The following is a 288,358-nucleotide window of genomic DNA, read 5'->3' on the forward strand; positions in this document are numbered from 1 at the left end:
CTGCTTCCTACCCACAGGCAATGCTTTTTCACGTTTTCCCTTCCTACCTCTGTGTACATTTGTCTAGCGACTCCCCACTATCAGTTAATGATGAAGTCCTCCCAGTGTGGGTGTGACAGGCAGGGGACAGGGAGGAGGGAGAGAAGGACATTCCTATACAGAGAGGCTGGGGCAGCTCCCCCTGAGGCTACATGGCAGTGAAGCCCATCGGGGCAGATTTGAGTGAATCAGTACAGGTCCTGCCCCTGGAATGTCGATGCCATTAAGGCAAACACACTGACTCATCCATTGGAAGATGTGGTTCCTTCCAAGAAGTTTCCGTGTTGACGTTTGGTGCAAAATAAGGGATTGGAAACAGGACTTTGGACAAGCTGGTTTTCAAAGTAGCCAAGGGCCAGAGTCCACTTGTGGGCTGCAGGGGCCTAACCTTTGCTCCTGGAGGCGTGCAGGGAGATGGGGGGGGGTGTGGCCTTTATCTCTTTCTTCTTCCTATTCTGATGGGAGAACCAGAGTCAAGGAATATCCATTCCATCCCCCTGCCCTGGACAAGGGGCCTTCCCTTCCCAGGTGCCAGCAAGAGGCCCTGGGCCCCTCTGGCCATTCAGACGCCCACCCTCCATGTCAGTGAGTGCCTTGCTCTTTCAGGTTCTTTCTCTCCTTTTCCAAAGGGAGTCTCCCAAACTTGGGTGGCTCCCGCTGGGGATTTCTGGGCACCCTGCGGTTTCTACTGTCTTTTGGATTTCCTGGGGCTGGAACAAATGTAGTCGCCAGAGGAGTGGGTGATGTCCTGGAACACGGGTTAGGAGAACTGCAGCTGAGGGCCTGCCCTGCTGTTAGCGTCTGAGTGACCTGGGGAAAGTCACTGAACCCCATTGTGCCTCAGTTTCCTCATCTGCCAAGGAAATTTTGACACTACCTGCCTTTTCTTCCTGGTTTTTAAGACGATTACACACAATAACAAGGATGAAAATTCCGTGCAAACTTAAAGATGTTTCACGAATGTCAGGTGGCCCTTTTCATGACCCCAGTGCTGTGCCTTGTGATTTCTCCCTATTTGGAAAGAAGAGCATGGGAGCAGGCAGCATGGCATTCAGTGAGGGGGTTATTCTCCGTAGGTGCCATTGTAATTGGGAAGCCATCTAGAGCGGAAGCTGGGAAAACATGAATTTGAGTCCCAGCTTCCACATCAGTAGGCCATTTTAGCAAGTCCCTTCTCTGGCTTCTAGCAGGGGGAGGGGTGTCAGATGACCACCAAGGCTCCTCCTGGCTCCTGTTCTGTGAATTTTATTGAAATCCTTATCTCTACAGCCAGAGTTATAACCAGGTTCCCACCATAGAGCTTTGACTTTAAAAAAAAGAGCTCTATTGAGGTGCAATTGACATACGACAAACTAGGGACCCGACCTCTGGCCAAGGTGGAGCAAAAGGGTGGTGTGTAGGGTGTCTTGGAAAGTCTTCTATAGCCTCACCTATTAGAGAAAATGTAGCTGCTTCCCAGCTGACACCTCTGCAATCCCAGAACCTCACCCGGATTAGAGAAAGCGGGGCCATATTTTCTAATTATCCCTACAATTCCGACAAGGCCGCTGTTCCTTAAGTCTAAAGGGATTTGAAGTTGTTCTAATCTGGCTGGGCTCACATCACACGGCGCTGGCTTTCAGATTTCCCGTTATTGGAAGTGCGTTAACATTCCCTCAAGATCATAACGGGGCTAAGAGGGGCCTCCAGGCCTGCGACAGGGAGAGAAGGATCTCAGAGAGGGAGAGCACTTAAAAATAGGAACTAAGTCTTGGAGTCCTGACTCTTTCTGCAAAGAAGTAGGTCTTGTCTAACTCCTCCATGGTCCTTGAGAGAGCCAACAAGATGGAGGGGGCGTGGGATGAGTCAAAGAGTGGCAACGCACCGAAGCTCATCTGTGAAGCTGGGATAAAGCAGATTAATCCTATACTTAGGTTACAAGAAAAAAGGAGTCTTCCAACTAATTCTAGATCATCAGCCATGTAATCGACCTCTCTGTGTCTGTTGAAAATAATGTTATAAAAAATAATGATGCAAGAAAGGTCTCCAGGAGACCAGCTTCCCATCCTCTGCACTATTGGCATTTGGGCCACAGCATTCTTCGTTGTAGGGCCGTCCTGTGCATTGTAGGACGATTATCAGCATCCCTGGTCTCTACCCATTAGATGTCAGTAGCACCCCACCCCTAGTTATGACAACTGTCTCCAGACAAGGCTGAATGTCCCCTGGAGGGAAAAACTGTTCCTTTTTTGGGTTTTAAAAAATGGTCCCATTTTGTTCTTAAAAAAAAGTAATTACAGACTACTGTCTTAGATTTGTTGTGTGACTGTTACCTGCCAGGCGCTGGGTTAAGGGCCTTACAGACAAGATCTTGTTTCTCCGTGGCTAGTGTATTACAAGGGTCTTTTATTTTCTTCTCTTATTATGGGAAACACATAAAGCAACGGCATCTTCCAATTTCTCTAGTTATTTTGCAGGTTCTCTCTCTGCCTCCTGCCCTGCCCAGCAAGGAGGAGGGGCAGTGTCGGGCAGGGAGGAGAGGTGAGATGCCCGGCCCGGTCACTTCCAAATCAGGAGCGTGCTTTTGGAAGCCTTCTCTTCCTGTTTGAGCCTCATTTATAAAAAGAGGATAATGATGCCTGCCTTGCAAGCCTGTGAGGTTTAGAAACAAAATTTGGTAGGAGGGAACGTGGCTACTTTGCTTCCCTCTCTCCCGTCAGTGCCTGGCCACTGGGCCTGGTTCAGAGTAGATGATCGATAATGCTCCTGGAATGAATAGGTTGATGAAGAAAAATGTCCGCATCTGTCACAGGCCCTGGCACCAAGGTGTCTGATAAATACTTCCTGGCTGACCACATCTGCGATGCAGACAGGCAAAGGACAGAGGCAGCAGCAGGCACCAGAGGCTGTAGAGAGCGGTATGCGAACCAGAACCGCCCCTGCCCTTGCGGGAGTTTGTGATCCAGGAGGATGGGAATGACAATGAACAAGAATTACACATCACTGAACAATTACAAGTATGAAAAGTGCCACAAAGCCGGTGTTCAGACTCACTCACATCTCACACTTGCCCAGACACATGTAAGCACGCCGGCTACAGCTGTGGGCTAGCCTGTGGGATTGTGGCGAGCCAAAGATCTGGGCTCTAGGGAAGTTTTAGAGAGGTTTCCATCTCTTTTAAAGCTTAAAACAGTGAACTTTAATAAAAGAAAACATTTCCATTGAGCTTTTAAGTACTTAATAGGAGTTAAAAGTAAGGCGAGTAAAATAGTCTGTTTTGTTTCAATTCAGTAAGTGCTCCCTTTGATTAACTTCATTGTCCTTTAAGATTGGGATTAATGTCTGTCTGCATTTGGAAAAGGTCACATTAGCCCAAAGGCTGATGGATGTCAGGAGAAAGGCAGCCACAGGTACTGGGAATGCCAACAGGAGCCTGGGCTCTGTGAGGCTGCATCCAAACCCCCGCCCTCCCGTGTCTTTACTGTCACCCTCCCAACCCTGCCAAGCCTCAGTTTCCTCTTGTGTAAAGTGGGGATGGTACTGCCGTGCAAGGTTGTGTTGAGGATTAAGAGAGCTACAGTACATATGGAAAGAACCTGGCACACTGCGTGGCACAAGGAAGGGTCAGTTAATGATGACCCCTCCCCTCTTCCCTGGCCTGAGTCAGACTGGGAGTTCTTGGAGGGCAGGGCCTGGGGGCCACTCCCCTGAGCGCCCCTCGGTGTCCATTTGCTCTCAGGTGCCTTTCCCTCCTTTCCCTGTGCCGCTGCCTACGTTTCCTAGGCTTCCTGGCAACAGGCTTTGGGCTAGTTTCTACTCGTGGGAGCACTGATTGGAGATTGAAAAGTGGAAAGAAAGGAGAAGCCAGGGTGTTTCTCTGTCTTTTCCTCCCTCTTCTGTTTTAGTGATGTTTTTTGGTCTCCTCTGATAGCCCCTCCTGCTATGGTCCAGCCCCTCCTGGCAGCTGGCTTCTGGCTTCTGGCTTCTGATAACCATTTTCCTCCTGATCCATCTGTCCCTCAGCTTCCTGCTGTTGCCAAGCTCCCAGCTGTTTCACACCTCCTAGTAGGCTTCCAAGCTTTCCCATCTTCTGTGCAAGCAATCCCCTGAACTGAATTCCCTCCATGAGAAATGCCTAAGCATGGCTATTTCCCTGACAGGAGCAGACTGACACATCCGTGTCTCCAGCCTCTGACCATGGCAGGAGTTCGCTAATCTCTTATTGGCCAAGTGCGTTTTCTATTATAATATTCTAAAAAGGTGGAATTTGACCACATCTTCCAGGCCTTCCCCTTGGCGCTCCTTCATTTTCCATAACCTTAGCAATCAGAAGCATGAGGAACAACTAAAGTAAGGGCCAGTCCCAGAAAATCTATGACCAAATCTTGAAAGTTCTGAAAATTCTATTTCATTTTCTTAAGCCCCAGCTTCTAATTGGATCCATCTACATAACCAGTATAATCAGTGAGCCAAAATTAAATATCCCCAACTCCTGACCTTCTAATCAATCACAAATCACGAGTGAAAAATGCCAATGCAAGTGGAATAATCAGTTCCAGGAAGCCTGCTCTGTCCGTCAGTTCTGTCAGGCTCTGCACAGCGGCAGGACCCAAGCCCCCAGCCGGGAGAATGCAAACAAGTCATTTCCAATGATGTCCTGTCAGCCGCAGAATTAGTCTTGAAGGAGACAAAGTGAATGTTGATTTAAGAAAAATAAAACCTGATTTCAAATGATTGGGAAAAAATGGCATTCGTGGTCTCCTGAACATGCCGGGGGCCCGGAACCTGCAGGGGTGGAACTGGACGTCCAGGAATGGAGAGGGTCACCTTGTCCCTGCCAGCGGCTGCCTCCTTGGTGGTGGGTCTCCAACTCTGGAGACAGACCCACCTGGGTTCAAATCCTGCCTCTGTGCCTTACCAGCTGTGGAGTCCTGGGAGAGCGCTGGACTCAGTCAGAGCCTCAGTTTCCTCCTCTGTGAAATGGGCTCCTGTATCCTAGTCCTAGAAAGTGCCGCAGTACTGATGAGGTGCCTAACAAAAGGCCCAGTATCCTCTCTTTGAACACCGATTAAGGACCCAGGCCAAGCCTAGTGAGCGCCTGTAAGTACACCTGCTCTGTGTTGACTTGCTTAGTTGTATTTAAAGAAACCTTCCTGTGCTTTGGGAGTGTCTGTGGGGGGAACAAAACTAGAGAAAGCCCCTGGGGTGTGTCTCAGTCACTGCCACTCTGGCTGTGGTCTGTGTACTTGGTTAGTCAAGGCATCCCTCCTCCTCCTCTCTCCTCCCCTCTTCCCTCCCTTCCCCTCCTCTCTCATCCTCTTCCCTCACTCATACTTTCCTCCTATTCTGCATTTTCTCCTCCTCTCCTTCTCTTTCTTGCTCTCTCCTCTCCCCTCTCCTCCCCTCCTACCCCCTCCCCTCCCCTCCCCTTCCTTCCCCTCCTCCCCTCTCCTCCTCCCTCCCCTCCCCCTGGTGTCATCATCACTTCCTGGCCTCAAGAGTGTCTGTGGCAGCTGGCCACTCCCTCAGCCCCAGCCCCAGCCCAGCCTCCCGCCCCAGCAGGAAGGTAAGATGAAGAGGGTGACACTTGGCCATCGGAGGGTGGCAGTGGGCAATGGGAGAGGCATGTGGGCTTTGCCATCACTGCTGTGTCACCTCATGTGCAGCAGGCCCAACCCAAACCCATGACCTTCTCTCTGGCCCCCTCTCCCCTCGACTGCTAAGCCGCATTGAGGCTCCTCCTTCTCCCTCTTCCCCAAATTCACACCATCCTGTTGCCTCACCTCCTCTGGGGGCTTTGTGCAGCCATCACCTAGTGCAGGGGCCCCTCCCAGCACCTCTCACCTTCCTCCCCCACTCCCTGCAACCACTCCCTGGCCCTGAGGTGGGTCCCTCGCCGCCTCTCCTGGGAATGACACTGTAACAGCCTCTGAGCAGGTAATCCTGAGTCCCTCTGCCCGCCTCCATCCGTCCTGCCGACAGTGGCCGAGCATTACTCCTGGTCCATGAATCGGATCGCATCACTTGCTGCTCAGAAGCCTGCACTGGCCGCCATGATCCTTCCACTGAGGCCCAGCAAGGCCTTCACAGCCTCCCTCGGCTGACTAATGACATTCCCCACCTGGCCTCCTCACCTACCCTCACAGCAGGTGCTCCACTCCCCCACCTCAGCCCTCTTCGCCTTTTCTGTCCCCTGACTTTGTTCACGTCACTTCCTTCTCCGCTGTGCCCTGTCTCCATCACCCACCGCCATCCTCCAGGGCCCAAATGCGTCCGCCGTCACGAAGCAGCTCCAGAAAGGGTGACGTCACTTCTGTTACAGGGCTCAGCCACACAGGCAGCGGCCCCGGTGCCACGTGGCAGGAAAAATGTGTGGGTGGGTCACGTGACCTTTGGCCACCTGCAGAGATAGACCCGGCTTTTGCTTGAGAGTGTTCGTGGGTGACACATGGGTGAGTACACGTTTAAAGTGAATCATGCTTTACCTGAACAAGGTAGGGTTTGTCAGTGTGCTTGCCAAGCACCTGAGGGCGCTCACCTAGGGAGCTTGTAACAACACACATGCCTGGACCCTGCCCATGACCTCAGAGCCAGAATCTTGAAAGGGGTGCGGGGAGCAGGAATCTGTATTCCTAGTAAGTCCTCCTAGTGATCTTCCCATCTGAGGATTGGAGTAAGGATCTCAGTGCTGAAGCTTTTAGAAAGCAAAGAGTTTTAATGAAGGGAATCACTATGTCATTATGTATGTATAGATATGTGGGATTGGGGTGGAGAATGTGTATATATATATGTGTGTGTATGTGTATACGTAATATACACACACATGTGGTCGTCCCTCGGTATCCGAGGGGATTAGTTCCAGGCTACCCATGGATACTGAAGTCCGTGGATGCTTAAATCCCTTATATAAAATGGCATAATACAGTTGACCCTCTGCATTTGCAGGTTCTGAACCCACAGATTCAACCAAGCGGGGATGTAAATTCAGAACCTGCGGATACGGAGCACTGAGGGTAATAAGGGTGACTGATGGTTGGTTCAGTTACTGTGCTAAGATCTTATTCAATCCTGACTACCCCTTATGAATCACGGTCCTTATTCCCATTTTGCAGATGGACAAACAGAGGCTCAGAGGGGGGAAGTAACTGCCAGACTGTCACACAGCTGAAGAGAGGTGGGGCAGGATTTGATCCAAGGGCCGACAGAGAAGTCCGTGCTTAAACCACTCAGCAGCACTGCCCATTTGTGCACTGGGATTTTCATGTGACAGGTTCTTTTTAACTTTCAAGATCAGGCCCCCTGATTTATGTTAACCCCAGTCTCTCTCCTGACACCCCTTGGAGGCTGGGGTCCTGAAGGTCTGGGAGCCTTTCCCACCAAGGTGACCCCTTCCACTCTGTCCCCAGACAGCCTTGTCAGTATCAGGGTGAGGCATTTGTGTCATGATTTGGTTTTGAAATAGGCTGAGGGAACAGAAATAGGAGGCAGGGGACTTGCCCTACCTTATCCGCTGTGAGTGCAGGACTGGGAGGCCAGCCCTGGCCCCCAAGACCTGCCCTTGCTTTAAAATGGGTGCCTCCATCCTGACTACTTCTGATGAGTTCAGATGCATCTTAGTTGAAAAAGAAGGATCAGTAGAATGAATACTGCCACAACCGGTCTTTCATACCATATGTAAAGGAATTCAGTTACTCTTCATTTGTGGAAAAAAAATACACTGAGAAAATCCCAGTTGGGAAAGGGGAGTTTTAAATGATATTGTTTGTTTTCTCTCATTGAATGCAGATGTACAGTGTTTCCAAAACACCCTGTGGACAGGAAACGCTGCAGGGTGGAGGGGGTCCTGGGGTTTAAGGCCGGGCTTCTTTGCTACAGGAGTTTTCAGGGCTTTAAAGACACTCATTCTCACTGTACATTTCTAAGAAGGCGATATAGTTCTCAGCATTTCCGAAGTTCATTTGACCATGAACCGTTTCGCAGAATCTTGAGTGGCTAACATTCCCTAGAATATACTTTGCAAAAACTAGGATCAAATATTACTAATAAATATAACCCCTTACATGTGCAGAACACTTTTTAGCTAGTCCTCAATGATCTCGTTCAACAGAGTTTTCTTGAGCGACAAAGGAGAGGGTCATTTGAGGCTGTGGTGAGCAAGGGCAAGACTTGGGGTGGGGTCATCTGGGGACATGGGGCTCCTAGATGGGGAAGCTGGGGACAAGGGGCCCACTTCACCAGTCCCTCCACTTGGTCCCTGGTCTGCCCCAGGAGACAGGCCTGCACCTCCTCAGGAGGCTTCCCCTCCCCGGCACCCAAGAGAGGACCGCCACCACCTCCCCTAGGTCCTCAGCCAGCACGAGGCCCCACCAGGCACTTTCCGGGACATGGCATGGTTGCTAGGGAACACGGCCTGCCAGGACGCCCACATCACGGCCGCCTGTCACAAGCGCTTGAGCCAAGGCTGGCCCTGGGTCACGTGGGCAGCTGACAGCCTGTCTCTCCTGTTAGGATGTTCAGGATCAGTGATCATTCAAATCATACCAGAGGGTGCTAATACCGCCTGCTACCCCTCCTGGCATGAACCCACCTTTCAAAGGCAGTGCTTGTCTAATGGTGGGATTCGAGGCTCTGCTACAGAAGGATACGGAGATGGCTCTGACCTGCAGTGCCTTCTCAGGATCCCATGAACAATCCACCATAAATGCATCCCGATTAACTACTCTCCTGTTCCAGGTGCACTATTCCATTTGCGTATCCAGCAGGAAGATACAGTGCTGCCTCGGAGTAACGAACCTCATGTTCTGGAAGCAGCAGGAAGCCTCTGAGGTGTTGACCTACTGTTACTGAGCATCCACTCATCTGGACCCCTAAGGTGGTGGAGGGGGTAGATCCACATAATGACCAGAGCTAGCAGGGACTGAGCCCTTACCATGTACCAGGTCCTGTTCCAAGCACTCTGTGTGTGTTAACTCACTTAATCCTCAGAGCGACCCATCCCAGTGGAGGAGATGCTATTTTTGTCTTCTCCATTTTATAGAAGAGATAAACAAGGGTAGAGAGGCCAAATGATGTACCTATGGTCACCCAGCTAAGAAGTGGAGCGCAGGGCTTGAACTCAGGCTACGTGGCAGAGCTTGGTGACCCCTCTGCAGGGGTGAAAGTCTGCCCAGGGCTGAAGGGCAAAGGACTGGCCTGGACCAAGAGCAGATGATACTGCAGACCTGCAGAGGCCTTTAGAGGTAGAGCCACTTAGGCTGCTTAAGGGAAAGTACAAACTGGAAAGCATATGCTTCCTAAAATAGGATCTTGGAGAAATAAATGTGCTATCCATAGGAAAGAATCTCAAATAGGCAATGTCCAAGAATTAGTAGGGGATATGTTGGGCTGGCCAGAGAATGTTTCCAGGTAAAACCACCCCACACCCAAACTAATGACAAAGAAGCGAAGCTAAACTAAACTAAAAAATAAACAACAAAAGCTGCACAGAAAACCACTACGCAGGCAATCACCTCTTCTGCTTGCGGATAAAACTAACAGTTCTAGAAATAAAGGGGAATAGATTAAAGGGTTTCAAAGTATGGGAGTGATTTTTGTTTTCTCGTTTAATGCCAGCTTTCAAGGAAGGATGGCTATGTCTGTCACTGTTACATACTCATTCTGTTTAAAACCCATCCAGATGCCTCCCCATGGGCTCTATCAGGAGTAGGAGGGTCCTGCGGCTGCTCCCCAAAGCCAGCAGAGAGCTCTTCACGGGGAGCGTGGAGCGCATGCTTGGTAGGCCCTTCTCACAGCCATCACTTCTTCTTGAACACTTGATGGCACACCTGGTCGCCGCACGTCAGCTCCTGCAACATCAGAAAGCAGGTGAGTGACTAACAAGCCAGGCCTTCCTTCCGCCCACCCCCAGCCCTCTGGGTGTCTGTGAGTTGGGGTTGGGGGGTGGAGCTGGAATAAAGAGGACACTTAGTCATTCTGGGCAAAGAGCATCTCAGAGACCCAATCAGCTGGCGTGCCCTGCAGGTAGCAGTGATTTGATTTTGACACTTGAATTGAGCTTGAGCAATTATAAAAATGAAAAATGCAAAGGAATTATCCTCTTGGGCAGGATTCCTCCTACTCTCGTGATTAAAGCAACATCGCTTAATTTATAAAAGGCAGCAAAGCCACAAAGAAGGGAAGGATCTAGTGGGGAGCATTTGGAAGGCAAGGGCCTGGTGAGCTATCCCCACACCCTGTGGATTTTCTGGCCTCTGGTGATTAGCACGCTGGGTGGTGGCAGCACAGGCAATGACGGGGCATGGGCGGCAGAAGGGCTCCCCCAGGCCTGCCTGGGCAGACAAGATGCTGCCTTTCATCTGGGCAGAGGGAGCCCCCAGGCCTTATCTGCGCCTCATGACCCTTTGAGGGAGGAGAGGAAAAACACGAGTGTGGGAACAACCACAAAAATCATTGCAGTTGATGATGAATCCATTGGCTTAGCCACAGGGACAGTTGGGGTTTGTATTACAATTTAAAAAACTCCACCTTCCAAACCGGAGCAGGTAGGGAAAACTGTCGATGGAAAACAGTGACTGCCTCCCATTTATCACCAGTTGACATTGTCTCCGAAATAAAGATGTCAGGTGAGGCAAGGCTGGCTCTGAAGGGCACCCTGTGACATGAATAGTGACAGCAGAGCCAGGTACCTGCTTGACTCCACAGGTGAATGAATAAAGAGCCATCCATTGAATGAGCCATTCATTTAACAAACGAGTGACTGAAGGCATGAAGGAGTGAAAGATTTTTCACTATTTGAATGTTGGACAAATCACTTGTCTTAAAGACTGAAGAGTGAAAAATTAAGCTATCTAGACGGATATAATTTATACAAGGAAATCAGAAATAATTTATTCCAACTGCTGTGTTCTGGTGTCAAATTAAACTAAAATATTTTGGGATCAGGTGGACACACTTTAGGATGTGAGGCCAGTGCCTGGGGTCTACAGGCAGTTCCCAGGCCCAGATGCTCCCAGTGCAACCCACTCCCACTGCATCCCACGCCCACGGCAACCCCTCTCCTTCCTACGCTCACATCACTGAGGAGGCCTGGTCTCACCCTCCTCCAGGGCATCTTAATTCTGTGCCTCGCATTTCTCCCCAGCTGGTCTTTGACAGGTTCCCTGCATTTCTCCTTGGATCTCGGCTTCTAACTCAGCATCTTGAACGTTCCTTTTAATTGCAGCCGTTCACAGAAACAGCCATATAGATTTCCTCCTGGAGTCCCCTGAGCCAGATGGGAATGGCTCACGCATTTGACCACACGCATTTGGCTGGAGCTTAGGGGAGGAGGGCAGGGCCACTTTTCTTGTCAAAAGTGCCTGGCCGGGTGAATCGGCAGTTGGCATAAGCAGAGTGGAGGGGAGCTGGGGACTTACCAGGTGCAGCTTGTCCCCCTCGACCCACTGCTTCCAGCCTCGGTTCTCCTTTTCCCCCTTCTGCACGCACACGAGGGCATCACCTTCCCAGACGATCAGAGTCTGTAATGAGAGGTTTCCAGGCAAATCAAATGTATGGTCTTGATGGGGACTGAACACATGTAAACCTGCAGCTGCAGTTCCTGCAGCCACTCCTGGGCTCCTGCTCCGTCCCCAGAGCAGAGCTCTCAACCACAACCACGCCAGCATCCCACCAGCCTCCTTTCCACATACGCCCTTCATTCCAGCCAGACTGACTGATCTTGGCTGGTTCTGTTCTCTTTGAAAGACTTCTACTCTTCCATTTTACCATATGGTAAAGACAGCATTCCAAATCGGTGGGGGAAAAGATGATGAATTTAACTATGTCACAATGTAAAATTTCTGGAAGGGAAAGATACCTCAAAGTCAACAGATGAATAACAAACTGGGAAAAATAATTGTAACACTTATCAGACAAAGACCTGATTTCCTTACATACAAAGGACACCTGTAAATCAATAAGGAAAAGATCATTAACCTAATAGGAAATTCAACACAGGACACCAAACCAACAGCTTACAAGGAAAAACAAAACAAAACAAAATACCCTAGCAGATGGCTTTTAAACATAAGAAAATATATTCAACCTCACTTATAACAAGAGAAATGCAAATTAAATCTGTTTTTCAGATACAATTCATCCTGTGGTCAAAGATCAAAGAGTCTAATAACACACTGGGTTGGAGGGGGTACAGAGAAGCATGGGCCCTCATACAGGGCTGGTGCTTATATAAATCGGTATGAATCTTTTAGCAGGGCAATTTTACATTACCTTTCAAAATATGACATTGTGGGGGCTTCCCTGGTGGCGCAGTGGCTGAGAGTCTGCCTGCCAATGCAGGGGACACGGGTTCGAGCCCTGGTCTGGGAGGATCCCACATGCCGCGGAGCAACTGGGCCCGTGAGCCACAACTGCTGAGCCTGCGCGTCTGGAGCCTGTGCTCCACAGCAAGAGAGGCCACGACAATGAGAGGCCCGCGCACCGCGATGAGGAGTGGCCCTCATTTGCCACAACTAGAGAAAGCCCTCACACAGAAACGAAGACCCAACACAGCCATAAATAAATAAAAAATAAATTAAAAAAATATATATATAACATTGTGCATACTCTTTGACCTAGAGATTTTACTTCTGAGAATTTTCCCCACAGGAAACACATTGTGAGGACTGCCCACTGTAGGGCAATAATAAAGGCAGGGAAGCTACCTAGTTAGCAGGGGGCTGCACATATGGCTCCAAAGCCAGCCTTGTCATCCAGAACCGGGAGGTGGACCTTCTCCTGGTCCTGGGTTTCCTCCAGGCAGCAGTGCTGATCAATTAGCACAGGGAAGGCAGCAGAGATGCAGAGCTTGTGCTGGACAACCAGGCTGAGTTGACCAGCAGGTAGGAGACGCCACAAGAGGTTGAACCACAAGAGGTTCTAACCCCTCTTATTAAATTTACAGATTTACAAATTTCACACCCTGCCCCAGCTCCTCCTCCTCCTGTTCTCCCCACTTTACCTGTCTTAGTACCTGCCAAGGGACGATGTGTACTATCCCTAAGTGGTCCTTCAAGGCCACCCACCTCTGTGCCCACATTAAGCTTGCACGTGAGGTTGATGGTATCATTCCCATCCGGGCAGTGGTGGTGTGTTGGTGCTGCCCTTCCTCGGGGATGATCCTGATGTGAGTTGGTTTTCTTCCAAGTATGTGCAAACCATATTACGCCTCTATGAACAATATTATGCTAAGGACCAGGCGTTTATTTTCCTCCCTATCTTGCAAACCCAGTTGGTGATAAACGAACCTGTGCTCTTTGGTTTTTTTAAAATTCACTTCAGGTCTGTTTTTTGGTAGATATCTGTTTTCTACAGATTGTTAAGTCTACCTGTTTCTAAAGCAATATTTGACCTTGACCATATTATATATTTTATGTACAATTTTATTCCTCCTTATTTTACTCTTCAGCCCATCGCAGCGTTGTTTGTTACAGCAAAGGCCTGCAAGCCTCATAAATTGCATCAGTGGGTGGCTGGTTAAATACGGGTGTGGTTCCTCCCCGCTCTGTAGCCTTTGAAGGGAGAAGGCAGTTCTGCACTTACGGAGAAGAGCAGTCTCCATAGTGTATAGTTTAAGTTAAAAAAGCAAGGAGGAGGGCCATGTGCATAAAAGAAAGGAGCAGTGGGGATGCATGCATATGTTTGTACACGTTCTCGCCAAGGAGGCAAAAAAAACCCTTAATAGTAATTGTCCCTCGGGGAGAGAACTAAGGAGCTGGGCTCCAGGATAGGAAGGAAATTTCACTTTTTAGTGTTTCATCTTTTTTTAAAGCATGCATATGTATTAATATTCCCTAAATTAATTTAAAAACAAAATTCTACATGTTTTCTAAAGAAAACATGTCTCCTCCTCCTTTAGGACCATCTTAAGCCACACAGTTTCAAATGTCTTAGAGAAGCTTAATTCATAGGTTGCTCTCTTTCCCCTTCTGGAAGTGAGACATTGTCTGGAGTATTCCAGAGATCCCTCCCACGTAGACGAGAAAGGACTCACATCTTCTATTTGGGCAAGGTCTGTGTCTTCCAATCCCCCAGCCCATATTGTCACACATCAAGGACACCTAATGCATGTTGATTGAATGAATATCTGTCTCCCCTCTTTCAGAGGGGCTCGTGAAGGTGACCAAGGAGTTAAGAAGTGGAATCCTGGAGAATGAGAGGACAAAGTGTAGAGGAGTACTACACGCACATGCAAGTGCACACATGCACACAGACGCGAGATTTCTATGCACTTGGGTGTGCCACCAAGGGTGGGCAACAGAAATTAATCAGAGAGATAAGCTCACCCACTCCCTGCCGTGCCTCTCCAGCTAAAGGGTTGCTGTCAAGTTACAGGAAGAAGGTAGTGCCAAGGGCACCTGCTCTGTGTTGTGATTCTCATGGGAACAGCCCTTTGCTGGAGGCTGGGCAAATTCTGTCTGGGTATTTCTCAATCTCGTGTGTGTGTGTGTGTGTGTGTGTGTGTGTGTGTGTGTGTGTGTGTATTAGCCCTGGCTTTTTGCTGCAGGCAAAGCAGAGACCAGAAGTGAGAAAGGGGATTATCTCTCTCTGCAGGGCTAAGAGCCGAAACTGGAGAGAGGATGGAACTCAGAGAGGACGGAGCGTGGAAGGGAGAGGAAGAAGCCTAGGTGTTAACAAATGGAACCCTTAAGGGTCAGGAAGGGCCAAAAGGACATGATTTATTTCAGTAAGAGTGAGTTCTCCAACATCACAGGTGATAAAAAATGAGTCAGAGAGGACAGGCCTGCTTTTCAATAGCCCACGCCCAAAACTGAGAAGCAAGGGGAAAGTGAATCATTTGGAACTGATTAGGTTAGAACAGCAGAGGGATGCAAAAATTCTGAGACAAATTTTCCTATCATTTCTGGTGTCTGATGAATTGGCCTCGCAGCCACACAGTTCAAAAAACTTGCCGATCCAGCAACTCCTCGGGGCGGGATCCTACAAGGGGCTGTTCCGGGGCTCGGGAGCTTAACGTCTCCTGCCAAGACTGGTTTGATGGAAGCATTTCCAAAGGGCTTTCCATTTCCCACTTTTCTTTTCAAGGAGCCCAAACGTCATTCAACCCTGACTCATTGGCTGAGATGATCAATGTGGCAGGACAACTTGATTGAGAAATAAAATGTGTCCTGCTCTTTTGGCTTTGGAATCATCCCCAAAGAATGATGACAGCTTTTCCTCCCCACCCCGGGAGAGCAGCCAGAGCTTTGGGGGAAGAGCTGAGACTTCGACTTGGAAGGAACTCCTGGAAGCACCAGAGAAGAGTGGGGCTCTGGGGGGAGTGGGGCTCATGGGGAAAGGGGAAGGGCCCTGCTTCCTTGTGGTGCTCTGAGAGGGTGGCCCTCTGCAGTGCTTGAGAGCATGGATACCTGGGCACAGGAATCTCAGCCTCCTCAGCTTGGGAGCCAGGGCAGAGGTCCTGGTGTCTGCGTTGGCACAGAGAGAGTGGGTGCCATGAGGGCTCAAGCTGCCCACTCCTGTGAAAACCACATGGGCTTGCACTGGACCGTGCAGTCCCCGGGGTTCTTGTATGATGCTAAGATTTGGGTGCGGGAATCCTTAAATACGGCTAAGATTGGGTTTTCCCCCATTTCTGTTGTTGGGACTGCCCAGGTGTAATTGGATTTGGAAAACCAAAGATGTTCATACTGAGCGTGAATGTGGACAGTGCAACAATCAGTCACTGGGCTGTGATACCACCAGGTGATGCAGGAGGAGAGGGGACCTGCCAATGGCCCCTCCTTTCCCACCTCTGCCCTACTTCTCCCCGCTGCTACCAACCTCTGCCTTATTCACAAAAAGCCCCTTGGATGCGGGCCTGCCTATTCTGCAGACTCCAGTTTTCGGGCTTGGAGATAACTCCCCACTCTGCACTCAGAGTTCTCTGCTCATTTTAGGGGCCTCCCTACATCCAAAAGCTTCAAGCGGCTAGAAGTGTGCCTTCTGATGCATGGAGGATTTCCTCGATTATGTCCTGAGAGTTAAGGTGAGGCTGAGACTGAAGCCATAAACTTGCCAGAGATTTATCTGGGTTTCTAGGATTGGAGAAAGCCTGACTTCATCTAGTCTACTGATTTTTTGGTGTGATTTGCATTGCATTCTTCTAAAAAAAAAATTAAATCAGTTGGGGTCATCTAAAATTGAGATATTTCATATAAGAACATATGGGATGGTCCTCGGGAAGATGGCGGAAGAGTAAGACGCGGAGATCACCTTCCTTCCCACAGATACAGTAGAAATACATCTACACGTGGAACTGCTCCTACAGAACACCCACTGAACGCTGGCAGAAAACGTCCGATCTCCAAAAAGGCAAGAAACTCCCCCCGTACTTGGGTAGGGCAAAAGAAAAAAGAAATAACAGAGACAAAAGAATAGGGACGGCACCTGCACTAGTGGGAGGGAGCCGTGAAGGAGGAAAGATTTCCACGCACTAGGAAGCCCCTTCGCGGGCGGAGACTGCGGGTGGCGGAGGGGGGAAGCTTCGGAGCCACGGAGGAGAGCGCAGCCACAGGGGTGCGGAGGGCAAAGCGGAGAGGTTCCCGCACGGAGGCTCGGCGCCGAGCAGCACTCACCAGCCCGAGAGGCTTCTCTGCTCACCCGCCGGGGCGGGCGGGGCTGGGAGCTGAGGCTCGGGCTTCGGTCGGATCGCAGGGAGAGGACTGGGGGTGGCAGCGTGAACACAGCCTGAAGGGGTTAGTGCACCACAGCTAGCCGGGAGGGAGTCCGGGAAAAAGTCTGCAGCTGCCGAAGAGGCAAGAGACTTTTTCTTCCCTCTTTGTTTCCTGGTGCGCGAGGAGAGGGGATTCAGAGCGCTGCCTAAACGAACTTCAGAGACGGGCGCGAGCCGCAGCTACCAACGCGGATCCCACAGCAACAGGGGCGCAGAGGGAAAAACGGAGAGATTCCCGCACAGAGGCTCGGCGCCGAGCAGCACTCTCCAGCCCGAGAGGCTTGTCTGCTCACCCGCCGGGGCGGGCGGGGCTGGGAGCTGAGGCTCCGGTTTCGGTTTCGGTTGGATCGCAGGGAGAGGACTGGGGCTGGCAGCGTGAACACAGCCTGAAGGGATTAGCGCACAACAGCTGGCTGGGAGGGAGACCGGGAAAAAGTCTGCAGCTGCCGAAGAGGCAAGGGACTTTTTCTTGCCTCTTTGTTTCGCGGCGCGCAAGGAGAGGGGATTCAGAGCGCCGCCTAAACGAACTCCAGAGAAGGGCGCGAGCCGCGGCGATCACCGCAGACCCCACAGCAACAGGGGCGCAGAGAAAAAAAAACGGAGAGACTCCCGCACAGAGGCTCGGCGCGGAGCAGCACTCACCAGCCCGAGAGGCTTGTCTGCTCGGCGGGCGGGGCTGGGAGCTGAGGCTCGGGTTTCGGTTTCGGTTGGATCGCAGGGAGAGGACTGGGGCTGGCGGCGTGAACACAGCCTGAAGGGGTTAGCGCACCACAGCTGGCTGGTAGGGAGTCCGGGAAAAAGTCTGCAGCTGCCGAAGAGGCAAGAGACTTTTTCTTGCCTCTTTGTTTCGCGGCGCGCAAGGAGAGGGGATTCAGAGCGCCGCCTAAACGAACTCCAGAGAAGGGCGCGAGCCGCGGCGATCACCGCAGACCCCACAGCAACAGGGGCACAGAGGAAAAAAACAGAGAGACTCCCGCACAGAGGCTCGGCGCCGAGCAGCACTCACCAGCCCGAGGGGCTTGGCTGCTCGGCGGGCGGGGCTGGGAGCTGAGGCTCGGGTTTCGGTTTCGGTTGGATCGCAGGGAGAGGACTGGGGCTGGCGGCGTGAACACAGCCTGAAGGGGCTAGCGCGCCACAGCTGGCTGGTAGGGAGTCCGGGAAAAAGTCTGCAGCTGCCGAAGAGGCAAGAGACTTTTTCTTGCCTCTTTGTTTCGCGGCGCGCAAGGAGAGGGGATTCAGAGTGCCGCCTAAACGAACTCCAGAGAAAGGCGTGAGCCGCGGCGATCAGCACGGACCCCAGAGACGGGCGTGAGACGCTGGGGCTGCTGCTGCCGCCTCCAAAAAGCCTGTGTGTGAGCACAAGTCACTCTCCACATCGCCCCTCCCGGGAGCCTGTGCAGCCCGCCACTGCCAGGGTCCCGTGATCCGGGGACAAGTTCCCCGGGAGAACGCACTGCCCGCCTCGGGCTGGTGCAACGTCACGCCGGCCTCGGCCGCCGCAGGCTCACCCCGGCTCCTCTGTACACCTCCCTACCCGCGGCCTGAGTGAGCCAGAGCCCCCGAAGCAGCTGCTCCTTTAACCCCGTCCTGTCTGTGCGGGGAATAGACGCCCTCAGGCGACCTACACGCAGAGGCGGGTCCAAATCCAAAGCTGAACCCCAGGAACTGTGCGAACTGGGAAGATAAGGGGAAATCTCTCCCAGCAACCTTAGAAGCAGCGGATTAAAACTCCACAAACAACTTGATGTGCCTGCATCTGGTGAATACCTGAATAGACAACGAATCATCCCAAATTCAGGAGGTGGACTTTGGGAGCAGGATATATTAATTTTTCCCCTTTTCCTTTATTTGTGAGTGTATATGTATATGCTTCTGGGTGCGATTTTGTCGGTATAGCTTTGCTTTACAATAGCTTTATTTTACTTCACTATATTATAGCCTCTTTCTTTCTTTCTTTCTTTCTTTCTATTTTTTCTCCCTTCTACTCTGAGCCGTGTGGACGAAAGGCTCTTGGTGCTCCAGCCAGGCATCAGGGCCGTGCCTCTGAGGTGGGAGAGCCAACTTCAGGACACTGGTCCACAAGAGACCTCCCAGCTTCACGTAATACCAAAAGGCAAAAATCTCTCAGAGATCTCCATCTCAACATCAAGACCCAGCTTCACTCAACGACCAACAAGCTACAGTGCTGGACACCCTATGCCAAACAACTAGCAAGACAGGAACACAGCCCCATCCATTAGCAGAGAGGCTGCCTAAAATCATAATAAGGCCACAGACACCCCAAAATACACCACCAGACGTGGACGTGCCCACCAGAAAGACAAGAGCCAACCTCATCCACCAGAGCTCAGGCACTAGTTCCCTCCACCAGGAAGCCTACACAACCCACTGAACCAACCTTAGCCACTGGGGACAGATACCAAAAACAACAGGAACTACGAACCTGCAGCCTGTGAAAAGGAGACCCCAAACACAGTAAGATAAGCAAAATGAGACGACAGAAAAACACACAGCAGATGAAGGAGCAGGGTCAGAACATACCAGACTTAACAAATGAAGAGGAAATAGGTAGTCTACCTGAAAAAGAATTCAGAATAATGATAGTAAGGATGATCCAAAATCTTGGAAATAGAATAGACAAAATGCAAGAAACATTTAACAAGGACGTAGAAGAACTAAAGAGGAACCAAGCAATGATGAAAACCACAATAAATGAAATTAAAAATACTCTAGATGGGATCAATAGCAGAATAACTGAGGCAGAAGAAAGGATAAGTGACCTGGAAGATAAAATGGTGGAAATAACTACTGCAGAGCAGGATAAAGAAAAAAGAATGAAAAGAACTGAGGACAGTCTCAGAGACCTCTGGGACAACATTAAACGTGCCAACATTCGAATTATAGGGGTCCCAGAAGAAGAAGAGAAAAAGAAAGGGACTGAGAAGATATTTGAAGAGATTATAGTTGAAAACTTCCCTAATATGGGAAAGGAAATAGTTAATCAAGTCCTGGAAGCACAGAGAGTCCCATACAGGATAAACCCAAGGAGAAACACACCAAGACACATATTAATCAAACTGTCAAAAATTAAATATAAGGAAAACATATTAAAGGCAGCAAGGGAAAAAAAACAAATAACACGCAAGGGAATCCCCATAAGGTTAACATCTGATCTTTCAGCAGAAACTCTGCAAGCCAGAAGGGAGTGGCAGGATATACTTAAAGTGATGAAGGAGAAAAACCTGCAACCAAGATTACACTACCCAGCAAGGATCTCATTCAGATTTGATGGAGAAATTAAAACCTTTACAGACAAGCAAAAGCTGAGAGAGTTCAGCACCACCAAACCAGCTTTACAACAAATGCTAAAGGAACTTCTCTAGGCAAGAAACACAAGAGAAGGAAAACACCTACAATAACAAACCCAAAACATTTAAGAAAATGGGAATAGGAACATACATATCGATAATTACCTTGAATGTAAATGGATTAAATGCTCCCACCAAAAGACACAGGCTGGCTGAATGGATACAAAAACAAGACCCATATATATGCTGTCTACAAGAGACCCACTTCAGACCTAGAGACACATATAGACTGAAAGTGAGGGGATGGAAAAAGATATTCCATGCAAATGGAAATCAAAAGAAAGCTGGAGTAGCAATTCTCATATCAGACAAAATAGACTTTAAAATAAAGACTATTACAAGAGACAAAGAAGGACACTATATAATGATCAAGGGATCGATACAAGAGGAAGGTATAACAATTGTAAATATTTATGCACCCAACATAGGAGCACCTCAATACGTAAGGCAAATACTAACAGCCATAAAAGGGGACATCGACAGCAACACAATCATAGTAGGGGACTTTAACACCCCACTCTCACCAATGGACAGATCATCCAAAATGAAAATAAATAAGGAAACACAAGCTTTAAATGATACATTAAACAAGATAGACTTAATTGATATTTATAGGACATTCCATCCAAAAACAACAGAATACACATTTTTCTCAAGTGCTCATGGAACATTCTCCAGGATAGATCATATCTTGGGTCACAAATCAAGCCTTGGTAAATTTAAGAAAATTGAAATAGTATCAAGTATCTTTTCCGACCACAACGCTATGAGACTAGATATCAATTACAGGAAAAGACCTGTAAAAAATACAAACACATGGAGGCTACACAATACATTACTTAATAACGAAGTGATCACTGAAGAAATCAAAGGGGAAATCAAAAAATACCTAGAAACAAATGACAATGGAGATACGACGACCCAAAACCTATGGGACGCAGCAAAAGCAGTGCTAAGAGGGAAGTTTATAGCAATACAAGCCTACCTCAAGAAACAGGAAACATCTCGAATAAACAACCTAACCTTGCACCTAAAGCAATTAGAGAAAGAAGAACAAAAAAACCCCAAAGCCAGCAGAAGGAAAGAAATTATAAAGATCAGGTCAGAAATAAATGAAAAAGAAATGAAGGAAACAATAGCAAAAATCAATGAAACTAAAAGCTGGTTCTTTGAGAGGATAAACAAAATTGATAAACCATTAGCCAGACTCATCAAGAGAAAAAGGGAGAAGACTCAGATCAATAGAATTAGAAATGAAAAAGGAGAAGTAACCACTGACACTGCAGAAATACAAAAGATCATGAGAGATTACTACAAGCAACTCTATGCCAATAAAATGGACAACCTGGAAGAAATGGACAGATTCTTAGAAAGGCACAAACTGCCGAGACTGAACCAGGAAGAAATAGAAAATATGAACAGACCAATCACAAGCACTGAAATTGAAACTGTGATTAAAAACCTTCCAACAAACAAAAGCCCAGGACCAGATGGCTTCACAGGTGAATTCTATCAAACATTTAGAGAAGAGCTAACACCTATCCTTCTCAAACTCTTCCAAAATATTGCAGAGGGAGGAACACTCCCAAACTCATTCTACGAGGCCACCATCACCCTGATACCAAAACCAGACAAAGATGTCACAAAGAAAGAAAACTACAGGCCAATATCACTGATGAACATAGATGCAAAAATCCTCAACAAAATACTAGCAAACAGAATCCAACAGCACATTAAAAGGATCATACACCATGATCAAGTGGGGTTTATCCCAGGAATGCAAGGATTCTTCAATATACGCAAATCAATCAATGTGATACATCATATTAACAAACTGAAGGAGAAAAACCATATGATCATCTCAATAGATGCAGAGAAAGCTTTCGACAAAATTCAACACCCATTTATGATAAAAGCCCTGCAGAAAGTAGGCATAGAGGGAACTTTCCTCAACATAATAAAGGCCATATATGACAAACCCACAGCCAACATTGTCCTCAATGGTGAAAAACTGAAACCATTTCCACTAAGATCAGGAACAAGACAAGGTTGCCCACTCTCACCACTATTATTCAACATAGTTTTGGAAGTGTTAGCCACAGCAATCAGAGAAGACAAAGAAATAAAAGGAATCCAAATCGGAAAAGAAGAAGTAAAGCTGTCACTATTTGCAGATGACATGATACTATACATAGAGAATCCTAAAGATGCTACCAGAAAACTCCTAGAGCTAATCAATGAATTTGGTAAAGTAGCAGGATACAAAATTAATGCACAGAAATCTCTTGCATTTCTATACACTAATGACGAAAAATCTGAAAGTGAAATTAAGAAAACACTCCCATTTACCATTGCAACAAAAAGAATAAAATATCTAGGAATAAACCTACCTAAGGAGACAAAAGACCTGTATGCAGAAAATTATAAGACACTGATGAAAGAAATTAAAGATGATACAAATAGATGGAGAGATATACCATGTTCCTGGATTGGAAGAATCAACATTGTGAAAATGTCTCTACTACCCAAAGCAATCTACAGATTCAATGCAATCCCTATCAAACTACCACTGGCATTTTTCACAGAACTAGAACAAAAAATTTCACAATTTGTATGGAAACACAAAAGACCCCGAATAGCCAAAGCAATCTTGAGAACGAAAAATGGAGCTGGGGGAATCAGGCTCCCTGACTTCAGACTATATTACAAAGCTTCAGTAATCAAGACAGTTTGGTACTGGCACAAAAACAGAAATATAGATCAATGGAACAGGATAGAAAGCCCAGAGATAAACCCACACACATATGGGCACCTTATTTTTGATAAAGGAGGCAAGCATATACAGTGGAGAAAAGACAGCCTCTTCAATAAGTGGTGCTGGGAAAATTGGACAGGTACATGTAAAAGTATGAAAATAGAACACTCCCTGACACCATGCACAAAAATAAACTCAAAATGGATTAAAGACCTAAGTGTAAGGGCAGACACTATCAAACTCTTAGAGGAAAACATAGGCAGAACACTCTATGACATACATCACAGCAAGATTCTTATTGACCCAGCTCCCAGAGAAATGGAAATAAGAACACAAATAAACAAATGGGACCTAATGAAACTTAAAAGCTTTTGCACAGAAAAGGAAACCATAAACAAGACCAAAAGACAACCATCAGAATGGGAGAAAATATTTGCAAATGAAGCAACTGACAAAGGATTAATCTCCAAGATTTACAAGCAGCTCATGCAGCTCAATAACAAAAAAACGAACAACCCAATCCAAAAATGGGCCGAAGACCTAAATAGACATTTCTCCAAAGAAGATATACAGATGGCCTACAGACACATGAAAGAATGCTCAACATCATTAATCATTAGAGAAATGCAAATCAAAACTACAATGAGATATCATCTCACACCGGTCAGAATGGCCATCATCAAAAAATCTAGAAACAATAAATGCTGGAGAGGGTGTGGAGGAAAGGGAACACTCTTGCACTGTTGGTGGGAATGTAAATTGATACAGCCACTATGGAGAACAGTATGGAGGTTCCTTAAAAAACTACAAATAGAACTACCATACGACCCAGCAATCCCACTACTGGGCATATACCCTGAGAAAACCATAGGTCAAAAAGAGTCATGTACCAAAATGTTCATTGCAGCTCTATTTACAATAGCCAGGACATGGAAGCAATCTAAATGTCCATCGACAGATGAATGGATAAAGAAGATGTGGCACATATATACAATGGAATATTACTCAGCCATAAAAAGAAATGAAATGGAGGTATTTGTAATGAGGTGGATGGAGTTAGAGTCTGTCATACAGAGTGAAGTAAGTCAGAAAGAGAAAAACAAATACAGTATGCTAACACATATATACGGAATCTAAGGGGAAAAAAAAAAAAAAAAAGGCCATGAAGAACCTAGTGGCAAGACGGGAATAAAGACACAGACCTACTAGAGAATGGACTTGAGGATATGGGGAGGGGGTGGGGTGAGATGTGACAGGGTAAGAGAGTGTCATGGACATATATACACTACCAAATGTAAAATAGATAACTAGTGGGAAGCAGCCGCATAGCACAGGGAGATCAGCTCGGTGCTTTGTGACCATCTAGAGGGATGGGATGGGGAGGGTGGGAGGGAGGGAGATGCAAGAGGGAAGAGAAATGGGAACATATTGTATATGTATAAGTGATTCACTTTGTTATAAAGCAGAAGCTAACACACCATTGTAAGGCAATTATACTTCAATAAAGATGTTTAAAAAAAAAAAAAAAAAAAAAAAAAAAAAAAAGAACATATGAATGCTCAACAGCTCCTGAAAAGAAAAAAAATTCTAGCAACATGAGGCGTCAGTCCTCCATGGCAGTGCTTGGCTGCTGCTGAGAAGCTGCCCCCAGGATGAAGCTATGCTATCCCGCTGGCACTGTCAACGTCCTTCCCTATGAGTCCCCCTGGCCCTCTTCGCTTTGCCTGCCAGGCCCACGTCAGCGTATGAGTTGACCTCCTACCCTGGATCCTGGAGAGGTCAGCATCCTTTAATCCCTCCTTGGCTTATAAGCTTCATGCAGAAGCCAGCCTGCTTCTTCCCACTAAACTTTCAATACTTGCTTATTGCCAGCATCATTAAGTCCATTCTGGTCCCCCTCTCCTGATGCCTCCCAGGTTGTTTCTGTCATTTTTTCATTGTGCAGCTAAACAGCCAGCACCTGCACCAAGACCGTGTGGATGAAAACTCCACTCTGGTCAGTACCTTAATATTCCGGTTGTCCAGGCCCTTCGTGTACTCGTCAAACTCCACCCCAACTGTGAAATCCAAGTTATAGTTTCGGAACGTGCTGTTGGTTTTCGTCTTGAACTTATCACCGTCCTGCTCAATGATCTTCGTCTGAGCCAGATGGATGGCGATCTTGCGGGTGGCAAAATCAATATCTGTTGGCAAAGGGAGTTGTGGAGGTTATGATGTGCTCAGCCAGACTCATTCATTTCTTTAACAAGGCCAAACACTCAGGACCAGAGATGCAGATTTCAGGCCGGCCACATTCTTCGCTCAAGTGGGAAACGAGAGCTGTCTTGCACATGGCCAGTTTGGGCATCTCAGTCAACTGTCGGGAAACCCAGGGTCCTTGGGCATCTCCTCAGGAGCCCTGATGGGAGGGGAGGTAGCACCCCTGAGCTGCAACTCCCCAGTGTGCGTGTGTGCACACCCATGCACACGTACACGTATACACACACACACATGCCTACATATACACACGCACATGCCCCTGCCCTCACAGCAGCTCCCTTCTATCTATTTGACATATTGGTTTCCTTCTAAGAGTTTGCTGAACAGAAGACTTCATGGTTTAAAAGGAAAAAGACTGTTTAAAAATAACGAGTCTAGATCCTGGGTAGAGATGGATCTTTTGTTCATGCCCACTGAAGGGAAGAATACCTACAAACTTCCATTTTTACAGCAGATCTGGGGGATGTTCTGCCTCAGTCATGGCCCCAGCACAGCTTAGGCATATTTCAGACACTTAATAAACACTTGCTCAGAGATTCCTTTTGTTGTTTTTAAGGAAAAGATGAATAATTGTTTATATTTTTATTATGAAAGATTTCAAACAAACCAAAGTAGAGGGGAGAGTACAAGGAACCCGGCACACCCATCACGCAGATTCAACAATTGTCAAGGTTTTGCTGCATCTACTCCATGTACATCTTTTTTTTGCCTTGATATTTTAAAGAAAGTCTTATTCATTTCTTAGAGACCATTTGTAAGTAAAAGGGAGCATGCCCTTCAAGAGAGTGTTTCATTTCCTAAGCTTTACATTCTACGGTAAGAAGCTAAGTGCTGAGCCCACCTCCTGCTAACCTCTGATCGTGCATAAAATGTCACCCAAGCCAAAACGTCACTGTCTTATAGAAATGATATAGAAACAGGATAATACTGGAACTGCTAAATTTCTACGCTTGTTACAAACATCATTAAGCTTTCTATCTCTAGCCAAAGCTTTGACCTCCTTTACGCCTGTGAATTCTCCAGATGTCTTCAGATGCCAATATAAATCTTTAATTATTTTTTTAAGAAAGTTTACCTGGAAGATTTCGAAAAACACTGAGATTGATTCGCTCATAACTCAAGGTAATAATGACTTCAAGAGTAAGAACAGTTCAGATTCACTGAGTGCTGTTTCTCTGAGAATTCCAGCCTCATCTCTATAGTAGTAGGTGATTAAACTTCACACTGTGTGCTACCTGGTGGGGGATAAATACTAGTGTGCCCATGAGTGAGACCAGCAGTTACCAACAGTTCATAGAGCTGCTTTCAGTTCAGAGGATGAACGTCTCCGATGGTCGCATCTCCACCCCTTCCGCTGTCCTGCCCTGGTAGCCAAGCATCACTTCCCTCACCCTCTTTCCCCATTTCACTTCTGACACATTTCTTCCTGAATCCCTCTTTGGTCATTATCCCATTCCTTCTCCTAAAGGACCAAGAAGAAGAGGTCCAAGCTGGATGCTTGGACCACAGCAGAATCCAGGAAGGACCTTGGCTGGTCTTTTGGATTCTAAATTGTATAAAGTCAGCTTTTATCCTAAGGGAATAATTTCAAGTAATAACAGGCAACCCAGAAGGTAAAAGGACTATATACCTGTATCCTAAGTTGAAAAGAGAAATAGGTTCAAGTTGGCCTGAGCTGGTGTATGAATGCCAGTGCTTTGCTCAACTACTGTTCACTACTATTGGTTGAGAACTTGCCCGGTCTAAGAATTCACCAATGGCTGCCCATCAGGATCACCTGGGAAGATGTAAAAACTACAGATTTCTGGGCCTCATCTCAGACCCTGAATCTCTGAGTGGTTTTAAACCTTGGATTTCCTCTCAGGGGGCTGTTTGGAGAAAGACTTCAATGGTTTAAGAAATTTGAAAGCTACTGTTTAAGCACCTACCCCTCATGAGGTAGGAAAAGTCAAGGCCGGGCCCGAGCACAGCCTCCTCGTGCATAGGTGTTAGGGAGAAGGCAAAGCACCTCCTTGTTTTGCACTTAATGAGGCCACCACACATGGAGGAATGGCATCCAAAACAGAAACTTTGTAGCATCTGAGCAAGAAACTCTGCCCATGAAAACCGTGGAGCCTGCGCAATAAAAATACACAGGTTGCTGATGACTGGATGAAAGACAAAGGAGCCCACTGGCGGACTCCTCGTTCTTGCCGTCAACAACACTTCTCAGCCCGACACATGCACAGAGGGGGTCTCAAGTCGCCCTCTAGTAACCCTGGCCGTATTGTAATATCATTAGCACTGCCGTTTTGACCCCATCCCCACCCCTGTGGGTTTCGCTTAGGTGCTCAGGGGAAGGATTCAAAATGGTGCCTGGTGGAAGTCCAAATAAGGAACTGCCGATGACACGATCATAGGGGAGGAAAAGGGAGTCACCCTCATCTAAGCCGCAGAAGATTAACCCCATATTAACAACCTAAGCTGCCCCTACTGCGTGCCCCTCACTCCCAAGGACGCCCCACTCTTCTCCTTCGAGTGTGTAACTTTTGCTGCTGCCCTAAATAAACTGCTTCTTTATGTGCTCTCCCACACACACTGTGCTTCTAATAAACTCTGTGCCTGCTTTACAATCTTGGTCTCTTTGTTGAATTCTTTCCTCAAAGAAGACAAGGACTGAGGTCCTTTTGCTCCCCAAAATCCCTCATGGCATAGGCGATGACGTGGAGGCCCAGAGAGGTTAAGTGACTTGTCTAAGATTACACGGTTGGAAAGCAATCACAAGGGTTAGATTATTGGATGGATGTGTGGAAGATCAAGTTGGGAGGTGAAAACAGAGATTCTGAGTTTAGGTAACCAAGGTAGAAGCAGAGAAGTAAAGAATTTTATGGGGGGAACTTAGGAGCTAAGTTTTAGGTAAGGTGGCTCTGGGGGCCATGCTGTGTGGACCTTTGGTAGTATTTGGGGTGATAGTTAAGACATGCCTTGGAACCAACCAGGAATGCTGTCCCATAGTGGAACCTCCCTTGGGACGCTTCACTCACTTCATTCTCCCAAGAAACCCACGAGATAAGTACTATATTATTCTCCATTTTACCAGTGAAGAACCTGGCTCAGAGAGGCTGTGTCACTTGCCCTCGATTATATAGTGAGGAAGCAATAGAGGTGGTAATTGAACCCAGGATGGCCTGGCTCCAGGACCAGCACCGTGCTCCACAAGCTCTGGGCTGGCCCGTCCCATCACGTCAGACCACGCCAGTTTGTGCACTTCCAGTGGCTGCCCAAGATACCAGTAACTTGTGACTCTACGTTTCCCCTGGAGCCACAGGGGCTTCTGGATCCAGCTGGATGAGCCCTCCCTGTTTGGGGCAGCTTATGTTCCCCAGGGCTCAGGTACACTGCCCCCACCAGACAGCAGTTGTTTTCTAGGCTTAGAGCTCTACAAGAATTCGGAGCTGGAGCAACCACGTTCCAAAGCTGGACATTTTCTGATAGCTTCAGCTTTGCGTCATATGAATGTACCTGGGCATGTCCAAGCCACACAGCCTGCAGGCCCCAGGGCATAGGGGTAGATAAATGCTCTCTCTGCTGCTGTGAACCCTCCTAGGCATCTAGGCCAACATTCATAGAGCCCAGGGTTCCCCACTGTATTTGCCATGGACTCAACCCATAAAAGACTGGTGGTCAAAAAAATTGTTTAAAGGGGAGCTCATGATCAGCTAAGTTTGAGAAATGAGCAATTAAAACCAAGACAGGCTGGATGCTTTCTATACTGAAGAATTTCACAGAGACTTTAATCTGGGAAAAATGCTGTGTAACTCCAAGAGCAGGACAGAAGATGCAGCCTTTCCCAATCTTAGGTGGCTGTAGAATCCTCTGTGGTGGGATCTCCAGCTGGCCAGGGTTCCCCAGAACATAATACAGGAAGGGTTGACAAAACCCTTTCTGAGGCATTTATCTCTGTCACCTGGTCCCTGCAATTATGGTAATAACCCTTGTTTAATTTTTCTCCCTTTAAGGCAACTGCTGGCCTGTTTGGAAAGGAGAAGACTAGACAGGACCAAGTGGTCAACTATTTCTGACTTCAAAATGAATCCTTCCTTAAAACTGCTAAAAGCCACAAAAGAATGTTTTCTGCATTCTAGTCGGTATAAACACGTGCTTGTGCTAGGCAGGGGCTAACGTGTTACACTCCAATTCATGTTTCTCTCCTTCTGCCCCAGAAACACAGCCTAATGAGCCAGGTGACATCTAACTTCAGCTCCATCGCTGGACACTAGGGTCCAGATCTGGAAGCAGCAGAGAGCAGTAGCTATAAGTAGAGTTATTACTAATTGCATCCGGCTATTTTGAGGCTTAAATATGATGGTGTTTGTGAAGAGATCTGCCCAGTGGCTGGTGGCTTGTGGTAATGGCCCCATAAATGGTAGCTGCTGGCACCATCATAATCAACTCCCTGATCTCATAAGCTGGTTTCCTCAGAGCCCTTTGCATTTTTCCAGATACTCCCTGCACATCTGGTCCCTGAATCCCTGCCCCTCTCCTTCCAGCCCCAGCCTTGCCTGCTTTAGCATGTTCTCTTCCTTCTTGCCTCCTTCCTCACCTGCTTTCCAGGCCCAGGGTTTAACCCGCAGGAGGTACTACCTGGCATTTTCCTCTTTTTCATGGGGTTCATTATTTTTTTCTCCAAAGTCTCAGCTCTGTGAGGACAAGGATGATTTGTCTCTTTGCTCCCGTGTCCCCATAGAACCAGGCCCAGGGCTGGGCACGCAGTAGGAGCTCAAGAGATACTTATGGTCTGGTTAACGTGGGCACCGTGGTCTAGGACGGTGGTTCTCAAAGTGAGGCCCCTGGGCTGGCAGCAACCACAGCACGTGGAACCCTCTTAGAAATGTAAATTCTGGGATCCACCCTAGACCTACAGGGGATTGGGCCCCTCTTGTTTTTACAAGCCTTCCAAGCGATTCTGTGCATGCCAAAGTTTAGAACTTCTGGCATAAAAGAGTGAGGGTCAGATCCAGGCATAAATCCTGTCTCTGATCTCCCAGCTATGTGACCTCAGAGAAGTCACTTTCCCTTTCTGAGCCTCAGTTTCTCACAGTAAAATGGGGGAAAGAAAGCTTATCTCATAGGGTTATTTATGGAAGGATTCAGTTAAAATGATGGCAAAAATGCTTCACACAGTGCCGAGGAGCTGGTGGGTATTTGATGCACATTGGCCTCCACTCCTTGGCCTTTTCCACTCTGGTCGAACAGTGGTCAGATCGGCATTCAGTCCAGAGTGAAATATTCAGCTCATGTTTATGCATCTCCACAGCCATCTGCCACTCAATGGAGCCCAAGTGTCCTGGGCTCTGAAGAAACAGTCAGAATGGTGGCTGTGAAGGAGGGTGGCCTCCCTCCCTCACAGCCCTGGCCTGTCACATGGGCGTTTAATCCAGCCTGGCCAAACCTTTGTTTGCATGGACTGGTTTCCTCATTCCATAGGTTGGCCAAAGGGTAGAAACGACTTTAGTTCCTGCTCTAGCCCTCTGTGCTGAGTGAGGAGGAGTTTCGGCTGTGCTAAACCATGCTGGAGCCACAGTTAGGAGATGAGGAAAGAAAACCACAGGTCATGTGCTAACCAGATGAAACGGAGGGGAGGGCACCAGGCAAAACTGCAGTTGACCCTTGAAAGACACCGGTTTGAACTGCACGGGTCCACTTACACGTGGATTTTTTTCAATAGTAATTACAGAACTACACCATCTGTGGTTGGTTAAATCCACGGATGCAGAACCATGGATATGGAGGAACTACATATATACGGAGGGCCAACCATAAGTTACACGCAGAGTTTTGACTGCACGGAGAGCAGGGCCCCTAACACACCGCTGCTGCCTCCGCCCCCCCTGTTGTTCAAGGGTCAACTGTACTAAGGAAGAATTGGGAATTACAGAGAAATTTAGAAGTCTAAATTTAAGTGGTCTTCAGAGAGCAAGTCTATTTTCACTCCACAGATGTGGAAATCAAAGCCCAGAGAATTTAAGTGGCTGGTTCAGAGTTGCCCAGCTAGGACAGGGCTCCTGACACTTTGCCTACAAACACATTCTGTTTATCGCTCACAACTAAAACACATTCTGTTTAAGCCTCCTCAAATGGAAATTATTGCTTGTCCCTGGTTGCCCAGAGAGGTAGATCACAGCTAAAAATGTTTACTGCCAAGAGAACAGGTTTGTCCTGGAAACACCACCCCCAGTCAGTCTTTCCAACCAGAGCCGGAGAACCTTATTAGGGGCTCTATGCAAATTGAATCAAACATTGCTTCTTCTCTGGGTTGAAAAATGGCTTGGCCTCTTGGCTACCCTTCACCGTGTGTGCAGGCTAGTTAATCATGTCACCTCTGTTCCATCCCGGGGAAGGGAGGCAAACATTCTGTTGGTGGATTTGTGATATTTCTAATCAAAAGGAAACGTTTAACTGCAGCTGTAGAATACACAGGCATACACACACAGATTACAAAAACACTTACTCTTTGTACTTTGCAGGGAAAATTATTTTCCTGGTATGGTATTTGAACACCAGGGTTATCAAATATGTTTCATCTGCTTTTCTGGATTAAAGGTATCTCCGAGCCTGATTTATAGCCAGGTGAAATGAATTTCTATCTCAGAGGAAAACGTCCAAAGGCAAGCTATTTCTGAATAATATATATGGCTTATAGCTGCTGCAGAAGAAAAAAAAAAAAACCACTGAAGTGACTTTATTAAAGCATACTTTTCATAACTGCATTTTGAACAATGCAGGCCATAAAGTTGAAATATGAGTATGCTACTCAACATTAAAATGCTTTGTAATATGCTTGTGGAAAAAGCTAAAGTTGTAGGCTAAAAGAGCAGACGCGATTTGTAAATTAAAGAGCAGAGATGCACACATTTTCATCATATGAAATCTGAAACCCATTCTCAGTGCAGCTTCCATGGGCTTCGAACCTGAACTCCTTAATTCACAAATCCTCAGCACTCAGGCATTGTGAGAAGCAGAGTGGAAGAGCAATCTTCTCCGTCTTTCCATGCCATTTCCTCCTCCAGATAATCCACGGAAAGAGGAACTGTCCTTGCCCCTTCCTGCCTCCTTCTCTCTTACCCTCAGGGACACCTCCAAAGGCATTCAGACCCTTCCCTAGCCAGCAGAGGCAGGCTGGAGACCCTGGGGTGCCTCCCTGCTCCCCTTGTACTTTTCACCTCCCCCCCCCATAGTCTAGTCTGCACCGTTGGGATGGGGGTCGGGGAGGAGAAGCTGACACTACACGCCAGGGGAGACGCATAGGAAGGGACCAAACTTATCTTCACCTGGGCTTTTCCCACCTACAGCACTGTCCCTGTTTGAAAGTCCAACCAGATGCCACACAAGTAAAGTCTTTGGCCAGTGTCTAACTTTATTGACTTGTGAACACTGACAGGAATCCAAATGCCGTGAAATTAACTCCTCGTTGGGTCATCAGACGTTCATTCATTCATTCATTCATTCATGTATTCATTCATTCATTCCTACCCAGGGACTCCGAGTGACTCTCTTGCAATGTATCTGAGGGTCCTGCCTGCCTGCTTCGGAGGTCCCCATCCTGATGAACTTTGCTCAGCACGAAGCTCCCCCTCCCCTAACCCCACACTGAGCACCTGCACCTGGAACCGAGCTATGGCAAGTGCTTGGGGGTTAGAAGCAGGCAGACCAGGCTCCTCTCTGAGCAACACCAATTTCCAGCCACAAGTGATCCCAGGAACGTTCCTCCACTTCTCTGACCTTCAGATTCCTCACTCCTTAAAATGGCAAGCATTCCTTTGGCTTTATCCCGGACTCTACCCTAAGCTCTAGATCTTACATCAACATGCCAATTTTAATACTCCACTTCGATGTGTAATGGGCATCTGTAATCAAAAGATGTAAATCAGAATTCTTAATGCATTCCCCCCTACCCGGCACCCCTGTCCAAACTCACTCCCCGCCATGTCTTCCCCATGTCAGCTGATAGGGTCACAGCCTTCCCAGCTATTCAGGCCTAAGCCTGGGGGCTGTCTTCATTTCTTCCATTTCCTCTCACTTCATTTTTATCTGCAAGCCCTGTCAGCTTTACCACCAAAATATACACTGAATCTGTCCTCTCTTCTCCAGCCCTGGGCACCGCCCTAAACCAACCATCATCATTTCTTGCCTGAACAACCCAGAAGCTTCCTTAATGGGCCTCCGTGTTTCTAGTCTTGCCCTCTTGTGATTCATTCTTCAAGCTGTAGTCATAGCGAACCTTAAAGAATATGAATAAGATGGATTAAGTCTGCCCATCATAAGGTCTGACCTACCCCTGGGCTCACCACACACCCAGCACACCAGCCTTTGCTGTGCCCTGTGCCCGGAACAACACTTCTCAGCATCCAAGCCTCGGCTCCAATGTCACCCCCTCAGACAAACTTCCCTGACCACCCATCACTCTCCACCCAAGAATTCCTTTTTATTTTCTTTAAAGCACTTACCACTACCCAAATAGTCTTAAACTATTACCCTCTCTCTCTCCCACTAGCGTGCCCACTCCACAAGGGCAGGGAACTTGTTGCCTCATTTACCACCGCTTCACCGATGCCTAGAGCTCTTCCTGGCGTGTCATAGGTGCTCAAGGCATTTGTTGAAACTGAATTAATTAAATGACATAATGTATAGAGAGCTCACGCTGGCACGATGCTTATCATGGCATGAGAATGGCTTGTACATGTGCTCACCTCTGATGTTACACTTTGGATCCCTACAGTCAGGACAGGCTTTTGAACACTGTGGGTAATCAGGAAAGATTTCCTGGCAAAGACCACTCAGGTGGCAGCTGCTTGACTTCAGCCTCTAAGGCTACCGCTTTCCTGGTAGAATTTTCCAGAGACCCAGTAGGACTTTTTGCAGTAGCCACTGCTCTTTTAAATCTGTACATGTTGATTTCAATGAAAAGATGCTCTTCATAGAAGATGACCTTCACCTTCTTTTGTGAATTAAGAGAAGAACTGGATTTTTCCTAATGGTTACAATTTATTGAACAAAGATTTCCTAAAATATGTCTAAGTTAAACGTTAACTGACTACTTTTATTTTTATTTACTTATCTATTTATTTATTTATGGCTGTGCTGGGTCTTCGTTGCTGCGCGCGGGCTTTCTCTAGTTGCGGCGAGCGGGGGCTACTCTTGGTTGTGGTGCGCGGGCTTCTCATTGCGGTGGCTTCTCTTGTTACAGAGTGCGGGCTTCAGTAGTTGTGGCGCACGGGCTCAGTAGTTGTGGCTCACGGGCCTAGTTGCCCCTCGGCATGTGGGATCTTCCTGGAACAGGGATCAAACCCGTGTCCCCTGCATTGGCAGGCGGATTCTTAACCACTGGGCCACCAGGGAAGCCTCTGAGTACTTTTAGAACAGATGCCTTCCATTATACATGCCTGTCTTCCTGATTAAAGTTACATGGTGGGGTTTTATTTCTTAGGCTCACCCCCCGCTTCTTCTCCACTTAGTTACCAAATCTAGTCAGTTTCCTGCTATGGACAACCCCTTGGACACCCTCCTTGGCACTGCTCTCACATCTCCCCAGGACGACTGCAACCACTTCCTCCTTCAGTTCTCTGACTGTCTCTGCTGATCTATTCACGCCCTGGCTGTCAGGGTGCTCATGGCCCTTCTCTCCTCTGTACACAGTTCTTCCCAGGACCCTCTCCTTACCTGATGTCCTTGGGTGATGATCACACATGGTGTCACACCTCTTCAAGATCCAGCCCTGGTACCTTTCTGACTCTTCTTACCCCTGTGCCCGCCCTTGCACTTCACCCCCTGGTAATAAGCCTCCTGCTTCCTTTGGCCACCCACATCCTCATCAGCCTGACCTTGGCACGTGCTCATAGGTCCAGACCCGACTCTATCCTTGCGTGGAGCACTCCTCTCCTTCCTTCAAAACCCCACCCAGAAGTACTCAGGAAGCCTTCAATGATCCACCTATTGTAGCTCCCTCCACCCTCACTGCCACACACACTGTTTTAAAAAATTATGTACATTTCAGGTGTACAGCATCATAATTCAACATCTGTATAGACCGCAGAGTGATCACCACCACAAGTCTAGGTACCATCCATCACCATACAGCACACACACTTCCGGTCACCATTGTTCTATTGTCACTATAGCCCTTTCAGGCCCAAGGGACAGAATCACCCACTGTCCCATCTGTGGCAGACTATACTTTCTTTAATGGCTGCAACAACACCACCTCTCATCCTACAGGCTGGTCTTACAATATGATTTTGACATTTTGAGAGGCTGGGTCTATGTACCTTCCCCTTGAATGTGGGTGGGCTCATGACTGCTTCAACCAATAGAATACAGCGGAAGTGATGCTGTGTGACTTCTGAGTCTGGGTTATAAAAGGTCATTCAGCCACTGCCTCCTGTCTCTTTAGACACAGCCAGAGTGCTATGAGGAAACGCAGGCCACATGGGTCACCACGTGTAGGTATCCACAGCCCCTTCTGAGGTCTCAGCAGCTGGCCAGCACCAACTGCCAGACACAGGAGCCAGAAGCCTTTGAGATGGCTCTGGCCCCAGCCACTGTCCTACTGCAATGGAATGAGCGCCTCCTAGCAAGAACCCCCTATGTGAACCTGGTCAGCTCCCATAACTATGAGAGACAATGATAAAATCACTGTATAATAAAATCAAGCCACCACATTTTGGGGGTGATTTATCACACTATAATAGAGAACAGGAATGCAATTTGTACACAGCTATAGCTTGACTGTACCAGTTTGAGCTCCTTGAGAACAGAGGCTGGGCCCGGGCCTGCTGCAGATGGCACCGTCCTTGGCTTCCACGGGCGACGTCTAAAGCTTTGGTAAAGAAGCTGAATGATTCCCCATGTACGTGCTGTGCTGGTCTCACTCCAGGGCAGAGTGAATGGACTCTCCCCCAGCGTTCTTTCACAGCACGGGGACCTCACTTTGAGAGGTCTGCCCTTCAGATTGAAGACCACTCCTCCACTCCCCGACCCCCTGATCCAAGCTGAAGGTGGACCTCGGGGCATGACAGATTCCTCAGGGTAGAGGAGTTCATCAGCTGCTCTCCTCACTGTCAAGAAAGAGTCTAGGGCCTCAGGAAACACGAGGTCTAAGAAGGCAGGAGAGGAGGTACCATTGACCCTTGTCACCCATTCTCTGAACAGCGAATGGCTTTGAAAAATTGGGGCAAACACAAAGGTTGCCCTGGCGTGTCATTGCTGAGGCTGGCAGCCAGGTCATGTGGGGAGGCTGCGGGTGGAGTGAGTCACCAACCGGGAACAAAGACAGTTTGTCCCCAGACCCACCTCTCGACAGGAGTATCTCCTTCCTAGGGAACCAGCCGCCAGGCCCACAGAGAAAACCGACTCCCTGGTGCTAGGGATTAACATCTAAGAAAGAGACAGCTCTTTGGCAGGGAATGGAGTTATACTTAGTGATATTTCCATATCTGGGGATTTGGGAGGATCTCCACATATGCTCTTCCCAAATGCGAAGGGCCTCGCGCTCAAAAGGGCAAGAAGGCAAGCTTCACTGACTTGTCAGTGTTGGGAAAGCAACCCCTGTCTTTTGAGGTGGATGTGGAGGAAATTGTACAGATCTGCTGGGTTGAGTTTTGGTTTTTTTTTTTTTGGCCACACCGCATGGCATAGTTCCCTGATCAGGGATTGAACCCACGTACCCTGTATTGAAAGCGTGGAGTCTTAACCCCTGGACCACCAGGGAAGTCCCTGCTGGGTTGCTTTCAGCAGATTCAGTTGTGGGAGGCAGCCCCACCCGGCTGCTTCTGGCTGAGCCCTTGAGACCTGTCTCCAGTCACTGCCAGTGCCTGTCTGCCCCACTTGTGTCCCCATGGGCAGGTGAGAGGGGTCAGGTGTCCCATCTCCACGGTGGGAAGGTGACTCTGGCTGAGTCGCTTCTGCACAGAGCCTCATGGATTCAAGCTGGGGCAAGCTCCTGGGATACTGTAGGCCGTCAGCAGCTGGGTAAACCGAGGCACCAAGCACATGCACATTCTGGGTTTACCTAGTACCACCCCCTATGGTGTTAACCTCCATCAGGAAAGTGGGAGCCCACCCCTCTCCACTGCAGAGACTCATACAAAGAGGTCAACCCGTTTGCTCATTAGAGTGAAATTAATGTAGTTAAGATGTTGAATTGGAAGTCATGACTGTAACTCTAAGAGATAAGAGGTGTCCGATACCAAGGAGAACTGGAAAGGCCACTCCCTCCAAAACCTCCTGGACAGAGACATCCAAACATCACATTCACGACCCACGAACCCCTCCCCCACAAGGAGGGTATAAGTGGGTGTGAAAGAGTCCAGAGGAAGGCTGCTTTTAGGAAGAGGATTTTTTGGACAGAGCTGACAGGGTGCCCTGCATCCTGGCATCCCCCAGAGGGAATAGGGGATGGTGACAGGAGTGCTTGCCTCTCACCTTAAGACTAGAAAGAGGGGCTCCAGGGGCCCACCCTGTACAGCCGAAAACTAAACCGAGACTCGATTTTGTACCTAAAGTCACCATAGGACTTTATATAATTTAAGAATAAGCAACAAAGGACACAAAATTGCTTTCTTATTATATTCCCTGAGTTGGGCTTGTCCAGCTTACTGCTGAAAGCTTGAAACCACCAAATAACCCTTGTTAAAGTACTTTCAATCATTCAAAACAACGACCAACATCATCTGGAGAAACAGGCAAGGCTGGTGTTATTTCTCTATCTGGTGGATGAGGAGATTGGTTCAGAAAGATTAAAAAATTGGTCAAGGTCAGAGAGAAAGCCTCAGCTGGCCCACTGGTTTGGTTTCCTCCTCTGTATGATCTTGTTCAGAATTCTGGTTCTGAGCTCAGCTCCAGCCCATTTACTCACGTATGGAAACAGGATTCCATTTCTAGTCTCACTCAGGGTACTAAAAGCAGGGGCGACAGGGTTAAGGCTCTGATAGGGGGATTTTTGTCTCCTCCCTCCTCTCCCAAGTATATTGGTAACATTCTGTAGCCAGGAGGGTAAAAAAAGCTATCCAGTGTTGTAAACATGTCTAAAGTACATGAAGAAATTTCCAATCTCTGTAAATTGCAAAACATGTCACATGGGCTCTCCTTGTTTGTTGACACGGTGGAAGTGTCATCAAGCTAGAAGTGAATTGCACAGAAAAACCCACAATTCCCATTCTTGATGAGACTTCCCATCATCACATCCAAATTATTGGGCCTCAGACCGCACCCGCAGCCATTTTTTCTCATGCTTCACGTAGGGAAGTTCCAGCTGGGAACTCCCTATGCGGAGAGATCTAAAGCTAGAAAAGGTGATCAGGAGGTTATTGCAGAAATAAGGACAGACAGCCAGTGCTCCTTGCTGGGGCCTGGCCTATAATATCTGCCCCCAAAAGTGAGCTCCCCTCTGTGGGCCCACTTGCTCTGGTTTTGTGTGTTTTCTGCCAGCCCCACAAGAGATCCCACAGGAGAGTCATCTCAGGACACATGGTGATGGAGCCCCTGGCTTGGAGTCTAGTTCAGAAGTCAGGTGAGCAGTGAGTTGTTTGATGTATATGATGAAAGCCTTTCCTAGTGTGATTTTCTCTAGGCTGAGAGATTTGTTATCTACTCTTTTTCTGCTTCTCCACTACAAGATTAATAAAAGAGCAATGCAGGGGTCATTTGTGCATAATATCCGATCCAACTGGTTATCTAAGAGATGGGAATCACAAGGCAGGGGAGCTACTGCATTTTCCTCTCAAGTCTGGCTTTCCTCACATATGCATGTGTGTGTGTGTGTGTTTGTGTGTGTGTGTGTGTGTGTGTGTATGTGCCTCCTCCATTCAGTGAATCTTTTCTGTACGCCAAGCACATTCTAGACATAACCTCATTTATTATTGTTCCCAACTTGCCGATGAGGAATCTGAGCGTCAGAGAATGAGTATGACTTGCCTGATATTACACAGCTGGTAAGGAGCGAGGAACAAGGCTTGCACACAGGTCTGGGGAACTCCACAGTGGCACTGCCAGGAGGGCCAGACCACAGTCCTTCCAAAGTTGCCCTCCCTCTCCCTTTCCCACCTCCTCCCCATTTCCCACCTCCTCCCCCTTTCCCACCTCTGGCATCCCCCTTACCCAGGGCCTTCATGTAGCCTTCAAAGTTGTCGTTACTCTCCATCTCCCAGGTTCCACTGTGGTCCCTTGTCATGGTGGTGGCCTTTGGTTACCGTGGGTGTGTGCTGGATGGCAAGGAGCAGGCTTCAGGGCGAACGTGTTAGAATGAGCTACTTTTATAATCCAGTGGACCAGGTTTATGGCTTTGAAGATAACACGCTCAAAGGTCACAAGCACAGCCCAAAGGAACTTTCCTTTCCTTTGCAAAGTTCAGCAGGACCATGAGCAACCCATGCTCAAAACCTGACGTGTCCAGGCATGGGTGTCCTTGTGACCTCCAACATACACAAGGCCTGGAACAGCTCATTTTTGTCTGGCTGGGCTCCCACAGAGCTCCTGGCCCCATGCAGAATACTCTGTCCAGCAAACACCTAGTACCCACCCTACATGCACAACAGGCCATCAGCTCCCAGGCTTCAAACCTGGAGTCCCTCAACTGTGTAGCCAGAACTTCTGGCCTGGCTGGTAAAGTCAAGAAGATGGGAACCCATGCCTGTGGGCCTCTACTCTACTTTGTGCTGGGCAGGAGACACCCTTCATCTTGTTTTCTTACAAGAGCTCTGAGCTATGTTTAACCATCTCCATTTTACAGATGAGAAAGGCTCAAGGAGGTTAAATCACATGCCTAATAACTACTGGTCAGTGGCCGAACTGGGATTCAAACTCAGGCCTGTCTGGCTCCAAAGTTCTTTCTAAGGAAAAGAGTTTTGTTAAGACAGTGTGCTAAGTTCAGCTTGGAAAGGGCAGCTTGGGTTGGGGTTTGACTTGAGAACCTGATTCTCACTTGCTTCCCAGCTAGGTACCCTGAGAGCATCTACACAGTGGGGTTACTCAAGAAAAGCATTTTCTCAGAGCATGAATCTTCTAAAAGCAAGCAGGAACCAGAGGGAGGCCAGATGGAGGGCAGCAGGGTAGTGGGACTCTGCTTTAGGCCCCAGGAAAAAGCTGAAGATCACCTGACTAAGGTGAATCTCATGGCTGGCATTTGGACAAGGACTCCTGGTTCAGGACTGTTCTTCAAACTGGCTATCCCAGTGGGTCAGAAAATGGGTTGGCTTACTGCTCTGACACATGGTTCTGAGAATTGGGGCTTGAGCAGGGGATCCTACACTCTGAAGAATGGAGGTGTGGGCTGAGATAGATAAACCATGAGTCCCCAGTTTTAATCTTGACACTTTGAAGTTCTAATGTATATATCCTCGTGCTATGAAATCTAAGCAAATGGTTCTGCTGTGTGTGGTTTGAGAGGTATAAAATGACACATTTATTTTTCAGTAAATATACTGGAGTCAGAAAGACACACAGTAAAAATTGGCCCAGCTGTTGTCGAAAGGCCAATGTAGGATGAAAGGAAGAGGGGAGTAAAGGACAACGTCACTACAAATGGAAAATAAGTGAAGGCATCAGAAGTGGACAGATAGGGAGCCTTGGGCTTCATCCTTTGAAGTCCAGCCAGAATCTGCTGTAGGCTGAGCACTCAGCCTCCTGGGAGCTAGGTATTCCCCTCCAGGCTCAGATTCCGATTCCTACCTGAGTCCCCTGTAGGCCTCCCTTGCAAGAAAGTAACAATAAGCTGGCCATGTACGGGAGGAGACTGGGGACAAGAATGGGTTTGCCAGTTGCAAAAAGCCAGGGACTTGGGTTTTAATGGGCATGGGGGTGGGGGTGGGGGTCATTTACCCTGTGTAAGGCAGGAAGTTGAAACGGAGATGCTTGCATAAAGCCAAAATATTTGATGGACTAGTCCCTCAGTGAGAGTGTGGAATAGCCAAAATCTACCTCGAGACAACAAGAAAGTTTATTTGGCCTGGGTTCTATGTGAGTTAAAAAAAAAGGTTCTTCCCTGTTCTGACTCTGGTTTGGGGTTTGAATTTATGCTGCCTGGTAGTCAATATATTAAAATAAATGCAGTCTTGAGCTTGCAATACTTATAGGCTGCTGGAAAGAAGTAAATGTAAAAGCTGTCAGGAGGGACACACCTTCAACCCAGACCAACCAGAATTCTCTGTACAAAGCCATGCCAAATGTGAGCTCATAATCCAAAATTGCAAAACACACATGAAAATAATCCACCAAAAAGCGAGCACCAGCAGAAACATACAGTCCAATTAGACTTCCAAGAGCTTCAGATAATAAAAATTGTCAGATATAAACTATAAAATAAATATGTTAAAATTAAAGAAATTTAAAAGTACTTAAAAACATAAAAAAGGATAAAATGATTTTTTTAAAAGATAGATTAAAAATAACCAGAGAGTAGTAGAAATTTAAAAATATAGTCATTAAAAGTAAAAAGGTATTAGAGGAGTTAAACAGCTGATTGAACACAGCTGAGGAGAGAATTAGTAAATTGGAAGATAAAGTTAAGGAAATTACCCAGGATGTATATACCACAGAACACACTGGTGGAAATTTAGAACATCAAAATAAAATAAAATTCTAAAATCTTACAGAGAAAACAAAAACAACCATATAGATTACCTATAGAGAAACAATACAATAATCAAAATGATATCAGATGTCTCAACAACTCTGATGGAAGACAGTGATGGAACTATATCTTAGAGGCATAAGGGGAAATACTTTTGAATAAGAATTATTAACCCAGCCAACTTCATTAAAATATGAGGGTTTTAAAAACTAAAATAGTTTCACATATTATAGCCCCAAACTGGAAATAACCCAAACATCCATTGACAAGTTAATAAAAAAACAAATTGTGGTATATTCACACAATGGAATACTGCTCAACAGTAAAAGGAACAATCTCCTGATATATATAACAACATGGATGAATCTCAGACATTATGCTGAGGGACAGAAACTTGACACAAAAAATCACATACTGCATGTTTCCATTTATATGAAAGTCTAGAGAAAACCAAATCTCATCTGTAGTGATAATAAAATAGGCCAGTGGCTTGATGGGTATTGGAAGAGAAGGTGAAATAGGAAAGGGCACAAGGAATATTTCTTGGGGAGGTAAGATGGAAATGTTCTACAGTTGAGATGGTGGTTGTAAGAAAATTGCCAAAACTCAAACTCTACAATTGATATCTCTTCCTTTATATTGTATGTAAATTTTACGTAATGAAAATGAATAAAATTGTTCTTATTCATATATTCATTCATGATTGTTTATGTGAAAATATTTAGTTTCAACCCAAACTAAAATCCCTTATTATGCCCACGTGAGAAGTTAGCTGACTGACATGAAGTAAACATGTGCTAAGGAGGCTATAATTGTTGATTGACTAGATGTTTATAAGAAATATAGGTTTAAATGATGAACAACAAAATAAATGAAATTAAAAATTCTCTAGAAGGAATCAATAGCAGAATAACAGAGGCAGAAGACCAGATAAGTGACCTGGAAGATAAAATAATGGAAATAACTACCACAGAGCAGAATAAAGAACAAAGAATGCAAAGAATTGAGAACAGTCTCAGAGACCTCTGGGACAACATTAAATGTACCAACATTCGAATTATAGGGGTCCCAGAAGAAGAAGAGAAAAAGAAAGGGACTGAGAAAATATTTAAGGAGATTAGAGTTGAAAACTTTCCTAACATGGGAAAGGAAATAGTCAATCAAGTCCAGGAAGCGCAGAGAGTCCCACACAGGATAAATCCAAGGAGAAACACACCAAGACACATAATAATTAAACTATCAAAAATTCAATACAAAGAAAAAAAATTAAAATCAGCAAGGGAGAAACAACAAATAACATACAAGGGAATTCCCATAAGGTTAACAGCTGATCTTTCAGCAGAAACTTTGCAAGCCAGAAGGGAGTGGCAGGACATATTTAAAGTGATGAAAGGGAAAAACTTACAACCAAGATTACTCTACCCAGCAAGGATCTCATTCACATTCGATGGAGAAATTAAAACCTTTACAGACAAGCAAAAGCTAAGAGAATTCAGCACCACCAAACCAGCTTTACAACAAATGCTAATGGAACTTCTCTAGGCAGGAAACACAAGAGAAGGAAAAGACCTACAATAACAAACCCAAAACAATTAAGAAAATGGTAATAGGAACATACATATCCATAACTACCTTAAACGTAAATGGATTAAATGCTCCAGCCAAAAGACATAGACTGGCTGAATGGATACAAAAACAAGACCCATATATATGCTGTCTACAAGAGACCCGCTTCAGACCTAGGGACACATACAGACTGAAAGTGAGGGGATGGGAAAAGATATTCCATGCAAATGGAAATCAAAAGGAATCTGGAGTGGCAATTCTCATATCAGACAAAATAGACTTTAAAACAAAGACTATTACAAGAGACAAAGAAGGACACTACATAATGATCAAGGGATCAATCCAAGAAGAAGATATAACAATTGTAAATATTTATGCACCCAACATAGGAGCACCTCAATACATAAGGCAAATGCTAACAGCCATAATAGGGTAAATCGACAGTAACACAATCATGGTAGTGGACTTTAACACCCCACTTTCACCAATGGACAGATCATCCAAAATGAAAATAAATAAGGAAATACAAGCTTTAAATGATACATTAAACAAGATGGACTTAATTGATATTTATAGGACATTGCATCCAAAAACAACAGAATACACTTTCTTCTCAAGTGCTCATAGAACATTCTCCAGGATAGATCATATCTTGAGTCAAAAATCAAGCCTTGGTAAATTTAAGAAAATTGAAATCATATCAAGTATCTTTTCTGACCACAACACTATGAGACTAGATATCAGTTACAGGAAAAAATCTGTAAACAATACAAACACATGGAGGCTAAACAATACACTACTAAATAACCAAGAGATCACTGAGGAAATCAAAGAGGAAATCAAAAAACACCTAGAAACAAATGACGATGAAAACATGACCACCCAAAACTTATGGGATGCAGCAAAAGCAGTTCTAAGCAGGAAGTTTATAGCAATACAATCCTACCTCAAGAAACAAGAAACATCTCAAATAAATAACCTAAACTTACACCTAAATCAATTAGAGAAAGAAGAACAACAACAAAAGAAAAAAACAAAGTTAACAGAAGAAATCATAAAGATCAGTTCAGAAACAAATGAAAAAGAAATGAAGAAAACGACAGCAAAGATCAATAAAACTAAAAGCTGGTTCTTTGAGAAGATGACCAAAATTGATAAACCATTAGCCAGACTCATCAAGAAAAAAAAGGAGAAGACTCAAATCAGTATATTTAGAAATGAAAAAGGAGAAGTAACAACTGATGCTGCAGAAATACAAAGGATCATGAGAGATTACTACAAGCAACTATATGCCAATAAATTGGACAACATGGAAGAAATGGACAGATTCTTAGAAAAGCACAACCTTCCAAGACTGAACCAGGAAGAAATAGAAAATATAAACAGACCAATCACAAGCACTGAAGTTGACACTGTGATTAAAAATCTTCCAACAAACAAAAGCCCAGGACCAGATGGCTTCACAGGTGAATTCTATCAAACATTTAGAGAAGAGCTAACACCTATCCTTCTCAAACTCTTCCAAAATATTGCAGAGGGAGGAACACTCCCAAACTCATTCTACGAGGCCACCATCACCCTGATACCAAAACCAGACAAAGATGTCACAAAGAAAGAAAACTACAGGCCAATATCACTGATAAATACAGATGTAAAAATCCTCAACAAAGTACTAGCAAAGAGAATCCAACAGCACATTAAAAGGATCATACACCATGATCAAGTGAGGATTATCCCAGGAATGCAAGGATTCTTCAGTATACGCAAATCAATCAAAGTGATACAGCATATTAACAAACTGAAGGAGAAAAACGATATGATCATCTCAATAGATGCAGAAAAAGCTTTCAACAAGATTCAACACCTGTTTATGATAAAAACCCTCCAGAAAGTAGGCATAGTGGGAACCTACCTCAACATAATAAAGGCCATATATGGCAAACCCAGAGCCAACATTGTCCTCAATGGTGAAAAATGGAAACCATTTCCTCTAAGATAAGGAATAAGACAAGGTTGTCCACTCTCACCACTATTACTTAACATAGTTTTGGAAGTTTTAGCCACAGCAATCAGAGAAGAAAAAGAAATAAAAGGAATCCAAATCGGAAAAGAAGAAGTAAAACTGTCACTGTTTGCAGATGACATGATACTATACACAGAGAATCCTAAAGATGCTTCCAGAAAACTACTAGAGCTAATCAAAGAATTTGGTAAAGTAGCAGGATACAAAATTAATGCACAGAAATCTCCTGCATTCCTATACACTAATGATGAAAAATCTGAAAGAGAAATTAAGGAAACACTCCCATTTACCACTGCAACAAAAAGAATAAAATACTTAGGAATAAACCTACCTAGGGAGACAAAGGACCTGTATGCAGAAAACTGTAAGACACTGATGAAAGAAATTAAAGATGATACAAACAGATGGAGAGATATACCATGTTCTTGGATTGGAAGAATCAACATTGTGAAAATGACTTTACTACCCAAAGCAATCTACAGATTCAATGCAATCCCTATCAAACTACCAATGGCATTTTTCACAGAACTAGAACAAAAAACTTCACAATTTGTATGGAAACACAAAAGACCCTGAATAGTCAAAACAATCTTGAGAAAGAAAAACGGAGCTGGAGGAGTCAGGTTCCTGACTTCAGACTATATACAAAGGTACAGTAATCAAGATAGTATGGTACTGGCATGAAAACAGAAATATAGATCAATGGAACAGGATAGAAAGCCCAAAGATAAACCCACGCACATATGGTCACCATACCTTTGATAAAGGAGGCAAAGGTATACAATGGAGGAAAGACAGCCTCTTCAATAAGTGGTGCTGGGAAAGCTGGACAGCTATACAAAAGAATGAAATTAGAACACTTTCTAACACCGTATACAAAAATAAACTCAAAATGTATTAAAGACCTAAATGTAAGGCCAGATACTATAAAACTCTTAGAAGAAAACAGAGGCAGAAAAGTCTATGACATAAATCACAGCAAGATCCTTTTTGACACACCTCCTAGAGAAATGGAAATAAAAACAAAAATAAACAAATGGGACCTAATGAAACTTAAAAGCTTTTGCACAGCAAAGGAAACCATAAACAAGACGAAAAGACAACTCTCAGAATGGGAGAAAATATTTGCAAATGAAGCAACTGACAAAGGATTAATCTCCAGAATTTACAAGAAGCTCATGCAGCTCAATATCAAAAAAACAAACAACTCAGTCCAAACATGGGCAGAAGACCTACATAGACATTTCTCCAAAGAAGATATACAGATTTCCAACAAACACATGAAAGGATGCTCAACATCACTAATCATTAGAGAAACGCACATCAAAACTACAATGAGGTATCACCTCACACCAGTCAGAATGATCGTCATCAAAAAATCTGCAAACAATAAGTGCTGGAGAGGGTGTGGAGAAAAGGGAACCCTCTTGCACTATTGGTGGGAATGTAAATTGATACAGCTACTATGGAGAACAGTATGGAGGTTCCTTAAAAGACTAAAAATAGAACTACCATATGAGCCAGCAATCCCACTACTGGGCATATACCCTGAGAAAATCATAATTCAAAAAGAGTCATGTACCACAATGTTCATTGTGGCACTATTTACAATAACCAGGACATGCAAGCAACCTAAGTGTCCATCGACAGATGAATGGATAAAGAAGATGTGGCACATATATACAATGGAATATATACATATATACTCAGCCATAAAAAGAAACGAAATTGATTTATTGGTAGTGGATGGACCTAGAGTCTGTCATACAAAGTGAAGTAAGTCAGAAAGAGAAAAACAAATACCGTGTGCTGACACATATATATGGAATCTAAAAAAAAAAAAAAAAGGTTCTGAAGAACCTAGTGGCAGGACAGGAATAAAGACGCAGACGTAGAGAATGGACTTGAGGACACGGGGAGGGAAGGGTAAGCTGGGAGAAAGTGAGAGAGTGGCATGGACATATATACACTACCAAATGTAAAGTAGATAGCTAGTGGGAAGCAGCCGCATAGCACAGGGAGATCAGCTCGGTGCTTTGTGACCACCTAGTGGGGTGGGTTAGGGAGGGTAGAAGGTAGATGCAAGAGGGAGGAGATATGGGGATGTATGTATATGTATAGCTGATTCACTTTGTTATACAGCGGAAACTAACACACCATTGTAAAGCAATTATACTCCAATAAAGATGTTAAAAAAAAAGAAATATAAGTTTAAATATCTTAAAAACTTGTGAGAAACCTCTAGAGTAGTGGTTCTCAAACTCTAGCAAGCATTATATTCATTTGGAGGGCTTATGAAAACAGAGATTGTTGGATACTACACCTAGAATTTGATTTAAAGGGTCTGGGGTGGGACTGAAGAATTTACATTTCTAATAAGTTCCCTGGTGTGATAATGCTGTTGGTCCACGACCACGATTTGAGAACTACTGCTAGAGAGTAATGGAAATAAAAAAGGAAACCAATGGAAAAAATAAAATCTTAAAAAAGTTTTGGAGCTGGACACACAGAGTTTTGAATCCAGTTTCACTACTTCCTAGCAGTGGGATCCTTGGACACCTATCTTGTTTGAGTGTCAGATTCAGTTTTTGAGTCTTGGGGTCTTGGTAGGGATTAAAGGAGATCACAAACATAAAGCTGTTGGCAGAGTTCCTGACACATAGCACACATTTATTCCAAGGTAGTGGCAGTGGTAGGTGTCGTAGCTCAAGCTCCTAGCAATGCTTGACATATGTCCTCAACAGAACACAGCTTTGGCACACTCTTCCATCTCAGATCGTGTGTGTAGAGGATGAGGTGGGCAGGGGAGGGTTCTAAGGGGAAATAGTGAGGGACAGTGGATGAAAGAAGACAATTGTCACTCAACAACTCAGACAGTATTGTCCCCTACACCTTCTATTCAAGGAGGACCACTCATTTTAGAATTGGCAGCAAGAGCCCAAGTTTCAAAAGTTCCGTCCTAGGGTCCCTTAACTCTCCACTCGTACTAACAAATCACATACCTGGATGTTCCATTTTCTCAGGTGCCTGGTGTCTCCACTTCTGAATTTATGTACCTGACCCTTTGTGGAATCCCTCAGGTGACTCTTAAGACCGGGAAAACTCATCAGTCATAAACTAAATCTTTCTAGGTTGCAAGAAGCTTTCTGGAGACCACACTAAAAAGTGAAGATGTGGACCTCTCAAGAAGCTTGGGTCTGAGATAGATCAGTCAGCTAAGAGCAAACACAGCCAAGATCCCGAGGCGTTTACCGGAAGACCTGAAGAGCATCTGACTGCGGGCAGCTGGGCTCCTGGCTGGCTCCTGGAAGCCAGGAAACCCCTCCAGCCCAGGCCTGCTTAGCTCCGCCCTCTCTCCTTCTCTTGAGGTGAGAAGGCGTGTCCTTAGAAGACAAATGGCATCAGCTGGGTGTTCATTGAGCTTCTCTGCATGGCCCACTCCTTCCCTTCCCACTGAGCAACGTCCTTTCGACTTGCATGTCTGGTCCAACTGAATGTGCTTGTTATGGGAACTAGACATTCCATCAAATTTGTCTTCACCTGGAGACCCAGGAGGAAGGGGACCTGGGACTTTCTCCAGCCGCCATGCAGCACTGGGCCTTGCTTTAGTTTTATGTAAATTGTGCTGCTTCTCCACTTTTGCTCCCAGAAGTCAGGCCTGGAGAGCAGGAGATCACAAACCCTCATCCCTCTCTTGGCCACAGGGATCAAATTGCTCTGGCCCAGGAAGGGGCCCATTTGCGATTCTCTTCTCCTCCACCCTCCCCACAGTCCGGAGGAGGTAAGGAGCTGGCAGGGGTCACCCCAGACCACCTCTTCCCAAGGGGGCTGTTCCTGCCTTTCCTCCGAGGACTCTTGGACTGCCCTTGGCAGTTACACCTGGTAGAAACTTGTTCCCACTGACCTTTTCTTCCACCAGACCTAAGGAAAGTCTCACATTTCCCAGGTTAGGCAAAATCTGTTTATTTACTGTCTCTCTCCCTGAGACTAGGGGTCATTTTCTCTTTTGTTTACCACCATATCCCTAGTGCCTGGCACATGGCAGATGAGAAATAAACAAATGTTTGTGAACACTGCTTGTCTTGAGTGTGAGTAGGGGAGGGTCTTTCCACAGCAGAGAGCCCCAATTTTCTGCATATTCTGTGGAAGGAAGGTCAGAAAGACTTTGACTACCAGTGGTTCTATGAGCTACTAGCAATCTTTCTTTTCAAGACTTCAAATTAAATGAAAGCATTGGTGAGTTAATCAATAATATTTTGGTCCATATACTCTCCCATCATTTATCAAATGCCATTTGATGTGTTAAAAACAATGAAGATGTACCCATTCAAAAACTTTTATTACATAGTGTTTTGTTTCCAGTAAGTGGTTTGAGCCATGATTAGAAAAAAAGTGTGACTTTTTGTTGTGAGTGCTGAGCACTTGTGCCGACTTGTTTCCTTTAACTCTCTTAGCAACTCTTTAAGAGAGGGGGATGTTATTGTAAGGACGATGAAGAGGAGGTCCAGAGAGGTTAGGTGCCTTCCCAATGGTCACACAGCTAGTAAGAAGACAGTGGATTTGAAACCAGACACTTTTCTATCTGGCCTATTAGGTCTTATTTTCTAATTGAGGAACATAGTAGTTACCTCTTAAAGCAGGGTTGGGGGTTAAATTGAATGTCTGAAAAAATTTAGTGCAGTGGTTCTCCAACTTTGGTCCTATCGGAATCACCTGGTGAACTTGGTAAAAACACGGAGGTCAGGCCCTATGCTACTTTAAGGATCCTGAGCCTCTGTGTGCCTTATTCCTCCCCCAGGTGATTCTGATACCTGCCAAAGTGGGAGAAGCATTGATACAGTACATTACATACACTAAAACATGGGGGGAGATAGAAAACAAACAAGCAAATATAAAATTCCCAAGAGGTCAGGTGTAAAGAGAAAAGAGGGTGGCTAAAGATGTTGGGCCAGAAAAACCACCAGATTTTGATAGTCCCCTCAGTGCCCTGCTTTCTGGAGGCTCTGCCCCCTGGACTTGGGAGAGCCAGGCCTCAGGAACAGGTATTAGTAATGGCTATGGCCATGGCCACGGCCATCCTCGTGACCACGGTGTCCTCAGGACAGCCACTGGGAGCATGTAAGTGTGTTTGGATCAACGCTGGGCTGGTGAGGAGCATCTGGTCATGCTGCCCGTGGCTGGGCAGACTGCCCACCTCAGCCACGGACGTGAATCAGATTGAATGTTTCCCGAAGAAGCCACTGGATTTGTCTTCACCTGGAGACCCAGGAGGAAGGGGACCTGGGACTTCCTTCAGCCACCAGGCAGCAGTGGGCCTTGCTTTAGTTTTATATAAATTGTGCTTCTTCTCCACTTTTGCTCCCAGAAGGCAGGACAGGAGAGCAGGAGTCATAAACCCTCATTTTGGGATCAGATTGCTCTGACCCAGGAAGGGACCCATTTGCAGTTCTCTTGTCCTCCACCCTCCCCATCCCCTTACTCAGGAGGAGGTAGAGAGCTGGCAGGGGTCACCCCAGACCACCTTTTCCCAGGGGGGCTATTCCTGCCTCTCCAAGAATCCCTGGACTGCCCTTTGCAGTCACACCTGATGGAAACTTCTTCCCACTGACCTTTCCTTCCACCAGACCTAAGGAGTGTCTGACGTTTCCATTTAATATATCTTGGAAATCTTTTCAAATCAGCACATGTGATCTACTTCATTCTTATTTATTTATCTATTCATATTTTATTGCATTTTTGAACAGGTAACATATTCACATGGTTAGAAATTCAACTAGTATGAAAAAATATATCAATAAAATGAAAATTCTGGGTCACCTGTGTTCAGGTCCCACTGCTGCTACTGCCAAATTCGAAACCATTTGTATACATTGTTTATGTATCTTTTCAGGGTTTCTTTATGCACGGAAAGCCAAATATCAAGATATTTTCTCCCTCTTGCCTGTTTATCCAAAAAGGAAAATACAACAAACTTGGATCTGCATTTTTCTTTTTACTTATCTTGGCAAACTTTCCATATCAATACAGAGAGTTTTCTCATTCTTTCTGACTGTCGTATAGTATTCTATTGATTACAAGCACCATAATTAATTTAGCCTGTCCTGAGTTGAAGGTCATTGTGTTGTTACTATTACTTGCAATTACAAACTGTGCTGTTCTGATCTATCGTGTACATATGTTTTTGTGCAAATTACAGAAAATGTCAAAGTGGTTTTCAAGTAGGTTGTCCCAGTGTATGAGAGTTCTTATTTCATCACATTCTTGGCAACCCAGTGTATGAGCAAATAGTTTTAAAAAACTTTGTCATTCAGATAGGTTTTGAAAAATGTATTTTGTTGTTTTAAAATAGATTCTTTATTATAAGTACAGTTGAACGTACTTTCAAATATTTGTGAACGTTTTTTCTTTTTCTATGAGCTGCCTTTTCATATCCTTTGTTCATTTTAAATTTGATTGTTAGTCTTTTTTATTGATTTAAAGAGTTTTTTGTATATTAATGAAATTAATCTTATTCTATAACTGTTACAATTATTTCTCTCAGTTGCTTCTACCTTTATTACACTGTTTTTTTGTATTTTCTACTTTTCTCAAAACAGTGCATGCAGATATTACAAAAATCAAAGTACTACAAGGCTTATAATAAATGGAGAAGTTTTTCATATGACTCAGTAATTCCACTCCTGGGTATATGTCCAAAAAAACCAAAATCACTAATTCAGAAAGATACATGCACCCCAATGTTCATAGCCACATTATTTTCAACTGCCAAGATATGGAAGCAACTTAAGTGTCTACCAACAAATGAATGGATAAAGAAGATGTGGTATATATATACAATGGAATATTACTCAGCCATCAAAAAGAATGAAATTTTGCTATTTGCAGCAACGTGGATGGACTTACAGTGTATTACGCTTAGTGAAATAAGTCAGACAGAGAAAGAAAATTATGTATGATATCACTTATATGTGGAATCTAAAAAATAAAGCAGTCTAGTGAACATAACAAAAAAGAAACAGACTTGAAGATGTAGAGAACAAACTAGTGGTTACCAGTGGGGAGAGGAAAGGGGGAGGGGCAAGATAGCAGTAGGGAATTGAGATATAAACTACTGTGTATAAAATAAGCTACAATGATATGGTATACAGCACAGGGAATATAGTCAATATATTATAATAACTATAAATGAAGTATAACTTTAAAAATTGTGAATCACTGTGTTGTACACCTGAAAGTTATATAATATTGTACATCAACTATACCTCATTAAAAAAAATTTTTTTTAATGTAGAAGTCTTTTATCCCATCCCTACTCACTAACTTCCTACTTCCCAGAAGCAACTCTTTTACCACTTTAGCTGTCTTGCTGGCCCTTGCTTCTGCATTTCTGAAGAAAATTATATCGTTTTAAAAATTATATCAATTTTAAACATTTTCTATTGACTTCTGTCAATGGATGTTGAAGATGTAGCACTCATACCAGCTCCTCCTTCTCTTCCCACATATACATTTATGTCCTCTATTTGTTCTGTCTCTTTTATATATATATAAAATATAAATAAATAAATAAATAAATATATATATATATATATATATATATATATATATATATATATATATAGTCCAGTAGAGAATATAAATCTCTGTAAGTCAAATCCTCATTTGAACCAGTTGCAACATCCTAGTGGTTGCCTCATTAATTAATGAGTTAATTTAAAATCTTTGCTAAGTGTTCATTTTATGTTTGTATGAGAGTTATGATTTCATCTTTTTAAAAAAATCATCTTTTAACAATTTTGGAGTTCCTGCTGAGATGCACAATAGATTCACCTTGACAGAGTCAGGTAGTCTCTGTGTCCAGAGAATCCTCCATGAACAGTTGAAGCCAGAGCACATTTTTTTCTTGGCTCCTAGAGGTGAGTCCCAAGTGTCAGTAGAACTTTAACTTCGCCAACTCTATATTCTCTGGGTTTTTTGCAACTCTCAATTAATTTTCTGTTTTGGTTTTGGTTTACTAAGAGCCCATAAATTATACCTCATTGGTGACAGCAATGACTGGGAATTTGGCTTAGCGATCTGACCGTTTGGTGATTTCTGTAGATGAATGATAGGTATCTATTCTCTGCTGGGTGAGCGGTAACAGAGAATCTGGCTATTTATTTATGTTTGCTTATGTGTTTGACTACAAATTAGTTAAAAAGTTCATGCCCACTAGGAAAGAGAACAGTTCTTTTGGATATATGAAATGGTAAATAAAAAATTTTTTTGACTAAAATCCTAAAATTAAAGCTGTAAGCTCTCTGTCTGTAATTTGGAAAGGCCTTACCTTTCTTCTTTTTAAAAAATATTTATTATTTATTTATTTGGCTGCGTTGGGTCTTTGCTGCTGCCTGCGGGCTTTTCTCTAGTTGTGGCGAAGGGGGGCTACATTTCGCTGCGGTGCGCGGGCTTCTCATTGCAGCGGCTTCTCTTGTTGCGGAGCACAGGCTCTAGGCGCGCGGGCTTCTGTAGTTGTGGCACGTGGGCTCAGTAGTTGTGGCTCACGGGCTCTAGAGCGTAGGCTCAGTGGTTGTGGCACACGGGCTTAGTTGCTCCGCGGCATGTGGGATCTTCCCGGACCAGGGGTCGAACCCATGTCCCCTGCACTGGCAGGTGGATTCTTAACCACTGCGCCACCAGGGAAGTCTGGAAAGGCCTTTACTTTTCAATGTGTGTGTGTATATTTTCCTGTTTCTGGAGGGTGTAAATGAATTAAATTACAAAATTTTTTAAATTAAAGGAGCTATGTCCTGATTGGTTTATGGAATAAATAAGTGCCAACATAAAATCCTGAAAAATAAGACAAGTAAACTTCTAATACTTTAAGTGTGCTATAAAAATGTGCCAAAAATTGTTCTTTGTGCAGCTCACTCAGAAACATTTTAAGAATCCAAATTCACATAATTAAAGTAAATGTTTGGCAAACAAGACCAGTTTACTAATGTGGGTTTAATAAAAACAACTTTGTCTTCCTCTAATTTATCACTGTTAAGTACACAGCTGATCCTTGAACAACACAGGTTTGAATTGTGTGGGTCCACTTATACACAGATATTTTCACTAAATAATTTTTTTCATTACACAATCCACAATTGGTTGACTCCACAGATGCTGAACTGTGACCGGAAGAGCTGACTGTAAATTTCTCTGGGGATTTTCAGTTGTGTGGCGGGTCGGTGCTCCTAACCCTCCCATTGTTCAAGGGTCAACTGTAATACAGGCAAACAGTTTTTTCTAATTGGGTATATTTTCCCCAAACGTTATAACAGGTTTGCTGATTGAATTAGCTCCCTTTACTCCTCCATAATGTTTAAGATGATGAAAAATGTAAATTTATGTCTGACTCAATCGAATCATGATTCTGACAAACTTAATTTCAACAGTAATTGTGTTTTGTAGTACGTCAGCTTGAAGATCATTTGCAAGATCTCTCGGCAACTTAAAATTTTAGGCTGATATTAAATTAAATTAATCATGTAATCAATGGATATCTAGGTACTTTCTAAGTAACCTGGAACACTGACACATTGATTATTAAGCATAATTTTTCTTATTTGTATGTGCTATAAGTAATAACCACAAGTCATGTTAATGAATGTGCTCACACAGGAATGCGTGTGACTGTAAAAAATTGTATTATAAACTTCGCTAATCTGCTAAAATGCTTCAGTGTGACAGAAAGTTCTCAATGATCTGCTCTCTAGTTTTCTCTGTGAAATAGAAGTTAATTACTTCAGTGAAAAGTTATAGTTAATATGAGTGGTGACAACTGCAATAATCACAGAGACATACAACTGAGAATATGCTTTTGCTTTTCCATAAGCAGTGGTTCTTGGGATTTTTGTTCTTCAAACTACTTCGCGCGTATCGAGGGACACAAAGAGCTTTTATTTATGTGGTTACAACTATTTGTGTTTACTCTATTAAAAATCAAAACCGAGAAATACTTAAAATATTCATTTATCTATTTGAAGATAGCAATGATGAATGCATAGCGTGCTAAAAGAAATAGCATCTAAATACTATTATGAAATTAGAGTTGAACGTGTGGACCCCTTGAGATCTGTGTTAGAATAAAAGTGTCACCAGAGTATAAAAGAGCATAATAAAGGATAAAACTTGGATTTGTCCTGAATCAAACAAGTGAATTTTACTTGTCCTGGTTCATAATACTAAATCTCACAAGCTACAAAATGTGTTAAAATTTTTGCAAAGTTCTCAATCTTGATGGACTTGCTCCCTTGGTTTTCTGATTAATGTCTTCAGCTACAGTGTGAATGGTTATTCTTTCTAGGATGATCCACCTTTCTGATTGGCCTGGGACTATGGGGTTTCCGGGGATGTGGAATTTTCAGTGCTAAAACCAGGAGAGTCTTGGGGAAACCAAAGTGGATGGTTACCTCATTTACTCTCTGTGTAATCTGCCTAGAAAGCAAAGATTCTGTGATTTACCCGAATAATTTTACATGCTGTATGTTGACTTTACACTCTTAATTATAAAGAAGAAGAGGAGGAGGAGGAAAAATAGGAGGAAAAAGAGAAGGAAAAAGATTCCTTGCTTATGAAAATATTAAGGTTCTTGTTTATTTTTAAATGTTTTATTCTCCCTTTGATTCAATAAGCAACCAAGTATTGTTTCACAGGTACTCATGATCTTGTCTTGATCAAGTGTACAAATCTCCTCTGACAACTCTTTTGATTTTTGCCTTCCAAAAATCAGGTCTGCAAAATAGAAGAAAATAAAACTTGCCACACTTCTTATACAGCTAAAATAGTCTTTGAGATTTCCCATAGGGTTCCTGGAAAAAAATCAGGAAAATTTGTCTTTTTACCTTAAAAAAAGGGATGCTAGAAGTAATCAGGTTTGGTGAGTTGCATGGGAAGAGTTGTCAAATCAGAAGAGATGCTTACCCTTCCATAGGTTAAATTTGTATAGGTAAGATGTTACTAATACAAATATTTCAGAAACTTTATGCTTTATGGGAAGCCCCTGGAGATTTTTCAATGCCTCACTTTCTCTATATATTTTAATTTCAAGGAAAACACATTGAAAGTCTTATAAAATTGTTCTGTTGAATTTCCCCCTATTTATCTGAGCCTTGGTAGTGTTTTACCTGATGATATTGAGCAACAATATATTTCAATTATTATTTAAAATGTTGATTGCCACTCTTTTTTTTTTTTTTTAAAGACTTTGAACCAAGTCATTTTTAGGCCAGTGGTTCTCAATGCATATCAGACCTAAATCATGAAGTTTTACAGCAATACAGATGTCTAGGCCCTACTTCAGATTTATTGATTCTCTTTACTCAATAGTCTAGGTATATTATATACATATCATATCAAAGGATTATCATGTTATATCTCAAGATTCTTTTCCTCTATAAAATCCAACTTTATAAATCAGATGCAGCATTCACTGGCTTCTTAGAAAGTAGACTTCATCATTGAGCTAAGAGACATTTGTTTAAAACTTTTTCTTGGAGAATGGGTTTATTATCTTTGTCTTGCATGCCACCAACCAAACACCCATATATCCTTGTCCATTGTATTATTCTTGCATTATATTTATTATAAACTCTCATCAGTCCTTCCACACTTGAAATTTTTCAGTAATAAAATAACCACAGCTTTGTCATTTATAAATAGTTTGTGTTTTAATCTAATGCCTGCTGAAGTCTCTCTTATCAGCAGCAAGCCAGAGTTTGTGTCTTCAACAAAGAAGGAAAATCTCAGAGCCTTGTGGAAAGAGGTACTTCAAAATATTGACCTTTCAAAGAATCAAGTCTTGGATAGAAGTATCTGAGCTGGAATCACTTAGGCAACTTTCAGACCATATCAGTGGACTGATTTAGGATTTCCAGAACTCTTTTTAGTTGAGAAACAGATGGCTTCATGAGACTACTAACCCAAGATCCAGTGGAACAAGAATTAATTATATAGAACTGAATGAATCAATGAGCAAAATTTTATCGTGGTTATTTATTTGGAATATTGCTAATGTTGTTTTAATGTACTATTTTCTAGATCTATAAGGAAGCCCTTTCTGTTTCTTCTCATGCTCCCTGTAACCCATAGCAATTTGGTGGACTCTGCTTTTTTAAGCTAAAGTGAAACATTTAAAAGTGATATCTAATTGTACCAACTCCCTAGACTTCAGAAATTCTGAGACTCCTTTTCATGGCAATATAATTATTTGCATAAGTTTAATAAGAATCTGTCTTTCTACCAGAACATAATTAAACGAATTGATTAAACATCCAAGGCCTTCCTGCAGTATCATATTTGAGTGCGATGCTCTTTTAATCAAGCTTGACAAGTCACACTAAGGAACAAAGTCTGGTAGTACTTAAAGAGACATTGCGTATTATGACCTCTCAGGAAAACTGGCCTGAGTGCCTCGTTTACAGGGTCCAGTCTCACAGGTAGTAAGGGAGGTCACTTCCTGGTGGGCCAAGAGACCTAAGTTATTTTGGGAACCTTGAGAAAAGAAGAATTCATCGAACTTTGCAGGTAGAATCTGGTAGAGAGAGTTTCTTGGGCTTATTTCTTAGCCTTGGGATGACAAATAATAGACGTTTTTATTTTACTTATTTATTTATTTATTGGCTGTGTTGGGTCTTTGTTGCTGCATGCGGGCTTTTTCTCTCTAGTTGTGGCGAGCAGGGGCTACTCTTCCTTGTGGTGTGCGGGTTTCTCATTGAGGTGGCTTCTCTTGTTGTGGAGTACGGGCTCTAGGCACTCGGGCTTCAGTAGTTGAAGCACACAGGCTCAGTAATTGTGGCTTGTGGGCTTAGTTGCTCCGCAGCATGTGGGATCTTTCCAGACCAGGGATCGAACCCGTGTCCCCTGCATTGGCAGGTGGATTCTTAACCACTGCGCCACCAGGGAAGTCCCAATAGACTTTTTTAAAAGTCCAGTGAGATGCCTTATGAAGACTTTCAGATGGAAGTTAATTTTGTAATTGTTCAAACTTGTTTTGCCCTTGGTATCACAAAGCAAATTTAAAGAGACCTGTATGAACACTCCTCCTGCACCTATGTAAATAATCAGGCCAAACCTTATGAGAAGGGTGTTATTTTGTCATCAAGAATAATCTTACTTGAGATTATTATGATTACAAGTGGGGGAGACTATCAGGAAAATTGCAAAAGATTTTGAAATGGGCAAAAAATATTAATGAGTGTCCTGTCTAGCCTACCCATTCAAGTTATCCTTGGTTGTCTTTGACTAGGCTGTTTTCCAACTCTGCAGGGATAGAAATTAACTTGTAGGACTAATAATAATGAAAATGCTTCCAGTCTACAGCTATGCAAAGGACTCCTGAACAGGGCAATGTGAATAGATTCTGTTAGGTAGGGAATATAAATCTGTAAGCCAAAGCTTCCTTTGTAAGAATTGTAACATCTTTCCGTTTCCCTCATTAATTAATAAATTCAATAAAATCTTTGTCAAGTGTATATGTTTGTATAAGTCATGATTTCATCTTCTTTAAAAATTTTTTTCTTCAACACTGTCATTTTAGTGAAATTTGGGGAAAGAGCAGTGATAAATTCATGTGTTCAATCCACATTTTTAAACCGAAAGTTCTGTGCAAACATTTTAATTTATAAGTACTTAAAGATATCAAACTTACTTCATTGGTTCTGAAGTTTGTGTTTTAGACTAGCCTTCCCTACCCTAAGATTAATTTTAAAAATACAAACAAAAACCTCTCGTTTACTTCTAGAACCTTTACACTTTCATTTTTAGCTTATAAACTTTGGTTCAGCTTAATTATTTCCCCAAATGTGTGATTGATTATCTAGCACCATTTCAAATCATTTCCTCACTAATGTAAAATTCCATTTTGTTATGAAAATGAGAAAATTTTCATATTCAATGTATATATTAATTTAGGAAGAAAGGACATTTTTATAAGGTTGAGTTCTCCTGTACAAGAACAGGGTAGGGCTTTCCATTAATCCAAATCTTATTTTACATGAAGACTTGAGTTTAAAGCTTTTTGTGACTATATCTTTCATATTTTTTATTAGTTATTTCTAAAGATTTTGTCAGTTGTTAACACTATAAATGGAATATTTTCTCCCACTCTATTTTCTAATTGCTTCCTGTTTGTATATAGAATAGCTATTGACTGACTTGAGCATATTTTGTGGTCAGTTACCTTTTTGAGTTTTCTTATTATCTGTAATAGTTTTTTAGTTGATTTGCTTGTATTCTTGTATTTTCATGAATATAATATCATCTACAAATAATGAGAGTTTTGCTTCCTTATTTCCAATTTTTATACTTTTACTCCTTTCGATTGTCCAGCAGCAATGTCTAATCCTTACACAAAAATATTAGTGGTATCTATAACTTATTCTTGACTTCAGTAGAAATGCTTTTAATGTCTTGCCAATACGACTGATTAGTTTTTAGTCTAATATATCTTGTTAAGAAGTCAGTCATCTATGTCTGTTTCACTAAGCTTTTATTTTATTTTATTTTATTTTATTTTTTTATAAATTTATTTATTTATTTAGTTTTGGCTGTGTTGGGTCTTCGTTTCTGTGCGAGGGCTTTCTCTAGTTGTGGCAAGCGGGGTCCACTCTTCATCGCGGTGCGCGGGCCTCTCACGATTGCGGCCTCTCTCGTTGCGGAGCACAGGCTCCAGACGCGCAGGCTCAGTAGTTGTGGCTCACGGGCCTAGTTGCTCCACGGCATGTGGGATCTTCCCAGACCAGGGCTCGAACCCGTGTCCCCTGCATTAGCAGGCAGATTCTCAACCACTGCGCCACCAGGGAAGCCCAGCTTTTATTTTTAAGTTAGTCAGAAATGGATGTTCATCATCTAAGGAGATGATCATATAATTTTCTCCTTTGACATATTAATGTGATGAATTACATCAAACCTACCTTACTTTCTAGGAATTAGCACCATTTTTCTGGGTGAATTGTTCTTTTAATGTACTTTTTTATTATTTTTATTTAGGATGTTTACATAGATATTTATGAATTAGGTTAATATGTAGTTTTCTTTGTTTAGACTATCTTGTCTGCTTTGGGTATAAATACTGCACTAGTTTGTAAAATGCATTTGGAAGCTTTTCTTCTTTTTCTCTCTGCTCTTGACTGCTTTATATAAGCAGTGTAGGGATTGGAAGACTTAAAACTGTCATTATTTGAGGTGATATAATCATTTACCTAGGAAAAATCAGAATCAACACACAATTTGTTAGAACTGATAAGAGACTTCAGAAAGTGCCAGGTATAAGAGCAAACTACAAAAATCAATAACATTGCCTTATGCCAGCCATAACTTACTAGAAAATATAATAAAAAAGAAGAAATTTTTCACAAGGCAGGAAATCTACAAAGAGTATAGGAATTAACAAAAATGAAAACATACACAATCTCTCTGGAGAAATCTTGAAACCTCTATTAAAGGACACATAAGATGATTGAATAAAAGAGGAGATGTGCTATACTCTTGGATTAGATAATTTAACATTCTGAAGGCTTCTATTCCCCACAAATTCATCTATAAATTCAGTATATTCCCAAACAAAATTCTAGGTAGAAATTTTTGGTGGGGGAACATGATAAAATTGCTCTGAAATTTATATGGAGGAATAAAGGTCCATGAATAGCTTAGTTTAAAAGATTGAAGGGTGGGGATTTGTCTTAACAATATTAAGATATACTACAATGTCCAAGTAATAAATACACTATGGTATTAACACAAGTAGGGACAGATAGGCCAAAGGAGCAGAATAGAGAGCTCAGAGACAGACACCTCTGTGTATGGGAAGTTAATGTGTAATAGAAGTGACATCGCAAATCAATGGGAAAGGGACAGAGAGTGAGCAAACTGATTCATTATACAGAGAAAAACAAAACCATATATCTCCCTGATTCCCCATGCAAACGTGTGTTCTAAGCGAATTAAAGACCTCAGTGCGAATGGTAAAACTATAACATTTTTGGAAGAAAATGTAGGGGACTGTTTATGGACCTAAGGGTAAGGAAAGACTTCTTACAATTTCGGAAGCACAAACCATAAGGCAAAACAATGATTACATTTATTACATATAAAATGGGGATTTTTATTCAACAGATACCATTGACAAGTTTAATTTACAACAGGATGGAAGAAGACAGTTGCAATATCTAAAACCAACAAGTAAATAATATCTAGAATATTCAAGGAATTCCTGCGAATCAATGAAAAAAAGACAGCAATCCTAATTTTTAAAAAATTGTCAAAGGACACGTACTAGCACTAGTACTGGTACAGAAGAGAAAACTCAAAATTCTAACAAACATATGAAATAATGTGTAAACTCATTAGGACATCTGGATTTTTTTTAGACTTTGGCTATTACACATAAAGCAGCTATGAACATCCACACACAGGTTTTTGTGTGAATATAAGGTTTCATTTTTCTGGGGAAAATAGCCAGGAGTGTGATTGCTGGGTTGTATGATAAGTGTACATTTAATTTTTTAAGAAACTGCCAGACTCATTTCCAGGGTGTCCCTACCATTTTATAATCCCATAAAAAATGTATGAATGAGCTAGTATCTCTGCATCCTTGCTAATACTTGGTATTATCAGATTTTAAATGTAGCCATTCTATGGCAGAAAATATTTGCAAATGATGTGACTGACAAGGGATTAATTTTCAAAATATACAGACAGCTCATACAACTCAATATCAAAAAAAAAAACAACTCAATCAAACGATGGGGAGAATATCTAAATAGACATTTCTCCAAGGAAGGCATACAGATGGCCAACAGGCATATAAAAAATTATCAACATTGCTAACTATTAGAGAAATGCAAATTAAAACTACAATGAGGTATCACCTCACACCAGTCAGAATGGCCATCAACGAAAAATCTACAAATAATAAATGCCAGAGAGGGTGTGGAGAAAAAGGAACCCTCCTGCAGTATTGGTGAGAATGTAAATTGGTATAGCCACTATGGAAAACAGTATGGAGGTTCCTTAAAAAAATAAAAATAGAGTTATCATATGATCCAGATATCCCACTCCTGGGCATATATCCAGAGAAAACTATAATTTGAAAAGATACATGCACCCCAATGTTCACTGCAGCACTATTTACAATAACCAAGACATGGAAGCAACCTAAATGTCCATTGATAGATGAATGGATGAAGAAGATGTGGTACATATATACAATGGAATATTACTCAGCCATAAAAAAGAATGAAATAATGCCATTTACAGCAACATGAATGGATCTAGAGATTATCATACTAAGTGAAGTAAGTCAGACAGAGAAAGACAAATATCATATATCGCTTATATGTGGAATCTTTAAAAAAAAAGATACAAAAGAACTTATTTACAAAACAGAAACAGACTCACAGACACAGAAAACAAATTTATGGTTACCAAAGGGGAAAGGTGGTGGGGGGAGGGATAAATTAGGAGTTTGGGATTAACATATACACAATACTATATATAAAATATATATATATATATATATAATAGATAACAAACAAGGACTTACTATATAGCACAGGGTACTATACTCAGTATTTTGTAATAACCTGTAAGGGAAAAGAATCTGAAAAACTATATATATATATATATATATATATATATATATATACACACACATACATACACACACACACACACACACATATATATATATGACTGAATCACTGTGCTGTAACACAACATTGCAAACCAACTATACTTCAATTAAAAAATATAAATAAATAAATTAGCCATTCTAACAAGTGCATCAAGGTATGTATTGTGATTTAATTTGCATTTTTCCAGTGATAACGATTAATGAACATCTTTTAATGTTTTTACTTGCTATCCTTATATTTCATTGAAGAAGTATCTAATCTGGTCTTTCACCCATTTTTTAACTGGATTCTTTGTTTTCTTACTGTTAAGTTTATAGCGTTCTTTACATATTTCATATATGTATCCTTTGCCAGATATGTGATTTTCAAATATTTTCTCCCATGTAGTCTTTTTATTAATTTCTAACTATTTTTCAATTTCAGTTTTGATTTACTCTTTGATCCAAAATTTTCTTAAGTGAGTTAGTGGGCCACAAATAAGAATGGAATTTAATAATAACACAATGTCGGTCTGGAGAGGGGTCATCCAGTGCTGATGGGAAATGTGTCTTGCTTAGGCAGGGCCTTTATCTGAGTCTTGAAGAATAAGTAGGGGTTGGGGAAAAAGTCTGTAGTGATTACAGCAACCTTGAGGGTTATCAATTAGGGGCTATAAAATGGTAAGAGTCCCAAAGTACAAAGTAGCAGAGGCTTTCTTAAGATATCCCCAGGCATTATCTTGATACCTCAGATTAGGTGATGCAATGCCCACTTCATCTGAAGAGCAGCACCCCCTCAGACGTGGCCTTTTTTGTGGGCCAAAGGTCCCCACCTACTGCTGCGTGGCAGGAAGATTTTTTAACATGGTCTGGAGGTCTCCTTAGAAGGGCCATAAATGAAAGTGTGGCCAAGGTTGGGCTGATAACCACAGAGTGTGAAGCTCGGTCTATTCATTAACTTACTTGCACAGTCCAGTTGCTCAGAGAACACAGGGCGAAGTGAGGAGGGAGAGGAGAATGGCAGGAGACCAGGTCCTGCCTGGCTGGAGAAAGCCTGATGGAGGTCATGCAGGGATCAACAAGAGAGAGCTCCTAGATGGGCAGCCTGACTGGCCCTTCTCTGCCAAGGTCACAGCAGCACCAAACCAATCAAAACTGAGTGGAATTTTTAGGAACGAGTCAGTCAAAGAAGTCTTCTTGGAGAGGGAGGGACTTTTTTTTAAAATTGAAGTATAGTTAATATATTTACAATGTTGTGTTAGGTTCAGGTGTACAGCAAAGTGATTCATATGTATATATATATATGTCTGATTCATTTCAGATTCTTTTCCATTATAGTTAATTACAAGATATTGAATATAGTTCCCTGTGCTACACAGTAGGTCCTTGTTGTTTATCTATTTTATATATAGTTTGCTTTTTGTGGTTTTTTTTTTTGGCCAAGCCTCATGGCATGCAGGATCTTAGTTCCTTGACCAGGGGTCGAACACGTGCCCCCTGCAGTGGAAGCGTAGAGTCTTAACCACTGGACTCCAGGGAAGTAGTGTGTATCTGCTAATTCCAAACTCTTAATTTAATCCTTCCCCCCACCTTTCCCTTTTGGTAACCATTTAGGAAACATAGGAAAAGTTTGTTTCCTATGTCTGTGAGGTTGTTTCTGTTTTATAAATAAGTTCATTTGTATCATTTTTTTAGATTCCCCATATAAGTGATATCATATGATATTTGTCTCTGTCTGACTTACTTCACTTATTATGATAATCTGTAGGTCCATCCACGTTGCTGCAAATGGCAATATTTCATTCTTTTTTATGGCTGAGTAGTATTCCACTGTGTATATATACCACATCTTCTTTATCCATTCATCTATCGATGGACATTCAGGTTGCTTCCATGTCTTGGTTATTGTAAATAGTGCTCCAATGAACATTGGGGTGCATATATCTTTTCGAATAAGAGTTTTCTCTGGATATATGCTCAGGAGTGGAATTGCTGAATCATCTGTAACTTTATTTTTAGTTTTTTAAGGAACCTCCATACTGTTTTCCATAGTGGTTGCACCAGTTTACATTCCCACCAACAGTGTAGGAGGGTTCCCTTTTCTCCACAGGAGGAGAGACTTTTTGAGCAAATTCGTAAGAATTTTCTAGAAAGGGAAGAACTAGACATTTTTCAGGGGGAACAAGAAGAACACTAGCGTGGGGCAGGACCGTCACATCACTTCAGGAGACAAGGCTGGCTCAGACAGAGAGGGTATGTCCCGGAGCTTCAGGGGAGGGACTTCTGAAGGAGGCCTTGAACATCAGAATGAGGAGACAGGTGCTATAGTGCAGGAGTTAATATGCCCCTTGTCCCTCTGGTTTTCTGCCCACATGATGGACCAGCCCAGAGTGAGTGCATCACCTGGGGCTGCATCTCTGTGCCTGCTAGAAATTTCCACCCTCTCACCTTTCCAAATATCTACCCAACTTGCTCAGTCCACCCCCTGCAGGGGGCGTCTTTCTAGATCCTGTACTACACCCTGCTCTCTATATGCCAGCGAGCTCCTATAGCACGGTCCGTCTGAGGAGTTCATTTGGCCCCTGGCCCTGATGTAAAGTTTCCAGTGTGAATGGTCCAGACATGGCCCTGGCACTGATCAGGTGATCAGTGTACATTTACAGAGGAATGAAAGACATCAGGGGACATCCCAATCCACTAAGGCCATTTTGAAACTGGTATCTGTTATTGCCCCACTATTTATTTAATATCATTGGCAGGGGTTTTGATTTTGGATTTTTTGGGGTTTGTTTTTGTTTGGCTTAAAATAACAGAAATTTAGTCTCTCACTTTGGGAAGCCAGAAGTCCAAAATCCAGTTATTGACAGGGTTGGTACCTTTTGGAGTTTCTGAGCAAGAATCAGCTGAGTGCCTCTCTCCTAGCTTCTAGTGGTTACTAGCAATCATGGCATGCTTTGGTGTGTAGACACATCACTCCAGTTTCTGCCTCCATATTCAAATTGCCCTCTTCTGTGTGTGTCCCTTTCTGTCCCCTATAAGGATAAACTTGTTAGATTTTAGGGCCCCCCTAATCCAATATGCTTTCATCTTGATCTCTACCCTAATCACATCTCCACTGGGTTTTAAATAATTAAGTTAATAAGAGAAGCACCAGGACTTCCCTGGTGGCGCAGTGGTTAAGAATCCACCTACTGATGCAGGGGACATGGGTTCAAGCCCTGGTCTGGGGAGATCCCACATGCCACGGAGCAACGAAGTTCGTGCGCCACAACTACTGAGCCTGTGCTCTACAGCCCGCGAGCCACAGCTACTGAGCCCACGTGCCACAACCACTGAAACCCACACGCCTAGAGCCCACGCTCCACAACAAGAGAAGCCACCGCAATGAGGAGCCCATGCACCACGATGAAGAGTAGCCCCCGCTCGCCACAACTAGAGAAAGCCTGCACTCAGCAATGAAGACCCAACGCAGCCAAAAATAAAAATAAATAAATAAATAAAAATAAGAGAAGCACCATCTTATTCTGTCCTCTAATTCTTGGCCTCTGTCAGATTCAAAGGAACAACCTGAGGTTTCTTAACTCTTCTTTCCTGCTCTTCCAGCTCCTTGACATCCAGACTCTGAAATATGGTCCCATGGAAAGGCACAGTCTTTGGCAGGTGCCAACCCCAGCGTTGCCTCTGGGTTCTGTCTAGAAAGCCCTACAGAGAAGAAAGGAAGTCTTGCCATTGGCAGACATGTTGTACTCATGGGGTTCAGAGGACAAGGCATAGCTGTCAGTTATGGTTTCCACTGAGATAGTCAGTCCACACAGAGGCCACCCTGACTGTGTATCAGAGAGTTCCTGTTATTCATTGCTGTGTAACAAATTACCCCAAAAACTTAGTGGCTAAAAACAACATAAACATTTATTATCTTGTAGTTTCTGTGGGGGCCAGGAGTTTGAGAACAGCTTAGCTGGATTCGAGGATCTACTCTGGAAGGTGCCTCACAGGTGAGAGGTGTTGTTGGTGAGAGGCCTCCACTGCTCTCCCTGTGGACAAGGGCTGCGCAAGTGTCCTCATGACGTGGTGACTAGCTTCCCTCAGACTGAATGATTGTAGAGCGAGCAAGGAGGAAGTTGTATCCTTCCACGACGTGGCCTTGGAAGTCACATACCATCACTTCTGCCACCAGTCCACGTTCAAGGGCTGGGGGGATCTGGGGGCAGTGAGGCTTCACCTTTCGAAAGAATGCATGTCAAAGAATTGGCCAAAATATTTCAAAAACACCACAGCTCTCTTCTGCACTAGGTCTCCACCCTTCTTCTACTCTGTCTTCAGCTACTTGGTCTAATTACTATTCTGCTCCTCCCCACCTTCTCTCCCAGAGCCCCAGGGTCCAGGGTCTCTGCCAGAGTGGGGTGTGTATGTGTGTGGTGGTGATGGGGTGCTGGATTTGCTCGCAAAAATCTCTTCCTGTTCTGTATGCCAAAGAACCTTCTCAATAAAAGGTGAGGACAGAGAGAAAGGGGCTGGGGGAAGAAAACATCCTATTTGACACATGAAAGTGCATAATTCTAAGCAATTTCACTGACTTGTCAGAGATTCCGTTTTTTCATCAGGAGGTTGGGGATGGTAATATTTATCGCACAAGATTGATATATTAGGACTATTTTAGTCACAGGTAATGGAACTCTGACTCATACTAGTTAAGGAAACGCAAAGGAGCTAATTGGCTCATAAGTCAACAGCCCAGTGTTAGGGTTGGCGTCAGGCAGAGCTGGATCCTGATGCTTAAATAATGAGACATCTCTTCATCTCTTGCCTCTGCTTTCCTCCGTGAAGGCTTCAGTCCAATAAGGCTCTCTCCATGTGATGGCTCTCAGCAGTCGCAAGCTGACATTCTACCCTTTCAGCAACCCCAAATGATAGAGGGTATCTCTCTCCCAGCGGTTTAAACTAAAAACCCAAGATTATGTGCCAGGGCCAGTGACCCTGGGTCTGACTGGCCAGGCTGGTGTTGTGTGTCCAACCCTGGAACTGGCTGGGGGCAAGGGAGTTAAGTCCTGTTTGAACCACATGGACCAAGTGTTATTACCAGAAGAAAGGGGACCAGACTTGGAACAAGCAAACTGTCAGTGGTCTACCACACTGATGGTGAAGGTTGAAGGAGATAAAGTGAATAAACTGCCTGGCACTTTATGGGGAATGTTCTTTTCTAGAGTCTTCTCTTCTCCTCTCTCTCCAAATTTAATCATTTGATAAGTCAGTGGATTCTCTGTTAGATTTGTTGCTTGCAGCCACCCCTCCTCTCCATCCCACTGCCTTGCTCTGGCCTCTCACTGCCACTCTCCTGGACCACTGTTGGAGGACCACCTCACTGACCCCACTCCAGCTCTCTCAGACCACCTAAACCAGAATCTGGCTCTGAGAGATCCATCACCTCCACACACTTTCCAATGTCCCCTTGGCTACAGAGGTCCATATGGATGGTTTATGGCAGAGAAAGCTGGCTGCAGTTGGGTGACAGTTAGCTGGCTGGGATGGAGTAGAGATGCATGGTAGCCATGGAGCTGGGCACCACGGTTCCCAATGCAGCCCTGGAAATCGGAGCATCTATGAGCTGAGGGAGACCAGATGGCCAGATTCTCAGCCTCCACATCCAAGTAGCTCCACCCTCCATCTCCCCCAGGAGAGAAGAAATTGCTTCCCATGCTTTGATCTAAAACGGAAAGTGCCTGGCCAACCCAGCCCATCAGTTCTGTAAGGGTGTTCATAGTTAAGCCAGATGGAGTTTGATTTAATGCAGAATCATTTATTTATTTTAAATTTTATTTATTTTAACTGGTTTTTAAAAACGTTTTTATCGTGGAATATTTCAAACATCTACACAAGCAGACAAGATAGTTTAATGGATGGCATACACCCATCATCCAGCTCTGACATTTATCAAGTCATGGCCAGTGTTACTTCATCTCTATTCCTCTGCTCTTCCCCTACATAATTATCTTGAAACAAATCCCAGACAGTATGCCATAAATATGTCAGTGTGTTCTCTCTAAAAGATAAGAACTCTTAAAATACATGACCATAATGCCATTATCACACCTAAAAATTTAACAGCATTTCTGCTAATATTATCAAACGTTGTCAGTGTACAAATTTCACTAATTATCTCCTGTCCTTTGTGATTTGTTTTAGTTTTTGTTTTTGTAGTTCATTTGTGTGAATTAGGATTCAAATAAAGGCTAAATAGTATGATTAGTTGATATGTCTCCTGAGTCTCTTTTAGTATATAGGTTCCCTGTCTGTATCTTTTTTTGTCCCTTGCAATTCATTTGTTGAAGAAACCAAGTTGTTTGTCCTCTACCTTCTCACATTCTGAGTTTTGCTGATCGCATTCCTGAAATGGCCTTTAACATGTCCTTCTGCCCCTGTGTTGCTTGTAAATATGTAGTTAGATTGGACACTTGACCAGACTCAAAGTGAAATTTTTGGAGAGACCACTTCAGAGGTGGTGTGTGTAGGAAGCACATAGGTCTGGTGGCCTCTCTCTTTTGCATCCACTGCCAGTGTAGATAGCAACCATGACTCTGGACACCAGGAACCGTAAGCTCTGCCACTGGTGCCATCCCAAAGCCAATCCCTGCGGATTCCCAAAGGATCCAATCAGCATTATCCACCTCACATAGTTCTTTTTCCAAATCTTTTCTGTTGGGAGCATATAACTGAGGGCACCTCGGTCTTACACCTGGAGCCTGGGTGCAAGTAGGCTGGGAAAGCTAGTTCTCTCTTCTATTAATACCTTGAAGAGATGGAATTCCTAATGAAGAAAGCTCCTTAAACATGGGAGAATTGCTCACAAGATGGCAGACAGCCATAAATGTGACAGTTGTCCACTAGGGTGTCTGAAACAATGGTAGGACTGAGAGTTAAGTGCTAGGAGTTCAAATAGGGCCTCCAGTGGGAGCCCGTGGTGTTGGGGAAAGGGACACATTGGCCCAGACATCACATTCATGAAGGGGTCTTCAACTTTTGACATTATCACCAAAGGAAGTTACACATGAAGGTCACAGAGAGACAGTAATGAAGTTCATTCTCCACCTTTAAACTTGTGAACCATTATTGGACCAGACTGCCTCAGGGACACTATGAATTCGCTAATTTTACAAATTCTGTAATGATCTTGGAATTAGCACAGCATGGTTATATTACACTGTATTTTTGTCTGCTAAACTATTGGTTACATGCAACCATTTAAAATAAACAACAATTTTGTCATTCTGATCTGATATTTCTTTATTGAGATCATCTCAAAAAGGGGAAATGGCCAGGATCACCCTTGAGAGGCTGAGAAGTCAAAGAAGCAGGGGTTGTGGGCTGTGGAGAGGGGACGAGACGACCCCAAAATTGTCTCTGAAGGACGGGTCGGGTTTTGGTTATTGGAGGGGAAATGGGAGATGTCATGATTGGTAAGTATCCTTCCCAGAGCAAAACAAGTCCTTTTTTCCAAAGAGACAGCCATCCCTTTCCTTGTCCCAACTCTGCCTGAGAGGAAACCCATTCCTGCGACCTGGGTGATTAACAGGTCCCCGCCACCTCTGTTGACTCAGCTCTGCAGGTCTGCAGGTCCCCAGCTCAGGGCGGGATGGGGGGCTGGGGTTGAGTGGGTGAAGGCCCTGGAGACTCAGTTCTGCAGGTGGGGTGGGGTAGCGTGGATAAGGGATATTTCAGAGAATTAAGCAGAGTTGAATTGCAATGCAGCATAGAGCTGTTTAATTTGCACCTGAAAGGAACGGTAGTGGTGTCCTAATTAACCGAGACAGAGGTTATATATTTGGGCGTCCAGAGAGGTCCTTGGGGTTCACGTGTTAGAATTTTCTTGTGGGAAGGTTTGGGAAGCTTCCCAGAGAATGACATTTTAGGGGCCTTGGGGGTTTCATGTCAGAAGTCCATCCTCCTGCCAGCCCTGTGATGGAGGGTCACTGTGTCTGCATCAGAAGCCCTGGGGTCCCTGTCAGTATCCTTTGGGGGTGTGGTGGCAGACAACCTGCACTGGGGTCTGCACCCCCAGGAGGTCGGAGAGAGGCTCTGCACGAGCCTCCTCCACCCACCCCGCCGCTGAGGCAGCCTGGGGGCTTCCTGCTCTAGAAACCCACCCCTCCTGATTTCTGTTAACTGCTTCCCGGCTGCCCTGACCTTGGCTCCTCCCGCTCTTCCGTCACCCACACTGTGTTGTGTTGTCGTGTCTGCAGTGAAGTCATGTTGCTTCTACCCTGAAGTGCCTCTCAGATCTCTGATTTTTTTTTTTTAACCCATACATAAATTGGCTTGTTATACACCAGGCACTGTTCAAACCTCTTTGCAGATAAAATATACATCTGCTCTAAGTTGCTTACATAGATTAATTTAATCCTCACAAAAAGTCTATGGGAATTATTAGTCCCAATTTACAGATGAGCAAACTGAGGCACAGAGAGGTTGCATGACTTGCCTTAATCTCACAGAGCTAGGAAGTAGCAGAGATGGGACTCGAACCCGGGCCACGTGGCCAGAGCTTAGCCACTCAGCCACTTCACCCCAAGTTCCCAGTGAGGGCCTTCCATTGCCCGAAGCCCAGCCTCAACCCTCCCACCTGAGTTGCTGCACATGGCAGTCCTGGTTTATTTTGGTTTTTAAAATTTTTTTTTTTTTTAATTTTTTGGCCACACCATGCGGCATGGGGGATCATAGTTCCCTGACCAGGGATCGAACCCACGCCCCCTGAGGTGGAAGGGTGGAGTCTTAACCACTGGACGATTAGGGAAGTCCCCTTAGGTTTTGAATATTTGAAATTATGTGATGTAAATACTTTAGTAAGGTCTCACTTCAGGTGTATTTTGAAATAATGTAACCCTTCCATTTGAAAAATGTGAAAAAAACAAAAACAGCAAAAATTTCCAAGTTGGCAGTTCCAGATATTTGTGAGATGGAGTGACACAATTTCCACAGCCTCGTGGCACCAGGTGAGCTGGTAAATAGGCAAACTCCATCATTTGTCATCCTGTGGGCATCACAGAATTTTTGCCATGCTTTGGAAATTCAGTAAGTGAATCCATTCCTAGTGCCCAGTTATGTGATCAGTCACTGTTGTTAGAATTGAAAATCTTTTTTATAACCGGTAACAATGGCATCCAAGTGTCAGTTAAGTGGTGGAGCTTGCGGTAGTGTTCCCAAAATGGAGCCAACATCAATAGCTTTGCACTGGAAGTCAGAAGCGCTAAAATGCCTCAAAGAGGGCTGAGCAAGCACCGTGATACATACAGCTGCCAATTTAGGAGCAAGCACTTTCCAAGCCATTGGAAATGGAGCTGAGAAAATGGAAAGCAGCGGTTAAAAGCCCAAAGCCTGCTTCCCTGGTTATAGATTTATGTACAATAAGAAACATCCCTCCCACTTGACCTGTACTTCTTTGGGAAGATTAATCTCATATGAAGTGAATTTCAATTAAATGTGACCGCCCTGTGCTAAACTCCAACTGGACTCCTCACCTTTTCTTACTATGGAGAGAACGGCCACCAGATTAGTTGTGCTGAAAGGTGGATCACGCCACTCTCCCGCTCAAAAACCTTCTGTGGCTCCCACTGCCCACTAAAATAGGTCCTAGTATTCAAGCTATTCAATCAGAGTGAGGAGTCTCCCCTGGGTACCAGAGGCTCCCAAGGGTGGGGTCAGGACCCCTACATCACACGCACACTCACACCAGCAGGGCCACACCATTGAGACCCCCGTCAGAACCTAACTGTTGGGTTGAGGCATTTATGTATTGGGAGTGGAAGTCTGATGGGGTCTCAGTACCTGGGATGGGATGGGAACGCCTGGATCCCCAACAGGTGTGGTGTTCAATCAGTGCCTGGCACACAATAGGCCTTCATTAAACATTTGTGCGATGAATGAACGAACGGTCTTTACAAGAATCTTTGCCTTTGAGTTCTCTACCCTCAGGGGCAAAGACCAAGGCCACAAACGTGAAGGGGGTCTCCAGGATCTTAGGCCATTCTGGACTTTCATCTCCTTGGTGTAGGCTAGCGAAATGACCTCGGTAATCAAAAAACTTTAAACATTTCTTATGTTTGTCTAGGGCAGGGTTTCTCAACCTTGACATACTGGGCTGGATAATTTTTTGTTGTGGGAGCTGTCCTGGGCATTGAAGGCTATTTAGCTGCATCCCTGGCCGCTACCCAACTAGATGCCAGGAGCGCCATTCCCCAGCCCAAGGTGTGAAATCAAGGATATCTCCAGACTTTGCCAAATGCCCCTGGGTGGGGGCTGGACTACCCCCAGGTTAGAAACACTGGTCTAGGGCAGTGACTCTCAACTCCAGTGGCATACTAGAATCATCTGGGGAGCTTGGAAAAAAAAAAAACTGATGCCTGGGTCCCACCTCGAGACATTCTGATGTAATTGGTCCTGGGTAGTGGCCTGGGTACACGAAATTTTAAAAGCTCCCCAGGTAGTTCTAAGGTTTAGCTAAGTCTGAGAGCCACTGGTTTAGCACTGGGCAGTCTACAAGTTTTATATGCATGACAAGCCTCACGAACCTCTCTGTGCAGGAAGGGAGCGGGATTATTACTGTGAGTTTCTGACTAGAGAAGTGAGGTCCAGAGCGGTGTGGTAGCCCTGTGAGTGGTGGTGTTGGGATTCCATCCCAGCACATCTGACTCCTACCCCAGTGCTCCTCCCAAAGGGCAGGGCCCAGCCTGGGCAGGTTTGGTGTTCAGGGTCCTCAACGTGAGTCTTTCCTTTCCCAGCGGTTCTTCCTACCCATGGTGTCCCACCTCCTCACTCAGTGTCCCCATTTCTTTATGCAAAGGCACAGCTAGCAGTCATTTACACTTTAGTGAGAACACGAGGCTGCTTTTCTTCTTCCAGGGGGATTGGCAAGTTATGCCTCATCTGTAACAGTGAAGAGGAAGGCTTTACATAAGCCCATAGATGGGGTGGGGATGGTTTTGGGGTGATGAGGTGTGTATTCATGACATCTCTGAAATTAAATCCAATTGGCAATTGTCTTTCATTAATGTTCACCTCATTCTAGCTTTGAGTTTAAAATTCTATCCAGGTCCATTTCGTTTACAAACAATTTTTGGAGCATCTCTTGTACACTTGTAAGTGCAGTCGTGAAGTCACTGTTGGTCCGACCTTAACAAGGCTCTAAGTTCCGAGGTAGAGGGCATCCTGGCCTGCTTCTGGCACTCACTACACCTTGGCCCTGACTGAACACATGATATGGTAGGTACTTAAAACACAGATGACTGAATGTCAGGCCACAGACCCGGGACCCAAGCCTGTGCCCTGGAGAGAGACGGTACAGTTGTAACATCAGGACTAGATCTGCAGGCTGTGGCTGAATCTCTCCCTTCCGCTCAGGGCTGGCGTCAAGAGCAGCCAGCTTCAGAAGCCTTCAGAGAAAATGTGAGCACAGTGGGGTTTCAAAGCCTTTCCAAAATAGACATCTCGAGCAGAGACCACTTTTATTGGGATGGCTTCGTTTGAAGAAAAGGGAAAGAGACAAAGCCAGGAGACAGACTCTGCTAACAGATGCAGGCTGGCTCTCTGCCCCATGCTGTGCAGAGAGGGGGGGGGGGGACCCTGGCCCCTCCCCGTCCATGCCACTCATTCCTCGAGACTAAGGTATGTTCAGGCTTCAGTTCACCTTTTTGAATACTTGCTTGCAGACCACACCCTGCACTCTCATCTCCTGAAACAAAAACAGATTCTCGTTATTGACCAAAGCAAGGTCACACTTGGGGCTCAGCGCATCCAGGGGCAGGGGCTTGGAAAATACTCTGTGACTGCTATTTTTCCCCAAGAGTTGGTCTGAACTAGACAATTCCTTGGCGAGTCAGTTGAACTGGATCAGTGGACATCGGTCTTGGCTATGCCCTATAGACAGAGCTGGCTGGAGACAGATGTGGCTCAGAGCTGACTGACAGGACTCTCAGATGCCTCCCTCCGTCTACTACCCTCGACAAGCCAAAGGCTTTAAGAACGTAAGGCCTGAGCCCAGGTCAGAGTCTGTGTGCAGGGCTGCAAGAAATCAGGGCCAGACACAAGGCTCAACCGCCAAAGGGGTCACCGCAGACCAGGGTTGTAAACTAGCATGGTGGTTCCAAGCTTCAGCTGCACATTAGAGTTACGGGGGGAGTTTGAAAAATGCCTGGGTTCTAGGCTAGACTGGTATCAGTATCTCAGAGGGTGAGGTCCTGGAATTGCTATTTTTAAAAGCTCCCAGGTAGTGCTAAATGCAGCTAAGAAAGTCCATGCTCTGCCTCCAGGGCAACCCCTGCTGAGTGTTGCCAGCAAGAATGACAGCACAGTGTCGGCCTACCTGTGAAGCTTTTTGTTTGTTTGTTTGTTTTGGTAGGAGTCTAGAAATCTGAATATTTATGTGACATCTCCAAATTTTTTAATTACTGGCTGAAGAAATTTGAAGCCCATGATGGCCAAACAAAAGAGGCCTGTGGCCCGCACTTTGCAACCTCTGGCAAAAAGCCACAGAACTATTGAGCTGACAGGGCCAATGGAGATCACATAACCTACCCTCATGGTTCTGCAGCTGAGGAAACAGAGGCCCAGGAGGGAGAAAGGCTCAAGGTCAGGCATTGCAGCCCAGGCTCTACACGAGCCTAAGCAGCCTCTGAATATGATGTGCCTCCTCTCAGCGCTCACCTGTCCCAAAGCTCCTGCAGACCCTGACCCTGGCAGGAGCCCTATGTGCTAGGATGGCATTTTGCAGATGAGGTTGAGGGAAGGAAGGCACCTCCCCAAAAGTCAGAATAGACCCTAGGTCACCTGGACGAGGCCCCTTTCTCAGAAGGAAAGTAGCTGGGGAGTTCCAAGGTGGCAGAAGGAATGACAGGAGGTCTCCGCTCAGAGGGCAGGTGTTATTTTTAGCCCCCCAGAGGCTAAGGCCCCTACTCTGGATTTGGGTGTGCTTTTTCCAGACAATGGATAGAATAGAAGTGGCTTTGACGAGCGATCCCAGGCTGGAGGACAGGGTGAGTGGGGCCCACACCTGAGCCGAGAAAGGCTTCTCCTCCTCCAACCTAGATTGTAGAGATTGTAAGCAGATAGGGTAGGGAGTGCCCGGACATAAAAGAAGCCATTTTTGGCCTAAGCCATTTTGTGATCTAAGCCTGGCTACAGTGCTTGCCCTTGAACAGGTCTCAGTAATTACTTATCTTAAGGGAAGTGAAGAAATGCAGGAACCAAGGAAAAGCAGTCAAGTTCAGTGACTTATCACAGTTTATCACAGTTCAGTGATAAAACAGGGGCCTAGTTCCTCCTCAAGGGATACACATAACCATCTTTGAGTTCCTCGGGAACTAAGGCCTCCACCCAGGTGGAGGATGGGATTATGATGTGGACCTTTTCTGACCCTCATGACTTCAATCAACTAAAGCTTGGACTCTGTTGACCTTTGCCCCATTTCAATGCTGAATTCTCCTCTGCTCAAGCCCCTTCATGAATACACATGTGCCCTTGGCTTAAAACTTCCCCAATTTTGCTGTTCAGGGAGACACAGTTTTGGGAAAGGTCCCGGTGTTCTCCTCACTTGATCCGAGTAATAAACTCTTCCTTCTCCCGACCTCTGGCTTGGTTGTATCTTTTGGCTCGACACCCACCAAGAGGTGAACCCAATTTTCAGGTAACAAGATCATGTCTTGAGAAGCTTAGAGAACTCGCCTGGTTCTGGCTAGCCACAATTTGGCATGGTGAAAACAGATATCATTTGGGAGCAAACGTAAGTTCTGCTGTCTTCTAGCTGTGTTACTTGGATGTGAGCCTCTGTGCCCTCATCTCCAAAATAAGAACCATAACAGTACCTGGCCCATCGGGCTGCTGAGACAATGGAAAGAGACACAGAATGCTCCCCATCTCACGCTTAGCAGATGCATCCCCTCACCTCCTCCCTCTGATTGGACAAGTGGGTCAGCCTAGACCTTGAAAACACATTGCTCGATTTTTAAAGTCACTCAAGCATCTTCCCCAGGGCCATGGAAGAGAAGCTTCAGAGCAGAACCAAGGTCCACCCATGGTGCCTACTTCCAAAGTCCATCCAGACCCCAACATGAGCAGGGCCTCTGGGGCCCAGCTTGGCTTACCTACCCCCCGTACCCCCGGAACCTACCAGGTGCAGCTCGTCACCCTCAATCCACTGGGTCCAGCCACGTCCCTCCTTCTCGCCCTTCTGCACACACTCGAGCTTGTCCCCATCCCAGCTCACTGTGGTCTGCGGAGCCAAAAACCACAGTTGTCAGTCTGGAGCCAGCAGCCCCTGGGCACGGGGGGAGGGGCAGCCCCAACCTGGAGAATCCAGGGTGCACTCAAGTCAATTTCATTACAGAAAATCTGCAGCCTCATTCTCCTTGTCCATCACGTGCTCTTATCAAAGCAGGCAAATCGGTTTTAAAATTCACAAAAACCTTCATAAATTTCATTTAAATGGGTAATTAGGGGAGAAAAAGTCACTGGGGCGGGAGCTGTCGGTGCAAAGGCTGAGAATGGGGCTGGGAAGGGAGGAGGGGTTTCTGAGGGTTGAGTGCACACCGGGTCTGGGGGTGCGTGAGGGCTGCTGGCCTGCATCTCGGTGGTGAGAGGCAGACTTCTTAGAATATCCTGCTCATCCCCAGACATTCATTCATTCATTCATTCACTGTTTCAACCTTTGCAAGGTCTTGGGACACCAAAAAAGAGCCACCCCCCCCCCCACCTCCTCAAACATCTTTTCACCGCCTGGAGAATGGCCTTAGATACGCATCACCATCTGCGGGCACAAACGGCAGCTCTTCCAGGCACTCTCGCGCTGACTCTGGATCCTCATGACTGTCCACGTGGAGCATGGGCTAGCATCTCTGCTCCCCAGATCGGGCTAAGGCACTTGCCAAGTCCACCCAGGTGTCAATGGCAGAGCCAGATCAGAACACGGATCTGTGACGCTCAGAGGTCCCCCTCCCCACTGGACTACGCTGCCTCCCTAGGTGCCCAGCGTCACCGGAGTTATAGACCAGAGGCTGCGGGAGCCCAGAGGAGACTCAGGGAAGGGAGGCGCTGGGAGGAGAAGGTACCAGGCTGGGCTCTGAAGGACAGGAGAGCAAATCGGAAGCAGAGACAAGCAGGCGCTGGGAGAGAGAGCTTCTCTGCGGAACACGACCGGACAAAGGCACAGAGACTGAACAGCACAGGGCGTGCTCAGGAGCTCCTCAGGCAGGTTCCACATTCCAGGGGACCGTGGGGGAAAGAGGAGGAAGCCCCCGGTCTGCCCGTCCGGTCTGGCCATGACCCCTGCCTCCGGCCCCAGCTTTGAGCGCTCACATCTTCCCTGAGCCCCGCGTGCCCCGCCAAGTACTGGGCGTGCTGAAGGGCAGACAGACAGCAGGAGGAGGCCCAGCCTGTGCACATGGACCCACCCAGAAATACAGGGCTCGAAGTGCTGGAATTTAGAGGGGAGATGGTCCAGGAGCTCGTGGTCTAGACTGGGACCTGTGTGCAGTGGGCATCTCCCATATCCGCAGCTACCCACCTCCCACCCACATGGGCCCTGCCTCCCCCTGTAGAGGTTAGAACCCCATTTGCCCCTTCTCTGTGTGGCTCTGAGCAAGTCCATCACTTCTCTGGGCCCCAGTGTCCCCATCTGTCATATGAGGTGTCAGAGGCCTTGGCTTTACGGAGGTAAGGTTCTAGGATTCTTGTGTTCCTGCCGTGCTCAGCTGAGAAGACAGTCAGCTAGAGCCTGATAAAGATTTAGGAGAGAAGGAGGAATCTGGGAAATGAGTGTGGAGTGAGTGGGCCACTCCCTACGGGAGGGCCACCCCCCCTTCCTCCCCAACCCACAGTCTCACGCCTGAGCTTGTTGATCTCTACCGCCCTCTACTGTTGGGATGAAGTCTGCAATGAGAGGCGGGCACAAGGGGAAGAGGTGGAGCCAGTGCGCCCCCAGCTCTGCCCAGGCATCGATCTGCCCTCTGCTCCTGGAGCCCAGAGGGAGAGGGGCACAGGAGGACCTGGTGGGGGGCGGGCGGCTCCTCTCCCTGGTCCGGAGATCATTCGGGGCACATGTCCAGCCCCAAGCCAGAAAGAAGGTCCCACCTCCAAGTCAGGACAGAATGAAGTGAATGTCTGACGAGGGGGGTCGAGGGTAAAGGCCACTAAAGACCTCAAGCCACAGACAAGATGCCCATTCACTGGGCGCCTTGTCCATGGCCAGACTGTGAAGGGAAGTGGGGACTGAAATCAGACGTGCCTCAACTTCAAGGAGCTCGTAAGAACACTTGGCCTCCTCATCAACTGAGCTTCTCTTCATGTGTTTATCCAGAAGTCTACCCGGCACACTGAGGGCTCCAGACGCTATCAGAGGCCAAGAGAGACCCACTGGTGCTCAGTTACAATAGATACACTTCTCTCTCCACCGGAAATATTAGAGTCTATGAGCATATTCATACCCTCTGCCCTGGAAAACTCGAGAAATGCTCAAAAAAGAATATAGTAGTAACAAGAATACCTAAAATCTTGCTTCTTCAGAGATAATTAGATTTTGGTGTATTTCTGTCCAGTCTTTATATATGTGTGTGTGTGTGTGTGTGTGTATACACACACACACACACACACACACATATTTTTATTTTTAAAAAATTCGATTGCATCATTTATGGTTTTGCACCCTAGTTTCTTCACTTAATAGAAGCAATTTTCCACTTCAGCAGATATTCTTCATAAGCATTATTTTAATTGTTATATAATATTTAGGAAATGGCTATGTAATTTGTAGTGCCCACCCCGCACAAAATGAAAATGAGGGCTCCTTTTTAAAAAATGATTAAGAATTTTAAGACAGTGACAGCAGAGCATTAAACCAAGTGAGGGGCCCTTCTGGGCACAGAGGCCTGTGGGACTGCACTGGTCACAGGCCCATGAGGACAATCCTGGTAGTATTTCACTGTACATACATACTTATTTAGCCCATTACCCATTCCTGGACTTTTAGGTTATTTATAATTCTGTGCTACTATAAAGAAGACTTCCTTGTATACAGTTTTGAGCACAACGTTTCTTTAGAATAAATTTCCAGAGGAAAAATTGTCGCATGAAAGAGTGAGCATATTTTTAAGGCTTTTGATAAGGATCACCACCTTGATCTCCAAAAGGCTCACACCTGCTTCCCTTCCAATGTCAATGTCAGAGAATGAGCATGAAAGAGATGTTCATTAATAGTAAAGCAGGGCTTCCCTGGTGGCGCAGTGGTTGAGAATCTGCCTGCCAATGCAGGGGACACGGGTTCGAGCCCTGGTCTGGGAAGATCCCACATGCCGCAGAGCAACTAGGCCCGTGAGCCACAATTACTGAGCCTGCGCGTCTGGAGCCTGTGCTCCGCAACAAGAGAGGCCGTGATAGTGAGAGGCCTGCTCACTGCGATGAAGAGTGGCCCCCGCTTGCCGCAACTAGAGAAAGCCCTCGCACAGCAACGAAGACCCAACACAGCCAAAAATAAATTAAAAAAAAAAAATCTAAAAAAAAATAGTAAGGCAGGCTAGGGAGATTGGGATTGACATATATACACTAATATGTATAAAATAGATAACTAATAGGAAACTACTGAATAAAAAAAAAATTAAATTAAATTAAAAAAACCCCAGTAAAGCAGGCTTTGCTCCTGTGCTAACATGTTACACTTTCTGGATCATTTGACATCTTTTAACAGGGACCGTTTGGATATAGATTAATAAAAATACCTTACCAAAAGAATGATGGATGGCACAATTTCAGGCTTCATGATAGATCAAGGGATTCAGGGAGCGGAAGGCTCTTTGAGCGTAGAGAACCCTTTCTTAGAGCCCTACAAATCAGACCCTCAAAGAGAAGGATCCTTAACGCACAAATGCTATGTCAGTGTCCAGAGCAGGCACTTTCTCAGCCCTGAGTTCCCGCTGACTCTTGACCCAGAGTGAGTTGGATGGAAAAGAGACTATTTTCGTCTGTATTGGATATACAGAGGAGGCTGAGCTCAGAGAGGTTAAGCGACTTTCTCAGTGTCACCCAGCTAATGAGGAAAACAATTTGGGCTGGAACATGGGCCTTGTGTGACTCAGTGCCCCCTTGTTTCCCAGGCCAGGCTACGCACCCAGCCAATGTCTGCTCAGTTTTTGGGGGGTGCAGAGAAAACATGGGCATTATGCTAAGACTCTGAGCAGCCCCCCGGAGGAACACACTTCAGTTCAGCCCAACCATTGCTGAGTGTGGGGTGCTGGGAGCCAGAGATGGGTCCTGAAGGCCCCTGGGCTAAGAGATCACCGCAGAGACGGGCAGACAGAGAAGTGCCCGGCAGTTGTGGCTCAGTGTGGTAGGTGCTGCCATCAGGGGAAGCACAGGGGCTGCAGTGCCCAGGAGGGCCCCTCATTCTCAGAGAAAACACAGCTAGTTTTTTAAAGTGGGGAGGCATCCCAAACAGAGTGAATTACGACAAGCAGGCCAGTGCTGAAGGAGGGGCGAGTACGAGGCTGGGGGGTAGACAGGGTCATAGTGCCAGACTATAACTGAGACAGTGGCCTGGAGCATGTTTTCAATGCCCCCCAATGCTGCCTGCGCCCTCACACAGCCCCATGGCTCTGATCTGCTGGGTGGAACACTCCCCAGTGGGCCAGGGAGTCTGCCAGGCTGTCCTCTGGGAAGCTCAGCTGTAATTTACCCTGGGTTCCTGGTACCTGCCGCCCTCCCACCCTGTATCAGGTTGACCCAGTATTGTCAGCATAGAACATGTTCCTTGGAGTCAGTGGACCTGGGTCCTCTGTCCCTAACTGTGTGGAATGACCTTGGGCAACAGGATGAACCTCTCTGAGCCTCAGGGCCCTCATCTACAAAAGGGGGATTCATGGTACCTACTATGGCAGGCTGTTCCATCGGGGCTCCCAATGGGTCACGTGACATTCACGCCCTTGTAAAGACCCTCCCACATTGATTCTGGCCTTGGCTGCGAGACTGGCTCTGGCCAACAGGACAGCAGCAAGCGTGAGGTAAGAGGCGCCTTCAAAAGCCCTGGTACGCTGGGGGCTCGTCCTCTCGGGACCCTCCCCTCTAGGAACCGAGCTGCTGTGCTTTCAGGAAGTGCAGGTTATTCTACTAGAGTGAAAGCCCGCATGATAAGCCCCAGACGATGAGAAAGCAGTCACTGCCAGAGGTTGTGACAGTCTGTTGGTCGCCCCAACCGAGCCCTTAGCTGAATGCAGTCACACGGAGCCGTGGACACTGAATCAACCTACAGCATCATGAGAGCAAGTGGTGGTTGTTTTAATGTATCACGTTTTGGGGTCGTTTGTTATGTGGCTTTGGATAACTGCAAGACCTACTTTACCAGTGTATGCAGAGGATGAGAGAAAATATACATAAAATGCATAGGGCAGGCATATGGGTCCCGAGGTAATGGTAATCACGATGTCCAGAGCTTAGATAAGGGTGGGATTTGCCTGTCGAAGTTGAACAACAACTAGAGCCTTTCTTTTTTAAGTTGGAGATTTGTGAAGAAGTGATGGACAAGCTATTCACCATGGCTACATGTTTCAGAAGCTCCTTCTTTTCCAGGAGACTTGGATCCAAGAGGAGACCCTGCAGGGGCTGCCTGCTGAGCCGGGTGCCCAGGAGCCCTGCGATGTCCGCGTCCCCTAAAATTTAGTTAGTCTTTGTTTAAGCAGAAGATCTATTTGGAGACTCCCCACTGACAGCCGCGATGGCTCTGAAAATGCGATTTAGTTCTCCCGCTTTGCTGTTCCACGTTCACATGTGGTGGGCATGGATTTTTCTTTTTAAGCTTTGTACCCTGTGGGAATAAATCAGCCATTTCCCAGAGGATCAGATTTGTCCCAAGAACAGAAAAGGGGGGGCGGGGGGACGATCACCTACAAACAAATGAGAGGAAAGAAGGAAAAGAAAGAATGTTGGGAGGGGGATGTAGCAAACAATGGTCACTTGTTTTCTTGTGACACAAAACATAGCCTCTGATAACGAGGACTCCTTCTGTGACCTCCGTCTGTGATAAGCAGCCACCTGTGCCACACCAGGCAAAGTCTGGGACAAGGCTCAGCTTGCCCTGTGAATGCAGATCTGAAAGGGTCTTGAAGAGGTCATTCAATTCAGTCGCCCAGCTTGGACACTCACCATTGCTTAACCCATTTAATCAGGGTCTAGTGGGGGAGTTTCAGGCAAGAAGATGTTCCTGGTGCTTTTCAAGTGACACAGGAAGGCAGATGCCAGTGGCGGCTGAGGTGGGCATGGTACCAACCACGGGGATAGGCAGAGCTGCCCGGCACCCCACTTCTGGGAAGTCCACCTTGGAAACGAAGCCCAGACAAACCAAGAACACGGGGCAAGTATGGCCACCTTCAACTCCCCTCCCAACGGTAATTCTCACCGCCTAGACCATCTGAAGTCTGCAAACGAGCTGGTGCCCAGGGCAGCTGGTTCTAAAGCAAAGCCGGTCTCACTTTTCTATTAAAAACTAATAACCTCCAACACTTTGGCCTTGTCAGCAGCTTTCCCGGAGATACGTGCACCAAAAGATGAGTGAAGACAGCTTTGTATTACTCTGACAGGGGGCTGTCACTTCAAAAGCCATTATCCAGCTCCCCTGACCACTTGGAAACCCGACCTGGCACTGGGGTGACATAGAAAACTCAGCTCCCACAAGCAGCCTGGGGAAGCTGGCTCCAAGGAAGCCTCAAGCCCCTCACCCTGTATGAGTGACCTATACCGGGAGTGACAGACCATTCCCACTAAATGGACCCGTCTCTTGGCAGTGACCTCGCATGAACCACAAATAGTGGGATTCAGCTTGGCTGCCAAGAACTTGTGACGTTCCTTAAAGCTCCCACGTGCCCCAAACATCCACTCTCATGAGCAGGGGGAAGATGGATGGGTGGTGCCCCCACTCGCCCACCCAGCTCTGGGAGGCGTCTGCTTACAGAGCCACTTCCCAGAGGGCTGGGACTGGACCTTACTGTCTCTGTGGTTCCAGAGCCAGGTCCTCAGAGGGGAGGTCTTGTCCATGGCAGTTCTGCTTGCAAAGGGCAGAGCCAGGACTGACCCAGGTCCGACTCCCAAGCCTGTGCTCTTTAAATTTAAGGGGAAAATTGAAAAACCAGACGGTGACTAAGACACTTTCTAAGCGCGATGTGAATCGCTAAAAGATACAAACTGGCCATTCCTCCTCGAGTTTGATGTTACAGTGTGCTTCACGCTTTGAGGGTTTCTGGAATAACAGAAGGTTCTCAGCCTCCCGTGCCTGTGAAATAAGTGGGTGGGTGGGAAAGGCAGGGAAGGTAACTGAGAACCTGCCGAGTGCCAGGTATGGTGCTGGGGGCTTTCCACCTCAAGATTTAGGGCCAATCAAAGTTAGGCTTGTTAAGTAACCAGCCCAAGCCTCCTCGGGGTTAGGGGTTGAGCCATCATTTGAACCCAGTTCTTTCTGGCTGAGCCCATGAGCTGCCCTGCCTGGGAGGTCAGGTTGGGTGAGCCTCTGATCCTTTCCCAGGGGAACGGCAATGACCTAAAATCAGCACATTCGGGGGAAAAGCCGATTCATTCTGTAAGCATATTAAAACTAGATCAATAAGGCCTTAAAACACGAACGAGTAATTAGGCACATAAAAGCCATTAGAAGCAACAGCTATAGACCAGTAAAGCCACAGCAGGCCTTCGTGGGCATGGGCAAATGTGATTCCAATACCATGAAGAAGCGAACAGCAAATGATAACATGATTCTTAGGACAAACTAAATGATAAAATGTTAAGACTAATCTTGACATGAAAATTTTTAAAATTCCTTAAACATTCCAGAAAGTGCCCAGGATTAATTTTAAAACAACAAACCGCCAGAGAGCTCAAGGCCCCATGAGGCCAAGGTTCTGGATGGGGAGGGGGAAGTGAGGCTGCAGAAGGTCACAGGGATCCTGTGGAACTGGGCTCAGTCATTGCAGGGGCCCAGCACCGAGGGTGGCCCTGAGGCTGGGCTGGACCCAAGCTCTGCCATGGAGCAGCTCAGGCTGGAGGGAAGACAGACATGTAAACTGGCATCAACAGCACCTGCATGTTGTGTGCTGGGTACTTCCTGGTGTAAGTAATAACAACACTGTCATTATCACCATCACCATCATCACCTTAAAATCATCTATTTAATACTCACTATGTGCTGGGCAGGGTATTAAAGCGTGGGTCATATCAAGTTGATTCTTTAAACCTCCTGGAGCAGTTATGCTTCTCCCCATTTTACAGATGTGGAGACTGAGGCTTTAAGGTCACCCAGCCATGAAGTACAGAGATGAGGTTTGACTCTACAGCCCATGCTCTTGGCTACTGGGCTCTGCGGTTCCCTGATCTAAGCTGACCCTTGAATGAACAGTAAGACTTTGCATCATGGTTCTGCGTAAGGAAGCATCATTCAGCAAATGCGGGTTCCACACCTGCACACCAGCCTCGTGTGCTAGAAATAGAGGCAGGGAAGGTGAGAATTTTGTTCTCAAGAGCTCACAGACTATTGAAGACAAGCAGACAGAGAATTCCAGCAAAATGGCAAGTGCTGGGTAGAGGTAGGTGATGGTGATTTTGGAAGTGGGAAGGCACCTCCCACTGCCTCTGAAGTAGAGACAGAGGTCCATCAGGGAAGGCACCCCACCATCTGCCTCTGAAGTAGAGACAGAGGTCCATCAGGGAAGGCTTCCCGGAGGAGGTAATGCTGGAACCGACACCAAAAAACATCAAGAGAGTTAGGTGAAGAAGTAGAATCTGGAAAAGAGGAACGAGGGAATCCCAGGCAGAGGGAACAGCCTGCACAGATGCAGGGAGGTCAGGGGCTGCATGAGTGAGGCTTCTAAATGGGCTTTGCCAGGCTGGACTCTCACGGCATGATACTCCCCAGGGAGTGTGATCCTGCACCTCCGACCCTAGAAGTTCCCAGCATCTCTTCTTCCTCACTTCACATCTATGTGGCTCCCACCAGCCAAACCTGGTACAATGGAAAATCCAAATATTTGCTTATCTGGCAGGCAGAGCTGGCTTTGTTACTTGGGCAAGTGTAAGAAATCGGCCTATTCTCAGGTCCACCTGCAGTGGGGGTGGAATAAAGGAGGGGCCGTCCTGCCAGAAGGTGCTCAGAGGGGCTCAGAAGGGCAGAGCCCACCCAAGGCCTCATCTCTTCCACGAGAGCCTCTGGCCCCTATTTTTTATCTTTCAAGGCGAACAGAAACAAACAGTTCCCAGAAGATAAAAGATGGTAGCTCAGTAACCAGGGAAGAGTGAGCAGGTCAGGATCTCTTGACCAAGAGTTCTTTGGGCTCTGGAATCCTTTTATTCACTGTAGGATACCAGCCCCTACCTTAGAATCTATGGCAGAGAAAATGCACATTACCATTTGTTGAATCAATAGAATGAATGAATGGCAGAAAACATTCTAAGGGTACTCTTGTAATTTACACCTTGTTTTAAATGACAAAATATCCCAGGTATGTGTTTCTTCTTCCATAGATTAGTCTTATATAAACAGGTTAACCATTGGAGTGACACTGGCCCCGAGTTTCTGAGGTCTGGAGTGCTTAGTCATCGTGCCAGGAAGAGCATGAGTCATGGTTTCAACCCCCTTCTCCCCGACTCTGAACCCATGTCCTGCCTACCGCTCCCACATGAACATCTTGCTGCCATGGATGCCATTGTCATTGAACCTGGCAGGCTGTGGGGCTCGTCTGGCCAGCAGACAGCAGCTTGCCTGACTGAGCTGGGCGTTCAGGAGGGACTTGATGACGGCCTTGGATAGAGGTGGGCCTGAGCTCCAATCCATCCCCACCTCTTTCTAGCTGGGTGACCCCAGCAATTTACCTTTTGAGCCTCCATTTCTTCATCTGCAAAATGGGGCTAATGAGTCCCGCCACAGAACAGAGCCATCAGGATGAAATGAAACGAGGGGTTGCAAGGACCTGTTGCAGCTCTGGACTCTCAGTAAGCACTGGTTTCCCCTCTGCTCTTGGCCTTGCGGCCCACCCCGCTGCCCCGCACCGTTCTCCATCAGGGTGGAGAGGCAAGTGCCCTTTCAGGCCAGCCTCTGCACGTGTAACCCTGCTAGCTCTTCTCTGGGTGGCCAGGTGCCCCTTCACACATCGCCACCTCCAGAACTTGTCTTCTGGAGCACACAGTTTACAAGGTGAGAGAATTACTAATAACAGCTCATACTGATGGAGCAGTTGACTGCAGGCTTTCTTGCATCTAATCCTCATTGTGAAGTAGCTTGTGAAGTAGATCCCTTACTTGATAATAACTCCCATTTCACAGACGAGTGAAGGCACAGGGAGGTGAAGTAACTTGCTTAATGCCACCCAGTTTGTAAGTGGCAGAGATGGGATTCCAAAGATGACAGTCTGGTTCATGGACTGAACCGGTTATGACACAGCCGGACTGCCAGGTCTTGCCTCAGAGGGAGACGGGCTGTGGACAAGTAAGAGCTTAGAGGAGGGCCAGGAACAACCGCCCTCAGCCCGGAAGCTGCAGATCTCGGCCAGCAGCACCAAGCCTGGCACATACTAAGCATAAGAGACATTAATTGTTATTATTATTACAGGCAAGAGATATTCAGAAGATGGGGAAAGGGGAGAGAGATATTAAGAAGCAGAATCTATGGAACTTGTGGACTGATTGCCCATAAACACTTTCCATTTATCTCCACAGCGATCACTTTCATGGCTACCTAGTGGTCTATGGAATTAAAAACCCACAGTCACTCTAACGGCCTGTGGTTCCTGGGCACTTAGGGACACCAGCAGAAGGCAGCCTGTTCTGTAAACCACACAAAGTTGGGAGTCAGAGAGATCTGAAGTTCAGTCCCTGGGCTGTAGTTAACTGGGAGTGTGACCCTGGCAGGACCTCAGGTCCCTGTCTGTTAAATGGGAGAGTAGCCCCTCTGTGCTAGGAATGTTGGAGGGTTGAATACATAACATATATCAAGTACTTTTGGAGGTGGGTGCAGGGCTGAAGGTGAAGCCCTGCACCACTCCCAACACTCTGAGGCCATCCTTTTGCCCTTCAACTCAAACGCCAGCCTCCCATGCAGGGCCTGCCTTGGGTGGCAGGCAGCCCAGGGAGGTGGAGTCCCCGCCCTGCCTGCAGAGACCCAGCTCCAGGCACCACACACCTTCTCCCACCCCCATGGAGTCCTTGTGGGCTCTGCTGCTACTTGAGATCAGCCAGAAACAAGAGCCCAGCCCTGACAGACCTGCAAACTTCAGCCAGAGAATAATATTCCAACTCCCACTGTGTACTCACCAGACACCAGGCACTGTGGTCACAGCTTAGCTTGCATATAGCACACTGAACTTTTCTAAAGTATCTTCCACCCGACGTGCTCCCCCACTGAGATGTGGAGTCCATGCCCCCTTCCTTCGGAAGACGGGTGGGCCTTTGTGACTGCTTCAACCAACAGAGTATGGCAAAATTCTTGCTATATGACTTCAGAGGCTAAGTAGATTTTAAGAATGTCATACACTCTGCCTTGCTCTCTTGGCCCTCTCGTTCTTGGAACCCAGCTGCCACGTTGTGAGGAAGCTCAAGCAGCCAGTAGAGAGTGAGTATGAGTGAGCCATCTGGAAAGTGGACCCTCCAACGCCTCATGGACATGGCATGCCGCAGGGACAAGCCATCCCCTTTGAGCCCTGCCCTAACTGCAGATTCATGAAGAAAATAAACAACTGTTATTGTTTCGGAGTTTCGGAGCGCTAAGTTTTGAAGTGGTTTGTTACGAAGCAATAGAAATTTGAAATAATTCATTACCACATTTAATTTTCACAACATCCCATCAGTGGTACTACCTCTGGCTCCTTTTTACAAATGAGAACACTGAAGTCCAGAGGGATAGAGTACCTTCCCCAAGGAAACACAGTTGGAGAGTGGACCCAGGAGTCAAATCCAGGTTCATCTCAAAGCCAAGGCTCCCAGTTGCTCTTCTGTATCCCACGCTTGTCCAGCTGCACACACTACTAGTATCACTTACTCAGACCCTCAGTTGCAAACCATCATGGGCTGCTGCAAGTTTGGTGTCCCCAGGCAGATTTCATCCACAGGGACTGCATCTCTCCACTCTCATTCATCTCCCATAACTGGGCACCCTTAACCCCAGCACAGGCTTATTACACTGAATCATGACAAGAACATCACTGGAACCCTGGAACCCGGGCGTGGGCCAGCCCACTTCCTCATTTCTCTTTCTTAGTAGTTATCACAAGCATGACCTTTGAACCCACGGCATTGGCATCAGTCAGTAACTTGTTAGAAAAGTTCTTGGTCCCCACTCTAGACCTTCTGAATCAGAAACTCTGGATGTGGGGCAAGTTCAAGTCTGAGAACTAGTGCTTTAACTACTTACGTGGTTTTTAACCCATGATCTGTGGGCTCTGTATGTCATAGGATGCTTTTAGGTGCAAGCAACAGGAAACCAGTTCAAATAGTTTCAGGGGAAAGAAAGGGCATGTATTCGCTGGTTCAAGTACACACGAAAAGTCTCCGAATGGCATTAAGTGTCAGGAGTTCCAGCAACCCTCCGATGCTGAGGTTTCTCTCTCTCTCTCATTTCTGCTTATCTACCAGCCTCATCTTATTTTTTCCTTCTGTTGGATTTCCGCATGCAGCCATGGAGGGTGGCAGGAAACGTACGACTGGCCCAGTGCAGGTCAAACGCACAATCATGGGACAGGCCACGGGATACTGTCATGGCCCTGGTTTAAGGTGCTCATCCCAGGAGACACAATGTACTGGGATTTGCAGCTTCACCAGAACCCACAGGTAAGTAGGGGTCATTCCCACCAAATAAGGAGAGCAATGTCGGTCAGAAAAACAAACAGCTATAATCCTCCAGTAAACATCTGGCCATCACAAGTTCGCTTTGCCTGCAGTCTAGGGTATCAGAAGGGCTTTGCCTGCTTATTGCACATAGTATTGTGGCTTCACCAGGCCCTGTCTTCTGTGCTATCACCATGGTCCTCAGAATTTGCTGTAAGCCAGGTGAAGCAGCAATCATGATGCCCATTTTACAGATGTGAAAACAGAGGCAGCAGGTCCAGTCATTTAAGGTCACTTTGTTAACTAAGTAATAGAGGAGGATTCAAAACCAGATGTCTGACTCTACTACCAGCACTCCTTCTCCACATCCCCAAGCCTTGTCAGTACCGTCCGTGCTCACCTCCAGGTTGCGATGAGCCTCACAATAAGGAACTGAGGTGCTGGCCCTCAGCAGAGCTCCATAGGAGACCTTGTAATAGCTTTATAAATAAACTAGTTAGAACCCTTCCTCTGCCACCAGCTGGCTGGATGACCTTGGGCTGAAAAGTTTCCTCAACTAGGAGCCTCAGATTCCCATCTGTAAAATGGGCATAATGTTACTCACCGAACAGCATTTGCTGTGGGGACCAAAAGAGAAAAAGTGCTAAAATCATCTGGGACAGGCATGGCACTCAGTAAGGATTTAGCACATGTTATTTTCCTTTGTTCCTGCCTAACAAAAAACAAAACCTAACAAACAAGTGTGATTCTTGAAAGTTACTTTGTGAATTTTATTTGGGTTGCTTTAATTCTTCTTTTTGTAATCCTCAAAAGCATGCTGCTGACACCGATTTCAAAGGTCGAAGAACTTTAGCTAAGACATGAAAGAGACTCCGTGTTTCCTTCCTGGAAAAGACCCTGCCACATGCTGGGGGCCTGATCTGAGCAGGGGCAGCTCTCAGAAGGCTTCCAAATCCAATGGCATTCTCAGCTCTGCAGCCCAGGGAGTGAATTCTGCCTTTGGCATCGTGTTTTTTAAAATAAGAACCAAAAAAAAAAAAAAAAAAAAAAAATCTCTTTAATGAATCAAGAATAGGATCAGAAGAAAGCTGGCAAAAGAATTTAAACCAAAGCGTTAACAGCAGTTTGGTAGATATCATGTATTACCATATATACTTAGACGAATGGATGGATGGAGGAAAGTAAGTCAGGGAGGGAAGGGAAGGAAACATATAAGTGCTGATACGGAAAGATGCCTAAGAAATATCATCGAGTGAGAAAACAATGTGCTAAGAAGTAGATTTTTTTTCTTTCGTTCTTTCTTCCTTCCTTCCTTCCTCCCTTTCTTTCTTTCTCTCTCTCTGTCTCTCCCTCTTTCTGCCTTTTTCGGCTTTAGATAGAAACATTGACAAATCACCTCCTCAATAACTACATGGCTGGATGGCTTCTATATTCGAGGAAGATTTCTGCACAGATCCACCAGAAACAGTAACAGTGATAACCTCTTGGGGGTGGGAATGAGGCCAAGTAAGGGAAGGGGTCCTTTCCTTTTCAGTCCACTTTCTCCTGTGCCATTTGAATTCTTTTTTTTCCTTTTGCAGTGAAAACAAAGAAAGCAACAGAGGGCTGGAAGTGGAAGGCAGGCTCTGCGGAAGGGGTCATCCTGAGTTCAAGGCTGGAGATGAAGGCAAGGCCTCAGCCTGGGAGGAGGTGCCCGCTGCTGAGTGAACAAAGCTGCCTCCCCCAGGGGAAACCTGACCCGGTGTCCACAGGGATGACAAATGGCCCTTCTGCCACCACCATGCAGAGCCAGGGTCCCGGCTGGGATTCCTGCCGAGGTTCCTCTTCTCCCACAAAAGCTGCTTGTGCCGGGGGAGCTGGGAACCAGAAACCCGATCATTCCTTGTGCCGAAGGGCTCCCTGGCCCTGGCGCGGGGAACGGTATTTGAAGCGAAGGAGCATCTCCCTTTCGGAAGGTCCCCACCCTGCCAAAGCCTCCATATCTGCTAGATTCAATAAATCATACTGGTTTCAAACTGGGCCTGAGATTTCATTTTAATGGATAAAGGCGTGCAGGAGGCGGTGGAGAAAAGCTGAGTCCAGTCTTGATACACTTCTACCAAAACCACAGCCTTGGCTGCTTGTGGTCATGTAAAGATCTGAATAGAAAAGACTGCAAATGGGAGCTGAGTGATCCCGGCTACACAGGTCTGAGCCCCTCCACCCGTCAGCCTGGGGAGAGACCGCAGAGCCATTTCAGGTGGTTCTGGGCATGGACTGCCATGTCCACAGGGGTCCAGCGATGGACGAAGCCAGCATGTGGCCCTCTACACCTGAGTGCCTAAGAAACATCCTGAGTGGTTTCCACTTTTTACAGAGACACAGGTACAGAGAGGTTTCTTTTCTCCAAAGTGGTGGTTCTCAAGGTTTAGTTGCACCAGAACCACCTGGTGGGCTTATTGAAACCCAGATTGCCGGCCCCGCTCCCAGAGTTTCTGATCCACCAGGGGTCTGGCTGGAGAATCTGTGTTTCTAACAAGTTCTCACGCTACTGCTGCTGCGGCCGCCGCCGGTCTCAGCTTCGGGAACCACTGCTCTAAGGAACACACGGTGCAAACAATGACGTACGGCTGTTTGATCCTTGACTTTAGGTACCAGGGTGGGGTGAGGGCTGCGGAAGAGTGGAGAAGGTCCCATCTAAAAGAAGGAACTGCGACAGTGTCCTGGGGATCCACAGGGTGCAGGAATAAAAGGGCACCCAGCATTTTCAGCAGTCTTGATTTTACTGGGGTACAAATAGCCAGAAATATGGATTTTTCTACGACATCTTACAATCCTTGGCAGTCATTGGCAACTGGCTCTTAAATTTGTCAAACATCGTGTGAGCCAAACAAAACACATCTGCAGGCCAGATCTCATCCTCTGGCTGCTGTTCCAGAAGACAGATAAGGTTCCCATGGAAAGAGGCAGGAGCAGAGCTCTCTGAGCCTCTGGGCCCTTTGGGGAGGATGGCAGCCTGACCACGCCTCTCCCAGAAGGCTCCCTGGGACCTGTCGGGGCCACATCCAGGCTCCCCACTGGGTCCTCAGCACTGCCCTCTTCCCCAGCCACACCCTACACTCTGGCCACATGAAGTCTTTGCAGACCGCACCTCTGTCCCGGATGAAACCCCTCCCAGCCAGGCCTTTTCTGACCTCTGGGCCTTTGTGCACGTGGCTCCCTTCGCCTGAAATGCTCTCCACATCCGCCCTAATTCTTATTTGTCCTTCAAGGCCCCCTCAGCCATCACCTCCTCCCGGGAGCCCTCCCTGACCACTGCCTGCCCCCCATTCCCCCCATCCCTGCCCTCCTAGCCTGCTGTGCTTCCATCACTGCACTGGGCTGTAATGGCCTGAGGCTGTGTCTGTCTCCTCCACTGGCCTGGGTGCTCCAGGAGGCCTTGCTGCCTCTGTGTCCCCAGGCTGAGCCCAGGGTTGGGATGGGACAGGTCTGAAGTAGCACCTACCAAGTGCTGTTCTCTTGGCCTTGGCCTTCCTCTCGTCCCCTTTCTGTTTGCCTACTTCCTGCCTATCCTTCAAGCCACTACTCAGACTCTACTTCCTGTGGGAACAGCCCCTGACCTCCCAGACCCGAGGGGCCCTTCTCTGCCTGTCCTTCCCCATCAGCACACCATCTCAGTATGATTGACTGCTTTGGTCTGCTGCCCCCGCTACACTGAACTCCACGAGGGCGGGACTCTTGTGTGATTCATCTTAGTAACGCGAGGGCCGCAAAGACAGAGTGAGCACCACGAAATGCTTACAGGAGCAAGAAAGGAATGAACAGAACAGGTGAGCAATGAGATCCTTGTAATGTGCTGGGAAGTACATGTTAGAATGAGGCCAACCTGATGCTGAGAACTGGCTTCCTCCGGCCACTGCTCCCGGCTGGTGGCTGCAGAGCATGGGAAGCAGCGGGTAGTGGTGCGCTCTCTTTGGCAACCACCTTGCCCAGGACCCCCCGAGGACCCTCCAGGCCTTGGCCACGTGGCCTATTGCAGGCAGCTCCCCTTCATTCACAAGCACGAGGCTGGGCAGTTGCCATCATTCCATTACCCTATGCTCTCCCCCAGCCGTGCTCTTCCCTGTGGCCCCCCTCCAGCTGGGCAGCAGGCGAGAAGGGCTTCTCTGCAGTGCAAGGGCCAAGGGGAGGCCAGAGCAGAGGGCCGTCCATCCTCCCAACAGGCAACAGCACGGTTAGTGCGCGCCATCTATAATACTTGGGAGGGGGCCGCCCTTAGTCTTGGGACAGCAAAGGTGACCACGAGTCCTCATACAATGTCATCGAGTTTGCCCAGCTGCTGGGCTCCCTGATCTGTTCACCTACCACTGTCCTAATGCTTAATGGCCGAAAAAAGAGGGTGGCCGTGTGCCCCTTCCTTTGTGTCCAAACCCGTCCCTTCCACCTCTTTTCTGTTACAAGTAAGTGGAGAAGTCACCACCTCCAGAATCCCTTCTGAGATGCCCTCCTCTAGAGCTTCCCTTTGCCACCACTGATCACACTGTGTTCTCACTGTGTGTGTGTCTGTCTCCACCACAAAGACTGTGAGTTCCTGGACATCAGAGGTTGTGACATGTTCCGCTGGGTCAGACCGCATTCACACCCTCCCTCTGCCACTTCCTTAACCTCCCAAGGTCACACAACAAGAAATCCTGCCTTGGTTTTCTTATCTGTAAAATGGGGTTGAAACCAGCATTGTGAAGATTCACTGAGTTAAAATAAAACGGGAACGGTACTTCAGCACTTGAAGAGTACAGGCATACCTCGTTTTATTGCACTTCAAAGATATTGTGTTTTCTACAAATTAAAGGTTTGTGGCAACTTTCATCAAGCAAGTCTATTGGTGCCATCTTCCCAACAGCATTTGCTCACTTTGGGTCTCTGTGTCACATTTTGGTAATTCTTGCAGTATTTCAAACTTTTTCGTTATTTGTTACGGAGATCTGTGATCAGTGATCTTTGACATTACTATTGCAAAAAGATTACGACTTGCCAAAGTCTCAGATGATGGTGAGCATTTTTTTAGCTATAAAGTAGTTTTTCTTTTTTTTTTTTGGCTGCGCCACCTGTGGGATCTTAGTTCCCCGACCAGGGCTCAAACCCGTGCCCCCTGGTTTAGAGGTGTGGGGTATAAACTACTGGACCGCCAGGGAAGTCCCCAAAGTAGTTTTTACCTAAGGTATATACACTGTTGTTTACACAGAATACTACTGCACACTTAATAGACCACAGTATAGTGTAACCATAAGTTTGATATGCACTGGGAAACAGAAAACTTCGTGTGACTTGCTTTATTGTGATGTTCGTTTTATTGCGGGGGTCTGGGGCTGAACCTGCAATATCTCCGAGGTCTGCCTATATTAACTAGTATTACTAGGTGATCAATAAATGTTTCATACAGTAATGGATGAGGGTGGGAATGAAACAGCAAAGATAATTAGCCAAGTAAGTACAAGCCAGCACATTCCAGAGGTGGCAGTGACCCAAAATAAATAGAGATGTTTGTTGTGCCCTGTAAGTACCTCAAGAGTGGGCCGAGGACAAGGATTGTTCTTACGTGCATTTCCAGGCAGCGAGCCAGGGACCAGACCTTGGGCAGTGGTCTGACAGGCCCGGGCCCCCTCCTCGCCAAGGCAGGCCCTGTCTGAAGGTCTCCTTTCCCACTGTGAGCCTCTCCGAGGATTAAGAGGCCTTGGGCCTTTCAAAGGCATGACCTGACATTTCCCTACAACAGTGGCGTTTTCCCCCCACAGTGGCCTCTCCAAGGATCCTCCTTGGCGGCCACCCCCTCTTCCGCCACCATTCCAAGCGCAGACTCAGACACTAACTCAGATCCCCTTCAGATGAATCAACAAGTAGGGGGGTGAGTCATCCTGGCCTGGGGTTCCTCATCCCCAGACACCGGCACTCCTTCAACCACAGTCCTGACGAACCCCAGACACCCGGTTTCTGCAAAGGCAAGCCACAGACGAGCCTGGCCCCGAGCAGGAGTGTGGGCCTCCAAGTCCAGTCTCTGGAATCTCCTCTGCGAGCCTCAGTCATTGTAAAATACGGGGTTCCTAACCCCTCCCTCACTGGGCTGTGGTGTAAAATAGCTGGCACAGTGCAGGGCACGGAGCAGACCCTCAGTAAAGGGTAGGAGGGGGAGGGGAAGAGGAGTCAGGGAGAAGCTCACCAGTAAGCAAAGCAGCTCCCTGGGGGTGGGAGTGAGCTAGCTCTGGACCCAAGACCGGGAAAGGGAGACCGGGAGCACCCTGACCTCCCAGTGACCCCAAGAATGTTGATGGAGGCCCCGGGCTGACCTTCCGGAGGCTGCTGTGGTGACGCTAATTGGGGTCTCCGGGTCACCAGCTTCCCATCCTTGGGGGCAGGCGGCTCACTCCCTTCCCCCACTGTTCCTCCTCTGGCCTGGGCTGCTGTGGCACTGACCTACTGAGTAGGTTGTTGGCTGCAAGCTTCAAAGGAAGCTCAGGGGGCAGTGGAGGATAGGGTAGGGAAGGGGATGGCCAGGAGCCAAACCCCACTTTGGGGATGAAGAGGGGCAGGTCAGAAGGCAGAGTCACGGTGCCCCCTGCTTCCTAGAGTGGCTTCATGCTAGGTCTGGTAGGAAGTTTACACTTCAGAAGGGTTGCCTGTGTTTCATCTTGCTTTCCTCCCCCAGCCTACAGTTCAGACAAAGAAGAGAGTCAACAGATTTGCCTGGAATTCCTGCCCAGCCCCTCCCTAGCTGTGTTACTCTGAGCATGTTGCTTCGTCTCTTTGAGACTGTTTCTTCATCTGTAAAATGGGCATACTGAGACCTCCTTCAGAGGTTGTTATGAGGATTAGATGAAGGCAAGTGTATAAAGCACCAATGCCAGGACACAGTAGAGACTCAACAAACCACAGCTTTCATTTCGGAGGGTATGCTTGATGAGTCGAGAGCTGCCTACCTTGGGGGCTGGGAGTGTGAAGATCTTGGGCCCCTAAGAACACAAAGGCCCTTGCTCCCCTCTCAGATGAACTAGTCCTGCCTTCGGTCAGGACCCCTGGGCAGCAGATGCCCAGGTGTACGCAAAGCCTCACCATGCACTTGCGGTCGTCTATGCCCGTCAGATCCTCCTCAAACTCCTCCCCAACCTGGAAGTCCATGATGTAGTTCCTAAAAGTGCTCAGCGTGCGGATGATCATGTGGTCGCCGTTCTGCACGATCTCTTTGTCTGGCTTCAGCAAGTTGGCGATTTTGCGCAAGGCCACATTGACATCTGCAGGGAGTGCGGGGGCAGAAAGGAGCAGAGAGTTGACTGGAAAATTCAGAGAAATGTTGCCAAGGTAGCGGGGCCCTAGGAGGCCGCTTCTCCCGCCCCCCACCCGCCCCCCGCAAGGAAACCATCGGGGTCCCCTGCTCCATTAGCAAGGCCTCTGCGTGCAGCTAGCTGGTCTGTGTCGTTTTCTTTCTTTCTTTTCTTTGCTTTCTTTGTTTTTTTGTTTTTTTTTTTTTTACAACAAAGTTTTCTACCCTTATGCTAACCTTTTGAAAACTAAAGCTAGCCAATCAAGCCCAGCTTTCCTAATGAAATTATCCACTTCGAGAGCCAACCATCAGACATTGACCACCATGAACCCTAATAACCCCCGTCCTCCAATTCGCACTTGCTGGCCCCCTGGAGACGCCCCTTCCCCGGTCGGGGTGCTCAGGGCGGTGGCTGGGCCGGCGGAGGCAGGCGGGTGGGCGGCCGGCTCGGGAGGGCGCCGGGATCCCACCCGCAGCGGCCCGGCCGGGCGCCCCGGGCAGAGCGCGGCGGGCAGCGCTTACCCAGCGCGCGCAGGTACTCCTCGAAATTCTCGTTGGCCAGCATCTTCCAGTACCCGGTAAAGTCGACCGGCATTTCAGGGGGCGACTGGGGCCGGACCGGGACCGAGCGGGCGGGAGCAGATCTGGGCTTGCGGAGCGATCCGGGTGGTGGGCGGCCCGGAAATGTGCGCCCTCGGGGGGCAGGGGCTCGTGGGGCGGCGACAGCTGGATTGCAAGCGCGCACAAAGCCAGCGGGAGGATCCACCGTAGCTGTCGCTCCTCCCCCCTCAGCGGGGCGGGGCCGGGGATGTCGGAGGGCCAGGTTGTACCCGGCCCGCCGCCGCCTAGGTCAGACCTTCAGTTTCCTTCCCTAGGAAGGAAAAGGAGATGGCGGTGGAGGTGAGGGCTGTTTTATTGATTCCAACTTTTCGGTTCCTGCGGGATTCCTTCACACGCCTTGAACTTCTCACATTCAGCGGCCCCTTGAGGGTGGGGAAACATTCTCCTGCGTTTGCTGGAGTAATTAGGGAAAGAGACCACTTACAGGCTTACAGCGCGGGTGGCCGGTGGGGCTCCAGGATCCAGAAAGCTGGGCAGTTCAACTCCGGGAAAGAAAAGTGGGGCACTCCCCACATCCCTCCCCCACATAAAAGCAAGGCTGACGTTGCTTGAAGTAAGTATGGTTAAAAAAAGGCCCTCTGCAGAGTGAAGTTTGAGATCCACTGCTTTATGCAAATGTAAGCAATTATCAATACACTGTTGACTTTCCCCTCCGCTTTCACCTAGTGGCAGTACAGCACTCCGCAGTGTGGTGCACTTAGCTTTTTTCACTTACTCTGTTCTGGAGACCTCATTCTTTTGCAGGATATTCCATTGTGTATCCAGCTTGTCCCCCACTGCTGGACATTTATGTATATATTATTTTCCGATCTTTTACTATTAGAAGCAGTACTGCAATAAAGATCTTTGAGCACATCTCATTTCTCACCTGGTGGGTATGTCATGGTGCTTTAAAACCTCTGTCTTTGCCAGCAAGGAGATGACATAATCATGTGGGTTGACTTTTTGACCTCTATTAAAGACTAAACAACTCTTTTAAATTGCTTTTTGCATAACTCACAGCCTAGGTGACAGCAGGTACATTCCCCTCCCACTCTAGCTCTACCATGGCTCCAACCCCACCGCCTCCCCGCCCACCCTCCCCTCACACTACGTCCGGCTGAGTTAGGAAAAGATGCCTCTTCATCAGAGTAGGGGCAGCTTCGTCCCAGGGAGTGGCTTGGATTTCAGCCTCTCTCACCTGCCCTGCTCTACACCAGGGTTTCTTAACCTTGGCACTGTCTCCAGTTTGGACCCCATAATTTTTTGTAGGTGGGGAGGGGTGTGCCCTACGTATTGTAGGAGGTTTAGCAACATCCCTGGCTTCTACGTGCCAGATATCAGTTGGCACCTCCCACAAAGATGTCTCCAGACATTGCCAAATGCCCCAGGCCGGGGGGCAGGGGGAGCAAAATCACCCCTGGTTGAGGGCCACTGCTGTGGACGGCTTTACCCCTCATCAGGCCTGTTTCCCATCTCGTCTCACGCTCACACCATCGGTCGTTCACACAGGCCTTGGCTCTGCAGCCTTCCCTGGCCAGCCCGGGGCTCATCTCAGTGGGACAGTGGGGCAGCCTATCCCCGCCCTGCCCAGTCTGAAGGTGCACAGCAAGCGCCGGTCAGTGCTGGCTCTCTGCCATGCCCAGAGGGTCCCCTCGTGCACTAGGCAGAGCCCCCGCCCCCCGCCTTCCCCACCTCTCTAGTCGGTTCTCCTTTGTTCATGCCGAAGAGGGGGCCACTCCTCCCTCCCCTGGCAACTTTGGTCATCTGCTCACCCAGCTTCAGTCTTCTGAGCTGGCTGGCCGGGCACATGGCACTTAGTTCAGCCTGCTTTTGCCTGGTTCCTATCTGTCTTTGTCTAGTCCCCCAGTGGCCAAGTATACTCCTGCCCTGCTGGGTTTCCTCCCAGGAGGACTTTCCCAAGTGTAGCCCCTGCTGGCTGTGCTGTTACCTGCAGCTGGGGGCTGGTTGTGAGGGCAGGCTTTAGAGGCAGAACACTTGGTTTGAAGCTGGCTGTGTCGCCGTGTAGTTGAGTGATCTTGGTTAAGTTGCTTATCCCTTCTGTGCCTCAGTTTCCACATCTGTCAAATGGGGACGCTCTGACTACCTACCTCTTCAGGTGGTGAGAAGCAAAGGAGATAAGGGATACAAAGGGCATGGCACAGAGTACTGCTCCAGATACACGGCTGTTTGAGCCAGAGGAGTGAGGGAAAAGGCAAGAGAGAGAAGAGGTGCTGGCCTGTGCCCCCCGCTTCTGAGGCCTTAAGATCAATCCAGTGAGTTGAGTGAAAATGCTCTGTGGAAGCGTTGCAGGAGCATTAAATATCATCACCCTTATCCTTCCTCAGCCCACTCCATCATGCTTGATTTACTCCATTAATCAGTATTTTTGGGGTGCTTCTTTCTATCTGGGGTGATATCTCTTGGAATGTGTAAAGCAAGGAGAGCATCTGAGGACAGAGTGTGAAGAAGAGAGAGGAGACCCGTGAGGGGCTGGCAGTCAGTGAGGGCTCCCTGGAGGGGGTGAGGCTCCAGCTGGATGTTGAGGATGGCCGGGATCAGAGAGGTAGGGGAGGGGGGGAACGCACAGGCCAGGGGAGGAGGGAGAGAGATGAACAAGGGGGTGCTGAGGAAGGGGCCGACTTGTGAATGGCTGAGAGATTTGTAAACACTCTAGGACATCCTAACCAGACGTGTGTCATTCACTAGCCTTAGAGCAGAGCAGTGGAGATCCAGAGATCCATGACCAGTCCCAGAGAGCCAGCAGGACCACGAAGGAGGGGAGCCAGGCCAGTGGGGAACCATCCTGAGGCTGTATGTGTGAAGCCAGTGAGCAAGCCTGGGTTGGGTGGAGGGAGGACAGGAGAGAGCCAAGGGCCCCCAAGGTGGTCGCCTGGGGGAGAGGATTGCTCAGAGGAGCTGGGGAGGAAATGTGCCGTGGCATTCTTTAGCTGACCAGTCTGCTCCCGGGGGATAAATCAGAGCTCAGAGAACCATCTCCATGAAAGGATACCTTGACTTCCCATGATCCTTACAATCTCTGTGTGAGGCGGGCAGTCCTATTCCCATATCACTGAGTGGTCAGGCAGCTTGCCCTGTGTGTCCCTAGCCGGTGGGGCAGCAGAGCTTCCCGAGGGCAGTGGGGTTGGAGCAGAGAGCCCTGGGACAGACCCTGAGGCTCCATCCCTCCCCCAGAGACGCTCCTCACGAGAAGCTGGGCAGGAGCATGCCTCAGTGCCTGCCCCCTTGGCTGGGTCTCCCACTCCCTGAGACTCAGGTGTCCTAGCAGGGGACAGGTGATCTCATACTCCTGCCTCATGCTGATAAAGAAAACCTTCCTCATCCACGTTTCTCTTCTCAAGAGCTCATTTTACTTTAGAGACTGGTAAAATCTTCTCTTTTCCTGTGTTCAAATATGTGTCTGGAATTATGTTGTGGAGAACAAGCCCCCTCCAGTCCCTGAGCTGTTGCCGTGCCATCTGTGAAGCTAACGTCTGAAAGTATGAGGGTGGCCCAACAAAGCTGCCTCCCCGTGTCCACCATGTTCGGGGGTGAGAGGGCTTGTCAAGAGGCCACAGGGGCTGAGGGGCACCAAGGTCTACACAGGATGCTTGTCTTTGATGCATTTATGAATAGGCAAATATGCAAATGAAACACCAGGTCTTCAAGCCCCAGAATCTTAAACCCACTTTGAGTAGGTGGACTGGGGATTTATTTCTGTATAGAAAATGGTTCTGCAGAGTGGGTTAGCTACCTTTCATTGACACATGACAATTGTTTCTACAGACTGTGATAAACTCTGCATGGGACGTGTTTCTCTTTCATTCTTTCTTTCTTCCTTTCTTTCCCTCCCTCCCTCCCTCCCTCCCTTCCTTCCTTCCTTCATTTCGCCCTCCCTCCCTCCTCTCTCTCTCTCTCTTTCTTTCCTCTCACTGTTTTTTGCTTTCTTAACTATTTTATTATGGAAACATTTAAACCTCCATAAACAGAGGGATAATTAATTGTACATTGACCTCCCATGGATTCAACTTCACCAGCTTCAACAGTTATTAACCCATGGCCAATCTGGTTTCATCTATATCCCCACCCATGCCTCATTTTCCAAAATTATTTTGAGTCAAATACCAGATATACATCCTTTCATCTGGAAACATTTCAAGAAGTATCTCTAAAAGATAAAGACTCATTTAACAAAAATAACACAACACCATTATCACAACTAAAAACCAATAATATTAATTCCTTAATATCATCAAATATCCAGAAAGAGCTTACTTATAATTTTTTGTTTCAGTTTGTTAGTTTGAATCAGGAGCCAAACAAGTTTCGTACATTACCATTGGTTGATATATCTCTTTTATTATCTTTCATTAAAAATATAAATATAAATATATAGTCATACCTTCCCTTTCTTAGATAAATGGTAGCATACTATATACTTTAAAAAAAAGTAACCAAACATCCTAGAGATCACTCACAGCAATACAGCTAGAGCTTTCTTCTCCCCTTTTACGGCAGCAAAGGGCTCCATTGTGTGGATGTGTTTACTGACCCCATCCCCTACTGATGGACACAGGGGTTATTTCCAGTCTTTTGCTATAATAAATAGTGCGGCAATAAGCAGGTTAAGCCTTTTTATATTTCTGCGAGTGTATCTTTGGGATAGATTCCTAGGGGTGGGATTGCTGTGTCAAAGGTCAAAGACTTTGATGTACTTTTGTTATATACTGCCAAATTTCCCTCCTTAGGATAGTACCATTTCGCCTTCCCAGCAGCAATGCATGACAGTTTCTGTTTCCTCACTAACAAATTATGTTATCAAACTCTTGGATTTTTACTCAGTGAAAAAGAGTATATCAGGGTAATTTGCATATGCATTGGGGAGGGTTTTGATACCAAGAAATGAGCAGTCATTTTCCTATTTAGCCAGGATTGTAAAAGCCCCAGTTGATCTCCTCTGTACGTGTGAATGACATCAGAATGGGGTGGAACTGCTGAGCTCAGATGTGACTTCTGGGTTTGTTTTATTAAATTGTGTTTACCAACTCCATCTGCAGTCCCTATTCCTGCGTGTTACCTCATGTGACTATAACACACTACCAGAAATGGTGTACCAGGCTCAGGGGTCCAAGGAAAGCAGAACATCCCAGGGTCTGGGAAGATGAGAGGTACCCCATGGGCCACCATATATGTCCACCATCTTGCGGGGCTTCCCGCTGAGGCATGCCAGGGCCCAGTTTTAGGGAGGGGGGTCACTTTTCACATGCTTTCCTTCTATCCCAGTGGCAGGCTGGTGTGGTAGCTCTCTTGGGTTGGTGCCAGATGATTAGAGCACCTTGGAAAGGGTGATACAGAAGATGAGGACTAGCAAGGGTCTTGCCCACAGTGAGGACATTGTCCAGAAGGCAGATCCAGGACACTCAATGAAGAGACGTTTTTGGTAGTGGTAGTTTTGTGAAGAACAGAGCACACTTTACTTTATCTACTCCAGTCCACCTCCCCAGCCTAACATCCTGCAAAGATACCTGGGTCCCAACTTTCCAATCCTGTGGCCTCACAGACATATATTTGCAGTTGCCTCCTGGAAAATGAAGCCTGGGTCCTGTGGAATCCTGTGATTTCTGTGGGGCAGGCATAGATGTCAGGTAGGTAGGGGGATTACCCATAAGCTCTGTCGACTGAAAAAAATGCACAAGTTGAGAATTACGTTTTATTCGGCAGACAAAACTGAGGACTTAAGCCTGGGACAGAGCCTCTCAGATCGCTCTAAGGGACCGCTCCAAAGAGGACAGGGAAGAGCCAGGATATACAGGGGTTTTTGTAACAAAGACCAGGGAGTTGGAACATCAAAAGATAACTGTTAATGAAAGAAAACCAGAAATCTCAAGTTCATGAATTTAGTGCTTTTCTACGTATGGGAAGATGCAAGGGTCTGGGCTTGCTAAAATCATTCCATTGATAGGCACCTCAGCTACCTGGGGCCAGTATCCTGTGTTTCTCATCCTGAGTCTCCTCAGGCTGTACTGTCAGGGGCAGCTGCAGCAACTGACTGCTAGATGGCCAGCATTCTGTTTCCATCCTGAGTGCCCTCGGGGCTCACCGTAGGGGCGGCTGTAATGTGATGGTTTGATGGCTGCAGCATCCTTTGCTTACTGATATGGCAGGCAACATTTTTTCATCAACGGTTGGTGTAAGCCCCCCCCACATGAATTCCAAAGCTGTGCCAGGGAGGCCACTGTGCTGGATGTCTCCTGACCTGACAGCCCTAGACTGGGATGGAGACTTTATGGAATAGAGGCTCACCAACCCAGATGACAGGACCAGGAGGATTTGGGTGGAGTTACAGATGTCTGACAGGAAGGTTCCCCAGGGCACTGGTTCAGCTGAGAGATCTTGTATAGTGGCATAGCTGGTAGGAAATCAGAAGAAGTTAGTCTTTGAGTTCCAGTCTAATTTCAGTCTTTAAGTGGCCATTTCATCCAATGAAATGGATGAAATGATACAGTGGATGGAAAGATGGGAGATGTCACGATTCCATGCCTTGCCATGTCATGACAATGATGCGGGAAGGGTTTTTGGTCAAAAGCAAAGCAAAGCAATTTTTAAGTGAGATGTCATTAGCAATTGGGTTATACCAGGGTCACTAAAAGGTGGGAAAAGGGTCCACATAATTTATCTGCCTACTGGTGGCCAGTCAGCCTACCTCCCCGGGACATGCCCACAAAAGGACTAAAGTGGGAGGTGGCATAGCTTATCTGAGAAGCTAAGCAACTAAGAGCAGCCCTTGCCAACTATTAGATAGAAAATAGGTGTAGGCAGATCTTGACCCACGTGGTGTTTGCTGTGGTTTCAGTAGGTCCATTGGGCCAGTGGCTGGGTAGAGGTGGCCAATTTTTTTTTTTTTTTTTAAATCACTTCTCTTGAGCAGCCTTTCTCAAGTACTTAGTGTGCTTGGCCTTGAAGATTTGAGATTTAACAAAAGATTTATAAATTTTGTGTTTTCACTTTGATGATACTCTTTTTTTTTTATTGAAGTATGGTTGATTTACAATGTTGTGTTAATTTCTGCTGTACAGCAAAGTGATTCAGTTATATGTATATATATATATACACACACACACACACGTATATATATATATATATATATATATATATGTGTGTGTGTGTGTGTGTGTGTATGTATATACACATAATGATACTCTTAAAATATATTTTTGGCCAGCAATGAATTTGAAAAAAAAATGCATCATACATATTCACAACTTTACCCATCTCCCTGCCTTTTATGGAGGATTGTGGTTTTGTGTACTTTACCCCAGGCCTTCTTATAGGGCTAGTCAGAGGTGCTGGGTGGAAGGGAGGATTAGAGGTGACCCCCAAAAGTTGACTTAGTTGACAGAGAAAGAGCAGGCAGCTACTCTTAGAAGAAAAGGGGAGACTGGAAAAAGGTGAGGGATGAGGCCGAGGAGATGGGAGTCCTTGCAGAGTCAAGCACTTTTCAAAAGTAATTGTTATGACTGTGTATGGGCTTTGTGCTGATTATACAACCTCGGGTGAGATATGACTGCCTTGGGTCTTCATTTTCAGAAGACAGTGAGCCTTAGAGAGGCTTGCGACTTGCTCGAGGTCGCACGGGTAGAGTGGCAGGGCTGGGGGCTGGATTTGTGTCTGGCTTTGTGTGACCCCAAAGCCCAAGGTCTCCTGACCTTGCGGATTATCTCCTGAATGAGGCAAAGATGTATGGGGATCTTGGTGTGCTGGCTCTGATGAATAAGCCCACAGAAGAAAACCCCAGAGAGAACATAGGTCTCCCAAGTCGTCATCAATATGGAAGCAGAACTTGAATCCCCACGTGAAATGTAAGCACAGGGCATATATTCTAAGAGGAAAAATCTATAAAGAGTTAAAGATTAATGGCCCTTAGTGAGGCTCCGGCCAGATTTAAAAAGAACAAATCTTGCCAGACCAGTGTTTTTGTTTTCTGGGGGCAGAATTATACAATGAAGAGATGAAAGGGAAGCAGCTGGTCAAACACACATTGATTTCTGGGCAGCACGTGACCTGTCCTCTGAGGACTTCCCTGAGATGGAACACAGAGCCGGCTGTGCTGACCGGAACGAGGGGAGGCCTCGGAGGGGAGGCTCGCTGGGGTAGGATGGGCCAAGGTCACCTGTTTGGTCCAGGGCTAGTCTCAAGGCCTCAGTCTCTGTCCTGTCTCCTTAGAAGCAGTGGAGGTAAACACACTGTTTAGGTGGTTCATGGAGGGTTTGTGTTTCCAACAAGGGAAGAAATAAGCCAGGAGCTCATTGATACAGGGACAGAGAACACAGTTCAAATAGTATTATCATAATCTTTGTAAAGACTCTTCTCATCTGTGACCTCCCTTCCTGCTCCATCCTGCCCTCTGCCTCTGGATTAGAGTCCAGTGGAATGAAGAGCTGGGCATTAGAGTCAGACTGGTTTTGAACCCCAGGCCTACCATTTCCTAGCTGTGTGATCTTGGGTAAGTTGCTTAACGTCTCTGAGCCATCATCTCATAGGGTAGTTTTGAGGCGCCTGGCCCACACATCCTCAATAAATTCTAGTTTCCTTCTCATCCTTGTCATCTGAGGCCCTTCACTGTCTGATCTCAGCGTCTTTTCCCAGCCCTATACTCTTCTTTCCCTCGAGTCACCCTCTTGGGCTGGTGGCTTTGTGTTCTGTGTCCTCACAGCCCAGCCTCACTCCTGCAGGTCCCTGGCCCCCAAAGCCTTCTTCTCCTCCTCATCCATCAAAGTCCTCAGGTTCCAGTTTCACTGTGATCTCTCCCCCGAGTTCTGAGTGCCTGAGCTCTCCCAGCATGTTCCTGTAGCTCACTGCCTCAAGCGGACAGAGCCTTGATTTCCGGGGAATCGTGTGTGCACACGCCTGCTTCCGCTTCCTGAACGAGACTGTCAACGCTCTGTGGCCAGGGACTGTGTCTCCCAGCACCAGGTCGGGAGCTGGGCACACAGTGGACGCACACCAAGAGAACGGGGGGACGTGTCAAAGCTGCAAGTGATGGATGCTTTCAGCAAACACTTACCAGGCGCCTTCTAGGCGCCTGGAACTGGGCTGGATGCTGAGGACACTGCCGTGAGCGAGACACGACCCCAAGGAAGTTAAGTATAGTGGAAGAGAGAAATGTACCAAGTGGAGGCTTGTGCAACGTGCTTCAAGGACAAGATGGCGGTTGAGCACAGGGATGAAGTCTTGGAGGACGAGTAGGCGTTTGCCTGTCTGAGGGGGGAGAGGGTATTCCCAAGAGGGAACAGCACGTGCAACATCAGAGAGGTGTAGGAAAGCCTGGTGTCTTCAGGGAAAGTGGGGGGGTCCCGTGTGGCTGCAGCATGGCTAAGGGGGAGTCCTGGGGGGACGGGAGGGATGGCACGGTCTGACACAGTGGAAGAAAATGTTGGAGGGACAAGTGGAGCCAGGCCATGGGGACCCTTAGATGCTGCAGCAAGGTACTTGGCCTCTGTCCTGAGGGAAAAGGGCGGCCACTGAAAAGTTTAAGTACAGGAGTGTCACCATGAGGGAAGGGAGAGACACGCAGTCATGGTAACAGGCCTTGGGCATGAGCCTCTGTGCAAGCCGGCCAGCCCAGAAGGGACAGAACATCTGGTGGAGTGCAGTAGGCAGGGAGGTGGCTCATTTGCCCGCCAGGAGATTGCAAGGGCTGCACGATGGCAAGCACAGTTGTCTTGTTCCTTTGTGACCATGCCCCTGGGCTCTAGGGATGAGAGTAGGATGCGAAAGCCTTCTACCCACCATCCACAAACCCACCATCCATCCAAACAACCTCCATTTATCCACCCTCTAGCACACAGAATGCATCCAACACCTACCCATTCACCCATCTACCCACTCATTCATGCACAGGAGTGCCCCAGTCCGTTCCAGTCTTTCCAGGTCAGGCAGTTTCAATGGAGTTCTCCTCACTGACCCGCTGACCTTCCTCTGACTCAGAGGGACGGGAAACCCTTTGTCAGCCTCAGTCACCTGATACAAAGCGATCCCAACATAGGTTTGGAGGAGGGGAGGTCCCCGGGGACCAGAGTGGGGAGGGAGGGCTTTCTGGAAGGTGGAGCCTGAGAGGGTCCCAAGGAATGAGTGGTGTTGAGAGAGGCTTAGAGAAGCAGGAAGGGTGTCCCAGCTTAGAGAAATGGCTCACACAAACAGTGGGAAGCGGGAAACCATGGTTGGTTACAGACATGATCTCAAGCTGTCCAGAGGAGAGGGTTCCTGGATGACCATTCAGAGAACAGGCAGGAGCAAAAGAGACTGACCAGACTTGGAGGCTCAAATGCTGACTGAGAAGTTGGGCTTTTCCCATGAGGGGAGGGAGGATGTTGAATGTTTCAATGTCACCAGAGTGACAGCAGCACAATGTAAAGATAGTTTAGGAGGAATTGCCTTGGAAGGGGGTGAAGGACAGATGCACTCCATCTTCTAAAAGCTCTACAGAGGATCGGCCAAGCTGCTTGCTGAACAGGACACACCCCTCTGAATTTCTTCTTCCTTCTCCCGACACTTAGATAGCGTCTTCCAGAGAGAGTCCACTTGCCTTAGCCTCCTGGGGTTTTGTTAAAACTTGGATCTCTGGGTCCACTCCAGCTCATTGAATCACAGTCTGGGTGAGCCCAGAAAAGGGCCCTTTTACCAGGCTCTCCAGATGATGCTTATGCCCCCGGCATTTTGAAGACCTGACTCCTGGCATCTTTACTGCTCGGCCGTCCTGGCCCCTTCCCTGCACCCTGACTCAGCACTAGAGGATGCCGGGTGTACACTGGATGTGGGGTTCTCCCATGAGGCTGGGAGCAACCAGAGGGTGGGGGCCTGGGCTTTCCTGCCTCTACTAGCAGGAGCTTGGTAGGTGTCTGTTAGTCGGTACCATGACGGGAGGACACCCTGAGCCTGATGGCATTTGTGAGAGCTAAGAGAATTGTCTGAAACCATCTCCATGGCCGGTCCAGCATTAACATAGATGTGAACGTATGGGCTTGGCCTGGCTGCTCCAGGAAGTCAATACTGCTCGTCGTGGCCACCATCACCCCGTCCACAGCGGCCCTGCTGATGGCAGGCTTTCCAGCTGGACTGTAGTCTGGTCTCAGTCACTCACTCACCGCATGTTTGAGTTAGCTTTCCTCCCTCTCTTCCTTCTTCCTTCCTTCCTATTCTTCCTCTCCCCCACTCCCCCCCCTCCCCCATAGTTACAAGCAACAGAAACAAATTCTGGAGAATTTAAGAAATGAGGAAATTTACTAGAAGGATTACCAAAGGCACAACGAATTTGGGGAGGGAAAGAGGAAAAACAAATGGGACCCTCTATTGGGAGCTGTTAAGACATGGCCACCAGGATGGACCGACTCCAGCCACTTTTCGTGGTCGATGTGTTCTAGATTTAAATTCCGGGGAATGAGCATCTGGTGTGCCTGCCGGACTGAATCCAGTGAGGAAGAGAAGTCCTTAAAAGGAACTCAGGGTGCTGTTAGGAAGGAGAGTGGGTGCTAGGCCTTCACCAGACTATCTGGATGTTCACCCCGTGGGGCACTTTGTCCGGGCACTGTGAGACATTGAGCCCCTTCCTCTTGTAATAGGGAAGAACAAATCTGACACCATATTGGATGTTTCTTTTACTTTAACCTTTGTATTCTATTGCTTTTGCTACAAGTTTGTCACTAAAGGGATGTTGCCTGTAAGCTTAAATTATACAGAATGTTCCGTCTCTGGGAACCCTGCCTCCCATGTAATGAGTGTTAAGCTAAAACACCTTTGTTTAGCTCACAGAAAACCTGACCAGGCCCACCTGGCTGCAGGAAGGAAGAAATTAATACATCCCCACACCAGGACTTTACCCCCTCCTCTTTTAGTATAAATGAAGCCTGAATGCTAACTCAGGGAAGATGGTGCTTTGGGACACTAGCCCACCATCTTCTCCGTCTGCTGGCTTTCTGAATAAAGTCGCTATTCCTTGCCCCAAAGACTCATCTCTCAATTTCCTGGCCTGTCATGTGGCAAGCGGTACGCGCTTGGACTCAGCAACACTCTCTGGGTGTGGTCAGGTCAGGGAGAAAGCCACGGAAACAGGGGCACCCAGGGTGGCCGGGGCCAGGACGGGGACAGCAGGGGCTCTAGGATCACCAAGGAGAGGCTCTTCCCAGAGGAGAGAGAGGGAGGTCAGAGCAGAAATTGGGTAAGACAGGTCTCTGGATGACATAACATCTTGAGACGCCTGGGAAATCCACACTCACCTCACAAACATCCATGTACGAACTTGCTGTCCTGCCAAGAAGCCAGTTGAGTTTTGGCCAAGTTAGGACGCCCAGTGAGGTTGCGAGGGTCCGGACAAGGCTCTGGGCTGCTGCGGAGGACTGGGACCCGCCCCTGGCTTGACACTTCATGTTCCATGCTTGATGCTGCATCCTCTGCAGGATCCGGCTGAGGGGACTGGCTCACTAGTCCAGCTGCAGCCCATGTACTCTGCCCTCCCCTGGGAGGCCAGGCTCTCCCAGACCCACGGCTACTCAAGCACAGGCCTGTGGGCCCTGGGGGACCCCCTCTAGTTTCTGCCCAATCCGCCCTGGGCCCCGGTCCGTCTGCCCACGGTGGAGGGAGGAGTGGAGAAGGAGAGATGGACACCTGGCTGTCGTTCTACTCTCCCTTCCCTTTCTCCCTCCAGGAACACGCATCTTCCACCAGCATCCTTTCCTACAGCACCACCTGCAACGGAACAGGAGCGAGAGGCCTGTACACAGATGGCTGGGTTACTGTGCGATTTTGTGGGAGCTTACCCGAGTGTGGGGCGCGTCCGTCACTTCTTTCCTGCCCGCCCTCCCCCCTTGCAGAGACGTCACTGCCACATCGACCAGGTGGACAAGTCCATCCAGGGCCAGTGAATCTCTTGGGGAATCTAGAATTGTGACACTGAGACGGGGGTTAAGGTGGAGGGTCATGTGGGCACAGGTGTGCCAGCTGCTGGATGTTTTGCAGCGACTGTGGAGCGGAGATAGTCCGGGGATGGGGCAGAGCAGGAGGGAGAGAGAGAGAAAGTGAGAGGAGGATGAGGGAGAGAGGGGGAGGGAGCAGGGGAGGGAACACCAATTTCTTCTTTCTCTCCAGAACCCCATATACATGTTCTCTCCTTAGGCTGACTGCCTTATGGCACCCGTGCTCCCACCTCTGTTGTTTGGGTGAGTTTGAGGAGTTCCTGTGTACCAGAAAGAAAAAAGAATCCTCGACTGAGGCACCCAGCAAACACTAGGAACAAGGTTTGCCCGCAAACTGCTATGTCTCTCTAAGGCGAGTGAATCCTTGAAACTCTTCCACACAGATTGTCTGTTGGAATAAAGAGACGGATATTGCAGTGGCTTGTATGAAAGGTAATGAAGGTGACTTCCTGCAAAGGAATAAGGAAATGAAATTTTCAGCCGCTCTATGAGATTCTGTTTTTTAAAAAAATTCAATTTACTTAAAAAATAATCCATCTGGTAACACTGATTAGAATAAAAAGTACACATACCATTTGACCCAGCAGTACCACTCCTGGAATCTATCCCACAAACGCACTAGCTTATAAGGGCTTATGTATAAGGGAGTCTATTGCAGCAAAAAACTGGAAAAAAACTTTAGATAAGAGCTTTGTAAACTGCTCCTTTGAGATCTGTGCTCCTCAAGCGTGTGGGTATAAAAAGAATTCCAAGTGCAAACATGCTTCAAAAACACTGATTTATATCAAGTCAAACAGGTGTGTTTATCACGGGCTTCTCAGAGCTCATAAGATTCTTATTTGGATATTATTTTATGAAATATTTCTTGAGCCCCTACTATGATCCAGGAGTTGTGCTGGGGAAAAAGAACAATGATCGAGACAAATTCTTGCTTTCAGGGAACTTGGTGTCAACCATCGAATCAGTCATTTCACGAGTGATGAAATTCTCTCACAAAAGAGAACAGGGAGCTGGGAGTACTGTGGGCAAGTCTAACTTAATCAGGACTCAGAGAGGGCTTCCTGGAAGAAGCGACTTGAGGCTGAGAACTGAAGAAGAAATGGGAATTAGCCCAAAGAAGGGGAGGAGACAGCCTGTGGGCAGAGGGAAGCGTATATGCAGAAGCGCTGATGGACCCGGGAAGGGAGAGTGTGAGACACTGAAAAATGCCCTGGGCTGGAGCAGAGTGTGAAAGGGCTGCGGGCCTGGGGTGGGTAGGGCAAGGACGGGGGGCGGGGCGGGGGGTGGGGGGAGCAGGCCAACCCCAGGAGAAGCCGGGTCTTCACTCCAAAAGCATGTAAAGGAAGCTCAGGAGGATTTTTTATTTTAAGACACCTTTATTGAGGTGTAATTTAAATACCACAAAATCTATCTGTTTTATGTGTGTAGCTTGATGAGCTTTAGTAAATTTATATAAATGAGCAACCATCACCACAATCTAGTTTTAGAACATTCCTAACGCCCCCAAAATTTCCCGTGTGCCCACTTGCGGCCAATCCCCACTCCTACCCTCAGGCAACCACTGGTCTGCTTTCTGCCTCTATAGTTTTGCCTTTTCTAGAAAGTTCATACTGATGGAATCATATAATATGTCATCCTATATGCCTGACTCCTTCCACTCGGCATGTCTTTGAGTTTATCCACTTGGTTGCAGGTATCCGTCGCTAGCTCTTCCTTTTCGTTGCTGAATCATATTCTGTTGTATGGACAAAACACACTTCTTTATCCATTTACCAGTTGATGGACCTTTGAATTTCCCCAGTGTTTAGCTATAGTGAATAATGCTGCTACAAACATTCACATGCAAGTCTGCATAGATAAATGATTTCCTCTCTCTTGGGCGGATACCTAGGAGTGGGGTTGCTGGATTGATTCTAACCATTCCAGTGGGTGGGGAATGGTAGCTCACTGTGGTTCTCTAAAGACTAACAGGGCTGAGCATCTCTTCTGTGCTTATTTGTCATTCCTGTGTTGCCTTTGGCAAAGTGTCTTGTTTCCAGGATTCCATGTTTGGTGACTTGCTTGAAGGATTCGTAGGACTCAGAGGCAGTTACCTGTCTTGGCAATGAGTCACTGCAGTGAGGGGACGCACGGCAGGGCTGGCCAGGGGAGAAGACACATGGGGTGGAGTCTGGAGGAGCCCAGGTGAAGGCTTCCCAAGTTCTCCCTCCGAGAGAAAACTCGCACAGAACACGCCTCTTCCTCCAGCAGTGAAATGCTGCAACACTGTGCATTGTTTCTATCCAGGGGAGCCTGCCTGAGACTCAGAATCCAGGGTTTTTATCGTGGGCTGGTGATGTAGCATTCTGCCTGCACGACCTGCCGTGATTACCGACATTCCAAACTCCTAGAAGGAAGGCAGATGTTCACTACAAATCACATTGCTTGTACAAACAGTCTAGGCAAGCTGGTATACCCAGGTTCAGTGCCCCAGGCAGACAAAACAGCCTTATCAGTTAGACACGTAGGCAATATTCCAAAAGCCAGTTTCTCAGATGCCAGCCAAGGGCCAGCCTTCTACGGAGCATCAGGCCTGCTGGGTTAACCCTCTCCTGCACGTGTTCAGTCAAATCTTTGGATTGTTTTTAATTGGGTTTTTAGGCTTATTTTTAAGAGAGTCCTTAACATATTCTGGACACGAGTCATTTATTAGATACACATTTTGGAAATGTGTTCTTCAGTCTGTGGCTTCCATTGGAGTCCCCTGGTGTCCCTTGGAAGGAGTGTGGGCAGGGGAGGGATATGCCCAGATTTGCACACACACATAACTGCTCTGGCTCTGATGTGGAGAACAGATCTCAGGGGCCGGGAGTGGATTAGGGAGGCCATCACAGTGGTCCGGGTAAGAGATGATGGGGGTCTAGATTGGGAGGGGACAGGGAGGATGGAGAAAAGAGGCTGCATATGAGGGATGTACAGAAAGTAAGGCATGCAAACACTCATTGTGTATTTCCAACAGGAGGAAGAAAGTTAGGTAGGGCTCCCCAAACTTGACTGCAAAACACAATACTATTGTTTCTAATAGCGATAGTTCCATACCTTTGTGGGATTTTAGTGTTCTGATAGTTTGGGAAAGGTGGGACCAACCAGATGAACTTTAGGGTCCCTTATAGTGCCATGAGCAAGTCTTTAGGGGATTGTTTTAACAATTCTAAAATATTCTGAGGTGTGTGCCTAGGTGCATTACGATGGATTGTTTAAGAGTTACACACACACGTGTATCTAACATGCTGAGCTTTGGTCCAAGAAAATAACTTCATGACTGAAATGGAACACAGTCTATGCATGGAGACCCTTGTAAAAAGTGAAGGCAGAAACACTGTTAGCATAGGAAGTGTGAGGACGGGGAGAAGAAATTCATATTCATGTATTAACTCAATTACCATATGTGCCTTGCAAATCCAGAGCACTGTCTGTTTAAAATGGGATTTCACATCATTCTGTCCCAAGTGATACAGATAGTACTGTAAATGAAAAATCCTCTCCTCAGGCGGGGATCCAGCGCTCCGCTCATCTGTGCAGCGTGTGCTATCATAGGAGAACCTTTATTTAAGGTTGGAAATTCTATTTACCCAGGAGCCCAAGCCACTGTTTTATCTGTTCTTGCAAAATAAACAAAACACCCTGGCAACCTAGATGCAAAGAAGGCCCGAGGGAATGGAGAAGAATGTGAAATCAGGTACGAAGGTCGGTGTCAATGCAATAAATCAGGAGCACAGCAGTGGTACATATTTTCTCTTCTGATACTAAAAAAAGGGAGGCTACATGAATCAATGGGACGAGAGTATAAAAGTTTATATATACGTATAAATATAAAATATATATATATATATATATATATATATATACACACACATATGGTAGGTTTTTTTGGTGCTGTTTTATTTTAGGGGACAATGTATGCAAAGGCTAAGAAATGAATGTTTTGCCTGGTGGGAGCCACAAGATACAGCCATGAATCAGACAGATGAAGGCATCTCCTCCAGCCTAGCTGGGCCTGGTGCCCTGAGCCCATGGAAAGGCTGGACAGGGAGATAGATGGTGGCGTGCCAAGATGCCTGCTATCAGGTGCACATGGTAATGATCAACCCCTTCTTAGGGAGGTGATGATGAATCTAGCTAGTCATGCTATTTTGCCCTCTCCTGCCACAAGGCCTTTGTACCCGCTGTTCATTCTGCCTGAAAGCCAGTTGCCTCCATCCATCCCCAAGTCTTGTGGATTCATCTTTCAGGTCTCAAATCTATCCTTTCTTCCCTGCTGTCTATACTCTGTCATCAGGGTGAATCCCTGATGCCTTACGGAGCCTAAACTTTGTACAATCTTGAAGGCCCCTTTCCAGAAAAAGAATAACAATTATGAATGTGAAATTAGATACCTAAATAATTAAGATCCCTCCAGAATGTTGGGAAGGGCCTGGTGAGCGAGGGGCTAGAGCTTAAGCTTCCTTACTTCACAGGGAACCTGCTGTCTCTGGCTGGCATATCACATGGTGTGTTTGCCCATCAGAGCCCTCAACACGCTTTGCAATCATGTTTAGTGGCGTGAATAGTTGATTCCTAGCCATCTCCACCCTGGACTGTAAGCTTCTTGAGGGGAGAGACCGTGTCCATTTTGCTCACCATTGTTCATTTTCCTACTGTTTAGTCTAGTGCCTGGCATAGGAGAGGCCCTCAGTAAAAGGATTTGAGTAAATGAATCCTGAATTTTGAATCATAATTATAATCATAGTACTACTAGCTCCCCCTCATCGGGAGTCTACACTTGTCAGGCCCTGACCATCAGGACTGAGGGTACGGGGTAAGTTGGAAGCCTCAGCCTGTGAAACATGGAAGAGAAAACCACTCTGGGCACTGGGAGTAGAGGGAGACTGAAGTTGGGGTGCCTCTGAGTCAAGGATGTAGCATCTAATTCCTACTGTCTACAGCACTGTGTCCGCCAGAATAAACATGACTTCATGAGTGGTAGGGATCTCCCCGCCCCCAAACTAGTCCTTTGTAAGATTAAGCTGCGGCTTCCTAATTTTCCCTCTTGGGAAACAGAGACCCCCTTCCTCATATACATATCCTCCCTGCCCAGCCATACTCTTAAACTAGTGGGCCTGGTGATTATTTTGTACCCAGGGGCCATTTGGCAATGCCTGGGGGCATTTTTTGTGGTTACAATGGGCAGGTGTTAGTTATTACCAGCTAATGAACAGAGGCCAGGGATATTGCTAGGCACCCTACAAGGCACACGACAGCCCCTCCCAGCAAAGAATTCTGTGGCCCAGAATGTCACTAGTGCCCAGGGTGAGAAGCCCTGCCTCAAACCCACAGGCTCCCTCCCCATCACTTTTCCTGGACACTATAGCTGTTTGCTGTTTTCCTTTTTTTTTCATCCTTTGCCTTCTATACTCCACACAGAACAGTGGGGGCAATGTTGGAAAGCTATTCACCAGAGTAAATGTGATGCAACTTCAGCCATACATTCAGTTTATTCAAAACAAAACGAATATTTATTATAACAGGGGCTATTCTAGGCCGATGCCTTGAATGGCTTGTGAATCTTATTCAAATACAAATACTCAGTCAGTAGGTCTGGCGTGAAGCCCGAGAGTCTGCATTTCTAACCAGCTCTCAGCCTGAGAATCTGTATTTCATCCCAGAATGAAAACACTGGCCTGGGAGCACACTTGGAGTAGCAAATTTCTTGGCACTTAGGATACAGCAGCAAAGAAAACAAAGACTCCTGCCCTTGGTGAGCTCCCAGTTGGGCTAGAAAGTGTACTGGACCCGAAGAAGGGTGGAGAGGCTGAAGTCAGAGGCACTCAGAGTCTTAGAAAATCAGCTGGAAGAGAATTTAGAGGATGTCTAATCAAACCTCCCCATTTTAGAGACTGGGAAACCGAGGCTCACAGTGGGGAAGGGAGCTAGTTAACATCACCCAGCTTGCTGTGCCAGCTTTTGGGCAGGGCTGTTTGATTCCTATTCCCCTGAATTATCAGGGTCCTTAGGAAGTTCTTGAGGGCAGAGCTCATCAGGGTGGGGGGATGGCCAGCAGCTTTAAAGGTTGCAGGTGTGGAAGTCTGGAGACTCCCACGGGATGGCCCCACTACTCTCCACGCAGGAAACCCTGATTTCCTACTTCACTCATGTCCATCCTGACACACCTGCAGACACTAGGATATATTTGGGGAGATACTAGATTCTTCCCACTGACCCTTTGCGTTTCTGCACGATTAAATTTGTAGCAAAGATGAACCAGGGTAAAATCCTGGAGAAGTAAATTCTAAATGAGTTCAGTCATTTGGTCAGCAAATGGAAAGAGTAAACTCAAACAGAGTTTGGCTAGTCAAAACCTCTTCCTAATCAGGAGTGGAAGGAAAAATCCTGAACACACACACCAGCTCCTGTGGGCAACTATCGTGGCTCACCAGAACACAGCCATCAACCCAGAGCTTAGAGAACCATTTGCTTCGTGTTGGAAAGCAATTGCTTCCTCCACAGCTGGTACCCGGGAATGGAAACTTTTAAATTCATGCCAGTTCGATTGGAACAGTAGCAAATTTCATGGAGAAAAGCAACAGCTGGTACATCAGGCATTAATAATATAAGAAAGAAAGAAAAAAGAGAAACTTTTCATTAGTGCTTTTTGATGTCAATTTATTATTTATCCCTTCGCCAATATTCAAACAGGCAGGCAGTCATAAAACATTCAAAAAGATCTTCTAAAACAGTCAAGGCATCTGTTTTACCTCCGTTCTTTTTTAGAAACCTGGAAATCAGGAGCCCTGGCATTTATAGAATAGCTGTGTTTAAAAAATATATATATATATATGTATTGTATCAAAAATATTGTTTGAGGATCACTACCTAGAAAGATTTTAGTTTAAATTTTATCAATAGCCAGTAGGCAGGCAGACTACAGTTTGTAAAGGAAGATTCAATGTCAGTCAGCAAAGTGTTGCTACCAAATTTTGGACTCCTCCATGAGCATTACTTTGTGGAAACAAGGCATTGACAAAGCCCACTGTTTGGTAACTAGCATCCTGTCAAGTCTCTCCAATCAAGACCCGCAAGCTGCACCTGGTCCTAGTTAAAAAACGCTTTGTGGGCAATTCTGATCTGACCCTCAGGGGCCCCCTGCCATGTGCAGAACTGCCTTCAGTGTGCAGCCATAACTACCATCTACAAAATAAGAAGGCCTCTTCATCCAGAGGTTCTGAGAGCTTTTGTCTAAACCTAATGACCTGCCACACCACTTTAACTTCTGTGATAAATGTCCATCCTTGTGATGTAAACATTTGCTCCTCCCTGAAGAAGGTATCTCTTCCTGGGACAGAAGATGCCTCACAAACAAAATCATTGTTGAAACAAACCAAATGAAAAATGGAAAAACTTAGGAAAACAAAGACTGTAAGAGCCCTGTCCTCGGGACGAGATCAGTGGAGGAGGCGGAGCTGGCCCTCCCCAGCTCGGCTAACCTTCATTCTTCTCCGGGGCTGGCGTAGAGGTCATGCTCCTTGATGTAGGCGATGACGGCATCGGGGAGCAGGTACTTCACGCTCTGCCCTTGGCCCAGGGCCCACCTGATGTATGTGGCACTGATCTCGTTCTGCACTGGCTCCCTGGCCAGGTGGATGTTGTCCTGGTACCTTTGCAGGATGGGCGAGCCCAAGATGTACCCCTTTGGGTCGTGCCCTGCCCGGTCCACGCACACCAAACCGAACTTCTCCACTATTTCCTGGATGTGCGTGTCTTTCCAGAGGTTGGGGGTCTGGAAGGTCTTCAGGACATCTGCCCCGCAGAGGAGCTTCAGCTCAGGCACAGCTGGAAAAACAAGGGTGGATCCCAAGAAAGTTACAGAAGGGTCATGGCCAGGAAAGATAACATCATATTGTTTGAAATTTTCAAAAAATGCTTTTCTTGGAATGTATGGGGAACTCAATGTCTCCGTGTTCATGACTTAAAAAGAAAAAGCATGTAAATGAATCTGAAGCTACTTCAGGGACATACAGTTGTAAGTAATACTTTAATCAATAAATCTTTTAACATTGGCAAAGTGCCAAGTAATACAAAAAAAATTTTTTTTTTTTCAGTGTTATACCACAAGGCTGTCTGTGGTTGCTGGACCCCATAGCAGAGTCCAAAGGCAGCTGTGCTGTACCTAGAACCCCGTCTTCTGATAGAAGGTGAGGTTCTTAAAGCCCTAGGACTAACAAGTCACTGCCTTTCTCAAAATCTATTTCAGCCCTAACACCTGGTATTTTTATAAGTACAATCTCATCCTGAAGGTTAATTATAAAGGATCTGTGGGTAACTAAAAGGTCTCTAAGACCCCAGCTGGTGACCTTTTCATCTGTTTTCAATAAAACAAAGCTCTAGAACAACTGATCAATGTGGCTAATCCTTTCGCATTTGTGCTACTAGAGAATGATGATTATGATGATTAAAGAATACTTAACATGTATTGGTTGTTTACTGTGGGCACTGTTGCTAAGCGCTTTATGTGTTTAATCTCATTTGAGCCTCAGAACAACCTCAGAAGGTAGGTGTTATTGTTGTGCCCACTTTGCGGAGGGGGAAACTGAGGCACAGAGCGGCGCATGACTCATTTAAGCAGAGGAGTCAGGATTTAAATGCACACAGCCAGCTTCCAGCTGGGGCATTTGAAACCGCTGGGCTCTGCCTCCGCCTGCTGGCAGGAATTGTACATGCATCACCCTGCCTGGATATTCCTGGCACCATTCCTGTTCAGGCCCCCTTTGAATGGGCTAATCGGAAAAGGAAAAACCAAGTCCATGCTAGAAGCAACGAGCAGGACCTCTAGTCCTTCTGGAAGCCAGTTCTAGCTTCAGTGAATGGCAAAGGCTGGGCTTCTAGGGCACAGGCATCTCTCAGTCACCCTGAAATCTCAGCTGGGAGGGGCTTCAGGGATACCAGCTGCTGGGGAAAACCTGATGTAAATGGTCGGTTTAGGCTCCTCTATTGTGAAACCTTCGAAGGGATCTGGACGTGGACCAGAGAGATGAGTTTACAAACGAGCACTAGACCAGCGGTGCACTGGAAAGTGAGAAACTAGAGACGTCATGGACAGGTCAGAGTTCCGGCCTCAGTCGGGCACAGGCTGCTGTGGGGCTGGAGCTGAGATCCTTCTCTGGGCCTCAGTTTCCCCATCCATGAAATGGTGGCACTGGACTTGTTTACTCATTCTAAAGCAGCAGGTGTAATTACAGAAACACACTTCAAACACTTTAGCAGCATAATACTGGTATAATAAAATGATATTCAAACATTTTTTAAGGCATGTATTCATGAATTCTCCACGGTTAAGAACTAGGACTCTAGTGCCAGACTTCTTAGATTCAAATCCTGGCTCTGCCATTTGACAGCTGTGTGACTTCAAGTTTAAAATGGGGATAGTAACAGTACTTATCTCATAGGATTATCTTAGAATTGAATGAGCTTATAAATGTAAAGCACTTAGAACAGTGCTTGGAACAGAGTAAGTGTGACATATGTTAACTACTATCCGTCCGTCCGTCCATCCATCCATCCATCCATCTTTACCTACTTATCCACCCATCCATTCATCAGCACATCCATTCAGCACTTATGGAATATCTCCTAAGTACCTGGACTTTTAAAATCAATAAAACTGCATTTAAAAATTATTCAATAACTTAGACCTTTTTTTGTTTTTAAGTGTAAGCTTTTTTTTTTTTAAACTTTGGGTTTATTTATTTATTTATTTATTTATTTTTGGCTGTGTTGGGTCTTCGTTTCTGTGAGAGGGCTTTCTCCAGTTGCGGCAAGTGGGGGCCACTCTTCATTGTGGTGCGCGGGCCTCTCACTATCGTGGCCTCTCTTGTTGCGGAGCACAGGCTCCAGACACGCAGGCTCAGTAATTGTGGCTCACGGGACCAGCTGCTCTGCGGCATGTGAGATCTTCCCAGACCAGGGCTCGAACCCGTGTCCCCTGCATTGGCAGGCAGACTCTCAACCACTGCGCCATCAGGGAAGCCCAATAACTTAGACCTTTTTCACTCATCTGGGCTGGTCCCATTGCTTACAACATGAATGTGGATCCAAACTACTCTGCACCTGTGAGATTTTACTCTAATTTCTTATTTATTTGACCATAGTAATGTAAGCAAGAGACCACTGTTTGACCTTTCAAGCAATTGGGTTGCTGTTATGTGGTCTTCCTATGGGGGAGGTTAAATGATGTGCACTGAATTCCAGGGTCTTCTGGGTCTGAGGCACACCACGCTGTTCCCACAGGTCAGGGATTCTTCTCCTGTGGATTTCTATGGGAACGGTTTCCACATATCCACTTCGATATTAGACATCGTTTGAATTCATTAACAATGACAGTATGGACTCTGATTCACTCTGAGCCTTTGCCCAGAAGAGCCAAGTACCCACGCCTGCCCCGTCCCCCAAGTCAAAGGCATGTCTGTGGGGCTGGTGTGATGGCCATACGCATCTCAGATCCCAACTCTGGGCAGTCCTGTCATCAGGCCCCCCAGAGGCATTCACAGCTCCCTTTCAAATCCATTCACAGCACTCTTACAAAATCTGCAGACCGAGTGACTCTGACCGTCTAAGTCCAAAGTCTGTAAGTCTGAGGTTTTGAATAAATACTGCCAATTTGATTTGTCCTAACGGTGATATAGTGACATAAATAGATGTCCGTGGGTGTTTTGGGGCAGTGTGCTTTTTGAATGGCCACAGGCTTTGGAAAGCAGATGAAGCAGAGATTAACACAGAAAGTGGGAGAAGTGCCACCAGGACCTTTCCCTTTGAATGTCCAGTTGCCCTAACTCTTTGACATCAAAGAGTACCAACCCTGAGGCCAGTCAGCCCTGGGTTCTAATTTCAGATCTGCGAGGACCCCGGGATAGTTATAGCGGGTGGGCCTGTTTCCTCAGCTGTAGTAGGGATAATAAAGCCTCCTTTGGGAGTTATGGAAGTTGAGTGATGGAGAGAATGCAATGGAAATTTCCTGCTTAGTGCAGGCACCAAGGGTGGTGTCTGGAGCGTAGGACTTCTGGGTCTAGACAAGACACCCAAGATGAAGCCAGGTATTGGCAACTGAAGGGTGGCACCCAAATTCACCATACAAGGCTGCCTTGGAACAGTCAGTGTGAAGTGGAACCAGATGAAGCGTCTGCTCTGGTTGTATGAAAGGGGAATGGGGCCAAGCTGTGCTCGGGCCCCATCAGCCAAGGCAGGGACCACATTCACAAGCGACAGAGGCGGCCTGTTAAAGGACTGAGGCATCATCCACCCCAAAGCGTGACACCCAAGCAGCCCGGGACAAGGCAATTCACACGCCTCTGGGTGAGTCCAAGGAGGACTGCATATCACAGGAGTGATGGGCAAAGCCGGGCTCCGGCGGCCAGAAAATGCTGAGCTCAGCCCCAGAGGAGAGCAGCGCATGACAAACTACACGGCACACAAAACGGTCCTTTAAAAACACGTCACTAGTAACATACAAGCGACCTCATCAAAAACCAAACTTACGCTGAGAAAAAATCACCTGCCTTTTTTTAATCGCTCTAGTTTTTTTTTTTTCTGATGACAAACATGAAATCTATGTCAATTATGGGACGTATGGAAAGTACATAAGTATTTAAAGTAGAAAATAACAGCAACAATAATTCTTTCTACAAAAATCTCAATATTTTGGTGTATTTCTTTAGTCTTTTCCATTTAAACGTGCAAATAGATGTGAAAGTATATTTACATATTTTTATATACTTGAGATTACACAGTATTGTATCCTGATTTTTTCCCATTCACCTCCTAAGTGTTTCTCCATATCATGAAAACCTTTTGTGTGGATTCTTCATCCTATATATACAGAACATCCTATATACATCCTATATATATACATCCTATATATACAGTGTAATTTACTTATACATTCCCGTACATTTAAACACTGAGGTTGCTTTTATTTTCTGCCATCATAAAAATTGCCACGATAAACATCCTTCTGCATGTCTTCATCCCAATTTCTAATCGTCTCCTCAGCCAGATTCCTAGAAGGGGAATGTATCAAGCAAAGGACACACACATTTTTAAGGCCCCTGCTATATTCTGGTAAATTGAAAAGCTCACTTTTCATTCAATGCAAACTTCCTATTTTAACAGTTACTTTGGAAGAGAACAAGATGAGTAGGATTTAGGGTTCGAACAGAGAGAAAGGGGGTAAGGAACAAACCCCCAACATCATAGGGCCAAGCAGAGCAGACTAGTAGCCCCCTGGAAAGATAAATCCAAAAAAGAATGCGGGGTGAGCTTTGGGGGAGGGAAGGACTGGTTTCGCCACAGGGAAGTGGGCTCCAATCTGGGTCTCACAGGACAGACAGGTTTTCAACAGGGGAGCCAAGAAGGGAAGGGGGAGGAGGGGCACGTCAGGCAGAGACAGGGATTCTGGAAGCATCCGCAGAGAGCTGAGAAGCTGGGAGCCTAAGCGTGGCCTTCCTCCTACCTCACTGGAAGCTACTCCCTTCCTTCACTGTGGGCTCCAGCATCCTGAATGGCATGGAGTGCCCAGCACTTCCTGCCTGTGTGCCTCACTCAGCTGCCCCTCTGTCCCCGAAATATCCCCAGCCTCAGAGAACCTACTGATCCTATGAGTCACGGAGCAGGCGTCACCTCCTCCGGCTCCCCTAATCCATGTCTGGATGCACTGCCATTCACAGCCTGTCTCCAGCTCAGGGCAGGGGCTGGGCACCTGTCTCTGTTCTCAGCCAGCATCTCTAGAACCCTATTAGGAGTGACTGCTGGGCCAGGGGTGATTCAGAAAGAAGGCAGAGGGCTGAGAATGCACACTGTGTGCTGTGCTCAGGACTGCGGGACAGATGAGGAGGAGCCCATGCTGGCAGTGGAGGGGGGGAGACAGGGAGACCAGGGGAGTGTAATAAACATTGTACAAGCTGATCGTATAGGAGACTCTGTAGCTCCTTCTTTCTTGGATTCCTACTCTAGTGCACAGCTCCCCAAACTGGCGGTAAAGCAGTTCCCCAGCGTGCCTATTAAACATCCAGAGTCCCAGGCCCCATTCCCCCTCAGCAGGTCTGAGGCGTGGCCTGGGAATTAGCGGTTTTAACAAGGCTCACAGGTTCCTTTGACCAGCATTCAGGAATTGCTGCAGGAAACCTTTAGGGCATTTTCAAGTCCTTTTAATTAATTGATTAATTAATTAATTATAAACATATATATATTCTTTTTCAGATTTTTTTCCATTATAGATTATTACAAGATATTGAATATAATCCCCTGTGCTATACAGTAGGTCCTCAGTGAGAGGCCCACGCACTGCAACAAAGAGTGGCGCCCACTCGCCACAACTAGAGAAAGCCTGCATGCAGCAATGAAGACCCAACGCAGTCAAAAATAAAATAAATGAAAAAAAAAAATGTGTTAATCCCAAACTCCTAATGTCTCCCCACCCACCCTTCAAGTCCTTTTAGAAGAGTGTTTCCCAGTCTGTGTTCTGGGGAGCACCGGTTCTGAGAAATACTAATATGCATTAAAAAGAGTCCCACGATTAAAAAGTGCTAAGAATGGCTGCGAGCCTCTTCCCTTTCTTTCAGAGTCACAACGCACATGAACATAGTAAAGCCTCTGAAAAGTCCTGCAGTAAAGACACCACTTTAAGTTTGTTTAACCGTGACATTCTGGAGCCCTTCTAATAGGGAAATAGTGTCCCACCAACTAAAGTTGGGAGAGCCGCTGGAGTGTTGGCCCAGTGGGACCAGCGATTTCCTGCTCATGGCACATCCTGCCCCCCCCCACCCCAATCACTGGTGCTCCTGTTTATGTGCCTGAGGGGCTATGCATTTGACCCCCGGTACCAGGGCTGCCAGGGAGGTACTCTGAAATCACAGCTGACAAGATTCCATCAAACACCAGGAGTTGACAACAGGGTAGAAACCCAGGGCTACAAATTAAAAGGATAATCCAAATCGACTTTACATGCCTTAAAAATAGGTTTCCTCTTCCAAGTAAAACACTGAGTAACACTGCTATAAAGTATTAGTTTAAGGGATATAATGGCACATTTTGTTTTCAAAAAGGCTAAGGCTTTCAAAAGCAGCCCAGCAGCACCCTGAAGTTTATCTCTATGTAGCCCTGACTGTAATCCAGGTCACAAGCACAAGTCACAAGCGTAGGTAAACTCCTTTGGGGCAGAAAATCCCAATTTAGCATAACAATTTACAAGGGATGGTGGCAGATTGGTTAGTTTGACCTTTCAACAGTGGGAAGTGTCACCCCTAGCAGGCTTCGAAAACTCTTATCTGTGCCCAGGGGGCTGTGACTCCCATTGGTTCTCACCCGAAGCCCTGACATCTCACCCTCCCACAGAGGAGAGGGTCAGCACCCACCTGCGGGGGCTGGAGAGTCAACCTTGCCTTGGTCCGGGCCTTCCTTCCAGGGCAGAGATCTGAGCAGTTCGCTGTGATGGTGCCTGTGTTGTAAGCATATGGGTTCAGGGGGCGTCCATGTGGCCTACAGTCCCCCCAGACCACCCAGGGGGTTCTCTAATTTTAAGTCTCAACCTGCTTTTGTCCATTTTAGGTAGCTCATTCCATAAATATTTGCTGAAGGCCTACTATGTGCCAGGCCCTGTGCCAGGTGATGCATCTGGGTCCTCACAGACCCCCGCATCCAAGGCAGCTCACTGCCTTCTGTGAGCCCCGGCTGAAAGGAGGAAATGAGCAGATTTCTACTCTTTTAGTACTTTCTTTCAATACCTCACTTTTTACAAAAAACTGAATAGGGATTACGGACCTGGGCTATTAGAATCAGACCTGAGTTCAAAATACAAATTTTCAGTTGTAAAGCTGGGATAATACACCTACTTTTTAGACTTTTGTGAAGGTAAATGAGCTAACACGCAGCAAGCACTGGCACAGTGCATGGCCCACAGCTGCCTCTCAAGATAGAGGCTCTCTCGGATCGTGGGCTAGTACTTTAGGATTTGACAGGATGATGCTCAGAGCCTGGCTTGGAGCCAGACTGCCTGGGTTGAATCCCAGCTCCCCCGCCGGCCAGTGGTGGGACCCCGGGTGGGCGGTGGGACCCCGGGTGGGCGGTTTCCAGTCTCGGCACCTGCAAAACGAGGAATGATGACAGTGCCGGCTTCCCACGGATGGTTATGAAGATGAAAGGAGTTATACATGCAAAGCCCACCAAGCGGTGTGCAGCCCAGAGCAAATCTCATTACGTGTTAGCAGTTCAGATATGATTAGACTTACACCCATATGGCAGGCTCGGCTCTTTAAGCAATCTATCTTCTGCAAATCAAGAGATAGCTGTGCCTTCTTTTTAATCGAGCACACGTAATCACTACATCTGGTATCAATTTGGTCTTCCATCTTCCACCTACCGTATTAACTAGAGCTGTGTTTGGGAAGGAGAAGTGCCTGGTGGGAGAAGCATGTGTTTGTAGCCAGAGTGGCTGGGTTCAAGTTTAGGCTCTCCTGCTTGTACGAGCCTGGGTGAGTCACAAACACCCTCAGGGCCTCACTGACCTCTGTTAATTGGTCAGGAAAGTTAATGCCGGCCTTGTCTACCCTGAGTATCACAAGACCATGAAGGAGCAAGGGCTTCTGCCCGGCTGGGGAAGTGGCTGATGTTGATTATTATTAGGAGCGTTGCAGTGTAGAGGTTAAGTTCTAGAATGGGATTGCCTGGGTTGGAATACTGGTTCCAACTAGGAGCTGTGGAATCTTGGTGGGTGCCTTAAGCAATCTGCCTCCACTTTCCTTATCTGTAGAATGGCGGACAATGACAGTACCCGCCCCAGAGAGCTGTTGTGAGGATGAATTAGAGAGCTGTTGTGAGGATGAATTAGAGAGCTTAGCACAGCCCATCCACAGAAAAGTGCCCCATCGACGTTAGCTGTTATTAGTATCCTTACTCTCAGTCTGTCTTCCCCACCAGATTGTGAACAAGGAGCTCATTTAATTCATCCTTATATTCTTGGTACCTAGGGAACTGCTTACCTAAAGTCAGCTGAATTCACGAAGGATGGAAGGCGGATAAATAAATACATTTAATTCAGGTCCAGATTCCCTCCTGATGGTCTCAGAGGCTCAGCTGAGTTTTCTCAGGGCCTCGCTGGACTCATCTGTGTTTCCATTATTGTCTTATTGCTTTGGTTTTAGAAAGCTTCACCTCTGAGGATTCACTCCTGGGTTAGTCTGGAATCTCGCATCAGACTGAAGTAGGTTCGGGTCTCACCTCCACTTTCTCGCTGTAGGACTTTGAGTATGTTGCTGACCCTTTCAGAACCTCTGTTTCCTCATCTGTGAAATGAGGCCAAACTCACCTACTTCTCAGAGTTGCTGAGCTGACTAGATATTATATACCTGGCACACAGAGTAGGTGATCAACGAAAGCTGGTATTACTTTATTTTACTTACCCTGACGCTCCTGGTTCAAGTTGACCCTACTTTGAATATTAGCTGGAGCTCTGAACTCTGGTGTGCAAATGATTATCTTCAAAGCCAAATGCAACTTCCTCACAGACCTCCACTCCGCCTTTGTTGGGCGGGAGGTCATTGCTTCCTCTTGTTGCCTGCCTGAGGGGTACCCTGGTGTGCCCAGCCCCTGGCAGCATGTTCTCTGTGTCCTCAGCAGCCCCTGGTCTCCAACAATACCCGATCAGAAGGTCACTGTGGCAGAAGTGGAGTCAGCCACGTCGTGGTCCCACCCGTAGATCACTGGTTTTGAAGATGGTCATAAGCATGGCTTCAGAGTTCAACAGACTAGGGCTCCACCACTTGCTTATTTGTTGTGTGACAGTGGTTAACTTAGCCTCCCTGAGCCTCAGTTTACTCATCTGTAAAATGAGGACGACATAAGACCATGCTTGCCAAGGGGCACATGAGCTGCTGCTGGACCACCTCAAATGGCATCGTGACCGAGGCCCTCCCCCAGCATGGGGAAAGGGCAAGTGAAATCAGTTATCAAGTGCCCTGAAAGCATGAAAGCTGGCCCAGATTTTTTAAAAAATTAGAGTAAAAATAAAAAACCTAATAAGGAGAAAAAGAATACTCAATAAGCCCTACAGTGAATTGACTTCATAGTGACATATGTCACTGTCACCATGATGTAGATTCACTGCTGAGTCCACCAAGAGGATACTATATGGAGCAAAGGGTGGGGTGGATTTCTACAATGCTTCTAGAATCACCTAACTTTACAATTTTAACCAGATTTTCAATCTTAAAAAAAATGCTTTGGGGAATTTTAGGAAAACATTAGTAATTAAACAAATGTTCGAATGAAGCCCACCCCAAATACTGAAAAAAAATCTTAATCAGCTTTCTGATAAAACAGTGTTGACTATATCAGTGGATTCTCAACCTTGGCTGCACAAAATAAATCATTTGGGGACCTTTAAAAGTGCCCATGCCTAGACCCTGCCCCAGAAAAATCAAAATCTCAGGTAGGGGAGGTTGAGCATTTAGAAATAGCTTCCCAGGTGATTCCTACAGCCAGGATTGAGACCACTGGTTTGGACTGGTCCCAGTACTAATCATAAGCATGATTCACACACTTGGTGACTGGGGCTGTGGATCTCAACCCTGGCCACACATTAGAATCACCAGGGAGCTCTTAAAAATCCTAAGGCCCCGTCCTAGACCAATGACATCTCAGTCTCTGGGGTTAGACTCAGCCTTCCGTACTTTTGAAAACTCCCTAGGTGATTCAAGGTGCAGCCAGGGCTGAGAAGCACTTGTCTAAAGGGTACAGTTAAAAAAAAGAAAAAGAATGTGTCCTGTAAAATCTTAGGTCTGCATTTTGCAGCAGGATATTAATTACATGGTACTGCGGTCAAATCCTACTTACCTGTGAATGGCTTATCTGTTGTGAGTAGACATTATGGGCCCGTTAGGGATGCAGGGAAGGTAGCTAACATTATTAAGCACCTACTATAAACCAGGTGTTTTCCGACATCATCTCATGTAGTTCATACAGTATCCCAGTGACGTAGGTGGTGTCGTCCCCATGTTATTAGGTGAGGAATTGAGGCTCAGAGAGGCTAACTCATTTACATCAAGTCACTTCGCTAGTAAACTTGGCTCCGAGATCTGGGCCCGAGGCCACACTGCCCCTCACAGGGTGGAAAAGGAGAATGTCTCTTGGTTTCTGACTACATATTAAAGCTAAATGATTTGTTGGATTATCTGATTTGTTTCTACTCCCCTCTGTTAGCCTAGATAAATGAGAGCTGACTACACTGTTTATTCTAAAAGGGTGATCTAGGTGTAAATTTATTACTTAAGTTAAAAAAAAAAAAGAGAAGCATATATCTAACAATTATTTCATATTTGCTCTCCTTCAATTTGACAACAGATTTTGAAGTAGCACTGTAACTGCGGAATGCTTCTAGCTGGTTCTTTCCCCAGTAAAGGGTAAGTAATAAGAACCAGGATGTGGAAACTAAATGTTAACCTTTGCTTAAAAAGGCAAACATTTTTCTCCCAAGTGACTTTGAAGATTAGTAAAAAATAAAAACCAATCCAAATTACGGGCAGGGCTGTCAATCATTCAACCTGGTCCCTTGTGTCTCCGAATCTCTGACAACCCTAGTGCTTCCACATAGATCAAGACACAGCCCACAGTTTGCAATCTTTCCGGCAGAGCTGGCTGTCATTAGTGACAGGCAGGCCCACCTCACAATCCCCTCTGACAGGCGGGACAAGTGGGACCTCTTGCTTCTCTAGCGATCTCCCAGGAAAGCTTCCCAGACGAAAGTCAGAGACCCATTGTCCTAAAATACAGGGCTTTTAAACGGCTGCATTACTTATGCTGAATGCTAATAGCAATTCTAAAAGAAAAAAAAAAATCCTGTGGAATTATTTCTAGATTCATAGTTTTTTCTTAAAGTCTAGATTTATAGAACCTAGGATCTGTACCCTTGGAAAAGATGGCCTGTTATGTAGATGCAGTTTTCAACCTAGTCAGTGATGACAATAATAAAGGGTCTCACTTACTGAGTATGATTATTTGGTTCTGGGTCAGAAAAGTGATTTACATTTTCGTAATGCTCATTAGGTTATGCTGTCCCCGTTTTGCAAGTGAGAAATGTGTCCCGGAGAAATGTCATGTGCCTAATGTCACACAGCTACCGAGTAGTGGCCCTGGAGCCTAGATGCTACAACCCCCTGAAACAAGATGGGGCTTTCCCACAAAGTGTGCCCTGAAGGGCAGTGGTTTGTGATTTTTTCACTTAGGACCTCGCTGAGAATGTGAATCTGTCGGTCTTTCTCCCTCTAAGGAGAAACACTTGCAGAATTTGGGTGAGAGGGGCTGGCTGAAGCCCCACTCAACACTCCATCCCTGCCTGTCACCCTGTGGGCTCTGCAGACGCGACCGTGGCCCCTGCTCATCCCAAGAGCACATGCCCACCGTTACCTCAGCACCTTGACTGTCTCCGTCCACTGCACCTGCTCGCTCTCCCAGGGGTCCACCTGGATCCAGTCGGACGTCTGCAGGGCCAGCCGGGCCATGGCCACCCGGTGCCGGGCAGCCACGAGGCCCTTCTTTCCGTAGTTGTCATTGACAGGAGAGATGATACCCCCGATCACCTGGTACCTGCCTAGGCAGCAGAGAGCAGTGGTGTTGCTGGTACAGGACCTTGTCACCTGGCAGCTGGAATTCAGGCAGGTGCTAAAAATCTTGGGGTCTCGTCCTGAGTGGGATCAGACCCTAGCATTCTCTGCTGGGCGGGCCAGCTCCCTTGGGCCAGGTAAAGGTGCCACCTCAGGAACCACGTGCCTCTCCTCCAGAGGCTTCTACACCCTGGAGTAGCTGAGAGGATGCCGTGAGGGCAGAGCTGAGGCAAGGCTCCCAGGTAGCAATGTGGACGGTTAGGGTCAGAATATGTTGCAGGAACACGATGACTCCCCCTGCGTGGGACTTACAGGGGCACTACTGTCCTCTAACCATGTTTGGGACAACAGTTACACATGGTTTCTTAGCTCAAACAGGGGATTTTGTGGATCAAAGAGGAAGGGATGACATTTAGCCTGGACCAGGTGGGTGGGTGATGGGATGCAGACTCACTGCACAGGCCCACCATTGGCTTTGGAGGACTGTGCTGTTAAGGGAATGGGAAGGCCTACTTTGGAAAAGATGTGAGCTGTCTTATGAGAGATGTTGCATGGCTCAGTGACTGAAGAATGGGGCATCATAGGTTTAGAGCTGCAGTGAATTGTAGAAGCTACAGAGAACCACCATGGAAAGAGTATGAATGGGCCTCAGAGAGACTGTGGGTGGGACTTGGGTGAAGCTCTAGTTCTATCACTCACTAGGATGTCTTAGGCAAATTACCAAGCTATTTGCAAAAATAAAACACTTAGCCATTTGAACTTCAGTTTTCCTACCTGTAAAATGGGATAATACCTGCTTGGCAGGACCTTGTGGTAAGGACAAAATTAGATAATGTTTATGAGGGGAGATAATATTTTGACTTTGTATATGATACATTTTAAAAAATTGTATTATAAAATATCATATGCATATAAAAGGGCATAGAGTTTGACAAAGAGTTATAAAGTATATCCTGTTCTAATCCTCACCTAGGTTAAGATACAGAAATTCCCTATCACAGCCTCCACACTCTGATGGAAGCTCATCACTATTCTTACTTTTATAATATTAATTCTCTTGCTTTCCTTTATAGCTTTACCATGTATTTATGCATCCTTAAAAAACACAGGTTGATTTTGCTGCTTTTGAAACTTTTAAATATGGAGTCGTATGGAATGTATTCTTTCATTAAGTCTTTTTCACTTTGATAAAATTCATGTAGTCCAACCAGTTTTATTGCTGCATAATATTCTTTTGCATGATTATATACCAAAGAATTGATCTATCTTACTGTTGATGGATTTGGTTTGATTCTGGTTTTAGACAGTTACCAACAATGCTGCTATGAAAATGCTTGCACAAGTCTCCCTGTGTGCACAAGCATATATTTCTTAGGCTATGTACCTAAGAGTGGAACTGCTAAGTCATTGGGTAGATGTATTTGCAGCTTTACTAGATAATGCCAAACAATTTTCTAAAATGGTTATAGATATTTACTTTCCAACCAGCGGTGTATGAGCGTTCACTTGCTTCACACCATCGAGCAAATAACCATACAGGGTTATTGTCAGGATTTTCCCATCTGATGGATGTGTAGTTATATCTCATTGTGGTTTTAATGTTCCTTCTCCTGCTTACCAATGAGCCTGAGCATTTATTCATATATATTATTAAACATTTGAGCTTAAGTGCCTGTTCAAATCTTTTGCCCATATTTTCGGTTGTCTACCTTTTTATCATTGATTTGTAAAGTTCTTCATCTATTCCAAATATTAGCCCTTTGTTGGTTGGTTATATATGTCATAAATACCTTCTCTCACTTGATGGCTTGTCTTATTCTTTTTATGGAATCCTGTGAAAACAAACGTTCTTAATTTTTATGTAGTTGGGTTGTTAGTTTTTTTCCTTTATGGCTAGCGCATTTTGTGTTATGAGGATATTTTCCTATATTATCTCATAAAAGCTTTATAGTTTTGTTTTTCACATTTGTGTCTCTGTGCATGATGTGCGTCCTATTAAATTATTTTCCATTTGGATAGTCAATTATTCCAGCATCATTTACCAAAAAGACCTCTTCTGCCCCGCTGCTGTGCATTGTCACCCATGTGGAACTCCCAGTGTCCATCTGCGCATGGGCCTGTTTCTCGGCTCTCTGTTCTGTTATGTGGCTGTATTTGCCATCCTTGTACAACGTCACACTGCCTTGTTTAACAGAGCTTTAGTACACATCTTGATATCTGGTTAAGTAAATCCTCCCACCTGTTCTTCAAGAGTGTCTTCGCAATTCTTGACTTTTTGTATTTTCCACATAAATTTTAGAAAGCACTTGTCAAGTTCCACAAAGATGAAACAGCTCCCCAGTCCCTCAAAAAACCTGCTGAAATTTGATAGGAATTGAATTAAATCTATAATTCAATTTAGGGAGAACTGACATTTTTACAATAATGAGTCTTCCAATCCACGAGCATGGTATATCTTTCCATTTGTTTAGGTTTTCTTAAATGTTTCTAAATAAAATTTTACTATTTTTCTTGTAGCGCACTTAACACATCTTTTGTAAGATTTATTCCTAGATTCTTGATTTTTTGATGCCACTATAAATGGCATTTTTAAAGTACTTTTTTTCCTGCTGTTGATATGTAGAAATATAATTGATTTAGGTATCTTGAATGTGTATCTAGTAAATTTGCTAAACTCTCTCATTAATTCTAATAGTTTATCTGCAGAGTCTTTTGAATCTTCTATGTCCAAAATAATACCATCTGAAAATACTGACAATTTTGCCATTTCATTTCCAATCCTTCTAAATTTTATTTTTCTTGTTGCATTGTTTAAGACCTCTAGAATAATGCTGTATAGAGATGGTGTTGGCAGGCATCCTTGTGTTAGTCCCACTATCAGAGGAAAAACTTTCAAGTTTCATTATTACGTATGATGTTTGCTGCAAGTTTTCTGTAGATATCTTTTTTCAGTTGTGGCAGAGACCATGCCATGTGTTCATTAAGACCCATTTTTAGTTTTCCTCTTTCTGGGCATATAGGAAGCTAATATTTCTGTTCCTCTTGAAATTAGGTTGTGTTTTTGTGATTTGAATGAGTTATAGTCATTGGGACGTGGGTGAAAGTGATGTATGCCCCATGTAGACTTGGCCATAAAAACTCTTGCATGACGCTCTAGCTCTTCATAGTGAATCTGAAAGCTGCAATTAAGATAGCAAAGCATATGGGGCCTACCAGGATACCTGAGACACAGCTTGGAAGGGAACTGCCCTGTAGATCTTCTGAACCCACACAGGATTTATTTGATGAGAGATAAACTTTATTTAATGTGTTAAGTTCCTCAACTTGGGGGATTTGTTACTGCAACTTAGCCTGGTCTATCCTGAAAAATATGTTATTTTAAAAGAGACATTTAATATCCAAAATATATAAAGAACACATATAACTCAACAATAAAAAAAAACAATTTGAAAATGGGCATAGGAGCTGAATGGACATTTTTCCAAAGAAGACGTACAGATGACCAACAGGCACATGAAAAGATGCTCAACATCACTAAATATCATGGAAATGCAAATCAAAACCACAATGAGATACCACCTCACACCTGTCAGAATAGCTATTATCAAAAAAGACAAGAAATATGTGTTGGTGAGGATGTGGAGAATAGGGAACCTTCTTGCATTGTTGGTGGGAATGTAAATTGGTGCAGCCACTGCAGAAGACAGTATGGAGATTCCTCAAAAAATTAAGAATAGAACTACCATACAATCCAGCTATCCCACTTCTGTATATGTTTCCAAAGAATACAAAAATACTAATCTGAAAATATATACATACCCCTATGTTCCCTGCAGCATTATTTACAATAGCCAAGGCATGGAAGCAACCTAAGCGCCCATCAACAGATGAATGGATAAAGGAGTTGTGGTGTGTATATATATATATGCACACATACATACACAATGGAATACTACTCAGCCAGAAAAGAGATGAAATCTTGCCATTTGTTAGAACATGGATGGACCTTGAGGGCATTATGCTAAGTGAAATAAGTCAGATGAAGAAAGACAAATACTGTATAATTTCACTCATATGTGGAATATAAAAAACTAATAAACTAAAAAACAAAACAAAACAAATAATGAACAAACCAAACCGAACAAAAACAAACACAAACCTGTAGATATAAAGAACAGAGTAGTGGTTACCAGAGGGGGAGGGGTGTAGGGAGGGTGAAATGGGTAAAGGAGATCAGTCTCCTTTACCATACATGTCTCCTGTATGGTGACAGATGGAAACTAAATCTTTGATGGTGAGCACTTTGTAGGGTATACAAAAGTAGAAATATTGTACACATGAAACTTACGTAATGTTATATATCAATGTTACCTATATAAAATAAAAAAGAGACATTCCCAGCTGGTCATAGTTTGAGCTTTTGTCATAAATGAATTCTCTGAAACTCTTGAAATTACTGTGTGATATTTTTCCTTTAGTCAGTTAATACAGTGCATTGCATTGATTAACCTTCTAATCTTTAACATTGCATTCCTGAGATAAACTCGGTTTGGTCAAGATATATTATCTTTTTAATGTGTTGATGGATTCACTCTGCTAATATATTTTTTAGGAAGCAAGAGAAGTCTATAATTTTATTTTCTCTTAATGTCCTAATCAGGTTTTGGTATCAAGGTCATGCTAGCCTCATAAAAAGTGTTGGGAGTCCCCTCTTTTTCTATGCTCTGAAATAGCTTGTATAGGATTGAAATAACATCTTTTCCGTTAAGTGTTTTCTAGAACCCATCAGTGAAGTCTTCATGAGGCTGGAGTCTAATTTGTGTGAAATTTTTTGACTAATGATTTAATTTCTTTAATGGTTGTAAAATGATTCAGATTTTTATTTCTTCATTATAATTTTTGGCAACTTGCATTTTTTCTAGGATTCTTTTCATTATATCTAAATTTTGAAATGTACTGGCATAAGGTTGTTTCCAATATTCTCTTATCTGTTTAGTGTTGACACCATCTGTAGTGATGTTCTTTTCATTCCTAATGTTGGTTGTGTTTCCATTCTTTTTCCTTGCTCAGTCTTGCTAGAGGTTTGTAATCTTATTAGTCTTTTCAAAGAACCAACTTTTGGCTTTATTGATCTTCTCTACTGAATGTTTGTTTTCCATTTCATCAATTTCTGTTCTATTTTTATTAATTCTATCTTCCTACTTTCTTGGTGCTATTTTGTTGTTCTTTTTCTAACTCCTGGTGATGGATACTCAGCTAATTTGCCATTTATCTTATTTTCTAATACACACAGTTCCGGCTATAAAAATTCCCTCTAAGCACGATTTTACTTGTATCCTTTAAGCATGACTTTACTTGCATTTACTTTTTGATATGTAGTGTTTTCATGATCATTCAGTTCAAAATACTTTCGAATTTTTATTATTATTTTTGATCCATGAACTATTTAGAAGTGTTTTTCCTAATTACCCAACATATTGAGATTTTTGGTAATCTTTTTGTTACTGATTTCTAGCTTAGTTACACTGTAGTCAGAGAACATACTCTATTGATTTCAATCTCTTGAAATGTGTTGATACTTGCTTTATGTCCTAGGATATGATCAGTTTTGGTAAATGTTCCATGTGTACTTAAAAAAATGTGTATTCTATGATTGTTGGGTGCAATGTTCTGTCCATTTACTTAATATTGCTAATTGTTTTGTTTAAATCTATGTTCTTACTGATTTTTTTGTCTGCCTGTGTATTATTTATTGAGAGGCATGTTAAAATCTCCCACTATGATTGTGAATTTTTCTATTTTTCTTCTTAGTTCTTTCAAATTTGTTTCATATATTTTAATACGTTATTAAAATATATGTTATTTAAGTTCCTATATATTTATGATTCTTACATATCTGTGAATCAAGCCTCTTTCTCTCTAGTAATAGTTTTTACTTAAAGTCTATATGCCGGATAGTACTATAGTCTCAACCATTTTATTTTGATTAGTATATGCATGTCATATATTTTTCACCCTTTTACTTTCAATCTTTCTATACTTTTGTTTTAGGAAAGTCTTTTGTAAATAGCCTAAAGCTGGATTAAAAAATTTTGGGGGTCAAATTTGACAGTATTGACTCTTAACTGGAACGTTAAGTTCACTTACATTTAATGTGAATGCTAACAGATTTAAGTTTAAAGCTACCAATTTATAGAGTATTTTCTTTCTTCCCACACAAGTCTATGTTATTTTTTCCTCTTGCCCTGCCTGTGTTTGGGCTTTATTTCATTTTTCTTCTCTCGGATTGGAATTATATATAGTCTCACATCCAAAGTAAATGAAGACCTTTCCCCTCTTCCTCAACAACATGGGGACTAGAGAGCTCTGTCCATGCTAGTCTTGTACATATTTTAAGCCTATTGTTTCCCCTAACCCTATTAGACCTTATCATTCTGTTTTATACAACCAATGCTCACTTAAATTTACCCATGTATTTGCCATTTTCTTTGCACTCCATTTCTCTTTGCATATCAGACCTGCTCTCCGGGAATCACTCTCCTTCTGACAGAATATATCCCATAGAATTTCCTTAAGTTAGTGACTTCATGCTTGAAAGACATTTTCAAGATATTACCCTCACTCCCAAAATATATTTTCACTGTATATGAACTAATTGATTGGCAATCATTTTCCTTCAATATTTTGAAGTTATGGTTCTACAGTTTTTTGACTTTCAATTGATGCTATTGAGAAGCCATCTATAATCTATCTGCCATTCCTGTGAAGATAATCTGTATTTCTCTGGTTGCTTTCAATATTGTCTTTGTCTACACAGGGATTTCTGTTTATCCTTCTTTGGGATCACTGGGTTTCTTAAATCTGGGGATTGGTGTCTTTTATTAGACATGGAAAATTCTTAGTTATTATCTCTTCAGAAAATGCCTCTGCCCCCTGTGCTCTGCCCTCTTCTTCTAGCTCTCTGATTGTGTATATGTAGCCACCATTTCTCCTACCCTCTCTTCTGAAATTAAAAACAAATCTTTTTCTCTCTCTCCTCCACTCTTCATAATTTCATTTGACCTATATTCCAGTTCACTAAGTTTGTATTTTTCTATCTCTAGTCTGATTCCAAATTATTCATTGAAATTTTTTTTTAAAGTCTTTTAATCTAAAAACATGTAAATATCTCCATTTGTCTAGGTCTTCTTTGGTTTCTTTCTCAGTATTTTATAATTTTGAAAATTATATAAATATTTTGTTGATTTGTACCTAAGTATTTCATTTTATTTAGATCAATTGTTAATGGTATTATGTTTTTAATTTTGGTTCACATGTTTGTTATTAATATACATAAACAAGATTGATTTTTGTTTGTTGATTTTTATCTCACTTATTCTAAGAGATCTAAAAAAAACAGATTCCTTGGCATTGTGTACATAGACAACCATGTCACATGCAAATAGAGAAAGTTTTATTTCTTCTTCTCCTACATGTATGCCTTTTATTTGTTTTTTTAATTTAATTTTATTTTTTTTTTATACAGCAGCAGGTTCTTATTAGTCATCCATTTTATACACATCAGTGTATACATGTCAATCTCAACCTCCCAATTCATCACACCACCACCCCCAACCCCCCACCGCTTTCCCCCACTTGGTGTCCATAGTTTTTTTCTCTACTTCTGTGTCTCAATTTCTGCTCTGCAAACCAGTTCACCTGTACCATTTTCTAGGTTCCACATATATGTGTTAATATATGATATTTGTTTTTCTCTTTCATACTTCACTCTGTATGACAGTCTCTAGATGCATCCACAATTCTACAAATGACCCAATTTCGTTCCTTTTTATGGTTGAGTAATATTCCATTGTATATATGTACCACATCTTCTTTATCCATTTGTCTGTCAATGGGCATTTAGGTTGCTTCCATGACCTGGCTATTGTAAATAGTGGTGCAATGAACATTGGGGTGCATGTGTCTTTTTGAATTATGGTTTTCTCTGGGTATATGCCCAGTAGTGGGATGCTGGGTCATATGGTAATTCTATTTTTAGTTTTTTAAGGAACCTCCATACTGTTCTCCATAGTGGCTGTATCCATTTACATTCCCACCAACAGTGCAAGAGGGTTCCCTTTTCTCCACACCCTCTCCAGTATTTGTTGTTTGTAGATTTTCTGATGATGCCCATTTTAACTGGTGTGAGGTGATACCGCATTGTAGTTCTGATTTGCATTTCTCTAATAATTAGTGATGTTGAGCAACTTTTCATGTGCTTCTTGGCCATCTGTATGTCTTTGGAGAAACATCTATTTAGGTCTTCTGCCCATTTTTGGATTGGGTTATTTGTTTTTTTAATATTGAGCTGCATGAGCTGTTTATATATTTTGGAGATTAATCCTTTGTCTGATGATTTGTTTGCAAATATTTTCTTCCATTCTGAGGGTTGCCTTTTCGTCTTGTTTATGGTTTCCTTTGCTGTGCAAAAGCTTTTAAGTTTCATTAGGTCCCATTTGTTTATTTTTGCTTTTATTTCCATTACTCTAGGAGGTGGATCAAAAAATATCTTGCTGTGATTTATGTGAAAGAGTGTTCTTCCTATATTTTCCTCTAAGAGGTTTATAGTTCCCGGTCTCAGATTTAGGTGTCTAATCCATTCTGAATTTATTTTTGTGTATGGTGTTAGGGAGTGTTCTAATTTCATTCTTTTACATGTAGCTGTCCAGTTTTCCCAGCACCACTTATTGAAGAGACTGTCTTTTCTCCATTGTATATCCTTGCCTCCTTTCTCATAGATTAGTTGACCATAGGTGTGTGGGTTTATCTCTGGGCTTTCTATCCTGTTCCATTGATCTATATCTCTGCTTTTGTGCCAGTACCATACTATCTTGATTACTGTAGCTTTGTAGTATAGTCTGAAGTCAGGGAGCCTGATTCCTCCAGCTCCATTTTTTTTCCCTCAAGACTGCTTTGGCTATTCGGGGTCTTTTGTGTCTCCATGCAAATTTTAAGATTTTTTGTTCTAGTTCTGTAAAAAATGCCATTGGTAATTTCATAGGGATTGCACTGAATCTGCAGATTGCTTTGGGTAGTATAGTCATTTTCACAATATTGATTCTTCCAATCCAAGACAATGTTATATCTCTCCATCTGTTGGTGTCATCTTTAATTTCTTTCATCAGTGTCTTATAGTTTTCTGCATACAGGTCTTTTGTCTCCCTAGGTAGGCTTATTCCTAGGTATTTTATTCTTTTTGTTGCAATGGTAAATGGGAGGGTTTCCTTAATTTCTCTTTCAGATTTTTCATCATTAGTGTATAGGAATGCAAGAGATTTCTGTGCATTAATTTTGTATCATGCAACTTTACCAAATTCATTGATTAGTTCTAGCAGTTTTCTGGTGGCATCTTTAGGATTCTCTATGTATAGTATCATGTCATCTGCAAACAGTGACAGTTTTACTTCTTTTCCAATTTGGATTGTTTTTATTTCTTTTTCTTCTCTGATTGCCGTGGCTAGGACTTCCAAAACTATGTTGAATAATAGTGGTGAGAGTGGACATCCTTGTCTTTTTCCTGATCTTAGAGGAAATGCTTTAAGTTTTTCACCATTGAGAATGATGTTTGCTGTGGGTTTGTCGTATATGGCTTTTTTTATGTTGAAGTAGTTTCCCTCTATGCCCACTTTCTGCAGACTTTTTTTTTTATCATAAATGGGTGTTGAATTTTGTCAAAAGCTTTTTCTGAATCTGTTGAGATGATCATATGGTTTTTACTCTTCAATTTGTTAATATGGTGTATCACATTGATTGATTTGCATACATTGAAGAATCCTTGCATCTATGGGATAAATCCCATTTGATCATGGTGTATGATCCTTTTAATGTGTTGGATTCAGTTTGCTAGTATTTTGTTAGGATTTTTGCATCTATATTCATCAGTGATATTGGTCTGTAATTTTCTTTTTTTGTGGTATCTTTGTCTGGTTTTGGTATCAGGGTGATGGTGGCCTCATAGAATGAGTTTGGGAGTTTTCGTTCCTCTGTAATTTTCTGGAAGAGTTTGAGAAGAATGGGTGTTAGCTCTTCTCTAAATGTTTGATAGAATTCACCTGTGAAGACATCTGGTCCTGGACTTTTGTTTGTTGGAAGATTTTTAAACACAGTTTCAATTTCATTACTTGTGATTCATCTGTTCATATTTTCTATTTCTTCCTGGTTCAGTCTTGGAAGGTTATACCTTTCTAAGAATTTGTCCATTTCTTCCAGGTTGTCCATTTTATTGGCATAGAGTTGCTGGTAGTAGTCACTTAGGATGCTTTGTATTTCTGTGGTGTCTGTTGTAACTTCTCCTTTTTCATTTCTAATTTTATTGATTTGAGTCCTCTCCCTCTTTTTCTTGATGAGTCTGGCTAATGGTTTATCAATTTTGTTTATCTTCTCAAAGAACCAGCTTTTAGTTTTATTGATCTTTGCTATTGTTTTCTTTGTTTCTATTTCATTTATTTCTGCTCTGATCTTGATGATTTCTTTTCTTCTGCTAACCTTGGGTTTTGTTTGTTCTTCTTTCTCTAGTTCCTTTAGGTGTAAGGTTAGATTGTTTATTTGAGATTTTTCTTGTTTCTTGAGGTAGGGTTGTATAGCTATATACTTCCCTCTTACAACTGCTTTTGCTGCATCCCATAGGTTTTGGATCATCGTGTTTTCATTGTCATTTGTCTCTAGGTATTTTTTGATCTCCTCTTTGATTTCTTCAGTGATCTCTTGGTTATTTAGTAACGTATTGTTTAGCCTCCATGTGTTTGTGTTCTTTACATTTTTTTTCTTGTAATTCATTTCTAATCTCATAGCGTTGTGGTCAGAAAAGATGCTTGATATGATTTCAATTTTCTTAAATTTACTGAGGCTTGATTTGTGACCCAAGATATGACCTATCCTGGAGAATGTTCCTTGCGTGTTTGAGAAGAAAGTATAATCTGCTGTTTTTGGATGGTATGTCCTATAAATATCAATTAAATCTATCTGTCTATTGTGTCATTTAAAGCTTGTGTTTCCTTATTAATTTTCTGTTTGGATGATCTGTCCATTGGTGTAAGTGAGGTGTTAAAGTCCCCCACTATTATTGTGTTACTGTCGATCTCCTCTTTTAGAGCTGTTAGCAGTTGCCTTATGTATTGAGGTGCTCCTATGTTGGGTGCATATATATTTATAATTGTTGTATCTTCTTCTTGGATTGATCCCTTGATCATTATGTAGTGTCCTTCCTTGTCTCTTGTAACATTCTTTATTTTAAAGTGTATTTTATCTGATATGAATATTGCTACTCCAGCTTTCTTCTGATTTCCATTTGCATGGAATATCTTTTTCCATCCCCTCACTTTCAGTCTGTATGTGTCCCTAGGTCTGAAGTGGGTCTCTTGTAGACTGCATATATATGGGTCTTGTTTGTGTATCCATTCAGCAAGCCTGTGTCTTTTGGTAGGAGCATTTAATCCATTCACGTTTAAGGTAATTATCGATATGTATGTTCCTATGACCATTTTCTTAATTGTTTTGGGTTTGTTTTTGTAGGTCCTTTTCTTCTCTTGTGTTTCCTACTTAAAGAAGTTCCTTTAGCATTTGTTGTAGAGCTGGTTTGGTGGTGCTGAATTCTCTTAGATTTTGCTTGTCTGTAAAGCTTTTCATTTCTCCATCAAATCTGAATGAGATCCTTGCTGGGTAGAGTAATCTTGGTTGTAAGCTCTTCCCTTTCATCACTTTAAGTATATCATGCCACTCCCTTCTGGCTTGTAAAGTTTCTGCTGAGTAATCAGCTGTTAACCTTATGGGAGTTCCCTTGTATGTTATTTGTCATTTTTCCCTTGGTGCTTTCAATATTTTTTCTTTGTCTTTAATTTTTGCCAATTTGATTACTATGTGTCTCGGTGTGTTTCTTCTTGGGTTTTTCCTGTATGGGACTCTCTGCGCTTCCTGGACTTGGGTGGCTATTTCCTTTCCCATGTTAGGGAAGTTTTTGTCTATAATCTCTTCAAATATTTTCTTGGGTCCTTTCTCTCTCTCTTCTCCTTCTGGGACCCCTATAATGCGAATGTTGTTGCATTTAATGTTGTCCCAGATGTCTCTTAGGCTGTCTTCATTTCTTTTCATTCTTTTTTCTTTATTCTATTCCACAGCCGTGAATTCCACCATTCTGTCTTCCAGGTCACTTATCCGTTCTTCTGCCTCAGTTATTCTGCTATTGATTCCTTCTAGTGTAGTTTTCATTTCAGTTATTGTATTGCTCATCTCTGTTTGTTTGTTCTTTAATTCTTCTAGATCTTTGTTAAATATTTCTTGCATCTTCTCAATCTTTGCCTCCATTCTTTTTCCGAGGTCCTGGATCATCTTCAGTATCATTATTCTGAATTATTTTTCTGGAAGATTGCCTATCTCCATTTCATTTAGTTGTTTTTCTGGGGTTTTATCTTGTTCCTTCATCTGGTACATAGCCCTCTGCCTTTTCATCTTGTCTACCTTTCTGTGAATGTGTTTTTTGTTCCACAGGCTGCAGGATTGTAGTTCTTCTTGCTTCTGCTGTCTGCCCTCTGGTGGATGAGGCTATCTATGAGGCTTGTGGAAGTTTCCTGATGGGAGGGACTGGTGGTGGGTAGAGCTGGCTGTTGCTCTGGTGGGCAGAGCTCAGTAAAACTTCAATCCGCTTGTCTGCTGATGGGTGGGGCTGTGTTCCCTACCTGTTGATTGTTTCGCCTGAGGCGACCCAACACTGGAGCCTAGCTGGGCTCTTTGGTGGGGCTAATGGTGGACTCTGGGAGGGCTCATGCCAAGGAGTACTTCCCAGAACTTCTGCTGCCAGTGTCCTTGTCCTCACGGTGAGCCACATCCACCCCCCACCTCCGCAGGAGACCCTCCAGCACTAGCAGGTAGGCCTGGTTCAGTCTCCCCTGGGGTCACTGCTCCTTCCCGTGGGTCCCGATGCACATACTACTTTGTGTGTGCCCTCCAAGAGTGGAGTCTCTGTTTCCCCCAGTCTTATCAAAGTCCTGCAATCAAATCCCGCTAGCCTTCAAAGTCTGATTCTCTAGGAATTACTCCTCCCATTGCCGGACCCCCAGGTTTGGAAGCCTGACGTGGGGCTCAGAACCTTCACTCCAGTGGGTGGACTTCTGTGGTATAAGTGTTCCCCAGTTTGTGAGTCACCCACCCAGCAGTTATGGGATTTGATTTTATTGTGATTGCACCCCTCCTACCATCTCATTGTGGCTTCTCCTTTGTCTTTGCATGCGGGGTATCTTTTTTGGTGAGTTACAGTGTCTTCCTGTCAATGATTGTTCAGCAGTTAGTTGTGATTCCGGTGTTCTCGAAATAGGGAGTGAGAGCTTGTTCTTCTACTCTGCCATCTTGAACCAATCTCTCGCCTTTTATTTCTTGATTTGAGACCTTTCCTTTTTTCCCCTAAAGTAAGCATTTAGTGTTATAAACTTCCTTCTCTGTTCTGCTTTAGCTGCCACGTTATTTGCCATATTTTAATATGTTGTATTTTTACTTTCATTCAGTTCCATGTATTTTAAAAAATTTCTTTTGAGACTTTCTCTTTGACCCATGGATTATTTAGCAGTATGTTGTTTAATTTCCAAGTGTTTTAATATTTTCCTGTTGTTTTCCTTTTATTGATTTCAGTTTGATTCCATTATGGTCAGAGACCATAATCTGTATGACTTCAGTTCTTTAAAACTTGAAGTTTGTTTTATGGCTCAGAATATGGCCCATTTTAGTGAATGTTCCATGGGTGTTTGTTTGAAAAAAAAAATGTGTATTCTGCTGTTGTTGGTGGAGAGTTATACACACATGAATTAGATGCTGTTGTTCAGTTCTTCTATATCCTTGCTGATTTTCTGTCTAGCATTTCTGTCAATTGCTGCAAGTGGAGTGTTGAAGTCCCACCTGTGACTGTGAACCTGCCTTTTTTGCTTTTCAGCTCTTACCAGTTTTTGCTTCATGTATTTTGAGACTCTGGTTTTTGGTGTGCAGACATTTAGGATTATTATGTGTTCTTAGCTGACCTTTATTGAACTTTTAGTTTTATTTATTTTAGTTGTCATTTCTAGAAGTGCTGATTTATTCTTCATCAAATCTGATAAGTCCTTTTTATAGTTTCTTTTTTTTAAAAAACATAAGCATAACTTGAAAAATCTGTATCTGTGCACAACAGTGTTCATAGTGGTACTATTTACAATAGGTAAGACATGAAAGCAACCTAAGTGTCCATCGACAGATGAATGGATAAAGAAGATGTGGTACATATATACAATGGAATATTACTCAGCCATAAAAAAGAACGAACTAATGCCATTTGCAGCAACATGGATGGACCTAGAGATTATCATACTTAGTGAAGTAAGTCAGACAGAGAAAGACAAATATTATATGATATCACTTATATATGGAACCTAAAAAATAGTACAAATTAATTTATAAAACAGAAACAGACTCACAGATGTAGAAAACAAACTTATGGTTACCAAAGGGGAAGGGGGGAGGGATAAATTGGGAGTATGGGATTAACAGATACACACTACTATATATAAAATAGATAAGCAACAAGGATTTACTGTGTAGCACAGGGAATTATATTCAATATCTTGTAATAAACTATAATGGAAAAGTATTGAAAAAAAGAATATATATATATATATATATACACACACATATATATATATACTGCTGAATCACTTTGCTATACACCTGTAGCTAACACAATATTGTAAACCAACTATACTTCAAAAAGCAGAAAAATAAATAAATAAATAATCTGTATCTGACAATGCCAATTTCAAAGTCTCTACAGGTTATTTTTGCTGTCTGTTGATTCTGCTAGTTCAATTCATATTGTTCTGTTTCTTTTGCGCTTAGCTGTTTTTGACTGTGTGCTGGTCAATGCCACTAACTAGTTATTTGGGGGGCTCCCCAAGGCCTAAGATAGATATGCCTTCCTCCAGAGAGGCTTCATGTTTGCTTTCGCCAGGTACCTGGCTGGAGTTATTAAAAGTCATGGATGACCTTAAGTCAAGTTCTCAACTTGAGCTTCTTTGACTAATCCAGGCAGAGGGCTGATGTGTGGCCATTTCTTCCTAGCAATATTTTATGCTTTCCTTTTTCTTCTGCTTGCCTTAGTGTCAAGGCACCAAGGCTTTCTGAAGTCCTCTAGGATTGGGGGAGGAGAGTGGGTTAAGATGTAGTTCATCCCGGTCCTGAGGGTGCAGCTCCTGGGAATCTAGCTTCATGTGGGAGAAGTCACCCATAAGGCTCCCGGCTTGGGAGGGCTCCAACTTTGAATTCTTTCCCTCTTGGCTTGTATGGCCACTGAGTCAAACCTTTGTGAGCAGTACTGTCAAGTGCCCACCAGGGGTCCCGGTGGCATACTTACCTCCCTGGTTACAGGTGTTTATCTCTTAGCTGGTCTGAGACATCCCCTCTGTCTTTTCCATTTTAAAAGTGAAGTCTGAAAAATGTTCTATCCACCATTTCTTGTTGCTTTAGTGGGAGAGTTGATCCAAAGAGTGCAGCCTGTCCCCTGGAAGGTGGAAGTTCTCTGATGCATTTTTCCATCTCTGGGAAACCTGGCTGCCCTAGGGTCCTCCATCATGGAGGCTGAGGCTCCCACTGCCCAGGGGGGTGGCAGAACCAGCTGAGGCTAAGGAGAGGACATTCAGCTTTTGACTTCCAGAACTGGCTCCTGAAACTCATTTCAGAGGAGTGCTTGTGAGGGTCAAAGCTTTCATTTGGAAGATCCAGGCGTTGTTGAGAGAGAAAGATTTATTTAAGTTGCAAAAGTTACCATTAAAAAGTCAAGAACCAGAGCCCAGGGAGTCAGAGGACACAGTTTTACTAAAATCCACAGAGCGGTAAGGAGAGAATATGAAAATGGAAAGGGAAGGCCCTTTCTGGGCTGAGGGTGGGGTGGGTGGAGAAATGAGCAGCAGAGCAGAGAAGAGCTTGGTAGGAAAGGTTTGTGTGATGGAGCATTTAGACCTGAGTTGAGGCCTGCTCCCTACACACTCCTACCCTTCAGAGACAAAACCAGGTGTGTGTTGGGTGCGAGAGGGCATAGTGAAGAGGTCCAGTTGGGTTTGGAAACTGCAGAGCAGACGGACTTGTATTTTGATTCCCACCTGGAATTCTAGGAGGAGACCATCTCCCATTGCCCTGTGCCAACACAGAACAGCATCAACACAGTGGAAATGGCAGTGTGTCGAGTACAGGCAGAGAGAGCTTCAGAAAACACCCCCTCCCGTGCCTTCCAAGTCCCCCTCAGCTCCAGCAGGGCATGGTAGAAACCAGTAAAAATTCTCAAGGTTCCTCGAGAGGAGTAGTGAGGGAGGCTGAGAATTAACAGTCAGTAGGGCTACTGGGCGGGGGTACAGGGTACAGGGTGTGCAGCCCAAAGCCAGAGGCCACGGTGTTGGCAGTGCCAGGGAGAGTCCAGCATGGGCCCAGATAGCAGCAGTTGTGCCTGAGCCAAGAGAAGCTGAAGAGGCCTCAATAGTGGAGGCAGAGAGGATAGAGGCCAATGCCCGAGGTCAAGGGCAGACCCCACGGCTGAAGGATATTGAGGGCCAGATGCCCCTTTTCAGGATGATAAGCCACCTCGGATGCTTAACTTACTCTTGGGAAAATAGGCGGAAAAGAGAAACTTGATCGCAAAGTGACCTATAAGAGAATAAGCTTAAAATCAGAAGATAGTTACCTTAAAGTAGCAATTTTCTTTTCACTGTTCATGGAAATGGTGGCTTAAGAGTAAGTCAAGTGTTATAGAAAGCAAAGGAAGTTATTCTTCTGCACATCTGAGTCTCATGTCAGACAGGGAAGATGTTAGTTCTTTCTCTTTTCCTCTTTAAAAGAAATGGGGGTCAGGAGGACTAACTCCTGTTGGGTGCCGACTCTCTTGGGTAATTTACATACATTTAACCTTCACCTTAATCTCTGTGTTACAGGGGTGGGGGGCCAGGGGCCCCTCCAGGCAGCTCTGCTGAGCATCTTGGATACTCAGGTGTCACCTGGGATGGTTTAGCTCATTTTGACAGGGGAGGTTGTACACTGAGAAATCAATGCTTTGTTATAGCTCCCAGGAGAGGAGAGTCAATAAAAATAACAGTTTGAGCTAAAACTCCTTCTTGCCCTCTAAGTGGTGATGAGTTTAAGCCTCTTTTGTTCTCCACAATGCTACAATCCCAGTGTTGTCTCATGTGACCCCCTCTCCCTCTTGCTGCATGGAGGTACTTCTCTGGTGACCCAATGCAGCCCAGACACACCTCCATTACAGCACTTGTATGGTAATGATCTGTTTGCCTTTGTATTTCCCGTGAGGCTGAGAGCTCCTTAAGGATGCAAACCTGTCTTTTCATTCTGGATAACATGGCCAGCACTTCACTCAATATGAAGCTATCCCATCCTTCCCTTGGAGTTATCATAGTAATACGTGGCTATGTGTTTAACATGGCTGATAGAATTCTTTTTTTGTTTATCTCTACCCCTCTGGAAATTCTAACAAAATGGCAGTAAAGGAATAAAAGAAGTATGAAATCACAAGGGCAAAGAGAGTGGGAAAGGAGACAACAGTAGGTGGGAAAGGTCAACACAATTTTGGAAGCTGGAGAGCTGATGAACAATGGTACCAGAGCCGGCAGAGTCTGCAGGCAAGGAAGGCAGTAAGGGTCAAGCTGCCACGCACGGCAGAAGCCCAGAGGAGCCAACAACCTCCCAGTGGGGGTGGGTGCCAGAGGGCCCGAACACAGGAGGACTAGTTGAGGGTTTGTCTAAGGAGCCCTTGGATACAACCACTGACCTTCTTCTCCCATCCTGGCAGAAGGCCAGATTTCTGCTTTCTGCCGAGGTTGGACCAGAGAGAACCTTGACTCCCAGGCATAGCTGAGGGGATGAGGGATTACTATCCCTAAGACAGGAGGGTCAAGTCTGGCTTCCAGAATACCAGATTGGAGCCATCTCTCTGGACACGTACAGACACAGTCAGGGGTCTTGGACCTAGGGGCTGGACATATGCCATCAGGCCCACCAACTTCACCCACACACCCAGAGTTTCTGGATGACACTTACGGCCTGATCTGCAGATGGGAGTGGACAGCTCAGGAAGACACCAGTTTTAGAAAGGTGCTGACCATGAAAGACAGAGACCAAAACAGCCGTCCGGAGAAAAGGAACTAGGGGGACACAAAGGTAAGGCAGAAAGCAAAAGGAAGCTTCAAAAATCTCCAAATAATATTTTCAGAAGACAAGAGACGATATCCCATCCATGAAACAAGAATGGCTTTTTTTTTATTAAAAAAAAAATCAGAAAACAGGACAAAGCTCTTAGAAATTAGAAGAATATTCACTCAGTTGACAATATTCACCAACTGACTATCACATGCCAGGTGCTGTGCTGGGTGCTGGGGAAATACAGTGGGGATGAGGCAGACCAATTCTTTTCCTCAAGGAGCTTATACTCTGGTGGATGACAGCAGCAACAAAATAAGTTAGGAGAAGAACTGGAAGATACATTTGAGGAAATCATATGCTAAAAAGAAGATAAATTTAGAAGATTGATCTGGGAGGTGAAGCATCTAACTAATAGACATCCCTGAAAGAGAGAACAGAGGGAGGAAAACATCGAAGAGGTAACACAAATATCTTCCCAGATTAGAAGGACCACGTTTTCACAGTCAAAGACCCTCTGAGCGCTCAGCACTCTGAATGAAAGAACACACTGGCCAACCACTGTACAATTTAAGACCACCAGTTTTAAAGAGAAGATTCTAAAAGTTCCCAGAGAGAAAATAAGAGATTGTATACACAGGACTGGGACAGCACTGGACTTCTCAACAGCAATTCTGGGATCCAGGAGACAGTGAAGCAAGTCTTCAAACATTAGAGGAAAATTATTTCCAGCATGGAATACTATATTTGGCCAAACAACCAATTAATTAGGATGGCGTTGGCAAACTTTTTCTATTAAGGAATAGATATTAAATAGTGTAGGCTTTTGTGGGCTGTATATACTCTTGGTGGCATATTCCTCTTTTTTTTTTTTTTTTTTTTTTGGCTGCACCACAGGGCATGTGGGATCTTAGTTCCACGACCAGGGATTGAACCCGTGCTCCTTGCATTGGAAGTACAGAGTCTTAACCACTGGACCACCAGGGAAGTCCTGGCATATTCCTCTTTTTAAACAACCTTTTATAATGTAAAAATATCATTCTTAGCTCACAGAAAGCATGAAAACAAGCTATAGGCCAGATTTGGCCCATGGGCTGTAGTTTATTGATCTGTGCATTGGAGTGTGGCATAAACTTGTGTTCATATATGTAAGGTCTCAGGAAGTTGACCTCCCATAGATTCTTTCTCAGAAAGATGCTAGAAGATGCACTCCACCAAGACAAGAGAGTAAACCAAAAATAGCAGAAGGCATCGGATTTAAGAAACTAGGGTTCCAAATCAGGAGATAGGCAAAGGGAATCCCCAGGAAAACAGCGCTGGGAAATCCCAATTGACAGTGGTGTAGCAGGCATAGAGAGCTAGCTGTCCAGATAGGACCTTGAGGGCTCCAGGAAGCATATGAGCAGAAACAAAATGGAATAGACAGATTACCGTGAGTTTGTTTGTACTAAGAAGAGTTTTAGAGAATTTTTTTGGGGGAAAATTTGGGACTAAATTAGTGATAGGTATAAGGAACCCAAGGAAACAAATAAATGCAGCAATTATTAACTCTAGGAAAAACCAAAGTTTATATGAGAGGCGATAAAATCTTAGTGTAATACACGGTTTAGTTAAGATGATTTAGCAGACATAAATGTAAACAATAAATATTAATTTAACCCAAAGCTGTGAGCTAATCAATTTGGGAGCGTATGGTGGAGATGAAGTATGAGTGTGAGGGTGGAGGTGTGAATGCTAAATTCTCCTTTTACATAATTGGAAGCCAATAGATAATGTCTGAATCTGAAAATTCAAGAAACAACAGTATAAGCTTATTATTTAGAAACAGGGAGTCAAATACCAGAGAAAACAGCTAAAAAAGTCAAAAGTGATTGCCCTGGGAACCAGGAATCAGTGGTGGGAAAGAATGGAACAAACACTACTATAAGCCTTATAATAACTTTTATTATAAGTATGTTTATAAATTTATAAAATAAATTGAAAATTAATGTATTTTGTAGAAATACTTCAGTATACTGAAAGTGTAAAGAATCAAAAATTAACAAAGAGGTTAATACTGTTTATATTTTGGTTAAATTTTGGTTAGCTTTCTTTGTCTTTTTCTTCTATTTCTTCATATAGCGTAAATTCAATTTTGTATCTTCTTTATTTAGATTATATCATAAGCATTTTTCTTGGCCATTAGGACTCTGAAAACACCATTTGTAATGGCTCTAGACTAATAGAGATTTTTTTAAAATTTATGCTGGAATCAATATATTGTGACCATCTTTGTAGATCTTGGTTTCAAGTTTTGGATAAATTTTTAAGATAAATGATTAGAAAGGAAAACTACTGGCTTCAAGGTTTTGGGTGAGTTTGCCACATCTTGCTAAACTTCTTTTCAGAAATTTTGAGCAAAGGGAGAGAGACTGCAGCACAGTATGGGAGAGTTCATCTCTCCCCACACTGGTCAGTACTGGGCCTACTCAATTTAAAAACACCTGCCAATTTGTAGGAATTTCTTGTGGTTTACATTTTGCTTTTAAAATGACTTGTGTGATTTTTATTATTTATCAGATATTTCTATATCTCCTTTTGTGAACCTTCTGCTTATATCTGTTGCTCATTTGTCTACTGATGTGTATGAATACTTTTAAACAAGTACGTTAAACGTTTGCCTGTTGGATCTGTTGGCAAACATATAGAGAGGATTCTCCTCCAAATCATGGACCTTCCCCAGCTCCTGTCTGGCTGCTAGGAATTAGGCCCAGGTATTCATCCAACTAAAACTCCCGTCGTCCATGTGCAATAAAGCCAGTTTTCATCTCAGGGTTACAGCTCTTCCTTGATTTACGACAGGATTAGTCCCATCGTAAGTGGAAAATAAACCATCATAAATTGAAAATATCATTTAGTCAAAAATGCACTTAATACCCCTAATCTACCGAACATCCTAGCTTATCCTTGCCTACCTTAAACATGCTCAGAACACTTACATTAGCCTCCAGTTGGGCAAGATCCTCTAAGACAAAGCCAATTTTATAATAAAGGGCTGGATATCTCCTGGAATTTATTGGATACTGTACTGCAGAATGGTTGGATGGGTACAGAATGGTTGTAAGTATATCAATTGTTTATCCTCATGATCGCGTGGCTGATGGGAGCTGCGGCTACTGCCGCTGCCCCAGCATCACGAGAGGATCGTACCACACATCACTAGCCCAGGAAAACATCAAAGTTCAAAATTCGAAGTACAGTTTCTACCATATACGCATCTCTTTTGCACCATCATAAAGTCGAAAAACTGTAAGTCAAACCATTGTAAGTCGGGGTCCATCTGTACTTTCATCTGTCGTTTCTTGAGTGTTGCTGCTCCTCTGCTCTAGTCTCTTGCATAAATTCTCTGTCTCATCTCACAGTTTTCATATCCTTATTTTTTTCTTGCATTCTGGAAGCATTCCTTGCACTGGTGACCTAATTCTCTATTTAGTTGCAAGAAATAGCCTCCCTACTGCCTGTCTCCACTGAGCACTAACGTGGCGATGACGGTTTTCATTCCAAAAGCCCTACCCTGTCCTCAGGTGGGCTGCTCTTTCGCTTTATTACATTCTCCTCTTGAATCTCATGAGAACCAGAGGCTTTAAAATTTTACCTTCATTAAGTGGAGAGCCACGTGGCCTAAACCTGGAGGATAGGGTCTTCTTTGGAAATGCAGTTCCTTTTTCATATGAACCGTGACCTCTCTCTGATCAGTCAGTCAGCTGCCTCCAGGAAGGTCTATCTGTCCAGTATGGAAGGCTGGGCGGCCCTGTCAGAGTTTGGGTAGGTCCTTGCTTAATTACTTTGTTCATGGCTAAAGGATAAAGGCAACATTTAAGCTTACTGTAATTTTTCTTTGTATATTAGAAATATTTCAAGCAGGGAGCTGCAGGTAAAAGGAAACAGCAATTGAAGGGAATTCTTCACTCCTAAGGTTTATCTGTAGTATTTTACTGACTGAGCTATCTAAGGTAGGAAAATATTGATTTTTTTTCTTCAAATACGTAGGTGACTGTCCTGTTTCCTTTAATTAAATAATCTGTACCCCCCATCACTGATTTTTTTTGTTTTTCCCTCACTGTATATTTTCTTTCACATAGACTTTATGTTCCATTGTGCTGTCTTGAGTCCCTATCACACTCATTTAATCTCTTTTTTAAAAAATTACATTTTAGGGACTTCCCTGGTGGTGCAGTGGTTAAGACTCCACGCTCCCAATGCAGGGGGCCCAGGTTCGATCCCTGGTCAGGGAACTAGATCCCGCATGCATGCCACAACTAACAGTTCACATGCCACAACTAAGGAGCTGGAAAGACGCAACTAAGGAACCCGCCTGCCGCAACTAAGACCCAGTGCAACCAAATAAATAAATTTTAAAAAAAGTTTTTAAAAATTACATTTTACTGTCTGAGAGAGCTTTCTGAGCACATGGTCAGTCTTCTAGGAGAAACTTGGGATACCTTTCTCATGTTAAATAAAGAAAAACACCCATTGGCATTCTCACTGAAAAACCAATCAGTGAATGCACATTCCAGTGAGCAGCTGCTCATATTTCATTTGGTCAAGTCTCTCAGCAGAGGACAGAGGCCCTGCCCTCAGTATCCTTCACGTTTCTGGTTCAGGTTAGCCTTGGGGGCAGATGTCCTTAGCTGTTTCTCTTGTGACTAGATCTTTTTTCCCTCATATTTTAATATATATATATATATGTATTTTTTTCATTACATTGTATTACAACTGTTATATAGAAAACTCTGTACTTTGGTTTGTTTATTTTGAGTCTGGGCTACGTTACTGAACTTATTAGTTCTAACAGCTTTTCAAATGCCTCTCCTGGATTTTCTAGGGATACAGTAACACCACCTGCAATAATGAAAACTGAGGGCTTCCCTGGTGGCGCAGTGGTTGAGAGTCTGCCTGCCGGTGCAGGGGACACGGGTTCGAGCCCTGGTCTGGGGGATCCCACATGCTGCGGAGCAACTGGGCCCGTGAGCCACAATTACTGAGCCTGTGCTCCGCAACAGGAGAGGCCGCGATAGTGAAAGGCCCGCGCACCGTGATGAAGAGTGGCCCCGGCTTGCTGCAACTAGAGAAAACCCTCGCGCAGAAACGGAGACCCAACACAGCCAAAAATAATTAAATAAATAAACTCCAATCTCTAAAAAATAAAAATAAAAAAAAATAATGAAAACTGAGTCTCCTTTCTATAACTATATTTGATTGATGCCATCAGAAAATAATAGGGGTGAGTAAGCATTCTTTTCTATTTCCCTGCTTCTGTGGGAATGCTTCTGAAGTGTTATGCCATTATGTATCATGATGGATAAGTATACTAGTTCTACTTTACTAAGAGCTTTAAAAAAAAACCCCTGAGTAAGTGCTGGATTTTTATTGAATGGCTTTTAAGTGTGTATTGAGACGATGATTTAAGTTTCATAAAAATATATTGCCTTAGTAATGCAATATATTAATAGATTTCTTTATGTTATACTGTCCTTGAATACTGGGATGCATGCTACCTGGTCATGTTGAATTATTCTTTTAGTAGTAATTTGATAACCTACTACTTTATATGGATATTTTGCATCCAAGATTATACTGTCAAACACTAGCTGTAATGCCACAATATCCTTACCCAATTTTCTTTGTTCTAGAAAATGGTGATGGCAGATTGGATTATTGGTCCTAATTCCTCACTCTGCTATTATAATATCGCACACCCACACCTCTGCCACTGCCTCACTAAGGCGGAACATACTTCCCCACCCCTTGATTTTGGGCTTGGCTGCGAGACTTCCTTTGGCCAATGGGATATTAGCAGATGCGACATGAACAGAAACTTAAAACTTGCTTGCTTGGTGGCCATCCTGTGCTTGTGCCACCCCTGTGAGAGAATACACGAGGCAGCTACTACCCCTGTGTCCTCCTAGCCCCCAGAATTATTTAAATGCTTTACACTAGTAAGAATTTGATAACATAGGAACAGTTTGTGGTGTGTGGCTGGTGCTCAGCCTTTGTGACTCGCTCTGCTCCCTGGCCTGGCCGGTCGGCGGAGGAGGGAACTGTGGCAGACTGCATTTTACAAAGATGGTCACGTCATTATCTCCCAGCCCGCACGCTCTTCTAGATCTGGCCATTCCTCCATCCAGAGGTCTCCCTTGGACCTGGGTGGGCGCCTTTGTTTGGGGCAGAAGTGAGATTGTGTGACTTCTGAGGATGGGTCATAAAAATGCCAGGTGCTTCCACCTTGTGATCTGGAGACGCTCGGTCTTAGAACCCAGCTACCAGGCCGTGAAAACCCCAACCAGCCTATGCAGAGTTCCCCTAGCACAGCCAGGAGTACGGTTAGGGTCATCGTCAGTGTCCCAGCGGACGCCCTGCCGGCTGCCACACGTGTGGGTGAAGAGGTCTCTAGGTGATTTCTGCTCCCCTGCTGTCCACTCACTCCCAATCTTTTGAATCTTCTCAGCTGAGTCCTCAAACATCATGGAGTGGAGACAAGCCATCCCCACTGTGCTCTGAGCATAACAAAACAAGTCAATTTACACCTACAAGTCTGTGGTGGTTTGCTAATAGTAATAACAACTAGAACAGGAATAGAGATTCAGAAAGGTTATGTGATTTTTCCCACGGTTATACTACCAGGAAATGGCAGGATTGTGATCTGAACGCAGGTCTGCCTGTACTTTTTCTGTTGCACTGTACTGATGACGAATAGTGAGCTTTGGGGAGACGTAAGGCAGCCAGGCCTCAGAAGGGTAACCACTAGGTAGCCCCACCTCTGTCTTGTACATCCCCAAAGCAGGTCTCTCAGGCATATGACAGAGATTCTGCCCCGTCTAGAGCTGACCTGGACAAATGAGACCATCTCCCCCAACAAGACGGGGCTTCAGTAAAATGTTACTGCTGCTTAAAATGCTTGGCAGGCTCACGAACCATGAAGCAAAGACTTAATAGCATTCCAAACGGTAAAGACTTCGTTATTTCCATGGAGCATGCTTTGGCACATTTATCAGCATTTTATTAAGGATTACCATACATATTTAAAACAAAACTACACTTGTCAAAAGAGCTGAGAGAAGTGTTAGGTGACGCTAGGAGGCATTTGGCAGCCTCCAGTTCTGGGGCTTTTGCCGGGAGAAGCTCAGCGTTCCCCTGAGCACACACACAGCCCCACCCTCACCCACTTCATGGACCCTTTTGTCCATTTTCTTCTTTCTTTTGTTATTGTTGAAAAGCACCCTTGGAAATGAGGCTTTGAAAGGCAGGAATCCTTTAAGAAATAGCAAGAGCAACTGTTGCCAGTGCTGTTAGGAACCAAGTAAACAAGGAAAAGAAGCTAGAGTGATGATAAGCAGGTTGAAAAAAAAACAAGAACAAAAACAAAAACAGGCCAGATTCTCAACTAAATGGATCTACCTGCTTTAAAAAAGCAGCTGTGATTACCTGGGCCTCCAAGCTAATGTAAGCAGCTCCTTTGTCTCTTTTCTGTTTGATCATCCCTGTTTTCTTTAGACCTTAATAAGAAAGATGAGATCCTTAGGCAACATTTAACTTAGCTCCTGATTTCTGCTTTCCTAAATATACACAACACCCTACCTAAGCTGTTGATTCCTTTCCTGCATTAGAAGGAGTAAGAATGAAGAATTAAGGAGTTAAAGAATGATTGACCCTCTGCCCCTAGCTTCCCCTTAGTAAATTTGCGGGTGGACCTCTCTGGCGCAGGCGGACCACGTGGGCAAGAGAACATCCAATTGCAGAAGGACCTCGTGAGCAAGACGGTGTCCCAAGGAAGATGCGGGAAGTCAGCAGGTCTGTGCGCAATGGAAAGATGATGAAGAATCTGACCTCCTGCCTGATGATCAACTGAGATTGTTTCCCACTTTTCCCTTTAAAAGTTGTCACGGCTGAGCAGAATCATCGGAGTTGGTCTCTGGACATAAGTCCACCATCGCCCCAGATTGCTGGCTTTTCTGAATAAAGTACTTTTCTCTTCTACTGAAGCTTACCCCTCGATTTATTGGCTGTTGAGCGGCGAGCGGCCAAACCTGTGTTCGGTTACACCAAGTCTAACGAACATGGTCTGGCTGAGGCAGCTAAGGCTTTGAGGACATTTTGGCATCTTTTCTTTATTTTCTTTACCAGCTCTCAAGCTTACTTAACAAGTTTTGCTCTTTTCTTCATTTGTATGTTTGTTTCTTCAGCTGGATTGCTCTTAGCTCTCGTGGTCCAAATGAGCTTGAGACTGCCTATTTATTGCTCTGCTCTGGGCACTACTGGCCAGGAGCACCTAGCTATTTTGATGTCCACTGTGGGCCTGGGTGGCAGCAGGGAGGAGACCAGATCCAGCACTCCCAGTATCCCAAGTAGAGTGGCAGCCCTCTGGAAGCACAGTGGGCCAGCTGGGACTGAGCGGGCCATTCCTGGAAGTGTAACCATCCTTCCTCCCTCTTCAGTGCCCTTGGTGTATGCTCCTCTTCTTGTCTGCCCTCCACTTCCCTCACTTCTGTGCGAAGAGTCTTTCTTTCAACCGGCAAACTCTTCCTGCACACGACAAAGCCCCCTCTGGTCTGAGTCTTTCAATGCCTGAGCTGGTCAGCGTGAGGCTTCTTTCTTTCATTGCCAAATGTCCTGCTTTGTGTTTGTAATTTCTTAAAAACTTCACAGAGTAAACAATAAAGTGGCGATATTTCATAGGGTTTAAACTTCCTTCTGGTCTTGGAGAAAAAGGACTTCTTGGTTTCCTCTCTCTCCCGTCCCACTCTCTGCAATCATCCCCCCAAGTCTCAGGCACTTGGCACTGGGCCGCTGGCAGTGCCTTCATCTGTCTGAGCAGTGACAAAGCCTCCAGGGCGGTGGCTGGCTCCGTGGGGTCCTATGTGCTTTCAGGGTATCAGAAATTCTTTTTCTTTTGTGCGTCTCTATTTTTCATTATTTAACTCCTGGCGCTGCATCTCTGCCTGCTGAACGGAATGACTGTCCTTTCACAGAAGATAGGTTTTAAAAAGAACTCAGCAGAATCCCAAATGCTAGGGTCTCGTGGCTCCTCAGAAACTCGTTACCATCTCATTGAAGGCCTTAGATCCGGCAGGAAAAATACAGGAAGGAAGGCAGTGGGGGGCAGGTTGCAATCGGGCAGTTCTGGCTCAGTGTGTAATCTGCTGAAGGGGTCAAAGGAAAGCTGCCCGAACACCGCCCCAGGGCAGCCTCTGTGCCTGGAATCTATGCAAAGCAGCCTCGTTTCCCATTAAGGAATAACTGAGCCTGGGCAATCAGTCCCTTCAACTGTCCTCTCCAGACAGGCTTTATAGTGGCAGGAACTTGAGGGCGAGCAGGCAGAGACACACCTGAGCGTGAGACTCAGCTCTGCAGCTGCTGAGCTTTGTGACCTGGGGCAAATTACTTAATCTCTCAGTACCCCATTCTCTCCACCTGAATCAAATGAGCTCGTGAAGGAGACAGACACCAGTTCAGGGCAGACACATGGATGGACAACATGCTAGAAATATCAGTTGAATCTGAATTTTCCCCTCCTTCTCTTTTGTTTTCACTACAAACACCATTTCTCTTCTTAAGGCAAGAGGGGCCGGCTTGGCAGGCACTTTAAGTCGGGTAATGTACCAGCACTGTAAATTCTGAAATAAGTATGGTGGGAGCTCTGCCCTCATGGGGGTTCAGTCCTGGGGAGACGAACAGTCACCACAAGGCGGTCAACATGGGGCAGAGGTACACAGGGAGCACTGAAGAGGCTCTGAACAGGTAGAGCAGGTTTTCTGGAGGGAAGGACAGCTAAACTGAGTCATGTACGATTGCTGAAGGCAGATGGTGACCTATGAAAGGTAAAGTCTTGTTAATCAAATCAATTCTTTCCACTTTAACTGTATTGAAAGAGACTTTTTAAAAAAATCTTCAGAACAACTGAAGCTTGATGACTCCTTGATTCTGCACTAATATCCTTGCCCATTTCTTGATACATTTTCAATTTACCTTCATGGTAATTTATACTCAAGGAAACTGTCCAAGATCTGCTAAGGGATTCAATAAAATAGGTCATGGGGTTAAACACTGTGGTGAAATCTAGGGCTTAATTTTATGGATAAAATTAAAATTGCTTAGCTGCCTTTTTTCAGTATTCGTGTTAAGACTAACGATTGATCAGTGAATGGGAAGAGATCACTGTAGGAATCAGGAGGCTATTTTCCTATTCTTTAAGCACATCTGGTGAGGTTATGGACTTTGCCCTCGAGGTTAACAGACCTTGCATTGGGGAAGAGACCCAAGCAGCCCACTAGCCCACCTCCACCACTGGGGCTGCTCCTGAAACTGCTGCAGGGGCAAGGAGCCTGAAACTGGAATTTTTCCCAAGATCAACCTTGGGAGGAATGAGAGGGATGATGGTGTTTTAACATCAGTACTTTTCTGGTACTTTTCAAAGTGAGGTCTGCATTGATGTCATTATTAAAAATGCATATTCCAAGCTGCACCTAGATGTGCTCTCTGGCAGTGAGGCTTAAGAACTTTCATTTTTCCCAAGCATCCTAGGTGATTCTTACACGTTAGTGAAGAACCGTGGGTCAGCACTGACTGTAGTCATCCAAGGTTCTTTGATTAACCTAGCTCTAAGGTAACCGAGCTCTGAGGTAAACAAGGACCACTTTGCTATTATGACCAAATGGCCAATTTTATGAGTATGGAATAAAAGGATAAAGTCATTAAATCTCAAAAAATTGTTTAGTTTAAAAAAAAGGATATGAATTTCTTAGGTTGTAAATGTTTTATAGAGTTTAATGCAATTTCATTTTTGAGGTTGGTTTCTAATAATACCCTTAATTTACATGTCTAATATATGCATCAGTCAATTCTGATTTATGTAAATTGTAGATGATCTTGTTCACTTGCAATATAGAACATAATCTAGAGTTGCAAAAGTAACCTAAAGCTAACCATTCTCACCAAGCACTAAAAAATTAGTCCCTTTGGGGGACCATTTTTCTTAAAAGTTTTTACTTTTCATTTCAAGTGTTGTTTAGATTAGTGCTTCTGTAGCTGTTCTGTGTAATGGTTAATAGGTACCTACCAGCTCCCCCAAAGAAAAAGGGTTCAGTGATCCAGTAGGCTTGGGAAATACTGGGGCACACAAAGTGAAACAGGTTTTTACTGCAGATTACAGATCCTCTGAGAGTCCCTAACATGTGGGTATGCACAGTAACTCTACAAGAAAGGGATGGAAATCTCAGGGTTTGCCAAGCTCATTTAGTTTCATGGAACATTCCACTGGATGAACATTCAGAGGACCACAAGTTGTCAAATACTCAGTTTAACCCACCGGCAAACTCTATCAGGGGGATCAGGGTGCTTTCACTTAGATGTACTGCCCTTAAGACCCAGGCCTAGGAAGATGTTTCACAACTGGGGGTGCACATTAGATCACGTGGGGAGCTCCCTCAAACACAAACCTCCCACTCTCGACATCCAAGTTCAAGCACTGATCAAAATAATGGGAATCAGAGTCTACTTGATCATCACCAACTCTCGCTCCCACCATCCTCAAATCATGACCAGCGTTTTTGACTAATACTACAATCCCTACCACTCCCATTATACTGATAGTGCCACCATCATCATACAATGACCAACAAGACCACTGCCATGACCATCACCATCACCATGACCTAGCCATCACTACCACCACCACCACCATTACCGCCACACTGAGCAACCAACACCACTGCTATTATTACCCCGTGACCCACACTACTACCACTGCCACTACTGCAACCATCCCCCCCCAATGTAGTCACTAGAACTGCTGTCAGAGCAAGTCACCACCACTGCTCCCCTGTTGCCACCATCTTTCTTATGCCCAGTCTGGAGATAAAAAACACAGTGTTATTATTCCAGGTTGCATTCAAAGGTTGGAAGATGAGATATAATTGCACATATTTATCCCTAGGTACCAATAACCACCAAGTGGAACCAGACATGGTGTCCCAGTAGAATCCTGGGATCTAGAGTCTAAAGAGAATCTCTGATCCAAGGCATGAGTCCCTCAATTACCTCTCCGACAAGAGTAAAAAATGCCACACAGGGCTGCCATGCCAGTTTATCTGACGGGAAAATTCAGCCCCAATCTGCTTTCAGAAATGTGGAAGCTGGACCTCAGCTAGTTGTTGGGGAGCAGACCCTGGTGCTAGCCATGTGGCAACCATGAGGGGCTTTAAACCCAGCTCAAAATGCAGCTTGTTACTGCTTAAGGAGCTAGTCCTGGGGGAATCACAGCAGAAAAGGACTTAACTTACTCAACTATATGCTCTAGTTTATGTAATTAAATTATTTTAAAGTTATATTTTATGTATGCACTGCATTTATTGTACATATGTAAATGTATAATAATAATACAGACAATCCTAGACTTTATGATGGTGCAAAAGTGATATGCACTCAGTAGAAACCATACTTTGAAGTTTTAACTTTGACCTTTCCCAGGCTAGTGATATGCGGTACATACTCTCTTGTGATGCTGGGTCAGCCACGCGATCACCAGGGTAAACAACTGCTATACTTACAACCGTTCTGCACTCATACAACCATTCTGTTTTTCACTTTCAGAACAGTATTCAATGAATTACATGAGACAGTCAACCCTTTATTATAAGATAGGCTTTGTGTTAAAGAATTTTGCCCAGCTAAATGTAAATGTTCTGAGCACATTTAAGGTAGGTGAGGCTAAGCTATGATGTTCGGGAAGTCAGATGTAGTAAATGCATTTTCGAATTTCAGTGTTTGCAACTTACGATGGGTTGATTGGGACGTAACCCCATCATAAGTGGAGGAAGATCTGTAATGAGTGGCATGTACTGAGTGCTAACAAAGTACTGGGAACTGTGCTAAAGGCTTTACATATACCATCTCTTTAATCCTCATTCTCTTTTACAAAAAGAAGAGAGGTTAAGTGCCCCAGGTCACAAAGCGAATTCATTGTAGCACTGGGGTGTGAACCTAGGTAGTCTGGTTCCAGGGACACTCTTAACTGAAACTCTACACTGAGCTGTACACACGTCATCCTGCATGGAGCAATTCAAGGTATGTTCAAGGGTATTATTGATTACATGCGATTTGTCTCATGTGCTAATTTTTGAGCCTAGTCTCAGAGGAGATGTAAATCCACTACATTCCAAGAGGTAGAAGAGACACGAAATACCACCAAGTGCAAAGCGATTCGGTGCAAAGTATGAAGGTGGAGAGACAACTACTCTCCAGGCAAAGTTCTCAGAAATTCATGTAATAAGCATGCGATGAGGGGCAGCGGTGTGCAGGGCACTGGGCAAGGCAACGCCAGCCTCCTGCTTCTTATTCCATAGCTTGTGTGTGTTGAAGTCTTCAGCAGGCTCAGGAAAAGATATCCTGGGTTCAAATAGCTTCAAAGTTTTCCAAGCACTTCCACAGATGGCAGCAGCACTAGAGACAGATGGGGGATGATTCAGAGAGCAGTGCAGGGGCTGCCTGCCAGGGGATGGCCATTCTTCCTCCTCACCCTAGTTCATTCCTTACACATCTTGATATGAGAAATGGTCACTTCGCAAATGTACCTATTGTTAACTCTTAAAAATACACAAATATATGCAGACTTATGTGTATATTCTACACATACACAGACATACAGATAGATTTTTTTTAAAAAGAGATGGAATCCTTCAAATATCGTTAAGCTGTGTCCTACTCTGAGTGTCTACAGTGTGGCCAGGACCATTGTCAGGGATGCTGTGACTCCTGTAGATTCTCACAATAATCTCAGAATCCCCGAAGATTTCATAACTGGCTTGGCCAAAGTTGCAATAGGATGGAAATGGCAGCGCTGGGATTTGAAAGGTCCCAGGTCCATTTGTCTGGCTCTGAAGTTTTGCTTCTTGACATGATCTGTGCTTTGTTTTAACCATACCAAGTAACTCTTAGATTAAGATTCTTCATCTCTAAAGTGGGAGGAAAACAATGCTACCTCATGGGCTTCTTTGGGGGGATTAAATAACAGAATGTATGTAAAAACATTTTGTAATACGTAAGGAGCCATTCAAATGTAATATTATTACTATTAGTTTGGTTTCGAGTAATAAAATTGTTTTTACTATATAGCGAATTTGCTTAGTTATCTGGACAATGGTTTCAATATAATTATTGGCTTCCTTTGTCGTTTTACATCTTTTAGCTTTTTATTTCAGAATAGTTTTAGACTTCAATGAAGATAGTACAAAGACATATTCTTCACTAGACTTCTGCTAATGTTAACATCTTATATAAGCATGATGATACAGTGATCTAAACCAGGAAATTAACATTAACACTATTCACTAATCTACAGACCTCATTCATACTTCCCCTGTTTTGTCCACAATGGCTTTTTTTCTAATGTAGGATCTGACCCAGGATTCCCGGTCACATCGCATGTGACTGTCCTATCTCCTTGGTTTCCTCCAATCAGGGATAGCTCCTCAGTCTCTCATAACCTTTAGAAAAGGAGTGGCCAGTTATTTTGTAGAACATCCCTCAGTTTGGTGTGTCTGATGTCTTCTCATGAGTAGATTGAGGTTATGTACCTTAGGCAAGAATATCTCAGAGATGACGTTGTGCCTTTCTCGGTGCATCATATCAGGGGGTACATGATGTTGATCTGTTTTGATTCTGGTGATATTACCTTTAATACTTGGTTGAGGTGGTGTCTGCCAGATTTCTCTATTGTGAAGTCACTATTTTCTCCTGTGTATTTGTAATTAACAAGGATCTTGTGGGAAAGTGCTTTGAGACTATGCAAATATCATACTTTCACCCACTAATTTTAGCATCCATTGAGGATTCTGGTGGGCAACAATCATTACTATGATGTTGGCCAAATGGTGATTTTCTATTTCCAACATTCTTTCTACAGTATTAATTAGAATTCTACTGGAAGGAAGAAATGTTGCCTTTCCTGCACTTATTCAATCACTTATTTATGTCAATATGGACTCATGAATATTTATTTTATTCTGTGGGGTGGAATCCATTATTTATTTTGTTCCTCAGATTATCCCAGATTTGCCCAATGGAAGCTCCTTTAAGTTGCCTCCTATGTCTTTTTGACATGCTCCCATCATTTATTAAGTATTCCCTTGTTTTCTGGAACCACAAGACATTCATGCTCGTCTTGTACTTTCCCTGGCCCTGCTCTGGAATTAATCATTTTTCTAAGAAGCTTGGGTTTCTTTTATTAGAGACCAAGAGGGCTAGTTGTGCCCATTGCTTCTGGAATTTTGTGGTTTCTAGGCACCTCTTAGAAGACAGAACTAGAAATTATATATACATATATACTCACACATGTGTACACACACCTTGCTGTATTTATTTCTGTAACTATCCATCTGGATATATATTAAAAACCATGAGTTCATACTGAAACTTCCGATTCTAATCCAACACCACAGAGTTCATTATAGCCTTCCCCTCCTTTCCTTATTTGTAACTCCTTTTTTTAATACTGAGATACCTGGCTCTGTCATCCACAATAATTTACTCATTTGCTTGATCCTACCATTATTCACATAGAGTAGTTTCAAAATTGCTTACCTACACTCCCGTGGAAAATATATTTTCTAACTAGAGAACAGTATTTATGCACACTTTTTTTTTTGTCTTTACCCTTGCAGTATCCAGTCACAATGATGCTTTCCAAGTTACTGAAGTTGGTTCTTTCCTTTCCCATTGGGTTCAGTGTGGTTATGTATTCATTTATAATAGAGATAGGCTCATTTGTTACTGTCTGTATTACAGCTTGGGTTCCCCTCACAGCCTGGTTGACCTTAATTATACAGTTAGTTTTTTGGAGTGTGAGATTATGTGGTTCTAAGAGACAGACTGAAAACAGTGGTATGCTCAGAGAAGGCTCTCTCCTCCCTCTTCCTAGTTTCTACCCCATTCCCATCCTGAATTCTTTTCACTCTGTTCCCATTCACCCACTTGAAGGAACCAATCTCATTAGCTTATAAAATCCATTCTTAAATGATTTTGTCCTCTTAAGATTTATCTTCCCTATAATTATCAGTAACTCATCAATCTCCCCAAGGTTGAACCCTTTCTAGACAACCTCATCTTTAGAAGTATTTATACAGACACACCTTTTCAGTGCATTTTAATTAATGCCTTTTGTGCTGTTGGGAGTGTTACTTCGCTGACTGTTTTATCTGATGTTGGCTTGGATTTTCTGAATGCTCTTGCATGAGTTCTCTTTATGATCTGCTTAGAAAAGCAGGCAAATGCTGGTGCCTGATTCTGAATGACCTTTGCTTCCCATTTGGAAGACCGAGATGGTTGCAGGTCCTGGCGTATTACCTATGCAGCTGTCTCCTCAGGGAGTTGAAAGTTCAACTTGACTGGCTGGTATGGTGGGAGCAGCAGCAGGTAGAGACAGCATGGTTTGCTCAGGAGATGAGGACCCCCATGGAGAGATGACAAGAGCACTGGCTTTGCATTCTAAGAGACTGGGGCTTTGTCTTTTACTTGCTGGGGAGATCTCATGCAAAATGTGTCACCTCTCCAGGCCTCAAGTTTACTTACACCTGTAAAATGGGAATATTAATACTCACAGCACTGTTTTGAGGATGACATGATTCTATTTAAAAACCCCTGGCGTGGAAGAGGTCCACTGAAAAGACAGTGTCACTTCCTCACTTCACCCTTTCATCCTTACATTCATAAAATATGTTGTTTCAATCTTTCTTGTTTTTTAAATTAAGCTTTTTGAGATAACTGCAGATTTAAAAGCAGTTGTAAGAAATAATGCAGGACAATCCCATGTGCCCTTCACCCAGTTTCCCCCAATGGTAACATCTTCCAGTATGATACTTGATATCACACCCAGGACTGAGACTGATAGAATCCACTGATCTTATTCAGCTTTCACCAGTTCCACATGCACTCACTTGCTCATTTGAGTGCGTGTGTTTAGTTCTATGAAATTTCATTTCATCTGTAGGTTTCATGTATTCGCCACCAACAGCAAACTACATGATAGTTCCCTCACCACCAGGAACCCTCGTGTTGTCCTTTTGTAACCACACCCACTTCCCTCCCATTGCTCCCAAGCCCTCATCCTAACCCCTGGCAATCACGAGTCTATTCTTATTTATATAGTTTTGTCATCTCAAGACCGTTATATAAATGGAATCATTTAATACGTAACCTTTTAGGATTGGCTTTTTTCACTCAGCAATACTCCCTGGAGAGTCATCAAAGTTGTTGTGTGTATAGTTTGTTTCTTATTATACTGAGCTTATTTTATGGTATGGATGTATCCCAGTTTAATTGTTCACCCCCTGAAGGATACCTCGATTGTCTCCAGTTTTTAATTATCATAAATGAAGCTGTAATGAACATTTGAGTACAGGTTTTGTGTGAACATAAGTTTTCATTTGTCTGGGATAAATGCCCATATGTGCAATTGCTGGGTTATATGGTAGTTGCACTTTTAGTTTTACAGGAAACTGCCAAACTGTTTTCCAGAGAGGTTGAGCCATTTTATGTTCCCACCAGAAATTACGAATGGTCCTTTTTCTCTCCATCCTTTCAAGCACTTAGTGTCATCATTATTTTTTATTTTAGCCATTTTAATAGGTGTATGGTAATACCCTATTATGTTTTTAAAGTTGCATTTCCCTAATGACTAATGTTGTCAAATACCTTTCCATGTGTTTATTTGCCATCTGTATATCTTCTTCAGTGAAATGTGTCTTTGCCCATTTCCTTATTGGACTGTTTGTATTTTTATTAAATTTTGAGAATTATTTATTTTAAGTGAGGTAAAATTGGTATATAACATTATATTAGATTCAGGTGTACAACGTAAGTTGATATTTGTATACACTACAAATGATCACCATGATAAGTCTAGTTACCATCCATCACCATACAGTTGACCCCCTTCCCCCATTTAGCACCCCTGCCAAACCCCTTCCCCTCTGGTAACCACTAATCGGCTCTCTGTATCTATGAGTTTGTTTTTGTTTTGTTTGTTCATTTGCTTGGTTTTTTAGATTGCACATATAAGTGAAATCATATGGTATTTGTCATTCTCTCTCTGACTTATTTCACTTAGCTTAATACTTTCTAAGTCCATCCATGTTGTCACAGATGGCAGGATTTCCTTTTTGTTTTGAACGACTGAGTAGTATTCCATTGTATATATATACCATATCTTCTTTATCCATTCATCTGTTGATGGGCACTTTGTATCCATATCTTGACTATTGTAAATAATGCTGCAATGAACATAGGGGTGCATGTATCTTTTTGAATCAGTGTTTTCATATTCTTTGGGTAAATACCCAGAAGTGGAATAGCTGGATCATATGGTAGCTCTACTTTTAATTTTTTGAGGAACCTCCATACTGTTTTCCATAGTGGCTGCACCAACATTCCCACCAACAGGGTATGAGGGTGAGATTCTTTATGTATTCGGGACTCCAGTTTTTTGTTGGATATGTGCTTTGCAATTTCAACTCTTATTTATTTATTTTTTTAATTAATTAATTAATTTATTTTTGGCTGTGTTGGGTCTTTGTTTCTGTGCGAGGGCTTTCTCTAGTTGTGGCAAGTGGGGGCCACTCTTCATCGCGGTGCGTGGGCCTCTCACTATAGCGGCCTCTCTTGTTGGGAGCACAGGCTCCAGACGCGCAGGCTCAGTAGTTGTGGCTCACGGGCCTAGTTGCTCCGCGGCATGTGGGATCTTCCCAGACCAGGGCTCGAACCCGTGTCCCCTGTATTGGCAGGCAGATTCTCAACCACTGCGCCACCAGGGAAGCCCTCAACTCTTTTTGAAGAATAAAACAGCAAAAAATTAAACAAAAAGCACTGATTTCTTTTAGCTTTCTATCTGGTTGGGGGAAAGGAGAAGAGGGTGAGAAACGAGGGGAAAAGGTGGGAAGCATCTTATGGTTTATGAGAACACAAGCAATCGCTCCCATTTTTCACAGCATGTGCATATGAGCTGCAGTGAGGCAGATGCAAACCAGAATACGGGGGGTGCGGGGTGCTCGGGAAGTGTCTGAGGGCCTTGATACAAGGCACACTCACAGGTGAGGTTCTGTTCACCCCCTAACCTGGCACAACCGAGTCTGGTGCGAGAGTACATACTGTGGAAACTGCCCCCGTCAGAGACCCTGCCAGGATCTGTTTCCTTCAGGCTACATCCCAAAGTAGACATAGAAGGATAAGGAAAATGCTGATTTGTTATTAAATCAGAACAGCACCTCCTCTTGAAAGAATTTGGAATGTAACACTTGTGCAGCCTCAAACCCTTAAAGCCTCACAAGATGAGGAACAAATTGTCTTGGTTCCAAACAATTGCTGGAGTAATTCAACATTCTTAAATCTATCTTCTCCAGAAAAATCTCTTAAATTAGAAACGTGAAAATGAACAGTTTTTCAGACCGGGCTGGAGTAATGCCCATGAATATATATTAAAATCACTCTGATTAATAAATGTCCGTGTGAGCCCAAGATTAAAGTAACATGCTGAGCTTATATAATATTTACTCATGCTCTGATGATATCTCTGAAAGCCCAGAAGACCCAGAACTGGGGCTGTCACTGCCTTAAATAGAATTATTATAGCTTAATTTTCCCCCTTACCTCAGATTGTACCGCACCACCACATCATGGTGCATTTAATTCTCTCAATATTCACTGTGTAATAAAGGATCAAAATTAAAGTCACAGGGGTAGCAAAAGTAACGTGCATCACACTGGACACTGACCAGACATTTTTATTTAACACAGAAAACTGCTGGTGTAAATGACATTGTAATAAATATGCTCCAATTTAAAATGCAAGTCGCTGAGAGGAACTCCTGGGAGCCATAAAATACCTTTCCCCTCCTCAAGGTTGTCCAAAGGGAAAAAAAGGACAAGGCTTTCAACCAGGTTGTTATCTTTACGATGCAATTTAATCTGGGATGCCACAAATGCGTGGGGCAGGATTGTTAGTCAATAACATCATAAAGTATCAAGAAAGTGCTAAAGAAAACAGAAGAAACAGTTTTGCGGTTTTCTCACTTCCATGCGTAAATGTGAGAATATTATGTTAACCTGTCTGGTGGTGGCCACGGGACCTGGAGCTACTCTGAGCCCGCACTGCGGGGCGCCTGCTCAGGATGCAAGTGGAGAGACCAAAAATGTATTGGATTTGTCGAGTAGGTTAGACCCTTCAGTTCATTCCTAGTTTGCTGCAGTAGCTCTAATTATTTTGTTGTTTTGAGCCCTTTCCCCTTTGCCATGCACCCCTTCTTCAAACTGCAACTGTCCTTCCTTCCTTTTTCTCCTGAAGCAACAGCAAAACCTTAAAAACTGACAGAGACACTATAATACACTATATATATATATATATAATACATATAATACACTATAATCTCTGTCTTGAGCCAGGACAGAGATTTGGCTGAGAGCAGATATGTGCCCACTTCTGCTGCATGCACCTAGAAGACCAATGCTCTTTTTTTTCTGGGGGCATCTACTGAATCAATTATAAACAAAGCACAAAGAATAAATTCTGGAAAATATAGTTTGGGAAGCTGAATTCCAACCAGAGTGAAAATCGGGAAACATAGTCTGAGACTGACAGTTTCTGAGCACTTGGAAAAAGTGATGACTGTTCAGAGTTAGCAAGAGTTTGCTGAGAATAAGTCATTTCCCTATTCGGTAGAGTTTCCAGATGGGCAGGCAAGTAACCACCATGGAGGCAAAACCTCATCCAGGCATTTGCCAAGGTCTCATAAGATCACCTTGGCAACAGGGTGGTAAATGCACACTGGGCCACGCTGCAGGCAGGAGGAGTTATCCAGGGCTGTGCACTTGCCCCCAAGGTGAGTCCTGGTCACTCTGGGGAAGAGGGCTTGAACTCTGAGTCAGCCATCCCTGGCACCAGATGGGGTCCGGCTATCCAGGTACAGGCTGCTGAGAGTATTCTAGCAGGTGATTTTCTGGAGGCCATCTATCTGAGGATCCCTGTGCCCAGGTTCCATCTATGGCAGAGACCTTACTTCGTAGGCATCTGATGAGACACTTGGTCAAAGGGTTTCAGTGAGTTCCCTTCACCTAAAGTCCACATTCCTTACCTGGTATTTCAGACTCCAAAATCAAGCCCCGACCACTTCTCTACTTTCTATGAGTTCACCCAGACTCTGCTCTCGTCAAATCTGTCTTTGGGACTTGCACATTCAGGAGGCCTCACAAGAGCCGGCTGGTGCATCTCTGCAGCACAGGGCAGCGAGAAGAACACTGGCCTCGGGGCCCAACGCCTGGGTTCAGGCCCCAGCTCCCCCACGTACTAACTTTGTAAGTGATAACCTCTCCAAGCCTCGGTTTCCCTGGCTTACCTTCTATAAAGGTAGGGACAACACTACCTCCTGACCTTGAATACCTGCTGTGCTCCAGGCTTGCACTTCCACAGTCTCCCGTAATCATTAAAGCCCATGTGATGTTCTCTCGCGCGGGTCTCTCAAAGTCAACAGGTCTGAAGCTGAACTTGTCCCTCCCCAAGTCTGCTCCACCTCCAGACTCTCTCCTCCGTGGGTGGCGCTCTCTCTCCCCCTCAGACCCAACCCACTATCAGGTCAGCTTCACCCTCTCATGACCTTCCCCATCCACCAACTTCTTTTCATTGTCATGTCACCCTCTCATCAAAAGTATTGCTTAAATTGCCTCTTAACTGGCTTCCCTCTGCCCACTCATTAGTGCTAGGATGGCGGGGGCAGATACAAGGAGGAGGGAGGGAAAGGCAGATCTTCCCACAGCTCTTAGGATGAAAAACAGACTCCTTAACAATGGCCGGCAAGGCCCTCACGGTCTGCCCCCCAACCCTTTCCTCACCTCCTGTAACACTCCCCTCTGTTCCTGCTTCCCGGTCATCCCTCAGCGGCTCTGTCCTCTTCCCACAAGGAGCCTTTGTACACGCACTTTCCTGGTCCAAGAGTGCTCTTTCCCTGCATCCCCTGACCCAGGCCAACCTCACTTTCAACCTAAAATGTGCCTCACTATTCTTCTCCAGCTCAGTCCTTACATTTTCAGAAGCACTTTCCCTGGATTCCCTGCCTCTGTCAAGTTGCCTCACTGCTCACCCTGATAGCATCAGGAAATCCCCTCAGAGGCATGTGTCGCCCGAGTAATTTTACCTCTGTGGGATCTGATTAACATCTGTTTCCTTGTTACAGACTGAATACTTGTGTCTCCCCCAAATTCATATGTTGAGACCCTACTCCCTGATGTGATGGTATTAGGAGATGGGGCCTTTGGGAGGTAATTGGGATTAGTCAGGGTCATGAGGGTGGGGCCCTCATGAATAGGATTCGTGACCTTATAAGAGCCACGAGAGAGCTTGCTTCCTCTCTCTGCTCTCCTCCATGTGAGGACATGATGAGAAGTCAGAGTCTGCAACTCTGAAGAGGGCTCTTGCCACAAACTAACCATACTGGCACCCTGATCTCAGACTTCCAGCCTCCAGACTGTGAGAAATAAATTTCTCTTGCTTACAAGCCACCCAGTCTATGGCATTTTTGCTTATAGCAGCCTAAACTGACCAAGGCACTCCCCCAGGGGCACAGGGCCCACTTTTGTTGCCTCTGCTTCTAGCACAGTTTCCAGCACAGACAGGTGCTCAACAAGAAGTTTGTTGAGTGAATGGAGGCAACACGGCATGGTGGCTACAAGCACAGACTGCAGGGAAGACTGGCTCTACCCTGTGTGTGACGTCGGGCAAGTCACTCAACTTCTCTGAGCTTCAGCTTCCCCATGTGTAAAATAGGGAGGGTGACAGCATCCACCTCATAGGGTTGTTAGGAAGATTCAATGACCTCTGTTTAAATGTAATGTACTCAGAACACTACCTGACAAATAGTAAGGATGGTATGTGTTTGTTAAATATGTAAAATGAACAGGTGCTAAATAATTATTAAATGAACAAGTATTAATGAAGCTGACAGAAAACCTGATTTTAAAAAAGAAATACAAGTGGATTGTTGTTGAAATATAGGCCAATGGCCAAATCATGCTGACTAGAAATAACAAACTGTCTAAGTAACAGAAAACAGGATTTAAATTTAATTCAGCCTTCGTTAGTAAGTTTGTGACTACATGTTGGGAAAACAACTACTTACAACTGGGAATACATCCAACATCTTAAGAGAAATGCGGGCTCAAATTCTTAATCCAAAGAAAGCTTTAGGTATGTCTGATGCTATTGATTAGTCATATGCTGGGCTGAATCATTTCTGTCAAAAATCAGCAAACCAAGAATAAAACTCCCAAGTGAACTTTTTAAAACCACCCACACCCACTACACAAATTCATCCGTCAAGGCTTTGAAAATCTTCTTTCAGAGTTCCCCACACGGCACACAGTGCAAGGCAAGAAAGTGCCTGTGATTAGAGGACAACACTATAAAATACAGAAAATCCACAGATATCACACATTCCTACCAGCCCTTATCATATTCCCCAACATTCTTTCAAGTAAAGGAGTATAAAAAAATAGCTGGCTCAACATTTCATCCTTTGAGCATGTATGACTTTTTGTCAGGGTATTAACAACAAAAATCTTCAGACCTAAGTTTTCATCCAGTGTATAATTATTTTTACTATAAAGGGGTGTGTTATCACAGGAGTAAAGACAGTAAAAAGTTGTGATGTATTATAGTGTCTCTGTCAGTTTTTAAGGTTTTGCTGTTACTTCATGAGAAAAAGGAAGGAAGGACAGTTGCAGTTTGAAGAAGGGGTGCTTGGCAAAGGGGAAAGGGCTCAAAACAACAAAGTAATTAGAGCTACTGCAGCAAACTAGGAATGAACTATTAATTTCTCTTCAAACGTACTACACAAATTGCTTCAGCTTGTTTAGTTCAATTTATATGAGTGTAATATTGAATTAAAATTGTGAGTCGTTTTAGTGAAAATACACCAACAGAAGGGAGATTTCATTTTCTTTATGAAAAAAGAAAGTCAGCTGTGAGGCCAGATTTTCATCCAGCCTTAATTGTGAGCTGATTCTGATTGAGAGAAAAGGCTCTGTTTAAATATTTTTCCTCGGAGAAATGAGGGGTTGGGTGATGGCTTGATGCACAGTTCTGCTGGCTATGGGAGGCTACAGCCAGCCACTGGGGCTGTGGGTAGGGGGAGAGGAAGCCCAGCTGTGCAGAGAAGGGAAATTCTCCCCACGCACCCCTCTCCATGACCTGGTTCTCCCTACCTCCAGCCTCATTTCTCTCCCATGTGCTGGAACGTGATTCTCTTCCACTTCTGTGTTTTACCAGTGCTCCTTTCTCTGCCCGTAATGCCCTCTAAACTATGCTTGGCTAAGTTTTTCATGTTCTTCAAGCCTTGGGTGTCATCTCTTCCAAAAAGCTTTCCCCAACCGCCAGGTGAGAGATGTCTCTCCTTTGCATCTAGTGCCACAATCACTTGCTACCATGTGTCTCTCATCACCTACACTGTGCATCCCTCTTGGGCAGGAGATGCAATTTAATCGATTCTATTTCCAGCAACAGTGCCTGGCATGAAGAAGATGCAGTAGGTATCTGTGGAACGTTGAAAGATGTCAACCCGCTGTATAACACGCAAAGACACAGGCAGCAGAATCCATTCTGGACTTTCAAAAATGACCAGGTACTTTCTATGCAAGAATGACTGAGAATAAAGGCAAGAAGATGCTCAAGGTCATATGTGAGGCCCCTCTACCTATTAATACTTTAAGTTACAGAAATCATATGCAATATAAAAATATACTGTATCCATATGACTAATTATTCATGCATTCTGTGGTTATCATGAGCTTTAAGGATGAGGAATAGTCTCTGACACCTCGCTGGGCCATGCTAGAGCCTGACCATGTGCTAAGTGAGAGTCTGCAAGTATATGAAGTATCCAAAGTCCCCAGTACAGTGTACAGATGTACCTGCCTGGGAAACAGCACATTGCACAAAGCAGAGTACAGTCCCTGCCTTGATAAACCTCAGAGCGAAGACAACAGGGGCATTTCTGATGAGTCAGGGTTGGTGGGAAAAGCCACTTAGTGGCTAAGAGTCAATCAGATGTTTATACCAAGCAAAGCACATGCTATCCACCCTGAAAAGAACATGATTCCACACACTACTTTAAGATATATAGGGAATACATTCCTACTTTCTCCCAAATAGAAATATTCTTTGTTTCCCCCACATACTTGCCTTAGAATAAATTTTGTGACGTGGAATTGCTAGACTATGGATATATACTTTTTTTTTCTAAGAGATAAGGACATTTCATTTTTGACTTGTAAGAGATTGACAAGCTGTTTTCCACAGCCATTGAACTATTCACATTCCTTCCAGTAGTGTATGAGAAGTCCAATTACTCCACATCTTTGCCCATAGTTGGTATGACTGGTCTTTTTAATTTTAGCTGTTCTAATAGGGGTGCAGTGGTATCTCATTGTGGTCTTATTCTGCATTTCCTGTATGCAATTAAGCATCTTTCTGTGTGCTTATTTGCCATCTATATAACTTCTTTGGTGAAGAGTCTGTTCAAATAGTTCCTCCAATTTTTATTGGGTTATTTGGTTTTTTAAAAAATTACTGTATTGAGATGTCCTTACATATTCTGGATAAAAGTCCTTTAACAGATTTATGCTTTGCAAATCCTTTCTCCCAGGCTATGGCTTGTCTTTTATTCTCTTAGTGTCTTTTGAAGAGGATAAGCTTTTAATTTTGATGCAATCTGTCTTTTTTTTTTTTTTTCCTATTTTGGATCACGCTTTTGGTAGTGTCTTATCTAAGAAATCTTTATCTAACCCAAGGTCACAAAGATTTTCTCCTGTTTTCTTCTAGAAATTTCATAGTTTTATGTTTTACATTAAAGTTTATGATCTATTTTGAGTTAGTTTTTGTATATGGTGCAAGCTTTGGGTTGAGTGTTATTTTTTTGGTGGGGGTAGGGGGGAACATATGGATATTCAATTGTTCCATACCATTTTTTGAAAAGAGTATCCTTTCTCTTCTGAATTGCCCTTTGCAACTTTGTCAAAACTCAGTTATCTATGTAAGGAGGGGGGGTCAAATTTCGTGCTCACTATTCTGTTCCATTGATCTATTTAACTATTTTCACACCAATACCACACTGTAACAAGTACTGTAACTTTATAATTAGTCTTGAAATCAGATAGTGTCAATCTTCCAACTTCGTTCCTTTTTTTTCAAAATTACTTTGGCTATCCTGGGTCATTTGCATTTCCATATGAATTTTAGAATTAGCTTATCAATTTTTACCAAAAAGCTTATTGGGATTGAATTGAACCTATAGGTAAATTTGGAGAGAACTGAAATCTTAACACTGTTGAGTCTTCCAACCCACAAAACAAGGCATATCTCTCCATTTTAACTAGGTTGTATTAAATTTATCTCAACAATGTTTTGTAGTTTTTAGCATATGAATCCTGCACACTTTTGCCAGATTTATCCCTATTTCTTTTTTTATGCTATTGTAAATGGTATTATTTTAAAATTTTAATTTATGATTCTTTGCTGCTTGTATATAGAAATGCAATGATTTTTATGTATTGATCTCATATCTAGCAACATTACTAAACTCACCTATGACTTCTAGGAGCTTTTTTGTAGATTTCTATGTATTTTCTCCATAGATGATTATGTCATCTACAAACATTTTTTTTTCCTATTCCAATCTGGATGACTTTTTCTTTTTCTTGCCTATTGTTTTAGCTAGAACCTCCAGTACAATGTTGAATAGAAGTGATAAGAATGGACATCCTTATTTTGTTCCTCATCTTCTGATTGGAGAGTTTAATACATTTACAGTTACGGTAATTACTGATAAGGAGGGACTTACTTCTGTCATAGTGCTATTTGTTTTCCATATGCCTTATAGATTTTTGTCCCTCATTTCCTGCATTACTGTCTTTTAGTTGATTTTTTAGTAGTGAAATGTTTAAATTCCTTTCTCATTTTCTCTTGTGTATTCTATAGCTATTTTATTTCTGGTTACCATGGATTACATTTAACATCCAAAAGTTATAACACTCTAATTTGAATTTATACCTGCTTAACTTCAATGACATACAAAATCTCTGCTCTTTTAACGCTCTGTCCCCACACCTTTTGGTTGCTGATGTCACAAAATTACATCTTCGTACATTGTGTGCCCCAAACTAGTAATTCTTTTAAATGAATTAATCTCTTAAATTATGTAGAAAGCCAGACTTGAAGTTACAAACCAAAGTTACAATAATACTAGCTTATTTTAGACTAAGTTTTTTTTCTTTAAGTGTATTAATCTCTTAAATTGTGTAGAAAATAAAAAGTACAGTTACAAACCATTGTTACTAGCTTTTACAATTTCCCATGTATTTACCTTTATTGAGATCTTTATTTCTCCATACAAATTTGAGTTACCATCTTGGGTCCCTTCATTTCACCTGCAGAACTCCCTGAGGTAACAAATTCCCTCAGCTTTTTTTTTTATCCAGGAATGTCTTAATTTTCCTCTCACTTTTGAAGGATAGTTTTGCCAGATATGGGATTCCTTTTTTTTTCTGGCCATGCTGCACAGCTTGTGGGATCTTAGTCCCCCGACCAGGGATTGAACCTGCATCCTTGGCAGTGAAAGAGCGGAGTCCTAACCGCTGGATCACTGGGGAATTCCCCAGATATGGGATTCTTAGTTGACAGCTTTTTTCCAGCCCTTTGAATATATCAGTCCACTGCTTTCTGGCCTCCAAAGATTCTGATGAGAAATCTGCTGAAAATCTTATTGAGGATCCCTTGTACATGATGATTTGCTTCTCTTGCTGCTTTCAAGAATTCTCTTTGTCTTCGGGTTTTGAAAGTTTGATTATAATGTGTCTTAGTGTGGATCTCTTTGAGTTCATCTTACTTGAAGTTGGTTGGGCTTCTTGGATGTTTGTATTTATATCTTTCATCAAATTTGGGAAGTTTCAGCCATTATTTCTTCAAATATTCTCTCCGCCCCTTTCTTTCTCTTTTCCTTCTTGGACTGTCACAATGTCCACATTATGGTGTCCCATAGGTTTCTTAGGCTCTGTTCACTTTTCTTTAATCTTTTTTCTTTCTGTTCCTCAGACTTGATAATTTCCATTGTCCTATCTTCATGTTTGCTAATTCTTTTTTTCTGCCTGCTCGAATATACCTTTGAATCTCTCTAGTGAACTTTTCATTTCCATTCTTATATCTTTCATCTCCAGAATTCCTTTTTGGTTTCTTTTTAGGTTTTCTATCCCTTTACTGATATTTCCATTTCATTCATAGATGGTTTCTTGACTTTCTCCACATCTTCCTTTAGTTATTTGAGTATCTTTAAGACAGCTGTTTTAAAGTCTTTGTCTAGTAGATCTGCCATCAGGTCTTTTTCAAGGGTGATTTTTGTTTATTTATTTTTTTTCCTTTGAATGGGCCATACATTCCTGTTTCTTTATATGCCTTCTGATTTTTTTGGTTGAAAACAACATTTGACTCTAATGATGTGGTAACTCTGGAAATCAGATTATTCTCCTTCCCCAGGGTTTGATATTTTTGGTTGTTGTTATTATTTATTGTTTTTTGATGGTTGTAGGCTGTCTTTGTGCTGAGGATCAGCCCAAAGTATAAAGTTAAAGTCTTCTCAGTCTTTTTTCAGACTTTCCCTAGGCATGTGTGGTCACTTTCTAATTTTTCCCATATATGCAGTTAATTTTGAATGTGCTAGTCTTTAATGTCTGGCTCCCAAAAGGGGAAAAAGAGAAAAAGGAGGGGAGGGGAAAGCGTGCTGATTGTTTAAATCCCCTGGAAGTTACTTCAGCCAGAGAGGGAGGGGCTTGCAACAATGAGAGGAAATGCAACAATGGCTGGCCACCTTTGTCTGTACATCAGTGATCAGAGGCAGTAACCAGAGATCAGAGCACAGATCCCCAATATTTGGAAGACAGAGGCCCTTTTCCCCACACTGGCTCCCACAAGCTATGTGCAGGCTGTTCCAGGAACATGGGCACAGCTGCCTGCCATGTGGCTGGGGGTGGGGGAGGGGTAGCTCTTACTGGGCTAAGAGCTGAAGTTGACTAAACTTAACTGCACTTTATCTGTCCATGTCTTCCCCTGGACATAGTCCATCTTCAACAGACTTCAGTATTCCAAAATGGTTACATCAGACAGATTCTGCTGGTGCAATTATTGTTTAGGTGGGGAGACAGATTCCTGTGGCTTCCTACTCTGCCATCTTCCCAGAAACCTTTGTGGGATGTTTTTTAAACCACAAATTAAACCTCTTTTGTTGGTATAAAGCTATTTAGGTTACTTGTTTCTTCTCATTTAAAAAAAAAATCTATTTTTGAATGAGGTTTGGTAGCATGTCTTTTGAGGGATTTGTCTATTCCAATTTTTAAAATGATCAAATTTGTAGGCATAAAGTTGTTTATAATATTCCCTTATATTTTCTATATAAGTGTTCAAAATCTATAGTTATGTCACCTCTCTCATTCCTGGTAATAGTAATTTATGTCTTTCCTCTTTATCTTCCTGTTAGTATGGCTAGAGGTTTATAACTTTTATTGATTTTCTCAAAGAAACAACTATTGGTTCAACTGATTTTCTGTAAAGTGTTTCTGTTTTCTCTTTAATTGATGTCTGCTCTGTTCTTCATTATTTCCTTTCTTATGCTTATTTTGTGTTTCATTTGTTCCTCTATTCCTAATTTCTTAAGATAGGAGCTGAAGTCGTTGATTTAAAACCTTTCTTTTTTTTTCTAATACAGTGTTTAGTTAGTGCTACAATTCCCCCTAAGTATTGTTTTAGTGACATCCCCAAATTTTTGATATATTTGACTTTAATTTTCATTCAGTTCAAAATATTTTCTCATTTCCATCTTGATTTCCTTTGTGACACATGGGTTTTTTAGAAGTGTGTTATTCCATTTTGATATTTGGGGAATCTTCCAGGAATCCTTCTATTATTGATTTCTCATGTAATTCCATTGTGGTCACATATTTTGTAGGATTTCAAGCCTTATACATTTATTGAAGCTTCTTTTATGGCCCAGAATATAGTCTATCTTGGTAAATGTTCTCTGTGCCCTTGAAAGGAAAGTGTATTCTGTTGATGTTTGGTAAGTGTTCTATGCAAGTCAACTAAGTTGAATTGGTTGATAGTGTTGTTCAAGTCTTCTATATCCTTAATAATTTTCTGTGTATTTATTCTATCAATTAGTGAGAAGAGACTTAAAATATCAGACTGTAATTGTGGATTTGTCTATTTCTCCTTGCTGTTCTACACATTTTTATTCTTATGTATTTTGATATTCTATTATTACATTTTAAAAAGGTTTAGAATTATTACTTCCTCTCAAATAATTGACATCTTTATAATTATGAAATGACTTCCTTTATTCCTGTTAATATTCTTACCTCTGAAATCTCCTTTCTCTGACACTAGAGCTATTTCAGCTTTCTTTTAATTAGTGTTTGCATGGGATAGTTGTCTGTTCATTTACTTTGAACCTAATTGTGTCTTTATATTTGGTATGTTTCTTGTAGGCATCAAATAATTGTAGTTGAGTCCTTCTTATTTTATCCAATCTGACAATGCCTGCCTTTTAGCAGAAGTTGTTAGACTATTTATATTTAAAGTGATTACTGATATGATTAGGTTTAAGTCTATCATTTTGTTATTTGCTTTCTATTTGTCCCATCTATTCTTTGGTCCCCCGTTCCCCTTTTTCTTCCTTCTTAGATTAACTGAGTATATTCTCATTCTATTTTATCTCCATTGAAAGTTTATGAGTTATAACTGTTTGCTTTTTTATTTTAGTGGTTGCATTAGGCTTTATAATATATATCTTTAACTTATCATAGTCTACCTTTAAGTGATATTATAACACTTCATGTATAGCATAAAAACCTTACAGTAGTATTCTATTTCTCCCCTCCCAGTCTTTTTGATACTGCTGTCATATATTTTACATCTACATATGTTATAAACCCCACAATATATTGTTATTTTTGTTTAAATGGTCAATTATCTTTTAAAGAAATTTAAATAATAAAAAAAACATGTATAATTGCCCATGTGGTTATCAATGCTCTGTATTCCTTTGTGTAGATACATTTTTCCATTTGGTATCAACTTCCTTCTGCCTAAAGGACTTTGGTATTTCTTGTGGTGCAGGTTTGCTGGTGGTGAAATCATTCAGCTTTTGTAGAACTGCAAATGTCTTTACTTTGCCTTTGTTTTTGAAAGATATTTTTGCCAGATATAGAATCCTAGATTGACAGGTTTTTTTCTTTCAGTACTTTAAAGATCTGTACCACTGAATTCCCTTTTGCTGAATTCAGAAACAAGAAATCTGCTATCTTCTTTATTTGTTCTTCTGTAGCTGCCTTTAAGATTCTCTCTTTATTATTGGTTTTGAGAAACTTTATTATCATATACCTTGGCGTTGTTTTCTTCATGTCTCTTGTGCGTGGGGTTTGTTGAGCTACTTGATTAAATCTGTTTTCATCAAATTTGAAAACACTTCAGTGATTACTTCTTCAAATATTTTTTCTGTTCTTTGTTTTTTTTCCTTCTAGGAGTTCATTTACAAGTATATTAAGATGATGTAAATTATCTCATATCTCACCAATATTCTTTTCTTTATTTTTAAAAATTCTTTTTTCTCTTTATGTTTCATTTTGGATTGTTTCAGTTTGGATAGACTGTTATAGCTTCAAGTTCACTAACCTTTTCTTCTGCAGTGTCTAATCTGTTGTTAATCCTATCCAGTTTATTTTTCATCTCACATACTGTAGTTTTCATCCCTAGATATTTGAGTTCTTTTAATATTTTCCATGTCTCTACTTAATTTTTGAACATATGTCACATAACTATTGTAATCTTTAATGTCCTAGTCTGCTAATTCTAATATCTGCATCAGTTCTGGTTCGACTTCCATTGATTGATTTTTTCTCCTCATTATGGATGTGTATATAGACTTCAATTCTTTTTTCTTATGGAAAACCAAGTTGCCCTCCAAAAATGTTTTATCATTTCCCATCACTACCAATACATGAGTGTTTGTTTCCCTCCCTATCCTGCCAGCACTGAATTTTGACAATCTTTTATCTTTGCCTATCTCATAGGCTAGAACTATTTACTACCACAACGGATATTTATTGAGCACCAGCTATAAGCCTCATGACAGACGGCAATTCTGTGGTGTTCAAGCAGTCACAGTAGCTGCCCTCATGGTGCTTGTTACCTTGTGGCATTTATGTTTTTATTTGCATTTTCATTGATTATTAGTGATGTTGAGCAGCTTTTCTCAAGTTTACTGTCCATTTATATTTCTTCTTTGGTATATGGCTTACTAATGCTCACTGACCAGTTTTAAGTTAACTGTTTGGATTTTTTATTCCTATGTCAGAGCTATTTATTTACTAAAAATAAATACTTCACTTTTTGAAAAATTAAAAAATGTTTTGTAAACAAAGACATTTCTTTAAAATAAATTAATATTTGTAAGTAATTTCTTTGAAGAAATGATTTACATGTTATTCAAATATTTTTTTCTATGTTAAAAGTAAATAGAAATTGATTTTGATTTAAAAACAATGCCCTTAAAAGACAAACATTTTTGAGCAATGCAAAAATACAAAATACATATATGAATACATAAGATATACATAAATACATAATGAATAAAACTTTCATATGTATCTGACATCAACAAATAAATGACTTATATTCTTTAGAAATAATCATGCAGATTACAAATGCCATTTTACTCTCTTAATAATGAAATGGAAAGTCAAGGAGATGGAACATTTCCAGATTAAATATTTCCAGCTGATTAAATATTTCTGGCAAAGCCATGCCATCTGTATTAGAAATGCCCTATATACAAGTCTGTTAATTTGCAATTGTCTAAGATCTATTCTTTCAAAGGAGAACGTGTCAAAATCCCCATTATAGAATGTTTGCTTACCCACTGAAGAGTAGCAGGAGTTCTCAAAGGTACATGCTACCTATTCATCTGGCTGTGTGGGTAAATGCTTCCTGGAGCCCCAGGAAGGATGCCCTGATTGAGACACAGGTTCTACAACGTGCCCAGTTGTCTTTTTAGCATTAACAGTCAACGTGAAGTGGACAGGGGGGTAGCGGATCCTGAGAAGCATTTCAGCTCTATGGCCAGCGATATGACTTGTACACATGTCACATGGCTAAGGGGTGTTAGCCCTCTGAGTATGATGGAGGAAATGTATGTCACCAGTTATGCTGTGAATGAATAAATTGGACAGTTTTAATAATGGGGATGATGACAGCAGCCAGCAAAGCCCCAAGAGGCCCAACACACCAGTTCTTCCATTGGACCTGGGCCCCGTGACTGACCTGTTTGGTGAAGGTGGTCTCTGGCCACCTCAAACAAGCGCAGGTGCATGTTGGTGATGGGGTTGAAGGAGCCACAGGCCAGGAGCACCACGGGGATTCGGCTCTTCATCTTGTCAGGCACATTCACACCCGTTGCAGCAGCCACCCTGCCTTCATTGGGACAAAAACTCACGTCAGGGAGTTGGCACCAAGACAAGTGTCAAGATCAGTGTCTCTAAGCCACACGCAGGCCATTACTTCTCACTTGTAAGATGACTGAGGAGGCAAGAATAACAATAACAACATTTACAGGAGGTTCACCATGGGCCAGGAACTGTGCCAAGCACCATGCCAAGGTACAGCTCTTATCTTACCAAATGCTTTCAACTCAATCCTGAGTAGTTACTTATACAGCTCAGGGACCTTAGAAGCTGCAAGGCCAGGACCGGAACCCAGGCAGCCTGACCCAAAGACCGTGTTTTGCCCATAACCTCTACATCCTCCCTGTGCTCTGATGGATCAGCTTAGGGTCAAAAGGCATATGTAAGATGCCCAAAATGTCATCTCTGATAGTCCAAATAGAAGTCACAGGCCTCAGAGCAGAGTGGAACTTTTTACAAACTTATTTCAAAATAATTTCAGACTTACAAAAAAAGTTGCAAAATTCGTACAAAGAATTCCTATATACCCTTTACACAGAGTCCCCAAATGTTAACATTTTACCACACTTGCTACATTCATTCTCCCTCTCCATATACACACACATATCTGTAAATACCTATAATTTTTTTCTGAAATGTTTGAGAATAAGTTGTAGGCATAATACCTCTTTAAATACTTCAGTATGTGTTTTCTAAGAGCAAAGACATTTACTTATATAACTGCAGAACAATGATTAAAATCAGAAAATTAACATTGCTACAGGACTATAATCTAATCTACAGGTCTTTTCTGATTTCACTCATTGTCTTTATCTGGGGCCCAAGCATTTTTTGAGAGGGTCAGGCCCAGACACTCTCCGTACATAGTTCATTTACCCTCACAACAACCCTATAAGTGTAAGTAATATTATCCTCATCTTGCATATGAGGAAACTGAGGCTCAGAGAGGGACTATCATTTGCCCTAGGTCACACAGCCAGTAAGAGGTAGAACTAGGAGTCAAACCAAGGCCTAACTCCAGTGAAGCTCTTCATGAACATTCCAGGAGGCAGTGCCTCAGTGGCAGGAGAGCCCTATCAGCCAGCCTGCCCTGGAGCCCAGGCTGTTTTCTGCTTTACTTTAACCTCACCCAGGTGCTGAAAGCTACAGGGTGAGGAGACAAGAGGGTGGGCCCAGAGGAGGGCTGGGTGGAGACTGAAAGGGCACTGGCCAGCTGGGAGTGGACCTGCCTCCTGGTACTGGGAAGGCTTAAGAACCTCCTTGGGTACATAGAGAAGTTGTTCTGGCAGCGTTCTGAGCTATGGTGGTGTGAGGATAAAAAACTCTCAACATAGGTGGGCTGTGGTTTCTTCCCACTTCCTGAGTTAGCAGGGACACCCCCTGCTGCGTGAGAAGAAAGCAGCCTGCGTGACAGCTGCTGGCCCTGGCTTCTTCCTGGGGAGGGCGGATCTTTAATGAGATAGTATTTGCAGAGTGTGCTGAGCTACTCACAAGAGCAGCCTTGAAATGAGTGTATCTGAAGAGGCTGGCTGCTTTTTACAACTGTTAGGAAGCCTTTCAAAATTCTACTTCATTCTGACAAAATATCATTTTTTTTAGAACCCTTAAAACATGTAACTGCAGCATCTCAGGTAACCTGGGGTTTTGATCCATTTTCTCCAAAGTTCCCAGAAACTGTAAGTTAGAACATTAGTTTGAATGGCGGCATCAATGTGATGCAGTGCGACGATGGGAAGGAGAACAAATTATATATAGCAAGTGTCTGTCTGTCTTTTCTTTCCTTGCGTGGTCACACTGAGCCACGGTGCTATGACAGCGACTGACTCTGTCTGAGCCAAGCGCACCTCAGGCTGGAGGTCGCAGTGGGTGCACATTCCTAGGCTCAGGAACGAGGTCAGTGCACCTGCGTCGTCTGTTTACGCCAACGTTCTTCAACTAAACACCCTCCCAAGCCCAAACCCAGAGAAATACAATGATAGGGCTGGAATGGACTCCCTCTGGGGATTCAGCAGAAAATACACCAGGCTCCGATTCGAGTGCGTCTCAAAGGTGGATGCATGCCATAAAAGTGACTCGTCTGCCCTATCATGTCATAGTATCTAGCGAGATGAAGCAAGCGTGGAGGACTTTTGCTACTGGGAAAGGCTTCTCACCAATAGCATTTAATAGAGGTCCTCCGAGTGAGCAGCAATTGCAGCTGAGGGATTTAACAAGTTGAGAAGGTGGCATACGGTCTTCTTGGAACTTATCATTAAACTGGAGGCGAGGCAAACAGATTCCACCTCCGGACCCCGCCCCCTCTCCAGTTTACCGCCTCCCACTTCACAGTCATCCCGACAGCGTTTCATCCAGCTCCTCAAATACAACACGCAGCTCCTTTCTCCTGCTTGTGCAAATGCTCTTCCGACCACCTGAAAGGAACGCCCTCCTCACTCCTGCCTTCAAGGTGTTCTCCTTGGAGGCCGACGCCTCCCCCCACCCCCACCATGCTAACTGTACCTGTTACTTTATCACTTTCTTCTTTCATGGGCCACAGACCTGTCACTGCCTTGTTTCCACGTCGCTCTTCCCCAAGTAGAAGGTGAACTCCTCCAGGGAGGTTCCGTCTTCATCTAGGCCCCTCAACTCCTGCAGGGTGCCTGGCACGCAGGTACTCAGGAATGTGTGTGGCACGAACGAGAGAATGAGGGACTCTCCCTGACCAAGCATCCTCCTTTTCAGACGGCGACCTCCGCTCTTTGTTTCTGTCCCAAGCAGTCAATGGATTGGGCCTTCCAGGGATATAAGCTGACCTTTCCAGCTTCCCAGGGGTACCTAAGGCCCCTCCCCAAGACCCCACTCCACCCGACTCAGACTGAAAGCAAACAACATATTCCTGCCTTGTTGTGCCATCTTCGATGCCAGGAGCCCATCAATAGGGATATACCAGCCTCCTGCACACTGACACCAAGGTCATTCCTCCACCCTGGAGGTCATCAGCTGTGGCTTTGCCAGGTGAAGGGACTTTGAAGATGCGATTAAATTAAGGATCAGAAATGCAGAGGTTATCCTGGATTATCCGGGTGGGCCAATTTTAACATGATTAGGGTACTAATAAGAGGGAGCAGGAGGGTCACATAGAGGAAGACATAAGGGCCAAAGCAGCGATCAGAAGGCAGGAAGAGGCTCTGCTGCTGGCTTTGAAGATGGAGGGAGGGCCAGGACCCAGCAGGGCGAGAGCAATCAGCAAGGAAACAGATTCTCCCCTAGAGCCTCCAGAAGGAGGGCAGCCCTGTTGACACCGTGATTTCAGACTCCTGACCTCCAGAATCATAAGAAAATAAAATTGTGTTGTTTTAAGCCAATACTTTGTGGCGATTTGTTACAGCAGCCATAGGGAACTCATACACTCACCTATTTGGGGCAGGAACCCTGAAGTGACCTTCAGGCTGCGGTAGGAAAGGCACAGGGATTGAGCCGATAAGGAGGATATGGAAAGGTGTGTCGGGCACAGGGACCAGCATTGCAAAGGTTCAGAAACCACCACTTAAGGTGGGCGATGGACTAACAGCACATAGATGTGGCTGTGTGTGGTGTAAGCTGACGTGCGGGTGGCCCAAGATGGGGGTGCAGAGGGCCCAAGGATCACTCAGTCCCCCAAGGCGGAGTCTAGATTTCATCCTATAGGCCATGAAGGATTAGCTGCATATAACAGAAAATAGAAAATAAAATAAAAACCTCTGAAGGATTTTAAGAGCTCTCAAGTGCCCCCAGGATGGTGTGTCAGGAAGCAAGCCCCGGGATGGCTACCCCGGGGACCCCTCTGCCTGGCAAAGGTCAGGCCGTCCCCAGCTTCCCAGAGGATGGCCTTTCCTGCTGCCTACATTTCTCCTCAGTCACCGGGTAATGTGATGCTGGCCAGTGCCCCACGCGTACTAAATTCTAACTAAGTGTATGCCCCTCGGCCCATTTGTCACAGGCCGTTGCAGAGACACAGAAAGGAAAGGTGAGCCGGGAAGGTTAAGTGCCGTCACTGCGGACGTAATGTGCTAATGCTCATCAACTGGGAGGCGGTTTACCTTTCCCTGTGGTGAGTGCCTCTAATGGGACCTGGCCTGGGAAAGACCTGGCCGAAAACATCCCTGTTTATTATAGACATAAAGCAGATGGCTTTGGGCAGAATGGAAATGGATTCTACAAACATCTTTCATTACAAAGACCTCTTGACCGGACTCCTTGTCTTAAAGAAAACAAGAGGCACGGTTTGGATTTGTGGGGTTGACGAGCACGTTTTTCAGGACCCGGGGAGATCACTTCCATCTGCGCAAGAGTATGAACTTCTCCAGGGCAATCAACCTTCACGCAAACTCCGGGCACTTTTTCAACTTTGCCGGATTCACTCGCTGTTGCTATGGGCACACAGTGCTGCTAAGAACAAAAGCAGAGCCAGCCTCCTCTGTCGTGCGAGGATCCTCTGCCAGCCACCCCTTGGAGGAAACAAACATGCCAATTAAGCACTCGTCCTAATCATGAGACTCGCAGGAAAGCAGGCAGCTTGGCTCTTCAGTTTTGAGAACTTTCAAAAGATTTGGAGGATCCCAAGGAATGGAACGAGCTCTCTTGCAATTCCACACTCAGGAGTTGGGACTGATTTCGACTGTCATAGGAGGGAGGAACTGAGTAACAGCTACTGGGTTTATTGAGTGACGGGCTAGGCACCGGGCAGAAAACCTTATACACACTGGTGCTGATTCTTTCAACACGCCTGGAAGGGAAGGGTTGGTGCTTGCGTTCTGGTAAAGAGTCTAATCGATTTCTCCGAGCCTCAGTCACATGGAAAATGGAGATAATTACACACACCTTCTAGGGCTGTCTTGAGGGTTATCGGAGTTGACCCACTTAGCACAGTACCTGGCCCATAGGGGGTTCTCCAGAAATATTAGCTCCTTCCTCTTTCATTATACTGAAAACAGAATTCATTATCCCCACATCGGCTTCCATATACCTATTCACCTTGTTTGAAAAAGAGCCTACCATTTTGTAGTCACCCACTGATCAAAACCTGGCAGGCGTTAGGAACACGTCAGCATCCCCCACCAGCAGGCAGCTCAGTCAGACCAGCTTGAGTTGTCACCAGAGAAGAATGCTCCCAAAAAGGGCCACTCCCGCATACCACTGCTGTGGTTTCTGTCTAGCTCCAACCATAACAATCAACTCAAAGCATCACTTATCCCCGAAATTGAGTTAAGAGTTGATATTGAGAAACAGAGGAATGAATAGTTTAATGTCATTCAGGTAGGAAAAACATCTGAAAATGAAGAAGAGACATGCCCCAAATCGCAACCAACTTGCCAACTTTAAACAAAGAAGATATAAGAGGAGGTAGAAGGTGAGAAGAGGTGGCCTGGGGTCTGCTATGAGGAGTGCAAAGTAGCAGATAACATGCCAGCTATTGTGCTAGTGCCTTGGAGGTACAGGGATAAATGAAATCTGGCCCCTTCCTCCCAATCTTTCAGGAAGAATGGATATCGAGGACACCAGGTAGGGCAGAGTCTGCTGGTGAGCTCCCAGCATCCACTCTCCTGGCTGGGCATGCTGCTACATTCCCAGTCTCCTTTGCAGCAGGGCGAGGCCATGTGACTAAGGCCTGGCCAGTGATCTGTGAATAGAAGTGTTGGGTGGGACTTCCAGGAACTCTTTTTAAAAGGGAAAGGCATGCCTTTCTCCTCTTCTCCCCTCCTCCTGTCTAGAATGTGATGGCTGGGGTATGGCAGCTAGGTTGGACCCTGAGGATGAGGATCAACTCTAGGTCTGGCAGAGAACAAGCCAAGAGAAAGCCAGGACCCTGAGGACCTGGACTGCCCACCTCCAGGTTTTTTTTTTTACCGGGGAGAGAAATAAGCCACTCTGCTAAGCCACTATTATTTTCTGTTTTCTGTTATATGCAGCTAAACCTATTCAAACTGATATACTGATACCTAATGAATGTTTATTGAATTTGGATATAAAGGAATGAAAAGTGTATAAACTTTTAAAAGTTCCTATTGCCCCAGTTAAACCTATTTTATATGCAGAAACTCAAATAGATATTGTTTGAAAGGGAGAATACATCTAAGAAAAAATAATTCTACCATCACTTAATTTTTTATATGAATTTTTCATGGGAGGAAAAATGCTTACTCAGGATTCTAGAAGGCTGAAATGTGCAGCAATGAATCTGCTTTTCTGCAGATCACAAAAGCCAGACTGTCTTATCTCCTTCCCCCCAAGACAGATTCATTATGGTGTGCTGTCGCACTCTGCTTCAAGTGGGCATTTGCCATATGGCTTGGCAGTTTAATGGTTTTCTGATACTTGACAAAAATGAAGCACAATCATTTTACAAGGAGTTTGCATTAGATGGGTCTTTTCCAAATAACAGCTGTGCCTCAAAATTGAGTTACTCAATTTGCAATTTGTGGACACAATACTCAAACATTTACAAGTGAGCAAAACCTCAAACCACTTGGGCTATTTCCAGGCTTCAGAGTCTATGAAGTTTTAGCAATGTTATGAGTGTGCAGCTGTTGACAAGCTCAAGCCAACGTCTCTGAACCACCAGACCCGGCAGGCAGCAGTGATGTCCTACTTAGCAGGCTTGTGGAGCCAACCACAAACCCTTGGGATAGAAAGAACATGAGGGAGAGAGATGAGCCTCATGCCAAAGTCCACAGACTAACACCCTATCTCTTCCTCTCCACTCCCTAACCCATGTGTAGAGATGATACCCAAATCTATTGTTCTAGTCCTGATCTTGCTTATGGGCCCCTAAATGTCCATGGGTGGCCACGCACTGGCTTGATAACAAGCCAGACAGATGTGGATTCAAAACCAACAAGCACTTCCTAATGGGATGACCTTGAGTGTATCAGTCAGCGAGGCCAGGTGAGGCGCATTGACAAACAACCCCCAAATCTCAGTAGCTTAAAACAATGAAGGTTTATTTCATATTCCTATACATGCCCAATCCATGCCTACTGGGGGCTCTGCTCTGCCTCATCTTTGTCCCTCAATCCAGGACTCAAGTCAATGGAGGAGTCACTACCTGGAATACAGTCAATCACTGTAGCAGAGAAAAAGAAGGCTCTGGAAGGTCACTTGGCCTCAAATGGGCACATGTCACTTCCAACAACCCCACCCAAGTTCAACAAGTTAGAAAATACAATCTGACTCTGTGTCCCAAAGTTAGAGAGCCAGAAATATTTGGTGAATAGCCCTGCAGTTATCAGTTAATTAACCACTCTGAGCCTCAGTGACCCATATGGACAATGGAGATAATTACACATACCTCCTCAGATTGTCATGAAGATAACTGCTGTTGACCATGTAGGGTACTCAGAATAGTGCCTGGCCCATAAGAGGTTCTCCAGGACCTCTAACTTTTCCGTGTGTCCAAAACAGAATTCATCCCCTCCCATACCTGCTTCTGGCTGCCTGTACCCCTCATCTGTGTTTCCAGTTACCCATGATCAAAACCTGCCAGTTAGCTATGACACCTCTCCATCCTTCCTCATGTCCCCCCAATACCATTAGCCTCCAAGTGTGTCCAATGTTCTCTGCATAAGGTCACCTTCCATCACGACCGAGACCTGCCCCACTGTAGGATTTCATTACTTTCTTGGATCAATTAGGGAAAATACAAACAAGAGAAGGAAGCTCTGGTTATCTTAGTTCCCCTCCCCACCAAAGGCAAAGCAGTGAAGGAGCATGGAATGATCAGAAGGCCACCAGGCTATCACACAGGATAAAGGAAGAGCTGAACAGGAGATCTCAGGGTGGACAGGGGACAGGGCAGTGTCACGGTCCCAGCCTGGATGGGGTCCTGTGGTACAGACATGGTCACTGGGGCTCACACGAGTGTACAGTGCTGTTCCCAGAGAGGGGCAGTTGACATGGACTGGACAGTCCCACTCCTGCCCCCAGTGTGGGCGTCCACACTTGGTAAGGTGAGAGAAACTCTGGAATCACCTCCCCACCACCAATTTGGCCCCAACCCAATCTTTTCTCAATATGCTGAGCAGATTAACTAGTTCTTAAGTTTGGGTTCAATCACTCAGATGAATGTGATAAACTATTGAGTGTTTACTATGCACCAAGCACTGTATAAAACCTGGGCCCTTATGCCAAGCCAGTGATAAAGTCTTCGGTAATTTGTTCTCCATTGGCATTTATCTGCTAGGTCACCTCCTTCATCTGGCGTCAGAACTTTGGAGATCCTGGCCTCATTCTACCTCTCCGAATTGTCTCCTGACTGCCCTCTCTGTTCCCTACGTGTGCTCCATCTCCTCACCAAGCTGGGACCACCTGCCATGCTCTGACGTGTCTTCTGAGTCTTTCTGCTTCTGGGATCTCTGTTTATTGCCACTTCCTAGAGCTAGAAATCTCTTCCAGACCAACCCTTCCACAGAGCTCCTCCTGGTGGCCCACCTGGAAGTCAGTGTTCCCTCCTCTGACCTCTTCAAGGTGACACTCTGTCTATATGGTTGAGTCCCTACACTTTTCTAGCCTAGCAGGCTGTAAATCCCTAAGGGCAGGGATCCCGGGGGTTCTAATGCAGAGTGGAAGGCAAATAAGTAATAGTCACCTTATTCATTGGGGGACAAGTGAAAAGTAAATCAAAATGAGAGCCAGGGAGCACCGGGCACTTCAGGGCATGATCTAGGCTGAAGCAGGAAGAAGCAACTGAGGAGGAAACATCCCTCAAAGTAGAATAGCAGAGCCCCAGCTTTGTCCACCCTCCCACCACCCCCCTCCCCCGTGCTTCCAACAACCAATTCTTCCTAGTCTCCAGTTTGCTTTATTTTACCCCATGCAGACTTCTGTCCCTCCATCTGGGGTGTCAGCTCCCTTCCGGACTTGAATATTGCTCTCACCCCATGAATCGTGTCTGCTGCCTTGGCTGGGCCCCACCCAGGATCCTGATTCCTGATTGCCCCTCAAAGGCATCATTTGGCTCCTCTGTCCTCTCTGTTTCTCTGTCCATGCCTTGTCCAGGGTGCATGCCCAGGGTCCCGCTCCAGTCCAGCAGGGGGCGATGAGCCACAGTTAGTGTTGGGAAAGCAGTCCCACACCCTCTAGAGCCCTAGGGGCTTCCCTATTTGTCAGCAAAATGCAGAACTGTTCATAATGATGGCAGGGGATGGCACCAGGGCCCTTCTAGTGCCCAAACCACAGAACTGGCAGCCATGTGGGCTCTTCCCCCTCCCTGGCCTTGACAGCCTGTCCGTTCTACCTCTGTAACATCTTTATGATCCAGCCCGCTCTCAAATTCCACAGTCGCTGCCTTGGATTGGGGCTCATTATTTCTCAGTTGGACCCGAGTGCACTCTTAACCTGGTCTCCTGTCTCCAGTCTCACCTCTGATCCATCTTCGGCTCAGTTGCCCAAGGGATCTTTTAACATGCTTAATCCCCTGCCGACCACCCACATTCTGGATAATGTTGAAACTCCTCAGCGTGGCATCCATAGGCCCTTATAACCTGGTCATGACCTGTTTCACCAGCCTCATTACTTACCTTCCAACCCCTCCCTGTGTCTGCTCCATCAAACTGCTTTCTATTCTATCCCAAGTCCCCTTGCATTGAATTTTAGGACCAGCCTTAAAATCAAATGTAAAAATTCTAACAAAGAAGGCAACTTTGTTTACCTTGCTTGTTCATTCATTCATTAAAAAAGAAAACAAGTTGTCACTGCTGTCAAGTTCCCCCAGGCATCAGAATGATGACAGGGAGCCCCTGAAATACCTGTAAAGATGAGGAGCTGTCTGGGCCCTCCATGAAGGCAGGCCAGGCCAGTGGAGGTCCAGTGAACCACAGCAGGGGAGATGTGGGCAAGCCTTACTGCTAAAAGACAGGTGTTCACTTGAGAATTTCACTGGGCACAACATAACCAGGTCCAGAGCAATCCTTTCCCATCTCATGTAATAAAATTTCCTCCAGAAATTATAAGCCAAGCAGCCCATCTTCCCTTCTTTATTGAGTTATAAGCACAATGAGATGGTCATGAGCAAAAAATTGCAAATCTGTACAGTGATCTATGAAGTCAGATCAAACCTGAGCCAGGTTTGGGGCAGTAATTAATTAAAAATTTTAACCAAGTTCATCCAACATATATTTAATGTTATGCATAATCACTTTTGTGTTGGCCAGAGATGAGGCCTAAATGGTGGGCAGTTCACAGGAACAACTGCAGTCTCTATGAGTCTTTAATAGACAAACCTTATCTTGTTTCTTCCCTCAGTTACTGCTTCAGAAGCCATTAGCAGGACAGGCAGCTCAGGCCGTGCCCACGTCCCCACTGAAGCTCATGCACAGGCCAACCTCTTTCATGCATACAAGGACACTCAAACAGTGAAGCCCACGGGGCACTTCTTCTGGCCTTGAACTGAGGCTGCCTGTGCTTGCACCTGGAATGGAAAATGCTTGGCTTTTTGTTCCAAGCTCTATGACCTTGAACAAGCCCTCCAATTCTCTTTAAAATGAGGATATCCCAACATCCATCCACGGGGGCGCCATGAAGATGAACGAAAGAGACACGTTAGGACTACATCGCCTACATGGCTTTGAGAAGAGGAGGAAGCCTTCCATTACAAAGTTAGGAAGCAGGATTCATGTGTGCCAACCCTGTGTAAAGACACCACTGTCCATGACAGATTCAACCTGTTCCTGCCAGAGCAGGCCAAACGAGGCCACTATTTATCTCAGGGCACGAGCTCTACATGCACAAAATCAGGGATTTAATGAAGCCAGTGTTCCAGTCGATTTGGGTCTGGGCTGGGAGAATCAAAGAGGCCCAACATATCTACCAGTAGGTCATACACAACACTCCAGATGACCTGCACCAGGTTCCCTCCCACAAAGTCAGGAATTGGTGACTTTCTTTACTATGCATGAATTAAAAAACCAGCAAAGACGTTAATTTGCTCCTATGATTGCTGAAGAACCAAATGTATTTATCTGGTAGCCATTGGTTGCTGGCATTTTTTACAGGACATTGTGATACCTGGTAATCTATGAGTGTACATGCACGAGCATTGGGTTCCTGGGAGTTGGAGCAGAGAGGCTGCCCAGAGGCCCAGGCAAGGAGGATCCTGGCTCCAGGGGAACAGGCAGATCCCGGGGCCTCAAGGTCAATGGGTAGAGCTAGAATCCAGTCAGGCCATAAGAATTACAGAGCACCTTATGCCCAGAGGCTGGGGTAAAGCCAGACATAGACATCTGGAGGTATCAGCTCCAAAATTAAGGCAGGGAAGCTTCATCCACCAGCCTCTGGCCCGTGTGAATTCTCCTGCATGTGCTGGCCTTGCTAGATCAACAAAATAATAACTTAGGTGTAAGAGAAAACGTAGCCAAAATGAACTGACTTAAGCTCACTGTCTTCCATGAGCAGATGTTCCAGAGCGAGTGTGATGTGGCAGAGGTTCTGCTGGTCCTTTCCGCGGCATAGTGATTGTCCTGTTCTCCTTGTTATCAAGCCCGGTTTTGTTCAGGGACAAGCGGCACAGATCCAGACAGGAACCACAGCACCACGTCTGCCATGGCAGTCTGTCCCCTTTGTTGTGATTGGTCGGGCGTGGGCATGTGACTCAGTCCCAGCCAATGATATTTAACAGGAGGAGCCTGGAGGCCTCTGGGAAAGACGTTCCCACCCGCTGAAAGAGCAGCGACGGGGAGGCCCTTTCTCTGCCCCTCCCCGCCCTGGACATTGTGGTGTAAGATGTGCCCCCGGGGTTGCCACGGCCCCCTGTCGCCACAAAGGGAAGCCCTAGAGAGCCGCAGAGGTGAAGGACCACCCAGAGATGTGGTCTCATCAAGTCACTGACTTAACCTAGTACTGCCTCTCTCTAGGTTTTATTACTGAGCTGCTAAAATACCTTTACTGCTACAGCTACTGCTGGTCAGGTATTCGGCTACTTGTGGCTCGAAGCATCCAAACAGATATACCTCAGGAGGCCTTGGTTCTGGCTGTGCCTCACAGTGTGTGCAATTCTGCAGGCCAAGTGTGACCCCAGTGTGAAAAGACAGGGACCTTCTGCATGACATGGTCCCTACAGTCAAAGCAGCCACTCCATCTGGGTTGCAAGCTGGAGGGAGGCACTGCGCCTGTGCTTGAGGGCATCCTGCTGTGTGGGGCCCAGGGAGGGGTGCTATGTTAGACCCCAATGTGGCCACTGTACTGGGAATTCTCCAGGGACTATTTTGAACAAACATGATTTTTGGTTGACACTGGGCCCTCAGAACCTAATCTCGGGGGAAACTGCCTCCTGAGCCTCTTAACAGACCCGTCTCAACCGCATTCACTGTCCCCATGTCCCCGCAGGGACCTCTCTGAGGGCAGCCCTGTATCTGGTGGGACCGTCTTCGCATCTTCGATGGCTCGCCGGGAGGACAAGCTCCTCGCTCCACCTCTCCACAGGCGGGGACAGCTGTGTCTTTCCCGCGTCAGTGCCAGCTGCCTGCCTGTCTGTGCCTTTGGCCCAACACAGCCTGGTGACTTGAAGCCTCAACACATCCGCACCGTCATCTGTGCCTTTGCTCCTGCCGGTCCCTCTGCCTAGAATGCCCTTTCTACCCATTTGTACCTATTTAACTTTGCTCCCCTAGCACTCAGCATATATTAGGGCAACATAAAAGGTCTCCTTAACAACAACAGAAACAAATAGCCCAATTAAAAAAGGACTTGAATATACGTTTCTCCAAAGATATACAAATGGCCAACAAGCTCATGAAAAGATGCTCAACATCACTAATCATTAGGGAATGCAAATCAAAACCACAGTAAGATTCTACCTCATACCCATCTGCATGGCTACTATCAAAAGTACAGAAAGCAACAAGTGTTGATGAGGATGTGGAGAAACTGGAATCCTTGTGCACTATTGGTAGGAATGTACAATGGTGCAGCTACTGTGGAAAACAGTATGGAGGTTCCTCAAAAAATTAAAAATCTAATTTCTATATGATTCATCAATTCCACTTCTGGGTATATACCCAAAAGTATTGGAGGCAAAGTCTCAGAGGGATATTTGTACACCCACGTTCAGAGCAGCAATATTCACAGTAGCTAAAATGTGGAAGCAAACCAAGGGTTCATTGATGGATAAAGAGATAAGCAATATGTGGTATTTACATACAATGGACTATTATTTGGCCTTCAAAAAAGGAAATTCTAACACATGCTTCAGTATGTGTGAAACCTAAGGACACTGCTAACTGAAACAAGCATCAGAAAAAGACAAATACTGTATGATTCCATTTACATGAAGTACTTAGAGCAGTCAAACTTACAGCGATGGGGAATAGAATGGTGTTTGCCAGGGGCTGGATGGAGGAGGGAATGGGGAGTTGTGTAGTTTCAGTTTTGCAAGATGTTACAGTTTGGGATATGGCTGTATAACAGTGTGACTGTACTTAACACTATTGAACTGTATACTTAGAAATGGTTAAGATGATAAATTTTATATTATGTGTATTTTACCCCAATTAAAATTTAAAAATAAAAGGTCTCCTTTGGTGAGCCTTCTCTGATGCCAGGGTCTGACTGCACTGGTTGCTCATTAACCTCTGCCTTGCTTCCTTGTTTTCTGTTCTATCAGGATTGTTTTGAGACCTACCCAGATGCCTAAACCAAGAGAATCACAGAGAAATAGAGCCAGAGCCCTTATTGAACTGCTCCTGAAGTCAATCCTAACTAGGCATCTCAATTATGTGAGCCAGTAAATTTTTTTTAACATCTTTATTGGAGTATAATTACTTTACAATGCTGTGTTTGTTAGTTTCTGCTGTATAACAAAGTGAATCAGCTATACACATACATATATCCCCATATCTCCTCCTTCTTGCGTCTCCCTCCCACCCTCCTATCCCACCCCTCTAGGTGGTCACCAAGCACCGAGCTGATCTCCCTGTGCTATGCGGCTGCTTCCCACTAGCTATCTATTTTACATTTGGTAGTGTGTATATGTCAATGCTACTCTCTCACTTCGTCCCAGCTTACCCTTCCCCCTCCCCGTGTCCTCAAGTCATTCTCTACGTCTGCGTCTTTATTCCTGTCCTGCCCCTAGGTTCATCAGAATCATTTTCTTTTTTTTTTTTTTAGATTCCATATATGTGTTAGCATACGGTATTTGTTTTTCTCTTTCTGACTTACTTCACTCTGTATGATAGACTCTAGGTCCATCCACCTCACTTCAAATAACTCAATTTCGTTTCTTTTTATGGCTGAGTAATATTCCATTGTATATATGTGCCACATCCTCTTTATCCATTCATCTGTCACTGGACACTTAGGCTGCTTCCATGTCCTGGTTTTTGTAAACAGTGCTGCAATGAACATTGTGGTACATGACTCTTTTTGAATTATGGTTTTCTCAGGGTATATGCCCAGTAGTGGGACTGCTGGGTCATATGGTAGTTCTATTTTTAGTTTTTTAAGGAACCTCCATACTGTTCTCCATAGTGGCTGTATAAATTTACATTCCCACCAACAGTACAAGAGGGTTCCCTTTTCTCCACACCCTCTCCAGCATTTATTGTTTGTAGATTTTTTGATGATGGCCATTCTGACCGGTGTGAGGTGATACCTCATTGTAGTTTTGATTTGCATTTCTCTAATGATTAGTGATGTTGAGCATCCTTTCATGTGTTTGTGTGAGCCAGTAAATTTTTAACCATTTATCAGCTTTGAGTTGGTGTCCTGGACTTGCAACCAAAATCAACCTAATTGCTAATACACTTGATCTGAAATACTGCAGCACTAAGGATAAAGAAAAGATGCTAAGGATTTCTAGGCAATAAGAAAGTTCATAGACAAAGGAATGAAAATAAGACTGGCATCTGACCTCTCCTTTATAACATTAGATGCCAAAGGTAATGAGTAATGGCTGCATACTTCTGAGAGAAGATGACTTTGAATCTGGAATTCTCTATCCGGCTAGACTCTCATTTCAGTATAAAGACAGAGTAAATACATTTTTAGACACGAATGGACTCAAAGTTTACCTCTGAGGCACTCTTTCTTAAGAAGTTCATTGAGAGTGTGTTCCAGCAAAACAAGGAAGAAAAACTAATAAAGTAGAAAGAAAGGGATCCAACCTAGGAGGCTGGTGAAGCTGGGATGAGAGTTGTGCAGGCTGCAGAGCACCGGCCCAGGGCAGAAGAGGAAAAGGTGGGCCTCTAAGTAAAAGGTGCATGCTGAGAGGCCGGGTACACTGAGCTTACAGTGAAAGCTTTCTCTCTCAACTGTAACCAGAAAAAAATCTGAATAAAACAAAAAGCTACCTAATAATATAATGTAAATTACAATGTGACACAATTTTAAGCCCTGATGGAATATGAGTAAAGAAAATTCATTTGACTGATATTTCCCTTTGAGTGGTCCAGGGCTACTTGACCCTGGAGTGAACATTCGTGTAGTCAAAACGACTTAAATGCTATTTAATGGTGTTCAACTTTTAGAGTCAATTTAACATAAGGCACAGAAGGCTTAATTGTGAATACATAATAGAAAGATAATGTTAACACCCTTGGTAATGTAAGAATACAGCCACCAGAAGGGAAATGGTTAGGGAAAGAAAAATGGGACCAAGAGGAGAAGTTCCAGTATTTTCCCCTTACCTCATGGAGAGTCTAGATACTGATTACAGTTCAGGAATAAGAAACAGAGATTTGATTGTGAATAATAGATATAGGGAAAGTAGTGCTTTAAACAAGACAGGGCATAAACTTCTCTCCCATAAAATGAAGCTGGAAGGTAGGTGGTTCAGGGATAGTGCAGCAGCTCTGATATCACCAGTATCCCAGGATCCCTCTAGATTTCTCTGTCATTCTTAGAATATGCCTCATCTGGTCTCATGGTCATAAGATGGCTGCTACAGCTCTAGCCATCATATCTGTGTTCCAAGTAAGAAGAAGGAAGTGGGAGGAAGGGCAAAAGAGGCCAACCTGCTGAGTCATTCCCCTTATAAAGAGCTTTCCTGAAGCCCCATCCAACAGCTGCTTATATCACAGTGGCCAGAACACAGGGACATGACTGTCCCTATCACAAGGAAAACTGAGAAGTGTAGTTTTTTTAGATGGCACATTGCTGCTTTCAACAAACCTGGGTTTGTTTGTAAGAAAGAAGGGGAGATAGATATTGGGAAAGCAATTCATCATTTGTGTCTCAAGAAATAAAAGTATATTATTTAAAGTAAAAAGGTAACCAATAAGATAATAAAAAATAACAGAACCATCAAAAATGAGAAGAAGGAAGGGTAGGGTGCAGAGTATAAGCGAATTAAGTCAATCCTTCTTAATGGGACTCAGTGGCTATCTTATCAGGGTACAATTTAGAGTTGTGCATTTAATCCCCCAAATAATTTAAAAAGACTAAAGAGGCTACCTTTGGGAGGTAGGCAAGGAGGTAGGGATGAAGCTGTAACTTTTTATTAAAAAGCCCTTCTGAAGTAGTTGCATTATTTTGATTACAAATGTATCAGTGTTTTATTATATTGGGAAGCCAAGCATCCCTATATTTCCTTTACCCTTGACAACCTGGTTCAGTGGTGGGCATTTTAGTATGTTTTTTAATTCCCCTCACTGGCTTAGAAAGTGACATAAACCAGTCCTATTCAGGGCTTTCTTTATTTCACTTCTTTCAGTTGATTTATTTTTGAAACTCTAGGCATTCAAGATTCTTTATGAGAAGCAAGATTGGCTGACACACCACCGCTTGTGTTTCTGGTAGGGCAGGTCCGCCCAGGCCCCACCTGGAAGGCGGCGCCAGCATCAGCCCGTGTCATCCCCCTGGGTCACTCCTGTCTGCTGGCGGACCTCTGTGCAGGGAACTGTGTTTGCTGCCTGCCTGGTCTGCACTCCCAAATCACTGTCCTAATATCTCTATAATATATTAACATGCAGTGGCCAAAGGGAGTTCTGCTGAACTAGGCAGTAGTTTGGGCCATTTTGGACTAAATCCTAGAATGCACACGATAATGCTGAGCGATGCAGTTTAATTTATGACTATGCAGGTCTGCTGTGAAATTGGGAAATGGAAGTACAAGACATTAGCATTCACATGGCAAGGGCAGGGCCAGGTCCAACACTATAATAGGCCTTCCACACCAGCGAGTTTGAAGCAGCTGACACTCTTGTCAGTTAAATGTGTGCTCACGAACCTCGTCCTTTTGTTTTAATGCCAACAACCACCTGGGAGGTATGTGCTGCTCCTGGCCTTGTGCCCTTATTATTGGCCAACGCCCCCCATTGTTTTCACAACAGTAAAACATTTGTATGTACATCCTCTGGGCAGGTTTAAAAGTTGAATTTCATGGCTGGGATGTGGTTTGATCCGCAGGAGGTAAGGTAGAACAGACGGCTTCTCAACTCCTTCCAGCAAGGGCATCCAAACTATTATATGGCTAAGTATTTCCAAATGAAAAAGGAAAGACAGACAAGTTTGTAATTTAACTCAGAGCAGCTGTACATGCAGTTCATGCCATGTCTCCAGTTTAAAGAACTTGTCAGCCAGAGATTTTCTGTCTGACCTGGACTTTCTAGCCCATTTTTCAATGCACAGAGAGAAATAACATCTCTTTCTGTCTTCCTTATGAATGAAAATACATTCTTCCAAAGTTCAAAGGAAATATCAAGTGTGCCCCAGCAGTAAGTTAAAGTATGCTGGAAAAGAGGCTGGAAAATCCCATCGTAGCAGGCCGAATGATGTCCCCAGACCTATCAGGTCTTAATCCCTGGAACCTGTCAATGTGACCTTATTTGGCAAAAGGGTCTTTGCAGATGTGATTAAGTTAAGGATCTTGAGATGAGGAGGTTATGCTGGATTACCCAGAAGGCCCTCAATGCAGTCACATGAATCCTTATAAGGAGGAGACAAAGGGAGATTTGACACACACAGAGAAGGAAGGCCATGTGAAGACGGAATAAAGAGAAATTTGGAGATGCTGGCCTTGAAGACTGGAGTGATACAGCCACAAGCCAAGGAATGCCAGCAGCTACCAGAAACTGGAAGAGGCAAGAAACAGACTCCCGCCCCCTCACATATACTCCCAGAACCTCCAAAAGGCATGTGGGCCTGCTGACACCTTGATTTTGGCTCAGTGATACTAATTTCAGGCTTGTGGCCTCCAGAACCCTGAGAGAATACATTTCTGTTGTTCTAAACCACCAAGCTTGTGATATTTTGTTACAGCAGCCCTAGGAAACTAACACACCCCTAGAGGTGCTACAGGCGAAGGTTTCAGTTTGTACAAAACCACCCCAAATACTCTATGGTTCCTTTGATGGTATTTGGCAGAATTCAACTTCCTGCCTCCAGGCAAGTGGAAAGTGAGAGGGTTGAATGTAGGGCAGCCAGGTCCATGAAGCACAAGGGTAAGAAAAGCAGGCAGCCACACTCCCGGGTCCTTGGGAACAGCTCTGGGCAATTCCCGTCCTGAAGCAGGGGGCTGAGTGCATGAAAAAAACATGTCTAGTTCTTAAAGCAAATATCTGAATAGGTAAGTGTGAAGGGAATACCAACGATTTAAAAAACTTCCCATAAATTAACCTCATAGCTCAGTTAGGGCTGCGTTGCGTGTGTGTGTGTGGCAGGGGAGCATATCTTCAAATAAATTCACTGTAGTTATTAATAAACATGGCCAGATGCCTGCGAGCATATGTTATGAGGCTATTCTCTGCAGGTTTATTTGGAAGAGTGAAATATTAGAGACCCAAATGTCTACCAACAGGGGAATGGTTAAACCCCATATTATACCATGCAGCTATAAAAAAAGCAACATGTTTCTATGCATATACTGACATGGGAGGTTACTAATTAGTAAATGCTGAGGGAAAAGAAGCATGTTACAGACAGTCTTATTACTATAAGACTCATTTTGGTTGAATGAAGCCATCTGTGTTGTAATATATAGGAATAATCCATAATATATACACCTATATATGTATATAGATCCACTGGATGGGTGTTCATCAAATGTTAAGTCATTACCTCTAAGGAAAGGGGAGGGTTGTTGGGGGGCGGACTTGGACTTCTTACTTTACATGAATGTGCTTTTTCCTTTAAGTGTGTACTCTTTTTGTAGTTTTTTTTGTTTTTTTGTTTTTTTGTTTTTAAAGTATTGTCCCCACCCCAGATCTACAGAGTCAGAGACTCTGAGGGTGAAGCCCAATAATCTTGGGTTTTTTTTTTTTAATTAATAGCTACTCTATTTATTTATTTATTTATTTATTTATTTATTTATTTATTTATTTATTTATTTTTAGCTGTGTTGGGTCTTCGTTTCGTGCGAGGGCTTTCTCTAGTTGCGGCGAGCGTGGGCCACTCTTCATCGCCGTGTGCAGGCCTCTCACTATCGCGGCCCCTCTCGTTGCGGGGCACAGGCTCCAGACGCGCAGGCTCAGCAGTTGTGGCTCACGGGCCCAGTTGCTCCGCGGCATGTGGGATCTTCCCAGACCAGGGCTCGAACCCGTGTCCCCTGCATTAGCAGGCAGATTCTCAACCACTGTGCCACCAGGGAAGTCCTTTTTGTAGTTTTAAGGAGGAAAAAAATGAACATGCAGTAAAGACACGCTGTGAGAACCTTGTCTAGTAGATGCCAGGCACGGTATGGCCTAAGGAAGGGCCGGTGGTCCGCAGAGACTGGCTGTGGCTTCTTGAGGTCGCCTGCAGGCCTGCCAGTGTCACAGGGCTGGAGGCAAAAATGCTGGCTTTTATGCCAGGCTCCCTAGTGGGGCCGCCATGTTTTTATTTATAAAAGAAAACCCGGCACAGTCAGGAGATCAAAGTCCCTGGCAAGTGTGTCTACTGTCTCTTCACAGAGTGGGGCAAAGCCACTATTCACCGGCTCTTTCATTTCGCATGAAAGCCAAGGGGAATCTGTCTTTGGAGCACTTCCAGAGAAATCCTACGTAAGGACGTATCGAAAGGTCGTTTTGTGCCCTGGAAGGGCGGTTTCCTCGCTGGTGAACGGAACTGTCTGAGCACAGCCCTCCTCCTGTTGGTAAGCTGCCCGGCAGGACAGGAGCCTACGCCTTGGAAAAGGACCCCCCGGTCTCCCTCCTTGGAGTACACCCCAAAGTGCACCCCAAATACGCTCCACCACACAGGAAGCCAGGGCTCTTGGATTGAAAGAGTCCCCCAGTTACTTGCCCACTGGAAGTGCTCTTTTGGATTAATGTACAATCAGGCTTATCAACTGTGCACCAAAAAGGCGTTAATACAGCTGGGGGAAATATGCACTGACCTCCCACCTTTCAATTCAGGGGCACTAGAGATGTGATGGGAGTGAGTCTCGGGATGTCAAAGCAAAGATGAGATTTCTGGACGATGAAAAACCATGAAGGGCGCAAGTCCCCTTCGGATAAAAGCAGGGGCGTGGGTCATTTCCATCTCAAACACGTGCCACGTGAGCGCAGGGCTTTGAAGGTAACAGGTCTCTGCAAACAGAGACCTTCTGCAGTGATGACTCTCAGTGAAATTACTGCTTTTTGTGGAAGGAAAGGAACCATTCCTCTCTCCCCTATATAATATGAAGTGTTTATTTTTCCAAGTATGTTTCTCCGAGATTTGCTGCAAATCATAAAAAGTCGTGACATTTTACGATTCCTTCTTACAAATTTCAAAAAAGACTTTCATCTCCTTTAAAGGAATTGTTGCAAAAACAAAGATTGGGAGCTGGATCTGTACTTAAGCAGAGGGACGGCTGTATCTAGAAGCTTATGCTTAATCAAAATATTGAACCCTGTTGGTTTTGTACTTCCATTCGCAGAATCTTAGCATCTGGTCCAAACCCCCTGTTTTATAGTTGAGGAAACTGAGGACCAGAGAGGTGAAGTTGCTGATTTAAGGTCACACAGTAAGGTAATAACAGAGCTAGAATCAGAACTTGGGCTGAGACTTGTATCACACTGCGATGCTGCCTTCTAAGCCAAGCTCTTTGGTTATGGAGATTTTAAAGTTTTATCCAAGGACTGCATCATGACATAAAATCCTCATCACTAGGCCTAATGAGGCCGGCAGTCTGGAACAAAAGCAGGGGATGCAGAAGACCCCTTTTGCGCAGGTAATAAATTCAGAGAAATATGAGGTTGGAAAGGACCTGGAGGGATTCTCTACTCCATTTCTTTTCCTGAAGGCAGAAGTCGCAGACATCATTCCAGGGGAGAAGGAGCTATATTATTTCTAAAACCCTTCAGGGAAGATTTTGTCACTTCACTTACAAAAAGGAATATCTGATTTGCTCTCAACAATAGGATCCAAGAAATAAGCAGAAAAAACCAACATAGTCTTTTGCATAAAAATATAAAATCTTCCTCATCCGATACCTCAGAAGTGATTATTTAAAATCACCTCCTAGGGCTTCCCTGGTGGTGCAGTGGTTGAGAATCTGCCTGCTAATGCAGGCGACACGGGTTCGAGCCCTGGTCTGGGAAGATCCCACATGCTGCGGAGCAGCTGGGCCCATGAGCCACAATTACTGAGCCTGCGCGTCTGGAGGCTGTGCTCCGCAACAAGAGAGGCCACGATAGTGAGAGGCCCGCGCACCGCGATGAAGAGTGGCCCCCGCTTGCCGCAACTAGAGAAAGCCCTCGCACAGAAACGAAGACCCAGCAGAGCCATAAATCAATCAATCAATAAATGAATAAATAAAAAGAAAAGTAAATCTTACCTGACCCCTCTGTTTAAAAAAAAAAAAAAAAAGTTGTAAAAAAATAATCACCTCCTAGTTTAATCCAATGTGGACATTTCTACCGTAAAAGGAAAACATTTTGGAAAATAAGAAGTACAGAGTTGTCGTGACACCTTAACTATGATTTCTGTAAGAATCTGTAAGAATGTAGGAGACTCACTCGGGCCTGACTATACGAAGAACTTTGACAGAGAGGATAATACAGAGAGAACTGCAGAGCATGAAACATTTGCAACGTGAAAACTCCTGAGTTCAAAACTGTACAGTGGCTCCCACTGTATGATTTTTCTCTCTAAGTTTCGTATGAAGTCCCATTTTTTTGCAAAGCAGTTTTTGTAGTGGGCCTTAGCTGGAGAAAGTACATTTCTAAGTAATCTGAAGGGGAAAAAGTTTGATTAAAAACTCCACCAATGATTCCACATATATTCATGCCAAATGAGTCAAAAGCCAGAGGTGATTCTGAGAGAAGGTAGTCTGCTTAACATCCGTGATATTAAGAGAGTGGAAGCTAATAATGTGTGGCACTTTATCTAAGACGATACTGCTGACCCACCGCCAACGGCTTTGAACTGCATTTCCGTCAGATGATGAGATGCTGGGCTCCTGAGAATCCAGGGGTGTGTCCCAAAGGCAGCTACTGGAGTTAAGGCGGTCCAGGCCAGTGGCACAGTACAGGCCACTCGCAGCTCCTGTGAAGGGGGCTGGCAGGTCTGAGAACAGAGCAAACACCGGAGTCTTGGCCTTAGGGTCCTGGGCAAGGGTGTGAAACAAGGACCTTCTTTAATTTTCCCCCCACCCCAACCATCCCCCTCCCGTGACCCGTCAGAGCTTCTGTAGCCATGACTCAGGGCTCCTGTTCCAGCTGTTTCTCCTCTGTTGTTCCAAAGCAAGGATTTCTCTGAATGCCCCCCTCTCCTCCCCAGGGCGTTCAGGAACCTCCCATCCACTGGTGGAATATCTGGCGCCCACTGCTTGATCTGTGTCTGGCCCTCATCTTCCACCCAGCTTCAGGCCTGAGACGGAGCCCAGGCTGGAGGTGATGCTGGGAGGACAGATGCCCGGGGAAGACTTGCACTCTGGGGTCTGCCCTGAGCCAGCCAGCGCCCAAGCCAGGTGTGGGCTCCAGGCTCCCAGAGGAGATTCAGCCGCATCTCAGCCCGGAGGCGGCCCATGGCTGGTGGAAAAGGCCCATGAGTCAACAGCTATAATCCAATTAAGTGTGGGTACCCACAAAATGCAAGGGGGCCCAGAAATGAGGCTAAGTGGCTCTGAGTGGATGAGCTGAGGAAAGCTGTAGAGTTAGCACCTGAGCTGGATCATATCATTACTATTCATGGGGCACTGCTGCTAACTGCTTCCACATATTATTTCGATTAGATGCTAACATTCCCCCTTTGCAGACGAGGAAACTGGGGCTCAGAGAAGTGAACTACTTTGTTCAAGGTTACATAGGGAGGAGGAGTGAGCTGGGATCTGACCCCACACCGCGGGCTCTCCAGCTGTCTCCCAGGACCTGTGAACCAGATGACAACAGCATGGACCTGTGAGCACACACTTGGGGGTACTTCACAGCCTGGATTCCCAGGTTCCCCAACAGCATAATGTTTAAGAGGAACTGCAAAACTCTCAAAACTAAATTCAGTTCACTTTAATTTTGCAAGCAAGAGCAAACAGATGCCCCGCAGCCTCTTTCCCTAGGAGAGGGGATGGAGAACCAGTAAAGCACCATCCCTTCTCTCCGCTGAGAGAAATCGGGAATCACTGTAGAACCAAATGCGGCTCTGCTTCTCCAAGAGTGAATAGTGTTGGTTGTAACTCTAGAAGTCCAGAAGCAAAGGCAAGAGAAGAAAAACCTGAGCTTGAGGCCCTTAACCAAGGAGATGTACATCCACTCAAGAGAAGATTAAAACCATTCAGATTCAAAGCACAAATTGGGTTTCACAACAAGCATCCTACCCCTATTTTATTGAAATAATGGAACTAAAATGTTAAAGGAACAGATACAGGGAGAAAAAAATGCAAGACGTTCCAGTTTAAGGAATCCCTGCTTCATAAATGTCCACCTTACTGGAGTTAGTCTGTCATTTCCTGTGTCTACTCCAGTTTATAAAAATACTTATGCTTGGATTAAAAGGTTCCTAAAAAGTCATTCTGCAAATAAAACCAGACTCAGAGATGGTTTTTAAAAATATTCTGATGGGGGCTTCCCTGGTGGTGCAGTGGTTGAGAGTCTGCCTGCCAATGCAGGGGACACAGGTTCGAGCCCTGGTCTGGGAAGATCCCACATGCCGCGGAGCAACTAGGCCCGTGCACCACAACTACTGAGCCTGCGCGTCTGGAGCCTGTGCTCCGGAACAAGAGAGGCCGCGACAGTGAGAGGCCCGCGCACCGCGATGAAGAGTGGCCCACGCTCGCCGCAACTAGAGAAAGCCCTCGCACAGAAACGAAGACCCAACACAGCCATAAATAAATAAATAAATAAATAAGTAAATTTATAATTAAAAAAAAAAATTCCGATGCAGAAAACCTCACACCTCTCAATGTGTCACTGAATGATGCAAAAGGTAAGTGGTATTGTTAAAAACCCCATTAAAAGGTTTTTTTTTTAAAAAGAACAAAAAACTGGTTTAATTAAAAAATAGTAGAACACTATAAAATGCTGGCCTCTCCCTCTGCTCCTTTGCCTCCACTTCCTAAGGTTAGTTTCTGGCCTCTGTCTGGAACACCCCTACCCTTTACCACCTCCCAGAACTCAACTGGTCGTGACTCACTGTTTCCCCACAAGAGTGGCTCCTCATCCCACATCATTAGCCCTGGGGATGGCACTGTGGGGTGAAAAACCGCAGGCGTATCTGCCCACCCAGCTGCCAAGCACCTCTCACAGCCTGGCCCTTCCTCCTCTGTGTCTGAGACCAACACGCTTGTTCCTAGCATTCCTGGCCTTCAACCTGATACACAGATGGTGTTTAATAAATGCTCCCTGAATAAACGATGCAGGCACCTGGCCAGGAGCCTCTTGCTTCCTCCCTTTCCTTGGCGCTCTTCTCTCCACCTGGACTGCCCCCTCCCCTCAGTTTATCTGTACCGCCTTCTCCGATGTCCCATAAACGAACAGCACCGTCATCCAGACAGTTGTGTGGGAGGGATTCTGGGCCCCTCTCTCTTCCTCCCACCACCCTCCTCTCAATTCGTCCGTCACCGAGTCCTGTACGCTCCATGTCCTAGATCCCTCTCTGACCTCCTTTCTTCTCCATCACCCCATAATGCCTGGCCCCAGCCTTCCATGCATCCATGGGGCCACCACACGGCTCCCCCGCTCCGCACTCCCCTGTCCAGCCCTTCCTTAACACACGCTGAGCCCGTCCCTCCCCTCCGTCCTCAGGATGCAGCCCAAGCTTGTTGACAAGGCAGAGAGGTGGTCCATGATGTGGCCCCGTTAAGTCTCAGCTGCTAGCAGTCAGCTCTCAGCCCCATGCCAGCTGCTGCAGAAGCCCTCTTACCCTCGTTTCTGGCTGGTAAAGCAGGAACAAATGGCCAAAGCAGGGAATCATTCCCAAAAAGTCTTGGTGAACTTTAGCTTTAAAGTAAACGTGTACAAGGGAGCGTTCTGACGCAGGGCCAAGGCTTTGTTTTGGGAGCAGGGCTTGGAGCTTTCACAAACCCCATCCATCCCCCTTCCCCATGCCAGCTCCTTTTAGGGGGAGAGTGCACCTAAGGACGCACCAGAAGAACCTGAGGGGAAGGATCGGTCTTGATTCTTCGGATCTGCACCCCACCCCATCCCCACCCATCTTTTATAGTCCAGTTCTTTCACCAACACCCGGGGAGGGTGGGGGGAAGCGAGCCACTCTCTATTTTGAGTCTTTTCAAAGCATTCGATTCATTCCTCCAAAAAAGGCTACTCTTTCCTTTTATACTCATAATCCATCAGTTTATGTAACATTTAATAACGTTATGTGATTCATTACAAGTACAATGGGCACCAACACATTTGGAAACAAACGCAACTGACTGGTAAGTGCCGCAAGCACAAGGTGGGGCAGGAGAAGGCAGGCAGCGGGCTCGACCAGGCCTGGGGGTGGAGAAGGCAGGCAGCGGGCTCGGCCAGGCCTGGGGGTTGGGGGGGACGGTGTGTGGGCGTGGCCTGCCTCCCCCACTGGATTACGCGCCCCAGACCAGAAGAGCCTGGCTCCACTCACTGCCTTTAGGATCTCTGTGTCTGACGCAGGACTGGAACATAACCTGGGCTTAGGAAATGCTGGCTGAAGGGAGAAACGAGGCTCCCCACAGACCAGCCCTACCGCAACTCCAGAACCTCCTCTAGCAAATCCAGGCAGCCCCTCCCCTCCCTACTTGGACTCACTCACTGCCAGAGTCACATAGTGGACAACACGTTCTAACTCAGACCCAGGGCAGGACTGCATCTCAGAGCCGGATGCAGATACGAGGGACCAGAGATCCTGGCTAGTGCAGATGCATGGTCCACGGGTCAGGAAGATGGAGACAAGCTAAGGGATGCGGTTGGGGCACGTGGTGCCTCCCACCTCCCTGCCTGGACTCCTCTCGTCTCTCGTCCCTGGGTCCCAGCAGCTGGGAGAGCACACAGCACCTACAGAGTCCTGAGACGGCACAGCCCCGGGCCGAGGATGGCTCCGGAACATCCCCACTCTACGGGAGTGTCTTATGGGTGAGATCCTTTGGGCAGGAATCACACCTTGCTCCCTTCTTCCCCCTGGCTTGGGGCATGAGAGGTAACTGATTAGCAGGAAAGCGAGCCTCCAGCAAGTACACCTGCAGATAAAAAGAAAATCAACTTCAAACCAGGGGGCTGATTTAAACGTAAACGTTGTACCCCTACTGCCCATGAGCCTGGAACAAGCTGAGAATAAGCTCAGTGATGAGAAAGCCAACCACTGGCGGACGTGTCTACTCAGCGGCAGGCAGAGAGAGAGCTGGACTCTGGGTTACAGAGGAAGGGCATAAATAGAGATAAACTTGATTCTGGGCTCAGAAACTCTTCATTAATAAGACTGACCTCCTTTTCACGCTGAGAGCATTTGTGTGCCCTTCCATACTTCCAATAAAATCACAAAAATAAGATGCCAAGCTGTAAGCACATTGCTTCCTGATTATGATACAGAGGCAGGTAGAATTGAAGACAGAAGCAAAACCATGATGTCTCTCAGGCCGATTCTGCTTTTGACTTGAAAACTGGGCAGGCCTATCTCATGATCCACCCGCTGGTTCATCACAAAAATGAACGTGGACACCAAAAATACAAATCTCCCAGCTGGCTGTAGAATGCATCATGGATTTATTTGATCAATGGGATCACCATGTTTTAAAGACAAACTTTAAAATTGTTTCAAACTCCTTGACTACCATTAATAATCCCTTCATTTAGCAAACATCAATCAGCATCTACTATGTGTCAGGAAGTATGCCAGGAACCAGGGAGACAGAAGGGTAAGCCACATTCCTGCCTGCAGGGCTCTCCTGACTGTGCTGGTGGGGGGCAGACAGGCTACCTGATGTTCACAACACATATTGGAACTGGCATAAATGGAAACAGAGGGAGCCTGAGGGCACAGAAGAGGGCTCCCAGCCCAGCCAGGCTGAGACCGTGCAAAAGGGGTACGGAAGGGTTCCAAGAGGAAGTAACAGGTGTTTGGGGTTTTGAAGGATGAATAGGAATTAGGCAGGAGGCAATGAGTTGGGAAAAGAGTGTTTGCAAACCTGGGGAAGTGGGAGGCCATGGGGAATGTCAGGTTCAGGGATGCAAGAGGATCAACAGAGTAGCTAAGGTTGGTGGAGGGGGATGGGGTGGTGATGGGAGGGGGGAGACGACATCATTCTCCAGGGCCTGTGCTCTATGTTGGCAAGGTTGAACTTGATCATGATGGTGGTGGCTGGTGAGCCTCTGCATGGTTACACAGGGGATGATCAATTAGAAAGTGATCAGCTGAGGGTCTCCTGAACGGCAAAGCCGCCTCCAGGGACACCTTCCTTTATTCACCACTCCTGAGGCAACAGCAACTTACAAGCCTCATGAGCAGACAGATCTCCAACGAAAAAGTCAGCCTGCTTTCCCTTCCATAATCCCTCTCTCTGAGGCCGCAGCTACTTTCAATTGCATTCTCATTTCGAGAAGCGATAAACATATGCTCATGTTTCCGTTTACAAGGTTTTGATTATCAGCCTGGCACTGTAGCTGTAAATTACCCATTTTCTATGATATTTCTACTTCTCTAGATGAAGAAGGACAAGAAGCGCTTTTAAATTACTAAAGTGCCCGAGCCACAAAGGTAGGGAATAACTAAGCATCTTTTGCCAATAGAAATATAAAAGCAAGGTTTTGAAAAATGAAATGCAAGCTCGTGGGCCCTGTCAGACGACCAGGCTCTCCGGACATCTCACAGGTGCACCTGCTCACCATAATCAGTTTACCTAAAACCAGGAAGAGCTGGGCTGCCAGCAGAACGGCTGCTATGAGAGCTCTTAAAATGGCTCCCTGAAAACCAGCTGCTTTAGGTAGCAGGTAGGCCCCTTGCGCTTTTGGGCACTAACTCCTGCCTTTTCTGCTTCTAGGAGGGATTTTTAAAGATGGGATTGTCACCAACTCAGATGCATCCAAGCAACTGAAACGTTTGGTCAAATTCTGATTGGAATGCCACAGGGAACCAGCCACACTCACTGGTGTTGCGAACCCCTCTCCCAAAGGAGACCCAGCCAGAGCCATGTCTGGTGGTCTTCCTGTCCCGGTGAGGGCTGGGATGTGGGTGAGGAACAGCCTTGGGAAAGGATGGGAGGCAAGGAATTCAGCTCACTAAGTGAAGTGGAGAAGATGCTAGCGTGCAGAGTCGCATGCCTATTGGCAGCTTAATGTCCCATTTAATTGGCATGTAACGTTAACTGACAGAGCAGTATGTAAATGAAAACACGACTGTGGCTTTGTGGCTTTAAAAGGTGCTGTTGGCAGTTTTGTTTCGAAAGCCCAGCTCTGCTGAGCTGCACAGTTTCATTATTGGGATGACTTGCTCATCAAGAAATCACGCCAACCACCCAAATTCCTAACATGTTCCATGTGGGACCGTGCTCAGTCCTGGGGACCAGGGTGCAGAGGACCCAGTCCCTACTCTCGAGCGGGGGTCAGACATGGAGAAAACGACAAGCAGCTTCTTAAATGTTAAAAACGCCACGTGTGGTCAAAGCAAAAGCTCATATCATCAAAGCTGGGGAAGTTCTAAATGCTGCCCTCTTCACATTTTCAACCCTGTGGATGACAATAATAAATCACAATCATATTAAATCAATAATCAACAGGAACAGTGACAACGGCCAGAAGTTATTTAGTGTACTGTGTACTAGGCACTTTTTAGGTCTAACTCATATTTCGACAGCACCTATACCAAGCCTGTTATTACCCTGTCTTTTGCGTTATCTTTAATCTTTGCAAACACGATGCAGAGAGGTACGTATTATTATCTTGTTTCTGATGGTCCCCTGAAGCTCGGGGCTCATCCAAAGATGCGGTACCAGGAAACGCGGAGCAAGGACAAGCTCTGATCACAAAGGCTGGGTCATTTCACTCCCCACTGCCTTGAAGGCGCAGAAACCAAGAGGGGCCCCAGACTCCCCCTCCACCCAGGCCCCAGGCTCTTTGGTATTCAAGATGGGCTCATTCATTTTTGCAGGAAACACTAGATGTAATAAGCATATTAACCATCTTTTAGACGTCAATCACAAATCCTTCCCTCGAGAGGAAATTGTACTCCATCCTGCGTAACTCAAGATCCTTGCACGAGTAAGGAGAGGTGAGAGCAGGTTAACGCACACACTCTACCCTCAACAGCAACAGCAAGGGGGCCTCTATTCAAAGTTCAGCAGGGTGTGTGTGTGTGTGTGTGCGTGTGTGTGTGCGCGCGTGTGTGCAGTGAGAAGTGTGCTGTGGCTGTGTTGGGCGTGTGTCGCAAGGGGTGTCGTGGAGGGGTTTGACGAAGGGTGGGTCTAGGGGCTGTCTCATGGGGAGGCGTGCAGTGGATGTGGGGAGGTCAAGGGCAGGTGACGGGGTCTGGGCTGGGCTGCGTGTGGTGGAAACCTCGATGCGCGGGACATCTCACGAGGGGTGTGCCGTGGGGTGCATCATGGGGGTGGGCCCCTGAGGGCTTTGCTGTCAGGGGGTGACATGGAGGGTGCTGCAGGGTTGCAGCTGGGACGTGCCAGCTAAAGAATGTCGCTCGCCACCTGGTTCTACGAGAATGAAGTCCTTAGCCACCGTAGTCGCTGACCTTCAGCACACCCGGGGAGGAGGTCAGGGTGGAGATCAGGAATAAGGCGCTCTGTGCTCTGGGAAAAGCTTGCAGAACAGGCCTTCAGAGAGTTAGATATCTGCAGGAGAAATTTTTATGAACCCCTGCTGGGCTGCACCCCGCAGGCCTACAAGCCCTGGGCTTGCTCAGCCTCAAGACCAAGGAAGAGCCCTGAGTCGGCGACAGAGATGTCAATGGTTCAAAGGATGGGGGAGCTTACACGTCTGGAGCAGAGTCCCGGGGCGACACCGCACCTGCGGGCAGGACGTGGAGGCCGTCTTCGCTCCTGGGGGCAGGGGGAAGTTGCCAGTAATAGGGGGAAGTACTTCAGGTCGGCCCATCGGTTACCAGGGAAACCAGCAGAGGGGCACACGCCTCACCACCCCTCTTGATGAGAACAGTCACTAGCTGGGGCGGGGACTAGTACGTAGGAAGGGCAGTCGTGCGCGTAGCGTGTAGGTGAGGCAGGCTCTAGTCGAGCAGGGGATGTCCGGAGAGCAAGAGAACAGCCATCTTGAGTGGCCTGACCATACCACCCCAATTCTCGCATCTTTCCATACATAGAAAGGCGCTAAAACCATTAACTAAGGTGCCCGATCCTCATGACTGGCAGCAACCTTCCCCTGAGACGTGTGCTTGATTACACCTACCTTTCACCAAGATCACATATATGCTGACCTCCTCCCTTACCTCTTTGGAACAGACCCTCAGAGCTACTGAGAGAATGTCCCCTGGGCTACGGTCCTCGGTAGGACACTGAGTGAACTCAACTCACAGCTCTTATGTTGTGCGCTTTGTTCTAAGCTGGCAGGTGTCTTGCGGGGTTGTGCTGTGGAGGTGGGTTACCGGTCTGCTGTGGTGTATCACGGGGGTGTGCAGTGGGGGTGCGTGGAGGGCGGGGAGGACCCTGCAGCCCAGAGAGGTGCCTCAGGTCCCCGTCACAGCCGGGGGGGCACCCCGGACCGCCCGCTACTACCAGGCCTGAAAAGGCCGCTCTTGCCCACTGCACCTGCCTGATACACGTGATGGGAAGCTCATGCCTCAGCACCCTCACTCTCCCCCAGGGAGACACAGGGGTGGCATGTTCTGGAATTCTGCCGGCTGGAGGGGCCTGGGAAGCCCCTCTCTTCCTCAGCCACTCACACCTGCCTTTCTGTGACAGGGTCCAGGTGGTCTTTGCAGGTCACATCTGACATCGTCTCTGCACAGCCCCTCCCAGGGGACACCCAGGACACAGCGTAGGTGAAGGAAGGCGGTGCCCTTGGCTTTCTCCTCTTGCAGGGGGCCCAGCACAGGGAGCCACAGGCTTCTCTCCCAGAGCAGCAGCCTCTTTCAAGGGCCCCGCCCTCCCACACCTGGCTCACCCCTCTGACCCTCCGGCTCATCTTCCGAGGGAGCTGTTGGAGTGGCAGATGCCGGAGGGCTCAGGCACACGGGGAAAGCACTTGTTTGTTGTTTTGAATGTATATGTCAAATTTTCCTCAATCTTTAATAGGAAAGATTTTCAAACATCCTGCCAAGTTGAAAGAATTTAAAAATGAACACCTGGCTATCCCCCACCTAGACTCTACCATTCATATTTTATTATGTTTGTTGTGTAATATATCTATCCCTCCATCCATTCGTCAATCCAGCTTATTTTTTGGATGCCTTTCATAGTAAGCTGCAGACAGCAATACCCTTCTCCCTGAACACTTCAGCAAGCATATCACTGACTGGAGTTCTGTATTGGTTTAGCGTTCTTTTCCCCATTTTCTGAACATAGAGTGAAATGCACAAATCTTCAGGGTACCATTCAACGAATTTTGACAAATGCAGGCATCCATGTAACTCCAACCCCTATCAAGACACAGAACATCCTATTGCCCCAGAAAGTCCTCTCACGCCCCTTCCCACTCAATCTCCCAGTCCCCCTCCCCCCCCCAAGCAACCACTGTTCTAAGTTACAGTGTATAGTCTCTGTCTGGCTTCCCAGGGGGTGTGTCCATCAGTAGTTCCTCCTTTTCATTGGCACGTAGTATTCCATTCTCTGGCTGTACCACAGTTTATCTAGATAATTTTCCCATTGGTGAATTCCTTTTTTAAAAGTAAAGATTATTGCCTCATCAAGGTTGTTCTGTAATGAAGTCATGCTTGCATTCTAACCTGTCTCTCTTGTGGGGAGAAGACCAGGTGTGCTCAGAGTTAGCATAGACCTGCCTGACCCATGGGAGGGGACGAAGGGCAGAAATAGTGTATTCTGTCACCTTTGTGAAAAAAGAGTGAAAATCACAGTTCTAGAGTAGAGACTCTCAAAGTATGATGGGATGCAAGATGATTCTAGGCCAGAACTTTAATATGTTTATTGTTACAAGTATGTCCTATAGCTGGCCTGTGAAACTAGTTTTCCTACATGAAAGGGATATATAGTTTGCTTTTTTGTGTTTTTTTTTTGGCTGCATCTCTCAGCATGTGGGATCTTAGTTCCCCGACCAGGGATCGAACCCGTGCCCCCTGCATTGGAAGCTCGGGGTCTTCACCACTGGACGGCCAGGGAAGTCCCTAGTTTGCTTTTAAAATAAGTTTATTTACATAAAAACTTTAAAGAAATATTAAACAAATACACAGGGAGTAAAGATAGGGAAAAAAATCATAAGAATTGTAGGCAGATGACTGTGGTGCTGGGAAACATTCTGTAGAGCAGTGGTCATCAACCCTGGAGGAACATTCAAATCACCTGGAGCTTTAAAATCACCCATGCCTGGGTCCTACCTCCAGAGCCTCTCATATAATTGGCCAAGGTGTATCAGGGCATCAGTAGGTTTAAAAGGCTCCCCAGGTGATTCTAATGTGCAGCTGGGATGACGAGAATGGTTTGGAAAGCCACGGTTCTGCAAGCGTGGCTCCTGGGCCGGCACATATCACAACACCTGGGCACTTCTTAGGCGTGCAAATTCTTAGCCCCCCACTCCAGAACTACTGAATCAGAAATTGGGGACGGGGCCCAGCAATCTGGGGCTTCACAAGCCCTCCAGGTGGGCCTGATGCAGCTCAAGTTTGAGGAGCGCTTCTCAAGGGGCATGGGCAACAAACTCTAAAAGCAGCCTTCATGGTACCAATCTGGCCAAGGTCAGCTGGCTCCGCCTGAGCCAGCCCCTGGGAAGCCCTTCTCCTCCCCGGGACAGAGAGGGTAGGTGGAGACCAGGTGGTGAGAATTACCAAGGTGATGACAACCTGGTGTCCACCGTGTCTTAACCTCAATGAATCCACAAACCAGTTAATCAGCCCTCAGAAAATCCACTGTTGACTACAATTTTATTTTCACCATGATTTTTGATGATCACTGACCTCCTTCCACTCCATTACCCTTGTTAATGGAGAATTGACTATGCAGTTAAAATGAATGTTTCCTCTACTAACAGAGCTGTACCAGATTCATCTCAGAGTCCCTTGCAGCCCAGAAAATGTGATGGGTCTACGGATGTATCGATCTGATACAATTCATTTCACCCAGAATATATGAAATTACCACTCAGAGGTCACCTATTATGTGTTCCTATGTCCAAAGGCTTATAGGGAAGAAATAGAGTGCTAGTGGAAGAATAACACGGTATTTAGAGAGCTAAACCAGTGCTTGGCCGAGTCTGGCCTCTTGGCTGGCAGTAACGTCTGTATTAAAAGACGCTCAACACAGTTCTACAGATTTGTCAAAGTCCTTGGAAATACTGAGAAGATAAGAATAAACGCTCTGAGGGCTGCTTCTCTTCACCGGCTGGCTACTTTGATAAGGAAAAATGCAAAGAAAGAGGAGGCTAACAGGAGCCCACGGAATCTGATTATCTCTTCCAATGCTAAGGCTGAAAAATGAACTTTCATGTACCACTCAAAAGATTACAGAATTTGCCAAGGAAAATGTGCTGGGGGGTCAGCAGCGACAAGTGGAATTTGTCTTAAGTGTACGTACCGTGAGAAGATGTTGGACAAAACACCATGGTCCTTTTCTCTTAGCCTAACACAGCAAAGGCGGAATGCCACCACGAAGGACAAATCAGGCAGCCTTGGGAAGGACGGTCGAACACTGAAGGAACTCTCTCTGTGATCAGGCATCAAAAAAGACTAGGCCAGCTGTCTCGTAGTTACCTGACTCTGCACTGACTACACACAGCTCCAGGAGAGCAATCACAACTGGGAGAGCCAGAATCTGGTCCCACTAAGTGACTCCGCCTAGGAGCCCGCCCCTGCGAGGGCTGCCCCACCCACGCCCTACACCCCTCTGCCTCTGCTCCCAAGCTCCGCCCACCACTGCCAGCATTTATTTGTGGGTCTCCAGAGTGCAGAGCTGTGTCTAATTCAGCACAAGACAAAGTACGTCCTGAGGCCTCAGCAAATGACTTAAAAAAAAAAACAACCAAACAACTTTTTATTATAAAAAGTTACATCATACAGAAAAGTAGAGGAAATAGTGTAATGGACTGCAACACAGCCGTCTCCAAATGCTCATGAATGTGTTTCCAAGTTTACTTCACCTTTTTTCCGCTGGAAGTATAACTACGCACGTTATAAACACCATGACATTTCACCTCTGAATACTTCGAAAATAAAGGACACTTTCTAAAGCAAGGCCACTTTCTTACTTATTCATAATACCATGATCACACCTGACAAAATTAACAACAATTAACAAAAATCCCTCAATATCATATAAGACAGGTCCAAATGTCAGCTTATATCTTTTGAGGAAAGAAAATATCGATACAGTTTGGGCAACCCCGGGAGAGACAGAGCAGATGTGAATGCCCCCGCAAGGTCCCCAGGAGGCAAATGCGCTCACCCCTGTCCCACCTGGGGGCTCCATCATTCCCAGAGGCGCGAGAGGGTGGAGGGGCCTTCCCTCAAGTGGGGTCCCCTTCTGGAGATTTGGGGGACCTCGCCCCGACAGTGCCACCACATCCAAACAGAGCGCTCCCAGGCCCCTCCAGTCAGCTGTCTCCCACTCGGTGACCAGTCTTGTCCAGGAGGCTGGATCTGATCAGACGAACCCACCCGTAGGCCCAGCTCTGCCAGCGACACGCTTGCCTTGAGCAGGTCGCCTGAGCCTCCGTGTGTTCCTCTGAAATGTGGTAGACAAGGCCTGCCTCAGAGGGCAGTCATGAAGACCGAAGGAGACAGTGACACAGGCTCTGTCGTGGAGCGCCTAGCACACTGCTTGGGCAGTAACGAGCTCACTGAAGTTCTGCTGCTGCCACTGGGGGTGGCAGTGATCCCCTTTAAGGCCATAAGGGCAGCCGAAGGCATGAGATTGAGAGAGGGCCAGGCAGAGAGAGGCCCGCACCCTGCAGATCTCTAAGGCAGGGCTTGCCTGATGCAAGAGGTCCTAGGGCGGGCCCTTCCCAGCTCCCGTGTCCTCCATGCAGGACGGCGCTGCCAGATGGAAGTGCTGAGGAGTAGGGGGAGGAAGGCCATTGGACCATCAGAGCAGAACCGTTCCCTGCACGGGGACTCTGGCCACCCACCTGGGCCATGTGGTGCCTCCTACTGGCCTCCCGCTAGCCCCGAACCTCACCTCAAGGCACCAACCCTGGTTCTTCAAAACCACCTGCCATCAGCTCCTCCTCCTTTACTCTGTGTTAATGACAACCACTGTCCACCACCACCGCTGCCCACCATCAACATTACTGTTTATTAAGCATCTGCTACATTCCAGGAGTTTGCTGTGTAATTTTTGGACAATAGCTCCCTGACTCCACACTCCAATCTTTCAAGAAAGACATGATTACCCCCCTTTACTTAGTGACTTAAAACAATATACATTTTATTATCTCACACTTCTGGAGGTCAAAAGTCCAAAAGAGGTCTCACTTGATTAAAACCAAGGTGTCGAAGGGCTGCATTCCTTTCTAGAGGCTCTAAGGGAGAATCCATTTCTTGCCTTTTCCAGCTTCCAGAGGCTGCCCTATTCCTTGGCTCGTGCCCTGTTCCATCTTCCCAGCCAGTGATGGCCGGCCCAGTCTTTCTCACACTGTATCACTGTGACCGCCTCTCCAGCCTTCCTCTTTCATTTGTAAGGACTCTTGTGATTACATCGAGCCCATCTGGATGATCCAAGATAATTTTAGAGTCAGCTGATTAGCAACCTTAATTTCATCTGCAACCTTAATTCCCTCACGCCATGTAACCAAACCTATTCACAGGTTCCAGGGATTGGGATGTGGGCCATTATTCCGTCCACCAGAGAGAGACTGAAACTCAGAGAGGTAATGGGGCTTACTCAAGGTCACACAGCTATTAAGTGGTACCAGACTCAGATGTCAGATTATGGGGACTCCAATCTAGCTCTGCTCCTGCTGCTTCGCTGTGTGACCTTGGGCAAGTCACTCAACCCCTCTGGCCTCAGTTTCCTCACTTACAAAATGAAAAGGCTATCTAAGCACTCTCTAAAATATCTCCTAGCAGCCAGTCTGTGACGGTCTGAGGACCTTGACCTTCTCCTAATAACACATGTGAGAAAGCCCAGGACCCCATGAAAGTCTCACCTCGTCTTGTCCACGCTAACTGAGGCTCCAGTACTGACCATTAGAGGGAGCCAGCATCGACTTCCTTCTTTCCCCTGGCTGGAATATTCCAAGCCTTTTGTCCTGGGAACCATGGAGATATGGACTTACGGACACCTGACTGCCTTACCTCTGTGCCCCTCCCAGCACACCACACAAATCTTAAGTCAACTATTATGTGTTTTCCTCCCAATCCCCAGCTTAGAGGAGAGTAAGGATTAAGGTTTCTTTACACAATGAAAAGAAAATGAGAGAGTGAGAAAATCAGACAGTAAACATACAGGGATGTGCAGGCTTTTTTGTTGAGAGTTCCCAAACCAAGTCAGAAAAAAACTGCTCTTCTTTTCTTTTTTATAATGCACTTTTTAAAAAAAGCACTATTTACTACAGAAAATTTCAAACATATACAAAAATAGAGAGATGAGCATAGTGAATTTTTTTTAACTCACTCCTAGGCCTACCACCTCCAATTCAGGTACTCCTCTCAGTCTGAAATTTGAATTTTGAATCACCATCTGCAGTGGGCCACTCCATGTGTTTTGGAAACTGCTCTGCTACCACTCCTTATGATTCTGGAAGGTCTGTCAATCAAGATGGCCAGAAAACCTTAACTACAGGACAAATCAGAGCCCCTTTTCAGTATGAACACTGGACAAAAGAGTATCTTCTTCTGAAATCAGGAGCTGTAAACTCCACATAAGCCTGGAGCTGCCATTCTCCCTACCTTAGAGAGTGAAGCCAACACAGTGGTGTTCATAGTGGAACTGCTGAAAGATAGAGAAGGTGCACTTCCTGGTGCCATGATCTGATCACCTGGATCCAGCTGTGCCTGATACCCTGAAACGTTTTTATTCTAATAGCCATATTCCTAGTTTTGCTTGACTTAGTTTGAGTGAGGTTTCTATTCCTTATAACAGAAAGAATCTTGAACATCCCCAGAAAGCCTTCTTTAAAACAACTAGCATAACTGTCCATTTTTCCCGTGGGGGTTAGAGATTAGCCTCCCTAATTTAACACAAACAATCTATATTCCTTAGGGAATACATTTCCCAGCAGAGAAAGAGTGAAAATATGTGATTTAAGGATACTTCCTCAAGCAGGAAAGGACAAGCTGTCAGAGAGTGGTCCTGGGTTGAACAGGGAGACTGCACAAAAACTGGGCTTTGGGCCCAAGCCTCCCGGGGTACAGCCATGAAGCTAGGCAGGATAGGGTGGGACCAGGTTCCAGTTTCAGTGACTGAGGGAGGACCCACTTAGGCCTCAAGTGGTACCTGTCACTAAGAGATAAGGCTCCAAATGACATTAGAGGAGGTGGATCACAGGCCACCCAGAAACCTGTACTCAGTCACCTTTCCCTACTCTTCCGTCTTCCCCTTCCTCGCCACAGGCCTCCTCTGCACACTGTGGACACAGAGCTCCCTGTGCCAGGCAGTGTGGAAATGAGCTACAACGGCGACAGCCCATGACCCGTGGGAGCCCACAGTCCAGTGAGAGGAGGCAGGTAAGTGCACGATGGAAGGAGCTGCAAGGCATTATGGGAAGAGGATGCACATAACAGGCTGGAGCCCTTGAGGAAGATTTCCCAGTTTATTGTCTCACATGAAGGATGGCATATGTATGTTACGCACTGCAGTAGCATCTGTCACAGAGAAAGACTGCGAACAGCCCGGGGCCCACCCACAGAGAAATGGTTAAGTAAACTGGGGTAAAGCCGCTCAGTGGAATGCTGTGCATCTGTGAGGGAGGGAGGCGGAGAGGAAGGGAGAGAGGGAAGGAGAGAATGCTTTATGTACTGATATGGAAATCTCTCCCAGACATATTGTTAAGCAAAAAAAAAAAAAAAAAAAAAAAGCAAAATGCAAAATGGTGAGTATAGAATACTGTGTTTTGTATAGGGGTGAAATATAAAAAAGACCTATAAACTCTCAAAGAATTATAAAGAAACATAACAGTGGTTGTCTATGGGGAGGTAAGGGTATGGGATACGGGATGAGAAAGACCACTTTCATTGAATACATTTACATTTTTTTTTTAACTTTCCAATCATGTAAATATGTTACCTATTCCAAAAAAAATTTAAATAAAAGGTAAAGCTTCTGTGGCGTTTAGGGTAGTTATGGGGACTGTGGCTTAGGTGCATTTCCAACACAGCTGCAACGTGATGCTGGCGTGCCTTCTGTTGAGAAGCAGGTCTACGTCCTGTCCCTCTGTAGCTGGGCAGGCAGGTAAATATGGCAGAAATGACACCCTGAGACATCTGAGGGTGTGCCAAGAGAGGTGACAGAGCTTCCACCTGGTCCTCTTGGGATGCTTGCTCTCAGAACCCAGTTGTCCTGTAGGGGGGAACTGAGGCCAGCAGCCCCGCCCGGCCCAGGTCCCAGCCACTAGGTCCTGAGTGAGGGGGGGCACTGAGATGGCCAACTAACTGCCACTAGATGACAGCTCCAGGGTGGGACCTGCTTCACTGAGTTCAGCCAACCCCCAGAACTGCAGAGACAAGAACCAAATAACAGTTTTCTTTCAATCCCTTAAGTTTTGAGGAGCAGTTCTTGGTTTGTGCCTCTGTCTTACACTTGATTTTCCAACATGGAAGCTTTCTGACACACTTAGAACAGTTTACCTATAAGCCCAAGGGGGTAGCAGAAACCAACCTGGGGGCAAGTATTTAGTTGGCCCTATGAAAGTAGGAATAGTCTAAACAAATGAAACATATGACTCTGGATGCCCATGGGGACCACAAGGGGCACCATTCAGCAGGCTGCTGGGTACCAAGGTCTGGGCTCCAGAGAGGGGATGTGACGGAGCTGAGGATGCAGGAGGCGTCTGGGTAAAGGTGGTCATTAAAAACCAGGGCCGGGAATGAAGTCATCCAGGTGGAGTGCACAAACAAGAGAAGAAGACCCCCGGGGATGCCCCACTGAAAATGCCAGCAGAGGAAAAGGAGCAGGTAGAAGTCAAAGAATCAATATTAGGGAAGAAGGAGGAAAATGCAAGAAAGAAGAGCTCAAGAGCTGGGCATGGTCAGAGGTGTCAAATGTTACATCGAAGATACAGAGAAAGCTCTGGAAGATTTGGCAATGCAGAGGTCACTGGTGACCTCTCTATAGGAGAGTAGTCTTCCTGAAGTGGTGGGGAAAAAAGGAAGCTCTCAATGCATTCTCATCAATACAAATCACTGCAACCAAACTTGATGAGACCAAACAGCAAATAATTTGGGGCTCCCTGCTTTATCTTCTGAGCAACATTAGAGGGGAAAAGGCAGAAAGGGAAAAATCAAAATGCATATAATAGAACGAAACAAGGGAGACAAACATTAACAAATTGAGTAGATACCGTCTGCACAACAAAGAGGCGACTGAAAAGCACAAGGTGAGGAAAAACTACCTCTTGAGTTCATCTTTTTTTTTTTTAGAGAGAGACTGTGAAGGATTCCTTTGTTTTGTTGGCCATGCACAGTAATGTCAAGGCCAAGTACAAAGGTGTGCAACAGCATGGGGAGTCCACAGGCTTCATCTAGTCAGCCAGCACTGATGAGCTGGAGTGGCTGCAGGGAACGCTTTGTAGAGGAGCATGCAGGCTTGGGTATCAGGGAGGGACATCTGCTGTGCACACAGAACACAGAAATAGGGCACTAGCACCAAGCATCCACCATCCCGCTCTTTATGGAACGCACATTAAACCATACCTTAAAGGGAAATGGCCTCATTTCTCTAAAATGCCGGGATCTTGAATGAATGCCCCTTCTATGCAAATACTAAAATGCCCATAACTCAAAGCATATGAGATTTAGCCACTAAATCCTATTGAGCTTGCTACATGAACAATTTTAAATCTTCTCTTGGAGTAAGGCTTTCTCATTTGTAGTGACAAATATGCCAACAGACAGTAATAATAAATACATGGAAATGTTTCTAGAATCTGCAATATGCCCCCAAATTTCTGCCATTATTCCTCCTCCATGCATAGAAAAAAAAAAAAAAACAGGCATATAAAATGGATTGGGACTCAAACTATAGAGTGAATTAAGTTGAAATGTCAGCACAACCATATTGTATGTCAATTGTTAACAGATACTTTGATGAAGTGCTTACTAAATCTTTAATTGGAGATGGAGTGTTTCTATAGAAAGGCAATGACTACAAAACATTTATCACAGTGTCTAAAGCCATAACTACAGACATTCTCTCCCATCCTCTGGTATCAGTGTCAGTATGGTGAATCCAGCATTAATATTAAAACACGGCACTGGAGACATAATTATGGGTTGATACAAATGAGGTTCAATGTTTTCTCCCAGTGAATTTTTCTTTTAGGGTCTTCTTAATGTATTACACTTGAAAAATAACAGAAAAAAAAAAATCGAGCTACAAGAGAGGGGGAAACATTGCCAAAATAAAGATAACTCTTATTATATACTCAGGCCGTCTTTCAAAGTGTTGGGTCTCAAAGTACATGGCTGCAGAATACTAGTGTTCTGCCACTTAAATCAAATATTGGTAGTCTAGCCCAACTCACAGGGAAAAAAAATGGTAATATTTTTCTTATCTAAAGTTTTCTTCCCATGATTTTTCATAAATTTTGAGGGTTGGCTACTCTTAAGGTAGTCTTCAATTGAGTATAAACAGATTCAGCACAGAATTATAGATTTGGTTATTTTCAGTTTAGCGCACTGATCACGTTCATGGTGTTTAGGGAAGAACAGCACAGCAGACGCTGTCCGTGCTACGCCCTGAGCTCTCAGAACTCATTGTTTCAGAGCAAGCCAGCGTCTTCTGTGAGTCAGCACCTGCAGCCCTTTGCCCTGGTGCTTTACCTGGTGACTGGAAGCTGCCGGAAGTCCCAGAGAATTCGCCTCCCCTAAGGAGCCTTGCTCAACCAATGACGGACCGCAAGGGTGTGTATATACCCAGCCGCCCATCCCCAGGAGAGGCCAATTCTGGGATGGGTGTCCTACACACTGGCTGCCGGAAACTCCCAGCAGGTTTAAACTCCAGTGGTCCACGATGGTGACGGGCTCGATGGTGCGCCTCTCTGGCTCATTTCCCTACTTCCTTATTTCCCTTCTTTATTTGGGATTTCCTTCCAAATAAACCACACAGACTCAAATCCTTGTCTCAAATAAGGACACGTGCCATGATTTCCCAACGTATGGCCAGCTGAGTATGAGAACTGCTGCTTTAGGATGTACCATTGGCCAAGCACTAGGCCCCTGCCAGCACTGGGCAGCAGAGGATGGAGGAGGACAGGGCCGACACTGGGAGAGCTGGCGTCAAGAATGTAGAATCCAGGCCCTGAGGTACGGGCGTACCAAGGTCTAAGCAGGACAAGAAGCCAGAGTGATGTAGGGCCGCCCCAGGCAACTGCTGACTTAGGGAGTGAGTGAGTGTGTGTTTGGGGCTGGGGGGCAGAGTTTGCTGAAACTTTACCAATGAAGCCCCCAAAGGTTGCAAACCCAAACCCCCCATCCCTACCCCACCACTGGGGACTAGGTGGGGAACAGGGATGAGAGAGACTGGCAGAGGGGTGTGAGGCTGCAGGGCAGTGGGGGGCAATAGCCGCCTCCAACTTATAGGACCCTGAGAATCTAAGTCTACAAAGCCAGAGGGAGCACATCTCCTGGCCACTCAACCAGTGGCCCCAGTGGATGTCCCTCGACCAGAGACACCGAGGCAGGGAGCCAAGCCTGGCCTTAGAAACTGTTGAGTAAGAGATTTAATCAGGATAAGGCCATGAATGCAGTGACCTTAAAATTGCAAACAGCATAAAGATCATTATTGAACTTGGCTCGTTTTAGAATTTAAAAAAGACTTTATAGGAGTAATAAAACAATATAGAAAGTTTAAAATATGGAAAAAAGTCATCCATTGTTCCACTGTTCAAATGCAATTCTTGTCCCCTTGAGGCACCCCTCATAGACCATTTTCCTGAATACATCTCTCATGGAACAGTATTCTGTTCACTGAGCGGGTAATGACTTCTCTCATTACTAATCTTCCTGTTTTTAAATATTCCACCAACCTGGTGTTCTGTAACTTGACTACCCTCCTATAGTGGATATTCAAGTCATTTCTAAGTTTTCACCATTATAAACAATGACGCATCTTCATACAGTGGCATTTTCCAATTTTCAAATTATTTTCTTAAGACAAAATTCCAGAAGCCAAAAGGCAGCAATTCAGTGACATCTGAAACAGGAAGCCCCCCTATTTTTATCATCTACAGTCCTTGGATTAGTCATAAAATATAAACCAGGTAACAGAAACTGGCATCCTCTTTCTCACACACAAAAAATATTAAGACAAGGTCGACCAATAGCATCATAAAAGTTAAATAGAAGTGGTGCTGGGAAAACTGGACAGCTACATGTAAAAGAATGAAATTAGAACACTCCCTAACACCATACACAAAAATAAACTCAAAATGGATTAAAGACCTAAATGTAAGACCAGACACTATAAAACTCTCAGAGGAAAACATAGGAGGAACACTCTTTCACATAAATCACAGCAAGATCTTTTTTGACCCACCTCTTAGAGTAATGGAAATAAAAACAAAAATAAACAAATGGGACCTAATGAAACTTAAAAACTTTTGCACAGCAAAGGAAACTATAAACAAGACGAACAGACAACCCTCAGAATGGGAGAAAATATTTGCAAATGAATCAACAGACAAAGGATTAATCTCCAAAATATATAAACAGCTCATGCAGCTCAATATTAAAAAAACAAACAACCCAATCAAAAAATGGGCAGAAGACCTAAATAAACATTTCTCCAAAGAAGACATACAGATGGCCAAGAGGCACATGAAAAGCTGCTCAACATCACTAATTATTAGAGAAATGCAACTCAAAACTACAATGAGGTATCACCTCACACCAGTCAGAATGGCCATCATCAAAATATCTACAAACAACAAATGCTGGAGAGGGTGTGGAGAAAAGGGAACCCTCTTGCACTGTTGGTGGGAATGTAAATTGATACAGCCACTATGGAAAACAGTATGGAGGTTCCTTAAAAAACTAAAAATAGAATTACCATATGACCCAGCAATCCCACTACTGGGCATATACCCAGAGAAAACCATAATTCAAAAAGAGTCATGTACCCCAGTGTTCACTGCAGCACTATTTACAACAGCCAGGACATGGAAGCAACCTAAGTGTCCATCGACAGACAAATGGATAAAGAAGATGTTGTACATATATACGATGGAATATTACTCAGCCATAAAAAGGAATGAAATTGGTTCATTTGTAGAGACGTGGATGGACCTAGAGTTTGTCATACAGAGTGAAGTAAGTCAGAAAGAGAAAAACAAATATCGTATATTAACGCATACATGGGGAACCTAGAAAAATGGTACAGATGAACCGGTTTGCAAGGCAGAGATAGAGACACAGATGTAGAGAACAAACGTATGGACACCAAGGAGGGAAAGCGGGGGCGGGGGTGGTGGGATGAATTGGGAGATTGGGATTGACATATATACACTAATATGTATAAAACAGATAACTAATAAGAACCTGCTGTATTAAAAAAAATAAAATTAAATTAAAAAAAAAGTTACATAGAAGAAGGCCCGATGGGAGAATTAAAAAGCAAAGCAGTCTTTGATACTAAGTATAGGGTTCGTGCAATAAACACCAATCTCTGATCTTTAAAATGAACATTTGAAGGTCAATAATAATGTCAAGTTAGACTCCTACACACTAATTCGTGTAACAGGCCTTCTGTTCTAATGATCAACTGCTCACAGAGCAACTTCTAGCCTTTTAAAGCCTGCTCGTTATCTGGCCTGGTGGGATTCCCTGACACTGACATTCATTCTCTCCCATATGCCACTTACTGGGCCCCAGTTCAGCTTAGTTTGCATCACTTGTTTTCATCATTCTTCCCCCCGCCCCACCAACTGCCCACCCTTTCCGGCAGACTGGCTGAGAGCAGAGCAGCTGGTGGCTGTGGTTAGGGGGCAATTAGGCTGATCTCGTTGCTCAGCCTTGCTCCACACTGCTGTCTTGCCAATGCGGTAACTAGGCGGGAAGGACCGGAATCAAGGCGCGAACCCTCACACATCTGCCTTGAATGCGTGAACTCTGCAAGTCAGGAGAGTTCCCACACTCCTACCTGGGCTGTGTCCTGCCTTGACAGTTCATTTCTATAACAGGAAGCAAGGGAGGGGGGTGCTGATGGAAGGCGGAAGGCAGGAAGGAAGACTGGCTCTAATTTAAAACCATCTTAGGAGCTCTAAAGAGTTCCAGGCTGACTGATGGGCACATTTACTCCTCAGAACCCTTTTCATAAATACCTACCCCTTAACATGCACTTCCTAGAGGCAATAAATACCGTCACTGTGTGTCAGCCTTATGGAAGGCAGATTTCCAGAGCCACTTCTTTTCTCCATGGCTCAGAGCCACACGATTACAAGCCTATTAGACCTGTACCCTGAGAATACAGCGCTCAAGCCCAACCCCACCAAGACCGGCGCGGAGGCCTGCTCAATTTCTGCACAGCGATGCGGCTTTCCTTCCTTTGCTTCGGGGAAGACGGCAGCTCATCTCTTGTAATAAGGTCTACCTCTGAGACAGGTGGGGATCGAAGATGTATTTTGTCATCAGCGCTGGCCAAATAAATAAAATAACTCTCTAATAATATTTAGTCATGGAGAGAGAATGCTTCCTGGGGCTGTTTGGATCATGTCTTATTTAAAACTGGACTTCGAGTATGATTTTCTCTTTGTTCTCAGAGGAACTGCCTGGGCTTGAAGGTAGGCGTGGTGTGCCTCTGGAGGACGCTGGTTCCTGACGAGGGACCACGCTGGGATGGCGGGGCTCTGGAGGGGTAGGTCGCTGCCAGCTATCCCGCCCTCCCTCAGCTGCATGCAGACGGTTGTCTCCCACACACCTGGACAAGAGCAGTCAGCTTTGCCCTTCTTTCCCCTCAAATGACAGGTCTCTAGACGCAATGTCATAAAATCTATGCCAGAACCTCAGCCTGATGTGCCCAGAGATATCAAAGAAGGAGAAAAAGATAGGCTCTTGGTGGTCCCTGTCACTCTGAAGGGAGAGGGCCTCAAGGCCCACCACGCCCGATCTACCCCAGGTGAGGTGGACACCTGTATGTTGCCGCCACCTAGTATGAGAGATGCTGAGAGGTAGCACATCCAATGAGACAACATCCAAGGAGGGGCTCTGCAACTCTAAAGGGTTAAGTAAACCGGAGCATTAGCATTATTTTCCCATTTGGAAGCCAAAGCTCAGTGATTTTTAAAGTACACATTCTTATAAGACTACTTTGGCTGCATAAAATATTGTTTGCCAGAATTCATAGAAAAATACTATCCAACAGTCTTTAAAGGTATATAAATAATTCAGTATAAGCCTCCAACCAACATTTCCGGGTCCCCTCTATCTATATCAATACTGACTAAATCTCTATATCTATCCCACCTTTATGCGTTCTCCTGGCATGCCAGGCTTCTCATTCATGGCAGTTAATCTGGTTTATAACTTGACGTTGTGTGTGTGGTCATGTGCTTAATTCTGTCTTTATCAATAATCTGTCCCATGATGTCTTTGGGCCGCATGAGTGTGGAGACTGTGTCACTTTGTCTCAGCATTCTCATCCCCAGGACCCTGCCTGAGCATGTATAGAAGGAAGAAAGGGAGAGAAGGAGGGAGGAAAATGAGCAAGACATGGTGCTGGGCACCTGGGGTGCTCAATCCAATAGCTGTGGAAGCGCTCACAGCCCACAGAGGAGGTAATGCCAGGGCAGCTGGAAAAGTGATGCCCAGCAGAGGTGCCCAGCGGGACCATGGGAATGCAGGGTTGTTTCGGAAAGGCTTCCCTGCAACAGGCTGTGCCCCTGCAGGTGCTGCAGAGGTTCCAGCTTTCGGGGCAGATCCGGCCAGAGACAGGGGCAGCAGGAAGGTACGGGGATGCAGATCAGACCTTTACTGGGCGGGAGGCCAGACCCAGAGATGGCACTCCTGGGTGGAAAGGGCAGACAGCCTTGACTTCTAGAAGACACCGCCACATTCATCCAAGGCGTTTTCACCCCCCAAACCCATCACTGAGAACCTGTGATTTCCCCAGATTCACACTAGCCACAGAACGCCTTTCTATTCCTAGTTCCAAGATTGGTGCTGTGGGTCTATGTGTACATGAGAGAGACAATGATGAGGGAATCACGAGTCCACTGTGGTTTGTTAAACACACCGTGCAGAACCACAGGGCTAAAACGGTGGGGCAGGAGCTGCCGTCCTGGGCCTGCCCTGCAAAAGGGGATCTGTCTGTCTTTACCAGGGAACTGTGATAAACGAGCAAAGACAGACACTGGTCAGGATGAGCCACTTTATTTAAAAGCTTCGACAGCCCAAAGTGGTTTAACATAGACGCATGGGAGATTTATCTAGATGATAAAATACCTGAACTTGAAAGACACATAAATTATAATTTTGCAGTTTTTTTTCCTTTTAAGATTTCACATAGTCAAGTGCTTTAAGTAATGCATGAAATGCACATAAAGCTGTCTGGTTAGCGTCTGCAGAGAACCTCTGCTTCCAGACGGGACAGAGTTCAGAATCAACGCCACCCATCTGTGTCTGTGGCCTTCCGTTTCCTCATCACAGTGGACAGCACTGGGAGGATTAATCAATATAATAATAATAACAGCAGCTATTATTGACTGAGTACTTCCCAAACCCTGTGCTGTGCATTGAGGACGGCACACCACACACTTACATATGAGCATTACTGACTGCTCATAACGGCCCTACAAATGAGGGGCAATGAGTCCCATGTTACAGATGCAAAATTGTACTTCAGAGAACTTCTATCATGCATGTGAGGTCACACAGGCAATTTCATCTGACTCCAAAGCTGCAGTGTTCACCACTAAGCTGCAACATACATGAAAATGCTTGGCCCTTATCAAGGGCCTAAAAACATTAGTTATCTCTCCCTATCTTCATACTCCCTTCTTTTAACAGCACACTTGCACACTGAGAAATTTGATCTGTGGGTTTAGGTTCCTTTGTTCATTCGTTCAGTCATTCATTCATTCATGCCTTCATTATGGGCCCAGTATTCTGCTGGGTACAGGGCTTACAGAATTGGATTCCACAGCTCCTGGACCGGTTTCAGGCAATTACCATAGCCACAGGAGGGCAGGGGTCAGCATGGAGCAGGGGCAGCTATTCACCAGGGACCCACACCCAGCTGTGGGTTAGGGACAACCCAAACAAGACAACGTTGGATCTTTTTCAACCCTAGTTTTTCCCCCATGCTTTTGCTGTTTTTTCTTTGGCCTGAGTCTTCAGGCCTTCTGACAGCCTGGCTGCCCAAGAGGCCTTTTATCACCCAGAACACCGCTTTTTCCTGCCAGGGCTGATGCTTTCCAGTAAAACCACTGCAACAGATAACACAACTCCCCCACTAATCACCCTGCACAGTTCCTCAGAACCAACCTCTCACCCCCACCTCCTATCTTCTGCCTGCCTTGTTTCACCAATTTTTACCCAGAATAAGGAATAATAACAATAGCAGCAGCAGCAGAAACTTCTACATGTCAGGCACTGCTCTATGTATTTTAGGTACATTAACTCATTAAATCCCATAATAACCCTCTTAGGTAGGCACTATTATTACTCCTATTTTAGTTCACTTAGGGGAAGAGGGAGGGAGGTAACATTTCTTCAGGGCCAACTAGATGCCAAGCACTGTCTTAAGCTTGCACAATCAGATAATAAGTGAACTGCCCAGGGTCAGGCACAGAGCTGGGAAGTAACAAATAAGAACCTGAACCCAGGTCTGTGACTGCCTAACCCAGCGCTCTCCTTTTGCTCTCCGCAGGTGGCACTGCCACGGTCTGCGAGGGGAAACAGAGTGGCTGCACAAAGCCTGCCCTCTCCCCCTCTTCCCCCAGCACCCTTCTGTTAACACCTGTCCTCTGCTTTTTTTTTTTTTTTTTACCCCTACTCACAAATGGTGCCAGACTCTTCTCTCAACTGTGTTCTCTACTCTCTGGGCCTCCCGGCCTGTTTTCATGGAGCAAATCCGCAGTCTCCACCAACAGTATAAACCGAGCCAAAGAAGGAATTGGCATCATCCAAGCCAATAAAATATACCAAGCAGTCGCCAGCCAGGTGTTTTCTGAAGCTTCCAAACCTCTCCTAAAACCCTGGGGCTCCTCAGCAAGGGACCAGTAGGGTTGCTGCCTCTTGGGAGTTTTCTGGCCCATTTTGGGGGGAGATGCCACCAACGAAAATAAGGAAGTAACCTGCTCAGCAGAGGAGTGTGAGCCTTATGTTCTCAGGGGGTTCATGGTGTTGGTACTAACAGGTGAGCCTTTCTGGGAAATGTATACCTGGCCCTGACGGAAGCAGGAGGCTTTCCCTGGCAAGGCCATCGGATCAGGCTCTCTCCTCTGGGCTCCAGAGCACCACGGCTGGGACTACCAGTGTACTTCACCTGGCCCGCCCTGCATGAGCTCCAGGAAGGCAAGGCCAATGTAAAGTGGGCACCAGTTAAATATTTTACGAATGAATGACTAAAGCAGTCCTCATTTCAGAGAACAAGCTGTTTGAGCCATTCATATTGAAGTGTGAGCACCAGCATCCTTTATAGATGGGGACCACCGGCTAAATGCTCTCCCAGCACCCTGCACTTCCTATCTTCACAGACCTTTCAGTTTTAACTTTACACTCACGTGTGGAGATTACCTATTTGCTGTGGGTCTCTCTTACCAGACTGCGAGCTCCACGGGGGGTGGGCACTGCGTTCGTTGGCCCGCACTGTACCCCCCTGCACTGAGCCCAGTGGCGGGCACTCAGTGGCATGCAGGATTTGGTGGATCCTTATTTGCATCTGTTAAGTGCGCGAGTGCTGAAGATGGGCTCGGGTCTGAGCCACAGGGGTGCTGGGGTTAGGTCGATAACGCTGTGGCGAGAATGGGCGGCGCTGGCTGTACACAGGAGGCGTTCTGGGGTTCTTCCGACCCAGACGGGCTACCGGGCTCCGCACTCCGCCGCCACCTGTCGCCCCGGCGCGGGCCAGGTCTCGGCGGGTGCCCGCCAGGGCAAAGGCGGGCTGAACAGGCCCGGCCTTGGCTGCGCTTACCTGCGCGTCGCGGGGCTCCGCAGAGGCAATCGGCGAGCCTCTGGGGACTGCAGGGGACTGGAGGCCCGGCGGCGCCGAACCGGGGCTCTTCGCCCGCGCGCGGCCCCGCACCCAAGGCCCGGTGAGGACCGCTCCAGGCCTCCGCACGCACCGCCCTTTACGGTTGGGCAGCCAGTCACCTGCCCTTCCCACCCCCGCGCTGGGGAGAGGGCCTAAGGCGAACTTGACCCTGCGCTGCAAGGGCTTCCCGAGGTGGGCGGAGTCAGAGAGAAACCGCGGCGCCCAACTTCCTCCATGGGGGCGGGCCCTAAAGAGACCCCGCCCAGCGCCCCGCCCCTTCGTGCCAAGCCACGCCCCCAGAGCCCCGCCTCTGCTCCCACTCCCTGGCTTGTGTGCGCCTTTGCATTTTATTTTTCTATGTTTTGCGTTCCGTTTTATTACTTATTTTTATTTTTTACTTTCTTTTTTTAAAGATCAAATTTAAAAATATATCTAAGTAATGCATGAGCACTTTTTACAAAATAAAATTACCTGCATGTTCTTATAATGGAAGCAACAGAGCCCTCTCCCTTGCGCCCCACCACGCCGTCCTTTATAGCACGTACTGCGTTGAGTTCTGCTAGTGCTTACCACCTTGTCGCTAAAAAATAAGCTTACACAGAGGTTTCTGGAGTTATCTGTTGACTTTCTGCCATGTTCGATGAGGATTTACTCTCTTCCTGCGCCCCCGCCTTCCCTCTCCTGACAAGTTTACCCCTCTTTTCTCAAGTCCTGCCCTGGTGAGCTCTGACACCTCAAACCAGGAGTGGATGAAGGCTTTCTGGGGCCTGAAGCGTACACAATTGTGGGGGGAGGGGAGTAGGAGGGCTGTTTTAGAAAGCCCTACAGAATCAAGCCTTGCAAATGAAAATTTATTTAGAATGGGAAAAAGCAATCACAACAAAATGCTGGGACCTTGGACATTCAGGTCCATATCCTCTGAGATCTTCGCAGGTAATTTATTTCTTGAATTTGCTTCCCCAGTGTGGCCTGGCCTCCTCTGCCCACCCAGAACCCTCCATAACTCCCAGTCCTTACAGGGGCGGTGAAGGTCAAGATGCATCAGTTTCTGCCAATAGGATTTCCTAATGGAGTGAACTGAAGTGTGCAAAAAAAAAAGAGATATCAAGGGTGATGTCAAGGTTTTGTGACTGCTGCACACCTCATTCCCAGCTTTCCCTAGCATCTGTGACAGGTTCTTAGTACGGAGTGTTTTGTAAAGCTGGCTCTGGGCCCCTGCAGGATCACCAGATTCTCACAGTGCTCCCATGATGTTGGCTGGGCAGGCATACTGTCTCTACTTTTAGGAGGGGCCTTACTTGTCCCCTCCCGAATCAGCACAGGGGACACACAGCTAGCACCCAATAAGTGCACAGGTGAAGGGACTGGTCCACCTCTGCTTACTCAGACTGAAGAAGCGGTGTCCACGCCCTCCCTGACACCCCTTCTCTCCTGAGAGTTCAGTCCTTCCCCTTCCTCTGCTCTGCCTTGCGTCTCTCCTGCTTCCTCTCCTTCCTCCCTCGTCCAGCTCCCAAGAATCAGAAGTGACTCCCTTACAGTGTGAAATGTGCCTCAACAAGGTGACCTTGGGCAAAGTCACCTTACCTCTCCAAAGCCTCAGGATCCTTCTGTGAAATTGGAGGGAACAACTTTTTGGGGAGGATTAAGTGGCTTCATAGGTATACGCATGAGGATTTTTTTTTTTCCTTTTTTACAGCCCTATTTTTTTTTAATAACTCAGAAATTTTAAATAGTGGTCAAATTTATTGCTCTTTTCTTATTATTGCTTCTGGATTTTGTATCATACTTAGAAAGGCCATTCCTACTCTGAGATTTTAAAAAATTCAAGGATAATGATCTTTGGATGGTCTCTTATTGATAACATGGTTTGTCTCCCAGCAGGGTGGGAGGCTTGTGAGAAAGGTTAGGGACTTAAAATCTGTGTGTAGCATTGGTACCACAGGTTGGGTTCAAATCAAGGGCTAAATCATTCTGAGTCAGGGCCCTGACCCAGGGAAGGAGAGGCTGGACACAGAGAGCAAGAGGGGGATGAGCAATGACTTCTCCATGCAAGGGATGCTTCTTTCCCTGGGGTAGTGAAGATAAAGGCTTGGTTTAGGAGGAAGCCTAGCTTTCCAGGTATGAAGTAGTGCCTCCTAGTGGTGGGAGGTAAGAACCTCACATAATAACCATAATAACTTCACTTATCCCAAATCAAGGAGGGGCAAAAGGCTGTGGTTGAGAAATCCATTTGCGGGAGACAACTAGCTCCTAATACTCTAGATAAGGGAATATCTACATGAGAGTCATGCCCTTTGCTTGAGGGCACACAGGGCTACTGGATCATGGGTATAACAGGGATAATATTTTTTTTACCTTTTTTATATGGGTAAGTTTTATTTCTCCTGAATCCTATCTGCCATTAGAGTCAAGGAAGTGGCCAGGTAATGCCACCTCAGGAAGGAGGAGGATTTTACATCTCAGTTTGGGTCCCTTACAAGCAGAACCTGAGACAAGGATTCAAGTGCAAGTGTTTTATTTGGGAGTCCAATAAAAGATGCATTACTAAGGCAGCTACTGTTACAGATAATTGGAGCTTGATCCTGCAGGAAAATTCTAGAAAGCAAAGAACATGTAAAGAAAGTGGCTCAGATTTATCCAACCCAAGAAAGAGCTGAAGGTGGGAGGTCTCTAAAGGGAAAAAACTGGAACTGACAGATTAGCTCATTTTGAACATTTTACAAATTAGTTCTAGGCATATAAATGTGGTTACCAAATGAGATCAAGCTATAACTATTCTGCAGCTTCCTTCTGTCACCTAATGGTGTCCTGATGAAGCACTTTCTGCATACTGTCTAAGGCCTACAGGTGTGACCTGAGGACATTCTGGAAGACTTGTTTTTGGACGGATCATGATGGGACTGCAGGCTGGGTCAGCCTCTGTGGTTGGATGAGACTATAACCTTGCCTTCTGAGCTCTCAGAAAGGTCAAGTTTTGACTGGTGAAAGTAAAATGTAAAAAAAGGAGACTGGTGGACTTTTAAAACGATCAGAGAGGGCAACATTTCCAATCCCTTTAAGGACTTCAAAAGGTGGATGTTTTCTCATAGGCAATGAACAGGTAATGCCAATGTGAAGTCTTTCTTACTTGGTCATTGAAGCAGGCCTCCACGAGAAGCCACCATTTGGTCAACCTGGCTCCACTGGCCATAGTTACTATGGAGTTAAAGTGATCCTTTTGAAATATGAATCAGTCCACAGCACTCCCCTGCTCAGACGTCCTCAGCCACTTCCACCACAATTAACATAAAACACCAAGTTCTCCCCAATGGCCTCCAAGGCCCTCACAAGATCTGCTCTGACAAGCTCTCCCTGACATTGTCTCCCGACAGCGCCCACTCCTCACCCCCAGTCTCCTTGGCTTTGCTGCTGTCCCTTGAACACACTGGGCCTGTTTGCACCACAGAGCCGCTGCACTGCTGTTCTCGCTGACCGAAATGGTATACCCCCCCAACTCCCAAGGTAATTTGCCCAATTCCTTAGCTTTCTAACAGGCCACCTACCTCAGACATAAACAACTAGCACTCCCGTACCACACTGTTCATAGCACTTATTATCTGTCATTGGAATCTTTATCCCTTTCTTATTTGTCTCCCTCACTTAAGTGCAAGGTCCCCAAAGGGCTGAGTCTTTATATATTTTGTTCCTTGATATATCCCCACATTTTTTTTTTCTTTTGGCTGTACCACGTGGTATGCAGGATCTTAGTTACCCGACCAGGGATGGAACCCGTGCCCCCTGCAGTGGAAACAGCACGGAGTCCCAACCACTGGACTGTCAAGGAATACCCTATCCCCACGCTTAGAACAGTGCCTGGCACTTCGTAGGTAGTCAAGAAATATTTGTCGAATGAATGAATGCATTGAACCAATGAAAAATAGAAACAAAATCAGTAAACATACAGTTCGAAAATATTTTAGAATGCAGACTTTCAACTCATCCAGATTGGATTCCTCTCAAGTTGGGAAGAATTGTGGGAGCAGAGAGAGAAAAAAATAAAATAAAATGAAGTGGTTGAGATGCATTATATAATCTGATTCATAATTACAGATGAGTATTAGACTGAGAACTTTGGCTCTTTTACATTTGACCCAATCCTGTGTTAAATATTTACGCAAAGGTTAGCTTGAAAGGCTACATGCTCATTTAAAAGTACTAAGAAGAAAAAAGTTTCCCCTGGTTATTTTAATAATTCAGGATGGTGTTCTGTGGCTTCTGCTGGCATCTGAGGGCCCAAGGTGGTAACTGCTTACCTGGAAATAGAGGCCTTGATCAAATATTTAAGATCTCACTAATTTTTATTTTCTGCCAATTTTTTATTCCTGCTTCCCACTTTTTTTTTTTTACCCATTTTGCAGCCACACAATTCACACAGAAATGGTTCATGGATTATTAAATGCAGCTAAGCAATGAGCTTTTGCTAGAACATAAGGCCAAACTCGGGCCACTGTTCTAACAAAGTAATTTTTCCTTGAATGTACGGACTACAATTTTACAGAGTCCTCTGTCCTATATTCTGAAGTTTTGTAAGGCAGGTGCATGTCTGCTGCAGAAAGGACTTTAAGGTGCAAACAAAGACTCCCTGAAAAACAGGTTTTACAGTGGTGCAATGAAGCAGTCTTGGAATCAAGAACAGTTGAAACCATAGAATTGGTAAGTGGGTCCTTGACATCATGGCAAGATGATACCGAATGGTGCCTGTTTGCTAATGAGAACATTGCACACTGGTGCCACTAGCAGTGGAGTGGTTTTGGTGAGCACCTACCTAGGCTTAATTGTCTAAGGAATGTTCCAGTTGCAGCACCTCAGTGTTGTAAATTATCTTTCCTGATGGAGCTTTTATATTCTACCACTGTTGCTAAAACTCTAATCCTGCTGTCCATCGGGGCCCACTTGGTACAAAGCAGGCCTTCTGAAAGAGGTCAAAGTCATAATGCATCGTTCACGTTGGAAAGCACTTTAGTAATAACCCATTATTATTATTATTATTATTTTTTCCCAGCTTGATTTAATTTCTTGTGCTTTAAAAGGTTGGCTTAATGTGATGTATTTTCCATGGAAGGTAAAATTGCAGAATGGTAATTGGGAGCAAATAAATAACAATGTCTATAATAAAGGGTAATCAGAGTATGTGAAATCCTCCAATGCTACTGATTCCTGGCCTAAGGCCTTGCATGTATCTTTGCAAAGATTCAATGTGGCCCGTGAAATAAACCAAAAAGAAAGAGTAATTATGAATTGTATTGATGCTGTGATTCACAGTAAGATCATATCCTTTGAAAAATGTAAAATGGCATTATAATTTAAAGTTTCTTTAGTGTGTATAAACAACATGGAGGAATATATGAATTTAAGCATTTTTAATCTGGAGAAAAATAGCTATTTCAGCAATTTGTCAGTAACTCAAATGAATTCTGTGGCCCTTCTTTGATTAAGGGTTTTAAGTCGTAAAGTAATCACTCAAAACTAATAGGATTCTCCTGTAAGCATGCAGAAGTGTTGCTCACAGTGTTCTAAAACACAGAATCTAGAGGAAAAATGTTTTCTGTCCCTCATAATGCAGCAGCTAGACATTAATCAGCTGTGTGATCTTGGACCATTCACTTAGCCTATTCTTCAACTGCAAAATAAGAGGTTTGGGTAAGACCATCTTATATCCCCTTATAATTATTAAGTTATAAAATTCTAGGGTACTTATACCTGACTTCCTGTAGAGTGGCAGGACAGCCAAATTAGCTTTTTTTTTTTTTTGAAGCTATTCTCAATCTCATGCAAATGAAGTTCTAAATTTAACAATTATGTGCTGTATTTTTGGTGAACAATTTGGTTGACAATTTCTTTATTAATTACCTAAGTTTTTTCAAAAGCTAAAAAAGAGCTCAAGTGTCTTCTCCATAACCAAAGATGCTCAATTCCAATGCATATATGTCACCATGTTTTGGACCATGTCACCCCAACATCTTTGTTATAGTTGAAGGACCCCTAAACCAAAGGCACTCGACCTGACAATGACTTACACAGCCTGTGATGTGTCCTAGAGTTAAACATCTATTCATTGTAGGTACTCCATGCTGAACCATAATAATCTGTCCTGATTAGATCCCTTCTCCTGAGAAACTTGAATAAAAATAAGAGACACACAGAAGGTATAGTAGCACAGAAGGAAAGACACATGGAGAGTCTGCAATAAACAGGAGCCATGAGACAGGAGGAACCATCAGTAAATGGAAGAAGGTACCCTGATGCCAATTGATAGCAGTAACAGAAGTAGAGAAAGAATTACAGAAAGTATAAAACTGGGATGGGCATAATTCATTACTAGAATTATTGTTGGACCACTAGAGCAGCCTGAATTCTTACTGAGTTCCAGTTCTCCATGAGGCCTGATTATGTATCTTCTGAGACTGTTCAACACTTCCTTGACTCCTCTATGTGAATCCAGATCAAAAACTCGTATCATGAAAAGAAAACTTCATATCTTTCTGCTCCTTGCAACTTTGTTATCGACCACCAGATGTTCAGTGTTGTTGAGGATATTATGCACTGCAGCTGCATCTGTCAGATTCCGTCTTGTTCCAGATGACCAGGGAGAGGGTTTTCAGGCCTCACTGGCCATATAAAATCTAGGTCTCTGAACAAGGCGTCGTCCAGAAGCTTGTCGTCCTTGTACAGCCGCTCGCTGCTCGTCCAGCGACCACCTGAGGATGTCCTCGACGATGTGCTTCAGCTCCAACACGGTGCTTGACTCCTTGGCGTCCGTGAACATGGCGTTCTCGTGAGGAACCCGTCCATCACGGCTGCTATTTCTCCCTCTAGACGCTCCCTAACCCATTATTTTTTGAGGAGGAGAGAGGACCCAAAGAGGTTAGGTGGTTTTTTCAAGATCACATGTAGCTGGTCAGAGATGGGGTGGGAGTATCTGTCAGAATTTTTTGTTGTTGTTGTTAAACAAGCAACAGAAACAGTCTCTGCGGAGTAGAAGGGAATTTATTGGTAGGATCGGGCCTTCAGAATTTATAGGAAGGTTGAAAATCCAGGCTTAGAAAGGGGCAGGAAGAAAGCAGTTCTGAAAACCTAGAAAGTGAAAACCCTAGGAATGAGCTCTTAGCAGAAATGGTCTAGTGAGGATGTCATTGAAGGGATAGATGAGTAAATTTTAGCCACTTTTTCTCTATTTCACTCATGCAGGAGCCAAGGTCCTGGGAGGGACCCTCTCACTGGCCAAGATTAGGACACACTTGCCTGACATTCTGAGGTCGTGCTGGCAAACCCCTTCCACTTTGGTCACTGAGAGGAAGACACCTGAATTTACTTCTCCGTTAAGCCTCTCATGGTGGAGAGAGGCAAATCCCTCAAAGGACCCCCCAAAGATGATGTTAGGAGGAAGCCAGGGATGCAGGGAAGCCAGGATACAATGAAACATGGATTTAGTTTAAAGTGGGAGACTTCTGTGCAGCTAGGAACGGCCATGAGAAGCAAACAGGAGTTTGCGTGGGATTAGTAGGAAGGTTTTGCTTTCCAACCACAGGAGCTCCTCGCCCCTGTCCTCCTTCCTTCTTCTGTCTTAGAATGTGAATATGAGCCTGGAGGCCAAGCAGCCATCTTGAGTCTATGAGGTGACAAGCATGACCTCCAAAGTCACTTGCTAAGACTATTTAGCCACTGGCCGAGTAGATGACTAGAAGGAGTCTGATATGTAAAAATACACCATGGGGCTGCTATACCAGCTCTGAACTGCCTACCTGCAGACTTCTTCTTTTGTAAGAAAATTAAAAACCTATTTGGCCAGGCCACTATAGCTGGGTATCAGAAACACACAGCTTTGCCCAATCTGATAAAAAAAATTGGTCCTAGAACTCTGGTCTCTCCATTCCTTATGCAGCACCTTTCCTGCTCTACTTACAGAGACACAATTCCTGCATTCAAGAAGCTGATGGCCGAATTGAGATTAAAATAATCCTCTTAAGCAAGTAGACAGCAAGACCTGTGATGTATAATATACTCTGAGCAGTGAGGAACAGATGACAATGGCAAAGACAGAGTTCAAAGGCCAGCCCTTCTGCCCGTGCCCTCGTGCCATCCTCCTGCCCCCCAGGGCTCTCACTACTGCCATGCTTTTCTGTCTTTTCACCTTTGCCTCCTCTCTGCTCCTTTGTCTTAGCTTATAAGAGCCTCAGGTCTCTCCTGTCCTAAAAAGAATCCACCGTTTACCCAATGGCCTCTCTAACAAACAATCTCTTGCCTTCTCTTCTTATCCAGACTTCTCAAAAGTGTGGTCTGTCCACACCTTCTCTCCTCCCATTGAATCCTCAACCCAGAGCATCCAGCTTCTGTCCCTGCCTCCACACTAAAACCATTCTGCTGAGTGCTAATTCCTGTGGGTAAATCTTTGTCCTCATTTGACTGGCCCTGTGTGCTGCCTTTGATAATGTTCACCACCACCTTTGTAAAAACTTCTCCCTTGGCTCTGTGAGCTCACGTTCTCCTGGATCTCTTCTTACCTCTTGGACGGTGCATCCTGCCTTGCCAGGCCTACTGATCAAGGCATCAGATCATACCTTAGCTACAGAGAGGACACTCTGCCTCTCCCTAGAAATTAAATAGTGAGCAGAGAAACTAAGACAACTAAAAATGGTGGCATTCTTCCATTTTCACAGCAGTGCCCTGGTGGAATTGCTGAAGAGCTTCTGCTATATGGGGCCCTAGAGCTGCCAGGTTTCTTTCTGCCTCCTGCCTGGTTCTTTAGCTCTCCTGTGGCCTCCCTGCAAATCCTTTACATTATCCAGTGTCAATTTCTGTTGCTGGCAGCCAAAGAGGCCTGAGTGATACCCTGTTCTTGCTCTGATTTCTAAACACATGTGTGCAGAACAGGCCATGGGCCCTGGTTTGTACCTGTGTCCTCAGGAAGCTTGCTCTTTAAGGCTCAGATCAAATATTCCTCCTCCTCCATGCAGCCCTCCATGATCCATGTCCTGGCAGTCAAACCATGTTGCTCTTTCCACTTTACTGCCTCAGCAAGGCCCTGACCTCCAGTGGTCCCCGAGAGCCTGGAGTGCTCTGTGGCCCTTTCACAGTCAACACTAACACTCACATTCAGAGTAGTCCGTCCAGCGCCAGTCTGCCCAGCTGGTCTGTAGGGCCACAGGGCTAAGTCCTGGCCTTCCCCACTAACCTAGTGTCTCCTAAATGGCGACAGCTTTAGAAAGAGATGACAGGGCTCCTGATGGAGTGTCAACTCTCAACTTTGATCTGTCTTCTGAGAAGGAGCTGGCAAGAAACGCTGCACGGTCTCAGACCGTAGAGCTCCTGGTGTGAGAGGAACCCGTGCTTTCTTTCCTCCCTTCCATGTTTCCTCTTCTGTGCCAGTGTGGTTTTCCACAAAGCAGACACTGAGATGGAGTTAAAGGTGCAAAAGTTTTACAGGAGAATGTCACCTGTGAAAGAGAAGAGGCAGGAGGTGGATGGGCAGGGGCAGCCGGCAGACCACGATGCAGACCCAACAATCTTTGCCAGCTGGTGGAGCTCTGGAGCTCAGATCACCCACTAGAGGTGACCTGTGTTGGGTACAGACCCCTGTACCCCCTTTGCTTAGTCATTGGCTAGGGTTTGCCCTGAGAGTAACTCGACCTTGGGTTGAAAACTGGGGCCACCAGCGGAAGGCTGTCAGGAAGCCACGCCCCTCCCACTAGGGAAGCCAGTCTTTTCTGAAGGCGGATCTGGGCAGTGGATCTCCGTGTCTGTCACACCTTCCACCAACCAGTCTTTGTCTACGGGAGCTCATGGACTGGTCTGGGTCCCCACACAGTTCACGGCTCTGTGGCACAGTGAGGCAGGGGTTAAGGCTGTGTCTGCAGCGAGAGAGAGATTTTATTCCTATCTCAGACTCTGAAATAATAGCTCAAACTGAAATCCTCACCCCTGAGTTCTTGTACCTGAGGCACAAAAGCTCAGCTGTGAATCTTGGCTCTGAGTCCTTCCCTCCCCTGCTGGACCCTGCCCACACCTCCTCTGTCCGCCGGTCAGCCTGCTAACGTCTGGAGCAGTGCCGTGCTCAGAGGTCTCACTGGCTGAACGAATGAATGAAAGAGTGCATGAACTATGACATGAGGAAGGAAAGAATGACGGTTCAGGTGAAAGAATGCAGGAATGATGAAACAGCCAGAGAGAAGAACAAATTGAATAAAGATACTTCAGCCACAGAACTACCAACTGAGTCACTTAGGGGTGAGATGATCACCTCCATCCCCCCAGGGATTCTTTGAAAAATCACTTGACTGCTTCATCCTGGGGCAGCAGTAGTGTTTTCTCTCTCTCCTGCCTATTCCTCAGCAATAACAGCAATTCTTTTTCCTCTGAACCTTCAGCTTTTGGATTAAGTCTCCATTCTTCCCTCCAAGGCAGCTTTGCTAAAGGCAGGGAGAACAGATTGCCGGTGAAGGCTGTGTGCTCTCGTATCTCAGACCAAAAGTGATAATTGATTGCGCCACCCCGAGCCTTCCCTCTGTCCATCTTTATTGCTCCCTGTTTGCCCAGATGGCACCTGAGCCTCAAGCCTCCAGTTGTGGCCGCAGTCAGTGGGGACTCAGTTCTCCTCGAGGGGAGAAGAGTGGGCAGAATGCTCCCTTCCACGTGGTCCTCTAAGACTTAGAGCCATGCACTAATTGGCCTGTGTCTGCTTGGGCAGTTCCAGAGCCTGTAATTGGGACTGATTCTGACAGTCTGGCCCCATCAGGAGAATGTGCTGAAGAAATACACCCTAGGGGAGGAGATTATTTTCCCAAGATCATTTTTGAAAAGGACAAGTGGAACTTTACACTAATGCTTTGGGCAAGACTCCCCCTATTTTTAGCTTCCAAGAGGAGGAAGTCTGAAACCAATTAGTGACCCCCTATGCATTTGAAATTTTGCATATACGGAGTTAGTCAGCTTTAGGCTAAGCTGTGCTGTGGTAACAGACACCCACATCTCAACGGCTTATAAAAACAACCATCTATTTCTTGCTCAGGCTACATGTCCATCATGGGTCAACTACAGCTCTGCTCCGTGTTTACGCATGGACGTTCCTGGGGATGTTGCCTTGGGGCAGAGGGGAGAAAGACACAGAGAACCATACTCTGGCTCTTACTGCTTTGGTGCAGAAGTGACATGGCCTTTCCATTCATGTTTTATTAACCTGAGCAGGTCATATGCCACTTTCAAGTTCAACAGGCTCAGGATGTGTAGTCCTCTCACAGGTCGCAGGCCTGATGTGGGAAAGTAGAATCCTGCCCCCGGAGAAGGCTAATATTTTGAATCATAACATACAGAACCACTTGCATTTACAGTGAGGACTCGAGCAAGGCAGCTCAGATGATCTAGTGAGATTTCAGGTGTGGGAAAGCCTCTGCACCTGCAGGTGAAGCAGAGGATGGGCCTCTCCAAGCAGCATGATTTAGTGGTTGAGGGCCTAACGTCCAGTTGGATCTCCACCTCTGCTTGTGTGACCTTGAGCAAATTGCCTGACCTTTCTGAACCTCTAAATGGGCATATTAACATCTACCTATTAAGGCTGTTGTGAAGATTAAATCAGGTGTCTGGCAGGTGCATAATACACGGGAGATTTTATTTTGATAAAGTGGTTCAGGCTTGTCTTGGACAAGTTGGACAACTCAGAAGAATAGGAAGAAATAAATAACACCAAAGCATTTCTTGCCACGCAAAGACAGCCAGTGTTAAAATTTTGGCCTATTTCCTTCAAAAGATGAAAGCAAGGTATTTTTAAAGCCGAAGCTGTTTCTGCGTTTGGGCAGAAGGACAAGGAAGACATTTGTTTGGGAAGACACCTTAATGGGCTTTTTCGCTTCCCTCCCTTGTTCTTCCTGGCTAGTCTGGATGGGAAACATTGAAAGAAACGTTTTCTGAATGCTCTGCATGCTAATCAGACAGAAGTCTTTTAGTCCTCTGTTGAAAGCAGAGAGGAAGGGGTTCCATTTGGGGCGCTCTGGAAAGGAAGGATGTGAACAGAGTGGAAACCTATGAGGTTATCTGAGACAGAGATACACGTAGGGAGAAAGTGAGGGACACCCAGAGAGAGCGAAAGACAATGAGGGATGGCATGGAGAACAGGGGACACAGAAAGACCCAGAGAGGGACACACAGAAAACCAGAGAGGAACAGGAACACACACACACTGGCAGAACGTGAAACCCAGTGACACCAGCGTCAGCCTGCTTTGTCAGACAAGAAGCCAAACTGATTTTGTTTGGTCGGGGCCCAGCACATCCAGTGAACTTCAGAGACTAAAGCCTTTTTTAGCTCTCAGCATCTTCCCTCTGCCGTACAACATTCCACCCCCCATCCCGCACCCGCCACTGCCCCATCCTCAAACTTTTAGAGTAAAAGTCCGTTTCACAAAACAGCGTGATGCTGCTGGTGTCTTGGGGAACACAGACGATGGGCCCTTGTCCTGAGAGGGATGAAGTGGCTTAGGGAGAGGAGCAGGGCCCAGTGGAACAGCGCTGGGATCCCTTGAGGGGATTGACAACGGAGCCAGAGGAGGGTTTGGAATAGGGGGTGAAGGGCAACCCCTAAAAAAATGAAACCCCCCTTTCTCAGGAGATCCTTGACATCTCAAGGAGGAGGCTTTGGATTGCTGCCTTTCTGTGGGATTGAGTTATATTTGGATATTAAAAGAATCTGGTGATTGATATGTATTAAATATCAAATGTTGTCAAATATCATAAAGATAGCTATATAGTGAGATATAGATGTTTCACATAGTTGAAATAGTACTGTCCGCATATTGTATATCCTGCTTTTTCTCCTAAGCATCATATTTCAAACAGTCTCCCACATCATTAAAAACTCTCCATAAACATCATTTTAGGGCATTCACTTTTTAACAGCTATTGTGTTGCTCTCCCTTTTGCTCACTCTCCCTGGACCTCCTCCCGGCTCCTGCCGCCCACCTGCTTTGTTTTGTGAATTCTTGTTGGCTGAGCTAGACGAGGTGCCTCTGACAGGGTCCGTGGTGGGCTCAGTTATGGAAACCATGGCCTGAGTCACGAGATGAGTGATTGCCGTGTCCCTCCCACCTGTTATGGGAGCTGTCACGAAGATGCTTCCAGAGCGCACACACAATTTTGTTATTTGCCATTGTGGTTACTGAAAAGATGATATTGGAGCCTATGAGCACAAAGTAGGCAGCACCATAATTAGCCCATTGGAAGGTGAAGGATCCACTTTAAAATCAAAGAAAATAGCTTTACTCCCACAATGAAATGGCTGCAATTTTCCAGCTAATGCAGAACCTGCAGTATTTCTGTAATTATGTCCCCTAGGTCTTCTATTCACAGTAATTTCTTCCTTTCTTTTTCTCTCTCTTCCCTCTTTTTTTTTTCCTTCTAAATGAATTCCCTTTGGTATAAGAAGACTAAATAATATTATTTGCAAACAGGAGGAAAAAGCGCTTCCCCCACATGATGAATGCATTTTATTTTGAAGGGTAAAAAATAAAAGGCCGAATAATTAAGTTCTTAACCTAGTAGAGCTGTGCTGTCTAAGACTTAGTCTTATTTCCTCATCCAAGGGCAGGTGTCCCGAACAAAGAAAGGTGGTTTCCCGGAGGTGACTGACAGCTGTGACAAATCAGAGGCAGGATGGGCCAGCGAGGGTGCTGGGGCCAGGTGACCTGGCCTCTGCCCCAGACCAGACCTTGAGACCCTCGCCTCGCATCTCTGTGCCTCAATTTCATCACCTGTAAGATGCTTAAAACTCCCTGCCTTGCAGGCCTGTGGCGAGCATGTGAAAGTGCCTAGCACAGTGCCTGAATCACAGTCAGGGCCCAACAATAGTAATGATTCCTTTTAGCCTGTGGCCATTGAGTGAATGAACATTTAACACAGAGAGAGCCCGAGCCGGTGATGACTCATCGCCTTTAGAAGACTTACTGCTCTGGAAGGCTCGAAGATGGCCCAAGTGAAAATCTTTTGATTTTCTCAAAGCAGCATTTTGAGGAGTTTTGCAGCAAGCAATCTTGCAAGACAGGTGCCGTTTTACTCTTGAGAAGACGGAGACTCAGCAACTTGCCCAAGGCCACACATCTTGTAAGTGGCAGAGCCAAGACATCCGTCCCATTCTCTCTGACTCCAGAGCCTAGGCTCATTTCTATGAAGCTTTGCTCAGATCCTGTCCTGGTTCTACTGTGTACTAATTTTTCATCTGCAAAATGGGCATGTTGCTTGTGAAAGCGGTCAAGCATGGCCTTTGTTATCAGACAGACCTGAATTCAAGCTCCAGACCTCCCATCCCCCAGCTGCATGACTTTAGGAAAGAAACTTAACATTCCTGGGTTCCATCTGTAAAATAAGAACCCTAACAGAACCTGGCTCATAATGCTGAGGACATAAATGAGACTGTTTATAAAGCAAGTGTGTGCAGGGCCTGGCTTACACATCTTGTAAGCATCCAGTAAAATAATAGCTTTAATGATCTCTCCTCCTATGTTGTTGTAAAGGTTCAATGAGGTCACACACACACGAAAGACTTTATAACTTGGGAAGCCTAGATCCACACTGGCCCCTGTTACAAATTTTATTTCACTAACTTCCGTGCCCTTCCTGGTAATAATGGCTCTGATAACCCAGTACGAGAAAACTATGCCTACAACTCAGTGCTCTCAGCTTTGAACTATCCCTGGAACTGAGGGAACAGTTGCCATATAAAAATGTTTGCAGGAGGCTCAGCAGCCAGTGCAGAGGCTTAAGCAACAATCCTCCTTCCTGATTAGTTTCACTGCAGATCCTTGGCAAACAGAGTCCCCGGTGCTCAGCACACGCAGCACTGAGACTTGTCAGGGGCAGGGGGAGGGGGAGGGGGAGCGGCTGATCTGTGATTAAAAATTCACTGCGGATCACCAACCAACAAATCGTGCCCTTTGGGAAGACTAAAAATTGACTGAAGGGTCAATTTATTGCCCCAGGCTGGGAATATGTCCCCTGATCTGGGGTCAGAGAAATCAGTGACTTTGTTGGATCTGAGAGTCAGGTGGTATTGGGAGGTCAGACCAGGTAGGGCTGGAAGGGAGGTATGACAGACCTGTGGGGGCCAGGATTCCTTCCTTCCTTCCTTCCTTCCTTCCTTCCTTCCTTCCTTCCTTCCTTCCTTCCTTCTCCTTCCTCCCTTCCTCCCTCCCTCCCTTCCTTCCTCCCTCGCTCCCTCCCTTTCTTCCTTCCTTACTTCCTCCCTCCCTCCCACCCTTCCTTCCTTCCTTCCTTCCCTCCCACAAATAATTCTTGACTCCCAATTGAGCCAGGTCATGGTCTAGCCTCTGAGCTAGAGAATGAATCTGACCCAGCTTTGGCCTCAAGGACACAGAAGTCCAGGACAATGACACTGATTGGTCAGCCATGAAAGAGGTAACCACAGATGCCATGGGACTCCAGAGGGAGCTCAGCCTTGGTGGTGGGGTAGGGGGATTGGGGGTATCCAGGGTGTATTCTTCCAGAAGAAATGGCATCTCAACTGAGCTTTGAGGAGTGTTGGAGAGACAAAGGTGGAATTTAGAAGAGCCTGGCACTGGCCCAGGGGCACTTGGGGGACACAAATAATTCAGGGAGAGCAAGAATGGAGGTGAGGCTGGAGAGGCAGACTGGGCATGAAGCATCCTATAAACCAGGCTGCAGTGAGAAGAGTGAATCAGACAGGCCCGTGGTATGTTTGATGGTCTCAAATCCTAATTCTGCCATTTAGCAACTGGTATAGCTATGGGCCAGTTTCTCATGCTCAGGGCTGTTTCTCATCTATGTAAATGGGAATTCTAACACCTACCTCATGGGGTAAATCTCCAAGTCAATGTCTGGCCCGTTTGGACAGTCAGCAAATGGTACCTCATTCTTTTCCCCAGGTGTGGGGATTGGAGAGAATGTGTGGCAGGAAACCAGGCAGGCCAGGGTCTGGCCAGTAACCCTTTCCTCTCTGGCAGAGTCACCTATTACCAAGCCCCTTGAAACTCATACTGTAGCCAGAACCCTAGAACCCAGAGTCTGTTGGTGGGCTCCAGGTTCTAGCCTCTCTGTTGGGGTGTGGGGTTGCAGGGTAGCCCCCCTGTGTTCATGCAGCCTGGAGGCAGTGACAGTCATCAGCCAATGGGGTGTGTGTGCCACGTGGTTGAGGCCCTCGCCTTAGGTAGAATGGACGCTTACAGGCTGAGTGAATGTATGTGCGTTTTCTTTGTGTCCTCTTACTAGAGCAGAAGATCTTCGAAGAGGCAAACGGGGGTGCACTACAGCATCCAGCAGGACCTGGCACAAAGCCCAGTACATGTTTGTTGAACGAATGCACAAGCTCTCTGCTTCACCTCCTTTACTCTCCCTCCGCCCCCGAGTCATGCCTGCCCCACTCAGTACTGCAGGGAGCCCCAGGTCATGGGATCCAGGGAAGTTATCCTGGGAAAGAGGTTTCCCCTTGCCCTTCAATGCCCTACTTCCAACTGCACCCAGAGAAGATGATAGGCTTGGCCAGGTGTGTAGGAGTTTGTTCCATCTTCTGGGAAGGGCCCCTTTCCATGCTCTGGGTAGCATCTTGTTATACCACTGAGACCGGGGACAGACAGGTGGTAGGATGGGTCTTCCTAGAGCCATCAGAGGTCACATCATACAGCTATGGCTCCTAATGTCTGAAAACCATCATCTTTACTTTCACGCTTCCAACCAGTTCCACTTCCTCTTCAGCAAGACTGCCCTGGGCCTCTTTCCCACTTTTTTTTTTTTTTTCGTTAATTTTTATTGGAGTATGGTTGCTTTACAATGTTGTGTTAGCCTCCATTGCACAACAAAATGAATCAGCCGTACACATACAGATATCCCCTCCCTTTTGGATTTCCCTCCCATTTAGGTTACCACAGTGCATTAGGTAGAGTTCCCTGTGCTATACAGTATGTTCCCATCAGTTGTCTGTTTTATACATAGTATCAATAATGTATATGTGTCAATCCCAGTCTCCTAATTCCTCCCTCCCCACCCCTTTCCCCCTTGGTATCCATACATTTGTTCTCCACCTCTATGTCTCTATTTCTGCTTTGCAAATAAGATCATCTATACCTTTTTTCTAGATTCCACATATATGCATTATTATACAATATTTGCTTTTCTCTATCTGACTTACTTCAGTCTGTGTGACACTCTCTAGGTCCATCCATGTCTCTACAAATGACACAATTTCATTCCTTTTTATGGGTGAGTAATATTCCATTGTATATATGTACAACATCTTCTTTATCCACTCGTCTGTCGATGGACACTTAGGTTGCTTCCATGTCCTGGCTATTGTAAGTAGTGCTGCAATGAACATTGGGGTGCATGTGTCTTTTTGAATTATGGTTTTCTCAGGGTATATGCCCAGTAGTGGGATTGCTGGGTCATAAAGTAGTTCTATTTTTAGTTTTGTAAGGAACCTCCATACTGTTCTCCATAGTGGCTGTATCAGTTTACATTCCCACCAACAGTGCAGGAGGGTTCCCTTTTCTCCACACCCTCTCCAGCATTTATGCTTGTAGATTTTTTGATGGTGGCCATTCTGACTGGTATGAGGTGATACCCCATTGTAGTTTTGATTTGCATTTCTCTAATGATTAGCGATGTTGAGTATCTTTTCATGTGTTTGTTGGCCATCTGTATGTCTTCTTTGGAGAAATGTCTATTTAGGTCTTCTGCCCATTTTTGGATTGGGTTGTTTGTTTTTTTGATATTGAGCTGCATGAGCTTCTTGTATATTTTGGAGATTAATCCTTTGTGAGTTGCTTCATTTGCAAATATTTTCTCCCATTCTGAGAGTTGTCTTTTCATCTTGTTTATGGTCTCCTTTGCTGTGCAAAAGCTTTTAAGTTTAATTAGGTCCCATTCATTTATTTTTGTTTTAATTTCCAGTACTCTAAGAGGTGGGTCAAAAAAGATGTTGCTGTGATTTATGTCATAGAGTGTTCTGCCTATGTTTTCCTCTAAGAGTTTTATAGTGTCTGGTCTTACATTTAGGTCTTTAATCCATTTTGAGTTTAATTTTGTGTATGGTGTTAGGGAGTGTTCTAATTTCATCCTTTTACATGTAGCTGTCCTGTTTTCCCAGCACCACTTATTGAAGAGGCTGTCTTTTCTCTATTGTATATTTTTGCCTCCTTTGTCATAAATTAAGTGACCATAGGTGGGAGGGTTTATCTCTAGGCTTTCTATCCTGTTCCATTGATCTATATTTGTGTTTTTGTGCCAGTACCATACTGTCTTCTTTCCCACATTTTACAGCATGGTTTCCGGACCACACTTACACTGGGACTTTGTGTAATCTAGAAGTCAGAACTGCAGACCAAAGCTATATCAGAGCATGTCCCTGCCCCAAACCTTGGCCCTCCATCATCCCACCTCAACCACCTATGTCACCTGTGTGAGCACACCCTTCCTGCAAGGTGGTGGGGTGCCATGAGGCAGTGCTTGCCGGCTCCATTATACACGTGGGCAAACGGCCTCTGAGAGGTTAAGTTAAACCGCCAAGTTCACACAGCCACCAAGAGACACAGCTGGCAATCCTGCTCCTCCACGCCTCCTCTCTGCACCATAATATAATACTCAGCTTTCTATCCATTTGGATTGTGGGAGGAAAGGACTCTATAGTTATATTTTATTATTTCTTTAAGTTTGATCACAATGCTATGCACATTCTAGAGTCTGAATGAAGGAATTCATGGCAAGAAAGATCAAAAGACTTTGGTCATTAATGATACAATCACATGTTGCATTTTTATTTCATGCGAGGCAGTAAATACAGTGATTTAGTGCATAGACTATGGCACCAGATGGCCTGTGTTCCGAGCTTGGTTCCACTACTGGCTGTGTGGCTGTCAGCAAATTGTTAACCTCTCTGTGCCTCAGTTTCCATATTTGTAATTTTGAGATAATTATCTTATATGATTATTGTAATTAAATAAGTTAAAAGGTACAAACACAACAGAGCCTGCATTTGAGTAAGGGCTCTATAAGTTTAAGTTGTTACTGTAGCTAAAAATATTAGGGGCTCATTCTCTAGCTAGACTATTCTGGAAAAGGATAATAAAGGGAAAACAGTAGTTGGATCCTGTTCATTCAGGAGGCTTCGAGGTCTGGACAATGGTTTTGAGGGTATTTTAACAACTCTGCTGATTAATGAAAAAAAGAATTGATCAGCAGGCCAAACTTTTTCAATCTTGGCCCAGGTTCAGACTTGACTATAACTGCAGCTTAAATCACAGGCTTTGGCTGCCTCAGGGAGCCCAGGTGGTCATCAGAACCCTGGGCCATGCTGATGCACAGGTCTGCACTGAAGTCAACAAAATAGGACAAGTTGAAGCAATGAGGATGGTAGAGAAAGTCAGGCAATATTTTTCCTCCCCTGAGATTAACAGAAGAGTAGAGTCCCTTAATGGAATATATGAATTTAACCATCCATTACTTTAGGACAACCACTAAAAAAAAATAGATGTCACATCCCCAAGCAATGGAAATTCCATTGATAAAAGCAAGCTACAACGAGAAGGCAATCTTAACATCAAATGCTGTGGATGGGTTTTTTAAATAAATGGATAATTTTATGAAACGGTATGCTAGCTATCACGTCATATGCCCAGCTTTCACAAAAGACTAAAATGAAATATTTCTCCTGTACCAGAATACTATTTCATGGCTGAGTAGAAGCAACCGGGCCTTCTCTTGCTGGAGGGCACTTGCACTTCAGCCAGTGCTCTGCTTCTGATACAAAAATAGCCAAGATAATTGCAATGGATAAGAACAGTTTTGGGATAAGTTCTTCCCCTCCTCCTTTTAAATCTGTGGCATTCATGCCCTGCCAACCCCGATCAGTGTCTGAGCCCAGACACAGAGCTGGTCCTTCCCGGGAAAGAGCCCTGCAGGATGGTGTGCCCATTTCATCACAAAATTACACACAGTGCTGTCTGTGATGCTGTTCAAATTCATAAATCCCAACCCATAAAAGCAAGGCGGAAATTCTTTAGGAGAGAGCAGGGATTTTCTTTCCACTACAGACAAGTCCAGACGTATGCATTTGCTAATACTTTGCTTCCCCAACGAACACGTCTCAGCCCGATTTCCAGCTGGGTAGCTCCCTGGCCTTAATGGGCTGTAAGGGCGTTCATTTTTGTTAATTTCGCAGACGACACTTTCTTCCCTGGTTTAAGCCGCCTGCAGACTGTAATTTGTTAGTCCTCATTAGAAGGGAAGAGGTGCAGTCCCGCACTTGGTGGCTTTCATAAATCACATTTTCAGGTGGCTTCAGCACGCTAGAACATTTGTGAGCACAGGGCCTGACAGGAATAATCCCAAGGATGTGGCTCTGTGATGAGCAGCGGCACCTGAAGCACTTCTACGATACCATCTGTGATTCACCGAACATTCGTGACAAGGCACAGACAAAGGTGAATTAGTTCCAGACAAAAATGCATCAATGCTCTATTGAATAGTCAATTATTCAACACATAATGGAATCTGTGGTTAGCAAGGCATGCTGAAGATGTGCCATGTTTGCACAATTTCTAACAGGAAAGGAAGGCTGGCTTCTAGTTTTTGAAAAATGAAACAGTTCAGTGTTACTTAAGGTAAAATTGAGAACACACATCTTTCCTCAGAGGTGTGTGTGTGAGATTTGTGTTTATTATTCACATTTTCTTCCATTTCTCCCTTTAATTAGACCCCATGGCAGTTAACTGTTAAAGCTCAACAGTCAGCAGTTCTGGAGGGGATGAATAAGGGTGGGTATTCCGAAGTGGTATACCATCCAACAGTCTTTGCATTTTGGGTTTGGTTTGTCCTTTATTCAACTTATGAGTGAATACGGATGTGTGTGTAATGAAATGCACAGGGCTTCAAGCAAAATAGTGCATTGTGCAGTTTGCCTTCCTACCCTGCATTCTGGATCTCAAATTCTCAAATGGATGCGAAGCACCATCTAAGAGTTCTCTTCCATCTAGGCTGCCTTCCACACTACCTCAGGCCGTCCTGGGACACGAGAGGCTATTCGGTGGTTTGGATGCAGAGCGCTGCCCTTGTAGCCCAAGCTGGATGATTAAGAACAAAACCAGACACAGGCACTTCCTTTAACACGGTCAGGAGTCAGCGCTGCAAGTTTCTCTAGGTTCTGCTGCGAACTATATGTCTTTGAACAAACCACCTCCCCTCTCTGGATTTACTCATCTGTAAAATGGGTGGGATGACTTAAAAAAATCTTTGGTGGCTCATATACACATTGAAATCAGATGCCAAATTTTGGATGCATGGATGGTTCACTGAACAGTCTTAACCAACTTGGGGTAGAAACATGAGATGACTTCATCTTTCTCTAATCATTGCCTTCAACTGGCAATGTTGACTCTTTTCTCTCTTTAGCAACATCGTGGGCAGGTTCTGTCACTTTTCTGTCACTTTCCGCTATCAGAAGTTGAGTTCAATTTAAAGTTTCAATCTGAAACTCGATTTAGAGCTCCTCTCCTCTCCTCCACCAGGGAAGACGTTACCCATGTGCTATGGTTTGAATGCTCATGCCCCACCCCCCAGCTCATATGCTGAAATCCTAACCCCCAAAAGTGATGGTATTAGGGGGTTGGGCTTTGGCAGGTGCTGATGTCATGAGGGTGAAGCTTTCATGGATGGAATTAGTTCCTTATAAAAGAGACCCCACAGAGCTCTCTCACCCCTTCCACCATGTGAGGATACAACAAGTCTGCAACCCAGAAGAGAGCCCTCACCCGACCAGCCCTGCGATCTCAGACTTCTGGCCTCCAGAACTGTGAGAAATAAACTCCTGTTGTGTATAAGCTACCCAGTCAGTGGTACTTTGTTGTAGCAGCCTAGACAGACAAAGACACTGGGACTCTAGGACTTGGAGAAAGGAGGGAGGTATGGTTTGCTCCCCTGCCTGGCACCTTAGAGTTGGGGGTTGTGGAGTTTGCCATGTAGACACCTGCTCTTCTCCATCCTTGGATCCAGGGTCCAGGGCAAGGAGGAGAAAAAGATGGAGCAGAAGTCTTCCCTCACCCCTGATAACCGGCCAGTGGAGGGAGGCAGGTGTTGCTGGCCTCACTGAGGTTTGGTGCGGAGCCAGCTCTGTCTGGAGGCTGAGGTGGAGGGTCCCTGTATTAATGGTGATCATGGGCTTCGGGGGCAGTGCTCAGCTCCCCCATAGCTGAGGACTTCTCCAGAAAGGGAAAAACAGTATTTCCTTTATTTTAGCCATAGTCCGTTTTTCTAACGCCACTTTCCAGCTGAGACATGGGTCATGATCTCACTTAGGCCACCTGGAGAGCCTAAAGCTTCTGTGTGCTCCTCTAACCTCAGCGCTCCTCTTGGGGGTCAAGGGGAGGAGAGGTCCTCTCCTGCACCAGCCACAGGTCTCCCGTTCACAGATGGCGGTGGTGGGCTATTGACACCATAATCCTGACTTACTCTGCTGGTGCGGGTTGCTACAGCCAGCCTCCCGCCTTCAGAAATTTCTAGCAGAGAAGCAGGCTGTAACCTCTGTTTAAATATATACCTTAAACTACAGGGAACACATGTCAAGCTTTCTGCCAAATTCATCACCAACCTTCCCTCCATCCAGCATCAGCACTAGAGGGGCCTGTGAGGACCACGCCTACCAAGCCACTCAGGGGTGCGTGAAGCCAGCTCTCCCGAGGAGCTCTCTTGCAGGGTCCTCAGTCATCTCTTGGGGCCTCATGTGCCTGCCTTCTGCAATGGCATGTGACCCTCTTCTCTGCTGACCTCCATTCTCCTTGGGATACTCCTCCTGGGCAACTGGTCTCCAGAGTCAAGCTGGTGCTGGCCCCCGATCCCTGCAACCTGCATAAGGGTGTATCCCCCTTTTCTTAGGGCACACCAAGGAGCCCCTGCAGCCAAGGGGTCTTAAGATCAATGGTGTCCTTGTATCTGCAGGGTGGGCCTGCCCGGCAGACTCTCCCCACTCATCAGACTCAGGCCTGTGATGTTATTAATAAAACTCGATTCGAAAAAGGCATAGATAGACTGGCAAAGGGCAGGGTGGCCGGGGGCCGGAGGTAGCAGGCCTTGTTCTGCCATTTCCCCCAAGCCCTGGGGAGGGGGCATCTGGCTCTAATTGCTTTGAGCTCACTTTAGCATGTAGTGTACACGTGACTCTCTTCCCCCAGTGTGGGGCTTTGCAGACAATCCTGAATCTACTGGGAAAATCCACACTCAACATTTTGTTACTACTATGTGTGTTCTTCTGATTGCATCAGATCCTCAACAGTATCACATGACCCCCTCCCCAATATTAAGAGCTATTGAAATATAGGATGTCTAAGGGACTTCTCATTCTCAAAGTTTGTGCTTCTAGTTGTAACTGAGGTATGCTTGTGTTTCAACGCAGATTGGGAAGGTTGGTACGATGAGGCCACCCTTCCTGCACCTGCTCCAGTGGCAGAGACCAAAGGCTAGATGAGGTTGGGTGATGTGCAGTTCTCTAGGGAAGTTCTAAAAGGAGGTCCCACGTGAAGGGGAGACCCATGCCTCTGAGGAGGGGTGGGGTCTCTGTAGTCAGGGAGACCGTGGCTAACGTGTCCCCTTGAGACAGGTGAGGCGGGAATGTGCCTCCACGAGACTGGGTCCGACGGACGGCAGGCTGAGAGATGCACCGTGGGGCGTCCTCATGGGAGGTACAGGAGACAGAGGAAGACACCCTGTGGCTGACTCCACGTGGAAGATAAGACAGGAACATCTGGTGAGGTGAACTATCAATATTTCCAGTCCTGCCACTTGTTGACTCTCCCCAGAATGCTTGGTGAACCCTGACCCAGCGGCCCATTTCTGGTCTCAGCTCTCCCTCCAGGCTCAAGGGAAGGGCCTTTGTATCTGCGTAGCCGTCTCTCTTCTCATCACCTCATCACCGTATACCTCCCTGGACACCCATGTAGGAGCCGCAGCCCTTCTTAGTTCAAGCTTCTTAGTCAGGGCAGGCTAGGCTATACTGTGGTAACAAATAAATCCCCAAATCTCAGTGGCTTAGCACAGGAGTTCATTTCTCACTTAGATAAAGTCTGATACGGGTCAGTCAGGGCTAGCCTAGACCTGGTGACTCAGGCCCCAGACTCCCACCATTTTGGGATGCCACCATGTTAACGCATGTCCTGAGATCTCAGGAAGGGAGATCTCTTCCTGCATCAACCTTGGATGCCCTGGGCTTTAATTTCCTTATTGAGTGCTGCATTTCTTCACAGGCACTCTAGACATTTGCCATGGGCAAAGGACATTTCTATCTGCACCATAGATTATTGTAATGTACTTGCCCCATAACGTTACAATGAATTAGGGCCGGACTTGTCTGAGCCACACTAGATCCAGTAATGACACTGTGCATTTATATAGTCCTTTTATTTTCCAAGAGCTTTCAAATTTATCATCTCATTTCATTCCTTCAATATCTTTCTGAAAAGTGAAGGCCCACTTCCTCCCTGCACTGTCCAGGCGGAGAGGCCAAGTTCAACACCACTCGATGCCTCACTTGTGTCCCATAGGTGTGGCTGGACCACCCAATGGTCCAACGGCACAGTGAAATTAGGGTGTCAACAGAAGGATGGAATCCTTATGTCCCTCTGGACCCTCCCTCTCCTTTCTCTCTCCCACCTCCTGTCCAGGCTGCCCCAAGATGTCTTCCTTCCCCTCCTGTCTGGAACCTGTCCTTCTGTGCTCACTGCCACCACCCCTAGATCTTGCAGGGACCTGAGTCTCTAATTTAATAATGGAATAATAATTCAGTCAACTCCCACTGACTACTTGATGACTGGATCCTAAGTAGAGCATACAGAGTTCGAACTGGGGTGGATATAGCATTTCTTGAAATTCCCAGAAGTTTTTAAGGCTCTTGAAAATATGTTAGAACTGTCAAAATTAAGAAATTTTGCAATTTAAATTGTGAAACACAAATCACAGTTCTGTTTGGTACGAAACAATATAAAATTGTGATTTTTGAAACAGAAGAAGAAATAAAAGTAGAGACTTGGAGTTAAACAGGATGGTTTGCACACATGCATTTATCCCTACTCCCTCTTGAGACACTAATACACTGGTAGAAAAAAGGAAAGAAAATGGTATAAATCTGCCAAGACGAAGCGATTAGGAGCAAAGAAGACAGTGGGGAAGAGAGAGCAACGAGGCTGGGAAGATGGGGTGCTGGTGGTGGTGATACTGCAATGCGTGCGGCTGCAGCAGGGACGCCTCTGAGGACCTGATGGTTCCCACCCAGAGCCAGAAGGTGCAGGGATGGGGAGGCCCGCGTAGCTCCGAGCACAAGGGTGAGACTCGAGACAGGCAGACACGAGCCTGTGGAAGGAGCGGGTAGACCCCCAGACCGCCTCTTCTTTAGCTGGCGATGGGGGATGGGGGAGTCTTACCATCCACATGCAGAAGTCAGGAAAAATATTCCAGGATGGAGGAAAGGAAGAAAGAAAGAGAGAAAGAGAGGAAGAGAGGAAGAGAGAAAGAAAGAAAGGAAGGAAGGAAGGAAGGATGGAAGGAAGAAAAAAGAAAGAAAGAGAGAAAGAGGGAAAAAAGGAAGGAAGGAAGGAAGAAAGAAAGAAAGAAAAATAAAGAAAAGAAAGAAAAAGAAAATTATGGATTCAATCTACAAGATCTAAATCTAACTAATAGGCATTCTATAAAGGGAGAGCAGAAGAGTCTGGTGGAGGAAATTATCAAAGACATCATAAAAGTACATTTCTCAGACTGTAGGACTTGAGTTTCAGAGACAAAAGTCCTGTCACATGCCCAGCACAGTGGGTGAAAAATGACTCGCACCAAGGCCAGAGTACCAAAGATGGAGCAAAGATCCTAAAAATGTTCAGAGAGAGAGAGGAAGGGAGGGAGGGAGGGAGAGAGAGAGAGAAAGAATCATACAAAAATAAGTGGGAATCAAAACGGCATCAGACTTCTTAACAGAAACCCAGGATGCTGGCAGATAAAGAGCAATTCTTCAAACTTCTTAGGGGAAATGTTTTCTAGTCTAGAATTCTCTGCATGGCCAAACCATCAAGAATAAAACAATAACCTCTCGTGCACCCAGTTTTTAGAAGGATGTGCTCCACAGAAAAGGAGTCCACAAAAACAGAACAAAACAAAAACCACGGAATCTAGGAGATGGAGGAACCAGCACAGGGAGAGGTGAAGGGATTTGCCAGCTGATGACAAAGGATGACAGCTGTGCGGCAGCTCCAGACAACGACTCTTCAGACTGGAGCAAGCGGATGGAGGGGCCCAGGAGTGGTGTCACCAGAGAAACAAAAAGCGGAATGTAGAGATTATCTCATATATTTAACTGTCATGAGAGTTGTTTTACAACTGGGTCCAAGTTTAGCATGAATTAGTGACTGATGCCCAGAAAACGAGCGAGTGAAAATGTAAGGTAATTTCAACTCCAGGAAAAATGAAAACAAGTAGAAGAAAATAACTGTAGTTACAGTACACTATTTGGCTCAGTCGTGAACCATATTTATATGGTTCTAGAAATATACACTCTGCAGTAATCCTTCCGAAAATTGTGATGTGATGCAATTGGGCAGATGGGGAGGAAAGGTTGTGGGATGGCGGGGGAAAGGGAGGGATGGTGGGAGGGGGAGAGGGCTCCCTCCTTACCTTTTATAAGAGAAGATGATGGACAATGCCTAAAACAGAGCAAGGACTGGCCCCATAAGTGTCTTACTTAGCAAGATGAGGATACATACCAGAGAAAAACATGCAGATGAGTTGGAATGTGTTTCCTCCTAGGAGCAAGACTGAGGTATAAAGGATGTCGAGGAGGTCAGACAGGGGACAGATCCAGGTGTTGTGGTGCCTGAAACTTACAAAATTTGCAGAACCTCTCAGACAAGGAATGACAAATACATAATTAGGGGCAAAGATTTAGGAGGGGTTTGTCAAAACGAGGGACTCTGGAGATCGAGCCTCAGTCGCTTCAGGGTACAGTGACCTCTGAAGTCAGGAGATGATGCTATTTGTCATCGTAAACTTTGCAGCATCGTTTATTGCTTGATTCCACGCATTGTATTATTTTACATGTATTAAAAAAAGAAAAAGAATGAACACATTGCTAAAACCCAACTAATGATGTCACTTGAGTTAAACCATTTCTACTTGGCTTTACCTGGTGCTATGCAGACCGAACCAATTTGTGCCCATTGATACTTGCTCACCTCCTTGAATTGCTTCGTGCTCCCTCTTCCATTTGAAAAGTTTTAAAGTGAATTTTCTCATAAAGCTTTGTGCTTGTTTGGCCAAGAGCCCTAGTGCTAATATGTTAAAAAAAAAAAATCTGTCCCCCTTCTCTCACCTGCCTCTGTGCCTAAGTTTCAGTCCTGCAAGGCACCTTGACAGAAGGACAGCTCCCTAAGCCCAGACAACTGTCACAGCTGTTGGGCCAGTACCCCTGAGGAGCGGAAACCCTTCTTTCAGGAGAGAGCTCAATTGGCACCTTAGATGCCCCCTCTCAGTTGGCAGAGCTCAGCCCAGAACTCAGGGTAGGGGCAGGAAGGAGGCTTCAGATGGCTGCCTATTTTGGAGAGACAGAGCCTCTCCAGAGCATTCTTATTTTCTCCCCAAAATCATCTAAAAAGAAGGTCATCATTGTGTCAAAATGGTATGGTTGTATTTGATTTTTCAAAGTATTTCAGCTGCATTCAATAACCATGCGTTGAATGTCAATTGTATACAGGGCACTGTGCAAGGCTCTGTGTGGGTGGGACCCTAAAATGAGTATTGGAGGGACCCCCAAATGAGTAACACCTGGCCCTGCCCTTAAAGAATCCATGACCCTGGGCCCAGGCTTGCCCTGCTCAGCTCAGCCTAGAAGCTGTCCTACAGCTTCCAGGGCTAATAGTTCCCTTTCTTTGTGCCACGCTCTGCTCTCAGAGCAGGGGATTCAGACACAGATAGAAAAGATGCAGCGTCTGACCTCCGGGAGGTTTCTGTCTTGTTCCTCCTAAATGGTCCCTGCTTCTGAGAAAGCTGTAGTCCATCTGTGAACATAAAGCACATCTGTTGAAATTTGGAGTCGGATGCAATGGAATTCAGAGAAGTCAAAGAAAGTGATGATAATTGGAGGATTTCTTGTAGATAGGGGTTTTGTCCTTTTTCTTTGACCAAGATTTATTAAATTTACAAACAAATGAAGGAAAAATATCAAGAGTACAGACATTCACTTACTCTGAGCATTATCGATCAAATAAGCTTGAACTTGTAATCATAGCAATTTTCCCTCCTTCTGGGGTATAGACTGTCTGTGTCCTGAGCCAGGGATGCCTGAATGACTTCTATTAAATCATTAAGAGCCAGCCTGGGCTTCCTCTTCGAGGAAGCCTCCCAGGACATCCAGGTTGAGCCAAGCCCTCCCACTGTGTTCCTAAACCTCACTCAATAAAAGTGTGGATCACGTGGCACAGAAGCTGCCTCTTTCCCCACCAGACTGTGATTAAATAAGGTCAGGGAACGCTTTGCTGAAGACTGTGGTGCCCGGTCCAGAATCGGGCACATGGTACATGCTCAGAAGATGCGTGTCACGGTGAACAGGACACAGCCTGTGATCTGTGCTTGGGTACATCACTGACCTCCTTCAGGCTAGCTGGGTGACTGTGTGGGGTTAGGGAATAGGTGGGTGGGTGCCTGACTGGGGCCACAGTCTGAGAGAGAGAGAGAGAGAGAGAGAGAATGTTTGGGTGTTTGGGTGGGAGTTGTTCATACCCCTCCAGTCCTTGTAAAGCTGATAGGCGAGTGGATGGGGAGGGAGAAGTGGGCTGTGAAGAATGGAGGGACCTGCCTTTTCATTCCAGCTCAGCTAATACCTGACCTGCAGCTTGGGTTCTGGGACTCAGCTGCCCACCTATGAAAGAAGGTGCTGCAGTTTAGGTCTCAGAGATGCCTTGGAGCCTGAACACCGTGTGACTAAGTCTAGGGGAAAGATCCTGACTGGGGTCTGGAATATTAGCTCTGCCACAAGGTTTCAAGGGTTTAAGTCTCATTCCCTCTCCGGGCTATCAGTTTCCCACGTGTACTAATTAGGGTTGGGTTCTGAGGACTCATTGTCTTCTTCCATCAGTGCGCTTCCACATGGGAGCCCCCAGGTCACAGCCTTGGGCACTTGTTCTGCGGGTGGTCACATTTGCTTGGGTCGAGGATGCTGAGGGGTGGCTCCTTTCTGTCTCCCCGATCCCAACTTGAGTCTTCACTTTCTCTCTGGACAAAAGAAGAAAAGACAAAAAGACAGGGCAGCGTGATTAGAGCATACAGAGGAGTCAGGGGAAGGGGATGCGAGGGAGATGAGGAGGGCGATGGGGAGGAAAAGGATGAGGGGGAGGAGAAAAAGGAGGAGGGGGAGGAGAAAGCCCCAGTGGCCAGGGGAAGAGAGGCGTAGAGCAGAGTGTCTGGAATTTGCAGCAACATCTGATGAGGGATTCGAGGGGAGTCAGGGGCAATAGCAAGCATAAAGTTGTGGACCTCAGTCAGCTATCCTTGGAGCCACTTTGGGTGGATGTCACGGCAGTAGGCAGTGACTACTTTGGGATCCTGGCTGGCAGCAGGTCCCTGTCATTCTCCCCAGAACAGCTTTGTGTGCACCCACTTACCCTGCCTCTACAGGGTCTCATCTCCCGCTGAGATCATAATAATAGCAATCACTACCATATTTTCCGCCTCAAGCCCTGCAATTCCTTACCATCTCCCCAAGAGGTAATTATTATGATCTCTACTTTACAGATGGGGAACCAAAGCGCACAGAGACTAAGACAGCGCCCAGGAGCCTCTGCCTCTGCAGAACCCGATGCTTCCACCCCGAGAGGCTGCGCTGCAGTGACAGGGTCTGGGCGCTTCCCTCTTTGCACAACCCCTCCTCCCACCAGACCCACCACTTGTGTACGAAGGCTCTCAGCCTGTATCCACTGACATTTTAGGTTTGACCTGGACTTGATCCTGAAGTGACAAGGCTCCAGAAAGAATGGGCCTGTGTTGTGTCCCTGATGGGTCATACCCAGGGTCTCCTTCACTGCTTCCAGCAGAGGGGTGGCCTTTGCGGGAGGAACCTCTCATCTGACTGAATCTGCCTTGAGCTCCTGGGAATAAGCATCAGCTTCAGGAGGGAGACATCTAGGGCTTTAGTGCCCAACCAGTACCGTATTCCCAAGTGGTCCTCTTAAGTCAGGGTCCCTGCTGCCACCAGACACATCCCCCCTCCCCACCCCGGGAGGGGACTGTAGTCTCTGGCCATTTGGCCGAGGCCGGGTCAGATTTCACACATGCTGACTCTCCATGGCTACATTCTCTGGTATCCAGAATGGAGTCTGTCAAAATGCTTGTTCAGACTATTTTTAAAAAGTCCCATTTAGCATTGAAGTGATGCCAGAAATGCAGCCTATAAAGAAAGATGACAAATGATCACTTCCTCTTCCAATTCTGTCCCAGGCCTGAAGCTGCAAGACTTATGCAGAATCTATTCTTGGACATTCAAGACAGAAGTTTCTTTTATTGCTATTATTCTTAAAAACGCCAATCAAAATGTAATGTTATTAACACTTTTTGGGAGCCCATGGACACTGTGTGAGCCAATGAGGTAGATTATGATCAACAGAAGGATTGTCATTATGGAGATAAAGGCAGAGTGTTCTGGTAATATATATGTATCTATGTAAAGGAAAGTCAATCTCTTGCTGAATGCCACCTTGCAACAGTGTTTCTAGGGCAGCTCTGGCGTGGGAGAGAAGCCCCACAGGCAGTGTAGTATGAAGACCCCAGACAATAACAGCAAACATTCTGCAGCACTAATACTGAGCCAGACACTGTTTTAAGTAGTGCTTTACATATTTATATCATTTAATCACACTATATTACCTCCCTTTTACAGATAAGGAAACAAAGTCTCAGAGAGGTTAAGTAACTAGCCCAAGGTCACACAGCTAGTACATGATAGTGCTGGGATTCAAAACTCAGGCAGCCAGGCTTCAAAGTCTGGGCTCTTAATCCCTGTACTGACTGCCTCTCAGATGCTCAGATGATGCTAGCAGGGTCAGGGGAGGCTTCCTGGAGGTGGTAGATGGAGTCAGGTTTGGCACTTGAAAGGGGGCCTCCTGGGCCTCCTCTGACCAGTCCCCCATTGGGGTCCCCACTGAGCCATGTGCTCTCTCTTAGTATTTTGCCGACCACTCTGAGTTAGTTCCTAGTCTCTGTGACTCTTCTCTCCCCTCACTAGCTCTGTGAGAGCAGAAGCTCTGCCTTTCTCTTCTCTGGCCTGGCCCCGGGGCAGGAGCTTAATGAACTAGGGCTGAATGGAGTCGCTGATGGGAGTGGGGGAGGAGTGAGAGGGCATCTCAGGATGGGCAAAAGTGTGTCTGTGGGGATGAAGGGGAGGTCTGCAGAGGGTCCACGCGTCCATGGTGCGGAGGGGGTCCTGGTCAAAAAGGCAAGATCATGGAGGGTCTTGAAAGCAAGGTAGGAATAACGTTCAACCGAAGAGTTACTCTTGGACAAGTAGGCTGCAGGCAGGGAAGAGTTTTGGAAATCTAAAGTGACCCTGGGAGACACTGCAGGTGTCTAAGCCAGGGACCATCAGATGCAGGACAAGAGCCCTGGGAAGATTTCTCATATCTGTAATGGTGGGGTGGGGTGGTTTGGAAGGGGCACCGGCAGGACAAATCAGCAGAATCAGAGCAAACTCTAAATCAATTAAAAGCCAAAATGGATGGGAACTTGCCCTGTTGTGAAAGTCACCAGCTGACTGTGTCCTGCTGGACCCCATCAGCCCCATACCGTGTTTCTCATCCCAGCCATCATTCCCAGCACACTGGCGGAGCCAGCAACCCTTCATCTTTTCTCCAAGGCTGAAGTTTCAGACATAGTTTCCTCTCGTGCAAGAAACCAAACTCTTTTATCCCACTCCATTGTACTGGAGTGGGAAAAAAGAATCGCTCCCCCTCAACAAAACTGATGCAAATGCCAACTCTGGTTTGAAAACAGTCCCTTCATTGGGAAGCTGAGTTTCTCTCTTATAAGCTCCTCTTGAGTTCCCAAGGGAAGTAAAATAGTCATTTATAAGAATAATAAAATCATTTTTGAGATCTGACAGTGCCTACTTTCCAGCATGCTCAGCTATGAAGCAGGTGCTGATTCCCAGCGATCTGCTTTGCTAACAGACCCCCTCCTTTAAGTTCTGGGGTCTTTCAGCACTGGAAGCCCACCACACGCCCGTAGCTAGTAACTAGAGTGGAACTAAGGGCTCCTTGTTGGCGTTACACACACTATTGCCTCCTCTTTTGGTCTTTGCTAGGGCGTTCTCACCTAATACAGAAGGTCCCCTCTCTCCCCCGGCACAAGTAATAGTACCAATTATTTACAAAGCACTTGCTATGTGCTAGGAGCTTTCTGCTCATTAGCACATTGCACGCTCACAACAACTTTGTGGGGATGCTCTTTTTATCTGTATTCGTGGATGAAGACAATAAGACAGAGAGCTTAAGGAATGTGGTGAGTGCAGATCCGAGACAGGAAACCAGGTAGGTCTCTGACCCCAGAGCCATTCCCTTCCCGTTCTCCCGTCCAGCTCTCAGCAGCATTGCCCAGGTCTTGTCTGATACAAAAGACATAGGGGAGCTCACTGAGGTTTCTGGGGAGAAGGTAGTTGTGACAATGTCCAGGGGAGAGCGAATAGCCTGCCGGTACAACGAAATCATCCGTGCAATGGCTGATCAAAAGACCCCGTGCACGTCCTCACTGTCATGTCACTGTAGGCTTTTAGAGTACACGGCAGAAGTGATGTAGAAACAAACATGGCTACTGTCCACACAGCCCGCACTACTTATGGGTGCTGGGCATGGATGTTGCCTAACCATTTGATTCAAAAGATCCTTTGATGTACGTACTGAAAGCATTTCCATCTTACGGCTGAAGAGACAGAGGCCGAGTCCGGTGAAATAACCAGCTCCAGGCCGAATCTATCAAGTAGTGGACGAAAAGCCAGGCAGTTTACTCCAGGGCCATCGCTGGGGAAACGGTTCTCTTGCTCCCGTGCTTTCTCTCCCATGTTCTTTCTTCCTCTGCTCTGGCCTCGGCAGGTCCTCATACCCTTTGGCTCACGCCTCACCATCACCATCTATCCATGCGGGGCCCCTCTCCAGAGCTGTTTGTTTGTTTACTATCTATTCGTTTATTTCCCCCATCTCTGATATCCACACCCATCTCCCCCTAACTCCCCACAAGCTCTTACTCTAACGCGTTTTATGTAAAAATCTTAAAGATGCATGTCACCTTGTAAAATATCTGAAGTTGTTTTATGCGTGCTTAGCTTTAATTGATTTAAAGAGTATTGTGCCTTAAAACCATTCTGGTTCTGACTTTTCCCATTCAAATCTATGCTTTTAAGATCTATCCATGTTGATTTATGTGCTTCTAGGCCACAGCTCCTCACGGCTGCCTGGTATTTTATTCTCCAGCACATTTCACTTAATTATCCCTCTAGTGATGGCCCAAGTTTAACTTCTTGCTCTCAGGAATAATAACACTATTGACAGACATCCTCATACTGGTTCTCATATTAGATCTGTGGAAAAATCTCTGGGTTGTACAAACAAGAGTGGAATTGCCAGTTCATAGGACATAAATACCCATAATTGTACTAAATTCTGTTAAATTGCTTTCCAAAACAGCTGTACCAACTTAAAACTCCCATCAAGCAGGGCACAAGTGTTCCTATCTCCTCACTTCTTCGCCTGGACTTGAATTACCCACTTTTCTAATTTCTGCTACTCTGATGGCTGTGAAACACTGTTTCAATTGTGATTTAATTTGCATATCTTTGATTACTAGGGAGTGAGAACATCAACTTGTTATTCATTTTCTGTTAAATTCATCTATTTACATCCTTGATTCTTATCCTTGCCCCTTAAAAAATAATTGGATTTCTTGTCTTTTTTCTTGATGACTTGGAGTTCCCCGTAGAGTCTAGAGTAGATACTAATACATTATTGGCATTAGATATTGCAATAGCTTCTTCCAGTCTGTCATTGATCTGTTAATTTTGTCTATGGTGCTCTTGTTAAACCCCATGACTGCAAGTTTTGATATCTACCTATTTTTGTTTTTTTAGCCTTATGGTTTGTGCTTTGGGGTATTTGATAATAGATATCCATCTATATTTTCTTCTGTGAAGTTTATAGTTCTACTTTCGATGCATATGTGTTTCCTCTACCCAGAATCTTTGGCATAAAGTGACAACGTGGCTGTCTTTTTTTCCTCATGACAAGCCAGTTTCCAAACACCACTGACTAAACAATCTTTCCTTCTCCCATTGTCTGTGGTACCACCTAGATCATCTGTAAAGTTCTGATATATACATGGCAGGAGCTTTCCCTTGGTGGAGAGTGCCCTTCCTGATGCTGACAGGCCTTTTTGTGTCCCGTCCAGGGGGTTCAGGAGGGATCTGGACACTGATGGATGCCATGCTTAGAAAGGGTTGCTCTCCGATGGGATTGTTGACCTCCAGACTGTTGTAATACACAGCAGGATGCTAATAAGGATCCCAGGATGGCCTCAGTCTCTGGCTCAAACCTGGCCTCAGAGGAGCAATCTATACTGCATGTATGAGTATGTGTAGAGCCGGACTTAGATCACAATGGTCTGAGTTTGAAGCCCAGTTGCATCTCCTGTAAGCTGGGTGAACTTGGCAAATCACTTAATTTCTCTGAACCTTAGTTTTATCACCTGTCAAGGGAGGGGCTAAGAATACCTATTTCATAGGTAGTTCACAGAAGATGAACTGAGCTACCTTGCACATTTACTGGCACATGGCAAGTCTTAATAAATGACAGCCACCCAGTGGGACCAAGAGAAAAAGCTTCATAGAAAAGGTGATGCTTGAAAGATGAATAGATGTTTGCTGGGCAGCTACGCTGGCAGGGCTTCCGGCTGGGAGAGAGCGTTAGAACAAAGGCCCCGAGGCATGAAATAGCCTGACATTTCAGGAAGCTGTAAGTGGTTTGGTTTGGCTGGAGCATAATGTAGGGGAGAGGAGGGACGTGCTTGTCTGTTAAATACACATAGACACTTGATTATAGCTGTTCTTCCGTGATTCTCTAATTGCTTTGCATGTGTGTCTGGTCATCTGGAGAAGAGGACTGTTTCCTTGCGGCTGGGGGCTCCTGTCTGGTGCTCTGTTTGGCAGCAGGACCAGGCTGGACATCACTGACAAGGGCTGCCTCTTCAGATTCTGGGTTCAGCCACTGGCACAGTGAGTCACGGCTGGGCTGGCAGGGAGGCTCCGGAAGTCTTGGTCCGGTGTAATCCCTGAATCCCTGACTCTGAGGGACTCCAGCCCACCCCCATCTAGAGGTCTCTGCTGTCTTTCTACAGGCTGGAGGCAGGTTGCAGGTTGGGGCACCCCTTGATCCCACTACTTCTTTAGCTACTGCCATCCAGTTCCAAAGCCAATACCTCTTGTTTTCATTTTCTTTTACAGTATCATCCCACTTCTACTACCAATTTCTGTATTAGGACTTAGGGAAGTGGAGCCACTGTGCCATAGAATAAGGGGTTTATGACAAGAAATAGACTTCTCACAATTGTGGGAGGAGATGGGAAGAGATGGTCTATGTTATGGGCTGAACTTATGTCCTCTGCCCCAAATGCATATGTTGAAGCCTCACCCCTACTACCTCAAAATATGACTGGGTTTGGAGATAGGGTCTTTAAAGAGATGATTAAAATTAAATGAGGCCACTAGAGTGGGCCCTGATCCAATATGACTGGTGTCCTTATAAGAAGAGGAGATTAGGATACAGACATACACAGGGGAAGACCATATGAGGACAAAGAGAAAAGTCACCATCTACAAGCCAAGGAGAGAGGCGTCAGAAGAAACCAGACTGGCTGACATGTTGAACTCAGATTTCCAATTTCTAGAACTGTGAGGTGATAAATTCCTGAGAAGTCATCCAGCCTGTGGTACTTGGTTACAGAAGCCCAAGCAAACTAATACACTCTGGAAGGGGAAGCTAGAGGATCATAAATAATCACTATGCATCTCCCTATAGATCTGATGTGGATGGAAAGTTGGATCTCTCAGGGAAAATCTAAGAATCCAGGCAGGTCGGGGCTGCAGACATGGAAATGTGAAGGAGGAGCCCATGGAGAGGTCTATGGGGAGCCGTTGCACAGCTGCCATCTCTGTGGTTACCAAGAATCTAGTGGTAAACCAGTGACCACTCTTGGTGGTTAGGACTAGAAACTGGGAAGAAGAGCTAGGCTCAGAGTGATAGAAAACAGCACGTCGGAATCCATCAGGCTCCTCTGTATCTGTCTGTCACCTCCTCTGACCTCAGAAACCTTCAGAAGGAAATGGTTACTGCTTCATTTCTACTTTTCAGATCTCATTCGAGTTCTACTTTTAGCCAACTTGAACTTGGGACCCTAGAGAGGAGGAGATTCTGGGAAACATAGCTTCCAACTTGACCCAGTTGACCAAAGAATTACCCTTTGAGATGCTCTGGAAATAAAAGAAACGGAATCTGAGATCTAACAGGCTGTAGAAGCACCACAAAGTATAACCCTCATCATTTGCACATTAAAGGGTCTTCTTAGAAGTCTCACTGAAAAGAAACCCATTTAATTTTGATCAAACATTTCCCAAACTTCTTTGGTCACTGAAACCTTCTTTCTCCTGGGCATAGCAACTATTGACAACCTGGTGTCAATATCCACTCTCCTGCTCAGTCCCCTTCCTGGCGTGCCCACCTCCCAGACAGCAGTTCCTTCCTCCTCTGCCTCCTCTTGCCAGTTTCTGACCTGCCCTGGGGCCATAGCTTCTACCCCGAATGTTGAGCCTACCATGCTCTTTTCCCAGCTACCACCAGCATGCTGAATGGGCCAGAGCTGAGCAGTACTAACCTCAAGCTGAAGGGCAGACCTGGTGGATGACGTGTGGGAAGGGACCCTGGAGGAACTTGGCTGGTGGGTTCCTGGCTGCCCAAGATTCAACAGTCTGTCCCTAAAAATCATTATTTGTGATAGACTCACTTTTGAGCAGATTTCTTGCTAATCCTCCTAACAGCATCATGCTCACGCCCTTGCACAGCAAGATGCTTCCTTGAGTGGTGACAATGGCAATGGCTTGGAGTGGAGTCTGGAAGGGAATCATGCAAGGTCCAGGGAAGCCCCTGGGAATGTGGCACTCACGTGACTCTCAGCCATCATGTGGTCCAAGTGCATACAATAGGAAGCCCAGCTGCTTTAGCAAATGATAGGGATTATTACTCGGATAACATTGTAAACAATCAACCAGATGTTTCCAAATCTATTGCCTCAGAGTCCAGGCTATTATGATGTTTACACTTTGTCCTACCAGGTTCTGTGGATCTGAACAAATAGGTTCTTTAATACTGAAAGTGCTGGAAAAGCTGACCCAGACAGAAACCAGAGCAGAGGTAGGCTCTGCACTGTGTATTGATGCTCCTATGTTCTTCATCAATCCAAACATCCGTTTAGGACTTTAAAGCGAAGTTTTACCTAAATCCAATCCTGGAATTGGAAAGATGAAAATAAAAAGACAGACATCCTTCTGACAAGATTGCAGCAATTGGTTAGCTTGACAGGGCTTTAAATAGCTGTTACTGGAATAGAGCTGAAGAGTCTAAAACGAGTGCATTCTGTTTCTCGCCTCTGCGCCCCCCACTCCCAGGGGTCAGTGGTCAAAAGAGCTATAATTACGCCTCAAGTGGTTTTAATGACACTGGAGGGAATTCTGAAGCCCTAGGTCTTCAGAATTCCTGAGGGGCAAGATTCCCTGGAGGGGGCTCAGAGATAGAAATAGATGCATTTATTTTAAGCAGCTTATAATCTTGGCCTCCAAGACCACCTCTTCTCTACCCTTCAAGTCTGGGTAAATTAGGGCTTGGAAGACAGTGGAATTTGGATGGTTTTCCATACTCTTGGGGAAAACTATTCTGTGAGTGAAATTCCCAGTCTCTCCCTGAGGAACCAGAGTCATCAGAAACACGTGTGTGCGTGTGTGCGTGTGTGTGTGCATGTGTGTGTGTGTGTGTGTGTGTTGGGGGACACAGAGGATGCCAGAATGATCACCTGGCTGAAGGCCACAGTCCCGCTTCCCTTGGCTGCCTGGCTTTCCTGCCATGAGGCTGGTCGGGAGATCCGTGAGAGGCTCTCCGGGGACTCCAGGGAAAAGATGGGAAAGGAGCATGACATGTGAAAGGAGCTTTCTAGCACGGAGTACCCTGGCTGCGGCCAGTTCAGTCCTGAGCATAGATCCTGGCCAAGCAGATGTATTTTCCAAAGAACCAGCAGAGGGAGCTTACAGAGGAAGCCAGCAGCCTCCAAAGGCCTCAGACCAGAGCATCAGCACTTCTGATTTCCATCTGTTTCTCTCTTGTTTTGACACTGAACACATAACAAAGGACCCCTCCTTGAAGTTGCAGGTGGATTTCTGCTCCTTTGCTGATCAGAGGCGCCATCCCACTTTGGGCACCGGCTTCGCAGGAGGGAGCTGGACGGCCCGAAGGAGAGCAGCCGCTCCCTTGCTCCACGCTAGCGAGTCCCGCCCAAGCGCGTGTGCGTGGAATCGTGAGGAGTGGGACCCGTGGTCCCCACAGTGGAGGGACATGGCTGCCATGACCAGACAGCAGGTGACAAGGTGGCCACTTAGGAAGGCGGCCATCCCAGTAGATATGTTTTCCTGGACCAATTTGAACAGAGCCAGGAGCGGGAGGCTCAGCCCTGCGTGGGAAGGATGACAACGTAGATAACAGGATGGACTTTCCGGCCAACGAGGGTGGGTCAGCGCAGGGGCAAGTTGGGAAAACTTTACGAGAGAGGTTTATTTATTTTATTATTACATTTTTTTCTTTTTTAGTTGAGGTGTATTGTATTATAATATACACATCATAAAATGGATTGAATGCACAAATCTTGAGGGCACAGCTTGATTTGTTACCTATGTAGACGCCCACGTGACACCATCCAGATCAGGATATTGAACACTTCGAGGACCCAAGAAGTTTCCTTTGTGCCCCTTCCCACTCAGTACCTACCCTCCCACGATAAGGACTACTTTGACTTCTGTCACTATTGATAAATTTTGCCAGTTGCTGAATACATACAGTATATTTACTTTTGTGTCTGGATTTTTTAAAAACCCAATATGACTGACGTCTCTGTGATTTGCGCATGTTGTGTTGGGCGCAAGTAGTTTCTTCTTTCTTAATTCCGGGTGGTATTCCATTGCATGAGTATACCATGATTTGTTTACCCATTCTTCTAATGGTGGACATGTTTGTGGTTATGATTTTTTTGACATAAATAAAGCTGTTATGAACATACATTCATGTGTAAGTCTTTGTGTGGACATATGCACTCATTTCTGTTGGGTATATATTGAGAAATGGAATTGCTGATTATAGGGTAGGTTTATATTTATCTTCAGTCAATACTGCCTAACGGTTTTGTAAAGTGTTGGACCAGTTCACCCTCTTGCCAGCAGTGAGGGCAGTTTTACTGGAGAGCTTTTAAACCAAGATTGTTACGGCCACACCTCTAGCCTGACTCTCTACTGTTTTTCTGTTTCGCCTGCATTCTACACTTAGGCCAACACCCTGCCCTGCTCATGACTAGAGCCATAACTAGGGAGTTACCTGGACAGGATTTAGGAGTATAGTGAGTTCAAGGTCAGGGTCAGTCTTGGTTAGTGTTAGGGATCAGCCTGTGACCAAGGAGAGAGAAAGACCATCTTCTGATGCAGGCACTAGCCAGCCTTTAGGCTGACACTTGCCTTTTTGACACTCGGTGCCCTTCACTTGCTGTGATGTCGGTGACCGGGATGCTGGTGGCTGTGAGTACCACTTACTGAGCCTCTAACATGGACCACTGTCTCCTCTAGTCCTCACGATAATCTGATGTGGAAGATAACATTATCCATGCCTAGAAACTGAGGAAACCAAAGCTCAGCAAGGTTAGACAGCCCACCCCAGGTATACAGCTTGTAGGTAGAAGGGCTGAGACTCACACCCTCATACAAAACCCTTGCTTTTCTTTCCTTTTGTAAAGTTACTTATTCTTTGCAAATACGCATTTGGCACACATTCAGAAGGATACAAATAGGAAACACAAAAAAGAGTAAGCCATCCTTTTACCTCCTCTTTCCCCCAGTTTTTGTCCCAGATCTGATCACCATTACCAGCTCTTTGTGTGTTCTTCTGGGGACTGCGCATTTACAGACACAGACAGATATTCTGAATAATATTCTCCCGCTGCCCACTTTGCCGTGCATCTCGCTTTCTTAATTTAACAAAACATGCTGGATTGCTTTTGATTTAGGTATCCATCATGCCTTCTTTTTCGCAGTTGTACTATAATCTATTTAACCACCCTCTTTTGATGGACATGTAGGTTGTTTCCAATTATTTGCTACCACAATGTTGCACAAATATGCCTGCCTATGTACCACCTTGCACATGTGTAAGTGTATCTGTATGATAAATATCTAGAAGTGGGATCGTTGGGTCAAGGGTGTATGCATCTGCCCTTCATAATACAAAACCGGTGGACTAACCCCAGAGAATTTAGGGGACATCTTGGCACACCGTGTTTGCCAAATGTGTGAGTGAAAGGACCACTCCCCTTGGTCAGACGTTGGACAGGTTGTTGTGGCAGCTGTCAGCCGCCAGGCACCAAGGCTGTTCCCTCACTTCTCTCTGATGGCTTTGCCCTTGTGGGGTTGCTTCCCAGATTAGATAAGAAGATCCAAGGACAGGAACCTCTTTTTCAGCTTTATCCATTACATTTCAGCTGTGACAGTTTGAGGCTAGGCTTTCTGAATGAATGTGTGACTGTAAATTAATTATTGAATTATTACCACCTAAAACAGACCAATTCATCAGGTTCTCCAAAGAATGCAAAAGTTCCTGGAACTTTTTCTACTCCCCACTCAACCTTCTTAAATTCTCCCAGAGTAAGAATAGGATTAGTTTCAAAAAGGTAGGGTTAGGAGTGAACCTTGAGGGAGGAGCCAGATGTGGGTAGGCATGAATTGAGCCCCTACTAGTGGGATTGCAGGAGCTGTGTCAGACGGATGGCAGAGATGCAAGGGGGATGGGGGCTTCTCAGGACCCCTCAAACCTCATCTGCAGGTGGCTCTCTATACATACGCCCAGCAGTCTCATCCTCTATCCTGAGCCCCTGCCCCAAACAGCAGGCTGCAGTGGGAAGAGATGTCTCCTTTTCCAGGACAAAAGGCTCCTGTCAACCACTGTCTTCATTTACGTTGTGTTGACTTATTAAAGTGAGATCCAAATGTTTCATTGCTCTCAATTACATTTATTAATGGAAGCTAAAACTTCTGAGGGTGAAGCTCATTGGAACATATGGTCAACCTTCCACTCTGAGAACCTGGGGCTAAGGAGCACAGGGAGACAAGGGACTGAGATTTTAATAACTATTTGGTTTTTCCTGATCTCCCCTCCCCCAAATAATTAAAGAAAATGATCTCTCCTTCTTACCTTAATAGGAAGGATTGGGCAATTTAAATCAAGAAAAAGCTAGGAGATATACTCAAATAATATTAAGAACGTCTATGGATATAGACTGTAGAGTTATTTCTCAAACTTTGCCCTATTTCTCCATAGTTTTAATACTCAATTGGAGAAAGTTGATGGATTTGGGGCTGCATAAACGACTCCATCAATGCCTGCTTCACAGATGAGGAAATTGAGTCTCAGAAAGAGACGCATCCTGCCCAAAGTGACCATGTGCAGAGAAAGAGAAAGAGGCAGTGGCTGATGGATTGGGGTCATCAGGAAAGCTTTTGGGAGGAGGTAGGTTTGGGTTTGGGTTTCAAGGATGGAGAGAATTTGGTTATGTGAAAAGAAGGGAGGAGGAACCAAGGTAGGGGACAAGGATTGAGCAAATGTACAGAAACGAGACTAGCTAAGATGTGCTTTGTAGACAATGCACATGACAGTGTGGTTTGAAAGAAAAGTTCATGTAGGGTGGTGGGAAATTAAGTTACAAGTGGAGGGTGGGACTTTGGGAGAGATGACTGAGATTTTATCTTTGAGCAATCTTTTGGGGGTTAGTGCCTGTGAGAATATTGGAACGGATGATCTGATAGTTCAGCAAGGTGTGGATTTCAAGCTGGTCCAACAAACATTCACTTGGCACCCACCATGTGCCAGGCATTGCAATTGGTGCTGAAGACACATAGAGGAAAATACCAAGCCCTGGCCGCGAGGAGCCCACCATTTGCTCTGCGGTGGGAACCGAGGAAGATAAATTAGGGATAGACGGAGGTCTCAGGTGTGAAGCGATGTGAGCTTGCATCAGGATCTTTGTGGCAGTTATGGGGTGAAGAACAGATGAGGGGAGGATTTTGAACAAGGGAGCTAGAGGCCAAGGAATTGGCGGGATTTTGAGGATGAGGTGGGGAGAGGGTGACATGTATCAAGTGCTTCATAATAAGCCTGTGAGCAGGGTTTCTCAATCTCTGTGTTGTCGACAGTTTGGGCTGGATAATTCTCTGTTATGGAAGCTGTCCTGTGGGATGTCCTGTAGGATGTTTAGCAGCATCTGGCCTCTATCTGCTAGATGCCAATAGCACTCGCCACCAATCATGACAATCAAAAATGTCTCCAGACACTCTCAAATGTCCCCTGGAGGCAAAATTGCACCCAGCTGAGAACAATTGCCCTATGAGGTAGGTGAATTATAATCTCCACTTTATAAGTGAGGAAACTGAGTCTCAGGAAAGTTAAGTGACTTTTCCAGGATCCTTCAGCTAGAAAAGGTAGAAAACAGGTTTTGAACCCAAGCAATCTGGCTGCAGAGCCTGCATTCACTGCAGTGAGGTGGGATGAGAGGGGGATAGAGGAGTGATTCCAGCTAGGAGAAATTTTTTTTTTAATACAATAAAATGTTTAATGAGCAAATTCGGCTTAGCAAATATGAAACTGGAGAAATGGTGCTGAGCCTGGTGCCTCCAGGAAGTCATTCCTTATCAGCGCTCTTGGAATGGGGCTGGATAGCTGGACAGGCTCAGCCCAGCACAGTATGAAGTGGTAACTGGTCAACCGCAATTCTCCCAAGCCAAGAACTCTCTGAATATTAAAAAGTCAAAGAGAGAAACATTTATCTTTCCATAAAGCTGAGCTCCCAGGCTCCCAGGGATCTGTTACTGGTATGTTGCAATATTCCAGGAGTGATTACCCAGCCTGCTTTGGATTAAAATGCTTTTTGTGGTTAAAATGTTGATAGGCCAAAAAAAAAAAGAACCAAAAAACTTCTAAATCTGGAGGTGATGTTTGCTTCTCCCCAAATCTAATTTAAGCCTCACACTGCCACTATAAAGTCTATTGATCTGTCAGTTGGTCTCACACTGGAATAATGTAAAGTAAATTAATAAACTCAAACACCTGGTGAATCAGTTAAAAACCACATTGCTTCTCAAAGCATCTTCCCTGCCTCTTCCAGCCTACTTCATGCTGCTTTTAGCATTCAGTTATTTAGTTTAACAAATGTGATAGTGTGAATTTAATAGCAGTAAGTTTGAGCTAGGGATATATAGATCAGATACAGTTTCTGCCCTCAGGGAGTTCAGTCTGTTGATCAGTCTGGGGCAGCATGTGCATTTGTAGAAGGAGTGTAAGGCAGCCCAGGTAGTGGACACAGCACATGCAAAGACCTGCAAGCAGATAGAGCTTAGAGTTTTAGAGGAATTCATGTCGTTTAATTTGGCTGCAAGGCAGAGTATAGGTAAAAACACAGTGTGAATTCCAGGCAAGGTGCACTCCACAGGGACCTTGTTCCTTTCCATTCTGTTCTTTGTTTCTATTTTGTGGTTCCCCAGTCTACGTTCCAACACTTTTCCACCTTGCTAGTGTCAAGTCCCCTCTCCACAAAGCGTTCCTAAGTACTGCCATGTTCCCTGAACCTTCTCTGACTCCTCACAGCTCTCAGGGTTCATACCCTAGATTGAGGTACTTTGAGGGCAGGAGTTGTGTCTTTTGATTCTCTGGTTCCTCAGCAGACTTTTCAGAAAAGGCTGGTACTCAGGGAACGTTCCACTATATACTTCTTTTGGAAGTTTAGAACTTGAAGAGCTGGTGTTGCCCATTCTGGGCAAATTTGACTGAAATCCTACTTCTGGGGATTCTGGCACATCACTTGACATCACTCTGTCTTGGGTTTCCTCCCACTTCTTTGGTTGGTCTTTCTTGGTCTCCCATGAGACCTTCTCTGCTTCAGTGTAGGCTGGCTTCCCCAAGTTTCTGGCCTTGGATCTGTGGCGTCTTCACTGTCAACCTGCCGCCCAACCAAGCTCCCACCCCTTGATTTTAACTACCATCCACTTGCTGACAACTCTCAGCCCAGTCAAGAACTCTGCCTGCATCCCAAATCTATCTCCACCAAGGACTGCTCCTGCCCCCAGGGCCTCCAAACTTACCATATCCCCAATAGAATTCATCATCCTCACCATCCCACCTCCCCAAGCTTGCTCCTTCTCCTTCTGTATTCAGTAGTCTTATAAATGGCACCAACATCAGCTCAAGATGCCAATCCAGGAATCTAGATAACATTCTAGAATTCCCCTTCCTTCCCTAAGCCTATCAGACAAGAGACTCCCATCAAATTACTTCTGGAAACTGCACCTTCCTCTCCATTTCTTTTCCCTATTAGTTTAGAATTCATTCCCTTTTGCTGAGATACCTGCCCTTAATTGCTCTTTCTGTCTCCATGGGAGCCCCACTCTCTTTCTAAAAACCAAGACTGATCTTTCTTTTCTTCTATTTAACTTTTTCAGGCAAATTTTAGGGATGATATTTAAAGTCCTTAGTTGAAAGCTCAAGATACTTCATAACCTTACTTCTGCCACCCTTTCCAGCGAGTTACTGGATGGTAGAGACCATGGAATGCAGGGAGTCCACAGTGTTTGTGGAATGAATAAACATGTTTTGACTCTCTTGGATGTGATGTGACTGTGTTTTTAGCTTGGGGTTGGGTAGCATAACCTCCTGCCCAGCTTCACCTCTGGGCCCTGTTTTTCAGATTAACAGGCTCAGAACTACAACCTCTCTGCTTGTTCTGACCCCTCATTATCTGTCCCAGAGAAGGTGAATTTCCTGTCCTGTCATTAGATCATTGTCAAATGTCCTGCCTTATCACCTGAGATACATCAGGGATGAGTGTTCTTCCAAAGGGAGCTGCCTTCTTTTTATTAACAGGCTTGGCTGATTCCATAAAAAGAGGACTTAGAGCTTTACTCTATAGCATTTGTGAGAGAATCAGAACCCTAAGAGATTTTTATTTGGTAGGAGTAAATCTGTCTAACATGGCAATCTTGCTTCACTATTTATTACTCTACTAGTAATAACAATATCTTATGTGTTAATGCTTCTGCGATACCAAAGTGCTTTCTCCTGCAGTATCTCATTTTTATTTTTGATCGTTGTGAAGTTGGAATGGAAGGTATTACTATCTGAGGAGCAGAACTTGGATTTGGACTAGAGTTCAGTGAACTCCCCATCCAGTGCACTTTTGACTGGGGCCACAGTGTCCTCTTAGGAAAAGTGACCTGCCTTTTGAACTCTGCAATTTCCAAAGTGGTCTCGTGTATGTTTTTTTCTAGCTTATTTTATTTAAGGAAAATCTTTCACTTTCTGCCTTTATCTCTTTGATTTCCATCTCATCTTCAGCACTGATAAGATAGTTGAATAAAATAGTGGCTAAAGGTCTTTGTCTGTTCTAGCATTTTCTGATGACTCACAGAGACACTACTGCTCTGGTATTAGTATTTTAGGACCTTGGACAGTGCCCAAACCACTGCTTGGGTTTCAAGTCCCTGTCTTCAAATTCATACCTGAATTTCAGTCATGGTAGATGAAAAATTTCTAAAGATCTGCTGTACAATGTACCTATAGTGAACAATACTGTATTGTACGCTTAAAAATTGATTAAGAAGGTAGATTTCATGTTATGTGGGGGTTTTTTCCACAGTAAAAAATTCTTATCTGAGCACTTAAAGATATCTTTGCCACATTTGGGTACCACAAAGCCATTGCAACCCAAAGAACCAGGACAGAGAACTAAGCTAGCTCCAGAAGACAAACCTGCACTTTCAGATGGTGAGAGCGAGTTCTCCTGGAGAGCTCACAAAGCAAGGGCCAGGTTGCATGGATGGTGGACATATCTGGTCCCACAGGACTCGAGTTCCTAGGGCTTTGAAATACAGGCATCACCAGGCAGTGATAAGGGAAACAGGGCTTGGTGCACAGAGCTAAGGAGGATACCAGAGTGACTGTTCAGTCAGGTGATTTACTTTCTCTGACCTCCAGCTCTGCTGACCGAACTTTTACTCTTCAGAACCCAGCTCGGATGTCATCTCCTCTGGGAACTCTTTCATCCTTTATCCTACAGTGAATCACTCCTGCCTAGGTGATCCCATAGCCCTTTGTACACTTTTTGGTTCTGTCTCTTAGAAAGAGGCAGTGTAGTGCAAGGTCAAAAACTTAGACTCTCCAATCATACTATAGGTTTGAATTCCAACTCTACTACTCACTAGCTGTGTGAACTTGGGTGAGTTATTTCACTTCTCTACTTCGTTTATGAAATGGGAACAATGATGATGAGGAGGATGTTGATGATGATACTACCTACCACACAGAGTGGTTGCAACAAACAGCACGCAGAGTGCCCTGTGATTGCCATTGCTAAGGTTAGTACAGTTTGGCCAGGATTAGCATCACCTACTTGAATCCCACTGCATTGAGCACGTAATTGGTTTAATTGGCATTTGTTGAGCCCCAGACTTTACATAATAGGTGCTCAATAGGCATTTGTGGAATCGTTTATTGAATTGAAATTAGTCAAGACTTATACAGGAAAAACAGCATTGAATCAGCCAACCAATCAATGAAAATTTTATGTGCTGACTAAGGGACTAGCCTGTGTGAAGATTTATTGGTCTCAGTACAGTATAAAACATAGCACTCTGTATAATGTAATATTGGTGTTTACTATAATTATAATTAATAAATTCCAAACTCAACAGTCTAGCATAGAGCAGGATACTTAGTAGGTATTTTTGCAAATGTCTAGTGAATCAAATTTCCTTCCTGGAGTTTAAATCAAAAGGATCAGTTTACAAAAAAACCTAAATCACTCAAACCCTTTCAGGAAACTGTTGCCTAGGGCAAGTGGTGACAGCCCCTTCACATCACGTGCCATTCACCAAGCAGCCTAGAATGCACTCTTCAAAACCTAGTGTCTCCCTTTGAATTTTTTTTAACTTAAATAAAATAATCACAGATTGACAGAAAAGCAGTCCAGAGAGGTCCTGTGTCCCGTTCACTCAATTTCTCCCAATAGCTACATTTTATGTCATAGTTGCATAATATAAAAACCAAGAAAAGGACATTGGTACAACGTGTGTGTGTGTGTGTGTGTGTGTGTGTAGTTCTTCCTTTGAACTGTAGGTTTATTTTACCTGAGAAAGGAGGGGGAAAGGCTTCATTGGCGATAGTCCAAAGGCCCCGTCATAGGCGCTGGGGTAAGGTGCCTCAGCCCCTCACATCCACAGGAGGCCCCTGCAGGGGGAGTGTGAGGAAGCTTCCAGATCGTCCAGACAAGCAGATATGCAGGTGTGAAAGGAGGAAGGACATTTCAGACCTTGAGATTTATGTGCTGGTTTTCCCAAACCCTCTCTCAGTTTCTCTGCAGCTCCGTTCGGAGATTACCCGTGCACCCGTGCACCGGGACATAATTCTTTAATGGATCCTCAGGCCTAGGCTGGCCTTGGTGCCTTCTGCCAAGGCTCATACACACAGCGTTGCAAGGGTCCGATCCACATTTACGAGAAGGAACCGAGGTAGAGCCAAGTGCAGCTGAGACACCCACAACTCACCCTGTTTATGAAGTTGCAAATAACCCGCTCTCCGGGGTGTTGGCGATGGTATTGTATAGGGGTTTAGAACAACTCATAAAGGACTTCTATTCAGCATGCTTAATTTTAAGTAGATCCCTAAATTGTAGGGCATCTAAATGCCAGTGTTCTCTGAATATTTATATACCTTCTTCGAAGAGAAAAACAGAAGAAATGGCCAAGACAAAGGGAAAGCCCAAGCTGCCATCCCCAGCCGCTTCAAATGGCAAGGTTTGGAAATGATGGGAGGGAGTTTTTTCTCTTATTAGCGGGGCTTCAAGAGAGATGTGGCAATTAAGAGCCAGGGAGAAACGGTAGAGAAACCTCATCTGGCAAAGAACATCGCAGCTGGGGGTGAGCAGGACCCACAGAATGTCACAGAATACACGTTACTGTGAAAGAGCCAGCATGTGATAAGGGCCTACTGTGTGCCAGGTTCATTTCAGAGCTTTATTTCATTCTCATTGCAACCAAATTAGGCAGATGCTTTCATTTCCTCTTCAGAGAGGGCCAAAGTGAGGCTCAATACCGTGTGAGCAGTAAGCAGTAGACCCAGAATGCAGTTTCTGTTGGCCTCGGGGACTCACTCCCCAAGCTTCCTTTACTGCAAAATAGGATGAGAAGAAAAGCAACAACCTGCGTAAGAATCAAATAAAATCATCCCCGTAAGCAGAGCCCAGTGTCACGTATATAACACGTGTTTGATCAATACGAACTCCCATCATTATTTTATTTAACAAGCACTTATTATGTGCTAGGTACTCTTACATGTCTCAAGTCATTCCGTCATCAGGACAACCCTATGAGGTGGGATCCTTATCATCTTACAGACAGGAATGGAGGTACAGAGAGGTTAACTGAGTCACCCAAGGTCACACAGCTAGGCAAGTAGCAGAGATGGGGCTCGCTGCTTCTGTTGTGGGTTTCCTGTTCTCTGGGATCACTGTGAGAGTTCATCACTGAACCTGGGGTGAGACCTGAGCGTGTCCATTTCTAACAAGTTCCCAGGTGTTGCTGATACTGCTTGGCTGGGGACCACACTTTGAGAACCATGGGTACAGAACAAAGGCCGGGGTCTTCCTCTCCTGTATCCAGCATGGGATGGGCTGTGATAGCCTCCCTCCTCCCCTCTGCCTGGTCATGTCTCCCCAGGCTTCATGGTGAGGCCAAGTTTCACCTCCTCCTGGTGTTCATTCTGATAACCCATTTCCCCCCTGCTCTTCTTTTCTTGACTCTAGAGACCCCATGGTTACTGACCCTCCATCTGGCCCAGGGCCAGCTTCATGGGTGCACAGCCAGTGCAGTCACACAGGGCCCTGCATTTAGAAGGGTCCCACACTTGGGGTTTAATGCTCTGTGGTTGCTGTCGTGAAATTCATAATAATTGACCTTTGAACTTGTGTTCTGTAAGTGAAGCACATGGGTACAAGGGACAATGAAGCTTGCACCCAAGGCTGACCCTCAGCTCATACGTGGTCCCACCTCCTGCTGCCTCCTTGCCTCGCTGGGACAGGCCTTCAGCTGCCTGCTCCTTTCCTCCTAGTGTCCCAGGCCCTGCCTGGCCTCCCCTTCCCACCCCTGCCCTGCTCAGGGTGGCGACCAGCTTGCATTGCTCGGAGGAGTCCCGAGATGTGCTGTCACCCTTTGCCCCCCAGATGGGCCTGGGTGCGGCCACAGGGAGGCTCAGATGGGTGGGTGCCCCACAGCATCTCAGGGTGGGGCAAGGGGAAGCCGCGGCGTCACAGCATATCCAGCGGGGACTTGCAAGTGTCCTCCGTCCCCTTCCTTGTGGGTGCCGATGCATGTCCCCATGTGGAGGTGGAGGAAGTGCAGGGAGTGTGGCTTGCCGGTGAAGGAGCTGCGTGAGGGCCGGGACAGAGGAGGGTTACGGACCTCCTCCCGCCAGCGCAGAGCTTGTGCAGACCGGCATTGATGAGCGAGGCAGGGAACTCCACCCTATTTTCTGTAAAAGTCACTCCACAAGAGTCAGAATTTACATAAGTGTTTGCAGCCTAGGAAGGGTCCACATCATGGCCACGTGTCTCTGCAAGAGAGGGTGAGAGACACGGGCCAGCCAAGTGCCCAGGGCAGCCATCTGTCAGCCTCCACCAGGGGCACGCACGCCACACGAGGTGAGCAGGGCTGTAGCACAGGAACACTGTTCAAGAGGAAGCAGGTAGCCTTTTGAGTAGAAAGTCTGGAAACTCCAAAAGCATTTCAGATATTGTAATGAGGAGAAAGGGATGTGTCACTCTGGGGAGAACATGTTTTAGTTCTTGCTGCCCTTTGCACTTATAGGCTTTGTCACCCACTAGTTAGTTCATTTCAAAACAATGTAGTGGGAGGGGGTGGGAGGCACAAACTATTAAGATGAGTTCAGAGCTGTACTACACAACACGGGGAATAGAGCCAATATTTTGTAATAACTGTAAAGGGGAAGTAACCTTTAAACATTGTATAAAAATTAAACTTAAAAAATAAAAATAAAAAATGAAACAGTACAGTGATCACCTACAGGTGTGTCTGTGCATCTTACAGGTGCCAGGGACACTGGCAAACTGTGAGCTCTTCCCCACCTGCGGAGCTCCCAGTCCAGTGGGGTGACAGAGACCAAGGGCTGTGCAGCATTTCAGGTGCTCAGCTCTATGTCTGCCTGGAGAGGTGGTAGGGAGGGAGACAGAGGATCTTCTGGCAGGGTAAACGGGAGTCAGGACCTCGGAGAGGAGGGGAACTGAATCCTGAGAGATGAGAGTGTGGTATAGAAGCATCAGGTTTTTAAAATCATAGAGTTTGTGGTGAAAGAGGTCTCAGGTCAAAATCCTAGTTCTGCTACTTGCTAGCTGAGTGACCATGGACAAGTTACTCAACTTTTCTGTACCTCAGTTTCTTCATCTGTAGAATGGGTACAATAAACCATACTTGGCAGGAATATAACAAGAGTTCTCAATATGTGGTATCACAGACAATCCCATATGGGGCAGAGCGGGAAAGGCATTCCAGGTATGGGAAGCAGCAACAGCACCAGTGGGCAGTACCGCAACAGCCGTGCTTCAGGATCGCGGGAGAGCTAGGTGTGGAGGTAAGTGTAGGGCAGGGCTGGAAGGCAATGGATCTGGATGAAGGGTGCTTCTGAAGGACCCTGCAGGACAGAGGGATCTTTGAGGGGTTTTAAACAAAGGAGTGGCAGAGTCACATGAAGCACTGCCACTTGTGTGTGCTGAAAGGGCCCTAAAAACATCCTTTTGGGGATCCTGTGTCCTGGCAACTGTGGTTGTAGAGAGAGGTTGAAGTGAGGGAAAGCGTGACATCTTGTCCTCTCTGCTGCTGTTGACTTGGCATCCCCCGCTCTGGGTGGTACGTGGCAGTTGGTCGGCACATCCCTGGAAGGGCAAATGGTATCACAGCATTGATACACATCCCAGGAAAGGCCTCTAATGGAACCATTCAGTTAGAAGTGAGCCAAGAGCTGGCACAGAGAGAGAAGTCAAGCCCAGTTCACTAATTATACTAACTTCAAAACAAACAGAAGATACGGACTCGGCACACAGCATGGGAAAACATCAACATGCATAAACAGGAAGGCATAGGAGCCATATGTTGGCCACGCTCCACCCACGCAGCTTCTCCAGAAGCCGACCGCTCATTCAGTGCTGTCTGCGGATGACTGGCAGGGAAGCATATATATGGATCAGAAACGAGCAGATGTATCAACTCTACAGCGACTGCCTTCACAGGGGCTCCACCTCTGCTGTCTGGGCTGCCTTGGGCGGTGGCGCACATGGCAGCCTCTTGGCCAGGTGGGAAGGCTGACCCATTTTGGGGGCATTTGTTGGCTTCTCTCTTGACAATCTTAGGGTCTGAAGAGTGCCAACCCTGGGATCAGGAGTTGTGGGTTTAGGGGTTAGTTCTGCCTTTCCCTGGAAGGGGAACCTTGGACAGTTCAATTAATTTCTCTGACCCAATTTCCCTTAACTAAATGGAAAAAATAATGCCCACCTGACAAGTAAGGATGAGTCACTCATTCTTTCAGCAAACATTTCCTAGTCACTTACTCTGGTCCAGATTATGGGCTGGGCCCAGGAGATGGGGGATAAATAATACAGGCCCTCAAGGAATTCCCAGTCTAGCAGGAAAGGCAGCCCCATAAACAGGCGTTCATGCTTTTCATGGCAGCCAGCAGTGAATGTCTAACTCGGCTTGCGAGGCTACAAAGGAAGCTTCCTAGAAAGTCTCCATTTCTGTGTGAAGCAGGACACACAGGTCATGTGCTGAGAGCAAAGGGCATGAGGAGACGGTAGGAACTTAAAGAATAAGGGAAGGGTGTGGAATGACTGACGAGTTGAATTTGAGAAGCCATTGATCAGGGGTGGCTAAGAGGATCATTGGGACAATTGAAGGAAGCCGTGCATGTGAGAGCAGGTGATAAACATCTAAGGGCAATAGCGCTGTCAGTTTGTGCTGATAGCTGTATTGGCACTTAGTAACACTTTTCTTTTCTTCTATTTTAAAAAACTTAATTTAATTTTATTATTATTTTTTAATTTCATTGAAGTATAGTTGATTTACAATGTCGTGTTAGTTTCAGGTGTACAGCAAAGTTATTCAGTTATATATATTCTTTTTCAGATTCTTTTCCATTATAGGTTATTACAAGATATTGAGTACAGTTCTCTGTGCTTACAGTAAGTCCTTGTTGGTTATCTGTTTTATACACACACACACACACACACACACACACACACACACACACACACACACACACACATACTCTTCTATAGGGAACCTCCGCTTGGTGTATTTGTTGACTAACTTCCTGCTCTGTGTTCCCTGATGCACCCCTGTGTATTCCTGCCCTGTCCTTTTGCTCATATGCTCCTGTTCCTTCCTCTCCATTCAGATAAACCTGCCTTATCCTTCAAGGCTCTGCTCCATGCCTTCCTCCTCCAGGAAGCCACCTGGGATGTCACTGTTGCTGTATCTACTGTGTGAGTACCTTCCCTTCCACCTGGGGGTGCAAGAGCTCCAGCTGACAAGGCCTCACACTTGGCTGCTTTCCTATTCCCTTGGGTCTCTCTTAGGTGGCCTCCTGACTCCGAGGGACACTCATGGCCCCACTCTGAGAAGAACTGATGGGAGGGCCTGCCCTCAGAGAGCTGAGCCATGAGGTGGGAGACAGACCATCTCAAAGGCCCTCATGTCTGAGCCATCAGGATGCTCCAGGTCCTGCAGGGCCAGGGACCTCTCCCTATCCATCTCTGGATCCCAGATCCTGGCACACACAAGGAACTCTGCTTCCTCCTTTCTTCTTTTCCTTTCTTTCCCCTTTACTTCCCCAAGCCTTTGCAGGCACAGACGCTATGCAAGGACCAGAGGACGCAGAGTTGAAAAGATATTGTTCTCAAAATCCCACAGTCTTTGCTCTCCTAGTTCCTGGCGTATGGTAGCCACTCCCTAAATATTTGTCAACCTGAATTGAGGTTTCTGCCGAAGAGACACTTCTGGCCCCCTGAGGGGTGAATCCCACACGCCTCTTCATTTCCATCATCACTTGGTTCACAGAAACCGTGGAGCTTCTATTCTGCGCTCAGGGACCTCTGCCCTCAGAGCTGAGCAGCCAGGGGGAGATGGAGTGAGGACACCTGAACCCCCGAGGGTCAAGATGTGGGCAATTTTCCCAAAGCACAGATGCTTCTAAAATGCCTGAGTTGCTCCACCATGACTACATTATTTGCTCTCCGTGCGCTAATCTGCAGGGTATGAGCTTATTGCTGAGTTGTGGGACTGGGGGTGGGGCTGACTGTCTTCTAGCTATTTGGGGAAAAAGAAAGGAGGAAGGTTTAAAGTGGGGGGACAGAGAGCCGCAGAGACGCCAACCCCAACACAGCAGTATGCACGGGTAAAGACCTGTTTTCCTGCAGGAAGGATAGACCCCAAACTCCCCTAAGGGCAAAGAGATTCAGGTGGGATGGGTATCTTGGTCGGTGAAAAGGCACTACCCGGTGCTTCCCGGGGAACTGGCAGTGTGTGCTAGGAATGCCCTTACTGATCATTTTGCTGCCCTTCGATGGAGGCACCCATGTATCGCAGGAAAGGGGAGATGGAGCTTGGAGAAGTGAGGGCTGGTGAGTGATGGAGCCTGGATTCAAGCCTGGGTCAGCCTCAACCTCTCTCCCATGTTCTTAAAACCCAGCAGCAAATGGGAGAGGACTTAAAGCACTGCTGGAGTCCATGGGACTTACTTGGTCAGGTCAGCAAATCCATCAAAGAATCACATTTTGTTTATTACAGATTTGCCATCTGCCACCTAAGTGTCCAATGCTGAGCAGGGATGGGGTATGGGTAGGGTGGGGGCCAGGACAGAAGGAGAAGAAGGCCCAGTCAGAAGACGGTCTGGGGCACCCACCACGGCCCCAGTTACATCAAGGAGGGCCTCTAGGGCACGCTGAGGAGTGCAGACTCTATCCTGGGGACAGGAGGGCTGTTGCAGGGTTTACAGAAGGGCCAGGCAGGTAAATTGATAATTTTAGAAAGACCACTGGATGGGAGAGGTGATGAGTCTGGAGGCTATCAGTTAGGACTATATTCTGTGGAAGGTTCTGTGCCAGGAGCTGTGGGGAAAGAGGCTGGGAATATCTTGGTCCTGCCCTTATGGAGCCGGGGACCAGGCCTGGGCAAATCCCTAGTACATGTTCTAATGTTGTAGGTGAGATAGGCCAGGGCAGGGGGCAGAAGAGATCTCCAGGATCAGAGGAGAGAGAGGGTGTGCAAGCAGGGAGGCTTCCTGAAGGAGGGGGCATTCAAGCTGAGCTCTGAAGGAAGGAGATGGTTCTGATAGGTCAATACTGCTAAGATGAAGCGGCCAGGATAAGGCACCCGGAAGGGCAAGGCCTGGGGCACAAGATGCAGTTAAGACTGGCAAGGTTTTCTCTTTGGCCAGAGGAGGGCAGGAGACGAAGCTGGAGGGAGGATGGGGGTCTGGGACCTGCCAAGGAGCCTGGGCCTCTGTGAGAACTGAGAGCCTCAGGAGGGCTCTGCACATCAGAGGATGGGCTGGCAGAAGCGACCAGGGTGGGTGCACAGTAGGTCAGACAGTCTGACGGGGAAAGAGTGGTCACACCACGCAGTTCGGTGGAGCAAATTGGATACGGTTACACCACTGACAGCAGTGGCAGCTGCAGGCGCTGGTGAGGTAGGGGTGGGGACAAAGGGAAGAGGCTTGCCAGCCCATGATAGGGCTGCATGGGTGCTGGAACCACAGAGACTATGGCTGGCCGTGCCCCCGAAGCAGAGAGAGCAGGGGATAAACACGCCGGCTTCTCTCTTCCTCCTCTTCCTCATTGGCTGAGCCAGGTGGAAGCGAGCCGATCTTGGAGCTTGGGAAATAACAGCCTCAAGGGGGTCGACCCCTCTGTCCTGCAAAGCAGAGTCGGGGAGGTAACGGACCTGGGGGAAACCAGTCCCAGGACCAGCAAGACCAGCATGGGACTGTTTTGTGACCACCGCCCGCCCCAGTCCAAGGCTGTTCATATGACAGGTCCTCCATGGTTACGCTGCCGTGGAGTGATGGGTATCCTGACTCGTGCTCTGGTCCTTGGGTGTCATCTTTGGGGGTCCTGGGGGCTGGTGGTAACGGAGGACATGGGGCATGACCCCAGGGACGGGACGATCAATGAGGTCCCACCTGTGGGCCCCAGGCCTCACCTCCCCACCACCTCCGGACTCCTCACTGCCCACACCCCTCACTCCCTTTTGCCCAGTTGGCATTTCCCTGCCTCTTCCCAGTAATCACCATGGACGGCTATTGACTGGTGATGATAGGGCTGAAATCTGAAGGTGAGGGAGTGAGCAATTTCCTTATGTCTGTCTGTGCTGCCCCCAATATAGCAAGGTCAGGTGTCCTTCTCTTGTCTGAGTCCAAAAGCCCAGCCAGCGTTCCCTCATCCCCCATTTCTCCTCCTTCCAAAGGGAACATTTTTGAGCTCTAGGTAAGGATCACATCCTCCAGAAAGGCTTCCCTGACTTCTCTAGCCCACAGTGGCTTTTTCCGCTTAAGTCAGACATCAGGTGCGCTTGGCATCAACCCTTTAATGCCAGGACTAGGATATCTTAGCGCGGAGGCTCCCAAACTTGGTGCGTGTCACATCTCCCGGAGGGCGTGTTGGACCACAGCCTGCTGGGTCCCAACCCAACGATTCTGATTCAGTAGGTCTGACATGGGGTTGAAGAATTTGCATTTCTAACAAGTTCCCAGGTACTGCTGATGCTTCTGGTCTAAAGTGATCATTACTGCTCAGTGGGCCCATGCCATTTCCTTTATGACCCAGTAAGAGCCTGTGGGGGGAAGGGACCCTTTTCACAAGGAGCATTGCCTAGTGCTCTTTTGGTAAAAGCAGGTGCTTAAGAAGTCATCGCTCATATGTTACCCGAAAAAGATTTTTTTTTCCTCGTGAGTGGCAGCAGAAGGAAAGAGAGGAGAGTTTAGGATTATTGGTTGAATTTTATGATGCTGTAAAATCTTGAAATTTATCCTATAAAATGGCTCTTTCTCCTGCTGTTAAATGAGTTAATATGTGAAGTGTTTACAATAAT

At 45.4% G+C, this 288,358-nt stretch overlaps 3 protein-coding genes across 6 annotated transcripts; all 3 read right to left on the reverse strand.

Annotated features, from left to right (window-relative positions):
* Nucleotides 1–9,602: 9,602 nt before the first annotated feature.
* RBP2 (retinol binding protein 2) lies at nt 9,603–39,404 on the reverse strand. The gene is made up of 4 exons (XM_082461361.1): nt 39,242–39,404; nt 24,854–25,032; nt 11,433–11,534; nt 9,603–9,863 (listed from the first exon to the last, which is right to left on the reverse strand). Exons 1-4 carry the CDS (start codon nt 39,312–39,314, stop codon nt 9,813–9,815), a joined length of 405 nt encoding a protein of 134 aa, XP_082317487.1. The 5' UTR covers nt 39,315–39,404; the 3' UTR covers nt 9,603–9,812.
* A 35,012-nt stretch (nt 39,405–74,416) lies between these two features.
* Nucleotides 74,417–97,818, reverse strand: RBP1 (retinol binding protein 1). Its single transcript, XM_082461364.1, has 4 exons — nt 97,575–97,818; nt 96,845–97,023; nt 77,094–77,195; nt 74,417–74,660 (listed from the first exon to the last, which is right to left on the reverse strand). The coding sequence occupies exons 1-4, from the start codon at nt 97,645–97,647 to the stop codon at nt 74,607–74,609; spliced, it is 408 nt and encodes a 135-aa protein (XP_082317490.1). The 5' UTR covers nt 97,648–97,818; the 3' UTR covers nt 74,417–74,606.
* Nucleotides 97,819–117,284: 19,466 nt separating this feature from the next.
* NMNAT3 (nicotinamide nucleotide adenylyltransferase 3) lies at nt 117,285–232,016 on the reverse strand. Of its 4 annotated transcripts, none has more exons than XM_082461317.1 (6): nt 231,707–232,016; nt 181,904–182,049; nt 132,072–132,113; nt 130,085–130,268; nt 125,041–125,123; nt 117,285–118,468 (listed from the first exon to the last, which is right to left on the reverse strand). In XM_082461317.1, the coding sequence occupies exons 2-6, from the start codon at nt 182,010–182,012 to the stop codon at nt 118,125–118,127; spliced, it is 762 nt and encodes a 253-aa protein (XP_082317443.1). In that variant the 5' UTR covers nt 182,013–182,049; nt 231,707–232,016; the 3' UTR covers nt 117,285–118,124. The 4 variants fall into 4 exon arrangements, with proteins under 4 accessions (XP_082317443.1, XP_082317442.1, XP_082317445.1 ...); XM_082461316.1 differs by having other exon boundaries at nt 181,904–182,053; nt 231,707–232,014; XM_082461319.1 differs by lacking the exon at nt 231,707–232,016 and adding an exon at nt 204,300–204,526.
* Nucleotides 232,017–288,358: the final 56,342 nt, after the last annotated feature.

Source organism: Balaenoptera physalus (assembly GCF_965194825.1).
Source record: "Balaenoptera physalus genome assembly, chromosome: 4".
Taxonomy (NCBI): domain Eukaryota; kingdom Metazoa; phylum Chordata; class Mammalia; order Artiodactyla; family Balaenopteridae; genus Balaenoptera; species Balaenoptera physalus.

Bases quoted from the DNA above. Each gene is read 5' to 3' on its own strand.
- RBP2 (XM_082461361.1), bottom strand. From the start codon at position 39,314: ATGACAAGGGACCACAGTGGAACCTGGGAGATGGAGAGTAACGACAAC. The intron at 25,033-39,241 runs GTAAGGGGGATG...CTTTGCCAACAG, and splicing joins AGGCTACATGAAGGCCCTGG to ATATTGATTTTGCCACCCGC. The intron at 11,535-24,853 runs GTACTGACCAGA...CTCTCATTACAG, and splicing joins TGGACAACCGGAATATTAAG to ACTCTGATCGTCTGGGAAGG.
- RBP1 (XM_082461364.1), bottom strand. From the start codon at position 97,647: ATGCCGGTCGACTTTACCGGGTACTGGAAGATGCTGGCCAACGAGAAT. The intron at 97,024-97,574 runs GTAAGCGCTGCC...CACTCCCTGCAG, and splicing joins GGAGTACCTGCGCGCGCTGG to ATGTCAATGTGGCCTTGCGC. The intron at 77,196-96,844 runs GTGAGGCTTTGC...TTGGCTCCGCAG, and splicing joins TAGACGACCGCAAGTGCATG to ACCACAGTGAGCTGGGATGG.
- NMNAT3 (XM_082461317.1), bottom strand. From the start codon at position 182,012: ATGAAGAGCCGAATCCCCGTGGTGCTCCTGGCCTGTGGCTCCTTCAAC. The intron at 132,114-181,903 runs GTCAGTCACGGG...TTGTTTTCACAG, and splicing joins AGACCACCTTCACCAAACAG to GATTCCATAAAAAGAATAAG. The intron at 118,469-125,040 runs GTGGGTGCTGAC...TTGTTTTTCCAG, and splicing joins TGACTCTCCAGCCCCCGCAG to CTGTGCCTGAGCTGAAGCTC.